The sequence below is a fragment of the Dunckerocampus dactyliophorus genome, chromosome 13 (assembly GCF_027744805.1).
Source record: "Dunckerocampus dactyliophorus isolate RoL2022-P2 chromosome 13, RoL_Ddac_1.1, whole genome shotgun sequence".
NCBI lineage: Eukaryota > Metazoa > Chordata > Actinopteri > Syngnathiformes > Syngnathidae > Dunckerocampus > Dunckerocampus dactyliophorus.
Window position 1 is genome coordinate 2,551,458 of NC_072831.1, and position 288,358 is coordinate 2,839,815.

At 42.1% G+C, this 288,358-nt stretch overlaps 5 protein-coding genes and 2 long non-coding RNA genes across 13 annotated transcripts in view; 4 read left to right on the top strand and 3 right to left on the bottom strand.

The window, feature by feature from the left end:
- Window positions 1-455: 455 nt before the first annotated feature.
- Window positions 456-3,920, top strand: LOC129193086 (T-cell leukemia homeobox protein 1-like). The gene is made up of 3 exons (XM_054797704.1): window positions 456-855; window positions 1,929-2,166; window positions 3,192-3,920. The coding sequence occupies exons 1-3, from the start codon at window positions 456-458 to the stop codon at window positions 3,400-3,402; spliced, it is 849 nt and encodes a 282-aa protein (XP_054653679.1). The 3' UTR covers window positions 3,403-3,920.
- Window positions 3,921-6,700: 2,780 nt separating this feature from the next.
- On the bottom strand, window positions 6,701-138,234 carry gbf1 (golgi brefeldin A resistant guanine nucleotide exchange factor 1). Of its 3 annotated transcripts, none has more exons than XM_054797702.1 (40): window positions 137,958-138,234; window positions 133,898-134,001; window positions 131,512-131,578; window positions 88,049-88,180; window positions 74,090-74,208; window positions 73,874-73,982; window positions 73,720-73,780; window positions 72,244-72,298; window positions 66,691-66,838; window positions 65,494-65,693; window positions 59,582-59,741; window positions 59,165-59,376; window positions 53,866-53,964; window positions 53,579-53,773; window positions 53,295-53,487; window positions 49,982-50,119; window positions 44,649-44,737; window positions 43,732-43,934; window positions 43,478-43,601; window positions 39,473-39,598; window positions 37,207-37,289; window positions 35,964-36,200; window positions 33,110-33,203; window positions 30,385-30,561; window positions 30,117-30,181; window positions 28,502-28,625; window positions 26,625-26,696; window positions 26,447-26,541; window positions 26,226-26,379; window positions 23,956-24,181; window positions 21,500-21,657; window positions 21,164-21,413; window positions 20,072-20,280; window positions 13,969-14,119; window positions 11,861-11,991; window positions 11,673-11,774; window positions 9,694-9,807; window positions 9,423-9,600; window positions 9,124-9,303; window positions 6,701-8,122 (listed from the first exon to the last, which is right to left on the bottom strand). In XM_054797702.1, exons 2-40 carry the CDS (start codon window positions 133,991-133,993, stop codon window positions 7,869-7,871), a joined length of 5,580 nt encoding a protein of 1,859 aa, XP_054653677.1. In that variant the 5' UTR covers window positions 133,994-134,001; window positions 137,958-138,234; the 3' UTR covers window positions 6,701-7,868. The 3 variants fall into 3 exon arrangements, with proteins under 3 accessions (XP_054653677.1, XP_054653676.1, XP_054653678.1); XM_054797701.1 differs by having other exon boundaries at window positions 20,060-20,280; XM_054797703.1 differs by lacking the exons at window positions 6,701-8,122; window positions 9,124-9,303; window positions 9,423-9,600; window positions 9,694-9,807; window positions 11,673-11,774 and having other exon boundaries at window positions 11,957-12,965; window positions 20,060-20,280.
- A 16,348-nt stretch (window positions 138,235-154,582) lies between these two features.
- pitx3 (paired-like homeodomain 3) lies at window positions 154,583-184,089 on the top strand. The gene is made up of 4 exons (XM_054797552.1): window positions 154,583-154,900; window positions 166,161-166,278; window positions 176,649-176,854; window positions 179,628-184,089. Exons 2-4 carry the CDS (start codon window positions 166,170-166,172, stop codon window positions 180,183-180,185), a joined length of 873 nt encoding a protein of 290 aa, XP_054653527.1. The 5' UTR covers window positions 154,583-154,900; window positions 166,161-166,169; the 3' UTR covers window positions 180,186-184,089.
- Window positions 184,090-200,209: 16,120 nt separating this feature from the next.
- LOC129193023 (uncharacterized) lies at window positions 200,210-203,823 on the top strand. The gene is made up of 3 exons (XR_008573533.1): window positions 200,210-200,319; window positions 202,677-202,792; window positions 203,493-203,823. It is a non-coding gene; the product is annotated as an uncharacterized LOC129193023 (long non-coding RNA).
- Window positions 203,824-210,511: 6,688 nt separating this feature from the next.
- Window positions 210,512-234,190, top strand: LOC129192205 (inactive pancreatic lipase-related protein 1-like). The gene is made up of 13 exons (XM_054795973.1): window positions 210,512-210,598; window positions 210,685-210,739; window positions 213,169-213,320; window positions 213,462-213,581; window positions 214,523-214,657; window positions 217,022-217,130; window positions 217,225-217,344; window positions 224,157-224,273; window positions 228,066-228,184; window positions 229,254-229,377; window positions 230,423-230,537; window positions 231,016-231,183; window positions 234,064-234,190. Exons 2-13 carry the CDS (start codon window positions 210,685-210,687, stop codon window positions 234,131-234,133), a joined length of 1,404 nt encoding a protein of 467 aa, XP_054651948.1. The 5' UTR covers window positions 210,512-210,598; the 3' UTR covers window positions 234,134-234,190.
- On the bottom strand, window positions 225,459-233,271 carry LOC129192206 (uncharacterized). Its single transcript, XR_008573382.1, has 3 exons — window positions 232,921-233,271; window positions 227,234-227,297; window positions 225,459-225,569 (listed from the first exon to the last, which is right to left on the bottom strand). It is a non-coding gene; the product is annotated as an uncharacterized LOC129192206 (long non-coding RNA).
- Window positions 234,191-240,303: 6,113 nt separating the features above from the next.
- hspa12a (heat shock protein 12A) overlaps window positions 240,304-288,358 on the bottom strand; it is a 62,249-nt gene continuing 14,194 nt past the window's right edge. Inside the window, exons 2-13 of one of the 5 annotated variants that reach the window (XM_054795969.1) lie at window positions 282,351-282,427; window positions 281,209-281,336; window positions 272,955-273,141; window positions 271,723-271,827; window positions 271,488-271,604; window positions 264,771-264,942; window positions 264,665-264,679; window positions 261,069-261,155; window positions 258,305-258,409; window positions 257,984-258,242; window positions 256,670-256,773; window positions 240,304-250,209 (exon numbers count right to left, since the gene is read on the bottom strand). In XM_054795969.1, coding sequence (XP_054651944.1) covers window positions 249,578-250,209; window positions 256,670-256,773; window positions 257,984-258,242; window positions 258,305-258,409; window positions 261,069-261,155; window positions 264,665-264,679; window positions 264,771-264,942; window positions 271,488-271,604; window positions 271,723-271,827; window positions 272,955-273,141; window positions 281,209-281,336; window positions 282,351-282,422 — 1,983 coding nt within the window. In that variant the 5' untranslated portion in view covers window positions 282,423-282,427 and the 3' untranslated portion in view covers window positions 240,304-249,577. Of the gene's footprint in view, window positions 250,210-256,669; window positions 256,774-257,983; window positions 258,243-258,304; window positions 258,410-261,068; window positions 261,159-264,664; window positions 264,680-264,770; window positions 264,943-271,487; window positions 271,605-271,722; window positions 271,828-272,954; window positions 273,142-281,208; window positions 281,337-282,350; window positions 282,428-288,358 lie in introns of all 5 variants that reach the window. The other 4 variants (XM_054795968.1, XM_054795970.1, XM_054795971.1 and 1 more) reach the window with 4 other exon arrangements.

Here is a 288,358-nt window from a genome sequence, read left to right on the forward strand (position 1 = left end):
TTTCCTTTTCGTGTGGCCATAATTGTTCTTCCTGATGCACTCTCTTTCATGTTTTATTGTTTTTCATACGACAACAGCTGTTCCACAAATCCTATACAATTACTGTATCGTATACACAGTATAATTATTGTTATTATAAGTCGGTATTATGATACAGTCATAATAATATATCTACTATTAGTGATAAAGATGATCCATTTGCTATGAGTTATTATTATAATTATAATGATATATTTACTGGTATGTTAAGGTGGTTATTATTGGCCATGTTGATTGATGTCATGAAGAAGAGGGGAGGGATGTGGCGGGGGGGGGGGGGGTGATCCTGGGTGCATGTTGCAGGCTCGCATCACGCTCACACGCACGGGCAGTTGATAGCGGCGGGAGTCTTTTTTTTGTCCTCCGGGATCCGCGCTCGGATGGACGCGTGTTCGTGGTGCGGGTGCGTGGAGGCCATGGATCACGTAGGGCACCTCCAGCAACACACGCACGCGCAGGAGCCCATCACCTTCGGCATCGAGCACATCCTGAGCACCGGCGAGCACATGCTGGGCACGAGGATGCACGAGCCGGATTACGGTCACCTGTACACGTACGGCGGCGACGCCGCCGCCGCCGCCGCCGCCGCCGGCGGCTTTCCGTGCGCGAGCGCTCACGGCAGCGCTTACCACGTGGGCACGGGCGTAGGCGTGAACGGGACCAACGTCAACCCCGCAGGGGTCATACGCGTGCCCGCGCACAGACCCGTGAGCGGCGGGAGTTTGCCGCCTGTGACCGGAAGCGTCAACAACCTGAGCGCCCTCACCTTCCCGTGGATGGAAACCAACAGAAGATACACCAAAGACACCTTCACAGGTATACACGCTACACCTGGAAACATCCTATACTCCACTCAATGACACTACGCACGTGCCAGAAAAGATACAATACTCCACTATGGAGGCCTAAATTACACGACGCACTTTTACCTGGAAGTGTATGTAATACTGCTAAAAATACCCGGTATAATATTTATACAGACGTGGAGGCCAAAAAGTGTAGATGATGAATTTTTATTCAAGTGTTTAAAAAAAATGTATAAGAGAAATATTGTTTCATTCGTTTTTTCTTCATGGAAGATTTTGTAAGATGATTTTGGCCCGAAAAGAGGCGAGTAATATGAACAGGAAATGTAACGTTGATGTTGAATAATAAAGTATAAAATATTATTCATGTTCCTGCCCACCTCAAATCAACGCTAAAAGTCCAGTGTTTTTTTTTTTACCTCATCGTTTCACGAGCTTTGAAAGAAAATATTTGATATGGTCTTATCAAATATTTCATCCTGAATATCCTAAAATAGTATTCAACTGGGGGGTAAAACAGCAATCCGCCAAAAGGAAATAAAAAAGACAAAAAGGCATCATGAAGGAGAAAAAGAGGAAACGTGCGTCCTCATCATCTGGCCTCACACTTCGAGGTTTAGGACGAAATATTGAAGATTATACTCAATAATAACAACAACAATAATAACTGAACGCAACAAATGGAAAAATACATCCTAAATACACAATACCACGCGTGATGGACACACATAGTTATACTGTACGTACAGATGTGGAGGTGATGATGGTAATCCTACGTGGGCCCACATGCACCTCCTCTCGTGCTAAAGGCTACCCATAATCATAATTATAACAATAATAATCATCATAAAAATATGTTTTGATGACACTTTTTGTCCTGCATCGTAATGAATCCAAGATGCCAAATGTCAAATGCTGTGTATTGGTTTATGTGTTGTATTTGTGTGTTTATGGATCAAATGAAAATATGATACCGTACGCATGATTGTGATCCACAAGCAGACGCATTTTGAATAATGCAAAGTGATCAGTGATCGCCTTTGAGCAAACGCTATTCATACATTGCTGGGCTTGTGTGTCCAGTGTGTGTGTCTCCTCGCACGGTACCGCGTCGTGTGGGGCATCCTTACCAAAACCGGACTCCGGCCAAGAAGAAGAAGCCCCGGACGTCGTTCAGCCGGCTGCAGATCTGCGAGCTGGAGAAACGTTTCCACCGGCAGAAGTATTTGTCCTCCGCAGAGAGGACCGTCCTCGCCAAAGCCCTGAAGATGAGCGACGCTCAGGTGAAGACCTGGTTCCAAAACAGACGCACCAAATGGAGGTTGGCTTTTATATTAAAATATACATTTGGCTTCTACTCAATAGTACCAATGTTTCCTTCCAAAAAACAATTACTGGCGTATTGGAATTGTTTTTGTTCTTTCTGTACCGCTCGGCATCATCGCGGGTATGCAGGAGCCTAAAAAAGATGCACGATTCATGCAACTTACTATTATTTTTAACCAAACGACTTGAATCTTTGTCTGCTGTTGTTACCCGGCAATTTAACTTCATTTACAAATGAATAACACACAAAATGAATAACACCTGCACATATAAACTCTACAAACTTCTCCGATCTCTCTACAATCTTCTGGAGTCTCATTTTCATTGCGTCAGACTGAAAAGAAATAATACAATAAATATTATAACACAATCGGTAGAATACGATCATCAAAGAACGTTCGGTTCATGTCGATTCAGGCTGTGGATACTGAAAATAATTAGGATTTACTTAAGAATTGGAAATAATTCATATTAATTGGAATGTATTAAAATACTTGAATAACATTTCCTAAAATTAAAAAGAAAACAAGGCTGATCAAGGAAATAAAAACAGTGCCATTCATTTCGCAAACGTCCCAGTTTATCAGTGATTATCATGAAAGATGAATACGATTTTTGGACATATTTGCCGAGTGGAATATTAATGTGATAACCAAATATGAACAACAATATTGCTCTCATTAAAAACGACACCATTTGTGTAAGAATGTTGAAAATGAAGTGAAACGCTCCACTGGAATTGTGGCGCAAGTCTTCATTTTTGGGCTGTATGGAAAAACATGTTTTGGATGCTTTTTATGGGAAATGGGAATTTGGGGGCTGGAAATGTGGAATTCCGGGAAAACGGGAATGTTTGGAACCGCCTGAAGGGTTTAAATCTGAAATCTTATGGTGCAGATTAGCACGTGTGAACAGAATAATAACTTTTTGCAAACGATAATAATGTTCTGATTGTTATTATCATAGCAGAAATACTAAATATTGGAATATTGTTCTTATTGGCTGGCGCGTGTGCTGCAGGAGGCAGACAGCGGAGGAGAGAGAGGCAGAGAGGCAGCAGGCCAATCGCATCCTCATGCAGCTTCAGCAGGAAGCTTTCCAGAAGTCCATCAAACAGCCGCTGACACCGGACCCGCTGTGCCTGCAGAACACTTCCCTGTTCGCCCTGCAGAACCTGCAGCCTTGGAGCGAAACCCCCAGCAAGATGAGCAGCGTGTCGGCCTGCGAGTAGCAACGCAACGCGGCCTGCTTGTGCTTGTGCAGGTCCACTGGCTCGGAAGCGGGGCCCTTCCGGTATCTTCTTGTTTTGGTTGCGTGTTGGACTTGTACAAAGTGAATGGCTCATTCCAAACTCGAACAAATGGCATTTGCACAAGAACGTATTTTCATATCTGACGAGAAAAACAGAACTTGTGTCACACCTTTACACTTTCTAAATGTCTCAAGGTTTGTCTTTAGAAAATGGTATGAAAACTTCAAAAACAAAAAAGAAATACACCACAGGTGTCCAAAGTGGGGCCCGGACGCCAGGAGGTCTTTTTTAAATTGTCCCTCAGCATATTGTAAACGAATCAAATGAATGATTGAGCTCTTCAACTGGTATTTAACGTGAATGCTTGAAACAGTGCAAGTAAATCATCTCTCAATTTCATGGTTTCACAACAAAAATTTCAATAAATAAGAAGACACATGATTATTATTTAGTGTTTTTAAGGTGTATTCCTAAACATAAAAATGTTTTATGAAGGCCAAATGGAAAATACGAACTTGCTTGGTTGTTATTTGAATGGTTTCCAATGTCGATCATTATATACTCGACTGCCTGAAGAAAAGTGTGATATCTAATCATACAGTACATCTCATTAAAGGAAAGAATACGAAATAATTGATGGTAATTATCATCACTGTAGTGTGACACACGCAGGACAGTAACAAATAAACAAGCTGGGCACCCCGCAATAAAAAGTACATCTAAGAAGCGCTCATTGCTGCTGCTGCCACTTCACAATGTAGTGAAGGGGACACATTAAACACTATAAGAACTACAATTACACAAAAACATGTTTTTAAAAAAATAAAACAATGGAACACAATATACACCACAGATAAACATGGATTTAAAAAAATATATATATATAACTATCACCCACCATTTGTTCTGTGCAGGCTGTATTATTATTATTATTATGTATTTCAAAAAATAAAGCGAAAAAGTACGAGTAAAAGTGTTTACACTGTATATTAAATACAGTATAAATAAGTGGGTCTAGTTAATTTTCATTTTTGGGTCTTTGTCGACGGCTAGTGGACACCGGACGTAACTACAACGCAGAGCTTGTCCAGTGACCAAGAGACAAATAAAAGGACTGAATCCTTCCAATTTCTTGGCTTCACTCTCACGGTTTTTCAAAAATACCTGAAATAAAAAATCATGCTGTACCGTGGTTGAATGCAGCCGATTATTAGGCCAAAAATATGCACATTGAAGCAAATTTAGAGGGTTTTTTTGCCTAAATGAAGCATTTTCAAGCATACAAATGTCTACATTAGGTCAAATACATAAGGCATAAGGCATTGAAAGAGGTTGTGATGATATGTAGTATTGTACACTGGTCACAAGGTGTCAGTAATGTTACTGTAATGTTGGTTGAGACACACAAGCACCAGACTTGAGCAACAGGCTTTTATCACCTCCGGCAAGCGCAGCGCAAAGAGCAAGCACAGTGCGGAGGTAAACAGGTTTTCGATGCTGTAACTAACTGAAATATTTAACAATTTACTACTTAACTACATTTATACTAAAATATTTAGAAAATGATCTATCTATCTATCTATCTATCTATATATATATATATATATATATATATATACACACACACACACACATCTATATAGGTTGATAGCTGAAATGCCTAGCTGGCCAGTGGGGTGGCAGGAGAGTGACCGGGGTGGCCGTAGCTCGGCCACTGCTTGTAAGGCATCCTCACCGGGATTGACGTGCACCACGTCACTGCCACTAGCGCTTGTTTTTTTCATTGGCTACATCAAAAGGAAAAAGTACTTGCTTATTGGTTGTACAACAAGGTTTAGTGGGTAAAAAGTGTCTCGACCAAGCCAGGCTTTGTGCTCAAGATGCAACTCGACAAAAAGCCAACATCCGCAATCACACTTCAATGGTCCTGGCGATGGTGGTTAGCAACTTACTTTGTCAAGCCCGGTTTTCGTTTATGTGCTAAGTGCGCGTTCATATGAAACGGGGCGTTTGACGTCATATTATTTTACTTCCGCTGAAAAGTGAAGCGATCCCAGCCGGTGTTTTTTACTAAAACTGAATACGTCATTATTATAGAGCGTTATGAGGAGTTTCCAAAGGGTTGTGTCTGCTGAAAGCAACTCTGTCGCCGCCAATAGAGCGAGGAAGGACCGCTGACATGTAATGGGCAAGTAAACACTCATTTATTATACTTACTATAATTTATAATATATATGTATAATAACTTGACACAAAAAGATATAATTAAATGTAATAAAAATGTGTACTGTAATTTTATTTCAATCTTTGAAGTACTGTATGTCGATGTGACCACTAGATGGCACTGTTGACGTGAGTACTCACGCAAGGACTTCGGTGCCTGGTCCTCGTCTGAAAATCGACCTCGTTTATGGATGGATATCATCAAGGAATGCTCGTTTTTAATTTGTTTCCTCCATGTCCCCCGGGAACCTAGCAGGTTCTAAATAAATGGTGAATTAGTTAAACAGTGGCACTTTCATAGCTGACTTGAAGCTAAAAGCCTGGATTACCGGGTCCGGACCAGGCTGAGTTTAGCCGATACAGCTGCTCTAAACGAGAGCTACCTTTCCAGTGGCTTTCCACTCAAAGCCCGCTAACCCATTAAACGCGCTTCGCAGAACATTGTAGGCCATATTTTGTTTATAACAATATTTAGTTGGATATATTTTGTTACTTCTTTAGTGGTTGCAGCAGTAGAATAACGTGTTTACTTTGTTCATTGATGGTTTTGTGTTTTTTTTTCCTGCTCTGGCGCGAGGGGTTTGGGGTTGATCAGGATGGAACTGCAATGAATGGCATGATACGACTACAAGTACCGGTAGGTAGTGTTGAGCCTGAAACACAGTACATGGGGTACTGCTGTTTCATCACTGTAAATATGTTTGTAAATACTTTGCACTTGCACTTTTTCACGTTTTTGTACACGTTTCCTCTGCCCTGCACTATCTGGAGTTACCCTTTTGACTCCGCCATTGTCTTTCCTCACTGTGGTGAGGGGCTTGCAGTAGACAGTTATGTTGTGGCCAATTTCATATTTGTGGCAGTTTGAACATGATGTTTAAGCATATACTGTACAAACATTACTATAGCAAGAAAGACGGTATCAGAATTGGTATCAGTATTGGTATGGGACATGCAGAAGTGGTATCAGGCCATCCACAGTATATGTGGAAGGAATTTGAGTGTATTGCTGACAATATCATTTTTGTTGTTCGTAAATGAAACAAGACAAAGCTGCTTTCCATGATATTTATTACATTGTAAAAAGTACACCTTTCATTTCTATATTATGTACACGATACATGAACATGACTTCCTGCTGAAGCTACACTCATCTCCATATCCACAACAAAATAAAGGTCATAAAAGTGGACTCTGTGTCATCTGAGAGAGACTTTGGTCATCTCAATAAATAAAATAAAAGAACACAACCAAGCAGTCACCCCTTGTGATGCAACGAGTCTCCAAATGCCCTCCATGTGTCCACTACTCCTGGACATCAACGCTTTGAAAGAAAAAGGAAGCTGATGTGAGTTTATGAGAGCAATCTATGAGAAGTTTCAATTTCTTTCTACATTTGGGAGGAAAGAGAAAAGGAGCATGCTTTTCCAAACACACAACTTAAGGTGTACGCGGGGGAATGTCAAAATGTATGATGCATTGCAACAAAGCCATGACAAGAACATTAGATGCACTCGTGCAATTCATGTAATTCATCCCTGGAATGTTCTTAACAACTACACACGCACAACTCCTGCAAGCTCAGTCAAACACCAACCTCTTTCTTTCCTTTGGGGAATCCAAAATAAAGGACTTCATAGACGCACCTTTTTATGCACCACCGCTCACTCGTCTTTCTGACAAAAACCAGCGTTTCCCTCACACGCCACATTACCACCTGAAGCTCGTGTACCACATGTTTCATTTCTCTTTACTTACTGCATGTTTTGTATTTATTCATGTGTTTTTATGTTTGATTGGATTATTTTTGGGGACTTTCGGTTATGCAAGTGTGGGGGAGTGACTGCAAAAGTGCTTGGAAGGTCAACATTTTCATGCGGGGGAAGAAGGGGATGATGAACGGGTGTTTCAGTGAGTGGTGACAGTCAGCAGAAAAACGGGCCGAGATGCTAAACAGCCTCCCACAGGCCAGAAAGCGGGGGTGTTACAGGATAGGGAGGGGTCCATTTTGCACATGAATGTTGATGAACATATGCTAAAGTAGGCCAACAAAACAGCTTAGCTTTGTGTTGTGACTGACAAGACTAATGTGTAATGATATGTCATCATATACTGTAAAATGTATTTCTTATTATTAGTATGAATTAGTGTGGAGGTGAGTGTTTGCTGTGTAGCTAGGCTGCCCTGCTGAGGTTAAGTTGTACGTTGAAGAGGAGGTGGTCCTACTGGACATGGTCAGAGGGGCTTGTAGGTCTAGGACCAGGGAGCAGTGGTACCGGAGATGTGGCCTCAATGAGGGCCGGGTTGAGGATGATTGGCAGGGACATTGGGGGGACCCCCACCTGCAGAGGAGAGGCTAGGGGTTGAATGATGAGAGGAGACTGGCTCAAGGGTGAGGACACCTGGCCTTCGGACGCCGGTAGCGGCACCGGCATGGGGAGCATCGCCGTGGCAACTGGAGACGATCGCTCTGCTCCTGAAAGACAACATTTCACAAAATATTTCACATCCTGCTCACCTTGTGAAAATGATCCTGAATGCCACTATGTCGTACCTTTCGTTTCATGAAATAGTTCATCAATATCAAGTTGTGTACAGGGTAAATCTGCATTCTTCTCCTCTTGGCCAACATGCTTGGATTCTGCAGCCTCATCCCCCCACTAGCAGTTACGTGGCAATCCACAACCAGTAAAGAAGAAGTGGATGAATATTGGAGAATCTGGCCAAACAACCTGGCTGTGAAGTGGCGAGACCGTGAGGTAGGTCTTTAGCGCCCCGAAAACAAACAATCTTTCCCCTTACTCGCTTTAGATACACAATTCATGTAAATGTAAAAACACTTTGGCTGAAAAGGCCACAGATACTACTGAGCAGCAGTGGGCACCCAGCTGGTTGCCACACATGGACTTTTCAAATTCAAAAGCTGTCGTGGACATCTTGTAAAGTTTTCGTACCCGCCCGTTGAGGAGATTTAGGAGGGGTGTCAAAATGAAAGCAGGGAGAAGTAAATAAAATGCAAGTACTGGGATGTTTTCAGCTTCCAGGAATTGTGCAGATCCTTGCAACACGGTACCGTGCGTTATCATGCTGCAACTTGAGGTGATGCTTGTGGATAATCGACACAACAATCACAGTATCTCTGTGCATTGGAAATGCCATCAATACAGTTAAATTCACCTGTCTTGTGGTTGTAGAGGCCCATGGTGGCAGTCAGGTTATGGTATGGGCTACGGTATGGGTAGTAGCGTTATGGTATGGGCAGTAAACACAGGTACATTTTACTGATGGCATGTTGATGATAGCCAGCATGGGATCTTGGATGTGTGTATACAATATAATCATGCTGTCTCGTCAACATTTGGATATGCCTCACAAAAGCAAAAGTGTTGCCTTTATATTTTTGTTGAGTGTAAATAAGTCTGAAAAGTTGCAAATGTAGTAATAGAAGATGGCAGGTGTATGTTTTGGATGTGTTACCATTGGCTGTTTGGTTCTCCTGAGGTGATGCTGGCCTGCTGGGAGCTTGGGACTCAGGAGCTCCAGACACTGCACAGGACGGCTGCTGCAGTGCTGGACCCTGAGACACCTGTGGTGTGGGAAGCTGGACTGATGAGGAGATTGGTTGCACAGGCTCCGAAGGAGGACTGGGTACTGGATCTGAAATGATGATGATTATTATTAGTGTGACTATGACAAAGGTACCAATAATGAAGGCTCCACGGTATACTGACATGCATTATCACATAACCCTAACATTAGACTGTATGCATATGTACCTGGTAAAACGGTTTGTTTAAAGAGCTCCTCCCTCAGGTGAGGTAGGAAGCAGTCAATTCGTTCCCATGTTATTTCCCACAAGTCTGAGTATCTGGTCTTGGAATCGGCACCACGGAAGATCTCTGCGGTGTCCATCACCAGCAGCATGTTCTTCAGGGATTCTGGGATGGCCTCCAACTAGACACAGCAGAGGTATCATACGGGTCATACATTGGTCCTTATTGTAGACATCAGCTTTGTTATATCAAAGTCCTGTCTGTCTGTTCTCACCAGTAAGTCACTGGACCCTGCATGCATGTACTTGTCCATGAAATCCAGAATGGTGAGCCACAGGGCAGCAAAGGTAGGCAGGGACAACAGCGGCAGGAGGTGCTGCAGGAAAACCTGCAAGAAAACCCACCACAGTCTATTTACTACACAATAAGTTGCTAAAACTAGGTAGACCAATCTAGCAACCTAATCTAGTAACCATTGGAATGAATGGAAGACCAACAAAGTGTGCAGGGAAGTGCCAGAGATCAGACTGGTCCTGGTTGGACCATGTCCTGTAGCAACATGTTCAAGTACCGTACAGCCCAGAAAAGTCCAGTACATCAACAGCAACAATTATGGTAAAGCAAATATGCTAAGGAAGTTTTAAAATGCCCACTTCTTAAGTTGAAAGACATTTCTGTGTACTGTTATTACACTCCAGTTCTCAGTGAATTTCTGTTGTTTCTTATATATTGATTTATATTATGCAAGCTTGTTGTGTTGAATGCTTTTACAGGAACACTGAAGGAGAGGGAGTAAGCTTGTTCACACTTGTAAAAGACACCATTCGCCTCATCAAAGTGCCAAACGTCGGCGGGACAAATCTGCAAATCCATCTGCGGTGCGGGGCAGTATGGAAATAAAAAGTCAAAAAGCAACAGGACGTTGTAGCGTGGGAAAGTGTGTCAGGGTGGCAGGAAGTCAATCTACATTTCTCCGGCTAATATTCTCCGTAGTAGACAGCCTAGCGCTCGTGGTGGCTAATGCAGTGCTAATTCCTGACTGACGTGCAAAATCACCACATTTCACTCCTATTTCATAGTTTATGTATCTATGCCAGCAGTATGAAATATATGTTTTCTGAAGTCAGTCCTTTTATTTTTCTATTGTTTTTTGGTGTCATGAGCACTATAACCCCTTATTAAAATATGAACAGTGTATCCTTTTTCTGCTAGATTTCTTATAACAGAGGCAGAATCCAGGAAAAAACATGACAAAGGTATTACATTTGTATTTGCTGGAGTTGTTGTGACCCACACACAGTGAACTTATGTGAGACCTGTCCCTTTAAGAAAGTACTCTTAATCTCAACTCACTATGTGGATAAAAGACACTTGTCACATTCCATTCACACCTCTCCACCACTATGGGCAAGACCAAAGAGCTGACCTCAGGGACAAGATCGTTGACCTGCACAAAACTGAAATGGAGGAGAAGGGCATGAAGAAGTAGTTTGGTGAGAAAGAGATCACTACTGGTGCAATCATTGATCAATGGAAGAAATCCAAGAGAACAAGATGACAGTCAATCACCTTCACTCTGGAGCTCCATGAGTGAGGGAGAAAGGTGTGGGAGCAACCCACAATGACAAGGGAGTGCTGGTTGATATCAAGGGAGTTGGAGCACAGTTAGCAAGAAAAGCAGTAATTCTTTGCTGTCATGGATTGAGACCCTGCATTACCCACAAGGTACCCTTGTTCAATAAGACACATACACACCAACTGGACCTTCGACATGAAAACACCTGAATGGCTCACACAAGGCTTGGGAGAACGTGATGTGGTCACATGACACCAAAATGGAGGTCTTCGGCATGAAGTGTACTCATGAGTCCAACTACAGCATCCCTACTATCAAACACGGAGGTGGAAACATTCTGCTTTGGGGATGTTCCTCCGGAGACGTTTGCGACCCAAAGAAACATCTGACCTCTGTGCTTTGCCAACAACTACTGCCATCAAATACTTGTTTACATCCATCTCATACTAATTAATTCAAACTTTATTTCATGCTATTTGTCAGTTTTTTTTGTGACATTTTGTCTCAATGTTACAATAAAGCTACCATAAAATTGACTTTTCATATCTTTGTAAGGGAGGTAAACTTACTAAATCAGCAATTATTTTTCCACCGTACGTGCCATACAAAGTATATACACCTCCAAAATAGGGTGACTTTTGTTGATCTGTTGTATCTACAGTGTGTATGCTATGAACCTTTGACAGGAGGGTACAGGCTCTCATTCTGGTCTCCTCCATCCCACCCACATCAGCTGGGCTGATGTTGTCCAGCAACTTGGTCAGCAACGGGAAAAGAACCTGTGAGGAGATGATAGCGTTGACTTTTTATGTAAATACTTGTGATGGTTTTTTTTTTCTTTTCAAAGTCTCCTGAGCAGGATTACCTTATTGAAGCAAGACTCCCACTCGGTAGCATCGAGTGTCTGCAGATCGTGAACGAGCAGAGCCCTCTGGAGGTAGGTGAGAGCCTGCATGCGCACCTGACGTCTGGCATCACAGCATAGCCAAGCAATACCTTGTGAGGTAAACAATGTAGAACCACAGACATGAACCCAAACTCACCTCAAACTGTCAACTGCTTTTAAGAGAATGCTTTTCATCAGGGCAGGCGTGTCCAGATTGTGGCATTGAGCTTGTATTTGAGAAATAAGACGATACAAACAACACCGCCCCCCCGCCCCAGAACTAGTAAGACTACAAATAATACGCTTTGTCATCCGTAACAAAGCTGACACAAAGTTTTATCTTCAAATACTGTCATGGCAAAAATGATTAGACCAGCCTTGTTTCTTCAGTTTATTGATCCATTTTAATGCCTGATACAGCTAAAGGTACATTTGTCTGGTCAGATATAATGATGTAACAAATAGAGCTCTTAAGAGTTACATTTAAGAAGAGCTGATAATTAGCAACTTCCATGGTTTTCTTAATAACCAAAATCACAAAAAGTGTTACTTGATTTATTGGTATTTATGTTTCTTATGTTCTTATTCTTTCTTTTCTTGGCAGAATGAACAGAATAAGAATTTCATTGCATCGTATAACTGCCTGTTTTACTATGCAGATCACAATAAAACTCTTGAATCTTGAATCTATAGCATTGTACTGCCCAAAAATGTAACTCTTATGAGCTATTGTTGTTGTCACTGTTATATTTGTCCAAACAAAGGTACTTTTACTTGTATCAGGCATTAAAATGAACAAGAAACTGAAGAAACGGGTGGTCTAATCATTTTTTCCTTGACTGTATATAGAAATCCCTGGTTTATGGTTAATTGGTTCCAGACCCAACCATGATAAGTCCATTTCCTCCATGTAGGATTCCTTATTTCTAAATGGAATATTTTGGGAGTTAGCATCAGTTCAACAAGATGTGGCACACAGGGCTCTTATTTTGAAGGCCGGAAGTGTGTTGTGTGTGTTGAGAATGTCCGTTGATGGTTAAGATGAGCTGGGTGCCAGAATAAGGGATGGATGGATATATCGCTTCTGAAAGCAGAAATGAAATGTCATTACAATAGCCTCTATGAAATGATAATGGATGTCTGTAATGGTGTCACAAACATTATGGAAGAAAAGAAGCACTGAGCAAGGCTATCAAAGCACTAAGAAAAGAAGTGGAGGAGTTGCAACATGAGAATGCGGACTTGAGCGCTGCTCTTAACGAGGTTAAAAACCCTATAGAAGATGCAGCATTATACAAGGATGTTACGGTTCTGCAGGATGATATCAGGGCAATATTGGAAGACAACACTGCCTTGCGTGCTGCTCTTAAGGAGGTTAAAGACCCTATGGAAGAAAATAGAGGATTATGCAATGATATCAACATTCTACAGGATGATATTAAGGCACTATTGATGAGAAATGTGCAAGACAAGACGTGTGTGTTTCTGGGACCAACAGGTAGAGAAAGACGAGAAGAGGAGAGAGGACGGCTAAGAGTTGTATGATACAACCCAGACAGAGCGTGTGATTAAAGTTTATGAAGAGTTAATAGGCCTGCTTAATTCTACACCACCCACAGAACACTACCTCTTTTAGAAGAGTCTAACCACCACCACCATTTGTCCTTTTTCAATATCTCCTCCTCCACGACGACGTATGCTCGACCACTCCTCTTCAAAGGTAAATAACATTTATCATTACGTATTATGATATCACTTTTATTATTGTTTTTTTCATTAATTATCCTGGTTTAATATTACTACTGCATCCAAACTCGCATATACTGTATATATGAATACACGTACATCTAGTACCTATATACTGTATCCTATTTTAGACTAATAAATGGCTGTCGTCAACTGCGAAACAGCAATCATTTGTTAATTAATTTTTGAAAAACTGCATAGCGTGGGGGAGCAATGTTGGGACGTCGGTGGAGCGTATATACAGTAAGTGTGAACAACACAGGAGTTATGACGATAATTAGAAGATAATGCTGATCAATGATGCATAGTCTTCAATCAAGGGTGGACAACACTTTACACACCTTGCAGCAGGGGGCACCAGCAGCTTGTCCACAGAGTCTGCGAGTCAGCTTCAATCTTCTTGCCAGCAGCCTCCACATGCTGCTGTTCCTTTGCCCAAGAGCTGTAAATGCTGGCAGCCCGAGTGTGCAACGTGTGCATCAAGTCTAAGAGCTGCACAGCCAAAGACAGGGGAAAAAAAAACTGTGTTATACAGTCAAAGTCTAAATAGCAAACATATATTTAACTAACAAATACAGCATGCCTGCCCACTAATGTGCACGTTACGACATGCACTCTAACATATTACACACATACTAGTGTGTGTGTACACCATATACGAGATGCACATTGTGACTTTGAAAGGCCAACACAGGCCTGACTTTTCCCTCTGCATCATCAAGGATGTTATACAATGGTACCTCTGTTAACGTCCGCCCCGGTTAGCGCACTTTTCGGTTAGCATCCCAAATTTTTGCCTTGGCTTGCGGTTGCCCACTTGGTTAGCGTGCAACTGGCACGCGTTACAAACGGTTGCATCTGTGCTTGGTTTGTTTCCACAGCCATCTTGGATCATACCAATAGACGAAATCTCACAATACTTAGTTCACCCTTAGTTACGGCAGTCTGATAGGCACACACAGCACATGTAAGGCAATGAAGTGGCCAAAATAATGGATCCTCATATTGATGACTGCTTTTTAAGTAAATGCAACAAACTGTAAATAAGCCGCTATGAGTCCAAAGTAGTTTGCGAGTGACAGCAACATTCCAAAGAGAGTGAGTACCATGACTGAATTCAACAAACAGGAATAACTTTGAGGATGGCGACTATACAGTATTGCAGCTCTGAGCAGGATGTACTGGAAGCTTTCGTCAACAATAAGTACTATCCTGAAGAATAACCACATGATCAAGGGAGCTGTTGCCAAAGGAGTAACAAAACATGGAAGGTGTTCAGACACTGGTTGTTGTGGATCAATGGCTCACGGGGGAGGTAACTTGTTGTCAAGCATGAGGCTGGTGGATCTAACACAGAAAACACCTGCAACGAGTTTGAAAATGTAAAAGAAAAAAAGAAAGGCATACGCAGCATCTTTTTGGTGCAAAATGAGTCTAATAAAATAAAAAAAAGGGATTGCCCTCCAAGCATAATCTCTTATCCTTACTCTCCCTTGCGAAACTAGGTATGATGTTAAATGTTAATTTCAGCTTACATATCCTCCTGACTACCAGGAAAAAAAATGTTGTCCAATCACATTTATTTTGAAATTCCCCAATCTATGTGAAGTAATTGGAATACTGCAAAAGAAATTTTTGAAATTTTTATTTTTGTTTTTAAGCTATGATGTGTCTTCTACAGTGGACATCGGAACCCAATACAGGGGAAACGGAACTTCATTGTGAAACAGTTAGTCCAACAAAAATATCAAAAAGTGTTCACAAAGTGAACACAAAAGTGTTCAACTTTTGCTTCTATTATGCTTATTTGGTATGATACTTCAAAAAGCTTTCTTGGAAACACAAAGGAAAATCTTGCACTTGGAGCACATAACATATGTTTTACTGTTGCAGCCAGATTGCCGACACCTTGATGCATGTGTTTCATCCACCATCCCATCCCCGATGCCCTTTCCTCCTGTAGCTGTGAAAGTTGTCTTGCCTTGGTAAACCACAAAATCCAAAACTAGACCAGTTGGTGCAGCGAAAACAAATACCTTCAGTCCAGTTGGGTTTGGTTTGCCCGGTACATACTGGCGCACTGGGCATCGACCAGTAAAAGGAACCATTTGCTCGTCAATGCACAATTTTCCTGTTCTTGGCAGACTCAGACATCCTTGCCTTACTTTGCTCAAGAGGGGCCTGATTCTCCACAAGAGATCACTTGTTTTTTCTTCATCTGAAACATCAAGGTCGTTGACGAGCTTGATGGAGTTTCTCAATTTGTAAAACCGATTTCTGGTCATGGATTCCACCACAATTTTTACTCTAGTACTCTGAGGCCCAATACATTTGAATGTTTGGATATCCTAGACAGCCCATGTAAATAGAATTCCCAAAGAATGTCTTCAGTTCTTCAGGTGTGGTATTTAACGTTGCTCCAGACACAAGTACTTCACGCTGATTTGTGTACATCATCTTCCTCTACTTCTGCCAGTGGATCTTGATCATCTTCATCAGATAACTCAATGTCTTAGTTTCCATCAACAATCCGCAGTAAAATTCCCTGTGCTTCTGAGAATGACTCCCTTTCTTGTCATTTGGGAAAAAAAGAGCAAAATGGACGAAATAACTTCAAATGTCCACTACAGAGGACATTTTTTAAACACTTTAATACTAGGCTCAAATACACTTAAAATAACTCAAACAACACTTTAAGTATTCAACACTTACTTTTCCTCTTCCCATAAAAAGTGCTTGCCCTGAGGGAAGCCATTTTCTTCTACAGGTAAGTCAAGGTAACAAAGCCCCACCCCTACAAATTTGGTATCATTAGAAAGCTCTGAATGTCCTCTATAGAGCACGAAAGGAGTTAATGCGATTGGATGCACTGGGTGGGAGATATTTAGGTTTACAAATGTCCTCTACAGAGGACAAATCTGAACTACTGGTCGTCAGGAGGATATGTCATGTCATGTTCGTGGCATTGGTTTTTCAATGTAAAACTGTACACGTTAAAGCATAAGAAAACTAGGTTGTCTGGAACGGATTAAATTGGATTTACATTATTTTCGATGGGAAAATTTGCTTTGGTGAGAGTACTTTTTGGTTTGAGTCGGACCGTCTGGAAAGGATTCATGTTAGCCAAGGCACCACTGTATTTAGCTTTGGACAAATTCATGTTTTTTAGATTGGGCCACATTATTTGTTGTGTCCATAGTTCGTAAATACTACCTGTCTGAGGCCTCACCTCAGTTTTTAAAGGAGAAGTTAACTTTTTTGAGATTGTGCCCATCATCAACAATCCTTATGTGAAACATGAACACGTCTTTCCCTTTTCGGTGCTTTCTAAAATATACAAACATATAAAAACAGCAAGCATGAGGGAGCTAACAATGCACATAATGGGACACACCTAGTTAGACTAAGGCCTTTTAGATTGACGTTCTATCACATTATTTTGGAGTGGACCGGTTACCTCTCGGTTGTGGCGTGAGGCGCTGCGTCACAAATGTAGTTCTTTGGTGTTAGCTGTGTGTCTCAGTAGCTTGGTAATATGCACGTCACTGATGTAAATACAGTACAACATTGTTGGTGTTTTTGGAGTTTTTTTTGTGGATGATGGACAAAATTCCACAAAAAGAAGTACTTTTCCTTTAAGGGGAAACATAAAAATAAACACAAAAATACATAAAAACGCTAAAAACTACCCTGGACTCCAACGGGATGAAGGCCGATTGAGAATATTAAAAATATAAGCAAAAAACAAAACATAGCTGCAACTTTGATTTCAGCATCATATTGTACATTAGTGTAAGGCTTGAATTTGTTATTAAATGATGATAAAAAACTTATTACTGAAAGCAAAGAATGTAAAGGCAAAAGAGGCCAAACATACAACAGATGGCCTTTGTGTTTTCTTCCCTCACTTTTGCCCCTGTTCCCACAATAAGGCAAATACCAATTTCCATCACGCATAAAGAGACGACTTGATGAAGACTGTGTCCATGGAAGCACACACTGTCAGGATGGGTGTAAAGTGTTATCGTGCTTTAAGCAGTATTACGATCATTTATAATTCCACACATCTTTGGGGGAAAAAGGGCTGAGTTTCCAAAAAAACATCTCTGTTCAAAGCGGCTTAACCCTTTAGGCGCCAGAGTTTTTTTTTCAGTTTTGACATTACTATTTCAAAAGGTTGTAGCTTGAAAATGGTTAGCGATAAAGAGATACTGTAAATTAGAAAAATAATCAGTATGACCCAAAGTTGGTGCTGGGAATTGGCTCAGAATTGGTCAGATCCCTGTCTCCATCAACAGGCTCATGAAAATGTCTGATCTACTTGTGACATTCTTCCTCATCTCTCAAGCAAACCCAGCCATCATCATAGTCACATACAGCCAAATCTTGAGCACTACTGCTGCCTCAACAGCTATTATTACTGCAATTATTACATAGATATAAAGTACCAATCTATTATGTCTGTGAATATTGTCATTCATCCAGGTTATTGTACGTATTCTCAGGTCACGTCTATGTATTAGCAGTGTAGTTTACCAAGGAGTCTCCTACGGATAGTACCATGTATGCTTCTATTTCCGAGTTTTTTTTTGACAACCCTCCATGTCCCCTCCTGCCACCCGAACATGGTTTAGCAAAGCATCGGCTCACGCGTACTGCGTGTGGACTGTCATGGTGAGCGTCATGGTGAGCTTCAAAGTAGGGATGAGACGGATACCGCGAATTCTGAGTAATGTGTTTTTGCAGAGTACGAACATGTAACAAGTACAGCTCGTCATTATCCCGTAATCGTGACGGAAAATCCTGATTATGTATTCATGTGTGATTGGGCAGACACACACAGCGACCGCCCCTCCCTACACATCAACACAAATGCACAGCAATGTAACACCACAGCTATCAGCAGTGCACTAAACACAACAATACAATGAATACTGTAGCTGGCAATGCAGATGGGGCTAACTTAGCTCAGCAGATAGTGACCAGCTTGGCGGCTGGATGTTTAAGGCACACAAAACAATACAATACCACAGTGCAAAGCGCGTCTAGCATTCAACGAATGAGAAATAACCAGGTTACTCACATTTATACACGCAAACTGTTAGTAGAACATCATAAACAGGGTTTGTGTTACGACAACTCTCAAAGCTCCGCGGCTGCCCTGGTGCATTCATGTGCCCATCTCGTGTCATAATTGGGAGCTACGTTTATTCACGTTAAAAATGTTGCTCGTCACAATTTTTAGACTTTGGCGCTTAAAGGGTTAAGGCAGTTTTGTCAGTTCAACAATACAGTCGTCTCTCGCCGCTTCGTGCTTCCACTTTCATGGTTTTTCCAAATATATTCATTTAAAAAAATTATGTCAATGTTGACCACAGCCTATTATTTATCCAAAATAGGCATATTTCAACAAATCGAACGTGTTTTTGGCCTAAATGAAGCATTTTCAAACACGAACAATGGCTTAATTGACTAAAATACAAATATAAGGCATTCAGAAGACACACTGTACTCAAATATTCAAAGGCAGACCTGGGTACACGTATCTAAAGTAGCCTCATTATCAAACAAGCTGTACTTTAGGGGTTGTGTGTGCGTCATTATAATACACAAGTACATAAGTATTAATACTATATAAGCGTGTAGTAAGCGTATCAAGTGTAACAAACCGTGGGCTAGGGCTATGGATGTCAGTGTTGCCAGGTCTTGCATGAGAAAAAAGTGACTAGCTCACTGAAAACGAGCCCAAATCAACAGGGAACTTTGTGAATTTGCAAGCAACTTCACAAATAAGCCTAAAGTTGCTTAATAAACGAACCTGGCGACAGTGATGTGTATATGTGTGTGCATGTGTGTCAATTGTGCCTTATTTATGTCTTATTGTTTATTATGTCTATTATATTGGGCAATAGGATTGTAAAGGTGACGATAGGGGTGTTATTTCATGTTTAGAGGGCTCTAATAATGTTAAAAAGCGTATTTAGAAGGTGGTAAACAGGTTTTCTATGTCTTATATGCCTTATTTTCTATTATTGACTCTACTATATTGGGTAATAGGAATGTAAAGGTGACTATGGGGATGTTATTTCATTTCTAGAGGGCTCTAATAATGTTAAAAAGCACATTTAGAAGGTGGTAAGCAGGTTTTATATGTATTTTCTTTTACTCGTGTCTTATATTGGCTAATATGAGTCTAAAGGTGACTTCAGGGATGTTATTTCATGTCTCAAGGCTCTAATAAAGTTAGAAAATGTATTTAGAAGGTGGTAAACAGGTTTTCTATGCTCTAACTATGAAAATATTCCCTGTATAAATAAGGAATCCTACTTGGCAGAAATTGACTTAAGTGCCATAAACGAGGGAGGACTGTATGTCTTAGGTACAACTGGGCTGACAAAAGGTAGAAGGGAAAAAAAGGGATCCTGTACTTACATCCTGACTAACCTGTAATGACACCGTGTGGTAACTTGCCGGGACACCCTCGTCCTCCTCATCATCACTATGGGAACGTGATGGACGGTGGCTGGGGACTCGGCTTCCACCTCGTCTTGTGCCATTCCCAGCCTCCTTCTCCTTCCCCCCAGCCTTTTTCCTCAAACGGGACTTAGCAGAGTCATACTTGTGGCTCTTTTTCTTATCATGGTTGCGGTAACCTGAGGAAGATAATAGTATAGTGGATTCCCACATACTTGCCATTCAGCATTCGCCTTAAGTATTGATACTTTGGATACCAGCTCTTCATGCTCTGTAATCAATTCGCAAATCAAAATATTGACACTTTTGATACTTCAGTCATTTGAGGTAATGTTTGTCTGCTGAAAGGATGACCCATCATAAACGGAGCCATGTGTGAATTGTTTTCATTCTTAACGTAGTTCTTCAGAGTTGATCGTTTATTTGAATGTTTTTCTTATTGTAATTATTTGATAATACCATTTTCACATATTTTATATGATTCTGTCCTCTGTTTTTTCTGCTGTTGTATATTAGCTCGGCTATATTCACCCTGGAAATCACCCTGCTACCTCTATATACTTCAGGGTTTAAAACTTCAGTTAATTATTAATTGATTGCAATTCATAATTTATTTACTAAATCAATGAATTAAATATCTTGCATTCTTTATGCTATGATATGAAATACGCTACGTTTTACAATTTACCAGACACATTAGGTGAATTTGCAAAGTATCAGTATCGGATCCGAGAAACTTGACCTCACTCACGGTGCAACAAAACCAAATAACACATGTGGAACTCACAATGTAACTGTACCATGCATACACACATCAAGATGCTTACACACTAATATACATACAAAACAATACTATTTTATACTAAGCCCACACGTATATTCCCCTACAGGAAGTTACCCAACATGCCTTGTGGGTTATATACTGTTAGAACAATATACAGCATCAAAATAGACATTTTCTTCTCAGTTACTGGTGGTTTCTCGCTATTGGGGCGGGTCAGTGCAACATACGATGAAATACAGCACTGTTATCGTTGACGTAAACATTTATAAAAGACTCACCTCCATTGAGACTAGCCTCCACAAACACCCTGATGGCTCGAACACACAGTTCAAAGTTGTCTGGTGTGATGTGGGCAGCATCCCGGACAATGAACGACAACGTTTCTACACACTTGAGGAGCGACTTGGTGTCGTGCTGGCCAAGGTCCTGACCCAGCGTTAAACTGTACTGGTTGACCAGTGGGTGATTGACTTGGCATTTGGAGCTAACTGGTGGGCTCTTACTGGTTTCCAGGTCCTCTTTTCCAACCTAAATGAAAAAATACAAAGCGAGTAGAGTAGAGATTAAGGTGAGGTCTCTGAAAGAAGGAACTTGAGTGAACAGAAGGTACTGACCACGAGCCAACCACTGCTTGCTACATCAACATCTGTTGTGGAGCGAGGGATACGGGTCTTGCTATGTTCTGTGTAGACCTCCGAGTCGGACGTGTACCCACGGTCCAAACTCACTGGACTTGACTGGTGGGATGGCAGCTCACTGTCAGACTGGGCACCTGCATGCACACAACATATCTCATGCTTCCAAGATTTCTCTTTTTATTATTTATCAATACAACATACATCTATTTATTAAATCAAAAGACCACCTTAAATGAAAAGTGCACATTTTTTCTTTGGAATTCTGCCCATCACCCACAATCCTGATGTGAGACATGAACACATGTCTTCGGCTAAAAAGAGGCAGCTTAGAATGCACGTGACGGGACACATCTATTTCGCCTACAAAGCCTGCTATTAAAACGCCTCCAACAAAGCCCCATTTACATAATGTGACCTGCATATTAACCAAGCTACAGCGACATTATTATTAACACTGTCACGCCCAAGAACTACGTTCATTTCGTAGTGACACCTCGCCACACCACACTGGCTAGCGACCAACTTCACCACACACTCGCTCACAATGCGTCAGGCCGCTAGAGAAAGGTAACGCTACATATTGGAGCTGCCGCCACTGCCGCTGTGTTTTTGTTTTTGAGTTTGGAAAAGTTCATGCTAGGTGTAACGTTCCTTTCTATGTTGCTGTGTGAAATCAATGCACCCAGGAAGGAAGTTCCCAAAATACTGCAAGTATTGCATGTTATCATGAATGTACCTGTTACTACATGCTCACAGCATGGAGAGAAAACCATAAAACCTTGTTGGAGCTTTTTGGAGGTGTTTTAATAGTGGCCTTTCTAGGCGGAATAGGTGTGTCCCATTACGTGCATTAATTACCTGCCTCTTTTTACCTGTTTTATATGTTTAGAATGCACAGAAAAGAGAAAGACGAGTGTTCTCTTGTCTCATATAAGGACTGTTGAAAAAGTGCACCTTTCCCTCCAAACCCTCCTGCTTGCTTAATGTTGACGTTCTCCAGTCCTCCAAACATTTGCAATAAAAGTGAATACAAGTGGTAAGACTCATTTCTAGTCATGAGCTGCGGTTTTGTCAGTGAACCTTTTCACTATAGAGCCCTGCTTTTAGGGACTTATGTTCCAGGACCAACGGCAAAAATCGGAATAATTGAGACCATAAAATTGTACACACACAGTTCGTTCCTCCCTCCCCCTCCAAACCCTCCTGCTCACTTAATATTGATGTTCTCCTCCAATTTTGGATCAACAATTCCAATAAAAATGAGTACTGTGCTCCCTCGCGGTTTACCTTTCGCGGCCTCGCTGTTTTGCTGATTTTTTTGTGTGCAATTTTAGTGCTTTTCTTTTTTTTTTTAACAGCGTATGAACGCTGTTACAGGCCGAGGCTGGACCTTTAAGAAGAACTGCATTGTGGGAAATTGAGTGTTGCAGTTCTGTGCTTTAGCACGAGGTGGCTGTCTCTCTCTCTCTCTCTCTCTCTGCTCTCTCTTTAGTCTGCATCGCCTGCAGTGCGGCCACCCTCTGAGTGCTGCGTCTGATTTGGGGTCAATAAAGGTTGTGGAATAAGACGATGACATCTTATGCCTGTTCAGCCTCTGTGCTATGGTTAAGAGACCACTGGACAGGGGAAGAAAACTAACAATGCGCATTGTGTTCTGCTTTCTGGCTGTAGACCACTGTCAATCAATCTCCTTCATGCTGCTCTGCCATGTTTCCTGTTGTGCTCATCGCTAGCGAACAGTTTGCAGTCTTTGTATGTTTGCAAATTTTCTCCCCGACAAAACCCACAATGTCGACAAAACGTTCTGCACCCAAAAGGCAGAGGAAGCCAACCATCGCACAAAAAGTTGGACTTCTGGACATGCTGAAGGAAGGTAGAAGTTACGCGGCTGAAGGGCGTTCGTAAATGTAGAGGTTACGCGGCTATGAGGCGCCATTACGGAATAAATGAATCTTCGGTTCGAGGAAGAAGAGGAGGAGGAGGAAAATAGGACAACAGCAACAATATGTTTTAACAAGGATACAAAGACGCTTCAGCGGAACGGTGCCAGGACGAAGAGGCGTGGTCAGAGGAGTGAAATACACCCGAGTCACGTAATAATTTCTTGTGTCCAACCTAGTAAGTTGATCATTAAAATTCAAACAAAATTTGAACTCAAGAGTGTTTAAACAGGTCAAATGTGAGAAAATGTTAATGCCTGTCTGAGGAAAGTGTATAAAGTGTATGGTGTGGGGTTTTACAGCTTTAAAACATACCGGTACATAATAATTGTAAAATTGTGGGAATCTATCCCCTGCGTTAAACGAGGGAACACTGTACACTGAACTGAGGTGGCGTGAATGTGTGGGGATCCACTGTACATCTGGAGGTTATGGTACGATTCCCTACATTTACAAGGAAAAGACGTTACTAGGTAATTAGAAATACGCCACCTGTTTCCATGTCAGTGCTGGCAGAGGTAAACTGAAAGGCGGCAGGAGGCTGCACTCCAGCACCAACGCATTCCAGCAGTGAGAAGAGCGTGTACCAGTGGTCTGTGCTGTGGATGTTTGCTGCATTGGTTTTCAGCAGCTCGTGAAGGCCATAAGCCACCTCCCTGCTGACCCGGAACAAAACATGCGGCTTCATCATCAGCAGGAGACGCAGTGACAGGAGCACCTGGAAAAAAGATACCAGGCACTGAGCTCTCCTGGTGGCATCATGAAGCATTGCAGTCTATCCAATCACTATGTCCCGTGCTCATATTGCCATACAAGCAATAGCCATCACATTGATGGTAATATTAATGGTAATGCTTAAGTTACTTTTGAAGAGGCTTCATTTACATTTAACAACATCACATTTACACTTGCACAAGTAAACAAAGGAGTAGGAAGAAGCACAACTTCTTTTATCCTACCATTCCTCCAAATTCCTGATACACCGAGCCATGTCAAAAAATTAGAATATTGTGTAAGTGTTAATTGTTGTCCATAATATCATCAAAACAAATAAAAATAAATAAAATGTACTAGATTTATTACGCATCAACTGAATTTTTTCAAGCCTTTAAATTTGTAAATCTTGATGTTTATAGCATTTAGTTCATGAAAACCAAAAATCCATGTGTCAATAAATTTGAATATTTCATCAAAACAATAAAAAAATGGGATTCATAATACAGAAATTTCAATCCACTGAAAATGATGTTTAATTCCTGTGTTCAATACTTGGTTGCAGCTCCTTTTGCACGAATCAGTGGTTTAATTTGGTCTGGCACGGAGGCAATCAGGTGTTACGGAGGCCCAGGATGCTTCGATAGGGGCCTTCAGCTCATCTGTCTTGTTGGGTCTGATGCTACTCATCTTCCTCTTCACAATACCCACACATTCTCTATGGGGTTCAGGTCAGCTGAATTTGCAGGCCAGTCCAGCCAGTAATACCGTTGTCAGTAAACCAGTGACGAGTGGTTCTGCCACTGTGGGCAGGTGCCAGGTCATGTTGGAATTTAAAGTCAGCATCTCCAAAAAGCTTTTCAGCAGATGGAAGCATGAAGTGCTGCAGGATCTCCTGGTAGACAGCTGCATTGACTCTGACTTGGTGAAACAGAGTGGACCAACACCAGCAGATGACATGGCACCCAAATCCTCACAGACTGAGGAAACTTCACGATGGACTTTAGGCAGCTTCTGTCCTGTGCCTCTCCAGTCTTCCTCCACACCCTAGGACCTTGATTTCCAAATGAGAGACATTTGCTTTCGTCAAAGAACAGGACCTTGGACCACTGGCCAACAATCCAACTCTTTTTAGCCAAAGCCCAGGTCAGACATTTCTTTTTTTGTTTTGGGGTCAGGAGTGGCTCGACCCTGGGCATTCGGCTTCTGTAGCCCATTTCTAGGATACGTCTGTGGACTGTTTTCCTTGAGGTCCCCACTCCAGCATCATTCCACTGCTTTGTGAGCTCAGGCAAATTTTTGAAGCGGCTCTGCTTCAGAATCTTCTTAAGCTTCTGGACATCTCTCCTGCTTGCGGAGCGTTTCCTCACATATTTTGATCTTTCAAACAGCTTTCCTCTTATGTGCTTTAGAACAGCCAACTCTTTCTGAAATGTATTTTTGTTTCTTGCCCTACTTATGAGGATGTCAATAGCGGTCTTCTCCTTATCAGTCAGGTCAGAAGCCTTCCCCACGGTTGTGCTTTTGTGATCTGAACCAGGCTGACAAGTTTTTCTAGGCTCAGGGAACCTTAACAGGCGTTTAGAGCTGATTAGCTGATTTTTTAATTAGCAAACACAGTACTTGGAGACTGAGTAACTGAGTACTGTCAGAATATTCTAATATTATGACACATGGATTGTGGAGTTTTCTTGAGCTGTATGCCATACAGATGTAAATTAAGACAAAAAAAGGTTTTGAATAGTTCACTGCGTGTACAATGAACCTAGAATATATGCAGGTTTCAGAATTTTAATGATAGCACAGAAGAAAATGAACTTTTACACAATATTCTAATTTTTTAAGTTTGTTCCTTTCAGCTTAGTACCCTGTTTCTGCAGTGCTGTTTTGTATTTCTGGTTGTATTTCTTTATGATAACGTCATTTCACACACCAATGTTGCTTACATCCTCTTTTTTCTCCCTTAAATGAAAATGATATTTGTCCTCCTGAAACGATGTTGTACAGTACGTCTGCTACCTCAGTGCATAGCATGAAGGCTGCTGTACCTGGGAACTAATATCTTCTCGTCGTAGCAAGCGAATGGCGAGTCGAAGGAGTCCCACCACAGCCCTCTCCACCAAGAAGCAGCTCTCGTTGGCATGGACGCAGAGGTGACAGAGGTGGTCACGCACTGTTTGCCACACACACGACACCCGGTCGCTTCAAACAGAAAGGATGGTTAGTGTGCAGCAAGCGAAGACAAGTGACGCTTGTAGTGTACTCCTACCGGTTCTCCATCACCATACGTAGTAACATCTCCAAGCAGAAGGCAGCATCTTCTTCATCGTACGTCTCTTCGTCGGGAGTGACCGATATCAAAGCCTGTCAAAGACAATCCACTTCATCCAAACTGCTCTTTCTCTGCATTTCATGTGTACTGTATGTATACACTCCACAATGTTTACCTTCATTAGTTCTTGTAGAGACTCCAGCTGGAGGAACTTGCTCTCCGTGATCATCTTCTCTGGGTCACATTGCTGCAAAGACATAATCCATTCAGGTGTACAGTGGGGAAATTATTATTATTAGGGATGTCCGATCATATTGGCCCGATACTGATATAAAAATGTATAATCGGCCAATATCAGTATTATTTCCCCAATAATGAAAGCCGATATGGCCCGTTCAGCGCCACGAGCAGCACTGCTGTCGCCATAGCAGTCATAGCAGTCAACACTCGGCATATACTTGAGACGGTGTTTTGCTTTACCATGTTCGGGTGGCAGGACGCGGTGGGTTGCCAAAACGCCGCTGAGCCGGGTAGCTCACATATACCTATGTGTAGATGCCGCAACGAGCGCTGAGCCTTACGGCAACGTCGCCGCCATATTAGATGTGGGGATGATCAAGATGGCCCACAGACGAGCAATGTTACATAACCCGTATTTTAGCCGTGCAAAAATACGACACTGTGCATGCACTGCAGATTATTTGCCACGTGCCAAGATTTAAAATCATATTTCTCGATGTTAGATAATTTCCCTAGTTTTACTCGTCTTTATAGTATAAGTATAGTATGGTATCATTTTTTCATATGATATCGGGTGTATTTTCATTCGTATACATGTTTGCTTCTTTTTCTTCAATTTTGTATCGGATTTATCCTGACTGTGGGACCACATCGACTCATGCCATGGCTTCAAATGTTAAGTCCAACTTTCAAGCCTTTCAAACTCATGGATCGGCGCTTCAGCACAAAATATGAAATTTCATTCAAATCTAATGGTGTGAAATATGTTTGTTTTTTTACTACGTTTATTGCTACGTTTATTGCTACGTGTCGCGTTTGCATCGTCTAGTTTCAATTAGGATGCCTTGATTGTAAAAATAAAAGCAAATCAAATTTGGATCATTTAAATATCATGACAACAAAATCATGCTAAAACATGATTTTCTCAACTATGGGGTGGATTTGATGGATTTGATATGTGATGATAGCTTGGTATTTCTTGTGGTTATGTGGGGTGAAAGGAACACACTGCGTGCTGCTGCACTGCAGTGTGAGGCATAAACGTGAAAAATGTGACACCTGATTTTATTCCCTGGACTTTTTGATTATAAAATGTAAATGCCTCCTCTGTTGAGTTTAAAAACAGAATTTCACAGCCTGAGTTCTGATATATTTATGATACTGTCTGTGGTTCCATCACAGCTTTTGTCGTGACTCAATGGTAAAGCAATGGGAAGCAAAGGCACTATTTTCAGGTCTAAAATCTGCTCCAGCTTCTTTAATACTTGGGGTAGAGAAGTGAATGAGGTATCCAAATAAAGTTCAAGTCATGCGTTATCAGATAGAGTTCATCACAGACTTGATTTCACATCTTTCACAATTGGGGAACATTGCTCCATATTGCTGCATGATTTGGCCATCATAACATCATTTTGAGGGCATCATTTGCCGACGTCGTAGAAAACACTGTATTCTCTCACACAACTCAGCCATTCACGTGTCTTCGGGGGAGCGGGAATGTAAAACAACGCGCAAATAGCGGCAGGCGGACACGGTAGTTGGCGAGATGTTGTTTACAGCCACGACGAGAAGCTAATTGCTGATGCTATAGCCATTAGTTTCACAACGTGTTCATTCCATGACAGCAGGTGCGTGATGTTACACACATCGGTGTCGGCTGATAGAGTTGGACAATATCGGACGATATCCCTTATTATTATTATTGCATTGTTACCATTCCATACATTTTATGCTAGCTTCATTTCATCACATAGAACAATCCAGAGAAGAACAGGTCAAATGAAGGTTATCAAATGATTTGATATCAAGAACCTTGATGCAGTGGATAGCGGCCTGCTTGGCTTCCTGGTTTTCCATAGATGGTCCTCTGAGTCCCGACTGCTCAGCTCCACTCAGCGTCAGCCAGTTGACAAAACTCAACACTGCCGACTCCCCGCTGACATGAAAGGGAAGAGAAATGCTGAAAGTTCTTCTTCTCCTCACTCTCTTGTGCAGTGCAGTATCAGTGTTTCCTACAGGACACCAATGTATTTGTGGCACTGCTGCGTTGTCAGGCTATGTAATGACATCATCTTTTGGAATGACGTCACATTTGCAAAAAGCAAAACAAATACGTTTAGAACTACACTTCCTCAATAAAAACTATCACTGATTCATTTTATAATGCTAACACATTTAAGGTAATCCCTCGTGTATGGCGGTTAATTGCTTCCATACCCGACTGTGATACGTGAATTTCAGCTACCGTAAGTACAATTCCTTGTTTATAAATCAAATATTTTCATAATGAGAGCATAGAACACCTGTTTACCACCTTCTTGTTTGACATTGGTTACAGCAGCAACAGTAGCCCGTGCTTTTATTATGGATTTTTATTAGGGATTATTGTGTCTGTTGTGAGATCATTCAAAGATGCAATAAAAGCCTGTTGATCAAGTCTGGTGCTTGTGTGTCTCAGCCAACATTACAGTAACATTACTGATTACTAGTGACCAGTGTACAATACTACATATCATCACATTCTCAATTTTCAATTTAGCCATTTATATATTTGAAAATGCTTAATTTATGCAGAAAATATGATGTGTAACATTTGCTTCAATATGCATATTTTAACTAACGGCCATATTCAACCACAAAACTGCCTGATTTATTCATAATATACTTCTGAAAAAAACGCGTTAAGAGTGAAGCTGCAAAATTTGAATCGCAAAGTGATGAGGGATTACTGTGCTAATAATGTGATTTACTCATCTAACATGTGCTAATAATGTGATTTACTCATCTAATGTGTGTGAATAATATCACTTACCTATCTAATGTGCCAATAATGTGATTTACTCATCTAACATGTGCTAATAATGTGATTTACTCATCTAATGTGTGTGAATAATATCACTTACCTATCTAATGTGCCAATAATGTGATTTACTCATCTAACATGTGCTAATAATGTGATTTACTCATCTAATGTGTGCAAATAATATCACTTACCTATCTAATGTGCCAATAATGTGATTTACTCATCTAAAAAAGGCACCAATAATGTGTTTTACTCATCTAATATGTGCCAATAATGTGATTTACTCGTCTAAAAAAGGCACCAATAATGTGTTTTACTCATCTAATGTGAACTAATACGGTCATGTGCTTTACTCATCAGGTGTTTTTGTAAAACAGTACATTTGAAAGTGCACGGTAAACAATAATTCTACTTTAGCACAGAAAAATGGAATAATGGTGAAAGAGTTCCAACATACTGTACTAATCATGAGAGACATAAACAATGATAGTAGTAAATTGTGGTATTGTTTGTTTAGTCCAGCTGTGGCACAAAGCTTACAGTATGAGCAAAGAAACAACAAGTATGAGTTCAAGCCAAAAAAGAGAAGATAAGGAAAGATAAAAAGGAACAGGTTGTAAATACCGATTGGAAGGTGTTTCCTCTCTTTGAAGACAAATCTTCCCGTTTGGCTCAACAAAGTCTTCCACCTGAAGTGAAACAACGATTGAGGCCTACTAGAACAGTAGGTGGCAGCAGAGCAGTGCACATCAAGTTCAACCTGACAAGGAGACCTTCAAACATCTTTCCACTGGGTGTGAAGCAAGGCATGAATGTTTATGGAAATGTATGAAGAGCTTCTTATTCAGAGCAAAGTGATGAAGCACAAAGTTAGCACAAAGTTCCAACTGACCTCCACCATGGCTTTGGGCAGGAGCTCTGCCCTGAAGAGCTGCAGCATGGACTCCATAATGTTCTTCCAGCCATCTCTCAGGATGTTGCCATGCTGATGGGCCAGATCAAACACCGTCTTGGCTGCTGTTTGCGCCTTTGTGTTGCTCCCAAACACGGTGGGGAGGTTCTCCACTGACTGCAAGGAAAGAGATCACACTAGCCTTTTTGTGCGACATGAAATCCATCTACCGAAAGGTACTTCCCATCTGGCCGCATTTCAGCACCAAGCCAAAATACTTTCAACTCTAATTCTCATGGTTCATTCAAATGGTTGGACGACAGTTTAAGATGCCATTCATTCACATGATGACCAGTGTACAGGAATATGTATGTAGTGGAATCAACCACTACATGACAGACAATGTATGGGATCATTTCATGATTGAAAGGAACACAGTAATCCCTCACCACTTCATACTTCCAGCTTCACTCCACCAGGGGTTTCCAAAATTATCTTCTCAAAACTCACGCCGTTTTGTGCTTGAATACAAGCTATTATTGGTCAAACGAATATGCATATTTGACGCATGTGCTAGATGACGTAAAATACAAATATAAGACACTCAAAGAGGCTGTGATGATATGTAGTATTGTACACTGGTCACTAGGTGTCAGTAGTTACTGGAATGTTGGCTCAGTCACAAGCGCCAAACTTCATCAACAGGCTTTTATTGCATCTTTGAATGATCTCACAACAGACACAATAATCCCTAATAAAAATCCATAATAAAAACATGAGCTACTGTCGCTGCAGTCACCAGCGTCAAACTAAAATTAAACTCTGAATCCCCGACATCACTTCCTGTCTGCCTCTCACTCAGCTCCTCTAAAGGCCCTGTCACACCTTGACGATTTAGCCAACGTATGAAAAAATTGGCCAATACGCTGGCGTACGTCCAATAAGTTATGGGTAAGTTTTGTATAAGTTAAGAGCACGCTGAAGCACGCCGGCATACATCATAGTATGGTCCAAGTCGTCCAAAAATTTTGTGCATGCACAAAACATTTCGACATATGTCAACGTATGATTCATACGTCCCGCATCCGCGCGCAATAAGTCATGCGATCGTTGACGCCCGTTCACACACGTTATTTGTAAGTTACGTACAAGTCGTAATACGTCAACATACCTTGAGACAGAACTGTCTTCTTGGCGAGGGGAGATGGATGTTGTTATTGTATTTGCAAGTAAGTTTGCAGCTTGACCAGTAGAGGGCGCTGTGACACTGGGAATGGAACCAACTTGTTTTGATTTTTGTTCACGTGTGTGAACGGGTGTCAACGATTGCATAACTTATTGCGCGCGGATGCGGGACGTATGAATCATACGTTGACATACGTCGAAATGTTTTGTGCATGCACAAAATTTTTGGACGACTTGGACCGTACTGTGATGTATGCCGGCATGCTTCAGTGTGCTCTTAACTTATACAAAACTTACCCATAACTTATTGGACGTACGCCAGCGTATTGGCCAATTTTTTCATACGTTGGCGTAAGCTGGCTAAATCGTCAAGGTGTGACAGGCGTTGGGCATAAATTGTGAACACCGGCAACACGCTACGCATTTGTTGATATAAGTTGTCTATAAGTTAGAAAAACGTTCTATATAAGTTACTAATACGTCATGTTTACGTCGACCTCGTTATGAATACGCTATGTATACGCCCAAAATTGAAAGAAAAAAAAAACGTCGGCAGTTCAACGTATGCCATCAAAATGATCACGTCAGGCATGCGCTGCCTAAATCGTCAAGGTGTGACAGGGCCTTGAGGAGCGCCCTATTTATAGTAACACACACAACATGAGCATGAGTCTTATTTATGTCTTATTTTCTCTTATTATGTCTACTATATTGGGAAACAGGAGTGTAAAGGTGACTGACCATGGGGTGTTATTTTATGTTTAGAGGGCTCTAATAATGTTAAAAAGTGTATTCAGAAGTTGGTAAACAGGTTTTGTATGTCTTATTTACATATTATTTTCTCTTATTATGGTCTACTATATTGGATCATAGGAGTGTAAAGGTGACTAAAGGGGTGTTATTTCATGTCTAGCGGCTGAGTGTATTCAGAAGGTGGTAAGCAGTTTTTTTTAATGCCGTATGTATCTTATTTTCTCTTATTATATCTACTATATTGGGTAAAGGAGTGTAAAGGTGACTAAATGGGTGTTATTTCATCTCTTGAGGGCTCTAATATTGTTAGAGTGTGTATTTGGAAGGTGGTAAACACATTTTCTATGTCTTATTTTCTCTTATTATGTATAGGGCTGAGTGTATTCAGAAGGTTGTAAGCAGTTTTTTTTAATGCCGTATGTATCTTATTTTCTCTTATATCTACTATAGGAGGAAAGGAGTTTAAAGGTGACTACAGGGGTGTTAAGGTGGCTACAGGGGTGTTATTTAATGTATAGAGGGCTCTAATAATGATAAAAAGTGTATTAAGAGGGTGGTAAACAGGTTTTCTATGCTCTGACTAGGAACATTGCATTGCATTTATAGATAAGGAATCCTACTTTGAGGAAATTGACTTATCATAGTGGGGTGTTGAACCAGTGAAGCTCCATAAAGGAGGGATTACCATATTTGGCTATTAAAACGTGCCAAGTTGTAGTTTTACAGAAGGTTTTGCACATCAAACAGAGATCAGTGATGTACAGCTCTAGCTTCGGTGTTTTCTTACCTCACTGCTTAGAGTGGTAAACTTGCACAGCGAGATGATCAAATTGTCAAAAACATCATTAAATCCGTAGTGAGCAGCTACTTTGGCACATTTCCTGCAAAGACACAAACATTAGTATGAAATTTCAACATGACCTCCTGTCTCTTCCCTTTTCATTCCTTGCATCGCACACAAAAAATACTATCCAAAAGGCTATTCAGTGAAATACCTTGAGTCAGGGATTTTGAAACACACAGTATATTAGAATACACACATTTGACTTACACTATACTGCCAAATGCATTCCCTTATCTACCCTTGCACACATATTATGGTAACTTATGTGACATCCCATTCTTCATCCATAGGGTTTCACATGTTGTTGGCCCAGCGTTTGCAGCTTCAACTGTTCTGGCAACTTAACTGGTCTGCACAGTCCTGACCTCAACCTTTGACGAGAATTAGAGCAGAGACTATGAGGCAGATGAAGCCTTGTCAGTGAGTGGGCTTGTGGATGCTTGCATAGCACCTTACCAGAAGAGTTGAAGCTCTTCTAGCTGCAAAAGGTGGGCCAAAGTCATATTAAACCCTGTGGATTAAGAATGGGTAGAAAACTTACTGCAAGTTCATGTGTGTGTAAGGATAGATGAGCCAACACTTCTCTCAATGTGTTCTTAGTGTGTCTACAAAATCTACACAATTTTCATGAATACATTTCCTGATTATCTATGCTAGTACAGCTCCTGACAAAAGTCTTGTCACTTATTGAAGATGTAGGAACAATAATACAGGTAACTTCACTTTTAGTTGCTCTTTTGTAATGGCAAAAACCTCTAGATTATGGTTACTATAGCAAAATAAAGTCTTGCATTATTCATTGAGTTTCATCATTTAATTAAGACAAAAAGGTCAGATTGTGCTTGGATAAAAGTCTATACCAAAATAATGTATGGTAGAAATAATATTTTCCTTGGAAAAGACAAACATCAATCCATCCATCTTCTTCCGCTTATCTGAGGTCAGGACGTGGGGGCAGTAGGCTAAGCAGCCCAAACCTCCCTCTCCCCAACTACTTTGTGCAGCTCCTCCCGGCGGATCCTAAGGCGCACCCAGGCCAGTTGAGAGACATAGTCTCTCCAACGTGTTCTGGGTCTTCTCCGAGGCCTCCCGCCGTACCCCTGCGCATTGTCGCCTGTGAATTCATGTGCATGCGATACCGCTGTGGAACACACACACATAAACAAAATGGCCGTAGCACTCCGTCGCGGAAGTAGAGTGCCATTACCGCGAGTGTCTTCATCAGATACGCAAGAATGCACAGGCGACAGTGCATTCTTTGTTTGGACAAATATAATGATGATAACAAATATAGCTCATAAGAGTTTCATTTAAGAGCTGATATCTAGCAACTTCCATGGTTTTCTTGATAATATCCAAAATCACTTGCGTTCTTTCATGAATAGCTATAGCATTGTACTGCCAAAAAATTGCACTCTTATTTTTGTTGTCATTGTTATATTTGTCCAAACAAAGGTACCTTTAGTTGTACCAGGCATTAAAATGAACAAAAAACTGAAGAAGCAAGGGTGGTCTAATCATTTTTTCCACGACTGTATAACACCGAGCGTTTTGTGAGGTCAGATTTTTTTGAGGAGGCATCTTTGTGATGCAAATGTTTGATGTCAAACATTTGCACATTGTATCTTTGGATAGGTTGCTATCCAAACCATCCCTTTAAAATTGGGGGGAAAAAAAACAATGTGGCACTAATCATTAGGGGTGCTCCGATCAATCAGCCACGGATAAGTATCGGCCAATTTGTGTGAAAAAGCGTGATATCGGCATATGCCTTTTAACGCAGCATCCAGCCTATAGCGACCATCTCCTGCCCACTTTCCCTTCACAAAGCCATGACAAGGACGTCTGGTGTGTGGGATTTCCTGTAGTTGTGAGAGTGAAGTTTTGCACCCTTCAAAACATGGCATGAAAAATATCTCACCGAGGTGCTGCCTTAAATAACTTTAGTTTGGTGCAGCATTTGGGGGGGGTGGGCACTTGGCAGGGTGTGGCCAGTTTTTGCGGCTCGCAATGTGATGTCGGTCGGGCGGGCGGTAATTGGCCAAAACGCGGGACACGCGCCCGTGTGTGCAAGGCAGTTAGAGTTCAAAAAGTGGTTAGATTTGTCCGACTGGAAGGTCCGCCTTCGTCGGGGTTTGGGTTTGCCGACTGCCGTTGGGTCCTGCTGGAGCGCCATCAAGCTGCTCTCATCCAAAGTCTCCTTAAAAAAATCGCGTAATCCTCTAAATTTTACCAGTGATGTTGAAAAAGTAAGGCAAATATGTTTTTGTCTATATTTTATGGTTCCCCTTTCATATCACATAGCCCAGGAGGTCACCAACGCGCATGACCGCAGGCCACGACCACATGAGGCGCCTTGTGAAATACAAAATGTGAGCCAGCATTTTGTTAATATTCTGATAAAACAAGCATAAAAAACAAAAGTGAAATAAGTGAAATGTTCAAGCGTTGAACACCACACCTTAGGCATTTCAAGTCAATGAAGCACGCACCTTTTCAGAACAATTGCAGGATCCAAATCTAACAGGATTTGTTAATCACATGGTGTAAAAGAAAGGAGAGTACTAATTGCTATTCCCACAGTAAACGTCATGTACTGTACTCATATTGAGCAAACAAATCACAGTAATCAAATAAAAAATAAAGATTGAAATGCATTTGAAAAAGTCAAACCTCACAAGCGGTACAGATTATGAGGATGAAAGTTTACTTTTGTGGAAAAGCATCTTCTTGTTCAGGCAGTGTGTGTGTGTGTGTGTGTGTGTGTGTGTGTGTGTGTGTGTGTCAAGGTACGTACCTGAAGCCAGTGATGGCTTTTTGGATGATGTTGTCATCCAGACTCTTGTCAAAGACATACGAGAGGGCTGCAATAGTAGGACCCCAGGTCATGGTGAATAGGTCATGGTCATAGGTGCCAGGTGGCAGGTGGAGGAAAATGCCCTCAGGTGTAGCACCACGGTGCAGCAGCACGCTCCATACGTAGTTCTCCTTCACTAAACCCGTCTGCTCATCTGGCATCACGATCTCATCATTCCTACAATAGGAAGAACGTGGCAATGTAAGACTAGATGAAAACAAACTACAGGAGGTTATTCGTGCTTGTCAAGTTCAAAACATTGCGGAAAGTTCAACCCCCCTGACTATGTATTAGAGAGACAATAATAGACCTTTGCTATTTATAAGGATATATTATGAGATATATTGTTTTATCACCTGTGACACAAAGCTTATTTATCTTACAGTACAATATACTGACCTACATTGGACCATCGTTAATATACACATCAAAGTGGCCCCCACATCTTTCACATTTTTTCTAGATCAATATCTTTATTTTTCATTGTATATTTTTGTTATTTAGAAAATAAACTGACAGTGGACTGCAATTTCATTTTCATGCTTCATTTGAAAAATCACTGACAGTAATCCCTTGCCGTATCCCGGGTCGAATTTCACGGCTTCATTCTATCATGGTTTTTTAAAAAATGTATGAATAAATCATGCAGTTTTATGGTTGGATGCAGCCTATTAATTGTCCAAAAATATGCATATTTAAGCAAATGTTAAATATTTGTGCGTTCAGAAGATGCAATCGGAGGCTGTGATGATCTGTAGTATTGTACACTGGTCACTAGGTGTCAGTAATGTGACTGTAATGTTGGGTGAGGCACAAGCACCAGACTTGATAGAACAGGCTTATACCTGTATTGCATCTTTGAATCATCAGCTGCAAAAATAATAAAAAAATCCATAATAAAAACACAGGATACTGTTGCAGCCGTAACTCGGAACCCCTGCCCTCATTTCCTGTTCTCCCCTCACTCAGCTGCCCTGGCACCGGAACACATTCACAGTAACACAAATGAGCATGAGTCTTATTCATGTCTTATTTTCTCTTATTACATAAACTATATTGGGTAATAGGAGTGTAAAGATGACTGTAGGGGTGTTATTGTACAGTATGTCTACAGGGCTCAAATAATGTTAAAAAGCATATTTAGAGTTTTCTATGTCTTCTACTTGTATGTACAGATGCTTACTTGATAGCATTGTAGATATCCTCTAACATGTCCTGGTTGAAGTCTTTGTTTCCATTCACTCCCTTGAGATTCTTCTTGAATTGCTGTTGAAAAAAACAAAAATCCATCTTATATCTATAGTGGAGAGCAGACGTCATCAAGACATGTTACGCATGGAGCAGGCCTACAAACACGCTCCTCATACTTTCAAGGCCGCCACAACTCAACCCCACATGAGCAGGCACTGGTGACCAGTGGAACCAGTTGGCTTGAGATACAGCCACAAGAGTAGAGGGACAGATGGTAGATAGAGAACACAGGATAGAGGGGTGGATGGGTTGCTTAGAAGTTGAAGTTCCTGAGTTTGTGTATCGTAGCACGGAGCTAGCTTCTTATGGACTGTCTTCTTTCTCTAAGGGCTGCAGGTGAATGAAGAGTTTCTTTCAGAAACCTCCTTGTATTGTCCACAAGCTCATCAATTCCAGTGGGACTAGCATCAGATTTGTTTGCTGAAGGTTAGCCAAAGACAGACCACTGGAAAAAGCTCCCTTCAGGACTGGTGCTGGGCTGGAAATGTAAAGTGTAAGCTGAGCATTCACCAAACAACACTCATTATGTGTCATTTAATATCTTCAAGTCTCCACATTAGGAAAAGTGGGATTAGGGCCAACATCCTCCTGTAAATAAACATAACCACCTAGTGATAACTGACAGCCTCAAGGCTCACGCTGACAGGAGATGGCCTTAGAACAACTAACCAAAACAATACCCGTGCTGGCCGATATCACATGTCAATATCGGGCAAATAATTATCAGTGGCCGATAATTATGATTATCGGGCAACACTAATATATAGTAATATATATAATTGTAATACATTGTATTTAAATTATCATATAGAACACATTTTTATTGTTTTCAAATTGATTTCATTACCTTTTTTTTACTTTAAAAATGTGTTTAAATAATGAATGAATTGATATAGTGTACAATTATGAATTATAATGTGTATATTATGTGTGCAGACTTTAAAGGAAGTGCACTTTTTTTTTTTTTAATTTTGCCCATCATCCACAATCCTTATGTGAGACATGGACACACGTCTCTCTTTTCTGTGAGTTCTAAAGATATAAAGACAGCTAAAAAAGAGGTAGTTAAGAATGCACGTAATGGAACACGCCTACTTTTACACCACACTTTTGGTCAGATTTCCAAGCACAGTTTGATAAGTGAGGCCTCAGGTCTGCCAACGAATAAGAAGATGTAGCAGGAGGGATCAGTGATGCCAACTCAGCAACTTTGTTGCTATCTTTAGTGAGCATTCAGACCCCTCTACATTGTTCTAGCAACTAGCCACAAATCAAGCAACTTTTTTCTGGTCTTACTGGACACAAACATTAGAAGAACATATCGCTCCTCTCAATGAGCAGTGGGTCCTCCTCAACCCGATCTAAGGCCAGATGGGGTTAAAAATTATACATCAAGTCGTAATAGTTAAAAAAAATTAAAAAAAAAGTCTGTACACATAAAAACACATTCACTGGCTGTCGTGCGCATTTTGGCCAGTCAGAGGCAAAGCGACAACAGATGACTTATAGTTGGACAGTTGGAAAGTAAGAACTTGGCTGTTGGTGTGTCAGTAAATGTGCTCACAATCCCCAGCATCTGTTTATCCACAACCTTTTTGGACCCACGGCCCGGCTCTGGTTCCCACAAATCTCCGCGGACCGGAGTGGTGGTGGTGTGGGTCGTATAGCGATGTCATTTATCTCATTTAGTATGTATTGTGTAAAACTAAAACAGGAACAACATCAAATTAAAAGCGCAAAGTGAATACAGACCCACCATCCACCACTATAAGCTTGGTTTGGTTTGTATCTAGTTATTAACAAAAGTATTTTTTTTTGAGTGTGTATTTTTTTTATCATTGCGCCTGAAAGGTTTCCTCGACCCAGTTCGGCCGCACCCACAGACCGGTACTGGGCCCCGGCCCGGTGGTTGGGGACCCCTGGTGTACACAAGCTGTCAATGAATAAAACAGGCTCCATACCAGCCCACTCCACAGCACCCCCACCAATGCACCCCACGGTGGCTGCACTCTCAGATTGACCACTACTGACTACAGCTTCTGGCGGAGGACTTTTGGAGTCGCCAGGCCGCACCAACTCCCACATGAATGTCACACAAAGACACAGGACTCATTGGTAGGGAATCTGTTCTTTTCTCAGTTTCATGCTGAAAACCTTTCACACTGGGAAAAATAAATACACTGTTTGTTGTCACTCACCTCCACAGTCATGGGAATATTCTGCTTTCGGACGTTGTGGTTATGCTGGTCAGTGTTCAACATGATAACAGCGTAGGCCAAAGCAAATCCTGCATCATTGCTCATGAAGGGAGAGCCATTCACTTTCTGCAAAAACACAAACACACTCAAAACACTGCACAGGAGGCGTGGACCAGTAAGACGTTCTCATGGTGTGATAACCTTGCCAATGCTTTGATGGTTTCACAGTATTAGAATTACAGATCTAAAATGCGTTATTTTCAAATATCTTTATCGAAAAAAGTAAAAAGGCCAAGTCAAACGGTCATTCAACTACTGTGGCTAATCCTGCGACTCAAGTCACAACACAATCTGTATTTTCTTAGTAAAACAAAGCAAAATGTAAATAAATGCAATCAAGTGACCCAAGAAGGTCACAAGATAAATAAAAATTACAACAAAAAAACTCGTAATGTTATGTTATTATTTCATAGTGGCAGATGACACTTTTGTGAGCAACTGAGACGTTAAGTGTTGCTTGTTGTTGAGTGGAGAATAAAGGCTTTACAGCACTTATCCTGCACTCCTTCCTCCTCCTCAATCACATCTGCACATTTGGTGACCCTCCACGTGAGAAATATGCGCCGCCCGATGCTAACGAGCTAAATTGTTCAATCATTTATCTATTTTAGTTCAAGATAACAGAATAAAATAATACAAATAAATGTTAACGAAATAGAAATGTGTGGTGCTTAAGTTGGGCGTCCGACTTTCATCACTATTAGAGCTGTCAACTATTTGCTTTTTATTTATGACTGGTGAGATTTCAATTGTACACTACTTCATTTACAGTCTTTATGTTATTATGAGCTCACTTCATGATATAAAGGCATAAAGTCTGAATTCAACAGTTCTAATAAAAAAAACTACTAGTTGACGCAAATATTCTTTGAGTCTTTGGTGAGCTAGTCAAAATCAGCTGCGTCTGTGTCAAGTTGTCAAACTGAAATCATTGAGGTTTTACACGCTAGTGCTGATTCTCGACACAGCATGCATGCAGTGTTTGAAACCGCATGGCAATCAGTTTTTGTGATCGGCTTTGAGCGGCATTTATCAGCATATGCCGATCACGTTTTTTTTTTTTTTTTTTTTTTACAGAAATCGAACGATATTGATCGGTGGCCGATCGATTGGAGCATCCCCACTTGTAACCAGCCCATGCTTAGTGCACATGATAAATGGAAATGGATAACAGTGTGGCAAATGTCACATTCTCAACTCATCATCACCTCATATAATGACATCCCATAGGGTGGAAAACCCATTCACACCGAGTCACCCCGTAAAATGACTCATCCACTCTTTTAGGAGGACTATTTTTGTATGAAAGGGTTCAGTCCACAAAAAGGTCACTACTGGGAATAGTTTCCAGGTCACATGGTTTCTCTTGCTATTTTGGAGTGTCAGATACTCTCACACAGGAGAGTAGGTCTTTTTACTCGGAGCCTATTTTCAAACTGATGTCATCAAACAACTATAACATGGAGGGCTAGTCATGTGACAGCTTTTGACCTACGTTTTCACCATAGCCACCACCATGACACCATCTCAAATGAGCTGCTCATGGAAAAAATGAAAAGAATAAGCAGCTGTATGGTTTTAGATTGTGGAGACAACGCTCATAATAGCAATCAAAGTCAATAATAGCAAGGACTAAAGGGTCACTGATATGATTTTTCTAATTTGCATAAATATGTTCTACATTGTTCGTTTTTTGAAAGCAAACGTTAAATTAGTAAAAATTACACTTGGTCTGAACTCGCCAGAAAAGGGGCATCGGCAAGTGGCATCGGCAAAGGGGCAGCTCACATTTGAAAGAAACCTGAGAGAATGGACGAGATAGAAGATCATTACAGTGCTTACATTGAGCAAGGAAGAAACATCTGGAGATGAAATAGAGAACTTGCAGAACATGGAATTAAGCCGTATTTACAATGGGATTATATGTCTGATGCTGAGGTGTCCAATGACAAAGACATGGCAAGGAAGATCAGTCGGCTTCAAACACAGAATGCTAAGTGTAAATTACCTTAGAGTTGCTTATCCTTAAATCCTTAACGTTTTAAACTGGCTTCTTAATGAGCGTAAAGGGCTCTTTGGAGCCTTTTTTATGAAAGTAAGCTATGGTGGCAGAGTGTTTACAATACAATATGTCAATAAAACATGACTTAATCTGTTCTGTGGCAACTTTGACGCATTTCTCCTCCTTTTGTCCTGTGTAACTTATTGCATCAGGACTAGCATCCAAGCATCCAAAATGCCTTTTTACCGTAATTTCAAGCCAAATGCTTGTCCCTCTGTGTACTTACTTCGTTCATTTTAAACCTGTCCGCCTACAAAGCACCTTGTCCGGCCAGGGCAGGTGGCTCACCCCGCTCTATACTCTGCTTCTCCTGACATTCACAACTCGACCCGGGGCTGCTCAGATCACGTGTCCGCTTACAATGCACCATCCTCGGTCACCATTGGTGTCTATCGTACGTACTTTGTCCATTGTAGTCTTAAACCTTCATCTTATGGTTAAACCTCCGTCTTTTGGACAAGAAAACAAACCTAGAGTATCACTCGGACACTATACAGCCAGCGGCAACATAACGTTTTGGCATGACTACTATTTTGATGAAAAATATACCGAACAAAGTCGACGAGCTTAACTCTAAAAACGTTTGTTTACTCTGCTTCAGATGAGAGCTGCCCCTTTGCCGACGTCACTTGGGAAACGTCCCTCTTCTGACGACATAAGACCATCATGGCGCCCGCCTCGTACAAAAATGTAATTTTTACAACTTCAACGTTTGCGTTCAAAAAAACGAACAACGTAGAACATAATTACAAACAATATAGAACATATTTAAGCAGAGATGAAAAACTCATATCAGTAAAGAATCCATTGGCATTTACGAACCAGCTCTCGAACCCGAAAGCTCTCCAAAAACAACAACAACAAGGTTTTATGGTTTTATAACCATGCTGTGAGCATGCAGTAATAGGCACATTCATGATAACATATAATGCCTTATTTTGCATGACTTGGACGTGTAAATGTAGAGCTTGCAAAGCCATGCCAACAGAAAAGAGTGTGTCTGCTGCACTGAATGGCATACAGTGCTACCATGGGTGGAAAGGCTTGGTATGTATGGCGAGGAGGGCATTGCATCACAACCAAGGAAGAATTGTAAGCACTAACAAACCCTGCAGTGATAAGACACTGTTTTTCCACCTTTTTCATTCATTGGGTTGTCTATTCCTAGTTCTTCATACGCTTGTTCTTGTTTCTTAGTACATATTGGTGTCCTATCACATTGTTTTGCAGTGGGTCCGTTACCTCTGGGTAGTGGCATGAGGCGCTGCGAGCAAGGAGCTGTGTAGTTCTTTGGTGTTAGCTGCTACAATAACAATGCCGCTGCAGGTTGGTTAATATGCAGGTCAGTTAAGTAAATGGAACATTGTTGGCATTTTTGGAGGCTTTTTTTTTTTTTTTTTTAAGAGGCATTATAGTCTAAATAGATGTAATGGTTGAATTTATTTTGAACATGCATGCAAGTTACATTGGAAGTTCTTATTTAATCCTACACCCTTCCCGTTTCACATCAATTACAGTGCATTTGTTCACGTCCTGTATTCCAAATGTGCTCCTTGCCAATTTGAAATACGCTGGTAAATGGTAAGGCAGTATACACTCCCCTCCAAAAGCTTGGGAACACCTGCAGGTGTAATAATAGGCGTTTAAAGGTGGATACAGATGTGTTATTTCATGTTTACAGGGCTCTAATAATGTTAAAAAAAACACTCAAACAGTATAACAATATTCAATTTATTAACACTGAATCATATAGCGCGGAAATTCACTTATCACGGTCGCTATAAACGAGGGACGACTGTACCGAGCACGTCCAAAATTAAACAGAAGTGATGAATACATGGAATGAAATCATTGTTTCCACAACTTGGGAAGCTAAGCCTTACATGCCAGTTGTCTGTGAAGGTTTCCAGAAGCCTTTGGATGACAGGAGCTTCTCCGGGTAATCTGAAGGCCTCTAGGTAAAGCCTCAAGGCCTCATCAATACGGAGCCCCTGAAAAGCGAAAGTGCTGCAACGACACTTGATATTACTGACACAGCATTCTACATGTTACTTCAACACATGTCAACACATTCTCTATGATGAAGAATCAAATAAGAATCAACATTTAAAAAAAAAAAGTTTTTCCAACTCCTTACTTGACAAAGCTGTCCAGGAGCTCCATATTCTTGCGGTCACTTATGTATTCCCCTATCATCTTTTTGTCTAATCGGGGGTTTTCTCGAAGCCACTGGGCCACTTGGTTGTTGTCCAGTGGATTACTGAGAAGGCCGTTCTCCTGAAGGAACTGAATTCCTTTCTTTGGCTTCAGGTTAAACTGCTCTGTTCCTGTGATCAGCAGCTACAGAGACAGAATGACAGTAATTCATTGTGTTAGAAAAAAACAATCAGCAACTATGAAGACAGCCATCCTATCATGTATCGCTCCCTCGTGGTTTTTCAAAAATGAATGAATGAATAAATGATGGCTGTTTCCTGGTTGACTACAGTCTGTTATTAGCTCATATTGAAAGACAAGTCCTATGCAGCATTCCGGCCTCTAGGTGTGAGACATTATCTCAAGATTAGATTAGCTTCACACTGCATGTAGTCAGCCATGGCATGTCTGACATGATAGACGGGGGAAAAAAAATAAGTTATCCTCACATTGAGTGTGGAAGTGGTACATTGTTGGCGTCTTACTTTGTTCTTCTTCCCCACTCCTTTTGAATCACTAAATTTAGAATAAGTCAATTGGAGAGGCTACTAGTTATCTCGGTAGCTTGCTATGCTCGTTGCAGCCGCCTCTGATCCCGTAGCCTGCACATTAGCAATGTGGTGTAAACGAAGAATAATAGGAGTGTCAAGGTGACTATAGGGGTGTTATTTCACGTCTACAGGTCTCTGATGATGTTAAAAAGCATATTTAGAAAGTCAAACAGGTTTTCTATGCTCTAACTACAAAAATATTCAATTTATTAATATTGAATCCTACTTTGCAGAAATGCACTGATCGTGGTTGGGTCTGCAACCAATTAACTGCAGTAAAGGAGGGATGACTGTAGGCACACTTCACCTTTTTCTTTGTTTTGATGTCCAGCAGCTCTTGGGAATCAGGTGTACAAGAGGAGAACCTGTGAGGTTTTTTCTTTGTTTTCTTGTCAACTGCAAGAAAACAATAATGAGTAAAACTGTCAAGTGACAAAGTTTCCACAGGCTGTTTTTACAATGCATAAACAGGAGGTCCTTGTGTTCCAACGTTTCATGATTACATACACAATCTCATAAATCATTCATACTGTACAAAAACTAGTTATGTGCGTATGACAGAAGAATACCTCGACAGAAGGACACACAGGTGGAAGAAAACCTAGGCATGAAGATACATAGGGAGTAGAATTTACAGTGAGCAGTGTCGTGGGGTCTCATTATTCCCAATAAGCCTGTCTCTCGCTCCCTTGCAAGGCCTCTTCCAGTGTGCAAGACAACCATAGAGATAAAACTCAGGAATTGTTCTTTTTTTTTTATTACTGTTTCATTTCATTCTTGTATTGAATCTTTTTAATTGCTGTATGTGATGTGCCCTTCATGTGTTGTGTGTACAGTGTGAGTGTCTTACACTGCTGATCAAATTGTTAAGAGCAGTTGAAAGATGTTAAGAATGTACATTTTGGACTGTTGGATCTCAAAGGGTCACTGACATGATTTATCAACTTTCTTAAGTACGTTCTATATTGTTTGTCATTATGTTATATGGACGAAACAAAGATGTTAACAGTCATTATAAAGATTTGAGCGATGTGTCAATAGTTTGAGGAGGAAGAAACATCTGGAAATGAAATAGAGAACTAGCGGCTTTGGCGCGGTGGTCGAGGCAAAAACTCGGATGTGGGAGGAGTTCGGTGAGGCCATGGAACACGACTTTCGGTCGGCCTCGAAGAGGTTCTGGCAAACCGTCCGGCGCCTCAGAAAGGGGAAGCAATGCCCAGTCCACACTGTTTACAGTGGGGACGGGGGCCTGCTGACCTCAACTGAAGATATAGTTGGGCGGTGGAAGGAATACTTTGAGGCCCTTCTCAATCCCACTGACATACCTTCCATAGAGGAAGCAGAGGCTGAGGACACAAACGCGGGCAGTTCCATCACCGTGGCTGAGGTATCTGGGGTAGTCAAAACGCTCCCCAGTGGCAAAGCTCCGGGGGTGGACGAGTTTCGCCCTGAATTCCCCAAGGTTCTGGATGTTGAGGGACTGTCTTGGCTGACACGTCTCTTCAACATTGCGTGGAAGTCGGGAACAGTACCTCTGGATTGGCAGACTGGGGTGGTGGTCCCCCTTTTCAAGAAGGGTGACCGGAGTGTGTGTTCCAACTACAGGGGGATCACACTCCTCAGCCTCCCTGGGAAAGTCTATTCCAGGGTGCTGGAGAGAAGGGTACGACCGTTAGTCGAACCTCGGCCACAGGCGGTGCAATGTGGTTTTCGTCCTGGTCGCGGAACACTGGACCAGCTCTACACCCTTGCAAGGGTACTGGAGGGTACTTGGGAGTTTGCCCAACCGGTCTACATGTGCTTTGTGGACCTGGAAAAGGTATTCGACCGTGTCCCTCGCGGTGTCCTGTGGGGGGTGCTCCGAGAGTATGGGATTGTTGGCGTGCTACTACGTGCCATTCGGTCCTTGTACAATCGGAGCAGGAGCCTGGTTCGCATTGCCAGTGGTAAGTCAAGCCTGTTTCCGGTGAACGTTGGCCTCCACCAAGGCTGCCCTTTGTCACCAATTTTGTTCATAATTTTCATGGACAGAATTTCTAGGCGCAGCCAAGGTGTCGAGGGAGTCCAGTTCTGGGGCCTTAGGATCTCGTCTCTGCTATTTGCGGACGATGTGGTCCTGATGGCCTCATCGGGCTGTGACCTGCAGCGTTTACTGGGACGGTTTGAATCTGAGTGTGAAGCTTCTGGGATGAGACTCAGCACCTCCAAATCTGAGGCCATGGTCCTCAGTCGGAAAAGGGTGGATTGCTCCCTCCGGGTTGGGAATGAGGTCCTGCCCCAGGTGGAGGAGTTCAAGTATCTCGGGGTCTTGTTTTCGAGTGAGGGAAGGTTGGAGCGTGAGGTCGATAGGCGGATCGCCGCAGTGTCTGTAGTAATGCGGTCGCTGTACCGGACCGTCGTGGTGAAGAGAGAGCTGAGCCGGAAGGCAAAGCTCTCAATTTACCGTTCAATCTACGTATGTTCCCAACCTCACCTATGGTCATGAGCTTAGGGTCATGACAGAAAAAACGACATCGTGGATACAAGCGGCTGAAATGAGTTTTCTTCATAGGGTGGCGGGACTCACCCTAACAGATAGGGTGAGGAGCTCGGTCATCCGGGAGGCGCTCAGAGTAGAGCCGCTGCTTCTTCACATCAAGAGGAGCCAGCTGAGGTGGCCGGGCATCTAGTCCGGATGCCTCCCGGACGCCTCCCTGGTGAGGTGTTTCGGGCATGCCCAACCGGGAGAAGGCCCCGGGGAAAACCTAGGACACGCTGGAGGGATTATGTCTCGCAGCTGGCCTGGGAACGCCTTTGTGTCCCCCCGGTGGAGCTGGAGGAGGTAGTCGGGGACCGGGAAGTCTGGACTTCCCTACTAAGACTGCTGCCCCCGCGACCCGGACCCGGATAAGCGGAGGAAAATGGAATGGAATGGAATGAGCGTAAGGGGCTCTTTGGAGCGAGGCGAGCCGGTGGTCCATATCACATACAAATAAATTAGCATTTGCTACATTCTCCTCACATCCATAGCTCTACCCGGGGCTGCTCACAACATGTGCCAGCATACAATGCACCTAAAGCACCTCACCAGGCGATAGCAGGTGGCTTGCCCTGCTGCATAATCTGGTTTTCCTGATCTCCACAGCTGCACCCGGGGCTGCTGACAGCATGTGTCCGCTTACAACAATGCACTATTCTCGGCAGCCACGGCGGGTGGCTATCGTACTTGCTTCGTTCATTGCAGTCTAAACATTCGTCTTAAAAGAAAACAAATTTACAGTGTCACTCGAACACTGAACAGCCAGTGGCAACAGGTTTTGGCATGCCTACTATTTCGCTGAATAATATACCAAACAAAGTCTGCTAAGATGACAGCCGTCCCTACACCGTCTCGGAAATGTCCCCTTTCCGAGACGGCTATCAGAAAAATTTACCGCCACATATTTTTAAAATAATTTGTACTAATTTAACGTTTGCTTTCAAAAAAATGAACAACATAGCACATAATTACAGACAATGCAGAACATATTTAAGCAAAGTTGAAAAATCATGTCAGTGGCCCTTTAAGGAGGTTCTAAGTAGAGCTTCAAAATGCAAAAAAAGAAATGGGTGTGAAACAATTTTTGATTCAGCAGTTTATTGCAAAGAAACATTAAAGTGAAATAGGCTGTTCAAAACCTTAAGAGCACAGCCTTTAAGGCAAAATGTTGGAAAAATGTGAATTGAATGTGATTTAGTGTCAGGTATTGACACGGTCAAGATCTCTTGATGGCAAAGGCGAAAAAGCTTTTTTCCTTGAACGCGGTGGGATTGTTGAGGAAGGCCTATCGCAGCGCGCCACTGCTGCTGAGGTTGGACACAGTAAGAGAGTCAACTTATTCAAACATCCTGAGGCTCATGGAACAAAAAAAGTCAAGTGGTAGACCCAAAAAAATATGAACGCAGGATCCCATTGTGTGTCCGTCAAGACACGCGACCATTCTCGGCCCAAATGAAGGTTGTTACTGGTGCCCACTGCAGTCTAATAACCATCATACGCCATCGGCCAGTGAAGGCTTTTAAGAAAAAAGAAGCTCTTCAAAGGCCACCAAATTGGGTGTTTTATCATCTGAAAAAATGTAAGCTTGACAGTCCTAATGGCTTCCAATTTTACTGGCATAACAAAGAGATCCCACCTGAGATGTTTTCCAAACGGCACAGTAGAGAGAGCGGCATCATGATCCTTCAATGAAACAATGGAGATCCAGGTTGTGCAGGGGTGTCAAACGGCAGCTGGCTATGTGCAGATGTTGCAGGGGGGCATCCCTCATGGCTGGAGGCTCTCATCTGTGTGGTAATGACTGGCTTTTTCAACCAACCAACGCTGTACTTCACAAAGGACTTCTTCCAAAGGAATAAGATCACTCTTTTGGACCATCCTGCGTGTTTCCCCTGATCTAAATCCAATGGAGAATATTTGGGGATGAATGACAAGGGAAGTTTGGACATCAGTTCCAGACAGTGGATTCCCTCCGTGAAGGCACCTTCACCACCTGAAGCAACATTCCCACTAGCCTCCCAGAAACACTGGCATCATGCATGCCCAAACACATTTTTCAGTTCATTAACAAGAATGGCGCAGCTACTCTTTGCGGCCCCAATCTCTAAGATTGAAAAACTGGAGAGGTTGGTCAGCTCACTTGCCAAAAAAGTGGCTGGGTGTCCCCAGATGTTCAGCAACATTGGGCTGTATGGAAGAGGCGTCCAGGAGCTTCTCGTTTCCAGCCTTGCAGAGGACTTCAAATGTTCCAAAGTAAGGTTGGAAATGACAGTGACGATGTCCCGTGACCTATGTGTAACCCAAACCAGCTCCTACCGTGATGACTGGAAGGAAATGGACCCATTTGCAGCTGCTCAGCAGACATTGTTGGTCTTGTGCAACAAGGGTGAGGTGTCCTTGGCCTTGGAGAGGGCAGGCCAACCTGGAAGCCGACAGCTCCAGCTCAGCACTGATGTCTGCTCGTCGAGGAGATGCGGCTGCAGGAGCAGGCAGAGAGAGGTGCAAAGGCTGTCTCGCAAGCAAAGCAAGGGCAGTGGATGGGAAGGGAGGGAGTTGAGAGGAGAAAGCTCTCTTGAAGGGAGTTGTTGCGAATGGAAGCATTTCGCATCAGCTTCATCCTACCGGCCATGTACGATGTCTTGCCTATCCCTTCTAACCTCAACCAATGGCGTGGAGAAGCTCCAACATCCCCACTCTGTCCATTTCCAGCCATACTGAAACACATTCTTGTTGCAGGCTGCAAGACAAGCCTGTTACAAGGCCGCCACACCTGGCGATACAACTATGCCCTCAAGTACCTTGCAGCTACTCTGGAGAACCGACACACAAATATCAATGCCCTGCCTCCTCCACCACTCCATTCAGCATCTGCAAGAGCCTTCATGAGAGAAGGTGCAACACTAGCTGAAGTCCAACATCGGACATCAGCCAGCTCGGAGGGGCACGTGACTGGAAGTTCAACAATCCAAATGTACATTCTTGACATTTTGATCAGGAGTGTATGATTTAGATATCAACTCCCACTCCCACACTGAAACGCCACTTCCGTCAGCGTTGTAGGAGCGGACGTGGTACGTAGACAAAGGACCTCCTGTACAAACCATACAAGTTCTACGTCTTACTTGTGTCATTGTCTCCTTGATCGTGTCTACCCAGTCTCATCTTTTCTGCCATCAGATATCCACTTGTTGGTGGGTAGCCTGGAGTGCTGTCAGCTTGTGGAAAAGTCAAACCATTGGTGACGCCATCTTTAATTAGATCTGAGAAGAAATGAGAAAAGGTGTAGTTTAACAAACATTTCATGAAAGACTGTGATGACAAAGTAATTCCTGATGCGTTTGGACAACAATTGTGATTTAGACAGAGAGGAGACACAGGCAAAAAATAAGGGTGGGCCAAAAGTAGGTAGGCAGTGTGTCAGAGGTACCTGCATGATGAAGGCATTGATGCTATAAACCAGGAGTGTCAAACTCGTGCCATGGAGGGCCGAGACACTGCAGGTTTTCTTTCCAGCCAGTCACTAAAGCAGGTGATTTTAATGATCAACACCTTCAGTTTGAGGGAAGGAGCTCATCAATTAAATCACCTGCTGAAGAAACTGGTTGGAGAGAAAACCTGCAGCGTCTCGGCCCTCCAGGGCACGAGTTTGACACGTGCTATAAACTGTTCCAGTTGAAGGTTTTCAACCGGAATATTTCATCCATACACATCTAGGATGTGTTGTTTAAGGGTTATTTTTTTCAGCAGTGCAGATACTAGCGATTCAACATTCACGCCATGCAAATTCGGATTGTTGGTAAAAAAAAATTTTTTTAAAAACACTAATAAAAAATAAATCTAAAAAATAGGCCATTTGTTCCGCAGAAAACATATCCTTCTCACCTTAAGTTGGTAATAATTTCCAAATACGTGACAATACAGGTAAAATGTACAGCATACTTACATGTATCACTGTTGAAAAAGCCTACAATTTTACGCTTATATCTTTTTGCTTCACTGTTTTTTTTGGTTTTTTTTTTCTTCTTTTTGCTTCACTGTTAATGTTTTTCCATCAAGCATTGAGATTTTTATTGCAGTCCTTGAACGCGCCATAGTTGCTGTGAGATGCAAAACGTCTACACTGTGACTCCCATTCCATCTGTTCATGGATCATATCATCTTCCAATAGTGAAGGGGAGGACTATGGAGCTGAATCCAATCTAATCATTACACCACTCACTCTTCTTGCAAATGTTGATCTGAAATCATAGGATCATCAATGTCAAGCTAGCAGGTGGGTTTTTGTGTGTCAAAAACAGATGTTTTCATGGGCATCTCAATTACTCGCTGTTCTTCTGTTCACCACTGAAAGGTAACCCTGCAAAAAGCAGGGATCTACTGTACCTACAATTGGCCCAGCCTGTACAAGTGGAACACTGGTAAAAGAAACTTTTTGGGGAATTTTGCCCATAAGTGAGACATGAACACACGTCTTTCTGTTTTCTGTGTGTTCTAAAGATATAAATACAGATATAAAAAGAGGCAGCTAACACTGCACGTAATGGGACACACTTATTCCGCCTAGAAAGGCAGCTATTAAAAGGCCTCCAAAAAGCTCCAACAAGGTTTTCTATCCATACTGTGAGCATGTAGTAACAGGTACATTCATGATAACATGGAATACTTACAGTACTTTGGCCATTTTAAGCATTCGCGGAACTTCTTTCCTGGTTGCATTGATTTCACTTAGCAAGTGTTTTCAAAACAATGGTAATCATACAGAGCACATAAAAAATGATTGTCCAACATGAATGGTGATTTTTCCTGTGTATGGAAACTTATGGCCCCGTAGTGAAACACAAAGCCATTGTCATAGCATTACCATGTAGTGCTGAATGTTTCATGGACAAAATAAGAGCATAATAAAACTAACACCTACAATGTCTGCTCTCACTGTGATGCTGACTGATGGGATGGCTGTATCTTTCAGCACAACACTTGTGCTCCCCGTTGAGCTGCTAAATTCAGCATCGTCCTAAGGCAATAAAAATTCTGACAGCAAACGAGCATCTAGCTGAGTCTTTGTAGCGATGTTGCGTCTAAGTGGATGGAGTCTGTGTGGATGTTTAGTTGGTAGCATGTGGAATTTCTAAATTGACCAATTTTTCAGCCACAACATTTTACTATACACGTGCAAGGCATGATTTTTAACCTTTAGCATGACATTTTCCAACCTCACACGCCATGCAGCAGCAGCAGATCCTGTAGCTTGCATTACCTCTTGGTAGTACCGTGAGACGTTGTGAGTGGTGCAGTGAGCCAGGCACTGTGACACTACTAGTGTTGTTAACGAACCGATGCGACCGGATATCCAGTTTGTTGAAGGAACGATTCCGATTAGCTGGTGGAAGCTTCCTGTATCGATAATAACCGGCCATAGTTTTTTAGCTTAATCGATTGTGGAGACATGCACCGGGTATCGCGAGAGAAGCAATCGGTTGACAGTGTCTCGTAAACACCGCCAGAGCCTGAGCTGCCGGCAAAAGGAATGTCACGCTTGCTCCATAGCTTGCCATGGCTGAAAACGAGAATGGGCGTAAATTGTCGCAGGGGCGCTAGCTAGCTAGCCGTTAGCCATCCGCTAGTTCGGCCACTTGCTATGAGCTAAACTTTGGAATGTCTTTGGATTTCACAAGAAGGGTGCAAAACTTGAGCATCCAGACCAACAGAGGAGTATGGTAACGTTTTTTTGTTTTGTAACTTGTTTTCTTTGAAATGTTCCACCTTTCTTACCTACCTGGAGTGTTAACACACTATCATGCTCAGTCTGAAATTTTCTATGTTGTCATTATTATATTATTGTCATTGCTATGACATTTTGAGTACAGCATTGATGAAAGAAAAAGATGTTCATTCAGCAAGTGTTTTTTTGGTGTGTATCTAAACAATATATACATTAGACATGTTATTCTGTTGACTTTATTTTTTCCAGTGCCTTACAGCATGCTTGGGGATACGATGGGCTCTTTACACATCAGAAAATACTGTAAGAATGACACTTTCATATAATTGGCATATTTATTTTATAATGTAATATTAATGTCTACAACAAAAAACAATCGTAGAATAGAATCGTATCGAATCGTTCTGTTTTTAAACAATATTGTTCTTAAAAAAAAGTAGTTTGGTGTTAGCGCCTACAATAACAATGGTTAATATGCAGGTCATGTTATGTAAATGGAACATGGTTGGTGTTTTTTGGAGGGTTTTTTCCCCCAGAGGGCTTTAAAGACAAACTAGGTGAGTCCCAGTGCATGCAGTGTTAACTGCCTTGTGCTCGCTGTTTTTATATCTTTAGAACGCACAGAAAAGGGAAAGACATGTTCGTGTCTCACATAAGGACTGTAGATGATGGGCAAAATTCCCCCAAAAAGTGTACTTTTCCTTTAAGTTTACCTGTTGGAGCGTCTGTTCCATTTTTGAGTGAACGTTCCCCCTCCATTGGCAGGCCATCTGGTGGTTCTTGTGGAGCAGTGTTGTCCAGCACCTTGGCTTGGCAGTGGGCCTCAGTGCTGTCAATCACAGTCACCAGAGCTTCGAGTGACAAGAGGTGGGTGGTGTACAGCTGCCCCGACACTGGGAATGCATTCTGTAGGATCCAAAATCATATCACTGGACTGTTCGTTACCCCTGAATGACATTTGCAAAAGCTCCATCAATGAAATTGACACGCATCACACCTTTGACAGCAGCTTGGTGAGGTCTTCAAACAGATTGGAGCAGTAGAAGTCACAGTCATAGTTGATGTAAAGCTCTGTGACAAAGCTGGGGATCCTCCACAGCTGAACCAGTGCCTCCAGAGCCAGTTCCTTCATCTCATAGGGCATCTTCATATTCTCCGACGTGATGATATCCATCAGTTTCTTAAGATACATCTGCCGGGTGTGAAATATAGACATTGTTAATACTGATCTGTTTTCACATCACTGCTTGACAAATAATTGGATCAGTTAGCTTGAAGGATTACCTCCAGCTGAAACTTCAGATGCACTCGCATGCTTTCGAACAGCAAGAAGCAAACTCGTATGGACGAAGCGTAGAGGTTCATGCGCTCCACCTTTAGCAGCTACAAAAAAAAAAAGCAAAACTATGCAGTGTATGAGCTGTTTATCATCAATACTTCTGCACAGCGTGACCATGTCACAATGAAGTTATTCAAGTGCATTGGGAAATGGTGCCATTGCATTTTAAAATATGCAAATTGCATATATGCAAATTGCTGACCTCAACAACACTGACAAATACAATACAGTAATACGGTATGGAACCTTGGTTAGCGTCACTATTTCCTTCCAGACTTCCGACTCTAAACCAAACAGACGCTAACCCAATCCTTTTTTCCCCAAAAGACTCAGTGAGGAAACAGTAGCTCTCTCGTTGGCAGGAGCCAATCACGAGCTGTCAGTGCATTCATGACAAGCTTGTCAACCCATTGGAAAGGGGTCATTACTATAAATAAAGGAGTCACAGGAGATCATTACTCAATATAGGTAACAGTATAAGAATGTAAGTCTGACTCACATTGTCATCTTACAAAGAACACTAAACTCATCACACCGCAACTTAACACTAAAAAGGTACCCCTGAGAAATATACAAACATGTACCAATACAAGTTCAACATGAAAAAAAACAACTTTTAAAGTTTTCCCATAATGCATAGCGTCTGAGCAACGCATTCATTGGTCCCTCTGGTCAGCATTGCAGCGCCATCTAGTCATCCATCCATTTTCTATGCTTGTCCTCCAATTAAATCCTTTGCTGAGACTCAATGCATTATGGGAAAACTTTAAAATAGTTGTTTTTGTCATTTTAAACTTGCATTGGTACATGTTTGTATATTTCTGGGGTATAACGCTTGAGTGTTACATTGCTGTGTGATGAGTTTTTTGTTGTTTGTAAGACACCGTGAGTCAGACTGTTATACAAGCTTGTTGGCAGTTTTTCATACCTCATGATTGGCTTCTGTCAAATAAATAGCTGCCTGGTTCTCAAGGACTTGTGTGCGCCACAATACTTATGGCTTATAGTCAAACCTGTCTATAGTGGCCACTGAAGGGAAACGGCAAAAGTGGCCGATATAAACAGGTGGCTGCTATAGACAGGTTGGTGGCCATTTTGAATTTGTGCACACACATATTAACATGTATTCACAAAAAGACTGGAGCAAAACCAAGACACATAGGGGAAAACGCTCTGTTGACACATAAGCAGGTAGGTAAATCTAGGTAACAGCTCCGGTGAGGAAACTAGTAATATCAATAACAACAATGAACCAGCGGCGCACATTCGACGGCCTTTTATCCTCCACAAATGTTAATTGACCGCAGCTGCGCGGCCACCAGGCATGAAGCGGCTACCTCTTCCTCCCCGGAGAAGGCACAGCCCGCCAAATAAGAGCGCAGGACAGGGGACGCTCGCTCCTGTCCTGCAGAACGTCACAAATTTCCATCTTTGATTTTTTTTAAACACGATTTTAAAAGCAAGAAATAAACATTTTAGTGAACGAGCCCGAGGATATACCTGTATGTACAGGATATGCGTGAAACAGTCATGAATGGGTGTGTGCGTGAACAATTGAGTGCGGAGGAGGTGCGAAGATCGTCGTAAACTAACAATACCATCGCTCCTTTCTTACTGAATGGGCTTCTAATCTCTAATTAGTCTGCAATTAAGTGATATTTTAGATGTTTTATTCAGGTGTCTTGGCTCTTTAAGAATCTATTCACGGCATTGCAAAGTGGGAAGATTACCGTTTTGGCAGTCATGGAATCTTTTCAGGGCGGCATTGCAAAGTAAGAAGACGGCTTTATTATGTCGAACTCGGACTCAGTAATTAAAGTCATTAGGCAGTCAGATATTGACCAAGGGATACAAAATGGGTGGCCGCTGGCCGCGTTATAAAGGTGACTGCTATACACAGGGTCTATGACACGGAAATCTTCTGCGGGGGGATTTTTCAGTGGCCGTTCTATACAGGTGGCCGCTAAGACAGGTTTGACTGTATGTACAAATCTGTTTTTTCCTCTAAATTTAGTGGGTGCGGCTTACACACCGGGATTCGGTAAATACATATAAATGATGAATGAAAGGGATAGATGAACATTTAAAGTGCTGATGACACCAAAACACATGTTAATCTTGTTATTTCCGCTGTGAAAAATAACACTGAAAGGCATATTTCCTGTGTTAATGTGTAATGTGTAAATATTGGGCTTTTTAAAACATTTTCGGTAGTTCTCCCGGGTCTGGAGGAGGAGGGGCAAGTGACGTCGACACCAAACAGTCCTACACAGCGCTTCTCCTTCACTCTTAATGCTTTCTCAATTGTTATGGTCCACTTCTCCGTGAATTTCTGTTGTTTGTCATATATTTATTTATATTATGCCTGCGATGAAGGCTTTTACTGGAACAGAGTAAGCTTGTTCACATTTCTAACAGACACCATTCGCCTCATGAGATCGGCAAACTTTGTGGGACAAATGTTTCCATACTGCCCTGCAGATGAAAATAAAAAGACCGAGCGCGCCAAGGTGCCAGTAAGTCAGTCTACATTTCCCTTGCTAACATTCTCCATAGTAGCCAGCCGAGCGCTCGTGGTGGATAATGCAGTGCTAATTCCTAACTGATGCGCTAGCTAGGTGGCGAATGTGCTATCTGTTGTAGCTATTACTGCCAGTAAAACACATACTCCTCACAACACAGTATTAGTCATGTTATTATCGTTGTCAATATGTCACTTTCTTGGTGTGCATTCATGGCTGTGTTTGTTTGCACTGGTGTCACCCCTACGTGTTCTACACCTGAATTGTTAGCAGAACATGGCTTGCTATCACTCGTCTTTCTAGCCTATCTTGCAGTCCATGTGTCAGTTTCAGTCAGTAAATCCATATTTTCTGACTATTTCTATTGTAGGAATCTTATAACCGTAGTATGGGCTTTCAGTCCAGGGCTAAATAAGCAGTGATTGCGGATCACTGGTCTTTTATTTTGCTGTGTCTGTGTCACAAGATCTGGGCAGATGAACTCTCTGTTTTTCAACAGATTTGAGTCTGCCCCCCCTCCTTCCCCTACCAACTCACCACTCTTCACCCCCACATCCCCATCCCAGCCATCCTCTACCCCCCTCTCCATAACTGATGATCAGGTGAGGAGTCAGCTGAAGAAGATCAAGGCAAGGAAGACCCCGGGACTGGACGGCATCAGCCCTAGAATCCTCAAGGACTGTGCTGACCAGCTCTGTGGAGTTCTCAGGCACTTGTTCAATCTCAGCCTGAGCCTGGAGAAAGTCCCAGTCTTCCCTGTGGAAGACCTCCTGTGTTGTCCCGATCCCAAAGACACCGCGTCCCAAGGAGCCTAACCACTTCAGGCCTGTTGCCTTGACCTCTCACCTGATGAAGACCATGGAGAGGATTATCCTGCAGCACCTGCGACCCCTGGTGGGCACTCAGCTGGACCCCCTGCAGTTTGCTTACCGGCCTCGGATCGGAGTGGACGACGCACTGATCTACCTGCTGCACAGATCACTGCTACACCTGGAGGACAGCGGGAACGCTGTGAGGGTCATGGTTTTTGACTTCTCCAGTGCCTTTAACACCATCCAGCCGTCACTACTCAGAGTGAAGATGGAGAGTGTGGGAGTGGACCAACACCTGACTGCATGGGTTATAGACTACCTCACCAACAGACCACAGTATGTGAGGCTGCGTCACTGTGTGTCTGACATGGTACTCTGCAGCACAGGTGCCCCTCAGGGTACGGTGCTCTCCCCTTTCCTCTTCACCCTCTACACCTCGGACTTCACACACAACTCCACACAGTGTCACATCCAGAAGTTCTCCGATGACACAGCAATTGTTGGTTGTGTTTCAGAGGGGAATGATCTGGAATACAGGACGGTCATCAGGGCCTTTGTCAGCTGGAGTGAGCTTAACCAGCTACAACTCAACACCAGCAAGACAAAGGAGATGATCATTAACTTCCAGAGGAAAACATCCCACTTCACACCGGTGAACATCCAGGGTGCGGACATAGAGTTGGTAGACAGCTACAAATTCCTGGGTGTTCACCTTAACAACAAACTGGACTGGTCCGTCAACACCCACACCCTCTACAAGAAGGGCCAGAGTCGCCTCCACCTGCTGAGGAGACTGAGGTCCTTTGGTGTGTGCAGGACTCTTTTACGGACCTTTTATGACTCTGTGGTGGTCTCAGCCATCTTCTATGCTGTGGGCTGCTGGAGAGGGGGCAGCACGGACAGGGACAGGAGCAGGATAAATAGACTGATCAGGAGAGCGAGCTCTGTCCTGGACGGTCCTCTGGACTCCGTGGAGGAAGTGGGGGAGAGAAGGATGTTGGCTAAGCTGACATCCATCATGGACAACACCTCTCACCCGCTACATGACACTGTGGGTTCCCTTAGCAGCTCCTTCAGCAGCAGACTGTTACACCCACGGTGTAAGAAGGAGAGGTTCCGCAGGTCCTTCATACCGACCGCTGTCAGGCTCTACAACACCTGCACCACCTGAACCATGTTGTAGTCACTATGCATTTCTTTACACTGTACTCTTTACTTGCGTATCTTGCTTGCTGCTGTAACAAGTAAATTTCCCCGCTGTGGGATAAATAAAGTACAAATACAAATACAAATACTTACTGGCAGTCAAAAAAAACATACTTCTGGCCATTGTGTGTGTGTGTGTGTATGTTAGTATTGCGTTATTGTTGTGAATATGTCACTTTCTTGCCTTTAATGTGACTTCATGGTTACATGTGTTTGAATCTGGTTCCTGGAACGTAGTCTGTCAAAAAACTCGCTGCGGGGGCGCGTGTCAAAGTCGCCACTTCATTTTTCACTCCTATTGCAGTGTGACAAAAATGTTTTATTAAGTGAGTACTTCTGTTTTCTTATTGTTTTTTTGGTGTGATAAGCACTTAGTGTTCATTTATCCCTTTCATTTGTCATTTATATGCATTTTTCTGCATGTAAAACTATAAAAAGCTGTTTTGAGAGTCAACCACTGATGACATCACAGAGCTGACTTTAACTTCCTGTGTCCATGTAGTGGCACGAGAAGAGGATCCTAACAGGGACGTTTTGTGATAAAAAATGCAAGAACAACACGGTTGGACTCCCGCAGTGTACTAATAATAGAACACGACACACGCAATAATGGATGCTAACTGGAAAATGTATGCAAATGGGAAAAAAGAAGGAGGGAGAGAGAGAAGTGTACATATACAGTATATACTGTACAATGACTTTACCTGGAAAAGATGCCGACACAGCTCATCTTTGACCAGTCCTAGCAAAGACTGGTAATTGGCAAAGTGGGCAGACTCCAGCGCTACAGTTAGCAGTTGCAGACCCATGTGCATCATGGCATCAGTGTTGTGGCGGTCATGGGGGTTGGTCAATGAGATTAAAAAGCGGAAGAGCTCCCTGAGACATGGCAGACTGTAGGGGATGAGGGATGCTCCTAAGTAGCAGACAAAAGGGAGCATTGATGCTTGTTAGGGTGCATGCAACTTTACAACTATTGTTAAAGATAATTTTAGAAAGAGTTATCTTGTTTTTTTTCCCCACTTTGGGATTTTCAGAGAGTCAACGGCAGAGAATGGTTTTGGTTAAAACATCAAATACTTCTTTCCTACACTGTATGTAGATTTTGGGCAAATGCTTACCATCTCTTTGTGTGGACTGTGTGAAACGGACACCTCGGGGGTTGACATAGTCCATGTCATGGACAGAGGTGCTATCTGACTGTTCTGCAATGGACTCTTTATCCTCAAGAACCTCTGGGATGGACTCCACTGATGTTGATTGAACCGCTCTACAGTCAGTCTGCATACAAAAGCACAAGGACAAATTCATGTCTTTCCTTTTTCACTATAGGAATGTCCCATAATATCCCAATAGGGGCCGGCCAATATTTGCGTAATAATCATTTCGTAACAGTAATGGTTTTTCGGGGCTCGAGTGATGACGTGCTCCACACAGCAACACGCTTGCTAGATCAGTAAGTCCCCAGCAAAGTTTGGCCTTTGAATTGTAAATATGCAATTTGTAATGGCAGCACTGCTTATGCAAGGGGGTGGAGGCTTCTCCCTTTAATACTTCTAATTAGAGATGCGCCGAACAGGGTTTCATGCTGCCGATGCTGATCATCCAGAACTGAAATCAGCCGATACCGATCACATGAATTAATTAATTATATATAACATTATAGATTCATTTATTTTAAGTGCTATTGGCTCTATAGTAGGAAAAAAAGGAACAATCAAATCACCTTCATTTAGACAAAAACACATTTTTACTTACTTTTTGAAGAGAACATATATCACTGGTGAAACTCATGATTCTTAACTCATTTAATTCCAGCCAATCCCAGACAACCCCTTCAGTACCGGCCACTTTAGACGAAGGCACACAGAATATAGTGTTCGAAGGAAGTGGTCCCCAACCCCCGGGCCGTGGGTCATTTGGTACCGGGCCGAGCAGAAAAAAAATTATTTTAATTCTTTCATTTTTGTTAATGTTTTATTTTGAAAAGCGGCCAGATTCTCTCTGTTACATCCGTCTCACTTGATGCATGTCCATTGTGCGTGTGCTAACTTACTCTCATGCCGCAGATACTACTACTACTACTACTACTGTATTTTTACCATTTTTCTTTCACCTCATATTTGGTCTCAATGTGGGAATGCATAAAGGTACGTTTTGATGACTTATTCAGTGCTAATGTGCACATTTGTCTCAAGTTAATTCATGCTAGCGATGTAATAATCTTTCTGGAAAAAATTGGCCGGAACTTGAACTGGTGGATGGTGGGTCGGCATTCATTTTGTGCTTTTAGTTCGATGTTATTCATGTCTTAGTTTTACACAATACATAATAAATAAGATAAATTAGATCGCTATAATGTACGAACCCCCCACCCCCGGTCCGCGGGGGATTTGTGGGAACACAAGCTGGTCCGCAGGTCAAAAAAGGCTGGGGACCACTGTTCTAAGGCTATATAAACATGGAACCTACCAAAAAGATTAGACTCTTGTCTTTCATCAGAAAAAAAAGTTAGTTTCTTTCGTCATCGTTCTTTAGTAATTAATCAGCAGGAGAACAAAGGTACGTTTCAGGAAAATATCAGTTCCGGACTAGAAAAGGGCAAAAACCAGCTTTTTGGAAAGGATACGTTTACAGCATAACCAACAGGCATAACTTTCAAGATTCAAGATTCAAGAGTTTTATTGTCATGTGCATAGTAAAACAGGCAGTTATACTATGCAATGAAATTCTTATTCTGTTCATTCTCCCAAGAAAAGAAAGAAAACACAAGAAAGAATAGGAACATAAGAAACATAAATACCAATAAATGAAGCAACAACAACAGAAGAGACATTAATATAATACAAATAAATAAATAAATAAAGTGCTATGAGTGTGTGTTGCGTGTGGCGTGTGTGAGTGCTTCGTTGAGAAGCCTGATGGCCTGTGGGTAAAAGCTGTTTGCCAGCCTTGTGGTCCTGGACTTCAAACTCCTGTAGCGTCTGCCTGACGGTAGGAGTGTGAATAATGAGTGTTGTGGATGTGTGCTGTCCTTGATGAGGTTGTGTGTTCTTCGTAGGACTCTAGTTTTATAAATGTCTTGCAGTGAGGGGAGGGCTGCCCCAACAATGTTCTGTGAGGTCTTGATCACCCGCTGGAGTGCCTTCCTATCACGTGTTGTACAGTTACCGTACCAAACAGTGATGGAGGCGGTAAGGACACTTTCCATAGTGCATCTGTAGAAGCAACTCAGGATTGTGGTGGACATGCCAAATTTCCTCAGTCTTCTCAGGAAGTACAGTCTCCTTTGGAACTTCTTCAGAATTTGTTGGGTGTTGTGAGACCAGGTGAGGTCCTCGCTGATGTGTGTGCCAAGGAACTTGAAGGTTTTCACCCTCTCCACCTCAGTCTCATCAATAAACAGGGGTCTATGCGGCTCCTTTTCCCTTGTTCTTGGGTCGATGATCATCTCTTTGGTCTTATCTGTATTGAGAAGGAGATTGTTATCACGACACCAAGCTATGAGGTCCGCCACCTCTCTTCTGTATGATGTTTCAACACCACCAGTGATCAGGCCGATGACTGTAGTGTCGTCCGCAAATTTAATGATGCTGGTGTTGTTCTGGGAGGCCACGCAATCGTAGGTGAAGAGCGTGTAGAGGAGCGGACTCAGCACACACCCCTGTGGGGTCCCAGTGCTCACAATTCTTGAGCTGGATGTGCGATTGTGGACTCTGACTGACTGGGGCCTGCCTGTGAGAAAGTTAAACACCCAGTTACAGAGGGAGGGAGACAGGCCAAGTGTGAGGAGCTTATTTGTGAGTTTGTGGGGGCAGACTGTATTAAAAGCAGAGCTATAGTCTATAAATAGCATTCTGACGTATGTGTCCTGGCCCTGTAGGTGAGAAAGGGCTGTGTGGATGGCAGTGTTGACTGCATCATCCGTGGACCGGTTCTGGCGATATGCAAACTGTAGAGGGTCCACAGTGGCCGGGATGCTCTTTCTGATGTGGGTCATGACTATTCTTTCAAAGCACTTCATAACAATAGGAGTGAGTGCTATAGGGCGATAGTCATTCAAGCAGGTCACGTTGCTCTTCTTGGGTACGGGCACTATGGTGGTGGACTTAAAGCAGGTCGGTACAGATGCTTGTGCAAGCGACAGGTTAAATATGTCAGCAAGCACATCAGCTAGCTCTGAGTGCACGGCCTGAGATGTTGTCTGGGCCTGCTGCTTTTCGTGGGTTTGTTTTGTTCAGAACCCTGCGCACATCAGCTGATGTCACCATGAGAGGTGAGTCCTGTGTGCTCCCCAAGTCCAGCCACCCTCTCTGCTCATCAGGAGTTTGGGTGTCAAAGCGGGCATAGAAGTCATTTAGCTCATCTGGAAGTGTGGTTTGGCTGGACGTGGCTACGCTACTCCGCTGTCGATAGTCTGTGATGTGCTGGAGCCCCTCAGGTCATATCACAATGACAAAAATATTTTTTGCTCTTGTGACAGCTCAAATATCTAAACAACTATACGAACATAAACAACACAAAAAAGGTTGTTGTACATCAAAATAATTAATTCACAAATAACACCATGAATTATTTAAAATTTTCATATTTGGAACTGCACACGCATGCGTTAATATTTCCGCACGATGCGCAACCTCCTGCACGCTACACTAATCCACGCTCTCTCACTCCCTCCTTGCTGTCATGTGTGATTCTTACGTCCACATGATGTCTGCTGAGCTCTTATCAAATGCACTTCTGCCCCATAGTGGCTGGTTTTATGGCTTAAAATTGCTCTGAAGGCAAATCCATGAGTCGGGAGTTGCATCATCAACCCTTTTAGCCTCTTGTGCAAAAAACATAAAAGACAGACAAATACGTTGTTGAGATCGGGCGTTTGGGTTTATAAAAAACGTAAAAAACGTAAAACCTCTTTGGTATTGAATGAGTTACGGACACTTTAGATGCGAGAGTACATTGGTGGGGCTCTAGCAGGACTTCCAGGTACGTGAGAAAGCAGTCTGCGAACCCGGTGTGTTCCACCATGGAGAAAGGCTGGTCATCGCGTCCGATTAATTAAATTATTTTTCAAGCTATTAGCGTGTCCACATGGCTCCGTTAGCTGCCGTTTGACTGATGATCACACTGTGAGCCTCCAAAACTCACCATACTCTGGCAAGTGTTTGTTCTTCAAATACTGAATTAAATTAGAGCCATTTAACGTGCTACCCCACAGTATAGTTTTCATCGTATGTTTTGGTAGTTTAAGTTCTACGCGGCAGACATGATGTTTTTGGCTCGCCTGCGCACTGTGAAGGAAAGTGGGAGGAGCACAGCGCCCAAGACTTTAGTTGGGTAAAGACACGACACTGCACGCATGGATCGCTGTGGGCTGCAATAGTGGTGATCGGCTTCTGTGATCGGAGTTGAAAGGCATTTATTGGCATATGCCGATCACGTACCTTTTCACAGAAATTGGCCGATACGGATCGGCGTTCATGCGTAATGTGCTGAATGAGCCGACTTCATCATTTTGCTCAATGTATTAGTCCAGAGTTTCAATCTTTGCTAGGGTTTCTGCTACATGTAATTGATCATGGCGTGCGCCACTACAAAATGAAAGCCGCCACACCTTAAAAAGCTAGAAGTGGCTATCGCACACGTTCTAACTTAATTTCTACAGTGACACTTGACAATCTTGCTCTCTTGTTATCATTATAATACTTATGGCTTGTCTTCATAACACTACAGTGTGACTACGGGTAAGTTGTTCAACATAAACACACAGTGTGTCCAGCTTTAAGATAGTGACGCTATCACAGGGCTCACCAGCTGATGTTGAGTAGTTCAAATCGTAGCATTTTTATAAGTGTTCGATTCAAACATGACGACTGTATTTAATGACAAACGGGCACACTGAGGGCAGATGTGCTTTGTAAATAAAGTGCAATTAAATGTCGGCAGTCACATAAAACACAAATAGCTCACCTCTGTACCTCTGTCTCACCTCAAGTAGTTTTACTGCAAGTTGGATACACCTGTGCTATCATAACCCTGGACACTCAATTTATACTCTTTATACACCACACATTTCTATAACAAACATTTTAAATTGTTATTTTATTTTGTTAATTGTGTTATTTTTTTAACTAAAAAATATATTACTGAACAATTCATGTCACATGTACTACTTTTACTCTAAAACAGCTTTCATTTTAAATGTAGTACAAAATCTTGTACTTTTGTACTAGTCAGATTGTGCTATTGGACGAAATAGGTCTGACATTTTACACTCCAACTTTAAGTGCTCTCAGCAACTTTGCCATCATTTTTTTTTGCAATGTTCTTGGTTCATGTTCTGCTGGTTATTGATAAACGTTAAATAAATTAATAAATAAGTCATAAAAATGGTTGTTTGTCATAATAAAAAAAATGGCATGCAACAGTGACACGAGTCCCATGCAGCCCACCACCACAGCTTCAAAAACATCCTAAGGGAAACACTGTTTGTACATGAGTTTGTTCTGACACAGACATTTGTGCCACATCCTGTAGAAATGTGCAATTCCCAAATTCATTATTTCACTGGATTCTTATTTGTGAATTTATTACGATGAACTTGTCTTACTTGTAACTTGTATGAGAACACGTTGTTTTATTTGACCACTGGTCACAATTTCTTCCCTCTAACCTTTTCTAGAACTTGTAGTGCATGTTGCAGTATTTGTCTTATTTTGCACAAACTGTATTTGAGTGAAATGCATGCAGTGGCATCATATTCAACGAAGCATCATGTGTTCATTCATTACACTACGTCACCTGACATTAGTTTAAGGGAAGAACTGCTGTCAATAGCGGTATCGCTTGATATCAGTAATGAAGTGCTGGGCAATATCAGTAGATGGGACATGGGTAAGAAAGCCAATGGACCTGGAGTCTATCCCAGCTGACTTTGGGTGGTGGGCAGCATACGTCCTTGACTGGTACCAGTCCATGACAGCAATCATACAAGTGATTTCTATTCCCACAGAGAAGACGTGTGCAAGCATACCTGTGCATTTGGAGAGCCAGGTTCAGTGCCTAGGAGTGTGTCAGCATTGCCACACTGATCCAGGTCAGAGAGGTCTTCCCGAGACGTAGTTTTGGAGCAGGAGTCCAGGCCACTGTCTGTGGCTGTGGGACTAGAGATGGATGATCCGGCACTGTCTGAGGCTGGGAGTGAAGCACCTTGCTCCACGAAGGCAACCCCACCTAAACAGCAGTATACATACTGTATAAATGTCTTACATATTTACACTTTTTCATCTAAAAAAGGATAACACACCTTGGGATGACAAAACAAATATTCTCATTGGCAATATTCAACATCAGCAAAGTACCTACGCTTGGGTAGTCAGCCATTCTGGTTTGTTCTCTGTGTGGCCTAAATACTCCTTGATAATGTTCTAATGTCGTTATATTTCTACAATATCCCAAGGCCCAATAAACAATGAGTTACGGGCTGCAAATGACAACTGGGCTGCACTTTGGACCGCTGACATTAGAGCTGCAACAATGAATCAATGAATCAATAATCAATGAAACGTTTCCGTATGGATAGCCCATGAGTGTTCACTGGGGATTGTATGGATATCGGAGACTCAGACAGGGGAGTTGTGAAGGAGTGCTTCTGCTGCAGAGATCTTACTCAAAGGTAAACAAACAGAAACAAAAAGAAATTCAGGCAAATCCCAGTGTCAGCTCCAACAACAACAACAACAACATGTGAAACTTTAAGAGCCCGCAGTGTTGCAGCTATTCTGTTAAAGAGATACTAATTCAATTATTATCTCATATCAGTTTTCAGTGCAATTTTATTTAACTTAAAAATAATCCTCTTGTGTTCTTCATTGTACAGTCAAACCTTTTATTTTTTTAAGTGAAATTTGGCCCGGTTTTCCTTTAAATGCCATGTAAGTGCCAGAATAATTGTGTTGTATTGAAACAATGGGCTGATGTGCTGGGTTTCATTCATATTGCACATTCATATCAGCAAGTCTGTGTGATGCAATTTAAGGCAAAATGAGGTTTGGACCTTTGCTGTGAAAAAATGTCAATATATTTAAATGGAGCTTACTCAATTTAAATGAAAGACCCCAGCTGTAGGGCCTAAGCCATTACTCCATTCACCCAAACAACAAGCTTGACATTCATCCACAAGGAAAAGAACAGTTGGTTGCAGCCCTAGTTGACATGATGAAAATATTACCAGATAGGCTGGCGCTACTGAGGGTGGCAGACTGAGGAGGCTCCAGCTGACCAGAGGAACTTGGGACCATGTGGCGAGTTGGCCTCGGTGAACGTTTCTGCTTTTTCCACTTAGAGGACTCACTCATTCCACCTGCACGCATCTTCAACTGGGCGAAAAAGATGCATTATTCAGCTTCTTGAAAATGAGCCAATGATAGACCACACTTAATAAGATCATGAAAACAAGTTTTAAGTTATGTGAGGGTCTCGCATTACCGTAAATTCCGGTGTATAAACCACACCCCCAAAATTTAGAGGAAAACCAAATATGTTCTAACATAAGCCACACCAGTGTATCATCCGCATGTGTCCACGTCATAAAATGGATATTGTGGCACGCCTCAGTCAGTGAGAACCAGGCAGCTCTTTATCTGACAGGAGTCAATCATGAGCGATGAAAAAAAACTCACAAAGAGCTCGTCAACCCCTTGGAAATAGCAGGAGGTCATTACTCAATATAACAGTCTGACTCACAGTTTCATCTTACAAACATCACAAGTATCACAAATCTACAAACATGTATCAACACGTGTTTTATATATATTTAAAAAAACAACATTTAAAGTGTTCCCATAATGCATTTTGTTTGAGAACCATTTCACTGGAGGAGAGCATAGAAAATGTTGCTGCAATGCTGCACCAGATGTGCCAGATGACCCGGAGTCCCGAGTAAAAAGACGGAACCTGATGTCATTGCAGTGCCACAATCAATGCTCAGGTGCAATGCGTGATGGAAAACCTTTCAAATGTTTTTCTTTGTGTTAGTAGACTGTTACGTTGTTCTACTGGTATATACACTAATCTCCACTGAAAACTTGTGATTGGATCCTGCCAAAGAAAGAGCTATCGTTTCCTCGCTGACTCGTGGGCAGCACAGTATTTAAACAATCAGTGGCAGTTCTGAAGTAAAGGAAAGGCCGCACCGCTATTCAAGCAGCAGTGTTCAAAAAAGTAGCTGCTTATACACCGGAATTCATGGTAGTCAGTATTGTACCTACATTTACTACCACAAGGCAGTATGACTCTTGTAGTCTTCTTGAGTGCTGTTTGTTTATTACATTTAACTCTTCAGTTTTTTCAGTCATGACTTTTTCAATACAGTAGATCCCCGCTTTTCACAGGGTTTACGTTCCGGCACCACTAGCAAATGTGTAAAAAGCACCAGTAATTGATAGGCCCATAAAAATATCTATTTTTGACACACAACACACAAAATCTGCTAATTTGCTGGCTATGCCTGCTGATTGGCGAACGTGCGGGGATGTATTTGTATACAATACAATACAAATACAATCCACTGTACACCATATGTTTTTGACATGATCACGCTACAACACAGCTGACATTTTGGTTCTGCTCCATTTTCCTCCATGAAATTGACAATAATATAATCCAAACATAAATTTCCAAGAGAAAACAAAGGAGACAACAGCACCGCTAATGTTGACGTTCACGTTCCATGCGTGCGTTCACATTTTCCAGATATGAGCTCATCATTTCTGAGAAACTCAAACAGCTCCAGCAGGTTATATTATAAAATGACTTGGACTTAAACATAAGAAAATAAGAATCATCTGAGTAATGACAAGCATGGGTGTTAGAAAACATGGCAAAGAATAAAAGAATGATAAATACACCAGCAAGTGCCTGCTCCTGTCTGCTTGGACTAAACAAAACATGACTGGGGTTAGTGAAATTGGGTTTTAGGGAGACAAAACTCCAGCCTTAATATTTAAGCTCATCTTCCTTACCTGGACTCGTTTGTTTTTCCATAAGATATTGTAAGCCTCAGAAAAGAAGGGGAGTAGGCAGGTGCCCGTGATTAGTGATGGGTAACATGTCAGCAGTGGAGCACAGCACAACACATTGATTTTCGTGGCGGCTTTCTAAACACATTAGGGCCACAATGAAAAAAATAATAATAATAATCTGTAATTTAGAGAATAAAGTCGTAAATTTACAAGAATAAAGTCATACATGTACAAGAAAAATGTCATAAATTTACAAGAATAAGAATAAAGTGGTAATTTTACAGTCGTAAATTTATGAGAATAGACAATCAATTTACAAGTAAAAAGTTGCAAATTTATGAGGAACAAAAAGTCGTAAATTTACAAGAATAAAGTCATAAATTTACGAGAGAAAAAAGTAATACATTTATAGGAAAAGGGTCATAATATTACGAGAATAAAGTAGTCAATTTAGGAGAATGAAGTGAATTTACGAGAATAAAGTCATAAATTTCCGACAATAAAGTGATTTTAAGGGAATAAAGTTGTGAATTTATGAGAATAAAGTCGTAAATTTACGACAATAAAGTTAATTTAAGGGAATAAAGTTGTGAATTTATGAGAATAAAGCCGTAAATTTACGACAAAAAAGTGAATTTAAGGGAATAAAGTTGTGAATTTATGAGAATAAAGCCGTAAATTTACGACAAAAAAGTGAATTTAAGGGAATAAAGTTGTGAATTTATGAGATTAAAGCCGTAAATTTACGACAAAAAAGTGAATTTAAGGGAATAAAGTTGTGAATTTATGAGAATAAAGTCATACGTTTGCGAGAAAAAAGTCATAAATAGGTCACAAATTTACGAGAACAAACTTTTAAATTTACGAGAGTAAAGTACGAGAATAAAGTGGTAAATTTACAAGAATAAGGTCGTAACATTACGAGAACAAAGTCATAAATTTATGAGGACAAAAGTCTTAAATTTACAACTCATAAATTTACTCCTCATAAATTGACTTACTTTATTCTCAGAAATGTCCGACTTCATTCTCATAATAACATGACTTTATTCTCATAAATTTCAGACTTTATTTTCGTAATATCACTTTATTTTCATAATATGACATTTTTTCTCTTAAATTCCCAACTTTATTCTTGTAAATTTACTGTAAGACTTTTTCCTCGTAATATTAAACCCTTTTTCTTGTAAATTTACAACTATTCTCTTACATTTATGACTTTATTCTTGCAAATTAGTGACTTTATTCTTGTATTATTACTACTTTTTTTTCGAGTGACTTTATGACTTTATTGTAATTTACTCTCGTAAATTTGCGACTTTATTCTAGTAATTATTACGACATCATTCTCTTAAATTCACAACATTCTCGTAAATGTACCACTTTATTCTTGTAAATGTACGATTTTTTTCTCTGAAATGTAAGACTGTATTCTCATATTACAACCTTTTTTCTCATAAATTTGCAACTTTATTCTCGTACATTCAGAATGTTATTCTTGTAAAAAGTCACAAATGTATGCCTTTTTTCATGTAAATTTAGGACTTTATTCTCAAAATCTCATTTAAAATTTGTTTTTTTTTCATGTGGCCCTAATACTCTGTCGTCCTAAACACAGCACGAGCTGGGGAACAAACAGCAACTACTGGCCTAAACACATCAAACATATGCGGCCAGCTTGAAAGGGGAGGCAGGCAAAGCATGCAAACCCAGCCCACACGTACTTAACACACAAATGCAACAATGCACCTTCTATGATATATCCTACTTATCATTTCTCTCCAAAAAAACACACCCAAGATTAAAAAACATCCATACGCACATTCCAAACTAAATATTTTATCTTCATTTTTGTTCGCAGTTCTTGCTTTTTGTGCCAATTTGGGTATCCAGCATGGTACAGTATACACTCACACACTCATGAACAGCTTGGCGGTTCATTGGTTTCAGACACGACTTTGGTAAGTGAACTGCCGCAAAGCAGGATTCCTTACTTATGAATGGAATATTTTCATAGTTACAGCTGAGAAAACCCGTTTACCACCTTCTACTTTAACATTAATTATATTTTTATAAAATTGGACATTATATTTAACATTATTAGCACCTTTAACCATTATTAGAGCCCTCTAGACAGGAAATAACACCCCTATAGTCACCTTTACACTCCTATTACCCAATATAGCAGATATAATAAGACAAAATTAGACATATAAGACGACACTCGCGCTCGTGTGTGTTGCTGTAAATACGTTCTGGTGCTGGGGAGCAGCGTGGGGGAGTTGAGCTGTAGCATGCTGTGAGTTACAGCTGCAACAGTAGCCCGTGTTTTTATTAGTGATTTTTATCAGGGATTATTGTGCCTGTTGTGAGATCATTCAAAGCTGCAATAAAAGCCTGTTGTTCCGCCCATCAAGTCCTCATTTAGGCCCTTTTATGCTTGAAAATGCTTCATTCAAAATACAAGTATGTAAAATGTGCTTAAATAACCATGTTATTTGACTAGTAGGCAGTATTCAATCACAAAACAGCATGATTTATGAATGAATTATTTTGGAAAAAATGGTGATAGAGTGAAGCTGTGAAGTTTGAAGTGTGAATGTCGAGGGATTACTGTACTGATGACGATCCCGCCCTTTTTAATTTGGATCTTCAATTAAACACGACCCAAAATATAATTATCATGTTTTTATCATGTTTTTATCTTCAACATTCTTTTTGTCACCCTTGAAAAAATGTTTTTTCCCATTCTTGCTGTTGTATGTTTGTCGAGCCAACTCTGTGAGTGACCACGACTCTCTGACTATTTAGCTTAGCTTCCTTCATCTTGACTGAACCATGGTAATTAAGAGAGAAGGGGAGTGTTACTAGAGCTACAACTAAACCATATGCTCCAGCAGTGACTTTTATAGTAAATGTTCCGAAATCTGATCCAAAATCAGAGGATAAGGCATGGGTGAAGGTGGGCTGTAGGTATACATATACTGTATGTATACATATACTGTATGAGTCAGTCAATGGATTTGAATTGAATTGACACAACTACTGTATATTTAGTATTTCAGGATACATCATGGCACCTGTACCGTTGGCTTGGGGCAAGAACACAAAAAAATACACATAGGCTTGTCACGATAATCGATAAATAAATAAATAAATAAATAAATAAATAAATGGTCCATAATTTTGACGGCCTCGATAAATTGACATATGCATGTATGCCTGTTCCTTTTCCTCGTCTATCTGTACCACACAGGCTGGATGAAAAGAGGGTTCACTCTGCATGTCTCTGTGCGCATTGGTTCTATAGTGGAATGAACGGAGCATGTGAACCCTCCTGTCAGCCTCTGTCCCAGTGCATGGAGGCGGGGCTACTAGTGAGTGGATACACAGACGAAGTGCCAGCAGTTAGCAGGTTAGCAAGCAAACGCTAATATCAACGAAGGCACAAAAGCCGAATGCCACGCCTTCAGTGTGGATGTGCAGCAGAGCCTTCGTCCCGACAGTCAACGCGACTGAGGCGTTTGATCGGCAAAGTTAATATAAAATGAAACTGCGCAAAAATGGTGCGCGCTCACAGTCGCTCGCTACATTGCTAAAGAAACGCAACTTTTCAGTACAGTTGAAAAGCCAACATGTCGATAAATGTTAGAGATGCTAGACAGTACGAATTGCCTGGGAGAACGTACATGTACATGTGTACAGCAAAAGTTGAAATTGAGTCATGTCAGCAAGCAGATTAGACACTACATCATAAATACCTTCTTCATGTTGGCACCAGCATAACTCTTGGCCTCCTCCTTAAATTGGGGTAATCTGTGACACATTGAAACAAAGACAAAGTGCATTTATATTTCAGTGACCTGCCTGTGTCATATCTGATCAAAGTCTAACCTTTCTGAAATCAACCGAAAATTATCTTTTCAGTGTGAAAAATAAAAGTTAGTGATATTTTTAAATGTGTATATTTAATGCTTTATATTCTGACACCATCGACCAGACACGTAAACCCACCGCCTGACACAAAGTGTAATAATAGAGCCTTGTCTCTGGTGCATAATTCTTCCATGGGTGGCTCCACCATGCCTAATATTTTACATCATTCAGTTTGCAGCTCATTCATGGCTTTGTATGCTGCTCAATGTGAGTGGCACTCTGATGTATGTGCACTGGGGGGGTGATGGGTGTACAGTGGTGCCTTGGTTAACTTCATTAATCCATTCCAGAAGGGCCGACTCAAACCAAAACGGACTCTAACCAAAGCAAATTTCCCACTGAAAATAATGTAAATCCAATTTATCCGTTCCAGACACCCAAAAATGTTAACACCAAACACATCTTATAGACAATAAAATGATGCAAGATTAATTACAAATGAATGAACACTTTTACCTAGTTTTGCCCCCCCCCCCACAAACACAAAAATCGGTCAATGAACAAAATAACACAAAAATAAACACATTATTATGCTGCAACCACAATTGGCAAAAAATATCTAAAACAACATATCAACTTTCTAGAACCAATAAACATGTATCTCTTTGTTTATTATAGAAAATGAAAAGAAAAAAAACAAAAACACTGGCAGCAGTCACGTCACAGAAGTGTGCCTTATAAGTAGGGATGTCCGATATTGGCATTTTTGACGATAACTGACATAAAGCACAAGCACAAAATTTAACACACAGATTTCACATGTCACTTGGCTTGACAGCTCACGCTCATCCCATCACCAGTCAGAACTCAGCGAGGATGCATTCAGGGTCTCACAGAAAGCCAGATATTTTTAACTCATTAAAAAGACAAAGCATTTTCCCCACTCGGGTGTTAAAACAATATTCGAACACTGCGAAGGGTGTTTGTTCGTGTATCTCTCTACAACTCTCATATAAACAACGTAAAATGGCGTCCGTGGCCCACAATGCATTGTGTCATCACATGCAAGTATCACGAGATTTCATCTTGTGGGCGTCACCCAAAATGGCGGCATAAACAAACCTGTTGGTATTATGGACGCTAAACAAGCAGGCGAACGTTTTAGAGAAAATTTGGGTTGTTAACCAAATAACGCAGTAACCTGGGTGGATGTTAACCGAGGTACCACTGTGATTACAGTATGCTAAATGCCAAAGGAGAAATCATGCTATGACATTTGTCAATCAGTCCGCCACCGACCATGTTACATGGCAACAGCACATTCATGAGCCAACAGAAGCAAATCTGAGCCAACGTCTTACCTGGAGAACAACAGCTGCACCATATCAACAAGGGTGTGTTCAGCTGACTTTCTGAGGAGCTCTGTGTTCACATGCAACAATAATCAAACAAACCAGCTCAAGATCTGATCTTTCAGTGTAAGGATGGCATGAAACATCATCAAAGGTGACTAACCACTTAAGCGCATCTCAAAGCAGATACGGAAGCAGGACTGCATGATCTCACAAACCGACTCATTTGTTAGATGCGCTCCAACTGGTGTCAGCAGCAGAGTCCTCAAGACCTGGAAGAGGACAGGAGAGAGACATGATTCCAGCAGCGTTTAAGCTACAATTACGATGAATGTACTCTCCATGCTATGATAAAGTTCCAACGAATGGCTACCAGTACCTGGAGGATTTTCATCAGCACCACTTCATCACTTGCAGGGTCTGTTCCCACGAATCTGGCATGTGTTACAGCGTCTGCCATGTTCTCAATAGCCTCAGCTGCACCTTCATGGTTAGCGTCTGCAAATGCAACACGCCATGCAGTGAGATATAGCACACATGGAATATACAGGAAAAAACCTTTTCCATGATTACGCTGAATTCTTTCATGGTGAGCCAGCCCACTCCGGCATCGCACGACTCATATGTTTTATGGATGCCGTGGGAAAATCCAAAAGCAAGAAATGTTCTTCTTGTCTTTTTTTTTTGTAAATGTCACAAATTAGATTTTAGATGTTTTTAGATAGGGGAGGGGGCAGGACCAGCTGCTCGTTGAAAACAGTGATACATGCTTTCACGCCAGCCTCCAAAAGTGTCCAATAAGACCAGAAAAAGTAGCTAGATTTGTCACTAGTGGCCTTTTTTGGAAAAGGAGTATATTACTTGCTAAATATAGAAATATTGTGAAGCACAGGGGTGTCCAAAGTGTCTACAATTTGTTGAAGAATTAAAAAAATAATAATAATAATTTAAACAGCAAAAAGAGCAGTAATTTTACTAGATTGACTGCTGCCTTCGACACAGCGGACCATACCATTCTTTTATGTGGCTTGGACTGCCCTTGAGTGGTTTAGGTCTTACCTGTCAGGGAGATGCCTTATTGTGGGACTCCACCTCATCCACTGACTGACCCATTGACTGTGAAGTCCCTCTGGGATCAATTCTTGGGCCCCTCCTATTTGCTCTATACCTGGTCCCACTTGTGGCATCTCCTATCACTTATGCAGATGATTGCCAAATTTACTTACCACTTAAAAAAAGGTCTGGTTGGCTGAAAATGTCTTAAAGCTCAACGAGGGGAAGACACAAGTGATCAGCGGTACCCCTCAAGAACCACATACGTCCCACAGCCACCAACCAGCCTTGGCGTCATAATTGACAGCAATCTTAAGCATAATAAACACATGAACGCTGTTGTAATCCTGTTTTTTATCATATCCTTGCGACATACTGAACAAGTCATGCGCGCTTTTATTTTGTCACGTCTGGACTACTGTAATGCACTTTACTCTAGAATAAGCCGCAATGCACTCTCTCCCTTACAGTTAGTCCAGAACTCTGTGGCACCGCTTTTAAAAGGAACCCAAAAAAGGGAGCACGTCACCCCAGTTCTCGCCTCCCTGCACTGGCTGCCTGCCCGTTTCAGAATTGATTTTAAGACTTTATGGGTTGTTTTTTTTTAAAGGCGTTGAATGGGCTGGCTCCCCATACACGTTGGAACTCATCCAAATTTACACTCCAGCGCGCTCATTGAGGTTGTGATATTAGTTTGACTGTTTTAATTTGTACTTTTACTTATTTACTGTTTTTCCAGTTTGTGCAGCAATTTGGAAACCATGTTTATAAAATGTGCTATATGAATAAAGTCGATTGGGATTAGATTGACGATTAAAGACAAAATTAGGAGCATAAAGTCATAATTTAGTTCCAAATATGAAAATTGTAAATAGTTCATGGTGTTATATTTGCAAATAAATTGTTATTTTGAAGTATTCTGAAGCAACCCCATTTTTGTGTTATGTTGTTAGATATGTGTTGTGTGTTGTTTAAAATATTTGTGTCAAAGTGAAAGTTATGCTTGAAATGTATCTTTTCACAAATAGCTGGTTCTCTCCTTTTTTCCTTCCTTGTTGAGAACTGATATCTTCCTGAAACTTACCTACGTTCCACTGCTGATTGCGAAAGAACAGAAAAACAAACGTACAAACAAACATTGTTTCTGATAAAAAAAATGAGTCTAATCTTTCTTTTGGTAGCGCTAAACTTAACCCATGTTTATATAGCCACTGAACACAATATTCTGCGTGCCTTGAAAGATCAGTCAAAATCATCTAAAATGGCTGGTACTGAAGAGGTTGTCTGTTGAAAAATGGCTGGGAGTGAATGAGTTAATCAACAACTACAGACCCTTTCCAAAAAATTAGAATATCATGGAAAAGTTGTTTAATTTCCATAATTCCATTCAAAAAGTTGATAGTGCTTGACTGGCCAGCCAAGTCACCGGACCTAAACCCCATTGAGAATCTATGGGGTATTCTCAAGAGGAACATGAGGGGCACCAGACCCAACAACAAAGAAGAGCTGACAGCAAGCATCAAGGAAATCTGGGCTTCCATAACTCCCAGGCAATGCCACAGGCTGATTGCTTCAATGCCACGTCGCATTGATGTGATCTTAATTTCTTTCTTTTTTTTTCTGCAAAAACTGAGAAGTAAATGGTGATTTCTTCACAGTATTCTAATTTTTTGAATTCCTGTTTTCGTGGATTTAATGAGCTGGATGCCCAAATAATGTAAAAATAAACAAATAAATACTTGAAATCGTTTAAATTGTGGGCCCTGAATCTATAATCTATGAAAGTTTAACTTTTTGAATGGAATTATGGAAATTCAACAACTTTTCCATGACATTCTAATTTTTTGGAAAGGGTCTGTATATTGGTATTTGATTGTTTTTGATGTAAGGATGTAAATGTCATGTGATAGTCATCCATGAAAGCAGAGCTATTATGTTTGTGTTTTAGATAAAACAATATATTGACACACTTCAGCTTTGACTTTGGAAAACACTGATGGACATTTTTGCCACTTTCCTAATATGTACAGTATGTTGCGGACCAAAGCACTAACTGTCTGTGCTTGCTTCACATTGATTTGGTGCGTCTAGGGCCTCACCCATTCCTCCATTCATCCAAACAACAAGCTTCAGGAATGGTTATTTGCAGCACTAGTTCCATACATGTTAATTTTTCTTATTAGTTTCTGTTGTTAGAGTGACCACCTCTCCTTTGTACAGTATACATGTGGATTAGGGTGTCTTAATCGACTATTCCACCACTACATTCGGAGGAATCTGATTCAGTCCCACAGTGGCATCATACAAAAATGTCATGTGATCACAACTGTAGCATTGTGACTACATGCAGTGGATTTTTTTTTTTTTTGTCACAGCAAATGTTACCTTTGTTATACATGTGAACTATGTGAGGAAACCGTAAAAATCGAATATGAATGTGTTCACTTAGTATTAGGTAATAAAGGTATCTTGTTTTTGTTACGTACATTTGAATAATGATACTTTAGTAACATTTACTTAAGTAGGATCAGTAGATCACATTTTGAGAATACCAAGTAAAGTCTACTGCAAAGTTCATATGGTGACGTCAGAGGCACTCATGAGCTCTTTCTGGTGGCCCGCCAGGCTCTGCTGGGATGAAATGCATTGTGGGTAAAAGTTATTTTAAACTCATATTTGGTACATGTCTTGTATCCTATATTATTATTATTTATTATTTTAGTGTTGTTTGCTGTGTGATGAGTTTACTGTGAGTCTGACTGTTATACTTAGTAATGACCTGCGATTTCAGTTGTTGGCTTGACGAGATCCTCAAGAGCTCTCTTACAACTCGTGATTGGCTTCTGCTGAAGAAATAGCTACTGACGTGCGAGCGGCATCGTATTTAAATGATTAGTCGTAGTTCTGAAGGACAGGAGAGGCCATGAGATTAGACATGGTCATAAACTAGCTGCACTGCTAGGTTGAAAGTTAAAAAATAAATAAATAAATAAATAAATAAATAAAAATAATTTTTTTAAAGATTTTTTTCAGTGTGGGTGACTTTACTGAAGATATTGTAATATAATATACACGACGTACAACCAAACTATGTACAACCATACATGCAGGCATGCAGGGAGAGATTTCAGAGTGAGCTCAGACTGGGGGGCTTGAGTGCCAATACTACTACCCAAACAACTAGTTGCTATTTATTTTGTTTCCACGGCGGGACTCCTTCCTGACAGACTGAGTTACTGTCGCCCAAACCCTGGGACCAGATGGGGCCTTCTGTTCGGGGGAGACTTGGACAAATTGGCTGTCTGATGAACATGATCCAGTGTTTTTGAAATACGAGCAGCTAGAAAGCTCTCCTCCAGCTTGTTTTTCATCACCATCACCCTAGAAAGGAGCAATTCATCAGCTAAATAGCATGGTAATGAGGGGGGTGTCGGAGAAGCATGGATGGAAAGGCTGACAAACATGGCATTCAGTTGTTAAATCTACAATGCAGGCTGTAGGGATGCGCTATCATAATGGCACCAGTGAAGACATAACCAGTACTAAGCAGACCAAAAACTAAGTAGATATCCATTTGGCTGCTTTATCAATAGTTTCTATACAGCATGGGTGTCCAAAGGCTTTCCAGCCAGGGTCACGTAGTGATAAATGAAAGGATGAAATTTTGCCACTTTGATATTTTGAAAATTATGATAAGAATATGTACAGTATATTTCAAGAAAAAAGTGCATCTAAGCTTTGTCATAAAGGTGAAAAAGCATATTATTGATATCAACTTCACTCCAACAATCTTTGCAAATGTTATTCTTATAATGTTATGACTTTATTCCCATAGTATTTGGACTATATTTGCATAATAGAACTTTTTCCCAACCTACTTTTCTAAAAAAAAAAGTACAACTTTATTTTGTTTTGTTTGTTTCTCATAATGTTACGACTTAAAACATTTTTTTTCTTTAATATTTCAGTTCTATGCTACTAATATGACATTACTTTCCCTCATATAACGAACTTCCTCTCAAAACATTGTTACATTCTTCCCTTAATATTTTGATTTTATTCTTGTAAAACTGCAGCTGTTATTTTCATTTCTGCTGTTGTTTTAATCTTCTAACATAACTTTTTCCACAACCCAATTATACAAAAATTACTACTTTTTTCGCTGTTTTGTTTGTTTTTCATGATTACAACTTTTAATTGGATGTAATTTTATGTAATACTAGAAAAGCCCTTGAAGGGCGCAGACCTCGGCCAAACGTCATAGCTCCTCATGTTGTGATTTGCACCGTAAATATTAGTCCTACATTTACAGTATGTTATGTACGTATTTAGATTCCTTGACCGTGAAAACATACCATTAGCAATTGGATTCATAATGACGTCAATATTAGTTGAGTAGTTCTTCACACAAATTGCATTTTCCGTAACGGCTGTTTTCTTCTGGATCGAGCTCCCAGAGCTTTTGAACAAACAACAAATCCGCACATTCCAGATTCCACAGTGTCTTGGCTATAGATAATGGTGTTGGTTGCATGCTTATAGCTTCATTTGTTGTCTTCCCATTATGAAAATTCCAAAGCCCCCCCTCATATTGTGGGTCACAGCAACCGGATTTATTCCATTATCTGGATCAGTCTTTGATATTTTGTTGACCTGTTAGAAACTCCCCCTGTATTTTTCCCCCCCAAGTGTTATATAAGAGTTATATGACCTGCGTGGAGTTGGCCCCCCACCAAACGCAAAACTCTGGTCAAATAATCTGTTTGTGCTGCGTTTGTGCTGTTGTGTTGTGCAATTAAAATGAACATTTGTGTTGCTTTCATTTTTGAGTTATTACAGTTGATTTTATAGGTCAACCAAAGTTCACCCAGCGCCCTATTTGGTCCAAATGAAACCAAAATAGTCCCATTCGTTTGTGCTGCATTTGTGCGGTTAAAATGAACGTCTGGGCTGCTTTCGTTTTTGAGATGTTAACGATTAAAGTTTTTGGGCTATTACATTATCAGCCCCCCGACATGCTTAGAAAGAAAGCAAAACAGTTTCATTCTTTTGTGCTGCGTTTGTGTTGCACAAACACAGCACAAAGAAATGAGACTATTTGACCAGAGTTTTACAGTGCTTCTCACCTTACCTCTCTGGGAGAGCCGCTTGTACCCACCATCTTGTCCTTTCACTCCCAACCCACAGCTCATGACCACTTACTTCATTACAAGTTAAACAAATCTTTGTGTTTAACATCTTGCTGTGTGTGTGTGTGTGTGTGTGTGTGTGTGTGTGTGTGTGTGTATCATGAAAAAACTATTAGACCACCACTGTTTCAATCGGTACCTTTGTTTGGACAAATATAACAATGACGACAAAAACAGCTCATAAGAGTTCAATTTTTTGGCAGTACAATGCTATAGCTATTCATGTAAGAACTTAAGTGACTTTGGTTGTCATCAAGAAAACCATGGAATTTGCTAGATATCAGCTCTTAAATTAAGGGTGGTCTAATCATTTTTGCCATGCCTGTATGCATTATTTTTCAGTTTTGGGCAACCTTACCTTTTTTTAAACCTCTGGCACTTCACTACTTATCTCGTACCACTTCAAGCTATTCATTGGACTTGAACGACTTGAATTTCAATAAATAACTAAACAAAAGTCTGGTCACTTATCCAAGCTGTAGGAACAATAAATAACTTCACTTTTAGGTGCTCATTTGGAATCAGAAATACCTTATATGAAAGGCAAAAGCCTGTAGATTATGCTTTTTAAAGCTAAATAAAGTATTGTATTAATCACTGATTTTAAATGTAATTTTGCGAGCTTACCGTTCGCTACAATAGCAATATAGAACATATTTATGTGCTGATGACACCAAAACACATGAAAATTAACATTAAAAGGCATATTTCCCATGTGAGATGTGCACTCCAATCTTGAAATATAGTGTTCCCTCGCGTGGTTCAAGTTTTGCGGATTTTTTTTTTAAGTGCAATTTTGCATTTTTGTTTTAAACAGCGTATTAACACACATTGTGTTCTGCGTCGTAGTGTACTTGAGTTATCGGTGCTCTCTAGCTTGGGTCTTTTATTGTAATTACTACTGCTACCAGTAGAGGGTGTTGTATACGCATGTGAGAGTTGAAGACGTGTCCACTTGATCTCAACATGTATAGAGCCACAGCAGTCCTGACTGTCGAAGGGAGAACCCGCCCACTGTCTTCTGCGTCCTGATTGATTGACAATGATCTACAGCCAATCTCCTTCGCAGGGCTGCCTGTTTCCTGTTGTACATGCTGAATGAAGGCAGAAGTTACGTGGCTTTAGGGCGCCTGGGTTCACGACGAGGAGGAATATGTTTTACGAAGGTTCCAAAAACGCTACAGCCTAACGGTGCCACAACCATGAGTGAGTCACTTCATTTCTCGGGTCCAATCTCGTAAGTTGATCATTGAAATTCAAACTAAATTTTGACTTTGAGTGTGTTTAAACAAGAGCGTAATGTGATAAAATGTTAATGCCTGTCTGAGAAAAGTCTATAAAGTGTATCGTGAGGGGTTTTACAGCCTTAAAACATCTATAATTACTGCTCAAAAATATCGTTGGCTATTTTGCGGATTTTACTTATTGCAGGCTATTTTGGAAACCTATCCCCCGCGATAAACAAGGGAACACTCTATCATTTCAAAAAAATAATCAGCAGTTCTTCCAGGTCTGGAGGAAGTGGAGCAAGTGGAGTCACACCAGATGGTCCTACCTGGAACATCACGTCAAGTCCAGGGGCCTTACTTATAAAGCTTGCGTACGCACTAAATGGGGCCCAAAAGTTGCATATGCCGTTTTCCCACGCAAAGTATGGTACCTAAAAAAACACAACTTGACGTGAGAATGTGCACACCGCTACGCCACCTTTGTTTTTGCAGCACACACTTTTTGGAGACATGGCAAAAAGGCGCCGCATGTTTTAAGTGGTGAAGACAAGAAATTTGTTAGAAATAAATGTGCAATTGGAGCCAATAAACATCTACGCATCATGGCATGAAAACATCACACCATTCATGACTTCCAACATTTGTGGAAGTTACCCATGCCATCACATATGCTGGCTTTTGAACTCTGTCAGGATGGTTCTTTTCCTCTTTGGCCCCGAGGACATGACGTCCACAATTTCCAAAAATAATTTGAAATGTGGTCTCGTCAGACCACAGAATACTTTTCCAGTTTGCATCAGTCAGTCTTAGATAAGCTCGGGCCCAGAGAAGCTGCCGGCGTTTCTGGCGTTGTTGATAAATGGCTTTGGTTAGTCGGGTTTTAACTTGACCTTACATATGTGGCGACAAACTGTATTTACTGACAGTGGTTTTCTGAAGTGTTCCTGAGCCCATGTGCTGATATCCTTTACACATTGATGTCGGTTTTTGATGCAGTGTCACCTGAGGCATCGAAGGTCGGGGATATCTATGTTGGTTTTCGTCCTTGCCGCATATGTGCAGTGATTTCTCCAGATTCTCTGAATCTTTTGATGATGTTGTGGACAGTAGGTGATGAAATCCCCAAATTCCTTGCAATTGTACGTTGAGAAACATTGTTCTTAAACTTTTCCATTATTCATGAATGCAGTTGTTCACAAAGTGGTGAACCCGGCCCCATCCTTGCTTGTGAATGACATTTCAGGGAAGCTCCTTTTACACCCAACCATGGCACCCACCGTTTGTTCACTTGTGGGATGTTCCAAATAGCTGTTTGATGAGCATTCCTCAACTTTCTCAGTCTTTTTTGCCACCTGTCCTAACTTTTTAGGAACATGTCGCAGGGATCAAATTCCAAATGAGCCAATTTTTGCAAAGAATAACAAAGATTCCCAGTTTCAACATTAAATAGTTTGTCTTTGTAGTGTATTCCATTGAATATAGGTTGAAAAGTAATTTGCAAATCATTGTATTCTGTTGTTATATACAATTTACACATCGTCCCAACTTCATTGGAATTGGGTTTAGCGTTTGGCTTTTGAATCTGTGTGACCAGGAGATGGCAGTGCTTGACAACAAATGCACTGTTGCTTGGTCAAGCAGTACTTGGCTTTCATGTCTTAGTAAAAAGGACGACATACAAGTATGAGTGAGGACTGCTGATTAACATGGCTGGCTAACTGGCTCGCGAAACTGGAATTGTTCACACATCTCTAGAATTGGACTTCACCGTGTGACATTTCAATGACAAAAAAAACAACAACAAACAAAATGACCAATAAGACTCAAAACAACACCAAAGTCCTCCAAAAAATAAGTGCATAATAAAATTAAAGATATACATACAGCCTTGCTTAAAGGTTTGCTTAAGAATGTCCTTGCTTTCCAAAGATTTTCATGCAATTTACAAACAACTGTATCCATTTCACGCGTTCTGTAATTGCTATGAATTACTTTTTTTCCAGTAAGTGGTCTGTACTGTATCTATCTCCTGGTATGGCTCCTAATCCAACTAATTGGCAATTGACTGACACTAACTGATTATTCTTTGTTAGGGAATGAATGTGAAGCTTGTTTGGATGAATGGAGTAATCGGCAACCTTGATCATCAAAACAGCCATTTTGCCTCCTCTTCCAGTTAATTTTTTATTTTTTTTTAAATAGTCAGGGGCTGCAAAACAATACACTGCTTATAAACTTGTAAAAATTGTAATCGTTTTTAAATGTTACCAGTTACAACAAACAGAACACTGCAAAAACTAAACTTCAAGAAACTGAAGTCCCATTTTAAGAAACCATTTCTTATTTTTTTCCTAAAAAGAAAAATTAGGTTGTCTAGAAATTTTCACTTGAGAAAAATCATCTTATATTAAAAAAGTACAGCTCGCCAATTCTTCTTTTTGCCAGAAATATGTTCTTTTTTCTAATAACGAGCTAACAACCTTCATTTGATTATTCTTCAACAACAGTTTAAGAATATTTATCTTAAACTGAGAACAAAATTGATTTCTAAACTATTTAAATGTATGAATGGACACATAAAATAAATGTAAAGATTTGCTGATTTCGGGCCAATGTGATGTCTGCACAGCAAATTTCACAGAGCGTACCAAGAAATTAAATCTGCGTAAATGTGTAAAATTATGAAACTTGTATTTTTGTCTAGTTTATAAATGTAAAAACTAGTGAATTTACATGCAAATCATGCCAAAAAAGAATTCTGATAGTTTTTATGACAAGGTTTTCCTAAATGAAGTGAATTTTAGATACAATCACACTTTTTTCTTTTTAAATAAAAAAGTTCCATCCATATAATTTGCATCATGCTTGTTGAAAAGAAGTAACCAGCATAACCAGCATGCGGACAAGAAGAGATGTTCGCTGCACAGTGGCCGAGTGGATAGCATGTTGGCCCCACAGTCAGGCAACCCGGGTTGGAATCCCCGTCGGAACACCCCCGTGAGGAACCCACACGCTCCCCCAATGGGTATTCTCTGTGTACGCTGGCTTCCTTCCACATTCCGACAATATGCCTGATCGGTTCATTAGAGACTAAAAATTGTCCATAGGTATGAATGGTTGTTTATCGATAAGAATAATACACCTACATTTTGCTTAAATCTAGCCTCATAAAAGCAAATCTGATCCCAATTTAGGAGCATAAGAGCATTTGGCGTACTTCTTACCTTTTAATAAGAACATTTTACTTAAAAGGTGATTAAGAACAACTTATTTTAGGACTCATTACATTCTTAAAACATCACAAGACAAATATTCTACATACAAGAATTCTAGCCAAGCAAATTTTGCTTACCCCATTGGCAGAATTTTTTGCTTGAAATAAGAAAAGTTGCCTCATTTTAATGTAATTTGGGCTTCTTTCAAGTATGGCTGTTTTTGCAGTGAAGTGTGCCTGCATGTGTAGGCTACTCTCAAATGATTTCAACACTTAGCTCCCTGAGTCTTAATAAATGGTTCCCATATTTGTGTAAAATGAAAACAAAATGTAGCCAACTTTAAGATAAAAAGAGTCTATTGGTCCTGGCCCTGACTGTCTTTCTTTCATTATCTGAATCACTTCCGGTTAATGTTTTACTTTGGAGAATAGATGCTCTGATATTTTTGTGAAGGATTCTTTCACGTATTCTTCATCTGTGAATGGCTTCCCATCTCGCGTGCAGCCCAGTGTTGCCAACTTGGCCACTTTCTCGCTAAATCTGGCAACTTCCCCTACCCTCTTGGTGACTAGCGACAAACAGGAGATTTTTCTGGTACTTGGAGACGTGAAAGTGAAAGAACATATTGTTCTAAGCGGAGTCACCACCTCGGCGATTAGAGTGTCACAGGCTCCGAGCACATAGCTACACAGCGCGCTTCTCGTTATCAAACATACTGCTGTGCTCTCCTTAATTAAAATCTTTTATTTTACAGCGCAATAACTTGCTTCAGACTCAACTGAAAACTCCCTCAGCCTTTTTCCCTCTCCACTGCACGGACCAGCCTACCTCCCCCTCCCTTGCTCATCCAAATAGCAGTCAGAACGCAGTCTGGTGCATTCACGGATTTGCGATGAGGAGGATATATCACATTCATTTTGAAAATGCACATTACTCCTACTTTCTCCTACTTATATATCGCCGTGTTTGGCGGAGGGGACCCCATCAAGGAAGCTGAAGACCCACATGCGACTCAGAAACCGCGGGTTGCCCACCCCTGCAGTCTACAGTGTAGACGGACCAAATCAATACGAAAACAAACAGAAACACCGACTTCTTTGGTACGCAACATATCAGAAAAGAGGCAAAAATCTCCTTCAGTGTTTTCCAAAGTCAAAGCTGATGTGTGTGAATAGCTTATGTTTTAGCTATCACACAAACATAATAGCTCATTTGAGAGGATGACATCACAGGATATTCACGTTGAATAATGCAAAAATGCATAAAAGCATGACTGGAATATTAAAATAGTTGCAGCTCTCCAAAGTGTTTCCCACTTTTTCCACAACATGATTTTCCAGGATGTTTTCAGCCGCTACAGAGACAACTTCCGTCATACGGATCAATAAAAAGGGACACTTTTGAATAAGGGTGTCCCCATACAACTTTTTCCACTTCTGAGCCGATTCCGATATTGCAGCCTTGAATATCAGCCCATACCGATTCATATCGATCCCATAACAGCACAAATCAGAGATATTTTGTAGTGTGGAATGTAGTAAAAGACGTGATCAAGTGATATTACTCAAATGGAGAACAATAGTCAACAACAGTTGGTAAGAAAAACCGAGCCATTCACTTCTTTATGAATGTGGCTTCTTGTTTTATCCACAAAATAGTGACCGCGAGGTTGGAGGTGTTGAATGAAGCCTTTAAACCCAAATTCACTCACCATCAACAGGGGCCGGCTCTTTTCTCTTCTAGCTAAAAGAATGTATTGCCGTGCCGTTGGAGTTTCCCATGTGATGCTGCTAAATGCCCGATGAGGTTGGTTGTATGAAAGGTTTCCCCGGTGCCCTTCCCAAGTTTGCACAATGCCGCTTGCACAAAAAATACTGCCACCTACACCATGCTACTTTGTTAGCATGTTTAGCACACACTGTTGTAATCATGTGGACTGTAGGCGCCTGCTGCTGGATAGACGTGCTGGGACGGAGTCCGGAATGGACCGCTTATATCGGAGTGTCGATATTTTAGATGCAGGCTGATATAATCTGATACTTATTTTTTTGCCTCCTATCAAGGCACCCCTACTCAATAACTTGCAGTTGCTAGTGTTGTCTGTAGGCGTTTAGTCTGAAAAGTGGCTAAATCAAGCAAAAGGCTATGGTTGCACTGCAGGGCAATTTCGATTTTTTTGCTCATATGTGACCTGTAGCTGACTTTTTTATGTCAGTGTTAACAGCACAATTCAGATTTTTTCCAATGCCACTCAGGCCTCATTGGTATGTGGATATAAAGGTTGTATGTCAGGTGGCATATATCCGACCTATGCGTCCGAAACCTAAAGGCGTGAATTGCCGTGCTTCCCGAGACTTTAAAAGGTACTCACGAATGTAGGCGGTCACGGAAAGGCATGCTTTATCATGCAGGACTTGGATAAAGGTACTCACCGATGTAGGAAAAAGTTCTTCTCATCCGAAAATTATTTTTAAAAGGTGTGAGTGAAGCAGCTCTCGTCATGTCTCAGACATCCACCACACGCACCTTGGATCAGACGTGGCAGCAAGATGTCTACGAACTGCCATAGCCTAAATTCTTTCCCTCTTTCTTCTTCATCTCCTACTGAATCATTTAGTTCAGAAAATATTGATTCCCGTTGCAAAAAAGTCATTGAAATTGCCACAGACAAGTTAAAGAGAGCACACTAGCAATGTGCGGATCAATAACGAAATATCAATCCTTCCAATACCAGCTCCTCATGCTCTAAAGTCCATTCTGAAATCAAAATAGGAGATACTTTTGACACTTCAAATATATGATTTTGTCCTTTGTTATTTCTGATGTTGTATATTAGCTCGGCTACATTGTAAATCACCCCTCTACCTCAATATACTTCAGGGTTTAAAGTTAATTTGAAATACTGTACACTACTTTTTCAAACTTACCAGACACATTATGTGAATTTGCACATAGTATCGGATCGGTATCGCCAATACCAGCCTGAATTTTACCCAGTATCAGTTCTGAAATGAAGTCAACGTTATCGCACGTCACTAGAGCGCACACTTCTGAGTAAACACACGGAAATGCGAGAGATGTCATGCCTTTGCGGATGCACGTCACCTTCCAGACGCTTTGCATTCACATGTTTGGTAATGTCAACGACCACATTAAAATTGGATTTAAACAAAAAAAAAAATATCAAAATTGAACATCATACCGTGCAGTGTGAACGCAGCCAAAGTCAAAAGGAAGCACGGGGTTGTAAAACTGCTCTAAGCGGAACTGCAAATTTGGTGGTAGCATCACATGGGGAGCTGTGCGGGCAAGAAGCAAAGAAGTGATGTGCCTTAACGTTGTCCAGATGATAGGTGGCTACAGACATTTGATTTTTCCCCTTTTTTTTCCATCTTTTCCATGACTGGAAAATTGGTCTATCATTTTCCAGGATGCATGGGAACCCTGAAGAATTGTCTTAATGAACCTTATAAAAATGATGAACTGACACAGGAGAATGATGCAGAGGACTGACAGTTGTTGATGCAAAAATGGATTTCCTGTGCAAGCACATTTCTAAAACACTCGTACAGTAAATGATGAAATGTATATGGCTAATACGGTGATGAGGCGGAAGCCAAATTGTGAGCAGCAGGATAGCCAAACAGCTTACCTATTAGGCCGTAAGATAGGAACTTGTTGACGGAGGTAAGGGCGAGACCTGTGATTGGTCCAGTGGTGTCCTCCGATCGCACAACCTCTAGGAAGGGTCTTAAAAAGACATTGGGTTCGACATCTGACAGCTCTGTAAATAAGGAAGCAGACGGACATGTCAGATAGGTAATGACAGACTTATGGCATTAAAAAATGATATACAGTATACACCCCTGATCAAAATGTTAAGAGCAGTTGAAAAACGTCAAGAATGCACTGTTCATTTTGCACTGTTAAGGGGTTCTAAGTAGAGCTTCAAAATGCAAAATGAAGAAATGGGAGTGAGACAAAAAGCAATTTGTTGCAAACAAGCATTAAGTGAAACAGGCTGTTCATCAGCTCATCAAAAGTTTAAGACCATAGCTCAAAAAAGCCAACCCCCCAAAAGTGGTTGGATTCATCGGACAGCGCCATCCAGCTAATCTTGCATCCAAATTCTCCTTAAAGAAGGCACATGATCCTCTAAGTTTCACCAGTGAGTTTGAAAAAGTAAGTCAAATATGTTTTTGGCTAAATTTTATGGTTTCCCTTTCATATCATATAGCTTAGGGGTCACCGACGTGAGCCCCCCACAACCACATGAGGCCCGCATGCCTGCTTTTCATTCAGGTTTTCAGTTGATAATGTGAGAACACTATTAACAAATGCATTGTGAAATACAAAATGTGAGTTGCAGGTGCCAACATGTTGTTAATGTTCTGGTAAAACAAGGGTATTCTCCTTTTCGGTTGAAATATAATGAATATAAATGTTACAAAAAAGGGTAGCTTTTGGCCATTGTCATTTTGTAAAAGTAGCTCTTGCAAGAAAAAATGGTGATACCTGATGTAGCCCATAGTACATTTAAACATGTACACTTAATCTATGTGATTGATATCGGCATCAGATGATTTCACTCATGGATGATCAGTATCGGCAGCATAAAACCCTGATTGGAGCATCCCTGGTTGGTTTAGCACTGACATGACCACAAAACACAATTAGAATATAACATATCAAGTGAAAATGAAAGCACACTAAGTAAAAGTCAAAGACAGAGCACAATCAGGCATATCTTCTCATGTCATCGTTTCATTGCCACCTTCACCTTCCATGACTCCGACAGTCTCTCTTTCTCGACTACTTTCCAAGAGTGAATGAGAGCCATGAGGCGGTGGGTGGCAAAAAACAAAAAACAAGTAAAACGAACGAGTAAAGTTAGTAGAGTCACGCAGGCCATGGTGAAATGTTGAGTACATATCACGGCAATGCCGTAGACATAAAAACAGCTGCGCTGCTAAAATGTCCGGTCTATTGTTATTCAAACCTACTGCATGGGGTTTCTTTCATACTTTTTCACCTGGGGTTCTATTTTAATTGAAACATGAGAGCTTTGAGCAGTCATTGTTTCAGGCAGAGTGTAAATTTAGTAACAAGCAAAGAGAAAATCCCTGTGAAGTACTGTATGCTGTCATAACAAAACTATGTACACTGCATACCATTCAACACACTGCCTTAGTAGATGCAAAGATAAAGGCAGAAAAATAATCATTATACGGTGAAAAGGCAATGTTTATTCAAGACAACAACGTTTTATTGTCCCACGACTTTAACACTGTGAAACAAGAAGAAGAAGTTAGTATTGGTGGACGCTGGGCGCTCTAATCAATCTGTCAATAGATCCTGATGAAGACTTGATCAGATGTGATCACCCTGTAAGCGCTACGGCCGCTTTGCCAAAGACCACAGATTGTGGTATTGATCTGGCTGGCCATCAGCGCACCCAGGGCTGACTGAAGCCATGTGTGATTGGCCATCACCCACTGTCTTAAATAAAGCCTCAATTGGGGCTCAGTTTTCCACTCAAGCCGCGGTCACGGTGAGGCAATCATTCCAAAAGCAGACTGACCTCTGCTTGGCATAGACCAATCCAGACAACAACAAAAAAGCATTGGAGGGTTTTGCTGCACGTTTCCATATAACTATCATGAAGAAATTTCCTAAGTACAGATATTTTCATTTTGTAAAAAGGCTACAAAGATGTGATCATTTAAAGTCAAAGCTTTGTGAGTTACTATGTTTCAGCTGTCAATTGTTACATTCTGCCTTTGCTCTTTTTTTCCCCATTTTTGCAGGTTTTTTTTAGTTTGTTTGATTTAGTTTTTCCAATGTGCTGCGGGCCAATAAAACATGAGCCAAGTGTCGCAAATGCCCCCTGTGCTGCACTTTGGACACCCCTACTTTTCTAGATCTCCGTCAAGGTCGAGCACGTGACGTGACGTCAACTCTCAGAGGGACCACAACTTGTCAACTATCTACCTCGCTAGCGTCAGTCGTTGTGGGTGAGTGATGGTACTTAAAGAGAGAAGTGAAGTGTTATTGCAGCTGGAACTAATCCCTGCATTACACCTAAGGCTGTCTTCCACTAAGGATCTTTGTAGTCCAATCTGATTTGTTAGATTTTGTCCATAGTCGACAAATATTTTTGTTTTATTTTTTAAGAGCCACCCCTACAAATAAACAGACCTCATTTGCCACTTTTTCCACCTGAAATACAAAGGCTATAATACTCAGATAAAGAAATAAACATGACGGTAGTCTTGAGCTATTCAGTGACACAAAACAAGGTGAACAAAAGTGAAGGACTTGTCGGCAAGTACATGGCCATATCGCACATCAGAAAAGTACAACTAAAATAGGAACAACATGGCTTGAAAAACAACAACTTGCCAAAACGCTCAGTTGGCAGCCTCATTTCTTGCATTCAAATCCATGATGAGGATTTCAAATGAAGTTGCCTATGTGAAATGATACACCATGTTGGTTGTTGTCGCGTCATGTGTAAGAAGGGCAAAGACTCAAGTTGCACTTTACTTTCTGGCATGTAAGTGTTTTAAGTTTCATTTTCCTCTAAGATCATATTTCTCCTCTCTTATAGAGAAATACTGTATGAGGTTTTTGGGTAACAAGTTATTGTTAACTTTATGCATTATTTTAGCAGTTTGAAAATGTACTAAATCAGCAAATTTTAATATCTGTGATTTTAAAAATAAAGGGTTTGTATGTTCTCTATACTTGGCATTATGAATGATCCTCACCCATCTTTTTTTCCGTACAGTGAGTGAGTGAAAATTGCTTTTATAATGATTGCCCATATCTCCACACAATAAGTTAGATATGGTAATACCAAAGAACAGTAAAGAGTGTGGAGTGATTTTTGAGAACAGAACAAATTTTGCTTTATTCAATATTGAAGTATTTCTCGCCAACTTTTGTTGTATATTTTTTATATGATATCCCCCAAAATGTATTTCCTTTCACTCTTTCAATATCGACTGCATCCATTTGTATTTGATCGTACGTGTCCTTTCTACTATTTTGAAATGGCATTATTCTAGTTTTACTTAAGTTGAAGGAGAATCTGTTTTTAATCAAACCATGTCTTTAATATGACCATAAGAGGAGGACAAAAAAGAGACAAGAGACAAGGACAACAGCAGCAACAACAATTGTGACAACAATAACAGAACAACAGAAACATACAGAACTACATCAGCAAATAAATGTCTGTGACAACTATAAAGACGAACAAGGACATAAGGACAAAGGACAAAACAATATCAACAACCACAATGATAACGCTGTCAATGACAATCACACATAATAGTAGTCATGAAATGATGAACTATGATAGTGATCACAATGACAATACTGCATTGAAACAGTCACACATAATAGTAGTAATGAAATGATGAACTATGATAGTGATCACAATGACAATACTGCATTGAAACAGTCACACATAATAGTAGTAATGAAATGATGAACTATGATAGTGAACAGAATGACAATAACTGTAATGCATATCATTGTAAAAAAAACTATAATTATACTGCTGAAATCACCGTCGCTGTAATAAAACCAACAACATAATAACACCCTGGTTAACTCAGTGAGTAATGTGGGGAAGTACGTATGTACTGTGAGTGTGCATGTGTACAGGTATCTCTGTATGTGGGGAAGACTTCATATATTTAAAGGTGCAGGAATGTGTGCGCGTGTCATTGTCACTGAGAATGTATGAAAGGAAAGGGGCAGGTCTCCCAGAGAGCCCCGCCCCAAATAGCCAGACCGAGCCCCCGCCGCCCAAAGGCCACCAGGCCCACAGGGGCAGGCAGCACAAAGATCAGCGCCCCAAGAGCCAGCCCAGAGAGTCCACCCTCCCGGGAAGACCAGCAGCAAGGGGCCGCAGAGAGGTAATCCCAGCCAAAGAAAGGGCGCCGGCAGGCCGGAGGACAGTCAACCCCTGAGACCAGCAAGAGATCACACCCCACAAAGGCAGACGAGTACCGGGGGCCACACACCGGCAGGCCCAGAGACGCCCCCACAACCGGAAAGAAGCCCCCCCACGCCGGAAGCGCCAGTCCCCCACCACCCCCAGGGAACGGAGCCCGGCCTGCCCCGGGCCAGCCCCAACCTGACCCCCGACAAAGTACCGCCCCGCCCAGGGATGCAGGAGGCACACCCCCCACCCACTCGTCGGGGGCACGGGCGGCAGAGATGTATCACCCAACACCCGACCCCACGGAGCACACCCCTGTATGCCCCCCCCCAAAATAAATAACTAAAATAAACAAATAAATAAAAGCACACACATACGCACGCACATACACACTCCTACGCACCCCCACACACACATATACGGACACACACACACAACACACACACACACACACACACACACACACACACACACACACACCCGGGCGCTCACACGCACTCACACACGCGCACACACAGTGGTCGACTGCCAGACACCCGGAAGCCTCGCTGTATCCCCTGTTGGTAACCCAAGGAACAGCGGAGCCGGGGACCCCGGGGTCACAGACATACAACCCAGAACCCACGGTGCGGAGAGCGCGGACTGCCAGGGAGCAGGAAGACACCAGGCCACCCCATCCCAACGGTAGGACGCCGCCAGCAAGGCAGACAGAGGAGCTAGTGAGGAGGAAATCGGGAAAATGAGCAAACGGGCGAACCACCCCACAGCGCCAGCCAACACCCGTGGGACAGCAAACCCCGGAGAGGGAGCGGGAGTGCCGCACCCCAAGCCGCAGGGAGGCCAAGCACCAGAGTCGAGAAGGCGAGACCAGCAGCAGACCAGCTGATGGACCCCACCAGCCACCAGAAGCTCGCGCAGCGGCGCCCCACCCCCGACAAGCCCGCAGACAGACCGGGGGGACCAAGGACGCATGACCGACTGGCCACCCACAACAGCTCAGGCGAGCCACAGGCCGTGGACACACCACAGGCCCTACCCGGTCCGCCAGGACGCCCAGTCCAGCCCACCCACCCCCCAGAGACGATACCCCCAGCGCCGGAGCCCCACCGGAGGTAGAGTCCACAGCGCCACCCCCAAACTCCACGGACCAGCCACACGACCCAAGGCAGACCCGACCGCCACCAGAACAGCGGAAACCGCGCCCACGCGGCCCCCGCATACCACCACGGCCGGCAAGGGAGCAACACTACGGCGACCACAAGAGAAAAATAAAAAAGCCCCCCAACCCACCCTCCCACCCAGGGGAGATGGCTGCGCGGGGACAGCTGGGCTCGAGCACCCGTGCCCAAACCAGGGGGAGAGGCCGGCCCCCACACCCCACACCGGACGACCCCACGCGGCAGCCAAGCAGGAGGGCCCAGGGCAGACCCCGCCCCACCCCCAGAAGCAAAGGGAGAGGCCGAGGGAGAGCCAGCGCCACTAGCCGCACACGGGCCCCCCCGCAGCAGTAGGCGCCCAGCACCCGCAGGATGCAGCACCCCGCCCACCCACCACCCCGGAGGTTGACCAACGCCGCCCCTTGGACGGCCCACCCAACCCCGACCCATTTCTTTTCCAAAGAAATTTATTTATATATGAATCTAATGACTTGAACCAAATTATAGATGGTTTGGTGGGGATCATGGAAAACAAATAATTAACCTTTGGTAAAATCATCATTTTCACGGTGGATACTCTGCCTGTAAGTGAGATGGGCAAGGTTCTCCAACGTGCAAGATCATCCTCTATTGACTTCAATAGTGGAGTATAATTCAAGCGGATCAGGTCTGACAGGTTGGAGGAAATGTTAATACCCAAATACTTAATGTTCCCTGAACACAGTGGTATAGAGGGGGTGCTCTGGAAACCAAAGTTAATGGGCAGTACTGTGGATTTAGACCAGTTAATGGCGTAATCTGAGAAAGTGCAATTATTGTTAATGAGTGAGATAGATTGGTGCAGTGAAGAATGTGAATTATCTTGGAAGAGTAATACATCATCAGCATAAAGGCTTATTTTATGATGAACATTTGTGTTGTGGATCCCTTTAATATTTATATGTTGTCGAATTGCAGCTGCAAGAGGTTCGATAAAGATAGCAAATAGTGAGGGAGAGAGTGGACACCCTTGCCTAGTACCTCTTTGTAAAGTAAATTCTGGAGAGATGTGATTGTTGGTCCGAACAGAGGCCTTTGGGGTGTTGTATAGTATTTTAATCCATTTTCTAAATGAATCTCCAAAGCCAAATTTTTGTAGTGTTGCAAAGAGAAATTTCCAGTTTACTCTGTCAAATAGTTGACCTTTTTAATTAGTTCTTGTATGCTTTCCTCAGAACAAAAGGCAGTGGAATCATCCGCAAATAATACTTTACAAATGTCATTGATATACAAATTGAACAATTTTGGTCCCAATATTGACCTCTGGGGTACTGAAAAAACTTGCAGATGTGTATTCTCCTAGCTTTACAAATTCCTGTTTGCTAGGTAGCTTTTAACCCAATTCAAAACTAATCCTCTTATTCCGTACCTTTTTAATTTTGTTGTTAAAATATGGTGATTAATTGTATCGAAGGCTTTTGTAAGATCCATACATACTGCAACTGCACATCTTCTGTGGTCTATAGCATTAGTCATTTCCGTCGTGATTTCACTACCTGCTAGTAATTCATTCTTATTAATACATTTGTCCAACCTGTTATTAAATACTGGAGCTTCTCGATAATTTTTCAAAATTGGGGTAATAAGGAAACTGGTTGGTAATTTGTAAATTGATGTTTATCACCATTTTTGATAATCGGAACCACTTTAGCTGTTTCCATTTTGTTAGGAAATTTTCCAGTCTGAAATGATAAGTTACCAATATATGTTAACGGTTCTACAATCTCTTTGATAACCCTTTTAATTGTTGCCATTTAGATTCCATTACAACCAGTTGATGTTTTTGCTTTAAAAATTTTGACAATGTCAGTGATTTACTTTTTAGTTACATCAGTGAGAAACATGGAATTGATATTCCTGGTTGAAAAGAAAGTTGTGAAATCTAGTTGTGTACCAATACCGACTGACCATGACCCGAACTCCATCTTTCTGCTTGACGAGGTTGCAAGAGTATCCTGCCATGTGTGGATTAGCATTCCAAGTGAACTCAGCAAAAAGACAAAAAGAGGGGGAGCTAGGGGTGAACCTTTGCCCCCGTGAGAGCAGCTCAGGATGAAGCTGGCTTACTGCTGAAACAGAAGCCATCTTTAACACATGCACATCTATTGGCAGTGGAGCAGAAAAGGCTTACAATACCAGGAGATGAAACTGAGCTGCAGACACACATTATTATGCAGACAATGAAATACAAACAATGCCCACATTGTACCAAACCTGACCATAAAACACACTATTATTTCCATCTGGAGCCCACAGGATGATTGGAAGGCTATCTAAGCAGAGTCAAGAGTTATCCAAACAGGACAGTCTTAGGCAGAATCTTGGTGCTGAGGAGGGCAGCCAGTACATCAAAAGCAGAGGAGGATTACACTTGAACTCTCCACTTCAATTTAGGCTGTGTTTACATTTCAGACTAAATCTATTCAAGTATGTGGAGCGGGGCTATTTATTTAACCTTGAATACATTTGTAATGTCTTCATATTTTAGTAGCTTTTCATTAGGTGTAGTGTTTCTGCTTGGTTTACATGCATGAACGCAGTGTAGCAATGCAAAGGTGGCTAGTAAACAATGGCGACTAAAGAGACTAAAGAGAGTCTTATTGGAGCTGGAGCCAATTGATGTGTTACAACACAACAACTTTCAATACAAATGCTGATCCCAAATCAGAGGAGAAGGCTGTACACCCTCTGAACGAATCAAGCTTACCAAGTTAGACCAGAAGATGAGGGTATCCACACAGAATTTATGGTTTCAGCCTTTCATCCACACGGAAATGACATTCTGGGTGAAACGGTATTTTTTGTGGGAAAATCTGAAAACGCCGGCTTATCGTTCCTGTATCGATGGCCGAACCTCTGTTTTACAGAAACAATGACGTCACAGACACGTCGCCACCCCGTCACCGTCACGGGACCAGGAGTGAGCAGTGACAGGAAGCAAACATAATATCTGAATATTTGGACTGGCATAACTCACCCAGTCACCATTCTCCTGATATTTTGTTGTCTTACTCTCTAAAACGATTCATCATAAGTCTGGATGAGCCTTGGAAAGAGGAAGATGACCGACTTAAGCGCATGTGTTCTTTCTTCTTCTATAGTTTGGTGTGTCATGTGGTTCCGTCTGCGCCACATGTAGGTGTGCCTTGTGTATTACATCCTTTTCACCCAGTGATTCGTTCCCATTTGCATGCAACTACCATAATTCGGGTGTCCAAGCCGTACCCGCTTTATTTAGAGGAAGAAACTGATTTGTTCTTATGTAAGCCTCACCGGTGTATCAGTCACACGAGTCCACGTCATAAAATGGCATATTGTGGTGCGCATTACTCAATATAACAATCTGACACAGATTGACACAGTGTCATATAACAAAAAACATTAAATCATCACACAACAACTTAACATTCAAATATTACACCCAAGTAATATTTTTACTTTTTCCATAATGCATTTTCCTGGAGAAAACTATTTCATTGGAGGAGCATAGAAAGCATAGAAAATGGTGGATGGTGCTGCAATGTTGCTTCTGTCCACCAGATGGAGCCACAAACACCAGTGCCCAAAGGGAAGCTGATGTCATTGCAGCGCTCCAATGAATGTGTTGCTCAGATGCAAAGCCTTATGGGAAAACTTAATTTTTTTAATTTTTGTTCACTCATATTGAGACATGTTTCTATATTTGTATATACACCTTTAAGTATTAAGTTTCTGTGTGATGAATTTAGTGGTGTTAGTAAAGTGTTTTTTGTAAGATGATACTGTGAGTCAGACTGTTATATTGTTATATATAATGACCTCCTGCGATTTCCAATGGGTTGACAAGCTCATTGTGAGGGCACTGATAGCTTGTGATTGGCTCTTGCCAAAGAAAGAGGTATCGTTTCCTCACTGACTCGTGTGCAGCACAGTATTTAAACAATTCGTAGTAGTTCTGAAGTGAAGGAGATGTCACAAGTCATAAACATTTTCTATGCTCTAACTACCAAACTTATTCAATTAATTAATATTGAATCCTACTTTGTGGAAATGTACTTATCACAGATGGGTCTGGATCCAATTAACCACCATAAAGGATGAATTGCTGCACGGACTGTTTACGCTACAACAAAAGCAAAGGAAAGCAGCAAAGAAAGGATGAATCCTGTCTTTGACAAGGCAGTGGCCCAAAACCAAACAATGATGGTTATTGATTTTCTTCGCAAAAATGAAGTCAGGCCCTCAGTTGCAGTAGAGGCAGGAGACATGTGACATCAGCAATGTCAGCAAAGCAAAAGGAAGACAATACCTCTCTGTTCAACTTACTTACTGGATCATCATTTTCCTCATTTTTTTTATTAGATCAAATTTAACTTCATTGTAGGCGGGAGTGTCCAAAGTGCAGTCCTGGGGCCATTTGAGACCTGCAGCTGTTATTTTATTGGCCTGAGGTGCGTATTCTAAAAATCTAACAAGAAAAGTAAAAAAAAAAATAAATAAAATAAAAAATAAGCAGTAATTTTACAAGAATAAAGTCAGGACAACTGAGCAGTAGATTACTTGGAAAAAATGGTGGATTGTGTGCGTATTGAACTAGATGAGCTTGTGTGCCAGCAACTTACTGAAGTATTCACAAATACATTTGGACTTATTTTATTTTACATTTGGTGCCATCTGCTTGCAGTGGCTTACAAACATCATAATGGGACTGTCTCTGTGTCTTGTTTTTCCAATGCCACACAGTAGATGGCTTCATAACTCATCTTCATAACTCATAGCTTCTTAACACATCTCATATGATATGCACAAACCACAATCCACTTGGTATAATGCATCTGTTCATCAACGTGGCGAGATTGGAGATGTACAATGTACATTATCTAAGACAATTAGTGTATCTTTATCTTTAAAATCAGCACAGGAAACATTGTGTATGTTTTTTGTAGGGATGCCTCGATCCCATCTTCAGGATCGGGATCTGCTGCCTATCCTCTGTATTTTGAAGATCGGATAAAATCGTCTTCCGCCGCGAGATCGGGCCGAACCAGTCGCCGTATCACGTCCGTAACTCTGGGCCACACACTAACATGGTAGGAGGGGTAATGTGCCTCAAAGCTGGTTGCCACTTGACTCCAGCCAGCCGCAAGAAGAAGAAAACAACACCACCATGCAGACATGTCCGTGGTGTACCGTGGTGAAGGAGTTTCACGCTGGATGTTGGATATTCAGCTCTGTAGCTACAGCGGTAGTTCCCCCTGACTGCACTGCACTCTGCGTGTATGCTCGCAGCCCCACCGCCATCCACCAAGACAAAGACTGTATGACTGACACTCATGCCGTTGTTCTATGAAACAAATGCGCCAAGGTGCGGAAGGCAATGCACAGTGTGAACCCTGTGGGACGAGGAAAACATATATTGAATAATCCAGTTCATTTTCATTTATTTATTTAATTATCGTCCCAGTCCTAGTGCCAACGAGACATTTTTTTTCTGAAGTACAAATACTGTCCCATTTCAGCCTTGCGAGATTTTGTGCCACCCCTATTTAACACACATAACTTCATTATCACTGCTTGCTTGGGTTGGAGCCTGCCTGGCACTGTGCTGCTCTGCACCTGTTATCCTGCACATAAAATGTATTTTCTATGCTGCATCACTCACACACAGGCCATATTATTTCAGCAGAGAACTGGCCAATCTCCAAAAACCATTGAATGTGTATGTAATGGATGCACCGGCACACATGAAAAGTATGTTTTATATAATGCATATAAGTTTCATATATGCATGCACAAACTTATTCACAAGACGTACTGTATATGTAGATGTTTGACTGGGGTTTCTATTATCTTGTACTCTTTGATTTGAAACATTTGACCAAGAACACATCTGTCATTTTTATGTCGGAGAAGCAAAATCCATAATCACCTAAAAAAGCAGTATGGGTGTCAATAGGACTGTCATGTCAAAATACAGCAATTCTGCTGCAAAAGGTATAGTACAACACTGGCAGCAATCCTAAAATATACATTTCCTTACACTTACATAATTATATTTATTGTCAAAGTTTAGAAACATGCATAAGTAGTGGTTGAAAGAATAGAGGCAAGGGTATAAGAGCTCGGAAAAGGGGAAAAATACATCCAAATGTGCGTGGGTGTGCGCGCGTGTAGGCGTGCGTGTGTGAGATCCTTGTTTGTTTCACCTGTTGCACTCCTTCAATTCTCCACTAATGGCATTCCCATGAGGTTGGAGATTCCAGACAGCACACACTGTAAAGACAGACTCCACTGTGCTCTCATAAGACACAATATCCAACACACTGCAGCCATTTTAATCACACCAGTGTGAACAGTGTTGGAAATTATCTTCACAAGAATAATAGCAATAGCCCCAAGTGTTTTTCTTTAAGCTATACAAAACACCAACATCGTAACAAAGAAAAAAGTGTGAAAAAATGTTTGTACCAGTCCTGATTTATTTTTTTGCATGTTTGTCACAATAAAATTTTGCAGATGATCAAAAAATGAAAATATTAGTCAATGACAACACAACTGAACACAAAATGCAGTTTTTAAATGAAACTTTTTTTATTAAGAACAAAATCGAAAGCTACATGGTCCTGTGTGAAAAAGTGATTGCCCCCTAAACCTAATAAGTGGTTGGCCCCCCCTTAGCAGCGACAACTGCAATCAAGCGTTTGTGATAACTTGCAATGAGTCTCTTACAGCGCTGTGGAGGAATTTTGCAGAATTGTTGTCATTCAGCCACATTGGAGGCTTTTCCAGCATGAAGCGCCTTTTTAAGGTCATGCCACAGCATCTCAATAGGATTCAGGTCAGGACTTGGACTAGACCACGCCAAAGTCTTCAGCCATTCAGAGGTGGACTTGCTAGTGTGTTTTGGATCATTGTCCTGCTGCAGAACCCAAGTAGCTTTCAGCTTGAGGTCACCAACAGATGGCCGGACATTCTCCTTCAGCAGAATTCATGCGTCCATTTATCACAGCAAGTCTTCCAGGTCCTGAAGCAGCAAAAGAGCCCCAGACCACCACACTACCACCACCTTATTTTACTGTTGCTATGATGTTCTTTTTCTGAAACACACCTTCCAAGAAGTTACATTTTTGTCTCGTCAGACCACAGAGTATTTTCCCAATGGTCTTGGGGATCATAAAAATATTTTTGGGCAAAACTGAGAGGAGCCTGGATGTTCTTTTTGTTCAGCAGTGCTTTTGGTCTTGGACCTTTGTCATGCAGGCTGCTTTTGCCCAGTGTCTTTCTTTTGGTGGAGTCATGAACACTCACCTTTATTGAGCCAAGTGAGGCCTGCAGTTCTTTGGATGTTGTTGTGGGGTCTTTTGTGACCTCTTAAATGAGTCATTGCTGCGCTCTTGGGGTCATTTTGGTTGGCTTGCCACTCCTGGGAAAGTTCACACATTATCCACAAATGGCCATTTGTGGATAATAGCTCTCATTGTACTTTGCTGCAGTCTCAAAGAAATTTAGAAATGGCTTTATAACCTTTTCCACACTGATAGATCTCTCTGTTCTAACAGGTGGGGCAATAACATTTTCACACAGGGCCATGTAGGTTTGGATTATTTCCCCTCTTAATATTCCCCTCTTTGTTCAGTTGTGTTGTCATTGGCTAATACTTAAATGTGTTTGATGATCTTAAACATTTAAGTGTGACAAAAAAGGATAAAAAATCAGAAAGGGAGCAAACACATTTTACACCACTGTATATGTATATACAAACACACACTACATACACTATACATGGATATATGTATGAGAATATTATATACACACACATATCCACTTATATATGGAATATATACATAAACATAATGTTAAAAGATGTCTGGTTGATGGCTGTAAAGTTAATATGGAGATCAATGATGGTGATGACTATGACCTCAGTTACAATTGATCCCCATGAGTTAACTGTTAACTGTGCCTATATTGGGTAAAAAAAATCAGAAATGACTTTTCTTCTGTACAAATGTGCATCAAGTGGGGAAAAAAGAGAGTGCACCCTAATTTCAATGTAACCATTGACAGTGCAGGAATAAAGAGTTGGGTCTGCTGTATTTGGATCTCACGAAGCATTGACAGCAAATCCTTTGTGTGTGTTTAATAAATCACTGTCGTTAGGTGGGATGGCTTAGTCTCCAGTCACCTAATGACTATATTATGAGCCATGGCATTAAGAGGGATTAATTCTAATCTGGGCTGGTTCAGTTTACTCTGAAGGGATGACTTGTTTGAAGGGGCATCGCAACACAGCGTGTTCCCCTGGCTAACATCAGCAGATTAATATCCTGGCATTGCAAAATAAAAGGAATGATTTATGAATCCACTGTTAATATATATGTGGATGGCAAATGTGCAATCAATACTCAACGCGTTTTCTATATACTGCTCAAAAAAATTAGAGGAACACTTCAAAAACACATCAGATCTAAACTGGGGGAAAATGATCTTGAATATCTTTCCTGATAATAAGTGGGTGATGTATTAGTAACAAAATGATGCCACATCATTTGATAGAAATGAAAATGATCACCCTATAGAGGGGGGAAATCAAAGACACCCCAAAAATGAAAGTGAAAAAATGATGCAACAGACTGGTCCATTTTGCCAAAATGTCATTGTAGCAACTCAAAATGATTTTCAATAGTTTGTGTGGCCCCCACGTGCTTGTACGCATGCCTGACAACGTCGGGGCATGCTCCTAATGAGACTACGGATGGTGTCCTGGGGGATCTCCTCCCAGATCTGGACCAGGGCATCAATGAGTTCCTGGACAGTCTGAGGAGCAACCTGGCGGCGCCGGATGGACCTAAACATAATGTCCCAGAGGTGTTCTATTGGGTTTAGGTCAGGTGAACGTGGGGGCCAGTCAATGGTATCAATTCCTTCATCCTCCAGGAACTACCTGCATACACTAGCCACATGAGGTCAGGCATTGTCGTGGACCAGGAGGAACCCAGGTCCCACTGCACCAGCGTAGGTTCTGACAATGGGTCCAAGGATTTCATCCCGATACCTAATAGCAGTCAGGGTGCCATTATCTAACCTGTAGAGGTCTGTGCGTCCTTCCAGGGATATGCCTCCCCAGACCATCACTGACCCACCACCAAACCGGTCATGCTGAATGATGTTGCAGGCAGCATAACGTTCTCCACGGCATCTCCAGACCCTTTCACGTCTGTCGCATGTGCTCAGGTTGAACTTGCTCTCATCAGTGAAGAGCACAGGGCACCAGTGGTGTAGTTGCCAATTCTGGTGGTCTATGGCAAATGCCAATCGAGCTCTACAGTGCTGGGCAGTGAGCACAGGGCCCACTACAGGATGTCGGGCCCTCAGGCCACCCTCATGGAGCCTGTTTCTGATTGTTTGGTCAGAAACATTCACACCAGTGGCCTGCTGGAGGTCATTTTGTAGGGCTCTGGCAGTGCTCATCCTGTTCCTCCTTGCACAAAGGAGCAGATATCAATCCTGCTGAGGGTTGAAGGACCTTCTACGGCCCTGTCCAGCTCTCCTGGAGTAACGACCTGTCTCCTGGAATCTCCTCCATGCGTCCAGGTACCGCAGTGATGCCCTGGTCCAGATCTGGGAGGAGATCCCCCAGGACACCATCCGTAGTCTCATTAGGAGCATGCCCCGACGTTGTCAGGCATGCGTACAAGCACGTGGGGGCCACACAAACTATTGAAAATCATTTTGAGTTGCTACAATGACATTTTGGCAAAATGGACCCGTCTGTTGCAAGTGTTCCGCAAATTTTTTTGAGCAGTGGTACTATCGCATATTATGTTGAGGGAATAAATATTCTGCATCAGTCTAAGAAAATATCACAGGTTTTCATAACATGTAGCCAAGTAATAGTATTAGTAGTAATAATAACAGTAATGAGGGTTAGAGTGACCTACAGCAGGTTCCACTGGCCATGGCAACAGCTAGTGACTTTCAAACAACAAAGGCTTACTTCCAAGGGACATTTCAAACTGCTGATGCCACACAGGCTCCATGAAAGGGAAACATTAAAGCCTATCAGGTTTAACCCCAGTGGGGTACTGAACGGCCCCGTTCTTAGGAGGTTGGAGTTGTCCTGGACTGGCTTAGCAGACCAAGGCGACAACTGTCATAAATGATTCCCTGGTGGATCCACATGTCTGGCATACTAGGACCAACTTTAGCGGAACCGAGAAAGAAGCAACAGGGTTGCCACTCAGAAATGAAACCTGCAAACAATCGTACAGTGTAATCATAGTTTTTAACCTCATTTTTGCAGTTGAAGATGGGGGAGAACGTTCATATGGCAGCTCAAAGTGAGAATGAGTCAAATATGCCAAGGCTTTGGGGTACTGTTTGTCACGAAATAGCTTTCATCGCATCATTACAATAATAACTTGGGAGAAAAAATGCCATGCAAACATCATCTACGTAAAGGCTGTTGGATTCTAACACTAGGACTGTCTGCCAGAAGAGCAGTAACTCTACACCATGCCCCAGTAAGTGGCTCCTGAAAAGACACAGTGGGGTCATGCTGGACAGCTGAGCGGATGGGAGAGAATCCAGGGAGTGCATTATCTTTGCGAGGTTAATGTCTGTGTTGTACTCTGTTACATTACACACCAGGGATGCGTAATAAGGCCTAAAATCCACATTACCATTTACATTGCAGCCTCTTGCAATAATAATATATATCACTATATATTCTTTGGTAGATAAATTCTTAAAAAAAATAAATAAAAATAAAGCATTTCAAAATTTAAACAGGCTGCTCCTATAGCTGCTGACATTAAGTAAAGTATCTTTTCTCTTTCTCAGTGTGTCGCATGGTAAAAGTATTCCTCGTCCTCCAGTGATAATGATAGTAGGATAGTAGGAATGCTCCGATCAGGGTTTTAGGCTGGCGATTCCGATGCGATCATCCATGAGTAGGCCTGTCACGATAATTGATAAAACGATTAATCGAACGAAAGAAAAAAAACAAGGTCGATAATTCTGACGTCTCGATAAATTGACATGTGTGACATGTACATATGCCTGTTCCACTTCCTCGTCTTGCCGTAGCACAAAGGCTGGATGACAAGAGGGTTCACTCTGCCTGTGTCTGAGCGTATTGGTTGTATAGGAAAATGAAGGGAAAGAGTGAGCCTTCTGTCAGCTACTCAGCGTCTTTGTCACAGTACGTGGAGGCGGGGGCTAGCTACGTAGTGATTGAATACAATGAATGCTAGCAAGCAGTTAGCAAGGAACCGCTAATATGAATGAAAGCACAAAAGCAAATGGCACATTCCAGTGTGGATGTGCTGTGGGGCATTCGTCCCGGCGGTTGGCACTTATTGGGGCGTTTGATCGGCGAAATGGATGTGTAGTGCCAGGCGGCGCGAGCTTGCGACACCCAGGGTATGTGAAGTGGTGACGCCCCCGATTCGTAAGTGCTACAGTAGACATCTTCTGTGCCTCACACAGATACACTACACTTGAGTATCATCTAGTGGTACAAATGAAACATGACACAGTGATCTTTGAATGATAAACGTAATGATTATATGGTCTAAAAAAAGAAAAAAAGGGCGAAATTATCGATCATCATCCATGATTTATAGCACAATTATCGACCAGCAAAATGAGTTATCGTGGCAGGCCGATCCATGAGTGACATCGGCCCATGTTGATACAGACACCAATCAATGGGAATCATTATAAATGTTTTAATTTTTTTATGATGAGTGCTACAGGTGAGCGGTGCCGTATAAGCGTGGAAAGTCTGGACAATTCCAAAAGTATGTAATTACTCAAATTCGTGACGGACTTACTTTTTGAAGAGAACATATATCAGTGGTGTAACTTCCAGACAATGAGATGCCTTCTTTAAGGAGACTTTGGATGTTAAAGTACATTGGTAGAGCTCTAGCAGGACTTCCAGGTAGCACTTACGCGGGCTCCAAGTGAGAGAGCAGTCAGTGAACACGGTGTCTTCCACCGCTGACAAAGGCTGCTCATCTCGTACGATGAATTCCATTATTTTTGGGGTTATCTTCCGAGCCTTCTGACTGTCAAGCACTGTCTGTCAGTCAAACGGCAGCTAATGCGGCCAAAGCGTTACCTGTCGTTTCACTGATGATCGCATCGTGAGCCTCCAAAGTTCCACAAGGCAGACTTGTTTTTGTTCCACATTTTCTAGCTGTACTTACAGTATAATACCATCAACCTGTCAAACCATGATATTTTTGCCCAAGGTTATCATGCCGTCAGAATCTCACGTACCGTTCAATCTTGGATAAAAACACTGAAGATGGGTTGAGGATGAATGTTCCAGTACAACAATGACTTTTACAGTACAACATATGGTATGTCCAAGCAACAAAGAGGCACTTGGGCTAGCCAGTCTCTAGACCTTAATCCAGGGGTGTCTACAAACCTTTTCAACCGAAGTCCGCATACTGAAAAATCAGAGGATGCGCGGACCATGCTGATATTTTTACATATTTTTTTTATTTTTGGAAAGGTACCAGAAAACATGAAATATATATATTTTTGTGTTAATATGTGCTATTAGTATCAACAGTTTGTCTTTGTTTCCTCCATTTTGTTTTACCTTTAGGTTCTACGATCTGCCACAAGCAAATAAAAAACAGAACACGGGCCACAAATATCCCCTGGGGCCGAACTTTGAAAACCCCTGCCTTAAAAAATTTGAGTTGAAAAATGACAGCCTCAAAACCTGTAGAAACGAGTGGACCAAAAGCCTCCTGAGATATGTGCAAGAACCCTGGTCAACAACCACAAGAAACACCTGACCTCTTGGCAACAAGGCCGTCTACACCTACTAACGACTGAAGCACCTATTTACCTCAAACTAATACTAACTGATAACAATAACCTTTATTTTGTCTTGTTTTTTTGTCAAAATGTATCAAATTATGATCTTTGTAAGGGGGGTAAACTTACACAATCAGCAGGAAATAAAAAAAAAAAAAAAAACTTTGTTGCCCCATTGTATTCCAAGTTGACTAAGCCAACCAGAACTTTGTTTATGCTAAAGCTTTTATCCAGCCCATAAAAGGGTGGGCCACACCTGACATTGAAAATACAGAAAAAGCAGCAACGCACAGATGTCCCTCACCACTTCACACTTCACTCCCACGGTACGAGACTATGCACGAGATTGGGTCCATGAGAAGGTGACGAGGTGAGATTTTATCATTAATTTTAAGAAAAGTACAATGATTTTTTTTTTTTTGTTTAACCAATCTCGTGTGATGAGATCTCACAACACCCCTAATATGTAGTACTGTACACTGGTCACTTGGTGTCAGTAATGTTACTGTAATGTTGGCTGAGACACACAAGCACCAGACTTGATGGGCGGAACAACAGGCTTTTATTGCAGCTTTGAATGATCTCACAACAGGCACAATAATCCCTAACACGAGCTACTGTTGCCACCGTAACCCACGCACACATGTAAAAGTCTTATTTTCTCTTATGTTTGCTATATTGGGTATTAGGCATGTAAACAGGGTTCTAATAATGCTAAAAAGCATTTTTTAAATAGGTAGTAAACAGGTTTGCTATGACATGTCTTATTTTCTCTTACGATGTCCACTATATTGGGTAATAGGAGTGTAAAGGTGACTATAGGGGTGTTATTTCATGTCGAGGGGGCTCTAATGTTAAAAACCATATATAAACGGTAGTAAACAGGTTGCTTATGACTTACGTCTTATTTTCTCTTACGATGTCCACTATATTGGGTAATAGGAGTGTAAAGGTGACTATAGGGGTGTTATTTCATGTCGAGGGGGCTCTAATGTTAAAAACCATATATAAACGGTAGTAAACAGGTTGCTTATGACTTACGTCTTATTTTCTCTTATTATGTCTACTATATTGGGTAATGGGGTGTAAAGGTGACTACAGAGGTGTTTTTTCATGTCGAGGGGGCTCTAATAATGTTAAAAACTCATAGTTTTTTAGAAGCAACTACTTTAAAAACACACTAAAATTAGCACAGGTCAATCCACCACATAACAGGTCCAATCCATGCTCAAAGTCAGTAAAAAGTACCAACTGTAAAACATGTGCAAATTGTTAGACTTGAATGTAATCAAGGTTACAACCTATTGTTGGGTTCAAAGCAATACCTTAGCAAATGTGAATTAATTCCTAATAGTGAGTGACTTTTAGCACTCATTGACATCTCTTCCTGTGAATATTATGTGAGCCCTTTGAAAACATGTAGACAAATTCTTTCCCATGAAGTTTGTTTCTGCAGTGTAATGTGTCTCCTAACACCAAGCATGCTGTGTGCACGCAAGGCTGCGCCTATCCAATCTGACTGGCATCACGGCCATGGAATGCTGAAGTCCACATTTTTCCCATTCAGCAAGGAAAAGCAGCCTTTCAAAGCCAATCAGCTAGAAATGTTGCTTTGTTTTTATTTTTGACTGAACTTCCTGGAACCCATTATAGAGCTGTCAGGGATGTATATTTAGCTATGGCAACACAGGGCCTCCTCGTCCCCTTGCGCCACTGCTCATGTCACCTCTTATAAACAGAAAAACAATTGCCTACTGCTTTTGTCACCTTTAAAGAAAATGCCACATATTATGTGAGTCATGGATAGAGGTGGCAAATACAACAAACACAAACTATCAGGGATCCAAAGCAAAGTTGTGGTCGGACAACGTGATATTAGTTTTGATTTGTTGTGGTCACCTTTCATCATCTTCCATAACATTGCCTTTTTCCTACAAAGTCCACAATATGGATACGGAATAAAAACACACACACAGCGGAAGAACGGTTAGCGTTAAAAAATGTACACCAAAATGTTGTCGTGGTTTGCGTACAATATGGAGCGTGTACTGTAGGGTTATTAATGCACTGCGGGAGTCCAACTGTGTTCTTAAATGTATTTTTATCATAAAGCGCCCTTGTTAGCATCCATCCGCTCCATCGCCCGTCTATGTCATCAAAAATATTAACACTATAGTTTTACATGCATTTAACAATAATAAATGCATATAAATGAAGAATGAGGGGGATAAATGAACATTTCATGTATAACTGTAAATCTATAAAAACTATAAAATCTTTGGATGTATATTGTTTATTCGGGGAAAAATATTCTAAAAAATTAATAAAAAGTGAATCCTCTTCCTGCCTGTTTTGATGCAAAATGAGGAAAACGGACACACATGCACATGGCAATACATGATTAATTATTATATATCAATATATTATAAATTATCCAGTTCATTTTTATTTATTGACAAGTTGAATGATAATGTGACAATTTATTATCCAGTTCATTTATTGAGTGATTTAGTATTGTCCCAGTCTGAGTGCCCACAATTGAAGGAGAATCTTGTCATGTTTTAATCTTGCAAGATCTTGTGACAACCCTCGTATGGGTTGGAAGTTCTGGGCTACGTTCCACGATATTAAATACAGTCCATCCCCGCACATTCATAATTCAGCATTCATAGTCCCAGAAAATGTGTAGATTTTTGGTTTAAAAAAAATTAAATTAATAAATTAATAAATAAATTAAATAAATAAATTACACACTTTTGGGATCTGAACGATTAACCGATGTGACCGGATATCCGGTTTGGAAATTGTTAGGGGTAGCCGGCGCTAGATAGCTCGATGGCGTTAACTAGCCAGCCGGCCACCAAAAGCCCAGGCTCTCGCGTTGTTTATAAGGCACCGTCAACTGATACCTAGCCGGCGTTTGAACGCCGAAGTTTGGAATGTCTTTGGATTAATTTTAAGAAGGGTGCAAGCGGAATTCACCGAGCGTTGCATTGACTCATGAATAGGGAACGTAGCACCACCAACAGCGGCGAGTATGGTAACTTTTCTGCTTTGTAAATTGATTACTTGGAAATGTGCACCTGGAGTGTTGAAAACACTACGCTCAATATGAAATGTTGAATAATTACCATTGTTGTGTAATTTTGAGGATGGGGTTGTTTACTTTTCCAAGCAAAAACAGCATTTTAATTGCACTCATGTGACAAATACTTCTATTTGCTTATCCGTGCTTAAGACGTGTCATTATTTAAGGGGCTTTGCCCTATGTATTTATTTGGTCTCATTCATTTGACTGAAGGTTTTATATAAATATATATATATATATATATATATATAGATGGATTGATGTTTATTGTTATTGCACACAGTGCACAATGAAATTTAGTCTGGTCGCTCCATTTCCATTTCTCTAGACATTAAGACATGATAAAACTTAAATGTTCCAAATGTAACAGGTAAAAAACACAGATATAAAATATAGAATGGAAAATATTGATCTCATCAAAGAAAAAGATGTTCATTCAGCAAGTCCTCCTTTCGTCTGTGTCATCTGTTGACTATTTTTGCCAGTGCCTTACATCATGCTTGGGGATATGATGTGCTCTTTTACATATTAGAAAATACTGTCAGAATGACACTTTCATATAATTGGCATCTTTATTTTATAATGTAAGATTCATGTCTACATCAACCAACATTAACCGTAAAATTTAATCAAATCGTGTACACTGCAACATATTGTATCGAATCATCACAAAAGAGATTTCCATCCCTGCGCCGCACACGTGTAAAAGCCTACCATTTCAACATGTTTGTGTCTTAAAGATTCACTGATGATGTTTTTCATCAGCGATTTCCCACTATGCTCGGTCGTCCTTGAACACACCATAGTTGTAAGTGAAACTCATACAGACTACCTCATCAACAGACCACAGTACTATGTGAGGTTCCGTCACTGTGCGTCTGACATGGTACTCTGCAGCACAGGTGCCCCTCAGGGTACGATGCTCTCCCCTTTCCTCTTCACCCTCTACACCTCGGACTTCACACCCAACTCCACAGTGTCACATCCAGAAGTTATCCGACGACACAGCCATCGTTGGTTGTGTTTCAGAGGGGAATGATCTGGAATACAGGACCGTCATCAGGGACTTTGTCAGCTGGACTGAGCTTAACCAGCTGCAACTCAACACCAGCAAGACAAAGCAGATGATCATTAACTTCCAGAGGAAAACATCTCACTTCACACCAGTGAACATCCAGGGTGCGGACATAGAGTTGGTAGACAGCTACAAATTCCTGGGTGTTCACCTTAACAACAAACTGGACTGGTCCGTCAACACCCATGCCCTCTACAAGAAGGGCCAGAGTCGCCTCCACCTGCTGAGGAGACTGAGGTCCTTTGGTGTGTGCAGGACTCTCTTACGGACCTTTTATGACTCTGTGGTGGCCTCAGCCATCTTCTATGCTGTGGTCTGCTGGAGAGGGGGCAGCACAGACAGGGACAGGAGCAGGATCAATAGACTGATCAGGAGAGCGAGCTCTGTCCTGGACGGTCCTCTGGACTCCGTGGAGGAAGTGGGGGAGAGAAGGATGTTGGCTAAGCTGACATCCATCATGGACAACACCTCTCACCCGCTACATGACACCGTGGGTTCCCTTAGCAGCTCCTTCAGCAGCAGACTGTTACACCCACGGTGTAAAAAGGAGAAGTTCCGCAGGTCCTTCATACCGACCGCTGTCATGCTCTACAACACCTGAACCATGTTGTAGTCACTATGTATTCTTTACTTGCGTATCTTGCTTGCTGCTGTAACAAGTGAATTTCCCTGCTGTGGGATAAATAAAGTACTATACATACATACATATCTTAACTTCCACACCTTGACTCGTATTCCATGTGTTCATGGATCACCTTACATTCACTCATTCATCCAAACATTCTCTACATGAAATGGGTTTCATAAGCATATTTAAGAGAGAAGGGGAGGGTTCTCGATCTGAATCTAATCTAAAAATCCCCCCCCCCCCCCAAAAAAAATCACTTTTATTGCAAATGTTGAAATCATCAGAGAACATCAACGGAGGGTGTGGCAGGAAAGGAACGAGCCGCGTGTCAATAATAAACATTTTCATGGGCAATCACTCACGGATTTTCACCAATTGCTGTTAGTCCAGTACGTAACCCTGTGAAAAGCAGGGATCGACTGTATTCCACATTACTATAAGAGTAAAACATTAACAGTAATGAACTGTGTGGCTGGAAACATTTTAGTCAGAGATAAGCAAGAGAGTAAATGGAATGTATAAAGGTCATCTGCCAGGAGAATCCACTCCCTCCTCTAGGGTGGTACTAGTACTATATGTATATTTTACAGCACAAATGCTATCAAGCTGAGAAAAATAAATTGGCGGTGGGGTTCACAGGAATTCATGTTGTGAGCTCTTGGTTGGTTTGACCCTGAAGTACCCACTTGTCCACAAGTTCACAGTCCCTTGACCCCTGCGGCTGGCCCCCTTCACCACTCCTTCCCTTCCTCCACACACAAGCCTTAAAAAAGGCAGTTCCAATTTCAAACAGACATACTTGCGTAAGTGTATTAGCTGGGAATTAAATAGAACAATGAGGACACAAAAATATTGTTATTAATTTCTTGAGTACTACTTATCTTGTCGCTCTTAAATAGCCACAAGCCAACAGCAAATAAATCAGTCAAGGGAAATGAAGACATGTTTCATTCAAGGACTTACAAAGTCCTGTCTTGCTGAAATTGTTTTGATTTTCTCAGTAAACCTTTCAGCATCTGTGTTGAAGAGGACTTCTAACGTGACACAAAATATGTGTTAGATGTATTACTTTTACTTACTGCACTTTTACAGCAGCAACCAAAGCCTCCCAGACACTGTTCAGAGAGGTGTACCTTTTTTCGTGACTGTACATCTTACGTTTACGGGCCCGCAAGAACTCAATAGGGTTTAGGTAAGGTGAACAAGGAGGTCATGTCATTATATTTTTTAAGACCTTTACTAGCTGTCTTCAGATATTTTTTGGCCAAGTCATAGCCTTTCAACTTGTGTGTCTTGTTCAATGGTGGTCGGGTCTCAGCCTCTCTTACCTTGGCCATGTCTCTGAGCACTGAACACCATGTACCGTACCTCTGGGCAGTCCAGGTAGATTGCAGTTCTGGAATATGACAGCACTGCAGGATAAAGGCTTCCTGGCAGCTTAACGTGATTTTTCTCAAATATTTGCCAGTTAAATTTGCATCTTTTTCACTCGACCCTTTTGCGCACTTGCAACAACACATTTAATGGTTCTGTGGTCACATGCTAATATCTTGGCAATTTCTGCAAATTCAAGAGTGCTGCATCCCTATGAAAGATGTTTGACAGTTCTTGACTTTTCAGAGTCTGTTAAATCTCTTTTCTGGCCCATTTTGCCAGAGGAAGAAGAAAGAAGCTGCCCAATTGTGCACACCTAAAAAGGGTGTTGATCTCCTAGGGCACAGGTGTCAAACACAAGGCCCGGGGGCCAGATGTGGCCCGCCACATCATTTTATGCGGCCCGCGAAACCCTTGGAATGATGCATGTCAATAATGCACTTCACCTCTGCCCTTCTACATATACTTTGTCATTTTGACAGAAAACTTGTCCTGCATGCGGTTCTTCTAAACGTCAGTATGATCCAATCATGCAGCAAGATATTCCAAGCATTTTTCAAAAACAAATAATTGAATGTCTGTTATCACCATGACATTCTCACTTCACTTCTCATTTCGAAGCAAGTTATCCATCAATTTGTTAGTAAAAATATAATAATCTAATGCATAGTCAACTGTAATAATATTATGAGGTTATATTCATATTTAATTTCATAAAAACTGACAGTTACAAGTGGCCCTCTGAGGGCAACCGTAACTGCGATGTGGCCCTCAATGAAAATGAGTTTGACACCCCTGTTCTAAGGCCACACCCTCCCTCAGTACACACAGGCACATCACCTGGTATTCTTCAAACCAATAGGCATTCAAGTTTATTCCGCTTGGGGTTGGAAAATATGCATAAAAATGAGAGTATGGTCTAAATACTAACTTCCCTAATAATTATACACACAGTGTACTACAGTGAGAGTTACACATTCTCACAATGTACAATGTTTGCAGTTTCAGCATCTTTACGGTGCAAAAAGTTGTTTGTGTCAAGAGCCCAAGACGTGTGTATGTTAAGTTCTTATGTGCATGTATGCTATAATATTGATGGCATGTGCTCACAACACTGGGAGGTTTATTAACAGAGACCATGTCATCATTGGGGGATTCACACAGAGATGTCCGAGGTTTAAGAAATTGAGTGACACACAAGCTAAATACTGAGGCTTAGACTCTCTGCAATACTAATACGTAACACTGTTCATAACATCCCCGACCCCTGAATGACCCCAACACCTACACAATGTTACAGCTACTATTTGACAAATCTTTGCTTCTGATCTCTGTGTGAGTCACTTGCCAAAAGGAATGCAGTTGTTTTTAGCATTGCTGCAGCAGCACTTTGAAAACAGAAATGAGCCTGACATCACCTGCTCAAAACATCACAGCATCAACTGCAAAGTTTATCTGTAAAGACATGATCTGATCATGAAAGAAAGTACAGTTGGAGCTTTACCCCATTACAAATATATGAACAGTCCAGAATTTCCATCCATCAATTTTCGTTTGCTTATCTGGGTCGCGGGGGCAGCAGTCTCAGGAGGGAAGTCCAGACTTCCCAGTCTCCAGCCACCTCTTCCAGTTCTACTGGGAGGAGACAAAGACGTCCCCAGGCCAGCTGTGAGACATGATCCAGCGTGCCCTCGGTCTCCCCCGGGGCCTCCTCCCGGCCGGGCATGCACGGAACACCTCACCAGGGAGGCGTCCAGGAGGCATCCGGACTAAATGCCGGAGCCACCTCAACTGGCTTCTCTCGATATGAAGGAGAATTGGCTCTACTCTGAGCCCCTCCCGGATGACCGAGCACCTCACCCTCTCTCTAATATCTGCAATCTCATTCTTTCGGTCACGATCCAAAGCTCATCACCATAGGTGAGGGTGGGAACATACAGTAGATCGACTGGTGAATTGAGAGCTTTGCCTTCCGGCTCAGCTCTGTGTTCACCACGACGGTCCTGTACAGCGACCGCATTACTGCAGACGCTGCGTGGATCCGCCCGTCACTCTCTCGCTCAAACCTTCCCTAGCTCTTGAACAAGATACTTGAACTCCTCCACCAGGGGCAAGATTTCACTCACAACCCGAAGGGTACAATCCACCCTTTTCTGACTGAGAACCATGGCCACGGATTTGGAGGTGCTGAGTCTCATCCCAGAAACCTGACACTCAGCTGTGAACCGCCCCAGTAAACGCTGTAGGTCACAGCCCAATGAGGCCATCAGGATCACATTGTCTGCAAATAGCAGAGACGAGATCCTAAGGCCCCCAAACTGGACTCCCTCGACTCCTTGGCTGCGCCTAGAAACTCTGCCCATAAAAATTGAACAGAATCGGTGACAAAGGGCAGCCCTGGCTGAGGCCAACGTTCGCCAGAAACCAGGACGAAAACCACATTGCACCTCATGTAGCCGAGGTTTGTACCCTTCTCTCCAGCACCCTGTAATAGACTTTCCCAGGGAGGCTGAGGAGTGTAATCCCTCTATAGTTGGAACAAACTATCAGGTCACCCTTCTTGAAAAGGGGAACCACCAACCCAGTCTGGTTGGTGGTTCTATGTTAGGTGTACTGAAACAGAGAGAAATAAAAAATTAAAAAAACATTAAATAAAAGCTGATCAATTCATTTGCATTTGATTGAGGGAAAGTATTTTATATTCACTCATATTCACCATTTCTCTGCTGAGTCCACTTGATGCCAAAGACCTCCATTTTGGTGTCATGTGACCACATCACATTCTCTCCGAAGCCTTGTGCGAGACATTCAGGTGTTTTCATGTCAAAGGTTCAGATCAGTGTGTGTGTGTGTATCTTGTTGAAAAGGGGGACCTTGTGGGCACTGAAGGATCTCAATCCATGACAGCAAAGTGTTTTACGAAAACTTTTCTTGCTGACTGTTCTCCAACTCCCTTGACATCATCAAGTAGCTCCTGCCTTGGCTTGCTCCCACACCTTTCTCCCAATCTTCTTTACCCCACCAGGTCCCACCAAATCTTGCATTGTTATCTTGTTCTCTTGGCTTTCTTCTATTGATCAATGAATGCACCAGTAGTGCTCTCTTTCTCACCAAGCTTCTTCACTCTTCTACTCCATTCCTGTATTGTGCAGGTCTACAATTTTGTCCCTGAGGTCAGCTCTTTGGTCTTGCCCATGGTGGTGGAGAGGTGTGAATGGAATGGGACAGGTGTCTTTTATCCACATACTGAGTTGAGATTAGGAGTATTTAACATAACCTGTGGGGGTCACAATGCTTGCTGGTTGGTTCCAGTACTTATTCCACTCAATAGAATACAGATTAATTTCTTGCCTTTATTTCATATTTTCTTCTCTAGAATGTTTTTTTCATTTCATCCCTGTCTGAGTGTTTTTTTTCTTTACTTTACACTGCCATGATGTATTTCTATACACAAATGATTCATTTTGTTAGGCTGCTCTGAGGACACTCTTCTGTCAGGCCACTTTGCCCAGATCCTTGAATGGTTTAAGTTCTTCTTAAATCTTCACACAGGATCACTGGTCCAAAGGCGAGAATTGAGCTCTTGGTCTGACTCAAGGCACAAGAGTCACAGCAAAGGTTTTACTCTGCTCATGTTCATGTAATGTGTATTTCTTTTTTCAAATAACTTTAGAATGTATAGGTATGCATCAATATCATGCAAATATGATATGCACGAGGACATGGCTTTACTGATCTCATTGCTACCAGCATTGCTACCATTGCACTTGGACCATAGCAGTTCACCCAACCCAAACGAATCATATATTTTCTGTTGGAATTCATTGGTGAATAAAAAATATTTAGTAAACCATTCAACCTTTTTTGCAGAATAATATTCAGCTGAGTAATTCAGACAAAACATACTAAATTACATATGCAGTCATTGACTGTGGGGCATGCCAACTACATTCAGATGGCCACAAACTTTGTTGAGCGTGGGGGCTAAACTTAGCGGCACACTCATTAACACGCTGAAACCTACACTTGTCATCTGCAGATATTGTCAATACCATCATGGATAGTCCATTTTCAAAATGCTGTCCAGTCTATCCAAGTGTCACCACATGCCAACCACAAGTCTGTTTTTAGAGCAGACCTGTCGTGACAAAAGGGTGCTGAAACATACCAAAGCAAACCTCAACAGCCTTCGTCATAAATGTTACCAACTCAGTGTGAAGTCATTAAAGCAACACTGAACTTAAAGCCCATTAGCTGAGGGTTTATGTGAGCTGGGTGACAGGGTCTGATGCTTACCACCTAATAAACATGTGCTTTACAAAACATTCATATATCATCCATGTAACACAAACATCAAAAAACAATCATATGCAAGTTCAGCAGACTGTTGGAATAAGAAGACTTGAACGCTCCAATAAGACGCAATTTCTTCTTTAAGAATCCAGTCCCTCAACAAGACAAGGCAGTGTGGCTTCATTCGCATTCTTCACTCCTCTGTAGTCAGTCTGTATTTTATTTCTTCGTTTTTGTGCGTGTAAAGTCATCTCTCGCTTCAAATTTCGCAGCTTCACTTCAGTTTTTCAAAAATGTTTTTACGAATAAATGATGCTGATTCGTGGTTGACTACGGCCTATTATTAGTCAAAAGATATGCATATTGAACAAAATTTTACTTATTTTTTGCCTAGATGAAGCATTTTCAAGCAGAAATATGTCGAAACAAAGTAAAACACAAACATTAAAAGAGGTTGTGATGATATGTAGTATTGTACACTGGTCAATAGGTGTCAGTAATGTTATCGTAATGTTGGGTGAGACATACAAGCACCAGACTTGATAGACGGAACAACAGGCTTTTATTGCAGCTTTCAATGATCTCACGACAGACACAAAATCCCTAATAAAAATCCTTCATAAAAACACAGGATACTATTGTGGCCGCAACCCATGCCAAGTTAAAACATAACTCTGAACCCCCACTGAACATCACTTTCTGTCCGCCCGCCACTCTACTCTACTAATACATTTTGAGATCATTGAACGCGCAAATGGAAGTTCACCTGCTGCCTTAAAAGGGCAATTCAACTCAAATTGAGTCTGTTCTTTTGACTAATTCATGTTCATAAAGTAAGAAAAATATAAAGTATGGATATCCGATATTATTGGCCACCAATATTATCGGGCTGATACTGGCATCAAAACATGATATCGTCCAACATCGGTATCGTATTTTTCCCTACAATAAAAGCCGATACGGAGCTTCCAGCGCCAACGTCCCAAATTTGCAACACTATTGAACATGCTGCATCATGAAGTTGATACTGTGCTACTCAAAAGCCTGTCAGGATAAAGTGACTCTATATTTAAGCAAGCAGAGTAAAAAGAAGGTTCACAATGAACTTAACAGCTTCTTAGACATCGCAGGGGGGTTACAATTCCACACATCTTACTCGCGGTGTTATTTATAGAAAGAGCTAAACAAAAAAAACAAAAAAACATCACACAGCAACGTAATAGGTAGATAACAACAAACAAGGCACTACCAATGAATAATGCAGAATAACCAACAACTATGTGAGCTCTAAACATGTAACTTAGCGGCTATTTACAACAACAGTACACCAAAGCATGCTGGGAAAAAGCAATCGCTGCTGTCAAAACCATATATGTAGACAGCGCTTCACTGAGCCGTATGTCAACGTCGCCACCATATTGGATGTGGCAAGGCTGCGCCGTAAGTGAATACAAGGAAATGTACGTTACGTTGAGTTAATGTGTCTCGTTCATACAGTCACATACGCACTAATTCACTTGGGAAACAGTTAGGCACCAAATATAATGAATTTGATCTTCTCAGATGGCTAAGATAAGAACTTTATTGATCTCACCCAGCAGTAATTCACATTACATCAGCTCTTGAGCACAAAGTAGTGCCAAAAATCATACACTCTGTGTGTGTGTGTGTGTGTGTGTGTGTGCGCACACACACATTCTACTGATCGAGATCTTAGTGCATTTTGCACAATTGGATCTTAATGAGGTTTTAAGTAGAGCTACAATATACAAAAACAAGAAGGGGGAGTGAGACAAATAGCATTTTGAAAAAAGTAATTTATTGAAAACAACAATTCAACTGAAATAGGTTGTTTATCAGCTAACCAAAAGTTTAAGACCACAGGCTATAAAAGCCAAAATCTACTAAAATTTTACATTTTCTGTCAGGCATTTACACAGTCATGCCCTCCTGATGGCTAAAGCTAAGAAGCTTTCTCTATTTGAACGTGGTGGGATTGTGGAGCTGCATAAGCAAGGCCTCTCGCAGCGTATTGCTGCTTGCTGAGGTTGGCCGCAGTAAGACAGTCATTCTACATTTTTTGAAAGATCCTGAGCATGATGGAACAAAAAAGTCAAGTAGGAGATCAAAAAAAAAAAAAAAAAAAAAAAAAAAAATCACACCTGAGCTGAGCCGGAGGATCCGATTGGCTGTCCATCAAGACACAGGGCGGTCTTCCACCCACATGAAGGTCTTTACTTGTGCCGCCTGCAGTGCAATAACCATGAGACGGCATCTGCGGGAAAAGGCTTTAAAAAGACCTTGTCTCCTTCAACGCCACAAAAGTGTCAGTTTGGACTTTGCCAGGGAGCATCAAAGGTGGGACATTGAAAGGTGGAAAAAAGTTTTATTCTCTGATGAGAAAAAATGTAACCTTGACGGTCCAGATGGCTTCCAACGTTACTTGCATGACAAGGAGATCCCACCTGAGATGTTTTCTACCCGGCACAGTGGAGGGGGGGTCCATCGTGGTCTGGGGTGCTTTTTCATTCAGTGGAACACCGGACCTTCAGGTGCTGCGGGGTCGTCAAACGGATGCAGATGTTGGGGCGGGCATCCCTCATGACTGAGGGCCCTCGTGTGTGTGGTACCAGCTGGGTTCTTCAACAGGACAACGCTGCAGTTCGCAATGCTGGCTTGACCAAGGACTTCTTCAGGGAGAACAACATCACTCTTTTGGACCATCCTGATTTCAATCCCATAGAGAACATTTGGGATGGATGGCAAGGGAAGTTTCTAAAAATGGCCATCAGTTCCAGACAGTTGATGCCCTTGGTGAAGCCATCTTCACCACTTGGAGCAATGTTCCCACTAGCCTCCTGGAAACACTGGCATCAAGCACGCCCAAAGCCATTTTGGAAGTGATGAACAAGAACAGTGGAGCTACTCATTACCGAGTCCTACTGAGAACATGTTTTGTTCTGGTTTGGACAGTTTTTGTGGCAATGGTCTTAAACTTTTGATCAGCTTTTGATTGTTTTCAATAAATTACTTTTTCAAAATGCTTTTTGTGCCACACGGTGGTCTAGTGGTTAGCATGTTGGCCACATAGTCACAGTCAGGAGATCGGGAAGACCTGGGTTCGAATCTTCGTTGGGCATTTCTGTGTGGAGTTTGCATGTTCTCCCCGTGTGTGTGTGGGTTGTCTCCGGGTACTCCGGTTTCCTCCCACATTCCAAAAACATGCATGTTAGGTTAATTGGCGACTCTAAATTGTCCATAGGTATGAATGTGAGTGAGAATGCTTGTTTGTCTATATGTGCCATAAAATCCATAAATTAGAGAAGAGAATATGGAAAAGGCAACAACAGAGAGAAGTGGTCGTCAAGTAAGGTAGGGTGTTTTTTTTCATATTTGTGGGTGTCTGGAACAGGTCAAATTGGATTTACATTATTTCCTTTGGGGAAAAATTGCTTTGGTTTTTTTGCTGAACTTTTGAAAAGAATCAATAAAAACTGAGGGTCCACTGTATTTCTTCTTCAAATTTCAGGTCACCTACTGAAAAGGATTATGTTTATGTTCAGAATGTCTACTGTACATTGATTTTGACATCTTACAGTGTGAATTGATCATGCAAGTCCAGATTGCTCAACTCCTTTTGGGGGGAGAGATGAGGTTTTACTGTTTCTGTCAAGACATGAAGATCCATCACAGGACCCTGAACAAGCTCTCCTTCCTCTAAAGCTCAGACCCTCCCCCACCTAAAAAAAAAAATCCTGCAGACATCTAGGCATGCATGATTAATAGCCCTCTGCTGGTACACTCCTTCCACTCAGCACATTGTTGAGAGCCTCTGATACAGGACAACAGTTGCATCCTTTTTTCACACTGGGTGTAAGCCCTGCTTGTCATTCCCTCGTTAGGACACCGTGCACTGTCCAGATTTACAGCTACTAACCAGCAAAAATGGCAACCTGTCTGTGTTAGGCCAGACAGTCTGATAAGCATAGCACTTTTGATGAGTTTTACAACTGCATAATCCATGACACCACAGTCAGTCATAAATCAATACAGTACATACAGTCATGGAAAAAATGATTAGACCGCCCTTGTTTCTTCAGTTTATTGATCCATTTTAATGCCTGGTACAACTAATAGCTACATTTGTTTGTACAAATATAATCACTATAACAAATATAGCTCATAAGAGTTTAATTTAAGTGCGCATATGTAGCAACTTGCACAGAAGACAAAACCTGTCAGTGTGTGTGCTTATCTGGAGGAGAGAGTGGGGATTCTCCCGGTTGCGTGTGTTTATGCCTTCCCCTTCAATCTGGCATCAAATTAATGTGCAGACGAGTGGACGCTCAACTTCAACCCGTTTCAAATGGAAGGATCAACACGAACGTCAGACTGGATTGGACATGATGAAAGAAACTATATCTAAATAAGACCATGTAAAATAAAATTTTTTGACCCCGAGCTACTTATCAAATTGATTAATCAATAATCAGATGATGAATTGAACGAGATAGTTCTACGGCTTGTTTTGTCTGAGGTGGACAAAGAAGAAAGCTATGTTGTTAATGTACAAAATGTACATCGTACTATCCGAAATACCACAGATTGGAAGTTGGACTAACTCTGGTGCAAGCAATGCTCAGGTCATTTGTACGTATGCTCAAACCCTTGTAAAATGAGAGGGAACATTGGCTACGGTACATAGCAACACAAGCAATGGTCATTTATTGAATTGGGAAAGGCAAGAATAAATCATACTTGCTTCAATTTATGTTGTCAATGCCTACAAATTTAAGCAGCACTTTGTGTAAAATACTGTTCAAAACTGATCACATCGACTGAGCGCGGGCTCAGTGTATTGTCTCTCCCCATGTCATAAAAATAACACACACAGCAAGACTGAGCGTCTCTTCCATGATCTCATACTTCAAGCTACAGGAGCCACGGGCAGGCGGCAGACACGTAAAGAATTGCCATGAGGTGAACTCTCTGTGCTCTGAATGCCACCACCAGTAAACATATTTGCATAAGTGGCAGAGCCACATGAAATATGCTTGCTCTTCATCCGCATTTGCCAGCTGCCTGCTGCTGCTTCAATTGGGAGTGATATATGCACGAAGATCAGATGGCAGAGAAGGGGGAGGGGGTGTCAGGACACAGTCGGTTCCCAAGTGCTCAGACTATGACCCCAGTGGGGCCCACCAGCGCCTGGCTGACCACAGCTGAGGTCTGACGCAACACACACACACAAGCATGCGTGTGCACACACAAAACATGACCTTGAAAGGAGACTAAGACAGGCGTCGTGTACGCATTATCTCTGATGACTGATATGAGGATAAAATGCAACAAATTAGACAGGTTGTCTTCAACAAGGATTAGGCCATGTGAAAACATCAGGTGAATGCAGTGGATACACAAATTGAACACATCCCTCTTAAAATAAAAATTAAAAAAAAATAATGTGACCAACAACCCACATCAATTCCATTTCAAAAGAAAAAATGAAAATCTACACATAAAACAAACAAAGAACTGGACACATCACTATTTTTGCAGCAATCATCCCTTTTTGGATTACACACCTCTTGACTACTGATTAAAAAAAAAAGAAAGTGAAATTGTGATACATACTGTATAAGATTTGTGTAATTATTTAGCATCAACATTTATGCTTTCTCTCCTTACATTATGCCTTTTTGTGCTATACAGTATTTCCCCTTGTTGCAGTTTTTTATTTTTTTTTTTTTTACAAATTGAATTACAAAGAAAGCCGTGGGCCGCACTTTGGACACAGTTTTTATTAGGGGTGTCCCCATCCAATATTGATATGGGATATCAGTTTGATAACAGGAAAAAAAAAGAAAGTATCCGATTGTATTGGCCTGCACCTAAAATCGCAGATACTGGCACACTGATATTAGCAGTCCATTCAAGACTCCGCAACAGCACTTCTATCTGGGCGTGATTATAACAGTGTGTGCTAACAATAGCAAGGAGTAGGAGTGATATCAGCTGCGTGGCAGTATTATTGGTTGAAGTCCAAAAAAAGCGCTGCAACAGAGTGCAAAGCTTGTAGTGCACTCTTGTCATGCACACGTTTCCTGTGGAGGCACAGAACCAGGGAAGTTTAATACGACCAACCTCATCGCCCATTTCAGCAACATCACAAAAAACTGCAAGACGATTTTTGCAAGACCATGCTCCCCAACATCATCATGTTGGGGAGCATTTGCAAAGCAGGACAAACTCCCATGGGATGGCAAGAAGTGATTACCTATAAAAAACAAGAGCTAGCTCCTGTCAGTAGTGAGTAATGTTGGGTTTAAACTAAGGATGTCCGATAATATCGGCCGAACAATATTATTGGCCCGATATTGGCAAAAAAAAAAATGTAATATCGGTATCGTGATTCTTCCCTATAATGATAACCATAATGCTTTTTAATAGGCCTATGGGCTCCTGTATTTTCTGGGACCTCATTAAACCGCCTCTGAAGCGTGTAAACAACTGTGGGTGGGTGGGCAAGCTAGCTCACTCCTTCAATTCCATCCATCCATTTATTATGCCTCTTATCCTCACTAGTAGGAATGTTACAATTCCTTGTCGTAAGCAACATTAAAATCTGACATTAGGAGAGTCCATGGGGACGTCCGTGATAATGCTGCTTTTTCACATGATATCAGGTGTATTTTCATTTGTAAACATATTTGTTAGGTAGGTTGCTTCTTTCTCTTCAATTTTGTATCTAATTTATGCTGAGTGTTAAACCACATCAACTCATACGATGGCTTTGAATGTTAAGTAAAACTTTAAGCCCTTCATCCAAGTCATGGATCAGAGCTTAAGGACAAGATAAAAAGGTATGTAGGATATAAACTCACTTTAATATCTATCTGCAGATCAAATTTCATTAAAATCTGATGGCGTGAAATATGTAAATTTTGGCCCAGAATTACTGTGTACATGCAGGTTGTAGTGTGGCGTGGAAACGAATACAGCATGCTGTTGCACTAAGAGTGCTAGGCCTACATGAAAATTACGACACTTGATTTTCTTCCCTGGACTTTTGATTATGTAAACGGATACTCTTCACTTTTAAAACGAATGTCACAGCCTAAGCCTAATCGCAACTATTTCTCACATGTTTTACAATGGTGTACAATGTTGTTTACAAAGGCAAGGCAAGATAGGAGGCAAGACAGGAGTGATAAGAAAAATAAGAAAATAGAATAAGATAAATGAATAAATGTGGAACAGATGCATCACAAGGTAATAAGTCCAGCCCTGAGTGTGTATTTCATCGCTCCCCCTCTGTTGTGTTGAAAAGCCGCATTGGCGTGGGGGACTAATGATCTGCTCAGCCTTTCAGTGGAGCAGGGCAGTGATAGTAACCTGCCACTAAAACTGCTCTTCTGTCGGTGATGATGCTTTGCATTGGATCATGCTGGTTGTCCGTCATGGAAAGGAGCCTCATCAGTGTCCTTTGCTCTGCCACAGATGCCAGGCTGTCCAGCTCAGTACCAATGACAGAGCCTGCCTTCATTTTGGCAGATACAGTATGGGCTTGTGGTCAACTTTTCTTCAGACGCCAACACTTGCTTTCATGAAACCTGGTACTTTTACTATATTGGGTTTTTTTTGCAAAATTGTGCCAGAAACTGATGTTTTCCATTGGAATAAAAAGCTGGCGCAAAACAAACCAAAAAAAAAAACCCTTAAAGAAAACAGCACCATCACCAAAAGAACACCCCGCTGAAGAAGACGCATAGTGGAAACAGTTTTGAAACAGATTAGTTTTCTTTTTTCTTCAGCTGGAAATGACTTTACTATTAATATTTGGGTATACACACTTATGCAACCTGTGTACAAATTTATTTTTAAGTCAAGCAACTCCCAAGGCAAACTATGTCACTGTTCATAATGTAGTGCACCACAGCCTATTCTCATAGCATCCTCTGGTGCAGATCCCAGTCAATTACGGAGAAGTGTGCTTGGGAAATTCTTCAGTGTTGGGATCAAATGAAGAAAAGCTGTCAGTCAAAAGGCCACTCTGGCTTTGTACCACAGGGGCTTCATTCAGCTCAAAAGCTGTATTTGTATGAATATGAATGAAGGGATTTATTGCCATACTGTTTCTTCAGCAGACTTGTAAAAAAAAAAAAAAAAAAAAAACCTGACCTGCACTGTGGCAGAGGAATTTGGGAGGGGGGCAGGATTGAAGAGCTCAGTGAGGCTCAGTGACTTCCATAAAACACGAAACAGTAAAGGAAAATGTATTTCAACTGTTGTATAGTCCCCGTGCTGCTTCACAGTAAAAGCTAGAAACACATCTGCCCAATGCCAGTCCCATGACAGACATCCTCCATCAGTCAGGTACAGCAGTCTAATATCATATATACTGTCGATCTTATTCATTTTATTTAATTGTATTCTTTTATATAGCACCAGATCAAAACAGATAGGTGTCTATACCTTGCATTGTATTAAACTATAATAGCCTTATGTTATTTACCTTACTTAAACAACTGCCTCTCTCCCTTTCTTATACAAACAGCACAAACATTTTTATTATTAAAAAAACATCCCTATTAGTTAAATGGTACAGTACAGTGCAAATAATTGTTCGGCCACAAGCACCACGATTCCAGTGTCCGTCTGCCCCCCCAGTCTTTCCATAAGCCTCTACTTGTTTGTACCAAAGCATTCCCCTGGTGCTTGGTATCACAGTAACAAGCAATAAGGTCCCCAAGGTCCAGACATGGACAGACATGCGTGGTGTGGCAAACCAAATGGGATGTGGTCACCATGACCCTGAACAGGTTTAGCAGTATAGAAAATAGATGGATAGAATGGCTGTCTGCAGTGGATCCCCGCACATTTACCATTTGTTTCAACTTCCCTGACTCATTTTTTGTAAATATGAAATCCAAAGCAGACTAGTCAGAAAGTGTCGGAATTTTACTGACCTATTACACAATTGTCTGAAAATATGTTGTACCGTCAACCACAAGGTCCATCAAACAATGCAGTGAATGATGTGGAGGATTATTCAAATTGAAATTTGTTTGCACATTTCTTCATATCAAATACCTATTTGTTATGGAGTGTGTTTCCACCACATACACACTAAATCTAAACATAAGTCATCAACTAGGTTTATTCCTTTAATCCACGCACATATTACATTTATATTATGTTTTTATGGTTATTTCTGATATACAATCACGCATTGTATTTTATTTTGGAGTGCAGGAATTGTTTCATCTCCGTGACAGAGCTGTGTGTGGCCACTGCTTTATACAAATATTGTAGGTAATATGCAAGTTATTCTTGACTTAAATATTACACAAAAAAGTAGCTGCAAGTATTTTTTTAATTATTGATTGCCTGGGAGTTTGTCAAATTCTGATGGAAGATGAGTAATCTTTCAAATAAAAGCTCCAGGCAAGTCATTGCTTTTCAACAAAATATGAAAAAATACACATTATTTAAATTGCGTGACTCACGCCGATTTCCCTTTTTTTAATTTCCTGATGGGAGGCGTAACTCTTGTGACTGAATGAGACACCTCCACAGGACATCTGCTGTAGAACCTGTTCAAGGCCAACACTGGTTCAACTCCAGCCCTGACCTAAATCTGCACCAGCACCAAAGTTGACTGCAGTGGAAAAGGGGTAGGAGTCACAGTGTGGAACTGAGGGATCACACCACATGTTCAGTCAGTGACACAGCTTCCCCAAGGGTCTTCTCATTGTTTCAGCCCACAGAGAATTTTCACTTGATGGAAACTTTTTCCTCCTTTCAAAAAGAAAGAACACTTTCCCAGAACAATTTATCTCTCTTCCTGACAAGACAACCTGCTATATTTACCCAACTAAAATCACAGATGATACACTTCCAGCTGCACTACGCTCCACCTCTGTGGCACATGGTCCTGTCAATCAATGCAAGTCCGACCCAACAGTCTTCCGCCATACGCAGAAAATGATAGTTACAGAAACAACAGAGCAGAGACCTGGCTTGGTCGAGAAATCTTGAGGGAACTAATGCACATTTCCTTCACTGTTTGCCTTTTTGTTGTTTGTATGTTCTTGAGTGTATGGAATTACTGTACTGCGCTTTCATTCTGAGGACATCTGGGACAATGTGAAGCCTCATAATGCAACCCATACACAAGATTTCCTAGCAAAATACTGTGTGCTTCTGAAAGAGAAACTGCATCTAAGGTCCCTGTCACACCTTGACGATATAGGCAGCGCATGCCTGACGTGATCATTTTGATGGCATACATTGAACTGTCGACGTTTTTTTTTTCTTCAATTTTGGGCGTATACATAGCTTATTCATAACGAGGTCGACGTAAACATGACGTATTAGTAACTTATATAGAACGTTTTTCTAACTTATAGACAACTTATATCAACGAATGCGTAGAGTGTTGCCGGTGTTCACAATTTATGCCCAACGCCTGTCACACCTTGACGTACGTCGTAGTACATCTAAGTCGTCCAAAAATTTTGTGCCTCCATAAAACTTTTCCACGTAACGTATGATTTATACATCCTGCACCCGCGGGCATTAAGTTATGCGATCGTTGACGCCCGTTCACACACGTTATTTGTAAGTTACGTACAAGTCGTAATACGTCAACATACCTTGAGACAGAACTGTCTTCTTGGCGAGGGGAGATGGAGGCTGTTGTTGTTGCAGTTTGCAGGTAAGTTTGCAGCTTGACCAGTAGAGGGCACTGTGACACTGGGAATGGAACCAACTTGTTTTGATTTTCTATCAACTTTATGAATGCCTTAGCAAGTCACAAATCCATGAGTGGTAGCGTATGCAGCCTACACCAGGGGTCTCAGACTCGCGGCCCCCGGTACGATAGTTTGCGCCCGTCTTAATATGAAAGATTAATATTCGTGTTGCCCGCAAGTTTGATATGAATGACACTTGTCGTGTGCGGAGCTGAACGAACCAATCACGGTGAGTTAAATGGCTCTCGAGGGCGGGACCTCGACTGAACAAACCAATCACAGTGAGGTATATGTCTCGAGGGCGGGACCTCGACTGAACGAACCAATCACGGTGAGGTATATCGCTCTCAAGGGCGGGGCCTCGGCTGAACGAACCAATCACGGTAAGGTATATCGCTCTCGAGGGCGGGACCTCGGCCGGGCAGCACGTCCAACGCCTCACCGCCTTGACTCGTTCGCTCGCTCATTCATTCATTCCTCCATTCAGCTGGGCAGAGGAGAAGCCGCTCTATCTCCGAGGAATGAATGAATGAGCGAGCGAACGAGTTAAGGCGGTGAATGGTTCGTTCAGCCGAGGTCCCGCCCTCGAGAGCGATATACCTCACCGTGATTGGTGATGTGGTACGTATGAATCATATGTTGACATACGTCGAAAAGTTTTATGCAGGCACAAAATTTTGGGACGACTTAGACGTACTACGACATATGCCGGCGTGCTTCTGCATGCTGTTAACATATACAAAACTTACCCATAACTTATTCGACGTAAGCCAGCGTATTGGCCAAATTTTTCATACGTTGGCGTAAGCTGGCTAAATCGTCAAGGTGTGACAGGGCCCTAAGGCAGAGAACACACTTCTGCTGTGGTTATTTTATCTGCCTTTATCTTTCATCGGGAAATGAATGGAACATTTGAACCAAGCTGCACGTGAAATTGGTCTTTAGTGTGCAACAAGGTTTTCCAACTATCCTTCATTTACGATAAAGAAAAAAAACAATGTAAATGTAACAGTTCTGATCAAACCAGTTCAAGTACAAATGACAGCGCATGCCTTTGTTTTTGCCAATAAAATGTATTGGCAGTAGAGAAAGGAAAAGGAGGGTCAACCAACATGGTCAATTTCTCAGCCAGCAGTGCCTGTCCATCGCACAATGGCAGAGGCATTCCCCGGAGACAGACAAAAGCCGTGTGCTGCACTGACTCTCCAGTGGCCAACCACTGTTGCAACTGGAGCTGCTAGGCTCTCATTGCAAAGACATGACAACATAGCGTGACTTTACCAGATCATATAAAAGACTCAAATGCATGAAATAATCTACAAATAGTGATATCTAATTTGCATCATGGGAATGAATGCCATATGAATTATGGGCCCGAAAATGATTCATTGAAACCTTTTTCTTGGGTGGTAATATTATACAAGCTACATCTTCATTGATTTTTCATAACAAGAATTGAATACACTTAAGAAGGAAGAAGTACCCTATGAAAAATGTTGGAAGGAGAGGACCTGCACCTCGACCAGACATGGGACACCAGGGCCTCGCCATGGAGCTAGGCCCAGGAAAGGGGCCGACCACCAGGCAAGCACCTGGTGGTCGGGTCTTAACCTGTGGGGTCCGGCCAGGCCCAGCCTGAAAAAGCTACACGTCCTGCCTGTTTCTGCAGTCATTTGTGCATACGCACCAAACGGCAGTTTAGAGTACCCAGTCTTCTTGGGGTCCATCAGAGGGGTGCTGGAGAGCATTTAAAATTTAAAATTCCTCAGTTGCAACCCTCTGGGAGTGTAAGTGTTTCAACCTGCATTCCTCAAGGTTCTGAATGTTGAGGGACTGTGTTGGTTGACACGTCTCTTCAACAAGTCAGGAACAGTACCTCTGGATTGGCGGACCGAGGTGGTGGTGCCCCTTTACAAGAAGGGTGGCCAGAGAGTGGGTTCCAACAACAGGGGGGACCGACACTCCTCAGCCTTCCTGGAAAACTATATGCTTGAGTGCGGAATAGAAGGGTAAGACCGTCCAACCTCAGCCACAGGCGGTGCAATGTGGTTTTCGTCCTGGTCATGGAACAATGGACCAGATCTCCACCCTTGCAAGAGTACTGGGGGATACATGGGGGGTTTACCCAACCATTCCACATGTGCTTTGTGGACTTGGAAAAGGCATTTCCACTGTGTCCCTCATGGTGTCCTGTGGTGAATGCTCATGGCTCAGTGTGAAGTGTCTGGGATGAGACTCTGCACCTCCAAATCTGAAGCAACAGTTCTCAGCTAGAAGCATTGATTGAACCCTCTGAGTTGGGAGTGAGATCTTGTCCCAAGCGAGGGAAGGCTGGAGCGTGAGATCGACAGGCGGATCTTTGCATCACCTGCAGTAATGCGGTCGCTGTACCAGTTCATCATGAGGCCTCTACTTGTTTGTGCCAAAGCATTCCCTGGTGCGCGAGAGATGACCATGCTCAGACCATGCGCCACATACTGCATCAAATTAGTCTGCATGGCTGTCATCTTAGAAGGCAGCCTCTTCTAAAGGTGATGCACAAGAAAGCTTCCCAACTGTTTGCTGAAGACAATCAGACTAAGGGCATGGATTAATGGAAGCACATCCTGTGATGAGACAGGACACAGATGAGACCAAGATTAACTTATGGGGCTGTATGAATGCTGCCGGCACTGGGGAGCACAGTTCATAGAGGGAAACATGAATGCCAACATGTATTGTGGCATACTGAAGCAGAGCATGATGCTTTGTAAACTGAGCCACAGGGCAAAATTCTAACATGACAAGGACACCAATCACACTTCCAAGATGGCCACTGCCTTGCTAAAGAAGCTTAAGGTATGGCGGTAATGAAGGCCTGAACCAGGATTCTACAGACAAACTGTAATGTTCTAGTGAACTTCATGCCCAAGAGTTAAGACAGTGCTGGAAAATAATGGTAGCCACACAAAATAGTCACACATTTGCTCTGCTGTGTGTGTCAGGCTGCTCCGTGCTAGATCTGGCGACATTCCAAACCCTTTTGGTGGCGTATTTTCTCAAAAACGACTAGCGACACATCTAGCTACTTTTTCACAACATTAACATAAAAGTGAAAGTAAAGCTCCTGCTGCACACTGCAGTGGAGAGCCACGCAGCATCGAGGCGCAATTTCTCGAGGGTGGATGTCGTCGTGTTTTACAGAGCGAGATCTCAAACGAAAATATTTCTTAATCTTCATTCAATGACGCCTCATTCGGACTCGATCACTTACCTGTGTCAGAACGTGTGATGGAAGAAGAATGTGTGATAAATAAACAAGTAGTCCTAACTAGAAGGTAAAAGGTGGGTGCGAGTCTGGATGTAACTATTACTCTACTATGAGAGGTGCTAGCTAAGATAAAATATTAAAAATATTTTATTTTGATAAAGTGATGGCCAAGTTTAAATGAACACACTAAGAATCAAGTTTATTTGTTGCTCTAAAACATAATTAAGGTTGAGGTTTGAGGTTCTGCTTAAAAAAATAAATAAATAAAAATCATACTGTTCAAAGTAAAGTATTTGTGGGTTGCTACTGACGTTTAAAAATGTCCTCTTAAACAGAGCACTTTATTTCAGACGTTGTTTTTTGATGCTTTTGGTATTAGCTGAGGATTTGAGCATAGCTAAAGGTTTGTTATAAAGAAAAACTTCAGATTTGGACTTTGTCTAAACTCACTTTGTGGAAAAAATATCAGGATATATATATCATATAATCGATATTCAACATAAATGTCAGGATAGGAGTTCTGCTCCATATCGCCCAGCCTTACTGATTTGCATGAGCTACCTGTCAGTACAAGTTTAATTCTCACTTTCAAGTTATTTCAGTGACCATCTTAAACAGAAGGGTAGGAAAAAGCATCCATTTGCAGCCATCTATAAGAAGATCATGGTCCCCACAAACCTTTTATGTTGCTGAGTATTTCCTTCAGGTGGCCGAAGCTGTTCAACAAAGGGTCCTGTTCTTCGTCCTGGAAAAACAAAACATTGGAATCAGATGATGACAATTTGCACATGTCCTGATCAAATACAGGGCAGAAACCTAAGATGGGGTTGCCTCAAGCATCTTCTCTTGGCTTTATGCGCAAGCCCGGCTTACCAGAGTTAGATCATGGCGCCTGCCAATTTATGTTTATCAGCAAGTCACCAATATTATAATATTGCAGAAACATTTATTATACACCATGACTTTCCACAGCCTGTGCAATGTCTTTATCGTACATGTGAGATCATTATTCTTGCTAATCGGACAATAAAATATATACAAATGTCATACACACTGCAGTACTCATGTCATCCTGATGGGCTGGGGGCATGCGTGAGCTGGAAGGTGCTTGAAGGTGTCAAATGCATTAAATATAATTTATGTTCTGCTGAGTGAATTAATGAATTTGACTGCTAAGAATGATTATATACACAAACTTACCAGGAGGTGATCACACTTTTACACCAAAGTAAGAATGTACATACCTGTATTACACTGCTGGCTCTTACGGAGGTTCTAAGCAGAACTTCAAAATGCAAAAATAAGGAAATGGGAGTGACAAAAACAATTCTGAGTAAGCAATGTATAGCAAAGAAGCATTAAAGTGAAATAGGCTGGTTATCAGCTGAAGAGCACAGCCTTTAGAAGGAAAAATGTGGATTGAATGTGATTTATAGTGTCAGGTATTCACACCGGCACGATCTCGATGGCAAAGGCAAAAAGCTTTCTCTCTTTGAATGCGGTGGGATTGTTGAGGTGCATAAGCAAGGCCTCTCGTATCTTGCCATTGATGCTGAGATTGGATGCAGTAAATACAAGCTTTTCAAACATCCTGAGGCTCATGGAACAAAAAAAATCAAGAGGTAGACCCAAAAAAATCCATTGGCTGTCAGCACCATCCTCAGCCCAAATGAAGGTTGTAACTTGTGCCAAGCGCAGTCCAGTAACTATCAGACGCCATCTGTCAGAGAAGGCTTTTAAAAAGAAAAAAAACTCTTCAAACGTCTTGTCTCTTTCAAGGTTTAGAATTTGCAGGAACGCACCAAACATGGGACATTGAAAGGTGGAAGAAAATTTTATTCTCCCTTGAAGGTTCTAATAGCTTCCAACGTTACTGGCATGACAAGGAGATCCCACCTCAGATGTTTTGCACACAGCACCGTGGAGAGGGCGCCATCATGGTCCTTCAATGGAGCAATGGAGCTTCAGGTTGTGCAGGGCTGTCAAACGGCAGCTGGCTATGTGGAAATGTTGCAGGGGGCATCCCTGATGCCTGAAGGCCCTCGTCTGTGTGGTAATGACTTTTTCAACAGGACAACGCTGCACTTCACAAGGGACTTCTTCCAGAGGAATAAGCTCACTCTTTTGGACCATCCTGTGTGTTCCCCTCATCTAAATCCAATGGAGAACATTTGGGGATGGGTGGCAAGGGAAGTTTACAAAAATGGACATCAGTTCCAGACATTGGATGCTCTCCGTGAAGCCATCTTCACCATGGAAACACTGGCATCAAGCATGCACACACCCATTTTTTCAGCTCATTAACAATAATGGTACATCTACTCATTATTCACTGCCTTTCACCATTTCATTTCTATTTTAGGGGAGTTCCAGGGTTTTTTTGAGCTACGGTCTTCAAACTTTTGATCAGCTAATGAAAAGCCTATTTCACTTTAATGCTTGTTTGAAACAAACTGCTCTTTTGTCTCACTCCCATTTCTTCTTTTTGCATTTTGAAACTCTACTTAGAACCTCCTTAGGATCCAACAGTGCAAAATGTACATTCTTGACATTTTTCAAATGGTCGAAATATTTTGATCAGGATTTTTAGTAGGTTTCTACAAAACAGGGATGTGTTCAGGCATCACGGAGTGGGTAAATGAAAGGGTACATTAAGATGCTGGATTGGCCTAGCCAGTCTGCACAGCCTAATTCCCTAGAACATCTGTGGAGCAGCTGAAACTGAGTTACAAAGCAGCAGCCTCAAAACCTTCAGCACTTGGAATGAATATAGTAGGGGTGCATCAATTACAATTTTCTTACTGATCACCAATTTTTAAAAAGCCTGACCCGCCGATTCAGATTTTGGCCAAAACCAATTCTTTTAAATAACTGACAGCATACACACCTTCAGTGTTCCAATCTTATTTTGCTGACAACAAAACATTGTGACATACTGAAGCAGAGCGTGATGCTTCGTAAACTATGCCACAGGGCAATATTCTGACATGACAAGGACCCAATCACACTTCCAATCAATGCTTGTCAAAACATTGAACAATAACTGAAACAATAGTTTTCTTACCAAGTGAGTATGGGTGTTCCATCTTGAGTTCCTCTTGATCGCCCCAACCACAGAAGTAATGTCCCCTTGGACAATGTAGATACTTTTGTCCAACATGTTGACTTCTGATGGAAAAAGTGTCAATGAATCATTGGAAGCACAAGCTAAATGAAGTTCAGGGGTTTTATGAGGACCCGTCATGTGTTTGGACGAAGAGATCACAATGTCAAGACATGAAATAGTGTTCATACAAAAGGGGCAACCAACCATACTTTTCTAAGTGGATGAATGTAATGTTTGTTGTTTGGATGCATGGAGTGATGGCTGAGTTAGTTGGCGCACCAAATAAATACAAAGCAAACAAACAGTCCGTGCTTTGGTCCACAACATATCAGAAAAGAGGCAAAAATGTCCATCCAAGTCAAAGCTGATGTGTGTGAATATGTTGTTTTGCCTGAACACAAATATAATATGTCTGCTTTCATGGATGATTAAGGAGATTAAAAAATAGACACATTTGAGAGGCTGAAATCAGAGGATAGTTAAATTTGTAAATAAAACACCATTAAGTTGTAGATTAATCGGATAGTCAAGTAATCATCAATTAATTGTTGCAGCACTAGTTCTTTTTTTTTTTTTTCTTAAGCGACCAGTCCAGGGTGTACCCCGTCTGTCGCTCCAAGTCAGCTGGGATAGGCTCCAGCATGCCCCCGCGACCCTAAAGAGGAGAAGCAGTATAGAAAATGGATGGATTGATGGACATCCTGTCGTGTAAATAAGATAAATAAGACTACAGGTGGTCCCTGTGTTAGGATGGTTCATGTTGCTTTTATTACATATTATTTTTATTCATTACGTTACATGCATGCGGCAGAAGAATACATAGTCAACTGACATCATGTGAATGAAATGCCGTCATGGGGAGAAGGAACGTTTGTGTGGGCAAGTATTTCCCCAGCGGACCACTCAAACGTAGCGGAATCTCATCACAAACACTAACTAGAGTCCCTTCATATAGAGAGTTACGACAACTGAGATTACGTCGCCATGTCGGGGCAAATTCAAGCGCGCGGCTTGCGTGCACAGTACGACAATGCATGTAAATTTCAATGTCTCTGCACAAAGGGACGCATGCAAAATGTCTGTTTTATAATTATTTATAGATCTATATTTTCCAATGCGTAATATGGTATAATTTGACTGACTTGACTGCATGAATGAAAACATTGTTGAACTGTTATGGACATCATGCATGAATGCTTTGCCAACTGCTTATTAAATTAGCAAATTCAGTCTACATTAAAAAACTATGAATTCTGTTGAATATGGAACAGTTGCATTAACTTCAACATTTGGTTTCAACTGTAAATGGAATAAAAAGCAGAATTTCACGATACATTCAATGCCAACAGATTTCAAAATAAATGCAGTTTTATAAGTTTGCTGGAGATCATGGATGACTTTATTTGCAACCAGAGGTGATTTACACAAGGATCATTCTTAGCTCTAAGCATCCATGACTGCTTTTTTTTAGAGTATATTTTACGTTTAGGCTCCTTTCTTATATCAAAACAATTAAGTAGAACACAATACTTAGGTAAACACACTCTCTCCAAAACGTGTCAAGCTCATCAAGAGATGCCTTAAACTTAGTAACATCGCCCCAGGTGGCTCTGTCAAGTTGTCAAAACATTGTGACATTCAAAATGTTAACATATACAGAGCCTACCTCGCACAGCTTTGAAGACGAGTTGGGCTTCCAGCCCAAACGGTTGATTTTATTTTCCCCAAATTGTCCGTCTGTTGATATCTGAAGGGAATCTGTAAAGCTTGAAACCCTTGTCGTGTCTATTTGTGCATCCAAATGCACAACAACCCGGCATTTTTGGGGAATAAACAAGAATACGGCCAAGAATACTGTAAAGAAAAGGCGAACGCAAACGCGAATCTGGCCCCAAGATGGCTCCACGAGTCACGTGACCGTATATTTTCGACTCGTCATGTCGCAACTCTCCATATGGAGGGACTCTAACACTAACCACCCCCCCTCCTGAACTACACATGTCAAAACGGCCACCTGAAATAACGGCTAAAGTTGTCAACAAAAAAAAAACGTGGAGACTCCTTTCGTTCATAGCGTGAATGGAAGCTAGCGAGGTTAGCTCAATTACTGTGGCTGTATGAGTGTGTTTACACCATGTGGCTTTTTTTTACCTCTCGTTATGTAATCAGGCATTTTATGATGCCTGCTGCCGGATGGGAGGCGCATTTATTCTTGCACCAAGCTCGTCTGTCATGCACTAGATGTAAACACTGCTTGACCAGGTGTAAATAATAAATATTGATGCAATCCTCAACCAACTTTAATGGCCGTGCTTGTGGTTAAAGAAGACATTGTCACCCATGCAATTCCAATTGCGTTACTAATGTTAGACATTTTTCGTGACCCCTTTATTTTGTTTACACAATTAGACAGGATGTGGCAAACAGCTCTCTTATTTTGAAGGCAGGAAGTGTGTTGTGTATGTTGAGAATGTCTCTTGACGGTTACGATGAGGTGCAAGAATAAACGTGTCGTCTTATTTCACTCGCAGCTTGCACAACATCAGCGGGCATCTTAAAACACTCGGTTACATAACAAGAGGGAAAACACAACATGGTGTAAACCCACTCATACAGCCGCACCAGCGAGCTCTGCTATCCACACGGAAACGTTTTCAGGTCAAAAAGTCAAAGAATTTTTGGTTTCAATGGTTTCAGCCTCTCATCCACACAGAAACGGCGTTCTGGGTGCCCTGAAATGGTATTTTTTGAAAACGGCTTCCAGAGTGGGAAAATCTGAAAAGCTGGCTTGTAGTTTTTTGTGTAGACAGCCGTCACAAAAACAATGACATCCCCGACTCAGTAATTAAAGTCTACACACGACGGCTTCATTGATTGAAAAACGAAACTTTTTCGTGCATGAAGCTTCTACTTGAGTCGGTAATTTGGCCGCTATATGCAGTCAGATATTGACCAAGGGAGACAATATGGGTGGCCGCTGGCCACGTGAGACGGGTGACTGCTATACACAGGGTCTATAACATGTACATTTGCTGCGGGGGATTTTTCATTGGCCGCTACAGGCAGGTGGCCGTTCTATAAAGGTGGCCGCTAAGACAGGTTTGACTGTACATATATTTATAAACACAGAATGACGTACCTGGTCTGCCAGAGAATAAGATGATGTAGCAGGGGGGATCGTTATTGCCAACTTAGCAACTTTGCCACTATATTTAGCAAGTAAACAAAGCCCTCTAACTCTAGCGACTTGGAGACTGACATGAACATATAACTTTTCTCAATGAGCAGCGGGTGCTGCCATGGTCCTTCCTCCATCTAAAACTCATGTGTCAATGGAGGGCTCAGACACTGCAGGTTTTTTCTCCAACGGGTGATTTAATTGATGAGCGCCTTACCTCACCTCGAAGCATGTGGTGATCATTAAAGTCACCTGCTTTAGTGGCCGCCTGGAAAGAAAACCTGCTGTGTCTCGGCCCTCCATGGCACAAATTTGACACCCCTGATCTAAAGAGGCAGCAGGCAGCTCCGTCTTGTTTGAGACATTTATAATGGCGATAAAAATAAGCAACAGAAGAATGTTAATTTGTAGCTGGACTCACTTTTTGCTAATGTGTCTGGGCCAATTATGAAAATTCAACAGTGTCCCCAATTTGTCATACATTTTATAGAGTCGCAGCTTAGGAAAAGATTTTAAAACAAGACTTATTATCCCGTAAAGACGACTTGCTACACTAAACAGGTTGTTCATGTCAGTGCTGTCTATCCTTTGTACGACAGTCACTGGTGATGTTCAGCGAACAAACCTGGAGTTAAATTCAATTTTGATAAACTATTCAAAGAAGTCTGTATCTGGAAGCCAACCGGCTATCGTTAGCTAGTTAGCATGTAAGCTCACTGAGGTTGGCTGCATCGTTCTGTCTGGAAACAAGACAACCGTCTTCCATAATTTGCAAAGCACACACAAGGAAAAAAACGTGAGTCCGTTCCATAGGATGTCCAGAAATGAAGAGAACATTACCTGTGTGGCTGCTTCTTCAAAGATGGAGTCCCGGTGAAGCTAGCGACAAACTAGCTTGGTAAGCTAGCAGCCTAGCCGGCTAACAGCGGTGGGAGACGAGTGCTCGTTCAGTTCACCACGACAGACTGACAAAGTACACTTGGGAGACATTTCAATGCATGGTTGCATACATTTGCCATGCAGTTAATCATTCGATCTTCAGTAAGTGGAAAACTATACACCTTTCCGTCTGTCTTGGTAAACACAGTGACGTGGAAAAGCTGCGCTCTCTCAACCGAGCTTGATGACAGTATTTTTGACTGACAGGGTCCTGAAGATCGTAAAAAGATCATTTGATGAAAATACTTTTAAAAAACGTGAATTGATACGACGGACTTATTTCCCAAATATTGCTTTTCAGGCCATGGAATAGTGCTTAAAACGAAATAATTGTTAAAATCAACTGTATTTACGTAAAATAGGGGCGGGATAATCACAGAAAAAGCTTGCTTGTGCGGATATGACGTCACCAACCTCGCGAAGCACACGTCGTCATTAATTAATTAAATTGGAGAAATTGTCACTCATTCAACAAACGGGAACTAAAGCATTTACTTTTATATTTTAAAAGTTGTTGCAATTCACAGATATGCATTGACTGATGTGGTCAAAGTTTGAATAAATCTCATGGGAATACTTTAGAATGTATGTATTTCTTCATAAATAAATCCAACTGCGTGTTTATAACTCTATATATGGCATATGATAGAATAACTCAAATTAAAATTAGAAGTGGTCAAATATTTTTGTTTGAGCAGTAGCTGAGGCTGCGCATGCGCGATAGGGAAGCGTCCGGCTGGTGACGTGTAGCTCAGGAAAGTAAACCAGAAAGGGCGCATACATACTGTATATCTTTATGTTGCCAACACTCTTAGATGTGCAAATAAAGATCACAAAGCCCACAAATCTACAGATTTCCTTTTAATTTTACATATGATCCTAATAAGGGCGCAGCACAATATAGTGCATCCAGAAATGATTCGGAGTGCTTTCACTTTTATTTCCCAAAATTGAATTAATCATTTTTACTCTCAAAATTCTACACAAAACACCTCATAATGACAACATGAAAAAATCGAACTGTTCTATTACAAAATAAAAAAATATCTAAGAAATCACTTGTACATACTGTTAAAGTATTCACAGCCTTTGCTCAATGCTTTGTTGATGCACCTATGGCAGCAATTCCAGCCTCAAGCCTTTTTCAATATGATGTCACGAGCTTGGAACACGTATCTTTGGACAGTTTCACCCATTTCTCTTTGCAGCACCTGTCAAGCTCCATCAGGTTGGACAATACAGATTACTCAGCTGGAAGTGCCTGGAATAGAGCAGGGGAAGGGAACCTAAGGCTCGAGAGCCAGATGTGGATGTGCATCTGGCTCTTAGACATTTCTTAACACCATATTTTATTTTATTTTATTTTTTCAAGTAAAACATTACAGAAATCACAGTGTTAAAATATCCTTCGAAATATAACACTTTCTTATGCATTTTAATCCATTCATCCATGTTCTACCGTAATGCGGTGGGCCAGAGCCAATGCCAGCTGTCCTTAACATAGTTCCTGGGTCAGAAACCAAAACTTGATTATTACTGAATAATGCGGTAGCCTACCCGGGTCATTGATAGGTCAAGAAGTAAACATCCCTCCTTTGATCAAACAGTCAGCTAGCTACCTTTTAGCTTGATTGACAAATTCAGTTCATTTGGAGCTGTTAATACATCCAATTATATGTAATCCTATCCTGTCATTTACCTTTCTGTTCATTAAATACACTGAAAAATGGGCATATTTCACACATAGTTCCATCCATCTATTTTCTATGCCGCTTATCCTAATTAGGTTCACAAGGGTATGCTGGAGCCTATCCCAGCTGACTTTGGGCGAGAGGTGGGGTACACCATGGACTGATGGCCAGCCAATGGCAGGGCACATATAGACAAACAATCATTCACACTCACATTCATACCTATGGACAATTTAGAGTCACCAATTAACCTAACATGCATGTTTTTGGAATGTGGGAGGAAACCGGAGTACCCGGAGAAAACCCCCACACACACACAGGGAGAACATGCAAACTCCACACAGAGATGCTCAAGCGGAGCATCTTCCCGATCTCCTGACTATGTGGCCAACATGCTAGCCACTTGGCCACTGTACAGCCTGTGATTTATCATTCAAGATTCAAGAGAGTTTTATTGTCATGTGCATGGTAAAACAGCAGTTATACTATGCAATGAAAATCTTATTCTGTTCATTCTCCCAAGAAAAGAAAGACAACACAAGAAAGAATAAGAACATAAGAAACATAAATACCAATAAATTAAGCAACAACAACAGAAGAGACAATAATACAGATAAATATACAAATAAATATATAAATAAATAAAGAGCTATGAGTGTGTGCGTGTGTTGCGTGTGGCGTGTGCGAGTGCTTCGTTGAGAAGCCTGATGGCCTGTCGGTAAAAGCTGTTTGCCAGCCTTGTGGTCCTGGACTTCAAACTCCTGTAGCATCTGCCTGACGGTAGGAGTGTGAATAATGAGTGTTGTGGATGTGTGCTGTCCTTGATGAGGTTGTGTGTTCTTCGTAGGACTCTAGTTTTATAAATGTCTTGCAGTGAGGGGAGGGCTGCCCCAACAATGTTCTATGAGGTCTTGATCACCCGCTGGAGTGCCTTCCTATCTCGTGTTGTACAGTTACCGTACCAAACAGTGATGGAGGCGGTAAGGACACTTTCCATAGTGCATCTGTAGAAGCAACTCAGGATTGTGGTGGACATGCCAAATTTCCTCAGTCTTCTCAGGAAGTACAGTCTCCTTTGGGACTTCTTCAGAATTTGTTGGGTGTTGTGAGACCAGGTGAGGTCCTCGCTGATGTGTGTGCCAAGGAACTTGAAGGTTTTCACCCTCTCCACCTCAGTCTCATCAATAAACAGGGGTCTATGCGGCTCCTTTTCCCTTGTTCTTGGGTCGATGATCATCTCTTTAGTCTTATCTGTATTGAGAAGGAGATTGTTATCACGACACCAAGCTATGAGGTCCGCCACCTCTCTTCTGTATGATGTTTCAACACCACCAGTGATCAGTCCGATGACTGTAGTGTCATCCGCAAATTTAATGATGCTGGTGTTGTTCTGGGAGGCCACGCAATCGTAGGTGAAGAACGTGTAGAGGAGTGGACTCAGCACACACCCCTGTGGGGTCCCAGTGCTCACAATTCTTGAGCTGGATGTGCGATTGTGGACTCTGACTGACTGGGGCCTGCCTGTTAGAAAGTTAAACGCCCAGTTACAGAGGGAGGGAGACAGGCCAAGTGTGAGGAGCTTATTTGTGAGTTTGTGGGGGCTGACTGTATTAAAAGCAGAGCTATAGTCTATAAATAGCATTGTGACATATGTGTCCTGGCCCTGTAGGTGAGAAAGGGCTGTGTGGATGGCAGTGTTGACTGCATCATCCGTGGACCGGTTCTGGCGATATGCAAACTGTAGAGGGTCCACAGTTGCCGCCGCGATGCTCTTTTTGATGTGGGTCATGACTAATCTTTCAAAGCACTTCATAACAATAGGAGTGAGTGCTATAGGGCAATAGTCATTCAAGCAGGTCACGTTGCTCTTCTTGGGTACGGGCACTATGGTGGTGGACTTAAAGCAGGTCGGTACAGATGCTTGCGCAAGCGACAGGTTAAATATGTCAGCAAGCACATCAGCTAGCTCTGATGAGCAAACCCGAAGTGCACGTCCTGAGATGTTGTCTGGGCCTGCTGCTTTTCGTGGGTTTGTTTTGTTCAGAACCCTGCGCACATCAGCTGGTGTCACCATGAGAGGTGAGTCCTGTGTGCTCCCCAAGTCCAGCCACCCTCTCTGCTCATCAGGAGTTTGGGTGTCAAAGCGGGCATAGAACTCGTTCAGCTCATCAGGAAGTGTGGTATGGCTGGACGTGGCTACGCTACCCCGCTGTCGATAGTCTGTGATGTGCTGGAGCCCCGCCCACATGCGCCGAGGGTCTGAGGTGGAATAGTAGCCCTCCAGCTTCTGTCTGTACTGTCTTTTGGCCTCTCGTATGGACCTCCTCAGGTCATATCTGGCCTTTTTGTAGTCATCAGCGGTGCCCATGACAAATGCAGTCGAACGAGCACGTAGCTTAGCCCTTACATCACAGTTCATCCACTGTTTTTGGTTAGAGTATTTTCTGTAATACTTGGTGGTGGTAACAGTCTCTATGCATGTGCTAATGTAGCCAGTAACAGCAGAAGCATATTCATCCAAATCAACAGTACAATCTTCCCTCCCCGCTGCAGTTTTAAACACATCCCAGTTTGTGCAGCCAAAGCAGTCCTGAAGTACTTGATCAGTTTCTTCATTCCACATTTTAACTGCTGTACGTACAGGGGGAGCTTGTTTAAGAAGTTGTCTGTATGTTGGATAAAAGAATATGGAGATGTGGTCAGCCTTTCCAAAGTGGGGTCTTGGAACAGCCTTCAAAGCACCTTTCATGTTGCTGTAGACTTGGTCCAGGATGTTATTTTCCCTTGTGGGAAAGCTCACATGCTGGTAATATTTGGGGAGGACAGTCCTGAGGTTACAGTGGTTGAAATCGCCAGATATAATGAATACAGCGTCTGGGTGTTTGGTCTCGTGTTTATCAATGATGTCATGCAGGAGGCCTAGTGCGTTAGCGGTGTTAGCTCATGGTGGGATGTAAACAGCAGTTAAATACACAGCGCTAAACTCACGAGGCAAATAAAAAGGTCTGCATTTCACCATCAGCAGCTCAATGTCCTGCGAGCAGTGCTTTTCCATCGTCTGTACGTCTGTGCACCACCGTTTGTTTACGTAAACACAGACGCCGCCACCTCTGTGTTTACCAGACGCTAAAGTCCGATCTCCCCGGTAAGCAGCAAATGTTTCCAACTGGATCGCCGAGTCCGGTATATCCTCCGTCACCAGGTTTCTGTGAAGGTGAGCACACAGCATTCCCTGATCTCACGTTGAGCTGTAATCCTTGCTCTTAGTTCGTCCATCTTGTTTTCAAGAGAGCGGACGTTGGCTAGCAGCAGGCTTGGTAGCGGTGGCCTCGTCGCTCTAGCTTTTAGCCTAGCATGCAGGCCGGCCCGCTTGCCTCGTTTACGCCTCGGATGCTTTGCTCGCCGGGCCCGCAGGCTGCTGCGTTCTCCCGGCGCAGAAGAAAGGCAAAGTCTGAGAGGCTAAATGAAAGTTCATGGTGGACCCTGCCGATGTTCAAAAGTGTCTCTCTGTTGTAATGTACTGCGTGAGTGTGTTGAATGTCCAAAATGAACAATAAAATAGCAAAAAATAGAAAAAAACGGGAGAGTGTCACAGAGATGTCTGCCACGGAGGGCGCCATCTTTGATTTGATTGATCATGATTAATTAATTTAAAAAACTGCTATTAATCTGATTAAAATCTGTATTCATTTGACAATCCTATATGGCTCTCATGGAAATACATTTTAAAATATGTGGCTTTCATGGCTCTCTTAGCCAAAAAGGTTCCCGAACCCTGCAAGAGAGCCTTTTTTTGGTGATGTCACTTCCTGTGTGGATGAACTGAAAGAAGCTTTGCACCAATCTTTAAGGTTTTTCCTATTTTGGCACTTTTCCTGCCTATGGATCTCAACTATAATGCAGATCTGTTTACTGACACCACCAGCTTTTATACCGCCTAGCATGAGGAACTAACTCGTTACGTTGAGTGCTGACAGTTGATAACAACACAAGCTAATTGTTGCTAGTAATGACTACAAAAAGGGCTTCTGCTTCTGCTTCTGGCAACGTCACTCCAGAGGAGGAGGACATGGTCGGAAGATAATTGTGATGCTGAATGAAACAGTATAAGGAAGGCGGTAAAGAGCAAAATAGATCAACAACATGAAGACGTGAAATCCTTAACAAAACACATTAAGGATTTGAAGAATGAAAAGGCATCACTTCGTAAAGAAATGATGGGCTAGAAGGAAATGCAGAAGCTTTAAAGAAGCAAAATGATGAAGAGGATCAAATTATGTCGCAAATGACTGGCAGAGTGGATGATTTGGAGCATTCGACATGCTTTAATGCTTCAACACGTAGGTCTTATGCCAGTGCAGCTGATAACGGAGGAGGATGCGATGTTGCTCCAGCAGAGCAACAGGTGGCCAGCTTTCTGCAGCCAATGGGGGTGGATGTGGATGTCAACAACATCGATACATGCACCCCAGTGTTTGGCAGGAATAACACCACACCTGTCATCATCATAAAGTTCAACAAGAGAAAAAAACATGGCCGCACTGATGAGGCAGAGGAGTAAGCTGAAAGAAACAAACGTCTACATCAGGGGTCAGGAACCTTTTGGGCACAGAGAGCCACGAAAGCCACATATTCATATTTTTTTTTACATTGAATACAAATAAATACATGCATTTTTAAGCAAGACCAACAATTTTACAATATAATAAGTCCCTGAATGTATTCTTTTTAGTAACATTGTTATTCTGAAGCTATCCAATAATTAATCGCTCGGCTGACTTCCGTGAAAAACCACAGTATTGGAAGTGGATGGAAGTGCACTGTATCGGGATGCATCCAACCATCCATCCATACATGTAGCATCTTCTTCCCTCTGTCTGAGGTGGGGCCACGGGTAAGTAGGGAAGTCCAGATTTTCCTCTCCCCGGCGACGTCATCCAGATAGTCTTAGTCTCTCCAACTGTCCTGGTTCTTCCCCGAGGCCTCCTACCGGTCGGATGTGCCCTGAACACCTCCCCAGGGAGGTGCCCGAGAGGCATCCTTACCAGATGCCTGACCCACCTCATCTGGCTCTTCTCATTGCGGAGGAGCAGCCCTTCTACTCAGAGTTTCTCCCAGATGACAGTGCGTCTCACCTTACCTCTAAGGGAGAGTGTATGGGGGTCGTGCTTGCTAAAATGGCGGCCAAGCCCGCCCATGGTGTGTGAGTAGTCTTGATTGCTCTTTAACGTCTTTGATGGGCCCTTATTTCGACAGGTGTGTGCCTTTCTAAATCATGACCAATCAGCTAAATTGACAACAGGTGGACTCCAGCCAAGCTGCAGAAACATCTCAAGCATGATCAGTGGAAGCAGGATGCACCGGAGCTCCGTTTTCAAATCCAAGGAGTGCTTACGTATTCATACGTACGTACATACATACATACATACATACTGTACATACGTAAGTATGATGTTGTTTTTCATTTATGATCAATTTGTAGGCATTAAAAACATGTTTTCAAATATTCATTATGGAGTGTTAAATATTGAGGAAAAAAAAGGAATGTATCCCACGTTGAAATAAGGCTGGGCTGTATGTTGTGGAAAAACTGAAGTGCTGTGAATACTTTCCGAATGCGCTGCATGTGGCCACTTTACTTAGGTAATCTTATTTCAGTTCATCGGTACAGTGGAACATGGGGTTTCGTCATTAATTCGTTCCAGAAGGTCAAAAAACGAAATGTACGAAAATGGAATCAGGTTTTCTGCTCCTTCCTACTCCTTTTTGGACATGTTGAACCTTGAAATGTATGTCAATGTAACCTCGTATGCATGTTTGAAACAGACATACAGCCAACTCAAAACTAAAATATGAAATCATGTAAATGCAATGAATCCATAATGAAGTGAATACACTTGAGAAAAGTGACGTCCTTCCTCAGTGTAGTGACGGCCGACTACATCTGTGGGCCAAGTACTGTATACCGCATATGTGCAGTGGTAAGCGATGTGTCACTGAGCAATGTGCAAACATAGAATGTGCATGTGTGCCTTATACTGCGTGTCTGTGCAAATCTTGTCAAATCAAGTCTCTGTTATTGCTCTGTGCAATCACAAGCCAAACATTTAGACTGTATGTGTTTTAAATGATATACAGAAGCCTTTTTAAAATGTTTGATCACCTGTGTGGTTTATAGTTGTTGCCTTGTGTCAGCAAAGAGATCAGGCCCTGCCAATATAGTCAAATGTTACAGTGGGGGAATAATGCACAGGTGCACCAGTTACAGTACAGTATTACAAATTATGATGCGAGTCCACAAAAACATAAATTTGTAACCAAGCCTTTTAAATTATGCTCATTTTTTTCTGGCTTAAACAATATTTGTATTCATCATATTTTATTCAGGAGGTAGAGCAGGTCGTCCAGAAGCTGGAAGGTTGGTGGTTTGTAGCCCGCTTTCTCCATCCCGGTCACTGTTGTTGTGTCGTTGGGCAAGACGCTTCACCCACACCCACATATGTGTGGAAATATGTTTGATCAGTGAACTGGCAGCCATGTTTCCTTCTACTCCAGGGCAGCTATGGAGACACACACACACACACACACCAGTGTGTGACTGTGGAGTGAATGAATCCAGTCGTCCCTCGCTACATTCCGTAGCCAGTGCATGAGCAATGTGGGGTAAATAAAGAATCATAGGAGGGTAAAGGTGACTATAGGGGTGTTATTTCTTGTCTATGGGGCTCTAAATGGTTCAAAAAATGTGTTTAGAAAGTCATACACAGGTTTTCTATGCTCTAACTGTGAAAATATTGAATCCTACTTTGCAGAAATTCATTTATCGCGGTCAGGTCTTTAACATTCAGACGCTAGGCAGGGCCATTTTTACATTTACAGCCATATACTTGCTTTTTAATTGCGAAAAAAATGATTGGAATCATACTGAAAATACATTTATAATACCGTTCCATGGACAAATGTTAATATTCATTTGATAAGATGATCCTACAATAATGACAAAAAAACATAAGAAATGTTTGCTGTCAGAAGTACTCGTTGTATTGTTGAGGTCAGAAGAAGAAATACTTTGCAGTTGTATTGCAGTTCCATGTTTCCAGCTGCAAGCGTGCGTCACTGTTGCTTGAGTTTATCAGTGCTGGCATGCAGCTCAGCTTTTATTCCACACGGCAGGTGTTAGAGAGTCAAACACACCTGCATCAGTGGTACCTGTTCTGCTGCACAAGGTGATTTTACAAGCCTGTGTGCTCCAGCAACATCAAGAAAGGTCAAAGGAAAGATAGCAAACACTGTGTACTGTATCATATCTCAAGGTCAACAGCTGTGTTAAGAATCTCTTTATACGCTCACAAAGATGGATGATTCATTGTGTTCATAAGACCCGCCTATACTGAATACATTTCTTATTTGATTGTTTTTATTACATATGTGTTGTAGTTCATTACATTTGATCTCTTAATTCTACCTATCTTATATTCTGTGTTAGTTTCATTCAGTGTTGTTTTTGGCAGCCATTTTACTTTTAGTCTTTTGGAGGAAAATATTTCCTTTTATTTAGTCACATTTTAGTTAGTTCTATATGGAACAGTTTTAGTCGATTTAGTCTAGTTTCAGTCAATTCAGTTTTAGTTTAAAAAAAAAAAAAAGTTAAACAACTGATATCTGTAAGTATTGGAAATTGGATGATGACAAACAGAGCAATTACTCTATATTTGTATACACCTGTAAAAGTTAGCAGGTGAATACAAAATCAAACGTAAGTATAGCATATAAAAAATATAATATATATATTATATTACTGTATACTATATTATATTGAAAAACCATGTTAAGATGGTCTGTTAATTCCCTTTTTTCTTGCCATTGTTGTAGCAACAAATGTTCAACTGATGTTCACGACAGTGTAGTACCAAAATGTGTTCCGAACACTGTTTTTTTTATGCAGACATAGGAGGTAGTCAGTCCTCCAGAACTTGGAACACTTGCAGGGAATTAGTTGCACCAACTGCCAAGGCTTGATCAACCTCAATTTCTGCAGAACAGCTTTAAATTGTTACCTGAAACAGGTCTTTTTGTATAATTCTGAAATACACGTTATTTTTCAGTTTTGGGTAACCTTCACCACTTACCTTTCTACCATTTCAAGGTATTCATCGGACTTGAACAACCTGACTTTCAATAAATAACTGGAAAAATTGGGGTGTTCTCAAACATTTGACCGGTAGTGTGTGTGTAGATACACTCCTGATGAAATTCTTAAGAAGGGTTGAAAAATTGCAAGAATTAGCATTTTGCACATTTGGATCTTAATGAGGTTTTAAGCAGAGCTACAATATGCAAAACAAGAAGGGGGAGTGAGACAAAAAGCATTTTGAAAAAGTAATTTATTGAAAACATCCATCCATCATCAATTTTCTATTCCGCTTCTCCTCTTTTAGGGTCGTGGGAATTGAAAACAACAATTCAACTGAAATAGGCTGTTTATCAGCTGATCCAAAGTTTAAAACCACAGGCTATAAAAGCCAAAATCTGCTCAAATTTTTCATTTTCTGTCAGGCATTTACACTGTCATGCCCTCCTGATTTCCAACGTGGTGGGATTGTGGAGCTGCATAAGCAAGGCCTCTCGCAGCGTGCCATGGCTGCTGAGGTTGGCCGCAGTAAGACAGTCATTCTACATTTTTTGGAAAGATCCTGAGCATTATGGATAAAAAATGTCAAGTGGTAGACCCAAAAAAATCACACCCGCGCTGAGCCGCAGGATCCGATTGGCTGTCATCAAGACCAGGGGTCACCAACGTTTTTTCTTGCGAGAGCTACTTTTAGAAAATGAAAATGGCCACGAGCTACTCATTTTTGTAGAAATGATTTTCATACCTTATTTCAGTCCAAACAAATCAAATATGCTTGTTTTACCAAAACATTCACAAAATGCTGGTATCCACAACTCACATTTTATGTTTCAGAATACATTTCTTTCTAGTGTTCTCACATTATTAACTGAAAACCTGAATGAAAAGTAGGCCTGCGGGCACCTTATGCGGTCGTGGGGGCCCGCGGGCACCAGGTTGGTGACCCCTGATCAAGACACAGGGCGGTCTTCCACCTTAATGTGGGTGGAAGTATCAAATAAGCAAAACAAAAATAGGTGTTGATTAGCTTATTAACCACTTGACTGGCACCCACACAGTAATAAAGCCTTCTGACTTTTCTTTCTTTCTGAGCAATGGCTCCAATGATTCCATTGCATTTTCTTTTGCTTATCCGGGTTCGGGTCGTGGGGGAAGCAGTCTCAGTAGCGAAGTTCAGACTTCCATGGCCCCAGCCACCTCTTCCAGTTCCACCAGGAGGACACCAAGGCTTTCCCAGGCCAGCTGTGAGACGTAATCCCTCCAGCGTGTCCTTGGTCTGTCCCGGGGCCTTCTCCCAGCTGAGCATGCCCAGAACACCTCACCAGGGTGGTGTCCAGGAGGCATCTGGACTAGATGCCCGAGCCACCTCAAATGACTCCTCTCGATGTGAAGGAACAGCGGCTCTTCTCTGAGCCCCTCCCAGATGACCGAGCTCCTCGCCCTATCTCTTAGGATGAGTCCAGCAACCCTACGGAGGAAACTCTTTTTAGCTTTTGGTCACAACCCAAAGCTCATGATCCGAGGTGAGGGTGGGAACATAGATCAGCTGGTAAATTGAGAGCGTTGCCTTCTGGCCCAGCTCTCTCTTCACCACGACGGTCCAGTACAGCGACCACATTAATGCAGATGCTGCGCCTGTCTGCCTGTCGATCCCCCCCCCAACTTTCCCTCACTCATGAACAAGACCCTGTCATACTTGAATTCCTCCACCTGGGGAAAGACCTCGCTCCCAACCTGGAGGGTGAATCCACCCTTTTGCAACTGAGAACCATGGCCTCGGTTTTGGAGGTGCTGAGTCTCGTCCCAGAAGCTTCACACTCAGATGCAACCCGCCTCAGTAAACGCTGAAGGTCACAGCCTGATGAGGCCATCAGGACCACATTGTCTGCAAATACCAGAGACAAGACCCTAAGGCCCCCAAACTGTACTCCCTCGACGACTTGGCTGCAACTACAAATTCTGTCCCTGAAAATGATGAACAGAATCGGTGACAAAGGGCAGCCTTGCCGCAGGTCAACGTACATTGGAAACAGACTCGACTTACTGCTGGCAATGCACACCAGGCTCCTGCTCCGGTTCTACAAGGACCCAATGGCACGTAGGAGTTAGGGATGTAAATCTCTTCATGATAGACTATTCGATTTTAATCTAAAAACACAGGTTACCATACAAAAAAAGAACTTGCTGAATGAACAATATCCATCCATCCATTTTCTATACCGCTTCATCCTCATTAGGGTCGCGGGGGCATGCTGGAGCCTATCCCAGCTGACAGGCGGGGTACACCCTGGACTGGTCGCCAGCCAATGGCAGGGCACATATAGACAAACAAGCATTCACACTCACATTCATACCTATGGACAATTTAGAGTCACCAATTAACCTCACCTGCATGTTTTTGGGAATGTGGGAGGCTGTTCCTGTATTGGCCAACGTGGCCAACCACCATGCAGCCATGAACAATATTTTACACTCTATATTTTATATCTATATTTTTGTACCTGTTACATATGGAACATTTAAGTTTGAACATGTCTTAATGTCGTCAGAAATAGAAGTGCAGTCACCAAGCTAAGTTTGGTTGTGTACTGTGTGCAATGACAAGAAACACCAGTCTATCTATCTATAAAATATAGCAATGAAAAAACACTAGTCTTAGCCTTCAATCCAATCAATAATATAAAATAGCTAAATATTGCACAGCTCCTTAAATGATGACACATCTCTCCCAAGCACAGACAAGTAAATCGAAATATTTGTCGCATGAGTGCAATGAAAATGCTGTTTTAGCTTGGAAAAGTAAACAATCCCATACTCGAAATGTCATAACAATGGTAATCCTGAAACATTTTCCATAGTGCTGTCAACACTCCAGGTGCAACATTTCAAAGTAATCAAGTTACAAAGCAGAAAAGTTGCCATACTCAGCTGTGTTGGTCTGGTTTGCACCCTTCTTGAATGAATCCAAAGACCCTGGCCCTAGCAAGATAGCCGGGGTGTTTGCATTCTCATCTTCAGCCATGGCAAGTTATGGAGCTTTCGCCGGCATCCCAGGCTCTCGGGTGGTTTATAAGACACTTTGTCAACCGATTGTTTCTCTCGCGATACCCAGTGCATGTCACCACAATCGATTAATCTAAAGATTTATGGCTGATTATTATTGATACGGGAGTCTTTTATCACACATCAGAATTGTTCGCTCCTCAAACTGGATATCCGGTCCCATCGGTTTATCGTTCACATCCCTAGTTGTAGTGTGCCACCAATCTCATACTCACCACAGGATATTGCAAGGGACATAGTCTAATGCCTTTTCCGAGTCCACATAGCGCATGTGGACCGGTTGAGCAAACTCCCATGTACCCTCCAGTACCCTGGCAAGGGTGTAGAGCTGGTCCATGCAATGTTGAAGAGACGTGTCAGCCATGACGGTCCCTCAACCTCCAGAGTCTTGAGGAACTCAGGGCAAAACTCATCCATCCACGGAGCTTTGCCACTGGGAGTGTTTTGACAACCCCAGATACCTCAACCACGATGGTGGAACTGTCTGCGTTCGTTTCCTCAGACTCTGCTTCCTCTATGGAAGGTATGTCGGTGGGATTGAGAAGGGCCTCAAAGTATTCCTTCCACCATCTGACTATATCCTCAGGCGAGGCCAAGCTTCCCCTTTCTCTGGCGTTGGACAGTTTGCCAGAACCTCTTTGAGGCCGACCGAAAATCTTGCTCCATGGCCTCACCGAACTCCTCCCACACCCGAGTTTTTACTCGACCACCACCAAAGCCGCATGCCGCTTGGCCTGCCGGTACTTACCAGCTATTTCAGAAGCCACAAGCCGGGTCGTAGGTCAGTGAAGTATCTATGTGTGGCGGTAAGGTGACTTGCCCAAGGACACAACGGCAGTGGAGCAGAATTTGAACCACAGACTCTGTGGTTACAGAGTTATTGACATTTTTAAAAGTTTTTTATTTGTCATTTTATTGGAATTGTTTTTGAATACACAGATCAAGGCCAATTTATTTTCAGTGTGGCAATAATCACTCCTTGTAATCATTTTATTTGTTTTTTTTTTCACATTCTCTATTACGTTCTCTCCCTATTAGAAATATAAACGATATAGTGGGAATGAATGATTGGGAATAGATATGTAGAAGGGAGAAATACCTTATCAAACATTTTGAATTGTATAAATATAAGTAAGAAGTGATATGCATAACCGGTTATGCCTTTTAGTTTACTTCCTTTCTATTTTTCCCGTGTTTTCTGTTACGGTAATCCATCAACCACTATGTGCTTCCAATGTCACGGCCTCATGACTTTTCAAAATCTATATGAGTGAATCTGCAGTTTTGTGGTTGAATATGGCCCATTATTTTTTTAATAAAAAAGAATGCAGATTTAAGCAAATTTGACTTTTTTTTTTTACCCAATCAAGCATTTTCAAGCATAAAAATGAAGTAAAATACAAATATAAGGCATGCAGAAGACACAATAAAAGAGGTCGTGATGATATGTAGTATTGTACCCTGGCCAGTAGGTGTCAGTAATGTTACTGTAATGTTGGCTGAGACACACAAGCACCAGACTTGATGGGTGGAACAACAGCTTTTATTGCCATAATAATAATCCCTAATAATAATAATAATACAAATCCATAATAAAAGCACAGGATACTGACACTCGCTTCACGAGATGAGACAATACACGAGATTGGGTCTCCGAGACGAGATGAAATTTTTACTTTTAAGAACTGTACAATGAAAAAATATGACAAAATATTCCAACCTACTAATGTAATTTCAACTATGTTACACTCTTCTGCACTCTGTGCGTATGCTAGCGGCCCCGCCTCCACCCACCGAAACAAAGAGACGGTATGACCGACAAAAGTGCTCACTCCGTTCATGCCGTTGTTCTATGGAACAAACGTGTCAAGGTGCTGAAAGCAAAGCACTGAGTGAACCCTCTTCCAGCCTGTTTGAAGGCGAGAGAGGAGGAAAACAGACACACATGCACATGGCAATATATTGAATTATGCAGTTCATAGTGCCCACGAGACTACTTTTTATGTCTACGATATTGGGTAATATGAGTGTAAATGTTACTATAGGGGTGTTATTTCATGTCTAGATGCTCTAATAATGTTAAAAAACGTATTTAGAAGGTGGTAAACAGGTATTCTATGTCTTACTTTCTCTTACTATGTCTACTATATTGGGTAATAGGAATGTAAAAGTGACTATAGGGGTGTTATTTCATGTCTAGATGCACTAATAATGGTAAAAAAAACGTATTTAGAAGGTGGTAAACAGGTATTCTATGTCTTACTTTCTCTTACTATGCCTACTATATTGGGTAATAGGAATGTAAAAGTGACTATAGGGGTGTTATTTCATGTCTAGATGCACTAATAATGGTAAAAAAAACGTATTTAGAAGGTGGTAAACAGGTATTCTATGTCTTACTTTCTCTTACTATGTCTACTATATTGGGTAATAGTAATGTAAAGGTGACTATAGAGGTGTTATTTCATGTCTAGAGGGCTCTAATAATGTTAAAAAAACATATTTAGAAGGTGGTAAATACGTTTTCTATGTCTTACATTCTCTTATGTCTGCTATATTGGGTAATATTTGGTGTGAAAGTGACTATAGGGGCGTTATTTCATGCCTAGAGGGCTCTAGTAATGTTAAAACGCGTATTTAGAAGGTGGTAAACAGGTCTTCTATGCTTTAACTACCAAAATATACTGTCTTATATGTCACATTTTCTATTATTATGTCTACGATATTGACCAATAGGAGTGTAAAGGTGAATATAGGGGTGTTATTTCACTACATTGGGTCTTATATGTCTTATTTTCTGTTATTATGTCCACTATATTGGGTAATATGAGTGCAAAGGTGACTATAGGGGTGTTATTTAATGTATTGAGAGCTCTAATAATATGAACATGCGTATTTAGAAGTTGGTAAACAGGTTTTCTATACTCTCCCAAAATATTCGATGTATAAATTAGGCAGAAGTTCACTTTTCACTTTTATGACAGTGATAAACAAAGGATTCCTGTATGACATTTTATCTGTTAGCTCCAACTCCTGCTTTGAATTTCCTTCCACTCCGTGACTCCTGCGACAGGGAACTGCTGAGTGCACGCGGTGGTTATTTGTAATTTGCTATTCCCAGGTGGGTTAATTGTTCCTTTTTGTACCTGTGGCTTGCTTGTGTCGTGAGGATTCCTTTTGAGCTTTTAGTTATCTGGACTTGCACTGTCACCTAATGTCAGTGGAGCCTTACTTTTGCTCCTCTTTGGATTCAAGTGTTTTATCACTCCATGTCAGCTTATTTATTGTTTATGAAAGACTCTATCTATCCAACCCGTCCCATCATGGGGTAATGCTCCACCTAATCATAGCGGTACATAATGATGTCTGTTTGATACCATAGACATGACCAACACGGCTCTGTTTAATGTATAAATATATGTTTTTTTATTTGACGCTTGGGGCAGGGGTGGCACAAATGGCCCTCAGGCTGCACTATGGATACCTCTGACCTACACCATTGGTTGGTGGGAAACAGAAGAAGCAGTGTGTGTGTGTGTGAGAGAGAGAGAGAGAGAGAGAGAATGGGGGCTGTCCTTTGGTGGAGCTGTCTCTCTCTCTCTCTCTCTCTCTCTCACACACACACACACACACACACAATATTTAGCATGAAGTCATCCTCCACCATCTCTGCTCATACACTTACACGGTGTGTGAGGATCCACACTAACATTATTACACTTACACCGCGCGTGTGTGTGTATGTGTGTGTGAGAGAGAGAGAGAGACAGAGAGCGTGTGTGTGAGGATCTTCTTCTTCTTACATGACAACACAAAGACAAACTCTCTGCTTTTATGACTTTTTCTACTCACGGAGGACCTTCTATTTTCATGTCAAACGTGAAGTCAGGACATCCTGCAGACCACAGCAAAGCTCGTTCACATCTCTACGGATGATTTCACCCTGACCGGGACGAAATGTAAGTTGGCACAATAAAACCTCCGCCCCTGAACGCATCTCCACGTGCAGTCGCCTAGAAATAATACACACTTCTATTTACAATACATGTATAATTGTTATTATTATTGTTATTATTATTGCCAGGTGCCCAGTTTGCAGGTGTGCATGTACACCACCACCATCATATAAACTCTATAAAAATATTCATGTATTTTGTCTGGAAAAAACGTACTCTTGTATACTTGTAGCATCAAATGATAGTGGCAGTGACAGATATAACAATTTATGCTGACACTTTCAAATTGTACATTTTCCTGCATCGTTCGTTTAGATGAGTTCAATGATTCGTTTCGATGGTGACGAGGAAAAGAATTGTTGCGGCGTGGCCCGAACACTGACTTTCTTTCTTTCTTACTTACTTTCTTTCTTTCTTTCTTTCTTTCTTTTTACTCATTCTTAAAACAGGACAGACGCGGAGTGTGTGGAATTATTTAGTCCAAAATATTTGGAGATATGCAGGAAATTGATAGGTGACAGGTGTTGGCAGGGCCACACACACACACACACACACACACACACACACACACACAAACCCCAGCACACACACTCACTCACAACGGCATGAGCAATAGGCAAACTGATTATGTTGTACAAATATGCTATGAATCATAGCCGACTGTTTGAACCTTATCGCCGTATTTCACAGTATGTTTTCACATCTGTATTTCTTTTAAAACGATACATTAGATAAATACATGAATACATGCCAAGAGATTGATTATAAAAAGATGATCTATGAATTATTGCATCATGATGACGGTATATTTGTACTCGCCAGACAAAAAGTGATCCATAGAAAATCATGATGATTTTCTGAGCAGAAATAAACATTAAAGTCACATTTCGGTCTTGTTCGATAGCGTATAATTTCATATATTATAATATCATTAAGCCACACACTTTATCGACTCATTGGTACTTTGGTTGAATTTTTTAAAGTCGCGCGTACTTGTAACAATAGTAAGGAAAAAAATCAACTCAAAAATTAGTAGCCGGGTTTACACGCGCAACGACGCACAAGTAAAAAGAAAGAAAATAAACATTTTATTCAAGGAGAACAGAGAAAGTCATCATTTTAATTCAAAGTCTCCTTTTACACTGCCTGGGGTGCAGGCCGCGGCCTGCTTACGTGAGAACACAACTTTGTCACATTTATATATTTAAATTTATTCCATTCACATTTAAAAACACATCCATTGTGTTTTTTATGATGCAAAGATTGCATTTTCAAATACACTCATAGATTTCTACTATTTATTATTCATCGATTCGACTGAGCTAAATCAATTCTTACTTTAAAATTAAAAAAGTAAACACGCCGTAGAAGCTGCCAAGGTTTACATCATTCCACACACATTACAATGTACTATAATACATATCATGAATTTATCACGAATATTCATAAACCACCTCGGTGTTTAACTCGTAAAAATCCAGATAGAAAGTCAAGTGAAGGCGGATTTAGCACACAGAAGACTTTAGTGACGTTGCCTTGTCAAATAATTGCTGCGAAAGATGCAAATGTATTCTTAACTTGACACTTGTTTGTGTAGCACGAGTCTACTTTGAAGCAAACAAAGACATTCACTGAAAAAGTGGCATTTTGTTAGCATTTCTGCTGTTGTGACAAATACTGTACATCACGTCAGCGCTTCCATGGCAATTTGAAGCAAAATATATGAATTGATTGAATAAATATGTTATAAAAGAGTTGAATTGTGATGTGTGACAGCTTTACAAAGCATTCAAATTGTTACATGGATTTAAAAATGGCAAAGAATAAGCTTTAGCAGCTTACCTGCCACACACGCCGTTTAATGGAAGACATATCCTGGGATTGTCACATGACTGTCACATGACAACCACTCCTAAATTTTCCTAAAGCAGGGATGGGCAAACTGCAGGCCTGCGGGCCACATCAGGCCCGCCAAGCCTCCTAATCCAGCCCATGGGCATTTCCAAATTCCTTTTTTTAAACCTTTAAAGGAAAACTGCACTTTTTTGGAAATTTTACACGTCATATACAATCCTTATGTGAAACATGAACACATATTTCTTTCCCTTTTCTGTGAGTCTAACGAGAAAAAATGAGCTAGTATGAGCCAGCTAAAAATGCACGTCAAGAGAGGTACCTATTTTGACGCTAAAACAAAAAACCCTGAAAAATTTACATACCCAGCCTGTATATTAACCAAGCTGCAATGATATTGTTTTTGTAGCAGATAACACGAAAAACTATATTCATCTAGCTCGTCTCAGCGTCACTCACAACGCCTCAAGCCACTGCAACGGGACAGGTGGAAGTGTGGATACTACTGGCTCTCAATTTCGCTACGAAGGCTCAACAAGATGCTCGTTAGCTGTCAGCATTTTTTACCTGAGGACTGGAGCACAAGTCTTGTACGGGAAGACCCAGCCATCCCAAAGAGAGCGGACATTGGAAGTGTCGTCGCGGTTTCTATGCTGCTGTTGTTGACGGGAGTAGCGTTAGCTCCTGTGAGCAAATCAAATGCGCCCAGAAAAGAAGTTTGGGTAATGTTTTAAATCATCGAAACATGAACACACAAGGAATGTGTGTTCATGTTTCACATAAGGATCGCGGATGAGGGGCAAATTAAAACAAAAAAGGTGCCGTTTTCCTTTAACATTGAAACAACATGACTTGCGGTGCTATTGTGGCACGCCGAAATAGCCGGATGCAATCTTTAGCTTGTAGAAAAAAAAGCGATCCAAACAACACAACACGTCAACAAGTAACCTAACTACTGCACCATGTGGGCGTACAAATAAATGCCATGCCAAAAAAAACACCCATACACAGTGTATTCCCTCCGCAAGGCATGCTGGGTAGCTTGTGGTACTCTTTCTCCCAACATTTTGCTGTGTTTGTCACATTTTTGCTTGACTGCAAAATATGTTGAGGAGATCATGAGAGCAGTAAACAAGGAGTTATACTGTTGATACCCAATGTTTTATTGTTCTCAGTTCATTTTGATGTTTCCAATGGACTACCCAGCATGCCTTGCAGCCATTTACGTGTTAACTTATGCGCTTAGTTGTTGTTTATCCGCCTCCTAGTGGTGGTAGTTGATTTATGCGATGCGTTCACTTGCCGCCGACGTGTTGCGTTTTCGTTTTGTTGCACCGTGAGCAAGTGTGCCGCGTTCTTTTCGATGACCACCCATATCCGTAGACGGCCCCTCTGCCAAATTGTTTTACCCAGTGTGGCCCGCAAATCCAAACTGTCCTCAAGTCACTTAGGGACTTGATGACTTCAGGTAGAAGGCTGGACACATTTAAACACTTTTCATGTCTTCTTATGGAGTAGTACTGCATACATACAGTATGTATAAATAGTTGATGAAGTAGTGTGTGTATACGTGTATATATATATCTATATATATACAGTACTGTATATATGTGTACAAATAGTTGATGAAGTGGTGTGTGTGTGTGTGTATATATATATAGTTTATAGTAGTGTATATATATATATATAGTGTATATATGTGTATAAATAGTTGATGAAGTGGTGTGTATATACATATATATATATATATATATATATATATGTGTATATATATATATATATATATATATATATATATAGTTTATAGTAGTGTATATACAGTATATATAGTGTATATATGTGTATAAATAGTTGATGAAGTGGTGTGTATATACATATATATATATATATGTGTATATATATATATATATATATATATATATATATATATCGTTTATAGTAGTGTATATATATATATATAGTGTATATATGTGTATAAATAGTTGATGAAGTGGTGTGTATATACATATATATATATGTGTATATATATATATATATATATATATAGTTTATAGTAGTGTATATATATATATATAGTGTATATATGTGTATAAATAGTTGATGAAGTGTAGTATAGTGTAAAGCGTGTGTGAATGAGTGATTGCGTGTGATTGGGAAGGCCTGGCTGCCTCAGTCAAATGCAAATGTGTGTGTTAGGAGGGCAGAAATTAACATGTCCAAACATTGGAGTGAAATTCCATCTGCCGCCTCTTCAAGGAGGCCCTTAATAAGTTCTCAGACAGCAAAGTGACACACATCTTAATCAAATCTTAATCCCAGGAATTAATTCTCCCGGCGTTTATGAATAATGCCTGCAAAGGAGAGCAGTCTGCACAACGGACCGCCAGATGGAGCCGACAAAGGGGCTGAAAAATGAGAGGATTTTCGCAGGCGTTATTATCTTTTTCCTAATTATGAGCAGATATGGATTTTAATGAGGTCGATGCAGACTGAAAGGACCAAGGTACACCTTTACAATAATGATGGAAATGTGTGAGGTCTGATCCTCCTTGTCAGGCCATGTGGCAGCTTGTTGGTGCTGCTTAGTAGGACGTGTGCAAGCTTTTTAAATATCATCATGCTGCACTTGTGCTATGTGAAGGGGGGCGGGGGGGGGGGGGGGGGGGGGCGTGAAGGTGCTGACACCTTGTTGTGGACAAAATGACTGGCTGGCATGAAGACCCTCCATGCCAAGCCTCTCAGCACCACGTTGACACCATCCATCACTGCCAGTATTCGGCACACACTTGCTGACTCAGCTAAATACCAAACCATGTCACAAAAAAAAATGCTATTTCCCTTTTTAGTCCTTTTTCTACATGGAAGCTTTGATTTCAAAAGTAAGACAGGAAGAGGCAGGAGCACTCTTGCTTGTATAACAGCACATACAGTACATCAGCCTAGACGCCTGGATTCTATCCTGAAGTTGTCTTACTATGCTTATGGGACTGTGTTGCTCCTTCTTACGGTATTGGATATAAAAAGGCATCAATCCACCCCGCTCACACACACGCTTTGATGCCCGTTTCCAACTACTTGACAAAGATGAACTGATATGCTGTACACAAAATTGTGCAATTACAGGAAAAGTGGCAATTTTTGGAAGGTGTAAAACTGTTTGTTATCCTGAGTGTTTTCATGCTGGAATGCTTGCAATTGGAATTAGTTGCTAGAGAAAAGGGGGATGTCAGGAAAAGTGGGAGTTTGTAGATAGCACGGATGTTTGGAAAGAGCTGAACGTTTTCATGTTGGAATGATTTGAATCAGTTCACAGTCGTACCTTTCAAATTAAGGCTTCACTCTATCACCTTTTTTCTAAAACATACAAAGGAATACATCATGCTGAATGTTGAATTGGGCCTATTGTTAGTCAATAAAAATGCACATTGAAGCCAATTGTACATGGTTTTTGCCCAAATGAAGCATTTCCAAGCATAAAAATGACTGAATTAAGTAAAATACAAATAGAAGACATTCAGAAGACACATTCAAAGGCATCGTGATGATATGTAGTATTGTACACTCGTCACTAGGTGTCAGTAATGTTACATTGATGACACAGGAAGTACTGTACAGAAAACAAAAGTAAAAAAGTAACAACACAGAACTTGTGTGAGAAATGTGTGAGACTATATTATTTCTGTCTTATTTTCTCTTATTTTGTCTGCAGTATTGGGTAATAGAAGTGTAAATGTGACTGTAAGGATGTTTTTTCATGTCCACAGACTTCTAATAATGTTAAAAAATGTATTTGGAAGGTGGTAAACAGGTTTTCTATGTCTTATATGTCTTATTTTCTCTTATTATATCTACTATATTGGTTAATAGAAGTGCAAAGGTGACTACACATGTGTCATTCCGTGCCTAGAGGGCTCTAAAAATGTTAAAAATGTATTTGGAAGGTGGTAAACAGGTTTTCTATGTCTTATATGTCTTATTTTCTCTTATTATATCTACTATATTGGTTAATAGAAGTGTAAAGGTGACTACACATGTGTCATTTCATGTCTAGAGGGCTCTAATAATGTTAAAAATGTATTTGGAAGGTGGTAAACAGGTTTTCTATGTCTTATATTTCTTATTTTCTCTTATTATATCTATATATTGGGTAATAGAAGTGTAAAGGTGACTATAGGGGTGTTATTTCATATCTAGAATGCTCTAATGATGTTAAAAAGTGTATTTAAAAGATGGTAAACAAGTTTTCCATCCTCTAACTAGCAAAATATTCCATTTATAAATAAGGAATTGTATTTGTTGGAAATGTATTCATCGCCTTCATCGCCACAGGGATTACTGTGGTAAGAATTCTTAAGCTCAAAAGGGAATTTGAGTTTGGAAGTTGAATTTATGGAAAGCAGTGAATGATGAGGATGTGGAAAATAGGTAGCATGGATGGTTTGAATCCGTTAAGAAATGTGGAACTTGTAAAAAATAGTCCATTTAATTTTTCAATGGGAATGTTGTCACGGTAATTGTGGAATTATGGAAAAGGTGGGAACTTTTTGGAATACGTCAGTAAATAGCCATCCTTTGCCGATGGAGATGAATATGTTGGAATGGTGGAAAAATGCTTAAGCCGTTGAGTGTAAAAAAAAAAAAAAAAATAAATAGCACAATAAATACAAAATAGTACAAGAACAACACAAAACACATAACATATTTCACACACACAACATCATCTTCAACATTCACACTATTTAAATAGTAATGTTATGTTAATTGTACATAAGTGTGAATGATTATTTGCAAAATCAGCTGGGGTAGGTTCCAGCTCACCTGTGACCCGAATGAGCACAAGCGCTACTGACAATAAATCAACAGGGGTTCATTACCTTTCTTAGACAGAGGGTGGCACAGTGAAAAATGAAAGGATGCACCTTTTCATTTGTAAGAAAAGTCCAATATGCTAACAACTTATATTTATTTTATGAAAACAAAACAGCTTTGTGTTTTTAGCATCAACATTTTAATCACTGTGCGTGATGGCATGTGAAAATGTTAATGAGAGAAAAAACTAAATTGCCGATTGCTGAGACACTTTCACAACGTTAATATCCAATTCTACACCATTTTTCATCCATTTATCCCTCTACTTCTTTAACTCCTGCCACATTCCTCAACCCATTCAAACCAATCCAACATCAAAATGCAAGTTGGCTATCTATCAGGACCTTTCAAAAGGTTTACTGTAATTCCGTATTTTCTGTGACGTTTTTCCCATTGAAAGTGAATGGGCAAGTCACGTGGCGCCCCCTACCAGTGAAAGATCATATGACATGTTGCATTACTGTAACGTTGGGTGGTGACAACATTTCCAACATTTCAAATTCTGCCGTTTTAGTCAGGTCTTTCCAGACATGTAGGCAATGTATCAGGACCTTTCTAAAAATTCCCACATTTTGCATTATTCAATATTTTCTGTGACACTGAAAATGAATGGACAACTTCAATCTCAGGTCGTAGGGGGGCTTGATGGTTGCTGGTTCGATCCTTGGTCGGTAAACGGATAGATGTCAGCACATTTCTAGGATTTCATTTCAGCAATCGCACTCACTTTCTGCTGAAACTGCCTTCTCTAGTTGATTAAGTTGTAGAAAGTTCTATATCAGAATCACCGTCCAGTTCCCCCAGGATTTGGACAAATACATTGAAATAATGTATTTGTATTTATGTTGGCAGCATCGCGTGGATATCGGGGGCGATGCCTCTGGATTGGCAGACTGGGGTGGTGGTCCCCCTTTTTAAAGAAGGGGAACCAGAGGGTGTGTTCCAACTATAGTGGGATCACACTTGTCAGTCTTCCTGGTAAGGTCTATTCAGAGGTTCTGGAGAGGAGGATCCACCAGTTAGTTGAATCTGGGATTCCAGAGGAGCAGTGTGGTGCCTGGCACCGTTTTCCTTGAGGAATTCTGTGGGGAGTACTCCGGGAATAGGGGGTACCGGATTACCTAATTCAGGCTGTTCGTTCCCTGTATGACCAGTGTCAGAGTTTGGTTCGCCAGTGAGGGTTGTACTCTGCCAGAGCTGCCCTTTGTCACCAAATTTGTTCATTACTTTTATGTACAGAATTTCTAGGTGCAGAATTTCTTGGCAAATTGGTGTCTTCAGTGATGCGTGCTCTGCATTGGTCCGTTATGATAAAGAGGGAGCTGAGCCGAAAGGCAAAGCTCTCAATTTACCGATCCATCTACGTTCCTACCCACACTTATGGTCATGAGCTTTGTGTAGTGACCAAAAGGACAAGATCACGGGAACAAGCGGCTGAAATTAGTTCTCTCCGTTGGGTGGCTGGGCCCTTCCTAAGGTGAGAAACACTGTCATCCGGGAGAAACTCGGAGTAGAACCGCTGCTTTTCCACATTGAGAGGAGCCAGCGGAGGTGGTTTGGGCATCTGGTCAGGATGCCTCCCGGACGCCTTCCTGGGGAGGTGTTCAGGGCACGTCCGACCGGTAGGAGGCCTCGGGGAAGACCCAGGACACACTGGAGAGACTATGTCTCTCAACTGGCCTGGGAACGCCTCGGAATCCGCCGGGAGGAGCTGGACGAAGTGGCCGGGGAGAGGGAAGTCTGGGCTTCCCTGCTCAGGCTGCTGCTCCCGTGACCCGACCTCGGATAAGCGGTAGGAGATGGATGGATAGATGTTGGGAGTTGTATCTCCATGTGGCCACCAGGGGGCATTCGCATTTCAGTGAGTGAGTTGCATTTGATACTTTTAGTACATGAAAGATCTAAAAACAGGTGAATATAGAGCACAAGCACAAGATTTCAAACAAATGTAAAAAGACAAAGACCACATCTGAAATTAAACCGGATTAAACCTTTTTTTGTTAGTCAGCTAGGATGACCAACATTATTTCTATTTGCTAAATGCTGCAATTATGAGGCAGGGGATATTTTAGAGAGTTTTTTATGACTTTCTTCTAAGTGAAAGTGTACATATAGTACACTTGGCAACATTGCCAAGTGTATTACAAGTGGATGACTAGGCTGAAGTGTTTTGGGTCTCTTCCCCAAGCTTCTCAGCATAGTTTGTTCCAGTCTGGACAATTCCTCCTGGCAGAACTGCTGTAGCTGAGTCAGGTTTGTAGATCAGGACTTGGTGATGGTTACACCAAAACATTGACTTTGTTTTTTGTCTCCCGTGCAAATTTATAAAGCCTATTCACCCTGCTCCGCTGGTGGGACACGTCCATCGGATGGCGGATGGAAGAACACCAAAAGATATACTTTACGGAGAGCTTGCATTCGGAAAACGAGCTCGAGGCTTCAAAGATCTGTGTAAAAGAGACATGAAAGCTCTGGGTTTGGACGTGAGCAACTGGGAGGAAACTGCAGACGACCGAAACCGCTGCAGTCATGAGCTGAAAAACGGACTCAGAAGGGGAGAGGAGCGCCTCCGTCAGTCAGCCGATGAAAAATGACTGGCTCGAAAAAATGCAGTGGAAAAGACACCAAAACCAAGCACCTACATCTGAAACCGCTGCAACCACTCGTGTATCGGGCTGTACAGCCGCAAACAAAGTTGTCGTAATCCCGCTATCCCAGCTCAAGGCGCAGATCCATAGTCTTCCGAGACTGACGGATGCCAAGATGATGAGATGTTGTGGCTAAACTTCAACTTCTTGACTGATGGCTTCAGATCCATCCATCCATCTCAGGTCGTGGGGGCAGCAGCCTAAGAAGGGAAACCCAGACTTCCTTCTCCCCAGCTACTTCGTTCAGCTACTCCCGGTGGATCTTGAGGCGTTCCCAGGTCTGGGTCGTGGGTCTTCCCCGAGGCCTCCTACCGGTTGGACGTGCCATGAACATCTCCCCAGGGAGGCGTTCGGAAGGCATCCTGACCAGATCAGATGCCCAAACCACCTCATCTGGCTCCTCTCAATGTGGAGGAGCAGCGGAGGAGCAGCGGTTCTACTCCAAGTTTCTCCCGGATGACCGCTTGTACCCACCATCTTGTCCTTTCAAATATAGCTGATAGCTCCTGTGGAACATACTGTTTGATTGTGATTCTGATCGTATTCCAGGGACTTTTCCCAGGTAGATGTCATATATTCCAGTACAGTGGGGAATCCCTGAGACAAATTGGGTTCACACAACATGGGCTACCGGTAGAGGACCCGCTGCTACGTAACCACCTGATTCCAGATGAGATAGTCAGACTGTGTTAATACCGAGCAGTGGTGGGGAGGGAGTGCAAACAGAGTCGAGGCGGCGCTCTTGCCCGGTTATGGAGACCACGTCTCCCTAGCATGTTTGTTGTCTAATGGACGAACAAAATGGACGAAGTAATTGCGCCCAAGGATGATGCAGATTTGTGGAGCTCCACACTTCTTTTGCTGATATCTTGGCTAATTTCTTTTCATTTTTCCATAATGGAAAAAGGTAGGCTGCACAGTGGACGCCTCCTCTGAGAAAATCATCTTATTTGTGTTATATGTGACAAATTAACTAATTAGTTGCTCGATTTTTTAATTTTTTTCCCCCCCTCATTGCAGAGCAATGCAATAAAACTAGCACGTGAAATGTCTTCCTCGGAAGGGAAAGTTATGACAGGCCCTTAACGTCACAGGCAGGAGAAAAAAGGAGGGCTTAATGTGCTTACCCGCACCGTGGTCTCGCCTCACTGGAACGTTTTTTTAAATGATCAGTTATCGGGGCTATTTTTAATGTCGGATTTATCGCTATAACGTCATAACCGACCGATATATCCCAAATGCAAATGTAAATGTAAATGTTTGGTTTGGTTTAGTTTATTTGAACATGAAGGTTACAATGGAATACATCTCATGAATCATTTCACACTTCCACATGTCCAAAAGGAGTAGGAAGAAGCAAAGCTTATTTAATCCTACCCCCCCATCTATTCCACATCTTGTACAGTACATATTATTCACTTCCTGCATTCCATGGAATATTTTATATGACAGTCATTATAATAATAAATATCAGTAAAAAACAAACAAAGACAAAAAACCAAGCGTGACAGAACAATCATTGTGATGATCAAGACTCTTCTGCCTTGTCTTTAGCAAACACCAACTGCTTGTATTGTTTTTTGAATTTGCTCAAATGTAAATGTAAATGTAATGTAGGGGACATGAGGTGTGGTTCAGGTCAAAGGTTGAAATAACGTGTACAGTTTAAATGTAAATATGTTACTTCTGAAACGCGAAACTTCAAATAACCCCCCCTCAGCAGAGTGAGGTCACAGGTTACTGACACACACACACACACACACACACACACACACACACATGTCCTGCATGGTGGGAACACACACGCAGCTGGTACGGTGACTGACAAGCACTCCTGAATGTTTCCTATACGTCACGCTCCTCCCTTCAAAGTGTATTTCTTGTGTTTGCAGAGCCTGGTTATGGATTTTAACCTCTTGACGGATAGCGATGCCCGCAGCCCGGCGCTGTCGCTGTCCGACTCCGGTACCCCCCATCACGACCAGAGCAGTAAAGGCCAAGAGAGCAGCGGTCAGTGCCCCACCTTAAGCTATAAGTGCCCTATTCTATTCGAATAATTCTATGTCCAATCACAGCATGAATAAAAGATTGTTTCGTACAGCGTCGGGTGTGAAAACAAACAAATCATGCCGTTGACTCGCTGAGGCGACCCCTTACCGAAAGACAACCATGCATTAATAACATTATTATATCATTTAACCTTTAATACACTGACTGGCAGGGACTCTTCTTACTATGTTGCTTCAATGAATTCATAGAAAAGAAGAACAAAATATTTTAGCCCCCAGTGCAATGATTTTGAATCTTCTTTCATTGAAAGTACATTTGTGCTGCTCCAAAAAGTGTCAGGTTGAGAAACATGTCTTTTCTATGTGCTCCAGTATATACACACCATCATTTGCCTTTTTTTAGGCTGTCTCTTGGAAAAAGAGCAATTATTCATGAACATTTGTAGTTCATGATAAGTATGACTTCTATTCATTATAATGAATTCGAACTTTATTTTTATTGTTAATTTCAGCATCCTTCTTCACCAGCACAAGGCACGCGGTTGTTCTCCTTCACCGTGTTATTTTTATTCACAGGTTTCGAAAGGGGAGAGCCACTCGTTATATGCAAACCAAAACCCAGTATTATTTCAGTTGTACAGGATGCCACACGTCACATACATATATTATAAAAAGGGGTGATTCATTATTCTACAACAATAAACAACAAATTGAGTAATGAATTATTTAAAAAGTCATTAAAATGAAAATGTTTAAACACACACACACACACACACATTACGTATCATAAAGTAAATGCTAAAATATACTCTGAAATAAATATTATAAAATGAATCAATTGTATGTCAAATGAAAAGCTTGTGATGCTTTTGATAATTGCATTCTTGACTTTGGGGACTTTAGGGCTGAATTTGTTGTGAAAAGTGGAATGAGAGCCTCGCGAGAGAAATGCGTGCTATTTGCCTTGTAAAGTGCAAGCAATGAAATCCACACAGCAGACGGCTCTAATCCTCAATCACTGGAGGCTGTCCGTACGTGGGCTTGTTTGGGGTTCCTCTCTAATAATGCCATGCTCATTTTCTTACTCTGAATAGGATAATGACTTACTGACGGGCTGACAAGTGGCATTTGATTTCCTTTGCTGCAAATACTTTTCATGCTCACTAAATCTTCCTTTTATAAGACGTCAGTGTCGGATGATTTCTTTTTCAAGGTAGAGTCCCGCTCCATGATTTGACACAAAATAGCGAATATGTCTTACAAATGACATGATTTATTTATACCTTGCATTCATCTCAAAATGTTGCATTAGATTATTGAAGCATTCTATGCAAATATATGCAATCATCATGATACACTTTTTTAAATTTTAGTTCCAAAACACACACATAGCTGAAAATATATACAGTATATCTATTTAACTCCACTGCGATTATATTTAATAATTATGTAGTTATTATATAATTATTATTATTATATATATTATATAATTAATTTTATAATTAATAAGTATATATTCATTGTAATTTGGATGTTGCCCATACATATTTGTATTGCTCATATATATATACATATTTTACTATTCAATTATTTATTATTGAAACAGGTTTTAATGCATAAAGCCAAAATCCTTCATTTTTTGGTCTATGCTTCTCATTCAATTATGTTTCATAAAAGCATTTATTATTTTGTATATTATTTCATTTATTTTATCATCAATATTTTTACATTCAGTCTTTTTCATGGTGAAAATGCTTCTTAATAGTGTAGCACGCTACATCCATTTTTATTTTACAAATATAGGTTTTTGCCAGATGAAGGGTTTTACGATGCTGTATAATGATAGTATTTATTAATTTGGATATTATTTCATTTATTTTACCAGCAATATTGTAAAATTCACTCTTTTTTGTGGGGCGTGCTACATCCATTTTTATTTATTTTATTTTAGAGTGACAGAGAGAGAGAGACAGAGATCTCTTATTAGTTTAAAGTCCTTGAATAATAATGTGCTTCATGAAGCCGCCATAGAAAAGATGTGTTTTGTCAGCACATTATCAGTCAGAGGGCTCTTATTGTGGCGAGCACGTTGCTGCCCTTTCCTGTGTATTGTGTTTTATACTTTGGCCTTAAGTGCCAGCTTAGCCAGTGTCAGTTTACTTGCAGATAACAGCCTGCTTGGCTCTTATTGGTTTTGCTGGTGGCCCCGTGGAGCCTCTTTGGAAGTCCTCCCAGAGACTTAAACCCTCACTAAACACAAGCCACCCTGCCCCCCTACCCAAAACCTAATCCACCGGATTAGCTGCCAACTCATTTCACTTCTTTCTGTGAGGTCCTCTGGTTGCAGGATCTAAATGTGTCATCACATGGATGTGTGCTCCATCCAGTCATTGTGCTGGGGGCACCCTGTACATGCACCTTTCAACGTAGCGCTTCACCTAAACCCTTCTTTCTGGCTCAAAACACAAACACCTTTCACACGCACACCTTTCACGTGAACACCTTTCACGGGAACACCTTTCACACGCACACCGCTCACATGCTTATTGAGCTGCCAGTGTTTTCCAATGGGTATCAAGAGTACAGCAATACTGAAGTTTAAATTGTATTTATGGAAGCAATACAATAATAATCATACTGTCACGTTCGGCCAAGGCCGGGTTTTGGATCCCACGATGCAAGAATGATACACACAGCATTGTAACAAAAAAAAAAAGATATTTTAATACAAAACTGGCTCACTGGGAGCAACCAAGAGAGTACACAATTTTAACAAAATGTCACTGGGCATACAGTCAAAAAAAGAGAACAAAAACCACTGCTGAGGAAAAATAAGGCAGGAAGAAAACACTGATATAACTAAAGGAGCTGCAGGAAAAACTAGCAGAACTAACCTTAGCAAGAGGCTGGACTAATGTGGGATAAGCACGCAGGGACAATAGCAAGGATACAAAATGTGACCAGTCAGAACACACCAGAAATGCGATCACAGCAGTAGGTAAGCAGGTGAAAGTAAGGAACAACTGGTGTCTGACTGCTGCCTCGCAGCAGCTTATGAAGGTGCAGGTAATTGGTCACAGGTGTGTGCAATCAGCTCCACCTCTGCATGACAGCATGCACTACAACACAATACAGACAGGTGGCAGCAGAGCGACAACACAGATCATGACAGTATCCCCCCTTACAAGGCCCCCCTTGGCGGAATACCTGGCTTATTGGGATGGAGAGAGTGGAAGCCGCGGATGAGTGTGGGATCCAGGATACAGGAGCAGGAGACCGAGGAACGGTCCTCTGGTCCGTATCCCTCCCAGTTGGCTAGATACTGCACTCCCCTACCCCTCCTTCTCCAGTCCAAGATGGCCTTCACAGTATATACTGGCAGGCCATCGATCATATGCAGCGGGGGTGGAGGCTCAACTGGAGGACACAGCGGGCTGGAGGATACTGGTTTGAGCCGGAACACAGGATGAATTCTGAGTGACGGTGGCAGCTTGAGTTTGACAGCGGTGGGACTGATAATGGAGTCTATGATGAACGGACCCACAAATCTTGGCGCCAGCTTCTCATTAGTCCCTGCAAGAGGTAAGTCCCTGGATGAAAGCCAGACCTCCTGGCCCGGCTGGTAGGTAGGCACTGGAATCCTATGGCGATCAGCCAAACGACGATTACGGGCCGCCATGTGTGACAATGCAGCCCAGGTCCCGGTGGGCCTGATGGAGATACAGGTGTTCAGAGCGAACAGATGCTTCCACTTCCTGAGCAGGGAACAATGGTGGTTGAAAACCAAACGCTGCTCTGAATGGAGACATACCTGTAGCTGAGCTGATGAGTGAATTGTGGGCGTACTCCACCCAGGGGAGGTGGGTAGACCAAGAGGCGGGGTGTTGACAGACGCACAGAAGGGTGGCCTTCAAATTCTGGTTTGCCGCTCCGTCTGGCCGTTCGTTTGGGGATGATATCCAGATTATAGACTCACAGAAGCACCCAAGGCTTTGCAGAAACTCCTCCTTTACTCTAGAAACAAGCTGAGGCCCTCTATTGGACACCAAGTCCATTGGGATCCCATGCAAACACATGCCTCACCAGCAGACGGGCCGTCTCCATGGCTGACGGCAATCTGGTGAGTACAATGAAATGTGCCATTTTAGAAAATCTATCAATAATGTTCAAAATGACGGTATGGCGGGAGATGATGGCAAACCAGTGATGAAGTTGAGTGCAATGTGGGACCAGGGGCGTGATGAAATGGGTCCGTGTCAGTTCTGCGGGAGGGTAATGAGAGGACTTGTTTCTGACACAGACAGAGCAGGCGGAAACAGAGATGGGTCCAGGTGGGACAATACAGGTGCAGTAGTAAACAATGACTTGAGTCTTTTAAAAGCCGCTTCCGCAAACCACACAAACGTTTTTTTTACTGATGCTGGCCTTGTCAGAGGTTCCTCTATGGAACAAAATTTCCGAATGAACCTTCTGTAAAAGTTGGCAAACCCCTGAAACCTCTGCAACGACTTCCTGGCTGTGGGGGTGGGCCACCCGACCACCGCCTGAAACTTGGCGGGATCGGCTCTAAGCTTGCCCTTCTCCACAATGTGACCCAAAAATTACACTGATGCTGAGTGGAATTCACATTTTTCCGCTTTAACGTAGAGCCGGTTTTCCAATAAGCGTTGCAACACCTGACGCACGTGCTGGACACGATCCTGTAAATCATGTGAAAATATCAATACATCGTCCAGGTAGATAAAGCAAAATTTGTTTAACATGTCTCTGAGGACATCATTAATATGACTCTGAAAAACAGCAGTGGCAGTGGCAAAAATGGCTCCAATTGACTATGTGGGTGCTTCCCCAATCCATAACCGGGTTTTGAAGTCTAAGCCAAGTAAGAACCAGGACAACAGGTGTGGACTGCGAGTGTATGATAAAGAATTTAATGGCTTCATGGTGATTGTCAGATAATTGCAGCACCAAAAAGTCAGTCTGGTGCGTAACTACCGCCAAGAGACCCCCATCCAGTGAACGCACCTCTTTGGGAGCCAAAAGCTTAATGAGTTGTATACCATCTCTACAAACCCTGATGCCAAGAAACAGTCATCTGCTCCTGAGTCAATAAGAGCAGTACTGGTGTTTTTCTGCCCCCCCAGTACTTGTAGTTCCTGTTTGCCTGGAGGCGAGTCCCACTTCTTGGCTGTATACTCACAGTGGTTCACCGTTGATACCATCTTCAGGCACTGGGCCAGAACGACGAGGCGGCCGCGACGGGCACTCGGCAATGTGATGATCAGACCGCAGTACAGGCAGAGATGGAGATGTCGGTAATAATAAAAGCTACCTTGGATGAGTCCGTGGCGTATGTGGTTGGTTGCTGAGACCGAAAAACAAGGGGGGTGAGGAATGTTGGGCGCGAGGATGGGTAGCACCACATGGTTGGCAGCAGGAAGCGGACCCGGAATGGCCAAACTAGGGTTAGCAGGAACCCCTTCTGGTAGTCCTGGAGAGAGAGAGCTTTAGGCGTTGATCCAAAGCCCCTACACTGGTGGCTAGTGCTGTAAGGACGTCCAGGATTTCACGGAGGGATTTCTCGTGATTGCCAACCAGCTGCCCCTGATGTGAAAGGGCAGAACGGAGGTGTTCAAACTCTGCGGGATCCACAGTTGGTCAGTTGTTCTGTGATGTTCGGCCTAGGCCGTGGTTTGGATGCCACAATGCAAGAATTATACACACAGCGTAACAAAAAAATATATATATATTTAAATACAAAACTGGCACACTGGGAGCAACCAAGGGAGTACAAAATATTAACAAAAAGTCAAAAAAAGAGAACAAAAAACACTGCAAAGGAAAAATAAGGCAGGAGGAAAACACAACTGATGTAACTAAAGGAGCTGCAGGAAAAACTAGCAGAACTAACCTTAACAAGAGGCTGGACTACTGAGAGATAAGCACGCAGAGACAATAGCAAGGATACAAAATGTGACCAATCAGAACACACCAGAAATGCGAACACAGCAGCACGTGAAAGCAAGGAACAACTGGCGTTTGACTGCTACCTGAAGGTGCAGGTAATTGGTCGCAGGTGTGTGCAGTCAGCTCCACTCCAGTGCAGTACAGCATGCACTACAACACAATACAGACAGGCGGCAGCAGAGCGACAGCACAGAACATGACACATACAGGTGCAAGAGGTCTTTGGTTGCATTCCTGTGACGGTGAAAGTAAGTAGAGTCTACCTAAATGAACACCTAAGTTACTCACACTGTACACAAAACACATGAGGGACATCTTGCATACTTTCACTTTCCTTTTCTATGAAGAGTCTGCCTCATGCTCGGGAGACATCATGAAGGGAAACAAGTTCACGAAAAACATTCCTACACCTATGCATTCTTACACCTATGTGTATACTCTCTGCCTATGTATTTTTCCACCTACGTGTTGTGTGACCTACATATTTTTACACCTACATACCCTTCCACCTATGTATTCTTATGTGTCCTTCACCTATGTATTTTTCCACCTGCTTTTCCGCCTACGTATTCTTACGCCTACATATTCCTACACCTATTGTTATACCTATGTATCCTTATGTATTCTTCCACCTACAGTATGTATCCCTCTAATTATGTACCCTTATATGGTCTTCCACCTATGTATTCCTCGACCTACATGTTCTACCACCTATGTATTCTTATGTCTAAGTATTTTTCCACCTATGTGTTATTCTGCATATGTATTCTTACATCGTTTGCACATAACTAGTGGTCTTTTTATTTTTGTAGAGTACAAATAATTGATGGGAGTGCGTGGTAAACACCAAATGTCGTAAGACGAGGACTGCCATGAGGACTGACACGCATGATGTGGCTAAAATACTTAACTCTTTCAATACCAAAGACGGATTTAGACGTTTTCATAACCCGGAACGTCCGATTCCAAAGACGTATTTATATGTCTTTTACGTTTTTTTGCGCGAGAGTCAAAAAGAGGTGATGACGTGAAAACGCAGAAACGTAGAGAAAACGCACGTGTGCGCACGCATTCAGTTCCAAATGTGAAAAATGTAATTAGTTTATGATGTTATGTTTGTAAATAACTTTTTTGATGTTTATGTTGGTATAGTTGTTTTGATATTTGAGCTGTCACAAAAGCAAAAAAAATTGTCAAAGTGAAAGTTATGCTTGAAATGTATCTTTTCACAAAAAGCTGTTTTTCTCCCTTTTCTTGTTTGGAATTGATACTTTCCTGAAACTTACCTATGTTATTAAAGAACGGAAAAAGGTAGAATCAAATGTTGTGTTTCTGATGAAAGACAATAACCTAATTTTTCTTTTGGTAGGTTCCAAGTTTCTCTAGGCATTTCTCTAGGCATTCTGTGTGCCTTAAAAGATCAGTCAAAATTGTAAAATGGCTGGTACTGGAGGGGATGTCTTTTGAAAAATGGCTGGGATTGATTGGGCTGTTAAGTGTGTGTTTTATCAGCCATCAAAGTCAACAACCTGACACAAAAATCACTTTACATGGCGTCAAACAAATGTTAGGTCAATTTATGCCCAAGGTTGGTTTTGCTGACAGAACGTCCCACATTTGTACAGTTGGCATAAAAATAAGAATGTATGTATTAGCAGTGTAACGGTACGCCATCATCATGCGTCCGTGAACAATTACTTTCATCTTAATCACGTGTCTTTATCCGTTTTTGTATTTCACCGGGAAGACCAAGTGATCCCGAACAGGAGACTTTAGCCAAAGAGGAGGCTTTTCAAGCTCTACTTTCTCCTTGGCACTATTGCTAGCTAAAGACTGGACTGCACTGTATTTGTTTCCCACAAACACTTCCTGTCCCTCACTTAATGTGTCTTGTGTGTGAAATCTGCATGCCTCTGTACCAAAGCCAAGGTTTCATAGGTCACACTTTACAATAAGGTACACAAAAATACAGTAGTTACTGAGTATCTAATGAAGAACTAATGAGTAACTAATGAGTAGTGGTTAGGGTTAGGTAGGTTCGTTCCTCATTAACTACTGTAATTTTGTGTACCTTATTGTAAAGTGTTACCGTTTCACACCAGAAAACGGGGAACGTCATAGTCCTTCTGTAGTATCACGTATTTGTATTTGTACTTTATTTATCCCACAGCGGGGAAATTCACTTGTTACAGCAGCAAGCAAGATACGCAAGTAAAGAATACATATTGACTACAACATGGTTCAGGTGGTGCAGGTGTTGTAGAGCCTGACAGCGGTCGGTATGAAGGACCTGCGGAACCTCTCCTTCTTACACCGTGGGTGTAACAGTCTGCTGCTGAAGGAGCTGCTAAGGGAAACAACAGTGTCATGTAGCGGGTGAGAGGTGTTGTCCATGATGGATGTCAGCTTAGCCAACATCCTTCTCTCCCCCACTTCCTCCACGGAGTCCAGAGGACCGTCCAGGACAGAGCTCGCTCTCCTGATCAGTCTATTGATCCTGCTCCTGTCCCTGTCCATGCTGCCCCCTCTCCAGCAGCCCACAGCATAGAAGATGGCTGAGGCCACCACAGAGTCATAAAAGGTCCGTAAAAGAGTCCTGCACACACCAAAGGACCTCAGTCTCCTCAGCAGGTAGAGGCGACTCTGGCCCTTCTTGTAGAGGGCGTGGATGTTGACGGACCAGTCCAGTTTGTTGCTAAGGTGAACACCCAGGAATTTGTAGCTGTCTACCAACTCTATGTCCGCTCCCTGGATGTTCACTGGTGTGAAGTGAGATGTTTTCCTCTGGAAGTTAATGATCATCTCCTTTGTCTTGCTGGTGTTTAGTTGTAGCTGGTTAAGCTCACTCCAGCTGACAAAGTCCCTGATGACCGTCCTGTATTCCAGATCATTCCCCTCTGAAACACAACCCACAATGGCTGTGTCGTCGGAGAACTTCTGGATGTGACACTGTGTGGAGTTGTGTGTGAAGTCCGAGGTGTAGAGGGTGAAGAGGAAAGGGGAGAGCGCCGTACCCTGAGGGGCACCTGTGCTGCAGAGTACCATGTCAGACACACAGTGACGGAGCCTCACATACTGTGGTCTGTTGGTGAGGTAGTCTATAACCCATGCAGTCAGGTGTTGGTCTACTCCCACACTCTCCATCGTCACTCTGAGTAGTGACGGCTGGATGGTGTTAAAGGCACTGGAGAAGTAAAAAAAACATGACCCTCACAGCGCTCCCGCTGTCCTCCAGGTGTAGTAGTGATCTGTGCAGCAGGTAGATCACTGCGTCGTCCACTCCGATCCGAGGCCGGTAAGCAAACTGCAGGGGGTCCAGCTGAGTGCCCACCATGGGTCGCAGGTGCTGCAGGATAATCCTCTCCATGGTCTTCATCAGGTGAGAGGTCAAGGCAACAGGCCTGAATTGGTTAGGCTCCTTGGGATGCGGTGTTTTTGGTATCGGGACCACACAGGAGGTCTTCCACAGGGCCGGGACTTTCTCCAGGCTCAGGCTGAGATTGAACAAGTGCCTGAGAATTCCACAGAGTTGGTCAGCACAGTCCTTGAGGATTCTAGGGCTGATGCCGTCCGCTCCCGGGGTCTTCCTTGCCTTGATCTTCTTCAGCTGACTCCTCACCTGATCATCAGTTATGGAGAGGGGGGTAGAGGATGGCTGGGATGGGGATGTGGGGGTGAAGAGTGGTGAGTTGGTAGGGGAGGGAGGGGGGGCAGACTCAAATCTGCTGAAAAACAGATTGAGTTCATCTGCCCAGATCTTGTCCCCACTGGCTTGGTCTCTCCCCACTCCTTTGCCATGGCCTGTGATGGTCTGCAGGCCTCTCCAGACTTCCCTGGCATTATTCTCCTTCAGCCGCTTCTCCAGTTTCCTCCTGTAGCAGTCCTTCCCCTTCCTGATCTTATGCCGGAGTTCCCTCTGGACTCTGTACAGCTCCTCCTTGTCCCCCGAGTTGAAGACCCTCTTCTTCTTATTCAGCAGGGCCTTAATCTCAGAGATCACCCAGGGTTTGTTGTTGGGAAAACACCGCACCAACTTGGAGGGCACAGTGTTCTCCACACAGAAGTTGATATAGTCTGTGATGCAGTGAGTCATGCTGTCAATGTCACTGCCATGGGGACTACAGAGCGCTTCCCAGTCTGTTGTCTGGAAACAACAACAAACAGTGTGGTCTTTTTATGCATGATCATCTTTAACTTCAAAGGAATAAAAACTGTGGGTTTGTCCTCTTTGTTATATCACCAAGTTGTTTAGAGACGGATAACACAAATTAGACAAAAAGTTAGGAAAGTGGAATTCTTTCAAAATTGAGCACAGGACATAAAATCATGAATGTTGAAGTAGAGGGACGCTGGTGCGTGTTAACAATAATAACGCCACTGTCCAACCAACTGTCGTCTATGCAGACACAGAGAAGTCCCAGCAGAACCACTTGGATGAATCCGGCGCAGACGACGGCTCACTCAAGAAGAAGCAGCGGAGGCAGAGAACTCACTTCACCAGCCAGCAGCTTCAAGAGCTGGAGGCCACCTTCCAGAGGAACCGCTACCCTGACATGAGCACCAGGGAGGAGATTGCAGTGTGGACCAATCTCACAGAAGCACGGGTCAGGGTAAGTCCACGCCACGGGTGTACTACCTGTACATGAAGGTCCGGAAGGTCGCCCCCATCTAGATTTTTTTTGTCCAATCAAATTTCAGCTTCTACTGTATGTGTTTCCATACCAATGTAATCTGCCCAGGGCCTTCAGGATTAGGAGTGCTGGCCCATGTCATGGGCCCATACTCGTAATTCAACTGTATTCAACCACAAAACAGTGATCATTTATTTATAATTAAAAAAAAAATGGCAATATACTGACGGCGCGATATTGGAACCGCAATATAGCGAGGGTGCGTATGGCCTTTTTGCATGTTATTGCTAGTTTGTATAATGATGACGTGATAGTGGTGGTGCTGACAGGTGGTTTGGGTCGTCACTAAATCATTGAATCACCTCTGCTTTGCTCCCAAACTGGCGTTGTGTGTGTGATTGCATAAAGGAGATGTTTGGTGACGTCTGTGTTGCCTGCACGTGTTTGCTGGCTGCACTTTTGCCCCGACACCAAGTGGAATTTTGCATTTTCGCAAGGCAGTCTTCATTTAATGAAAGCAATCTCATTATTTCATTTTTACGAGAAATATTGTTTTATCCTACTGTTTACGACGTTGCTTGGTGGTTGGTTTTCATAACACTAATAATATAACATAATAATAGTATTGAAATAAAATAAAACCACCTTTAAAACTTTACGTTAATTTTGACTATAATGATCAGCTTTGTTGTTTTAATGACCTTTTTTCCAAAGCTGTCAGCAGTTTTGCCAATTGAAGGTCTATATTATAGCAATCTAATTGATCTTATTTATTACTGTATGTATTGTGTAAAACTTTGACAGGAACAACATCAAATTAAAAGCATTAAATGAATACAGAGCCACCATCTCCCAGTACCAGCCTGGACTTTGTTTTTCAGAGAGTTTGTGTACCCAAGAAATATACTGTACACATGAGCACTCAATAAGGTCATCAAATCTTACCTTTATGCATTCCCACATAGAAGCAGCATTTGGGTGCAAATGTGGGGTGAAAGAAAAAGGGTAGAAATACAGTATAGTAGTCTATCTGTGCAGCGTGGGACAAGGTTACATGGTGCATTCAAGAATGCGCACAACAAACAACATAAACATGCAAACAGGATTTTGAACTGTTTATTATTTTTGAAAAAAAATAATGGTCCATATTTCCAAAATTGGTGTTTTTCATGTATTTTTTATTTTTTTACTAAAACGGACTAAAAGTAGACTAAAACGTTTTTACCAATTAATAGACATAAACAAAGGATTACTGTATTATTATTAGTCTTATTATGTCAAAAATTCCTACTTTTTTTTGTTAAATTATACCTTTTTGCATTTTTCCCCATTTTTGCTGTAGTTTTAGTTTTGTTTGATTTTATTATTAGAATAGGGTTAGGGTAAGGGCCAATAAAATCAAGTTGCTGGCAACCCCGCCCCGCCCCAGAAAAAAAAAAAAGTATGTACAATGTTGTGAAAAAGTGTTTGCCCCCTTCCTGATTTTTTATTTTTTGCATGTTTGTCACACTTAAATATTTCAGGTCATCAAACAAATTGAAATATTAGTCAATGACAACACAAAAGAACACAAAATACAGTTTTTAAATGAAACTTTTTATTATTAAGGGCGAAAAACCCCCCAAAGCTACATGGTCCTGTGTGAAAAAGTGAAGCCGTTTTTGCCCAGTGTCTTTCTTATGGTGGAGTCATGAACACTGACCTACACTGAGGCAAGTGAGGCCTGCAGTTCTTTAGATGTTGTTGTGGGGTCTTTTGTGACCTCTTGGATGAGTCATCGCTGCGCTCTTGGGGTCATTTTGGTTGGCCGACCAGTCCTGGGAAGGTTCACCACTGTTCCATGTTTTGGCCATTTGTGGATAATGGCTCTCAATGTGGTTTGCTGGAGTCCCAAAGCTTTAGAAATGGCTTCATAACCTTTTCCACACGGATTGAGCTCAATTAATGTTTTAACAGGGGCCCAATCACTTTTTCACACAGATCCATGGAGCTTTTTGTTCACCCTTAATAATAAAACGTTTCATTTAAAAACTGCATTTAGTGTTCAGTTGTGTTGTCATTGACTAATATTTACATTAGTTTGATGATCTGAAACATTTAAGTGTGACAAACATGCAAAAAAATGAGAAATTAGGTTTTGCTTCTCTTTACATCCATTGTCATATTCAGTCACGGTAAAGCTCTGGTGAACGCGTGACAATCCTTCCGCCGGCAGCGCAGGCTCTCGTGTTGTTGAAGAGACGGACTATCAACCGGTTGCTAAGTCTTGCCATACCCAGCGCATGTCTCCACAATCCATTCATCGGAGGATTTCTGGCTGATTATAATCCATCCAGGAGGCTTCTACCGGTGCAACCGTGTTGCTCTCTTGTCAAACCGGATATCTGGTCACATGGGTTTATCGTTCACAACGCTATACTGCACTTATCCCCTTATTGCCGTTCGTCGGCTCAAAGACAAACCTCAGACTGCTGCAGGTATTATTAGCCTTTGGATGGAGTGTAATGGGTATTTGCACTGTATACTGTATATATATATACTGTATATATATATATATATATTCACCAAGATCCACCAAGATAACAAAACCAAAGAAAAAAACGCTACGAGAAGATGTATTGGACTGATGACTGACATATTTTTTTGTTTATTCCAAAACATTGAAGAGATGTTTGCTGGACCGTGATCATGTCATTTGTCCTTTGGCTTGCTGTTGAAGATCTTAATATTTCACTTCTTTGGATTTTTGCAGGTGTGGTTCAAGAACCGGCGCGCCAAGTGGAGAAAGCGTGAGAGGAACCAGCAGGCAGAATTGTGCAAAAATGGCCTTGGTGCCCAGTTTAATGGACTGATGCAGCCCTACGATGACATGTACGCAGGCTACTCTTACAATAACTGGGCCACCAAGAGCCTAGCAAGCAGCCCGCTCTCCGCCAAGAGCTTCCCGTTCTTCAATTCCATGAACGTAAGCCCCTTGTCGTCCCAGCCTATGTTCTCCCCGCCCAGCTCCATCCCCTCTATGAACATGGCCCCCAGCATGGTGCCTTCGGCGGTGGCTGGAGTTCCCAACAACTTGGGCAGCCTCAACAACCTCAACAGCCCGACGGCTCTCAACTCAGTGGCAGTGACGGCAGCCAACTGCCCTTACGCCAGCGCCGCCAGCCCCTACATGTACAGAGACACCTGCAACTCCAGTCTGGCCAGTCTGAGACTGAAGGCCAAGCAGCACACCAACTTCGCTTATCCCACCGTGCAGAATGCCGTGTCTAACCTGAGCCCCTGCCAGTACGCTGTAGACCGGCCAGTATGAAGAGTGGAAAGTATCAAGTCCACGATTTCCCCCATGGGCCATCCTGGTGCCAAGGAGTACTCACTTTGCTTGGGAGGCCAAGTGACCCACTGTTTGGAAGGATTTCTACAAAATTTCCTACAAATTTCCTTTTTTCTCAACTGCATGATTAGAGTAAGTGTAGAACGCCAGGGGGAAAGAGACTGGAAACTAACCTGCGATTATCAGGTGGGAGGAATCTCTGCTGTATATAACAGACATTTTTTTTCTATGTAACAAAATATTACATGAGAACATAGTACATTTAAACCATGTCCACACCAAGGCGGATATTTTCACATTTTCACCATACGGCTGTTTAAAAAATGTCTATTCCCACAAGTGTAGTTTAAAGAAATATCTGTCCACATAAAAACACTTGAACCGGCCGTCGTTTTCATTTAGTCCAATCACAAGCCTGGAAAAGCTAGCGCAGCTCCATTGGCGACATTACACTTCATCCCCGCGCCTTCGCAGTTCAGCATTCACGACCACGGAAATTCGCAGATTTTTGGTCAAAACAAAGTTTGTAAAAATATTTTTTCTCCAAATGTGACTGTAATGTTTTTGCCATATATCTCATTTAGCCTAAGTTAACAATGTATTAGTAAAACATGTGATGTGCATACAGTACAGTAGCATGCGTGTACAGTACATCATCGACGTAGCGTGAACCTAGCACGTATGCTGAACGGAGTCTGATCCACCATCTTATAATATCATTGGTTAGTGGTGAGTTGCTATATTTTATACTTAAAATGCATTTAATAAAGTATGTGGGGCATATTTTGGGCTTCAGCATGGCTCGTGCTTCCAAGCATTTAGCTTGTTAGCTTCTGTTGCGAGTGAACAGTGGCAATTGAAGAGAGAAGGGGAGGGTTGTGGAGCTCAATTTAATCTAATCATTACAGTCACATTTAATGCTAATGTTGATCTAAAATTAAAGGTCAACATCCAGCTAGCGGGAGGGTTTGGAGGGGGAGGAGCGAGCCGCGTTTCAGTAGATTTAATAATTCATTTGAATGAAATAATACAAAATTGTAATGGTTGTATCAGTTACTGTATAGTAATCCCTCGCCACTTCGCCCGTCCAATTTCACGCCTTCACGCGATCACGGTAATAAATCATGCTGTTTTGTGGTTGAATACGGCGTATTATTAGTCACAAAATATGCATAGTTAAGCAAATATTGCGTATTTTTTGTCTGAATGAAGCATTTTCAAGCATAATAATGTCTAAGTGAAGAAAAATACAAATGTAAGGCATTCAGAAGACGCATTCAGAGATCATATGTGTGATCATATGTGGTACTGTACACTGGTCACTAGGTGTCAGTAATGCTACTGTAATGTTAGCTGAGACACACAAGCACCAGACTTGGCTCGCAACAAGCACAATAATCCCGAATAAAAACACGGGCTACAGTTGCAGCCGTGACCCACGCCGAGCTACAACTCAATTCTGAACCCCCGCTGTCACTTCCTGTCTACTCCCCACTCAGCTCCCCTAGCACCGCAACACATTTACAGCAACACACACAAGCTTGAGTCTTATTTATGTCTTATTTTCTCTCACCTCTTATGTCCACTAAATTTGTTAAAAGCTGGTAAACAGGTTTTCTAAGCTTTAATTCTGAAAATACTCCATTTATAAATAAGGAATCCCAATTCATCACCATAAACAAGGGTTTATGACTGTGACTGTATGAGTTGTACAAGGATGTGCACTTTCTATTTAAAATCAGTGTTCATTTACATGCGGTAGAGGAAACGACATGAATGTGTTTTTTTGACAAGGTGTGTGATTACCGCTGTATGAAAGGGAATGAACAGTCCATAACTTCATCACAGGTTTTGTTGTTCCAGAAGGTTTAAAAACAAGAGATAAGATCACACATGTCGTATGACTAGGGCCGTCAAATCATTAAAAATGTTAAGCAAGTTAATCGCAGTTTTCAAATGAATTAATCATGACTATTTTTACTGTATTTTGTGAAGAAAAACACAAATAACAGGATTATATATATACCGCAAATCACGGTGTATAAACCACACCTTTTTTCCACCGGTAAGAAGCAAAAAATCGGGGTGTGGTTTATACACAATGACAGGTCAGAACGCTTCTACAACGCTTCAGCGAAAGATCAATCGGACTACAAGCCCGGTCACACCGCCCGAACTTTGCTGTAGCGTCCCTTGAACGGTAGAAAGAGGGGGCCGAATTTCGACAACGCCCGTCACCACGCACAAAATGGGAAAAAAAAATAGAAAACACGGGCGTCGTCCTAGCGGTGCACCGCTGAAGCCGGCGTTGCTTTAGCCTTGATTTAACGGTAGCGAACGTTGGTTTAGCGGTGACGCGAGCGGTGATAGAGCGGCGTTCTGCGCATGCGGATCAGTTATCCATGTATTGTACAGAACACATGACGCTGCATTGCTTCAGTGTGAATTTGAATAAACTCCAACCTTGTATTGTATTTTACATCATCTGCAATGTTTTAATGGAAGCTTAGGTTAGCTTCAGTGTATATAGAGATCGTTTCACTGTGTGAAAATAAAGTCAGCCGTCAGATAAGTTAGAAAGAAATTACATACAAAAGCATTTTCAGCAACTGTACAGCAGAGGGCGCTAAAGTCAAAGCAACTGTCTGACCCACAGACGGCTATTCTAAAATGGGCTTCATGAATTCCTTTGCAGATGAATTAATGGACGGCAGATTTCTCCTTTCTTCTTCTTTTTGAAATTGCTTAGTACCTTTACGCATGGGTGCGGTTTATACACCGTGATTTACGCTATTTGTATGTATTAACAGCTCCAAATGAACTGAAAATTTCACTCAAGCTAAAAGATAGCGTCTGAAAATGTGTTTGCCGATCACTAGCCTCTTTAATACTGGCAGAACATTTTACCGTGGTGTGGGTCATGACAACAGACAAAGACAACATGCAAATTAAGATCGATTCACATGTTTTGAGTGTCGATGCATTTTGGGATTTCCGAGTAGACTTAAATGCAGCAAATTGTTCTTCCGCAGTAAGAGTTAGTCAGTGAGAGATAAGAATATCCACTTGCTGTTTGTCTTTGTCGTTCTTTTAATTTAGACCGCCCACACAGCATAATAAGGACATTGTTATGATGTTCGTTGTGTCCCTGAACGCACCGCATGGTGGTAGTTGTGACAATAAGGAAGTGTCATTCAGATAACGACAGGACTAGAGACGTGAGTTTGATGAGTTCAGGCTGGAATAAAGTCATAAAAGAGCGTCGGCCTCTGTGTGGGGACGTTATTGTGCCTCGTCTGCCGCCATTCATTGACAAGATACGCATGAGTTGATTACGCCCAAGATTTTAATGTAATTCATGAAATAAATGAGTTATTTTTGACTGCCCTGCTTATGACACACGACAAAAAGCTTGGTTTTTCCTTCCATATGCAAACGCTGAAGCAGCACGTTTTGAAAGAGTGTTTCAAAAGCTCTGTTCTTCAGGACAAAACATGTAAAAGTATAATAACAGTCTTGGTGTTGGTGTGGACATGGCCTAAGAATGTTCTTGGAAAGCACGGGCCCCAGGGTTTATGTACAAAGACAGACATCCTTTGGGAAATTAATACTTTGTTGTGAATTCCTTTCCCCCGGGGAAGGTCAAAGGTTAAAGGCCAATTTAGACAAGCAAGAGGAGGGCAGGACCAGATTAGCAAAATATCCCACAATTTACCGAAAGGAGAATATGGTGGAAGTCGAAGAAGCCGTGGCGTGTATAGATTTGTGTGCTGTTATCTGACGGGGGTCTGTGACTGTAAACTATATCAAATGTACGAGTGCTGTTCTTACAAGCTTCTTTCCCCATCTTGCCTGCTTTGTCTCATTAAAGAAACGATTCAAACACCGGCCTTTACTGGAAATTTGCTCACAAATTGCGTGGGAACGCTGACAAAAGCTATGCTATCAATTTGCATCAGGAAATTGCATCACATACTGTATCACTGCGATCTCCAGACACAAATGTTAGCAAGATTCTTAGCGTAGAATGTGTTGTACATGGATTCTACACCAAGTGTGTTCTTGTGCCACTTGAATACTATCATTAACTTCAACCATTCCTATCCGAATACATGATATCAAAAGTAGATTGCTCATATAATGTAGAGCAGGCACAGCAGACAACAGAAACCACCCATTCACTGTTGTGTCCCCAGTGCTGCTTCCACTGGTGTATGAATGTTTGTTGGTGGCCGGAGAGGCCGTAGGCGTGAATTGGCAGCCATGTTTCCGATAGACTACCCCAGGGCAGCTGTAGATACAGATGTAGATTACCACCACTGACGTAGTGTGACTGAGGAGTGCATGAATAATGGCTACACTTCATTGTGAAGCACTTTGGGTGCCTTGAAAAGTGCTACATCAGATTTGGCCGGCAAAGACCAGGTCGCCCAGGCGCCCACCCTGGACTGCTACCCAAAACACATAGTACCGGACTCTTACGCTTGCCCCCGCAGGTGGGGGTCTACCCTGGTGCCTTCTCCCGGCTGGGATGTGAAGGTGACCGAGCTCCTCACCCTATCTGTCAGGGTGAGTCCAGCCACCCTATGAAGGAAACTTATTTCAGCTGCTTGTATCCGCGATCTCGTTCTTTCGGTTATGACCCGAAGCTCATGACCACAGGTGAGGGTGGGCGCATACATCGACCGGTAAATTGAGAGCTCGGTACCGTGACCGCATTACTGCATACACTGCGCCGATCCGTCTGCCGACGTCAGCTGGCCTGGGGAAGCCTTGGTGTCCTCCCGGTGGAACTGGAAGAGGTGGCTGGAGACTGGAAGTCTGGACTGCTGCCGCTGCGACACGGACCCGGATAAACGGAAGAAAATGGATGGATGGATGGAAAAGCACTATGTAAAATGGAATCCATTATTATTATTACAACCAGAGGCGGGTTTACCATTAGGCAAACACAAGCAATTGCCGAGAGCCCCAAGATTTCCAAGGTCCCCCAAATGTTTCAGAAAACTAATTATTGATTTTATTTATTTGATTTAAAGTAGATATTACTGTTTGAGTCTTAACTCACATGCTTAAAACGACATCAAAATGTGTGTATCAATCCTGATAGCTTAGACTGCTCCCTCCTTCCCTCTCGTGCAATGTACTATTCCATGTTACTGCGCATGTGCACACTGAAAACAAAAACAAAGTTGTTAGCACGGTGTGGAGGAAGATGAGCTGGAAAGTTCACAGTTTTTGTCAAAACGAGCAAAGGTGTCAACCATTTTCATCGTCCCAAGTGCAGACATAGACACACGACAACAAGAGCCAGATGCTCTTGACAGTACAGCTGCTGTCAGTGTCAGCCGCGGAGCTAGTTCTCGGGACGAGGCTGAGCCTGTGACAAAGATGTGAGTATTGCGGTAAACCACATTACCGTAAATTCAATTACAGCAAAAGCGTTGAGATGTTTCATTTGTTAGATAATAATGATCCTCCAGTATGATACAGTAAAGATGAATATGTAAAATTGTTTTTGGGAGGGTACATAAACATGGTTCCCGTATATAACTAGCTACTGCCACATTGAGAATAAAACTTGTCAGTGCCAGTGGCGGCTGCGAGTCAAAGAGAGTAAGCTCATATTTTTCCAGCCTACATCATAAATGCATTTATTGATATTTAAATTCTAGTATCTGCCATGATGTGCAGCTTGCCAGCAGGTGGAGCTGCTGCGCGAGGGTACTGTGTGACCGTCTGTGAATGTGAGTGATCGTGATGGGGGGAGAAGCTCTGCAGCTGCCGCTGCTCGTTGGGGAAAGAAACCGCGGCGTGACAGAAGAAAGTCACCAAACACAACGCTAGTCGTTTTTAGCTAAGACAAAGTCGCTGGGGATCGGTAAATTCTCCGGACCACTTCAGAACAACGGAATGAAAGTTAGAAAGAAAGTTAGAAAATGCTCCGGTGGAGGTTCTTACATCAAGACTGCTGATTCGCTCGTTTCACCGTCAATCAAAAAGGGATTCCCCCTCAGACAGATCATCCAATCATTATGCAGAAGCCGAGCGTTCGGGCCAATCCACTGCCCCATTGACCCCCAGAGACGCCGAGAGTCCAGTGGGCGGGACAAAGCCCAGCATTTATTCAATGACGTCCGGTTTTGCGCAGTGGAACAACCCACCCTACGCTTCCCCATCGAAGTCAGTAGACGCTCAGCGTCCGACTGTGCAGGGATGAATGAAAAGGACGTCGTGTCAGTTACCTGTGAGAAGTACCTGATTCTGAACAAAGGATGAAGGTACAGTGTTCCCTCGTTTATCGTGGGGGATAGGTTGCCCAAATAGCCAACAATAAGTGAAACCCGCAAAGTAGCCAACTATATTTTTGTACACTTATTATTATATATGTTTTAAGGTTGTAAAACCGCTCACCATACACTTTATGCACTTTTCTCAGACAGGCATTAACATTTTATCACATTTCTCTTTTGTTTAAACACTCAAAGTTCACATGTTGTTTTAACTTTAATAATCAACTTACAAGATTCGACACAAGAAATGAAGTGAAAACGCATTTTTCACTCCTGTGATCGTGGCTTGTCCGAGCGCTGTTAGGCTGTAATGTTTGTGTATTCTTGTTAAAACATATTCCTCCTCATCGTCCTCCATGACCCACAGATCCATTTCCAGTGTTGCAGGCGCCCTACAGCCGCGGACCTTCTGCCTTCATTCAGCATGTATCATCGCTAGCACCTTGCGATCATACAACAGGAAACATGCAGTCCTGCACGAAGGAGACAATGGTCTGACCATGGTCTACAGCCAATCAGAACACAGAACACAACGGATGGGTTCTCCCTTAGCCAATCAGGACTGTTGTGGCTGTATATTTACTGAGACAAACTGGACACGTCTTCAACTCTCACATGAGTATTCAACACCAACTACTGGCAGCATTAGTAAATACAATAACAGACACATGCAACAGAGCAGCGATAGATCACTCTAATACACCACAAGGACGCAGAACGCAATGTGCGTTCATACGCTGTTAAAAACGTGCAAATTTGCACTTAAAACAATCAGCGAAACAGCGAATCCACGAAAGGTGAACCGCGATGTATCGAGGGAACACTGTTTTCTAGCGCATACTGAGCCAATGAAATGTACACACAGCAGTACATATTTCACCCATTTTTATGGGGACATTTTAGGGTAAGCTGAGCTTCCCTTGCAGTCTTAGAGCAATCGCCACTGGTCAGTGCAGTGCCAGGATGTGGAGGGCCCCAATGACAGAGTTTGCCTTGGGCCCCCAAATGGCAAAATACGCCCCTGAGTACAAAACAGACAGTCATTCATAAAAAGAGCACCGTGGAAAAACCAACTAGAGCAGCAAGTAACAGCTGCGTCAAAAGACAGCTGATGCAAAGCAATGAGGCGAGCAGGAGGATACACTAGCAAGAAAATATGCTTGTCAATAAAAAGGGTACAAAAAGCATGAATGCTTAGGCAAAGTTTATAAAGAAATACAGGCTGGAAAGGGTAAATGATAAAGTACAATCTGGCATCTACCTGCTTAAAAGCTTCACTAAATGATTAGTGCCTCGTTGCTCCACCCCACACAGGAGATAAGGGGATTTGGAGACGGGAAACACGAGCAGGGGGACCAACACAAAATAAAAGACAGAAATGAGAGTGCTCTATGGCTATGTACACAATGCAGGGTGTGACGCCCAATTGTGATTCTTTGTTAACATCCTATCTTTTAATGTAGTCCTTCACACTAGCAAAAAAATGCAGCTTGTATTTGTGTAAAATGTGAATGCAATGTGTCCATGCATAAAAAACACTGATGTCACACACGTGTGAATGTGTTTATAGGAGCAAACATGTCTCCATGACGTACAGGTGGGACCCCGTGATGTGTCGGTTGCGAACGAATCGGCTCTAAGAAACGGACGACGCGAGACAGTCAAAACTGTGAGAGGCTTGTAATTTGCTCTGGATGTGAGCAAGTCGCTTACCGATGTCGCTGGCCACAGTCGCTTGTGGCCTCTCGTGTACAGGGTTCGCTACGCGTCGGTGACGAGTTTTGCTAATCGTCGCCGCCGTGTGCAGAGCCCATCATAGTTGGTGTAACAAGATAACAAAGTGCATACAAGTCTTGAAAACGGGTCAAGGAAAAGAAGATTTATGATCGATAATGTTCACCAGGGTTTTTTTTTTTCATTGTGCCGTCACTTTATTTCTAATTTGTAAGCATTTTCGGTGCAGAAAGAGAGCTGTTTTCAAAGTGAATGCAAACAGGCAATGAAACACAACACCGCCTTCCTATTGGTGGAAAAACAAACCTCATCATCAGTCTTCTCTCAAAGCCAGTGGTCACCAGTCGGATTCAAAATTAATCAACAGAATATTTTGGTAGAGCATAGAAAACCTGTTTATGACTTTGTAAATATGGGTTTTAATATTATTAATTAATTAATTAATATTAGAGCCGCCCTGCGATTGGCTGGCGACAGTCCAGGGTGTACCCCGCCTGTCGCCCGAAGTCGGCTGGGATAGGCTCCAGCATGCCCCCGCGACCCTAATGAGGATGAAGCGGTATAGGAAATGGATGGATGGATATTAGAGCCCTGTAGACATGAAATAACACCCCTATAGTCACCTTCACGCTTCTATTATTCTTTGTTTACACCACATTGCGCAGGCTAATTGAACCTCCATATAGCGAAGGACGACTGAAGTGACAGCAAACATCATTAATGACACCAGCAGCAAGGTTGCCAGGTAGGTAAGAAATTGATAAGAATTTAGCAATTCCAGTTCCATTAGCAACACTCCTTCCTTAACAATTATCTTATCATTCTCAACACCAATCCTGCCAGCAAAACTCAATGACCAAATTGTTAAATAAGAACGGGCAGGACTCAACAGTTGGCTGATGATGTCAGTGTTTGGGGCCCCCCCAGTGCATGGCTGCGGGGCCCGAAGCAGCCGTTTAGGTGGCCTCTAGGGCAGGGGTCGGGAACCTTTTTGGCTGAGAGATCCGTGAAAGTCACATATTTTAAAACGTATTTCCTTGCGAGCCATATAATATCTTTTAACATTGAATTCAACTGAATGCGTTCGTTTTTAATCATTTTAAGCAAGACGACAAATTTCAAAATATAATAAATCTATGAATGTATCCTTTTTAATGATGTTGTTATACTGAAGCTATCCATTAATAAATAACATGCTTCTTACCGTTAATGCGACGTCTGGTGCTGCATGCTTTTGGATCTTTCTTTTCGCTCTCTTCTTCGTCAAAAGGGTTTTCTCTGCAGGATTAGCTAGCTGACTATTTGATCAAAGGAGGGACGTTTACTTCTTGACCTCGCTACCGTGTTATTCATCAGGTTTTGGTGTTTGACATGGAAAATATGTTAAGGACAGCTGGCATTGGCTCTGGCCACCCGCATTGCGGTAGAAAATGGATGGATGGATTAAAATGCATAAGAATGGTTTATATTTTGAAGGTTATTTTTAACACTGTGCTTTCTGTAATGTTTTACTTTTAAATGTCTAACAAAAAAAGGAAAAGAAATACATTTTATCATGTTAAGAAATGTCTGAGAGCCAGATGCAGTCATCAAAAGAGCCACATCCGGCTCCCGAGCCACAGGTTCCCTACCCCAGCTCCAGGGAGAAACACTTCTACTTCTGCTTCGTTGATGAGGTGGACCCTCCTCCACAAAACCATATCTGGCCGGAGCGTGGCTCTTACCATCTCCCTCGGGAATACCAGCTAGCTGCTTCCCAAGCTTCTTTTTTCCTGGGTGTTATGATGCACTTTCAGATTTCAGTTGGATGCTGTCAGATCTGACAAATCCAGCCAGGCTTTATAGTTGCCGGTGCCAGTTTTGCTGTAAGAGAGTCAGTGCAAGACTCATTATCCATCCAAATTACATTTTAAACCCAAGCCAAGATGTCGTCTTCCTTTGATACTTGACAAAATCACAAGTTTTACAACAGACGAGACAGTGTGTTATTGAATCGGACTGAAAAAATTGGCAGAGAGGAGTTTTCCAAATGCTGATCCCTTGTAGAAAATGCCCCTGTGGCCCGTAAACAAAGCAATTTTGTTGAGTGAGGTGTGGCGGTCACACTATGTGCTCTTAGCTGTTTTATATACCACATTCCAGGATCAATATTCCACCACAGGGAACGTCCGTGCTGCTCTCTGATGTATACTCATCCTGCAAAAAGTCAAGACACAATCACATTCAGTCTGGAAAGTTCTAATGATTCCCTCAGAGAAAAGAGGGTGGATTTAGGGATGGATCGAGGGAGTCTGGGAATATATGAAGACCTGGAAACAAAACAAAAACCGTAACATGTTTGTTATTACTCCATCTCCTCAATTACTGGCCTTTTATCGCCTCTCTTAGTCCAGGAAGCAGCAGGCGTTTATTAGTCCATAATCCATCCATCCATTTTCTTTAGCGCTTGTGCTCATTAAATGAGTCACGGGTGAGCTGGAGTCTATCCCAGCGGACTTTGGGTGAGAGGTGGGGTACCCCAGTCAATCATAGGACACATACAGTATACACACACACACACACACACACAGGTATTCACACCTACAGTGTGGACAATTGACACTATACAATTAACATAAGCGTTTGTGGAAAGTTGTAGGGAGCCGGAGTAGCCACGGATCTCCACACAAAGATCTTCCAAGATGAGTCGAAGCTGCTATAAAAGCCTTTTGTTCAGCCCATCAAGTCAGGTGCTTGTGTGTCTCACCCAACATTAATGCTAATACGTAACTATTGTTCCTAAGTTACACCTGTGTTGTCATTTGGTGCTATTCCTCTTAACCTAACCTGACAAGCGCCTGAAAAAAATTGAAATGTGCACTAAAACTGAAGAAAATCTACAAACCAACTTGGACTGAAGCCAGCCTGCACTTGAAAAGGCTGAGAAGATCGTCGAGGGCGTTTTATCAACTCAACTCCAGTAGATTTTCTTGAACTACAGTATTTACAGGAGCTTGTCACATCAGGGTTGATAACCTCGAATCAAAGAAGAACAGCATGAAATTACTACTCAACACATTTGTAACTCAGGAGCAACAATAGTAGTTACGTACCAGCGGTCTCACCGCTCTTCTCTCGCTACAATCATCCGCAATCCTTACGTGAGACATGAACACACTCGTCCTTCTTTTTTCCGTGTGTTCTAAAGATATAAAAACGGATAAAAAGAGGCAGCTAAGAATGCACGTAATGGGACACACATATTCCGCCTATAAAGCCTTCTCAAAAAGACTCCAACAACACTCCATTCACATTTAATGTGAGCTGCAGCGACAATGTTATTATTATTGTTATTAACATTGCTATGCCCAAGAACTACGTTATAGGTGTCGTGACACCTCACCACACCACACCGGCTAGCTACTGGGTGGGCAGACTGTCATAATTTACAATAAGGTACACAGAAACACAGTAGTTACTGAGGAACTAATGAAGAACTAATGAGTAACTAATGGGTAGTGGTTAGGGTTAGGTAGGTTCGTGTCACGGGTTGGCATGAACTGGTTGCTGTCGGAAGCTTGACCCCCAGTATGCAGAGAAGAGGCGGTGGCTTGCAAATAAAAATCTTTAATAATGCAGGTGCAAAGTACTCACAGTTGTGCAGGGATCAACAGAAAGCGATAGAGGAAACGGCTCTGCGACACAGTACTCGTAGTAGCAGCAGGTAAGTGTTCTCTCAAGTGACAGCACATGCGAGATGACTGGAGGCAATGAGGGCCTTTAAACGCCACAAATGTTAATGGAACACAGCTGCGAAGCAGCCACCTGGGGTGAAGCGGCTGCAGTTTCCTTCCAGCTGGAAGTGCCGCCCGCCAAAGTAAGGGCGCAGGACAGGAAGTACTCGCTCCTGTCCCGCGGAACATGACAGTTCGTTCCTCATTAACTAATGTCATTTTGTGTACCTTATTGTAAAGTGTTACCCGCAAACTTTTTGACTTGCGGGCCACATGGGTTAAAATATTTGTCAGAGGGGCCGTCTTTAGATAGGCGGTCATCAAACAGAACAACATACAAGTTTTAGAACACCCCAATTTTTCCAGTTATTTATTGAAATTCAAGTCGTTGAAGTCCAATGAATAGCTTGAAATGGGACACAGGTAAGTGGTGAAGTGCCAGAGGTTAAAAAAAAAGGCAAGGTTACCCAAAACTGAACAATAATGTGTATTTCAGAATGTCTTGACCAATTAGTTACTCAGTACAACCACCTAGCATTACATAATGCATGACATAAGTATCATATTTGTACCGGACATTTGAAAGACATGCATTTTCAGCATCATAGTCAGCATAAGAATTGTCACACTCTTTATAGAATACTGGTGCAGTCACGTGATGCTTATTTTAAACATCACATGTCAGCCACGGTTTATTAATATATTTGGAAAGAGTGACAGAGTGAAGCCGCTAAATTTTAATTTTAATGTGGCGACGGACGACTGTACACAGTACAGTAACGACAGCTAAAAGCTAAACGAAACTGAATTGAGAAAAACAGGAGACAATGGGACCAATGTGGGAAATAAGCAAGCGTTCAGACAGCAGCATATGTCATGAACAATTTCATAAAACAAAATACTAATGTAATAAACTTCCAACAATACAAGGATCATTCCTCTACCACGAAAGCTTATTGAACAAGCATCTTCATTCAGTCCTTGCCAGTAGTCAAGATATGTACATTTTCACATCTACAGTACAATAACCATCAAATACTTTACTTTCTCATAACATAACACAATATAACACAGTCATATATTCATGGTTTGTTGTTGGGCTTTTTTATTAGTTTGAACATTTTTTCTAATTGCCATAAACACGTTGAGCGGCTCCTTTCTTCTGAGCGTTATCCAATAACGTAATGTGTACCATTCATTCTGACTCGGGGAGGCCTATTTGTACTCCTTCATCCGTCAGTGATATTGTTGATTAAGGTATCTGATGAGATGGAGCGGTAGCTACAACCTAATTGGAATTCAAGCTGAAAACACCTTCATGGTAATTACTGATTGAAATAAAGTGTGACAAAGTCATTCTCCTCTTACTGTTTGTTCCTGCTGGGGGATTAGGAAAAATTAGAGTGGCTGATGCAAGCTTTTCCAAGTTATTAACTAAACAAAGTCACTTTTGGTGGTACTTTTCATGAGCTGTTTGTTCAAGCTATTTAGTCATGATCAATTTCAGGCCGTATTGCAGATGTTAGTTTAGGAAAGAAGTCTTAAAGTTTGGCAGGAAAATTAATGGCACTGAAATTTATATTTCAGTGGAATTGCTTTGGACAAGGCTGACATTGTCACAGAGTCCTATCATTTATTGCATATATTCGTATTCGTAATGATAAACCTGATGTTTGTACAGATGATTAAATAAGGCCACAAAAGACACTGGGGCTAACAATTTGATTGATTGTCCATATTTAGCATGTGAGCATACACAAGGTTTTTGAGACTTGTGCCACCCTAACCCCCAACCCAAACCACTTACCTCTCATCCTAACCCCAACCCAAACCACCTACCTCCCACCCTAACACCAACCCTATCTCCAACCCAAACCTCGTCTCCCAACCTAACCCCAACCCAAATCCCAACCCAAACCACCTACCTCCCACCCTAACGCCAACCTAAACCCCAACTCAAACCACCTACCTTCTACCCTAACCCCAAACCCAAACCACCGAACTCCCACCCTAACGCCAACCCTAACTTCAACCCAAACCACCTACCTCCCACCCTAACGCCAACCCTAACCGCAACCCAAACCACCTACCTCCCACCCCAACGTCAACCCTAACCTCAACTCAAACCACCTACCTCCCACTCTAACCCCAACCCAAACCACCTACCTCCCACCCTAACGCCAACCCAAACTTCAACTCAAACCATCTACCTCCCACTCTAAGTCCAATCCTAACTTTAACCCAAACCACCGACCTCCCACCCTAACGCCAACCCTAACCCCTACCCAAAAACTTTGCTAGTTGGAACTAACATTATTGTAACCTGAACAAAACATAGTGCTTAACTGTGTGAAGGTGTATGATGAATAAACAAATGTCAAACAAACAGCTTAATATTGTTTGGCATTGTTCTGCACAAGTACTGAGAATTTCAAACAACCTCACTGCTAGTTGGTGGGGCTCTTGGTTGGGAATCTCGGGGGCTGAGTAGCCTTGGTGCCTTCCTGCACCAGGCAGCGCAGGTTGTGGCCCAATTGGGGGCATGCCTCCCCTGCGCCCTCACTGGTGGGCTCCCCCGGCAGGTGGGGTTGCGTGGTGCAGGCTTCACCATCTCGCATTGGGGCGGTTTATGGAGAGGTCTCTGGGGCAGACCCCGGTTTGCTCCACTGGGTGTCTGTAGCAGGGACATGACCTTTCGGGTGCTGGTTGGACTGTCTGCAGGAAATCCACATGTCTCTGGCTGCTGGGTTCTGGGTCTGGGGGCATGCTCAGCCCTGCATATGTCAGTCTAGTGGAAGCGGTTGGGATCCCCTACTTTCTTTTGCCTCCCCCCGGTTTTAGGAGGTTGCCTACCAGGGAACTCCTGCTATCCGCTGCAGGCGCCCTGGTGGATTTGGCATGGGTTGTTGGTGACTGCGGGTCCCATGGACCTACGGGGGTTTTGGGAACCTGGGTGGTGTGGGCAGGACCGTTAACGTGTAACTCTATGTCTGCCTTTTTGTTCCGCCTTTTTCTCCCTCCATTCCCATCCCCAGGTTTTACAGGCAGGTTCCCCTTCTCACTCAATGTTCTCACTGCCTTTGCTTTCCTCTATCAATTTTTCTTTCTTTTCTTTTTATCTTGCTCCCCTTAAACCATAAATTGCTTGGTGTCTTTAACATGAAACAGCAATGCAACCTGAACAGGAGGAGTAAAGCAAATCTGTTATTGAACTCGTTTACCTCCTTTTACCTTCCACCTTCACCTTTACACTCCTGTTACCGTACATAGTAGACATAGTGAGAGAAAATAAGGCATTTAAGAGACAAATAAGACTCATGTTCATGTGTGTTGCTGTAAATGTGTACCCTAAGGGAGCTGAGTGGGGGCGGGCAGGAAGTGATGTCAGTGTCAGGATTGTGTGCTGCGGTACTGCCATCTCTCTGTCTTCCCTTGCAGCACATCCCTGACACTCAATTGTTAGACCTACGACAAGACAAACACTCCGTAGCTGCTTTTTCGGTGGACTTTAGGGTGCTGGCGGCAGAGAGCCGATATGACGAGGAGGCACTCAGTGGAATATTTAGCAAAGGCCTTAACGAGCGGATTAAGGATGAGCTGGCGGTGAGGGATTTCACCACCACGCTGAATGAACTTATCGATCTCGCCATATGGTTGGATAACCGTCTCCGGGAACGAGATCGCGAACGCAGTGAGGATCTACCAGCGGGAGCAACCAGAAACCACCGTCAGGATTATCGGCTGATACCACTAACCCCGGGAACCAGTGGAACGGAGGGAGCCTCATCAGCGGCGGCCACCGAGGACACAGTGGAGCCCATGCAACTCGGTGGGAGACGCCTGTCAGCTGCGGAGAGGTCACGAAGGCTACGACTCCGCCTTTGCCTTTACTGCGGCGAGCCCAACCACACCATCAACAGATGCCCAGCGCGCCCGACACGTCGTCCCGGGTCCCCTCCTGATGCGATTAAGGAGACTGGCGCGAGATCGACCTCCGTATCCTAGGCAAGGGAGAAGCAGCCTACTCAGGGTCCTTGTGAGTATGCTGAGACGCCTCAGGCGTCGGCTCTTACTTCAGCAGCCTTTAAGAGACTACAGGTGACTGGACTCATTACTGGGGGGTTAGGGGGGTCAATGTTCGGGTTTCTGCATTAGTCGACTCTTTTATTGACTCTAATTTTGTTAAAAAGCATGGCATTCAGGGGGTTGATTTGAAGGACCATAAGGAGGTTCACTCTAGATGGACGTCCCTTGGCGGTAGTCACCCATAGGACCGTACCGTTATCTCTTCAATTGTCCGGTAACCACCATGAGTCCATTAGTTTTTTTATCGCACCGTCTCAATCCGCACCCATGATTCTGGGCCTCACATCGCTTCAAATACATAACCCGACGATGGATTGGACGAGGGGACAGATAATTAATTGGGGTAGTCACTGTTTTGCCAGCTGCTTACGATCTGCAGTACCCACGGTCACAGGCAAACCTAATAGCTCTTAGAGTATCGATCTCACCGGCGTCCCTGAAGTGTATCATGACCTCCTCATGGTATTTAGCAAGGACAGAGCGCAGAGTTTACCTCCCCATCGTCCATACGACTGCTCAAATGACCTTCTTCCGGGAGCACCGTTACCCAATGCTAGGCTCTATAGCAGGGGTAGGGAACCTATGGCTCGGGAGCCAGATGTGGCTCTTTTGATGCCTGCATCTGGCTCTCAAACATGTCTTAACACGATAAAAATGTATTTTTGGTTTTTTGTTCGCTGACCTTTTATTGTACATTACAGAAATCACAGTGTTAAAAATAACACTCAAAATATAAAACTTTGTTATGCATTTTAGTCCATCAATCCATTTTCTACCACAATGCGGGTGGCCAGAGCCAGTGCCAGCTGTCCTTCCAATATTTTCCGGGTCAAACACCAAAATTCGATTATCACTGGATAATGCGGTAGCCTATTCGCGGTAGCCTATTCGCATGAACTTCCCTTCCTTAAATCAAATAGTCAGATCGCTAATTCTGGAAAAAGAAAAAGATACGGAGTACGGTGCAAAAGCACGCAGCACCAGAAGTCGCATTAATGGTAAGAAGTAATTTATTTATTATTGGATAGCTTCAGTGTAACAATGTTAATAAAAAGAATAACTTTAGAGGTCCTCCTTAAAAATGCCCACATTTACTTGTATTCAATGTAAAAAAATATTATATGGCTCTCAAGGAAATCCATTTTAAAATATGTGGCTTTTATGGCTCTCTTAGCCAAAAAGGTTCCCGACCCCTGCTCTATAGCATTTCTGGACCCGAGCAACTTGCGCTCAAGGAATACATCGCGTCCTCCCTGGCCTCAGGACTTATTCGCCCCTTGTCCTCTCCACTTGGGCTGGGTTTTTTTTCGTTGACAAGAATGATAAATCCCTACGGCCTTGTATCGATTTTCGCGGGCTTAATGACATCACAGTAAAGAACCGTTCCCCGTTACCTCTAGTGGATTCCGCCTTTTCATCTCTTCATTCGGCTAAGATTTTTTCCAAACTTGGCCTACGGAATGCATAGCACCTGGTTCGAATCAACCCTGCTCGGCGACAGGTATGTCTCCTTTCAAGACTGTGTTTGGTTACCAACCCCCGCTTTTCCCCTCCCAGGAAGCAGAAATCACTGTCCCGGCAGTTCACATACACCTACGACGCGCACGACCCGAGCCGCACTGACACGGACGGCAGAAAACAACCGTCGGATTGCTGACACCGCATCCCCGCACCTAACTACCAGCCCGGGATGGAGGTATGGCTTTCCTCGAAAGATCTCCCACTTGCAGCGACCTCTCGGAAGCTGGCCCCAAGGTTAGTGGGACCGTACAAGACTGAGGCCATAGTCAACAGGTCAGCCGTCAAGCTGAAGCTCCCGCCGGCTCTTTAAGTCCACCCAGTCTTCCACGTCTCCTGCATCAAGCCTGTCGCTACCAGCCCACTGTGCCCTTCGATCGAGGCTCCACCCCCGCCCCGCATCATCGATGGCCAGCCCGCGTACACAGTGAGAGCCCTATTAGATTTGAGAAAGAGAATGAGGGGGGTGCAGTATTTGGTTGACTGGGAGGGATATGGACCAGAAGAGCACTCCTGGGTCGCCTGCTCCTGTATCCTAGATCCCTCTCTCATTTCCGACTTCCACTCCGTCCACCCCGATAAACCAGGTATGCCGCCAGGGAGCGTCTTATAAAAGGGGGGGATACTGTCAGGATTGTGTGCTGCGGTACTGCCATCTCTCTGTCTTCCCTTGCAGCACATCCCTGACACCCCTGATGAGCTGATCATCCTCACCTGTGCCTTATTAGGGAGTGCTATTTAAGCTGTGTCCAATGCTAGGTTCAGTGCCAGATTGTTACCCTTTGCTACACCTTGTCATGCTCACTCCAGCATTCTCGTTGCATTGCGTTTTTGGCTTTCTGACCCACGCTCTTCTACATTGTAAGTACCACCCTGCCTGCTTGACGTTCTTCAGCAGTAGCCGTTATTGTTGGTATTTCTGCTAGTTTTTGTTAGCAGCTCTTTGTGTTATATTCCAGTGTTTTTCCCTGCTTAGTTTTCCGTGCCAGCAGTGTTTTCAGTTATTATTCCTGTGACTAGGTCCGGAGGTATTTTCATTGTACTTTTCTTCCTGTGTTTGTTTTGTACTTTCATTTTCCATTTTTGTATTAAAATACTTTTTGTTACACGGGCCTGACTCCGCATTATTATCATCACAACCTCTTTGAATGCATCTTCTGAATGCCTTATATTTGCTTCATTTAGACATTTTTATGCTTGAAAATGTTTCATTTAGGTTTCAATGTGCATATTTTTGACGAATAATAGGCTGTTTTTAACCACGAACAACATGATCTATTAATAAATATATTTTGAAAAACCGTGAAGCCGCGAAATTCAAAGTGGCAACCGACGACTGTACCTACTTGGTATATAGTAGGTATAGGAAATTGATGATGATGATGATGATGATAATGGTGAAATGGATGTATGTTTAACATGTTCATAAAGATTCCTTTCATGTGTAAGATCATGATTCAGCAAGCAACTTAAACCAAGCATGCGGCTCCGTTCTTTGCCACTTTTCACTTCATTTTTGACTTTCCCTTTCCTTTCCTTTGATGCAGGCCATCATAAGAGTCTGCCTCAGGCTTGGGAGACATAATGAAGGCAAAAAACTAAGAAAACTAAAAGGAATACAAGTGATGCGCGACTATGCATTCTTCTTGCCGTGCGCACCTAACTAGTTCTCTTTTTATAGTAATGTTGTGTGTTGTAACAACAAAATGGTGACATGTAAGAATGTACCATATGTACATACAACATACAACATACAACATACAACATGTAACACTGTAACACAATCCTTATGTGAGACATGAACACACGTCTTTCTCTTTTCTGTGCATTCTAAAGCTATAAAACAGGTAAAAAGAGGCAGGTAATTAATGGACGTAATGGGACACACCTATTCCTAAAACACCTCCAAAAAGCTCCAACAAGGTTTGATGGTTTTCTATCCGTGCTGTGAGCATGTAGTAACAGGTACATTCATTATAACATGGAATACTTACAGTATTTTGGGAACTTCCTTCCTGGGTGCATTGATTTCACATAGAAAGGAACGCTACACCTAGCGTGAACATTTCCAAACTAAAAAACAAAAACACAGCAGCAGTGGCGGCAGCTCCAATATGTAGCGTTACCCTTCACTAGCGGCCTGACGCATTGTGAGCGAGTGTGTGGTGAAGCTAGTCGCTAGCTGGCTAGTAGCTAGCCGGTGTGTTGTGGCAAGGTGTCACTACACCAGTAACATAGTTCTTGGGCGTAACAATGTTAATAACAATAATAACAACAATGTCGCTGTAGCATGGTTAATATGCAGGTCACATTATGTAAATGGAGCCTTGTTGGCGCTTTTTGGAGTTTTTATCAGAAGGCTTTGAAGGCGGAATAGGTGTGTCCTATTACGGGTATTCTTAGCTGCCTCTTTTTATCCATTGTTATATCTTTAGAACACACAGAAAAGAGAAAAACGTGTGTTCATGCCTCACATAAGGATTGTGGATGATGGGCAAACTTTTCCTTTCAGGCAGTGATCCCCAAGCCCCAGAGTCATTTGGGTCATTTAGTACTGGGCCACACAGAGAGAAAAAATAATTTCCATGATGTTTTATTTTGAAAAGTGGCCGGATTCTCTCTGTTACATCCGTCTTACTTAACGTGTCTGCGTGTGCGTGTGCTAACTTTCTCTCATGCCGCACAGATAGACTACTGCTGTATTTTTACCATTTTTCTTTCACCTCATATTTGGTGTCAAATGCTGATACTATGTTGGAATGCATAAAGGTAAGTTTTGATGGCTTATTGAGTGCTAATGTGCACATTTGTCTCAAGTTGATTCATGCTAGCACACTGCCTTTTACCACACACGTCAAACAGCCATGTAATCATCTCTCTGGAAAAACTCCAGCTTGAACAGGTGGATGGTGGGTCAGCATTCATTTAGTGCTTTTAATGTGATATTCATGTCTTAGTTTCGCACAACACACAATACATGAGATAAATTAGATCGCTGTAATGTACGAACCCCCCGGTCTGCGGGAGATTTGTGGGAACAAAAGCCGGTCCGTCCTTTAAGGCAATACAAGACGTTGATGAACTGTAGTACACTGGCCACTAGGTGTCGCCAGAAACCCAAACCAGACTTGGTCACAAACCAGGCTTTTATTATTTCATCAAAACAGGCACAATAATAACATAATATTAATCATCATCATCATTGTCATCATCATCAACACATGGGCTACTTTTGCGGCCGTGCTCCAGCTAACATTCAGCACACTCTAAATCCCCTTTACGTCACTTCATGTCCACACACCCGGAAGACATTTTTTAAAAATGGACACAAACTTGAGTCTTATTTATGTGTTAAATGGCTTCGTTTCTCTTATAATGTCTACTATATTGGGTAATAGGAGTGTAAAGGTGCCTATAAGGGTGTTACTTATTTTATTAATATTGAATCCTAATCCACTTATGGTGGTCAGGTCTGGAACCAACAAACCACTATAAACGAGGGATGACTGTTGTGGGAAAAAATGTTCACCAATTTTAAATGTACGTATTATTTCAAGGTGGTGTTATACAAATACTTGCACAGTTCCTAACACACACATACACGGGCACGCAAGCTCATGCACGTGCACACACACACACGCACACACCCTCATACATTCAACTACTAAAGGCCCTTTTTAAGCAATGCTCCATTATGTTTTGCGTTTGCACAGCAGTGAGGTCCCAGGAACTTTTATGTAAATGAGTCAGCAACGTGACTTGATTGGACTACACTACACTAGTGCTTCCTAAGTAGTGGGGTGCTAGGGCAGGTCAAATTTGTGTGAGAGAGTGAGAACAATGCATATGCAACTGCTGCGCAACTCTGATTGTGCTATGTGAGTGTGTTTGTCAAGAAGGCCTTCTATGAGAAGCTTTTAAACTGAAAATGTTGTTATACTGAGTGTAACGACATTAGACTGCATATAAAGGTGTAATAATATCCCACAGTTCGCTTGCGATAATACAGTAAGTTAAATAGTCGACGAGAGTCAACGGGCTCAAAGGGGCCATTTGCCTTGTTTCTTATTGGGAACTAAAATTAACTGAAATATTGATAGTAACAGCTTTAACACAAAACTTTGTCTTTATATCAATGACGTTCATGGCTGGTGAGGCACTGACTCCTTTGGAGTGTTTTTTTAATGTTAACAAGGGGGCTGTCAATCGATTAAAATATTTAATTGCAATTAGTCACATGTTGTCCATAGTTAACTTGCAATAAATCGCAGACAGAAAGACGCTTTTATCTATAATAAGTGTACCTTTGAAAGATCACTCTAAAGTTTAAAGTCCGCCCCCATTGCAGCATCCAGCCTATAGCGACCGACTCCCGCCCACTTTCCTTCACAAAGCCAAAACAAGCATGTCTGCCGTGTGGGACTTCATGTTCTGAGAGTGATACAAGTTTTGCACCCACGAAAAATAGCACGCCCCGTGTCTTCCACTCCTGAGAAAGGCTGCTCATCTCGTCCGATTAATTCAAGTATTTTTCAGGTTATTAGCTTGGCCTTCAGACTGTCACGCACAAAATCTCTGCTTCTGCCTTTGTTCCCGCATACTGAGGTGACACAAAATAGCAAATAGTTACTAAAGGCCCTGTCACACCTTGACAATTTAGCCAGCGCATGCCCGACGTGATCATTTTGATGACGTACGTTGAACTGTGGATGTTTTTTTCAATTTTGGCTGTATACATAGCATATTCATAATGACTTTGACGTATACATGACGTATTAGTAACTTATATACAGTAGAACGTTTCTATAACTTATAGACAACTTATACCAACGAATGCGTAGCGTGTTGCCGACGTTCACAACTTATGCCCAACGCCAGTCTAACTTACGCAAACTGCACGGCAGCGTATGGCTGACAATCACGTGCCGTAGCCTATAAAAAGGCCGCCACTTGGTGACTCAAATCATAACCTCACTAGACATCGCAGTGTCAACATCACCATCATGCCGAAGAAAATTCCGAAGACGGCTGCCAAGAAGTATCAGGGCAGTGACGGACCGATCCATCACCACCCACAGCCTCCCCTCCCACTCTCACTCCCACTATAACTCTGTTATATGACGCAGGTTCTAACGCCTCACAGGCGTCAATGGTATCGGAAGCTCCTTCCCCAGCGGTCTCTATCTCCTCTCAGCCAATCCTTGCCAAGGAGAGAGCCAACAAGACACAGTTTTGTCTCAAGGTATGTTGACGTATTACGACTTGTGCGTAACTTACAAATAATGTGTGTGTGTGTCAACCATTGCATAACTTATTGCCCACATATGCTGGTCGTATGAATCATACGTCAACATACGTCGAAAAGTTTTGTGCATGCACAAAATTTTTGGACGATTTGGACGTACTACGACGTACGCCGGCGTGCTTCAGCGTGCTTTTAACTTATACAAAACTTACCAATAAGTTATTCGACGTACACCAGCATATTCGCCAAATTTTTCATACGTTGGCGTAAGCTGGCTAAATCGTCAAGGTGTGACAGGGCCTTAATGTAACAAAAAAGCCCTCCAAATAGCTGTCTTCGGCTATGCCTGCATGCAGCACCACAACATTCTTGATTTCAATTTGATTCATTCATCGTCTTCAGGGTGCTGTTCCGTCTGTCCGTCCCATGTCCTCCCTTCCAGGGCTTGCCATTCAAAATACGCTTTTCTTTGTCCATTCCTTCTCCATACTTGTTCATGCTTGCGGCTCCACATCAACTGCAACACCGCTGCGTTTCCCCAAACTACGGTGTGGGCCAAGGGTTCAAACAGGACGTTAATCAAGTGTTAAAAAAGCCAGTGGCGTTATTGAGAATCGGTGGCAACTTTGATTACCCTACGGAAAATACATTTAATACAGTTATTTTAATGGGTTTTATTACTTACTCATCATGATAGATCCCCTGGACTCCAACTTCCCCGATTGGCTGCAGAAGGGACCTAGGACTTCATAAGAGGCAGAGGGAGACGCCTGGAAGGGGAAGAGCACCTCCCAACCTGCTACACCTTGCGATTCGGATGTGTTGGACTGTTCGTTTTCATTGACTCTTTATGTTGAAATCCAGCTGTATTCTTTTTTTGTTATATAATGAACCCCCTGTATAACACAAGAAAGCGTGGTTTGGGACTTGAGGGAGTTGGGACCTCTTCCATGTTATGTTAAGCTCTGGTGTTCCCCCAGCTGGGGCGTAACACTAGACATCCCCAACACACACACACACACACACACACACACACACACTAGTGATGTGCGATACCACTGATTTTGTTTCCGATCTGATACTGAGTCAAATTCAGGCTGTTATCGGCAATAAAAATCCAATACTGTTACTTTGTGCAAATTCACCTAATGTGAAGTGTATTTCATATCAACATAAAAACTACACATTTTATTAATTTATTACCTAATAAATGATTCTTTTGAAAAAATTAACTTAATTTATAATTTAAGTTCATTATGTATTTTAAACCCTGAAGTATATTGAGGTATCGGATGGACTGACAATATAGCCAAGCTAATACTGTATACATCAACAGAACAAACAGAGGCCAAAATCAGATAGAATATGTAAAAAATTGTATTTTAAGCAATGAAAAAGGAAAATAAGTAAAATAATAAAACCGTGAAAATAAATGATTTGTTATTAAGAACAACTTTAAGAATGAAAACTTTATTCGCAATTCACACATGGCTCCGTTTACAATCAGACAAATGTTTCAGACCAAGATCACCTCAAATGACTCAAGTATCAACATTATCAATATTTTGATTTTTAGAGCTATTTCAGTATCGCTCCGCACATCACCAAGACACACACGCACGCACACACACACACACACACACACACACACACACACACCCACCCACACACACGCACGCACGCACACACACGCACACACACAGCCTTATATATAAGTCTTCTCCAAAAGCAATCCCAGACACCTCTAATTGGCTTATCTATCCAGGAACCCAGAGGAGAGCAGTGTTTTCACATGGGATTAACTGTGGTCCAAATCTCAGCTCACCCTGTTCTCTGCATTATTTGGCAAAGATTGTCCCCTGCTGGTCTGTTTCCATGTGCCTCCTATATTATAGATGCACAATAGTAAGGATAAATAATACCACGCTCCATCAAGCTTATTTTGCTTGGATTTGTTGCGTTCAAAACAAATTGAAAGAAATAAATGAAATTGTACATACATAGGTGTGAATGCAAGTGCGAAGTCACATGAATGAAAAACACTTTTGGCCTCATGTTTACCCGAAGGCAGAATTTTGTCATTCAAACTCTTTCAAAAAGAAACTTTTGCAAATGCTGTCCTTATCATTTTGCGTATGCACTCAGAGACGCAGCTTTTGTGTGAAGGAGGACACGTGCACCCGCAATATGCCCAACTCATTCATGAAGGGCACAGCGGGGGGCTGCTCCAGATAATGAGCTTGATAATGTGACAATGTGACCGGTGGTGACATATCACTCAACCCAAATATACACAAGACAGAAAGTAAAAGTATGTTTTTGGATCACAGTTGTGGGTGTAATTCGTTGTTTATCATTATTAATTGGTTCCAGACCAGACAGTGATATGTGAATTTCCACAAAGTAGGATTCCTTATTTATAAAAGGAATATTTTGGTAGTTTGAGCATAGAACTCTCTAGACATAAAATAACACCCCTATAATCACCTCTACGCTCCTATTACCCAATATACTGTAGTAGACATTAGTGAAAATAGGACATATAAGACATAGAAAAGCTGTTTACCACCTTCTAAATACACATTTTAACATTGTTAGAGCCCTCTAGACATGAAATAACACGCCTATAGTCATGTTTACATTCCTATTACCCAATATACTGTAGTAGACATAAGAGAAAATCGGACATATAAGACATAGAAAAGCTGTTTACCACCTTCTAAATACACATTTTAACATTGTTAGAGCCCTCTAGACATGAAATAACACGCCCATAGTCATGTTAACATTCCTATTACCCAATATACTGTAGTAGACATTAGAGAAAATAGGACATATAAGACATAGAAAAGCTGTTTACCACCTTCTAAATACACATTTTAACATTGTTAGAGCCCTCTAGGTATGAAATAACACGCCTATAGTCATGTTTACATTCCTATTACCCAATATACTGTAGTAGACATTAGAGAAAATAGGACATATAAGACATAGAAAAGCTGTTTACCACCTTCTAAATACACATTTTAACATTGTTAGAGCCCTCTAGATATGAAATAACACGCCTATAGTCATGTTTACATTCCTATTACCCAATATACTGTAGTAGACATAAGAGAAAATAGGACATATAAGACATAGAAAAGCTGTTTACCACCTTCTAAATACACATTTTAACATTGTTAGAGCCCTCTAGACATGAAATAACACGCCCATAGTCATGTTAACATTCCTATTACCCAATATACTGTAGTAGACATTAGAGAAAATAGGACATATAAGACATAGAAAAGCTGTTTACCACCTTCTAAATACACATTTTAACATTGTTAGAGCCCTCTAGATATGAAATAACACGCCTATAGTCATGTTTACATTCCTATTACCCAATATACTGTAGTAGACATTAGAGAAAATAGGACATAAGACATAGAAAAGCTGTTTACCACCTTCTAAAGACACATTTTAACATTGTTAGAGCCCTCTAGACATGAAATAACACGCCTATAGTCATGTTTACATTCCTATTACCCAATATTGTAGACATCCATCGGTCCATCTTCTATGCCGCTTATCCTGATATTGTAGACATAATAATAGAAAATACGACATACCTTCTTAATAGGCTTATTTTATAATGTAATAATAATATATAATGTTATTTTGTAATAATTAATGTAATAATGTAATAATGTAATTTTTATAGAGCACCAACAGTGGATGTACATGAACATGCATGCAGTGATACAAACATACAATCAAGGGTAGATATATTTCGGAATGGTGCTCAGGTTTTCTTTTCTTTTTGTGTTATAACACACAGGCGAGACGCCTGCCGTATACTCCCCCCACCCACGAACAAAAGGTACATCCCCCGGTAAAAGAGACACTCAGATCAGTTGAGAAAGAAGAAAGGAAAACAATGGAAACCAAATGAATACATGCCAGCAATAACAATGTGGGTATAGAATATCCACAATATCTGAACCATAAAGCTGCACACTCCTCACTGAATTGCATGAATTAGATTCACACTGTTATATGGGCTGCCCAATCAATTATATTTGGGTATATTTTTGCCAGTCTTGCTTTTGAGTAGTGGCTGCGGTGCAAAACCTTAAATTGTATTATACTTAATCTTGCACAAGAAGTGCTATCATTTACCCTTTGCAGTGCGCTATTCCAGACATCCTCCTCCAAGGTAACCCAGCTCGTTTTACTGATACATATGGGACATTTGGATCACTACACTGAAGGAAGTGGCGAATCTGGAAATACCGAAATAGGCTGGATCTAGGGAGGTGGAATTTAATTGATAAGTCTTCAAAGCTCGCGAAGGTGCTATTCATATATAAAGCCTTTCAAGCTGCAAATTCCCTGTACCAGCAAAAAAATTCAGAGTCCGATTTAGCTGGGGGAAAGAAGTGATTATTAATTATTGGACTGATGTGGAAAAGGCTATTCAGGCCACAACTCTTTCTAAGTTGAGACCATATTCTAGAAGTATGTATTATGACTGGGTTGTTGGTGAAGTCTGAAATAGTAAGAGGGAGGCTGGAGGTCGCTAGGGCTTGAAGAGACGTACAGATGCAAGATGGGGCCTCAAAACGACACCAGTCTGCATCGGGAGTGTGAAGCCAGTATATCATTTGCGGCCCAGTAGTAATGACAAAAATTTGGAAGCGCCAGGCCACCTTTTAATTTGGGCCTTTGTAACAGTTCCAATCGTATTCTAGGCCTCCCACTGTCCCATATAAATGAGGTGAGGGCCTTGTCGATAGTTTCGAAAAGGATTTGGGTAAATAAATTGGAATACGCTGAAATAGGTATAACAATTTTGGGAACACACTCATTTTAATACAATTTACTTTCCCTGCCAAGGACAGGTGAAGCGATTTCCATCTTTTTAAGTCTGACTTAACTCTTTCAAGCAGAAGATAAAAGTTTTCCTGATAGAGTTCTTCTGTGTCCCTTGTAATTTTGATGCGTAGATATTTAAAGCCCTGATCCGATCCAATTTCCAGGGAGGACGTTCCATTTTATAAGGGGGGAAAGCAAAATCTAATAATACTGTGGCGTGGACTGATTCTATTATAGTTGAATTTTCAGCTTTTGTAGTCAAGAGCAGGAAAGTCCGATCGACAAAAAAAATAGTTTATTGTACTGTATGAGTGGTATACATGGGAAAAAGGACAGTGCCTTGCCTTGCGGAAATAGGAACCGCCACGGGTCAACACTCCCCATCTGGTCCATGAAGGCTGACAGTAACCCGGCCATTTTTGAAACATGTGTGGGTTTGGGGTTGGAGTGATCTAGCAAAGGGTCTATTACACAGTTTAGGTCACCCCCAAAAATACGTTGTTGTGAATTTAGGCTCGGTATTAATGAAATAGCTTTCATCGTCCCAATTTGGTGCGTAGACATTAAATAGCACAACGGGCCTATGATAAAGGACCCCAGTAACCATTACAAATCTCCCTTGTGGATCCCGGGTAATATTAGTTCAATTAAACTCAATTCTTTTATGTGTTAATATGGCCGTACCGCGGAACCTGGAATCGAGGTCTGAGTGAAACACCTGACCTAACCTTTTTTTAGCCTGTGTTAACTTGAGGAATGCAATATCACATTTTAAATGCGTCAGATGATGAAATATCCTGGCTCTTTTAACAGGTCCATTCAGCCCCATGTTTCGCGGCGTTCTTCATGTTCTCACTGTCTTCCATAGGTATCTAGATAGTTAAACGACAAAAAACGTGAATACAGAATACACAGAAAAGTAAACAGAAGAGTTGCATTGCAGAGTGTCCAGCTTCTTTTCTTCTTCTCTTCTTCCTCCACTCCCTCTTCCCCTCCTCTTCCTGCCTTGGTGTTTCGCTTTAAAGCAAGCAAAAGGGGGCACTACTAGCCAAAATCTGGGGCTGTCCCTTCCCATAACTCTGTCCCAATCCCCAAAAAACAACAACAGAAGCCAAACTATGCCTATACTTAACACTCTCCCTGAGGTAAGCTGCAGGCTAAACACTGCACTTCTAGACTTCCCGTCAAACAATCAGGGTGGATAAGCACGGGAGCAGAGGTAAAACCTAACTTAAGCTTCTCGTCACCACAACGGCAGGATGACCCCAGCAAGGCAGACATAGGAGCAGGTGAGGGGGAAAGCCAGCAAATGAGTAAGCAGGAGGACAAACGGACGAGCAGTGTCGGCCAACACCCGCTGGGCAGGCAAGCTGCAGCGAGGCCAAGCATCAGAGCCGAGAAGACGAGACCCCACCAGCCACCAGGAGTCAGACTACTCCTCGGTGCACCGCCCGCCCACCTGAGTGACAGCCCCGAAAAGCCCACAGATAATTCGGGGAAATGGAAAGATGCGGAAAGCACAAAGACAGGTGGCAGAGCACCACACCCCCCACAGACTCGGCCCTAAGATGCACACTCCCCAAACACCACCCAGGCCCACGATCCCTGCGAACCCAGTCCCGCCCCCGCCTGGCAGGTGTCACGGAACAGGCAGGTGGTGCCCTGATCCAGTACGCTCCACACGTGTCTATGATGAGATGGAATTGTGTCTGTTATGCAATTAAAAATAAATAAATACATAAAAGCTCTGGACAAATACATGACAGCTCTGGAGGCCGAGGACACATGACTGACAGGCCACCCACCTCACCACAGGCAAGGCCTGCAAGGGCACCCAGTCTGGATAATGGCCTTTTTAAAGTAGGTAGGAATTGAGCCTAGTAAGAAAGCGATTAGCAATACATAAAATGTACGGACTAATTGAAGGAAGGATTTGTACTCATTTGTACTCTTGACAGATGACAACATGTGAGCATATACACCTAAACTGTGACACAACTATGGATAATACTGTACATCCACATTAATACAAAATTCAAGGAAAAGTGCACTTTTTGAGGAATTTTGCCCGTTATTCACAATTCTTATGTGAGATATGAACACACGTCTTTCTCTTTTCTGTGCGTTTTGAAGATATAAAACCAGATTAAATAAGGTAGCGAAGAATGCACGTAATGGGACGCACCTATTCCTATAAAGCCTTCTGAAAAAACCTCCAAAAAGCGCCAGAAAGGCTCCATTTACACAATGTGACCTGCATATTAACCAAGCTACCTCGACATTGTTATGATGATTATTATTATTACTACATTGTTACATTGTTACAAGACCTACATTACTGGCGTAGTGACGCCTCGCCACACCACACCGGCTAACTGCTAGCAGGCTAGCAACTAGCTTCACCGCACACTTGCTCACAATGCCTCAGGCCGCTAGCGAAAGGTAACCCTACATATTGGAGCTGCCGCCGCCGCCACTGTGTTTTTGTTTAGAGTTTGGAAAAGTTAACGCTAGGTGTGAAACTTTGTTGGAGCTTATTTAGAGGCTTTCATAGTTGAAATAGGTGTGTCCCATTATGTGCCAACTGTTTTTCTCTCTTTATAAGGCACAGAAAAGAGAAAGACGTGTGTTTGTGTTTCACATGAGGATTGTGGATGATGGGCAAAATTCCCCCAAAAAAGCGCACTTTTTCTTTCTGCGATTACATAACGTTGTTGACTGACTGAACCGATCCATCCAAGTCTCTCCAGAAATGACTGATAAGAAAATCTACTGTGAGCCAAGCATGTATGCAGCACATGTGCCCTAAGTGTTCTTTGCCTTTTCGTCTACTTTTCCATCTGCTTGTTTCTCACCAGCTCATGGACTTAAGGGCGGCGCTGTTAGTGCTATTTAAAGGAATGAAGCCCCTGCCTTTTACACGTTTCTTTGTCCAACCTCACGGTATACGCAGCCAATTATCTTGTAGATGTTGGTTTGTTTGTTTTTATAACAAAATCTCAAATAATCTCTTGTCATTTGATGTACAGATGTCACTCATGTGGAGTTTAGTTCTGCTCTGCTCACTCGCTGCTGCATCATACGGTGAGTCATCTATGGATTCTTCGAGACAGTGATGTGATTTAGTCAAGTCTTTATACAGGACTGATATCTGGATGTCATAAGTATTAGTTGTGGATTCTATATTTACACTATGTTCCAGACTATAAATTGCTCCGGAGTATAAGTGGCATCAGTTCAAAATGTGTCATGAAGACAAACCAAATAATATGTAAGTCGTACTGGACTAGAAGTGGCATTTACTGGTATTTATGACTGCAGGCAAAGCACAAACTGAAATGAGTCATTTTTAGGCATGCGGGTACAATCCAAACTCACCTGTTTAATTAATGTTACAATGTTCTGGAAGGAGACACTTTTAATATGTGACATGGATGCATCCCGGTGTGTAGAAATGTATCAAACAGATTGATTTGAACAGCAAAACTTCATTTTTGAAGCCCCAAATGAATAAAAATAGACAGAAAATAATATGTGTGTGTTTAGGTAGACGGTGGCTGATACAGCAGCCACAATCTCCAAGCTAGATGTAATTAGTGTCCTAATGAAAGACACTGCTGTCTAAAATACCACATTTTTCAATCCACACAGCTTTCTGTGCCTTCTAAAGATATAAAACAGGTAAAAAGAGGCAGGCAATTAATGCATGTAATGGGACACACCTATTAACTCCTCCTAAAAGCTCCAACAAGGTTTTATGGTTTTCTATCCATGCTGTGAGCATGTAGTAACAGGTACTCTTTACTTGCGTATCTTGCTTGCTGCTGTAACAAGTGAATTTCCCCGCTGTGGGATAAATAAAGTACAAATACAAATACATTCATGATAACATGGAATACTTACAGTACTTTGGGAACTTCCTTCCTGGGTGCATTGATTTCACATAGCAACATAGAAAGGAACGCTACACCTAGCATTAACTTTTCCAAACTCAAAAACAAAAACACAGCAGCAGTGGCGGCAGCTCCGATATGTAGCGTTACCTTTCGCTAGCGGCCTGAGGCATTGTGAGTGGGTGTGTGGTGAAGCTAGTTGCTAGCCTGCTAGTAGCTAGCCTGTGTGGTGAGGTGTCACTATGCCATCTTCTTAGTTCTTGGGCGTAACAGTGTTAATAACAATAATAATAACAATGTCGCTGGAGCTTGGTTATGCAGCTCACATTATGTAAATGGGGCCTTTATGGTGCTTTTTGGAGGTTTTCTCAGAAGGCTTTAAAGGTGGAATAGGTGTGTCTCATTATGTGCATTCTTAATGCCTCTTTTTAGCTGTTTTTGTATCTTTAGATCGCGCAGAAAAGAGAAAGACATCCTTTAAAATGTATTACCTTGAAAATTCATTGACTTACATCTACAGTATGACATTTCTACATACAGTATTTTATGCAACACATATTTGCTGTTTCTTTAGTTAATATGTGTTTGAGAATTTGGGCTTGGCAGCAGACCGTCTGAACTAAACATCCCAGTCACGTATAAGCCACAACTGCTGCTAACGTTAGTGTGAGGGCAGTAACAATTTAGCAAGACTAAAAATACTTCATGTCTTTTAATGGAGCCGCACTGTGGCCCAGTTTTAACATGTTGGCCACACAGCCTGGAGATCGGGAAGTTTGATCTTTGATGGGCATCTCTGTGTAGAGTTTGTATGTTCTCCCCGTGCACGTGTGGGTTTTCTCCCTGTACTCCGGTTTCCTCCCACATTCCAAGTTCATTGGTGACTCTATGTGAGTGTGATTGGTTGTTTGTCTATGTCCTGGCTGGCCTGGCCACCAGTCCAGGGTGTGCCCCGCCTCTCGCCCGAAGCCAGCTGGGATAGCCTCCAGCTCACCCACGACCCTAGTGAGGATAAGTGGCATAGAAGATGGATGGATGGATGCTTTAATGGACGCTTTTACTGCGCATGTTTCCCACAATATGTTTGCACACTTGCATAGTTACATGAACCCTGATGGCACACTACAACCAAGTAACTGTGTGCTCGTTGGGCTACTCTGATGAACTGTACTGTATGGAATCAGCTCAATCATTTCAGTTCAAAGGTGGAGTTTTTATTATTCAATATTTTGTTGCCAGTATTTTCCATGTCTACTGCAAATATCGGCTCCAAATATCAGGTTATTGGCCTAAAAACCCGAAAAACCCATGTCGGTCGATCTCTCGTTGACCTTATTTCTCATGAGGAAAAAAAACCTGTACCTTTTGGAATGGATCCATGACAAAATCCGAGGTTCCAGTGTTACTACTCTAGGACCTCATTTGCATATATGACATTGCAGCCTATAGTATTAAGGACAAGGTGTAACAGTTTGGGATCGAGGCGCTTTTGTTCCCAGAAGGGGTTAGCTTGGAGTCGTAACCTTGTATATAGTACGTTGGGGTGAATTTGTACTTGAGGGACAAAAGGACTCCCACTGTGGCCGTCTTTCTGACAGTGCATGTCCTCCATGTTTTTAGCTGCTGAAGTCTGTTTAGGTGAGCTTGGCTGCTTCAATGACCTGCCTCCATGGGGGGGCACTCCCCAGAGACCGGCCAGTGTCCTGCCATGGCACGCAGAGCACATAGGCACCCGTTTCCTTCTCTTCACCCAGAGGAACCGCTACTACCAGGCAAGGAGGAAGCTGTGTTATTTATTTGTAACATTCCAATCACCACTGACAAGCGCACTGATCAAGTGGGCGCGTTGTTATTAGCAAAATACCTTCATCATGCAGTTTTCTTCATTAACGCATATCTGTTGACATCTACAGGAGATCAGGACTGACAAAAACATCCAGGCTTCAAACTACAGCGGCATGAGAAAAACTCGATTCATCATTCCTGGTTATCTGCAAGAAGGAGACGAGGATTGGCCACAAGAGATGTGCAAGGTTAACCACATCCTATTAGACTATATTCATATTTCAAAGTAAAGTTAATGTATTGTAAAATTACAAACAACCTTGGTTGACATATATTTTAGAAAATGTCACTTTTTGTTCGTATTTGGACATGTTCATTCATATTCACATTGAACTAATGTTTTTTTTCCCCAGCATTAGAAATAAACTGAAACACTTTCATTGAATTATGGCCCTACTAGCATATTTATAGATCCCTTATAGCAATGGACCATATTTACCAACCTAGCCCTAATCCTAACCCTAAAGGGATCACATCCTTAAAGGAAAAGTGCACTTTTTTGGAATTTTGACCATCATCTACCACCCTTATGTGACACAAACACACGTCTTTCTCTTTTCTGTGCGTTCTAAAGATAAAAAGTGACAGTTAAGAATACATGAAATGGGAGGCACCTATTCCTCCAATAAAGCCGTTTGAAAAAACCTCCAAAAGCGCCAAAAAGGCTCCATTCACACAATGTGACCTGCATATTAACCAAGCTACAGCGACGTTGTTATTATTACTAACATTGTTACGCCCAAGAACTACATTATTGGTGTAGTGACACCTCGCCATACCACACCAGTTTTGTGTTTCAGAATGCCTTTCTTTCCGGTCTTCTCACATTGTTAGCTGAAAACCTGAATGAAAAGCAGGCTTGCGGGTGCCTAATGTGTAAGGCTTAATAGGTGGATTATGTGCATTCCTAGCTGTCTCTTTTTATCTGTTTTATGTCTTTAGAACGCACAGAAAAGAGAATGACGTGTGTTCATGTCTCACATAAGGATTGTGGATGATGGGAACAATTTAAAGTGCAGTCTGACTGTGTGCAGTCAAATTTGCTGTTCTTTAAAAACGCTGGTTGAACTTGGTAGCATATGTAACACGTAATTGATATTTCTATCTGCGTTACTATTGTCATCTGCAGGACATGCTTAAGAGGGAGAACGTCAACTGCATTGTTGTGGAGTGGAAGAAAGGTGTGAGGACTCAGTATGCCCAGGCAGCCAATAATGGCAGAGTGGTGGCTGCCCAGGTGGCATCCATGCTGACATTTCTCATGGTACGCATTGCCTTAACACTTGTACACATTCATAAAACCAACAACACCATCCATTCTAAGAGGGCTTACGGAGAAAGGAGGTCAATAGAGGCAAAGCAATTCAATTTCTACTCAACCAAAATGGTCCGGGTCCTTTTGGGATCATGGTAAGTTAAGTGTAAAATAAATAAATACAGTAATGTAAAAAAAAAAGATGATGTTTATTACATGACATGGCTCATTATATTAACATGGAACAGAGTGTGCCTGTGCAGTTTATTTGTAGAGCCTGATCCATATGATGATGATATGGCTTTTTTCATTACAATGTCAGCAATGTCGTGCAGGCACAGCCTTAAAAAACAAATAACAAATTAACTATGAATATTTGCCCACTGAACTGTATATACATGTATTTTCTGTATGATTCCAATCGTTTTTAACATTTTCTCAAGTAAAAATAGCTGAATTGGCAGACTTCCTGATCAAATACAGGAAAGAAAGCTAGGATTATTCCACCTTGAGCGTGGCTTCCTGGCATAGTGTGCCAGCCCCGCCTTGACTTTTGCCCAGACTTTTACAACAAAGTATCAGTGCTTTTCCGAGAGAAAGTGTACTTCATATTTAAGACAAAATAATATATAGGACAAAAATAAATAAATGGGCATAAGAAGTATCTGAAAATATTTTTGAACTAAAGTGAATTATCCTCTTAATGCGCAACCTAAATAGACAGATAGAAATTCCCATTTCCAGCAGCTCTGCAAAAATGTCATAATGAACCTAATCACTTAAATCACGAATAAAATAAAACAACCAAGGCTGGACATGACATACAAGAAAAATAAGAGATACAATAAGAATAGATAATAATAAATAACCAAAATGGCCCTAAGAGCGCAGCGACAACTCATCCAAGAGGTCACAAAAGACCCCACAACATCCAAAGAACTGCAGGCCTCACTTGGCTCAGTTGAGGTCAGTGTTCATGACTCCACCATTAGAAAGACACTGGGAAAAACAGCCTGCATGGCAGAGTTCCAAGACCAAAACCACTGCTGAACAAAAAGAACATTAAAGCTTGTCTCAATTTCTCAAAAAACATCTTGACGATCCCCAAGACCTTTGGGAAAAACTCTGTGGTCTGACGAGACAAAAGTTGAACTTTTTGGAAGGTGTGTGTCCCATTACATCCGGCGTAAACACAACACTGCATTTCAGAGAAAGAACATCATACCAACAGTAAAATATGGTGGTGGTAGTATGATGGTCTGGAGCTGTTTTGCTGTTTCAGGACCTGGAAGACTTGCTGTGATAAATCAAACCATAAATTCTGCTGTCTACCAAAAAATCCTGAAGGAGAATGTCCGACCATCTGTTGGTGACCTCAAGCTGAAACCAACTTGGGTTCTGCAGCAGGACAATGATCCAAAACACACCAGCAAGTCCACCTCTGAATGGCTGAAGACTTTGGAGTGGTCTAGTCCAAGTCCTGACCTGAATCCTATTGAGATGCTGTGGCATGACCTTAAACAGGTGCTTCATGCTGGAAAAGCCTCCAATGTGGCTGAATGACAACAATTCTGCAAAGACGAGTGGGCCAAAATTCCTCCAAAATTCCAGAAACTCATTGCAAGTTACCACAAGCTTGATTGCAGATGTTGCTGCTAAGGGTGGCTCAACCAGTTATTAGGTTTAGGGGGCAATCACTTTTTCACACATATAGGTTGGGATTTTTTTTCTCCCTTCATAATAAAAACTGCATTTTGTGTTCAGTTGTGTTGTCACTGACAAATATCAACATTTTTTGATGATCTAAAACATTTAAGTGCGATAAACATACAAAAAAATTAGAAATCAAGAAGTGGGAAAACACGTTTCACATCACTATAAATGATGAATGAAAGCGATAAATGAACATGGAAAGTTACTTTTACCTTCAATGAAGATGTGATTCTTGATGTGCGTGTTCCCAAAGACACCATGTGGCAACAAAACACAGATGGTGTCCGTGAGGTGTCTTGCTGCCACATCATGTCTTTGTCAACAATCACATCTTCATTGAAGGTAAAAGTCACCTTTAATGTTCATTTATCCCTTTCATTCATCGTTTATATGTATTCATATGCATTTGGAATTGTTTACTGCATATTAAACTATTAGGATTTAGTGGTTTTCGATTCCCATGGAAAAAAGTATTTGTGTAAGGAATGAATGATGCCCACCAAAGTTCCACTGTAGGAAGCTCCTTCAGATACTTTGTATCATTTTATATTGGCTGGATTGTTCAAACGGTCATTATGCCTGTGAACCAAACGTCATATGAAGGACCAACAAACTAACAAGAATATTGGAAGAAAGACCGACCAAGTGTTTCCCACGCAGGATAACTACAAGCAGACACCTGATAAGTTCTACATCATCGGTCACAGCCTCGGTGCTCACGTTGCTGGAGAAGTTGGTAGCAAGATCCGCGGCCTCGCTCGCATCACAGGTAAACCTCAGACACTCAACACCCTACATATCAATATCTATAAGTATGCAGTATTGTATCGCTGGAGTGATGATTGTTGTCCGTTACTTTGCAGGACTGGACCCAGCTGAATCTTATTTCAGTGACACAAATGTAGCTGTGTGTCTGGACACAACTGATGCCACCTTTGTGGATGTCATTCACACTGACGGACTTCCTTTCAACTCCAAACTCGGTACACACTCTTCTTCTTATTATTATCATTCACTGCTAATTCTGCAGGGCGACGTGGCTTGGCAGGTTGATTGCTGATTGCTGGTTTGATCCTCAATCCTGATGTAATCATTCAAATCATTTGTACATTCAGTCTGCAATTTTACTTTCCATCATTTCAAATTCTGCCGTTAATAGTCTGCTAGAAAGAAATGGACAAATTCAATGGTGCCCCCTAATGGTGAGAAATGATTTTACTGTACTGTAATCATTACTGTAACATTCATCTTATCCTACAGGGTGGCACAGCTCAGGTTTAGGTGCAACATATTTATACATTTCAACAATCATTCTCTAGACCAGGGGTGCCCCTTACATCCATCGTGAGCTACCGGTACATCGCATAAACCTCACTTTGTAGATGTCATGTGATAGCGTGGGTGAACTATTACTGTAGTTCTCGTCATAGTTCTATTCAGCACTCAAGCTGCAGCATTTCGGACCAGCTAGCAGGAATGTGCAGAATTCTGAATTTCAATTCATTGGAAGAATTGGAATTGGAAATAAATTGCTCCACCCCGCAGGATCTCTTGAATTGGAATTGGAATCAATCAATCAATCAATCAATCAATCAATCAATCAATCAATCAATCAATCAATCAATCAATCAATCAATCAATCAATCAATCAAAGTTTATTTATATAGCGCTTTACAATAGCCCACAGGCTGCCAAAGTGCTTTACAATAAAACGATACATAAGAACACAGCATAAAAACAGAACATAAACACAAAGTAAACACAAAATAAAAACTCTATAAGAAAATTCTTGAGTGCTGCAGTGTGCTAAAAGTCTTTAAAAGTACATAAAATGGGGGTCAACAAGAACTAAATATGCATAAAATGAAAATAAATACAAGACCGCCCTAGTCGGTGTTGAACGCCTGTCTAAATAAATGAGTTTTCAATTTCGATTTAAAAAGGCCGACTTCAGTAGTGGTGCGAATATCAGTGGGCAGTTTGTTCCACAGTCTGGGAGCAGCGACAGAGAAACAGCGTTCGCTCCATTGTTTGTATTTTGCCCGTGGGACTTCTAACAGAAGCTGTCCTGAGGAAAGCAGGGCCCTGACGTGATTGCGGATAGTTAAAAGCTCCGACAGGTACGACGGAGCAAGGCCGTTAATGGCATTAAAAACAAATACTAACATTTTAAAATCGATTCTAAAACGAACTGGAAGCCAGTGGAGTGATGACAGCACCGGGGTGATGTGCTCACGTCTGGGCGTGTTTGTTAAAAACCGGGCAGCAGCGTTCTGGACCAGCTGCAGACGCGAAATTGAGGTCTGGCTGAGGCCAACGTAAAGTGCGTTGCAGTAGTCCAGTCTTGTGCTGATGAAAGCATGGATCGCTTTCTCAAGATTCTGCTGACACAAAAAACTCTTCACTTTAGCCAGAAGACGGAGCTGAAAGAAGTTCGTCCTAATGACAGAGCTAATCTGTTTGTCGAATTTGAATCCACAGTCGAATATGACCCCAAGATTTTTGACATCAGGTTTAAAAAAGGGGGCCAGAGAGCCGAAGTTCGCTGCGACAGTGTGCAATGTTGGTGACATGCCAAATAAAATACACTCTGTTTTGCTGTCATTTAAATGTAAAAAGTTCTGATCGAGCCACTGCTTTACATCGAGCAGTCTAGTGGGAGCAGTATTGTCAGTGAGTCTAATAGGCAGATATATCTGCAGGCCATCAGCATAGAGATGAAAAGACAAATTGTGTCTTTTCAAAGTTGAACCCAGGGGTAATAAATACAGAGAAAAAAGAACAGGGCCAAGGATGGATCCCTGTGGCATCCCGCACGAGAGGGACGCATGGGAGGAGCAGAGGTCACTGATCATAACGGAGAAGCTGCTATTAGCCAGGTATGACCTTAACCACTGGAGGGAAATGCCTTGGATACCGACACAGCGCTCTAGGCGGGATACAAGGACTGCATGGTCAACTGTATCAAAGGCCGCTGTGAGGTCCAGCAGCACCAACACAGCGGGATTTCCAGAATCAACAGACAGGGCAATGTCATTGTGCACCTTTAACAGCGCCGACTCAGTGCTATGTCTGGATCTAAAACCAGACTGGAATTTAACAAGAACAGAGATCTCTAGGAAAGTTTGTAATTGAGTAAAAACAACTTTTTCTAAAAGCTTTGAAAGAAAGGGCAAGTGTGAGACAGGCCTAAAATTGGACAGCACAGAGGGGTTGAGATGAGGGTTTTTTTTAGGAGGGGTCTAACCACAGCATGTTTGAGGGCAGCTGGGACAGATCCTAAGTTAAGACAGGTGTTTATAAAAACAAGCAAACTTGACCCAACAGAAGTAAAAACCTCTTTTAAAAACTTGGCTGGGATGACATCTAGGGGACAGTTAGTGGGTTTCATGCCACTAACCACCTTGGTAAGAGACACCTGAGAAATGGTCTCAAACTGCTCAAAAATGGCAGTCTGTGCAGGAGGACCATGTACATCCTCAGAAGACATCCCTGAGCTGCTGATGTTCTGCCTGATAGATGTCACTTGGTCAGAGAACAATGAGACAAACTCTTCACATGTTGTAGTGGTGGCATCAGACAGAATAGTGGGGCGTGGGTTAATAACAGAGTCAATAGTTTTAAATAAGAGTCTTGGTTGGTGAGAGCTGTTGGTTATAATGGAGGACAGATATTTGGACTTGGCCTCCTTCAGGGCTCTCTGATAGGTGGCCAATCTGTCCCTCAACCAACCCAGGGAAACATGCAATCTGTCTTTTTTCCACCGCCGTTCAGCCTGTCTACATTGTTGTCTGAGCAGCCGGGTGTGGTCATTCAACCAGGGATCAGACTTGGTTTTCGTGTTTTTTTGCCGAAAAGGGACAACAGAGTCCAGAATCTCAGTACATGTAGAATGGAAGGTGGAGAGTAGGCTGTCTGACAAAGAGGAGGAACCAGCCTAGTGACAGTATGTAGCTGAGAGTCCCTGAAGGCAGCAGCAAACTCTCCAGCTGTTGATAGACTGAAGATGCGGCGTCTGAGGGCTGAAGAAACAGGCTTATTGGCAGGTGGGGGGGCAGCAAAGTCAAAGATAATGGGGAGGTGATCAGATATAGCCGTGTCTACAATTTCTCTGAGGGAAACAGGAAGCCCACGAGAGATGACTAGGTCCAGAGTGTGGCCATGGTCATGTGTTGGTGCATTAACAGACTGAGTGAGGCCAAAGGAGTCCAAAAGCTGTTTAAACTCATTAGCCATTTGGTTTGTTGCACAACAAACATGAATATTAAAGTCCCCACAGATCAACAGACTATCAAACTTAGGGATAAAATCAGAGAGAAATTCAGAAAATTCCTGTAGAAAGTCTTTATTAAATTTAGGTGGGCGATAGACTGTGGCACACAGCACAGGGCAGAAGAAGTCAATCACAAACAGCTGCAGCTCAAAGCTAGAATAATTATTAGCCGTTATTATTCTGCATCTGAAGCTGTCCTTGAATATAGCAGCCAGGAGTGCTGAGGAAGGAGCAGCCGGGTGGGAGGAGCTCTGAGAAGGCACTGTTCTCCCCTGGTTTCAACCAGGTCTCAGTCAGCAGGAGGAAATCCAGGTCATGAGTCATGAAGAAGTCATTCAGAATAAATGTTTTATTTGTAAGAGATCTGATGTTAATCAGTGCGGTATGAACCGAGCGACAACACGGAAGCAGCGCCTCGGTGTCATGGAGGATTGGCCATCGATATCTGTGCTCAGTGGAACTCCGCAGATCGTAGCCTCTGTAGTCAGAGGAGGATCCAGCTGGTAGGCAACAGGTATCGTGACGGGAAGACGCCAGGTAGGATTTCAGCTTGGTAAGCACTCCTCCGCGTCTTCTGCGTTTTCTGCGGCGGTTGTTGTGGGGAAGGCAGCAGGGAAGTCGCAGCAGATGTGGAGGTATGGACGCCAGGAAAAGCGGAGGCGACTTTGAATGTCCACCAAAGGGACATAAAGACACGTTCTCCAAAGACTCACGAATATTAAGAAGTGTCAGGCGATTGTACACCTGCAGCTGTGAATCACTACTTATAGCAAACAGCAGACACAACACGAACAGCGAAAGAAACAGCAGAGGGAGACGGACAGCCAAACACAGGGGCGCCATCTTTACAGCGCCCATGGAATGACAGGAAGTGGAATGAACTTCATTGCAGTTCAGAGACATTTCTTATATCAGCATTCCTATGAAATATACTTCTCCAGGTCTGGAAAAGTATGGAAAATGGAAACTCAAGTATGGAAAAATATCCATGTTTCCAAGACTGTTACCACCGTTCTGTTTTCTAAAAGATAAAATGATGAATAACTAAGAAAAAAGAAATGGATGAATGTGTTTTTCTGAGGCTCTTTCTCGGGCAGCTAAGATGATTGTGTGAGAGCACACAGTGGGTGATGTTTCCTGCAAAACATTTGGGAATATTGACAAGTTGAATGGTCAGCCCTCTGCTCTTATCCTGCTCCAAACCAGTATGTATGAGCTACATTACCTAGCTATAATTCCTGGAAATGATATGCTGACATAATAGCATACACATTCACAATGATGAACACAAACCATTCATTTCATCATCTATTCAGCTGCAAAAAAAACTTTTTTTTCTTCGAGGACAAATGTGAAGATGGTTGTTTGGATGAATGGAATAGGCCCCATGGGACAGACCCTAGAGCAGGGGTGCTTACACTTGTTCAGCCTGCAAGCTACAAAACTTATAAATATGAGTATTTATGTACATTGTACATGTATATCAGGAGTGCATGCACTTTTTCAGCATGCAAGTACAAGTCGACATGATCTGTCTCTTACGATAAAACATGTAACAAATATATAACATCTAAGCGTTAAACTTGGAAACTACTACACTAAATACTAAAGATTAGTATTTCATATTCACAGTTTCAAAGTTTACAGGTAATCAAAGTAGTTGATATCGTGTAAGAATTCACAATTCAATTCAATGAGAATAATTACACGTAATTCCTCAATAGTTGTGTACATGACATATACTTATAGCTACATAGCATTCATTATACACACACTTCATGTATTACGTCCAGTTAGAATTTGCTATCAAACATTACAGATACACAAGAAATGAAAGTAATGATGCAAAAAACAATGCAACCCACGCCAAGGGAACATATTAAAAAGCTTTTAGCAATGGGCACATTTCCCAGTTTATCATGATTTAAAAGTTTAAGAAACAGAAGTGTAGAAAACAAACATTTCTATAGTGGAGGTCAGGACACAAAGCAAAGCCATCAAACATTTTTTCCTACATAACTAGCCTCTACAAGTGAGGGCATAAAGTTTGTTATAGACATAGGTATCTTACCGCTTACTTAGTTTATCCGTAATCAGAATAATAAAGATGAAAGTGGCATCTCCGTGTGTAGATTCAGATGTATGTTCATCACTTCATCTTTGCCGTGGGGGAGAAAAAGCGAATCAGGAGGGGAGTTTCATGTCAGCTGACTGATGTCATATGACATCTACAAAGTGACGTTGATGTGATCGACCCAAACTACCCTGGTGATCAACTGGTAGCTTGCGATCGACGAAATGGGCACCCGTGCATTAGATGAACTAAATCAATATGAAGCAAACACAAACAGTTAGTGCTTTGGTACGCAACATCAGATAAGAGGCAAAAATGCCCATCACTGTTTTCCAAAGTCAAAGCTGATGTGTGTGAATATCATGTTTTACCTCAAACACAAACATGATAGCGCTGATTTCATGGATGACTAAGGATGTGAGGATGTGATTTCATGGATGTGAGCTTACATACGATTATACGCAAGAAATATCTCATGGATGCACCGGGACACATCCTCAGTGATGTATCCTGAAATCATTGGGTTTTTTGTTGATCAACCCAGCTGGGGTTGATCAAGTCACGACTTGCGTCCCACTAGCAGTCCACGGATCAGCTCTCTTAACTTGTGGTCTTCTGAGCGGACTCGCTCGCGGATTGAACGATCCTCTACTTGGCCGCCCCATGACACCCAAACGACTGAGGACTTTGCAAAGAGACCATCCTACAAAACCTCTACAGCTGACATCAGTGGGCCCATAGGAGGTTCTCCAGCCTCTCTCCCTGCATTCCTCCACCAGTTCCTGACGCATTTCCTCAATACGCTCTTCCCAGGGCACCGCAATTTCCAGGATGACCAGGTGTCTTGAAGCCTCAGAGGTAATGATCTAATCTGGACGGACACTTGTTGGTGCAATCTGTTGGGGGAACCTCAGCTGCTTTCACAGGTCGACCTGCAACTGCCAGTCAGAGGCCATGTAGAAGAGGCCTGTTGTTAATTGTGAGCACGCCCGGGGTTTCTCTCCACCTTTGATGAAGGGGGCTGCCTTTTTTGGAGCATTGTGGTGTTCTCAGAAACTGCCTTAAGCACCTAGTCATGGCGCCAACGATAACAACCATCAGCCAGAGCTTTTGGGCATCAGCTGAGGAAATGTTCTAAAGAGCCGCTTCCCAAGCAAAGAAGGCAGGAGGCTGTCTTGCTCTTCCCCCAGACATGGAGGGTCGATGGGCTTGGCAAGGCACAATGCACAGCTTGCACCTGGAAATGGACTCGATGGACTCAGTCTTTTATTGGAATGAAACAGTCCATCCAAGTCTTTCTTTTTGTGTGGTTACTAGTTACTGATAAAGTAACTAAAGGTCTACAGCATCTGTATCACAATCTATTGCATTTTCCAAGAGAACAAGGGAAGACTTTATTCATAGTTTGTCTTAAGAATGTTGCAATGTTTTGCTTTCTGCCTTTGCAGGTCTTGGTATGCCGCAGCCCATCGGACACATTGACTTCTACCCCAATGGAGGGGAACTGATGCCTGGTTGCAAAGCTAACAAAGGCAGACCAACAGACCTGGATGCCATCTGGGAAGGTAAAATGAACAGATATTTCATATGAGGTGATGAATTATGAATTATTATTAGATGATAAGTTTGAACTGAAAAGTATGGTTTATCAGACCAGTGAAGAATGTCCTATTTCTGTTCTTTACAAAGTCAGGAGTTTGCTTTTGTACTACAACTATATATGGCGGTCCAATCAGTTTTGTATTACAGTCGTCCCTTGTTCATGGCGGTTAATTGCTTCCAGACCCGACCGCGATAAGTGAATTTATGCAAAGCAGGATTCAACATTAATAAATGTAATATTTTTGCAGTTAGAGCATAGAAATCCTATTTCTGACTTTCCAAATAAAGGTTTTAAGTTTATTAGCGCCCTTTAGACATGAAATAACACCCCTATTGTGACTTTTACACTCCAATTATTCTTTGTTTACATCACATTACGGGACGGTCGACATGTATGCACATTACGCAGGCACATAACAGACGGTCGCCGCTAGCGTAGAAGCTACTAGTTAGCATCTCCAATATACTTATTCTAAACGTAAGTGTTTCAGACAAAACACGATAAAGAAGCCCAAAACTTACCACTTCCACACGGAATGAGAGGAGAACGTTTTTTTCCACTTGATCTCAACCATGACTCTGCTCTGCTGCCTCAGTAGCCACTCTCCATGCAGTGTGAAAGGTAATGTAATCTAACGGCATGTCTCAACATTACTGATGCCTGGTGACCACAATACTACATATAACTTGTCTTTCCGTATTTTTCTATTAATAATAGGCCATAGACAACCATGAAATAGCCATAATTTATTCATTCATAATAAAAAAAAATGCAATATAATGAGGGAGCGATATTCGAACCACCATATAGTGAGGGCCGACTGTGTTTGGTTGAATGTGAGCAGAGAATACAGCGCTATATATTTCAGAACTCTTCGGGTTGGGAGTGAGGTCTTGGCCCAGGTGGCGGAGTTCAAGTATCTCGGGGTCTTGTTCACGAGTGACGGAAGGTTGCAGCGTGAGGTCGACAGGCAAATCGGTGCAACGTCTGCAATAATGTGGCCACTGTACCGGACTGTCGTGGTGAAGAGAGAGCTGAGACTGAAGGCAAATCTCTCAATTTACTGCTCGATCTATGTTCCCACCCTCACCTATGGTCATGAGCTTTGGGTCGTGACCAAAATGACATGGTGAATATGCCCACAGGGTCGATGGACTCACCCTAAGAGATAGGGTCATCTAGGAGGAGATCAGAGTTGAACCACTGCTCCTCCACATGGAGAGGAGCCAGTTGAGGTGGCTCAGGCATCTGGACTTCCCTAGATAAGCAGAAAAAAATGGAGGGATGGATGTATGGAGTTTGACAAAATGTATGCTCCTACCACCAGGGGTTGCAAAAGCAAGTCACTCAAATGAGTTTTTAGGGACCAGCAGTGGAGAGCTCAAGTGGCTGACTAACTGCATGAAAGCCAACAGCAGCTTACATGTCGACCGTCCCGTTTTCCCCAGGAAACTCCCGTATTTTGCCCTTCTTTGCCGTCGTCCTTCCATTTAAATAGTTTCCCGTAAATTTCATGTATCGGAACTTTCATCCGAAAAATGGTGACAATGGTGGCAGTGTCTACAGCATGCTTGAACCACAACAATCTGCCAGGACAGTGGTGCAGCACATTGGGAGTGGGTAGTCGGGTCATTCCACAATATATAAGCCCGAAGTCCGCTGGGATAGGCTCCAGCCTATCCACGACCCTAATTAGGATAAGCGGCATAGAAGATGGATGGATGGATGTTATGAACAGCTGTGCCACTACACTAGCACTGCTACTGTTCCAATACGTGACACTGGGTCTGGGTCTAAGTCTGGGTCTGGAAAGGTTAAGTTGGGGTCTGGAAGGGTTAGGTCGAGGCATGGGAGAGTTAAGTTATGGTCTGGAAGGGTTTCGGTCGAGGCATGGGAGAGTTAAGTTATGGTCTGAAAGGGTTAGGTCAAGGCATGGGAGAGTTAAGTTATGGTCTGGAAGGGTTAGGTCTGGGTCTGGGAGAGTTAAGTTATGGCCTGGAAGGGTTAGGTCAAGGCATGGGAGAGTTAAGTTATGGTCTGGAAGGGTTATGTCTGGGTCTGGGAGAGTTAAGTTATGGTCTGGAAGGGTTAGGTCGAGGCATGGGAGAGTTAAGTTATGGCCTGGAAGGGTTAGGTCTGGGTCTGGGAGAGTTAAGTTATGGTCTGGAAGGGTTAGGTCGAGGCATGGGAGAGTTAAGTTATGGTCTGGAAGGGTTAGGTCGAGGCATGGGAGAGTTAAGTTATGGTCTGGAAGGGTTAGGTCTGGGTCTGGGAGAGTTAAGTTATGGCCTGGAAGGGTTAGGTCTGGGTCTGGGAGAGTTAAGTTATGGTCTGGAAGGGTTAGGTCGAGGCATGAGAGAGTTAAGTTATGGTCTGGAAGGGTTAGGTCAAGGCATGGGAGAGTTAAGTTATGGTCTGGAAGGGTTAGGTCTGGGTCTGGGAGAGTTAGGTTATGGCCTGGAAGGGTTAGGTCTGGGTCTGGGAGAGTTAAGTTATGGTCTGGAAGGGTTAGGTCTGGGTCTGGGAGAGTTAAGTTATGGCCTGGAAGGATTAGGTCTGGGTCTGGGAGAGTTAAGTTATGGCCTGGAAGGGTTAGGTCTGGGTCTGGGAGAGTTAAGTTATGGCCTGGAAGGGTTAGGTCTGGGTCTGGGAGAGTTAAGTTATGGTCTGGAAGGGTTAGGTCTGGGTCTGGGAGAGTTAAGTTATGGTCTGGAAGGGTTAGGTCGAGGTCTGGGAGAGTTAAGTTATGGCCTGGAAGGGTTAGGTCGAGGTCTGGGAGAGTTAAGTTATGGTCTGGAAGGGTTAGGTCGAGGTCTGGGAGAGTTAAGTTATGGCCTGTAAGGGTTAGGTCTGGGTCTGGGAGAGTTAAGCTATGGTCTGGAAGGGTTAGGTCTGGGTCTGGAAGGGCACTGCTGATCTTACATGAGAGTGAGGGTGGGATCTTGTGCCGCATAGCTGGAAGTCCTGCAGCTTGTTGGTCTTCTCTCTGTTAGGAAAAGAAAACAACAGAATGTGTGACCTCTTATGTCTCTCTCGCTCGCCAATGTGGTCTCATTCAGTACGTTAACATGCACTAAAAAACCCAATCATTGCATGAATTGAGCTTTTTAAAACTAGATTGTTTTCGGCGTTTGTGTCTGTGTGACTATGTCATCATGCTTTATCACCTTAAAGCATACATGCCGATGCGATCAATGACTCCCAAGAATACGACAAGATTACATTTTTAACATCCATCCATCCATTTTCTACACTGCTTCTCCTCATTAGGGTCACGGGGGCACGCTGGAGCCTATCCCAGCTGACTTCGGGCGACAGGCGGGGTACACCCTGGACTGGTCGCCAGCCAATCGCAGGGCACATATAGACAAACAACCATTCTCACTCACATTCATACCTATGGACAATTTAGAGTGGCCAATGAAGCTAACATGCATGTTTTTGGAATGTGGGAGGAAGCCGGAGTACCCGGAGAAAACCCGCGCACACACGGGGAGAACATGCAAACTCCACACAGAAATCCCCAAGGGAGAATCGAACCCAGGTCTTCCCGATCTCCAGGCTGTTACTGTGTTGGCCAACATGCTAACCACTAGACCACCATGCGGCCATTTTTAACATCTAAAACTTTATTTTTTTTCATTTTCAGGGTTTTTCTTTGAGCTGCAGTCATTTGTTAGTTGAACATCACACTCTTTGTTCACCAGCATCCCTTGTCTTATTTCTCTTTGGCCACTGTATTCCTCTTTGTCAGGTACCAAAAAATTTGATGCCTGCAATCATGTACGAGCGTACCAGTACTACATGGAGAGTATGGCCAAACCTCAAGGCTTTGTTGGATTCCCTTGCACAGACGCAGACACCTTCGCAGCTGTAAGTCAAACCTAACACATCTTTCCTTTTACTTAACCCTGGTTTGATACTATCATTACATATTATTTGTCTACCAGTTTCACTGATTTATGTTTTATTTCCAAAAAGGGGCCTTCAAAAAGAGGGGTTGTCTTATATTGGAGTCAATGGGGGTTGAGTCATGTGAATTGCAAGTGTACTTTTATTTTCAGGCGATAACTTCTCTTTTGACGCAACAGTGAAAACGTTCACATGTTAGTTCAAACATGGCTGGTACAGTTGGTTTACATGACTTCCTGTGGGAAAATCAGTTTGAAAAGTCTGGCGAGGTAGAGGAGCGGAGCAGAGGAGTATCTGCAGCATCGCAGCTTGTTTATGGAACCACCAGCTGTTGCGGCAACGTGACACCGATACGGCTGTCACACCGTTTATTTGCTTTTAGAAGTCGATTTGGCGAGATTGGATTTTTGTTGCAGCAGAGGAGAGATATAAAAAGGCGTGCCTCATGTCTTCCATCAGGGCGACTTGTGTTTGCAGCTGTCGGTGTCTTTGGCAGATTATCCCCGCTTTGGACATGTCTTGATCAAAGCCACCATTGATGTGGTTTGTGTTATTAAATATACAAATCCCTGCACATCCACTTCATAGACTTATAGACTAAATGTCATTCCTCACAGCAAGCGCATTGTATGCTTCAGCTTTGTGGTTTGGAGAAGACCCTTTTGTTTTGTGTGCAAGTATGAGTGTGGTGGAAGTGTTAGCCATTTGGTCTGTACTTATGTACTGTACATCACTTTAAAGTGATGCTTGGTTCATTTTGGGTACAAAATGCAAAACATTAAACTTCTAATGTTTAATGTGGTTGAATGCGGCCTATTATTAGTCAGAAATATGCATATCGAAGCAAATTTGATCCTGATTTGATTTGATCCTAAATTGAGCATTTTACAGCATACAAATGTCTAAAGGAATTAAAATACAAATGCGAGGTATTCCGATATTTGCTGTGGTGGGTTCTTTTACCATTCCTTATCTTTGCAAGGAAAATGTTTGCTGTGGTAGGTTCTTTTATGATGTCTTATCTTTGCAGGGAAAATGTTTCCCATGCGCTGAGGACATATGCCCGCTGATGGGCCTCAAAGCTGACAGGACTCCTGTGACGAATACCACCTCAAAGTACTTCCTCAGCACCGGAAGTTCGGAACCCTTTGGACGTAGGTTTCTCTGAAGATATGACTTGGGCATTGTAAAAAATGTATAGAGATCATACATGCCATATTACACCAGAGGTACGCTTACCTTTTGCTAGCTTCTGCTTTCTATGCTGACTTTTTGTGTCCACTTGACTTTCTGCTTTTTGAGCATTTTAGTTCTGTGCTTGATGGCAGTCAGGCCTTCACTTTAAAGTAACATACAGTTCATTGAATTTGAACATGGAAAGACTGCAACAAGATGGACGAGCATCTCCACCGTGTCAAAGCAAAGCAGAGATGTGCCAGTCCTGAGCGAGTCATTCGAAAATGACACATTTTTTACTGAAGTGAGACTTGCTGCTATTTTTCTCTGTTACTTGTTCACTTTACTCAAATGAAAACAGGAAAGCAGGTGCCGTGGCGTCGATCGTGCAACTGTTACTCTCACTGCATTTGTAAAAATGTATCAGGAAGGTGGAAGAAGCAACACAAACGCTCCTTGACTCAACTCAACGATTCTTCCCCCTTCCGACCGAGCTGCGTCACGATGCTTACTGACTCACGGGTCCTCCACGAATACTCAAGTTTCTCTTACCCACATGCGTGCGACGAAAACTCGAGTTTCTCTGACTCGTGGGTGCTCAAAGGGAACTCGAGTGTCTCTGACTCACCGGTGCTCGACAAAGACTGGAGTTTCACTGACTCAAGGGTGCTCTGTGACGGCTGATTCGAGTAAATTGAGAACCCGATTCGCTTGAGTGGGTGACTCAAAAGAACTTGAGCCAGTAACAAAGAATCCATCATCACTAAAGCACAGCGTCGGAGTGCATGTGAAGTTCCATCTGCAAAAATGTCAGGTACAAAATGCAGAATGATGACCAAAAAAATCATCTGAGTGACTTTAGAAGCTGCATGATTCAACCTGTCTTTGTTCCAGTTACTGCAGTTTTACCTTTTCAAATTATTTATTTTCTGTTGTTTGTCAGACAAATGAAGACTGGAATTGTTGTAGAAATGTACTGATATGTTAGCAGCAACAATGTGAACACTTGGTATCGTTTGATAGGCTACAGCTACAGCATAAAGGTAACCTTGGATGGTCCCAGCTGGTCCAACCCAGGCTTCATGTATGTGGCTCTAGCTGGACAACACCTCTTCACTATGGAGTACCGACTTCACATGTAAGACACTTTTCACCTGATACTACACGACATTACTGCATGTGCCACACAAACACACAACATAATACTTGAAGGCAGTATGGAATAACCTAATACTAGGGGTGTCGTGGCACACTCAGTTCACAAGACGAGACGATACACAAGATTGGGTCCATGAGAACGATATAAATACAATATATTGAGGCAATTTCCCTGTTTTCATTAATTGTGTGATTAATTGATGAATTAATTTTAGTACCAGTCCTATTGTCCATGAAACCAGTTACGTTTTAATCTTGCAAGATCTTGTGCCATCTCAACCAAACATGGTACAGTAGAACCTCTGGGATGGAACACAATCTAAAGGCGATGCTGCAGGTTGCCGCCACAAAAGTTTTCTTTCCAGCAAGAACCACATTTGGAAAAGCGAGACCAAAACAATGAAAACTGGCATATTTCCAGAAATATTTAAGTTTTTGATGAAGCTCTCTCTCTTCAGGGGTACCATGAAGCCAGGAAAGACGTATGAAGTTCTCGTTCATGCTGAGGTTGACGTGGGCGACGTGACGGAGGTCAGATTCCGCTGGAACAACCACATCTTGAACCCTTTGAATCCCAAGTATGGTGCATCCAAGGTGGAGCTCGTGAGGGGAAAAGACAAGAAGATGTAAGCTTTTTTCATGTTTCAAAGTCGGCACCCGCTGTGACCCTTGAATGTGCTTGTACGCTTTGCTGCTCTCCTGGTACGCATTTACTTTCACTTTGGAGTTCAGTGTCTGCGCGTAGCGTGATGTGAAACTCCAAAAAAGTCCTTCAGCTGCGTATCCAAACATGTATCTGTTCCAAATATTATGATTCTTATTATATAAAGGACAACGGTTCTGCAAAGATGAGTTCCTCCCCAGCGCTGGAAGAGACTCATTGCAAGTTATCACAAACGCTTGATTGCAGTTGTTGCTGCTAAGGGGGGGCCAACCACTTATTAGCTTTAGGGGGCAATCACTTTTTCACACAGGACCATGGAGCTTTGGATTTATTTTTTTCCACTTAAATAATAATTGTGTTGAGTTGTGTTGTCATTGACTAATATTTAAATTTGTTTGATGACCCGAAACATTTAAGTGTGACAAACATGCAAAAAAATAAGACGTCAGGAAGGGACAAACACTTTTTCACACCGCCGTATACTGTATATGCAGTACTGGCCAACATTTTGGATCCACACAATCCAAGCCCATGGCCCCAACCCCGTTGTACAAGGCAAGATGTTCCACGAAGTAACCCTGACAAGGCACACCTGTGAACCATCTCAGGCGACTACCTCATGAAGCTCATTGAGAGAGCAGCAAGGGTTTGCAGTGCCATGAAAAAAGACATCAAATATAGGGGAGACTGGGGACAGTTGCAACACTTTTTACATGACTCTCAGTTACTCAGAGATGATTCAGACGAGGCACACCAAATCTTTCCATAGTAAAGCTGCATCTGTCTGCTAAATAGCCACACCATTTAAAGATGGCTACATATAACACATCAATCACAATATTTATTTCTATACAAAAATTCTGACGTTGCAACTGACCCCAAACCGGGGGACAGTTGCAACACCGATCAGAACGGTTGCAACATATCAAAAAACTTTAAATTTCACCAAAATCGTATGCTTTTTGTTTAAATAACCACAGTATACAATATTAAGGTATTTAATAAGTTTAGTTTTGTGTAAAACAGGCCTACTTTGAGTCAATGTGCAAATGTTACGGACGCTGTAAAAACCCAATATTTCAGTTTGGGACAACAAGAATAGAATCACTTGGAGTGCAAAAAACATTTATTAAACATGTGAACAAACAGTGGACAGTTTTAGTGAACAAAATTCACATTGTTTTAAAAAATATTAAGTTTGATTTTTAAGTTTTGTTAAAGGCACACGAATGCTTAAAAAATAAAACTGCAACACTCGCCTCCTCCCCAACAAATCTGCTGTCTTGTGAACTATTCCAGCAGCTTCTGATTCTTCTCTCTTCTTTTTTTTTTGGTTTTCTTTACACTTTTCTTTGTGGTTTGATGTTCTTGTATTTTTTTTCTGTTCAGATTTGTAATTATTTTGTTTATCATTAGCATTCATTTCTTATTATGATTCCCTATTCTGCCCATCATGAGCAGTAAAATATATGAATTGAGCCTAGTGTGGTCTATTTGGATATTAGCATGGGGACAGTTGCAACCGTCCCCATAGTATCAGCCACGACATAACACCTTGTGCTAGCTAGCCACAGTGACATTGACAAATGTAAGCGGTGTTGCTGAATAGTCAACAAAACAGTGATTCAAACCAGGCAGGTTTGGAGTAATTCATACAAAATATTAGGATAGTAGGACAAAAATACAGCTACTTTCATACCTCCAAAACAACTTTGTCTTGATAGAAGCTGATGCACCAGATGCACAATATGGCCGCTTTCTTCTTGGCGAGAGGGTAGAGGGTCTAACTGAGCATGTGCAGTGTGAGGTCATCACTCTAGCATGTTACTGATTAGACAAATAAGGCTTGTTGCAACCGTCCCCTGTTGCAACTGTCCCCAGTCTCCCCTACCGTATGTGTAAAATATGCATATTTAGAGTTATTTCACAGTTTTTGTCAAGTAAATAGTTCCACGTGTTCATTCATTGTTTTTGAGAATCTACAATGTAAATAGTCATGAAAATAAAGAAAACACATTGAATGAGGTGTGTCCTACGGTACGGAGCCCCGGAGGGGACATGGAGAAAAAAAAATATGATGGGTAAAAAAAAAAAAGACCAAACTTTTGCGTTCCCTCGCAAAACTTTTGCGAGATAACGCAATACTGTTTTGCGTTTTTGCGAGGGAACACAATACTGTTAGAGCATAGAGCATTGCACTTCCGTGTACGTATACTTGTACTTCCGTGCTCAGAACGGAAACAAAACATACACGACAATGGAGTGGGATAAGTTTATTGAGTTTTATTTTGAGTTGGGCCTAAAATACAAAGATATTAAAACAGTGCTTTTTGACTGTGCTGTATATTAGAGTTATATAATATCACTCTCTCCCTAAAGCCTGGACATATAATATACAGCAATATACATCCATTATACAAACAATGTTTATGAGTTTAATTAATCAATCAAATGATTGATTATTTAAACACTATGTCAATACATTTTTCAAATTGCATAATATAATATTTTATCTAACAATTTAAATGTAACATATTTTAAAATGAATGCATTATATTACAAATAAGACAATATGTCTTATATATATTACATATTTTTAATTGTATAACTTACACTTTGGCTTTGTGGTCAGACTTCGGGCCATTCCTCTGGTAGACGAGTGTTGAAGTATTTGTTAATTCCACCAGAGGGCAGCATTGGACTTCCAAGCTTGTAGATGTGTGTGATGTATGTCATGAGCGTGTTCTTCAGCCTAAATAAGTAGGAGTAAAAGTTGTATACATTTTATAAAGACAAAGCCTCTGTGTCAAACACTGAATTCACTTTTTTTTTTTTCTTGCAGAAGTCATTTCTGTGGAAAAGAAAATGTGGCGGAGAATGTGATTCAGGTGGTCCTTCCATGCCAACCTTAACGACCACCATTATGCATCCATCAATAATAATCTTTAATAAAGATGCTGAATACAAACCACTTCTATTCTCTTCAGTAGTCTTGTACTTGGGTATGATGGAGAGCTGGGGTGCACCCTGGGCAGGTTGCCAGCCACAACCATTCACACTCACATTCATACTTATGGACAGTTTGGACGTGTTGGAGGAAGCCGGAGTACCCGCAGAATACCCACGCATGCACGGGGAGAATTTCTTACAGGGCTGTTTTCAAGCAGTACATTCATATCAAAGTTTTCAACTTGAATATAGATGACTCTTTTACAGGAGTTCACTTTCACAAAAGATGTTTACTTTTTGAAAAGTTGTATACTTTGAGAACTGTGTATACAACTTCGAAAAGTTGTATACTTTGTTTACACACTTATTTTGTTAACACAAGAAAACAGGATATAGCCAAAAAGCTAGCATCATGAAACCCTGGTTTGCGTTGGCATGAGACGGACCTCTTTTAGCGTTTGACTTCCCTGATTCTGATTGCTTCAAGGAAGTCTCACATTGCGCGTCAAAGACGAGGTACTGTGTTGTTTCTACACCATGAATGTGTGAACGTCAGTCATGTTGATCGTGCGCCCTCCTTTGCATGACATCATTGTGTTGCAAATGCTGCACTGAGCCCACCGCTTGTTTTTATAAAGTTAAGCCAAACCTTTTAGCTGCTTCTTCTTCACTGGTACTCGCCGGCTTCTTCTTCCTTGGTGTTCGTGGCTATTTCTTCCGATCGGCAAAGTGTGCATTGAAACCAGGAATCGAAATAAAAACATTTGAACTATCCCGGGAGAATTGGAAGGTTAGTGTCGCTTGCCATCGGGACTTGATGCCCAACCCTATTCCTGTGTCATGTCAACAGTAAAGCATCCTGAAATCATTTGTGGGGGGTTGCTTCTCAACCAAGGGAGTGGGCTCACTCACTATTTTGCCTAAGAACACAGCCATGAATAAAGAATGGTACCAAAACATCCTAGCAAAGCAACTTCTCCCAATCATCCAAGAACAGTTTGGACACAACCAATGCTTTTCCCAGCATGATGGAGCACCTTATCATGGGGCAAAAGTGATAACGACCTCAGGGAGCAGAGCATCAACATTTTGGGTCCATGGCCAGGAAACTCCCCAAAACTGAATCCCTTTGAGAATGTGTGGTCCATCCCCAAGAGGCAGGTGGACAAACAAAAACCTGCACATTGGGCTAAACTCCAAGCATTGATTATGCAAGAATCTTGACTGTACACCTTGCTATGGCATTGGTGTCAGTAATGTTGGGTGAGATACACAAGCACCAGACTTGATGGCCACAACAGCAGGCTTTTATTGCAGGTTTGAATCATCTCACAACAGCCACGATAATCCCTAATAAAAACATGGGTTACTGTTGCGGCCGTAACCCACGCCAAGCTAAAACTCAACTCTGAACCCCCAACACGAGAACATGAGTCTCATTCGTCGTATTTTCTCTTATTATATCTACTGTATTAAGTAATGGCAGAAATTTGCTTTACCGTCAGTCATGGGACCAATTAACCGCCGCAAAGGAGGCATTACTGTACTCGTGGGAGGTTTTGCCATTTGCCGGTAAGGTGGGAACATAACCGCCATGAAAGCGGGGATCGACTGGACAGTAATCCCTCGCTATATCGCTGTTTATCAAATAATTAATGAATAAATGGTGGCTGTTTGTGGTTGACTATGGCCTATTATGCATGAAAAAATACTGAAAGACACGTTATATGTAGTATTGTGGTCACCAGGGATCAGTAATGTTATGAGACATGATGTATGACCTTTCACACTGCATGGAGACTTGCTACTGAGCCGGCAGAGCCCAGCCCACGAGACGGACGTCACATGCCATGGACATGCCATGGTTGAGACGGACGTCTCATGCCATGGTTGAGACTGATATCACATGCCATGGCTGGGACGGACGTCACATGTCATGGTTGAGCTCGAGGGAAAAAAAGGTTCTCCTCTCATTCTGTGTGGAAGTGGTAAGTTTTTGTCTCCTTAGTCCTTTTTCCCTACTCCGTTTGAAACACTTTCTTACGTTTACAATCAGTAAATTGGAGAGGCTACCTAGTTAGCTCGGTAGCTTGCTATGCTAGCAGCAGCCGTCTGTCCCTGCAGTAACCCCTTCACCGGAGCAATGTGCGACAGTTTATTTATTTCTCAGTTCCGGTTTTCATGCCCTTATTTTGGAACACTTCCTCTTTTCTTCCGCTTAGTTTTCTGCTCCCTCTACTTTCCTGTTTATGCACACCTGTTCCCTCTATTGACTTTAGCTGGTAGCTGCTTGCTTTGTTGGTTCATTGTGTGATACATCTGTACAAATATCTGTATATGGTGTACCATGTGCTCTGTGCTGCAAATCTTCTTGATTAAATACTCTTACCTCCACCTCGTGCCCATCTCTGCATCCTGGGGTCACGCATGAAACCACAACGTGAGAGAATGAACCAACCAGGAAGTGACCTGGCGGAATACAACTGTCGGACACAGCGGTTCCTCACAATGGCGGCAGAGTGCGCACAGTTCCCGCCAGAGCAGCTGGAGAGGATGGTGCGGGGACCTGATGGCAGGCTGGTCCCAATGGACTCGGTGATGCTGCTTGCACACCAGCCCGCTTTCGACGCAAGCTCACACGTCACTCGCTTCCTCTTGACCACGCCAAGCCGAGGTGCAGTTGCCGCATGCTGCCGGTGAGTGTCGGCCCGTGGTCCAGCCTCCTCCAGCACCTGCTTACTGTCAGTTCCAGCTGCCTTCGTCACCTGCACAGGTTCTGCCGCCAGTGCAATGCCAGAAGGAGGTTGTCTCTCCATGTCTCTCCAAGCTTCTGACACCCCCGGAGCCCACCCCTCTTCAGCGTTCACTGGTTATGTTTCAGAACCAGTTAGCCGCTACAAACGAAGCATGACGGTACGTGGTAACCTGCTGCACTTTTAGGTAGGCAACTTGGATTAAGGCTCCAATGGCTGTCATATCAGTGAGATGTTCATCAATTCATCAGCCAGCACTCCTGCCATTGACGGACATTCCACGTTCAGGTGCTAATTCCCCTGACAAAGCACGGCGTGTATATCTGTATCTCCAAAAGGCCCGTGCACGTGCGCATGTGCGTGTGTGGGCAATGCACTCATTAATGTGTCGGTGGCCTTTTGCTGGTTTATGAAGTCCTGATTGTGAGTCATTGTTTTGGCTTCATTGGTTGGAACGCACAGCGTGTAATTAAGCTTGCAAATACGCGGCTTTAAAAGGCGAGCTGCCATTCTCATCACGGTGCTAACAAAGTGCATTTGAAATCACTCTGACTTCCCCTCGCCCAGCCATCAAGGCACAATACCAATCACAGGACGCGACTCTGCTTCCAGCCTGACTGCATTAATAATATTAATAAAACAGCAAAGTGAATGTGTGGGCTCTGTCTTGAAATCCTCTAAAGACGTGTGTCTTTGTCTCACAGTCCTGTTTGTCTTTCCATGATTGGCTCATTGAGAGTGAAGGCTAATGACAAAATAGCAGGCTAATTCCTGTAATTATGGGAATTTCCAAATGACAGCGCTTCCTTTCACTGCTCTTTAAGCCGCTGGCTTTGGGGGTGGCATTGTTGCCAACATAACGCATTTTAGCGTCAACTTGGGAATGAGTTGAGGTATTAATGGAGGTGGTGAGGGGGTGTGAGGGGGGGTGGGGGGTGGGGGGATGGCCCCCTTAGGGAATGCTTGCAAAACAAATGTAACCCCTGACTGCTGAGCTGCTGCTTTGTGGCGTCTTCAAGAACGGTACGTGTCCAACAACACATCAAACAACTTTAGATTTCCTTCCAACCGCAACCAAACTCCTACACCTTGTTTTTGCAGCACACCTGCTCCATGTCGGCTTTTAGCACAGGTGGGAGCAAGCCATTGTTTTGCAAGGCTCAAGTCTTTGCAAGGGTCGAGTCTCAAAATGGGCATGGCTCTCAAGTCTTTCATCCCATGTCTGGAGTCGAGTCTCAAGTAAAGACATGAAAGAACAAGTCAAGTCTCAAGCCTTTAATCCCAAATCGAGTCTCAAGTAAAGACCTGCAAGTCCAAGTCAGGTCTAAAGTCTTTAATCCCAAATCGAATCTCAAGTAAAGACCTGCAAGTCACTCTCACGTCTTTAAACCACCAGTTTTACTGTGCATTTGCCAATAAAACTCTTGAATCTTGAAGTGTCAAGGCCAAAGGCCTTCTACCGGTCGGACGTGTCCTGAACACCTCCCGAGGGAGGCGGCCGGGAGGCATCCCAACCGGATGCCCAAGCCACCTCATCTGGTGGCTGAGAAGGAGCAGCGGTTCTTCCCGGAAGACAGTGCTTCTCACCTTATCTCTAAGGGAGAACCCAGGCACCCTATGGAGAAAACGTGTCCACTTGTACGCGCGGTCTGGTTCTTCGATCACTACCCAAAGCTCATGACCATATGTGAAGGTAGGAACGCAGATTGACAGGCTCAGATCTCTCTTCACCACAACGGACCGATGCAGAGTCTGCATCACTGCAGACGCCCAACCAATCCAGATGTCGATCTTGCGTTCCAACCAAGAACCATTGACTCCGACTTGGAAGTACTGATGCTCATCCTGGCCACTTCACACATCGGTTGCGAACCGATCCAGTCAGAGTTGAAAGTCATGGCTCAATGAAGCCAGCAGGACCAACTGTGGACCCTCTACAATTTGCATATCGCCAGAACCGGTCCACGGATGCTGCAGTCAACACTGCCATCCACACAGCCCTTTCTCACCTACAGGGCCAGGACACATATGTCAGAATGCTATTTATAGACTATAGCTCTGCTTTTAATACAGTCAGCCCCCACAAACTCACAAATAAGCTCCTCACACTTGGCCTGTCACCCTCCCTCTGTAACTGGGTGTTTAACTTTCTAACAGGCAGGCCCCAGTCAGTCAGAGTCCACAATCGCACATCCAGCTCAAGAATTGTGAGCACTGGGACCCCACAGGGGTGTGTGCTGAGTCCGCTCCTCTACACGCTCTTCACCTACGATTGCGTGGCCTCCCAGAACAACACCAGCATCATTAAATTTGCGGACGACACTACAGTCATCGGCCTGATCACTGGTGGTGTTGAAACATCATACAGAAGAGAGGTGGCGGACCTCATAGCTTGGTGTCGTGATAACAATCTCCTTCTCAATACAGATAAGACCAAAGAGATGATCATCGACCCAAGAACAAGGGAAAAGGAGCCGCATAGACCCCTGTTTATTGATGAGACTGAGGTGGAGAGGGTGAAAACCTTCAAGTTCCTTGGCACACACATCAGCGAGGACCTCACCTGGTCTCACAACACCCAACAAATTCTGAAGAAGTTCCAAAGGAGACTGTACTTCCTGAGAAGACTGAGGAAATTTGGCATGTCCACCACAATCCTGAGTTGCTTCTACAGATGCACTATGGAAAGTGTCCTTACCGCCTCCATCACTGTTTGGTACGGTAACTGTACAACACGTGATAGGAAGGCACTCCAGCGGGTGATCAAGACCTCACAGAACATTGTTGGGGCAGCCCTCCCCTCACTGCAAGACATTTATAAAACTAGAGTCCTACGAAGAACACACAACCTCATCAAGGACAGCACACATCCACAACACTCATTATTCACACTCCTACCGTCAGGCAGACGCTACAGGAGTTTGAAGTCCAGGACCACAAGGCTGGCAAACAGCTTTTACCCACAGGCCATCAGGCTTCTCAACGAAGCACTCACACACGCCGCACGCAACACACGCACACACTCATAGCACTTTATTTATTTATTTATTTGTATTATTTATTTGTATTAATGTCTCTTCTGTTGTTGTTGCTTCATTTATTGGTATTTATGTTTCTTATGTTCTTATTCTTTCTTCTGTTTTCTTTCCTTTCTTGGGAGAATGAACAGAATAAGAATTTCATTGCATAGTATAACTGCCTGTTTTACTATGCACATGACAATAAAACTCTTGAATCTTAAATCTGCAAAAAGCAGAGACCCAATCCTGCAGCCACCAAACCGGAAGCCCTCAACGCCGTGGCTGCACCAAGAAATTCTGTACATAAAAGTCATGAAAGGGATCAGTGGCGTCTTTGGCATTTCCAAGAAGAAAAGGAAAGACAAATAGACACTTTATTGGTGAGCCAGTGTTTAGAATACATTTAACCGCTAGATTCAATTAGCAGAGACACGTGAGATTGGAAAAAGAACAAAAAAGCAAACTGTCTACACGAGTACATTCAAGTGTGACAATCCAGTTCAAGTGTTGACTTGGTCGTGTACATACTATGAAGCACATACATCATACTGTGACGCACAGACTGTACTTCATAGTATGAAGCGCGCACTACATAGTATGAAGAAGATACTTCATACTGTGGCATACATACTTCATATTATGACACACATACTTCATACCATGACGTACTTACTTCATACCATGACGTACTTACTTCATAGTATGAAGCACATACGCAGCCTCCTACATCTCATTCACTTGGACCATAATAGCCTTTAGGCTATAAGATACATTGGAAAAGTGCAGCCTAGAGAAATGAATACATTCCACTGTGTGAGTGTACGTGTTGTGTAAGAAATAATATGTTAATAGCTTATCAATACACACTATTCACTGTCGAGCAAGTAGCAGGCGCGTGTATTTCAATTCCCAAAGACGCATCCATCGCATCATTGGAGGGAAATGCATGGATGCGTGCATCAATCAACAGAAAAGCCTTTTCAACAAACTCATTTTGACAAACACGTAAGAGTTCACACGTCATGCTCGCTAATTCTCTTGGGACGTTTGGCATTGAAACATTTGGCGTTGCTCAGGCCGCCATTAAAGGATTATGGATTGATGGGCGTGATGCTCAATGGGTCATTTACAACTGCGATGACAGCGTCTCCAAGCAGCTCAGGCAAAATGGAGTGCACGACTTGGCTCCTTCACATTAAACAGGCATGAAAACAGGAGCTCAGAACAACACCGATGGTGGACGTAAACAGATGGAGTTTACTGGGGTGAGCCAAGTTGTCCTTTGACACTACATTCATGCTGGCCATTTCAAATCCTGTCCACCTGATGGCATTTTCCTACCAAGTATTACGGTACGCACTTTTATGGATGTGTCGAAGATTAGCAACAACATTGATTTGCTTGCATTAGTATTTTTTATGTTGTCTAAAATGCTCCGTCTTGACACCTTTTGACACATTAATAAAAAAAAGAAATCTCACTGCCATGATAAAAGCATGCAGTCTGGAATGTCAGCATTGGATTTAGAATAAAAGTGCTGATGTTTGCTGTACAAGTACTTCACCAGATTGAAGGTTGTGATATTCTTACCGTATTAGATTCCACATGACCACCAGGGGTCTCCAGTGGAATCATTTAGGACATTTTGTTCCCTTTCAGTTCATTCTTCATGCTTGCTACAACATGTGGTATCAGATATACGCCACCTTGTGGCCTTTCATAGGGGATTCATGCTAATGCATGCTTGGGTCCCTGACATGATTCATCAACTTACATGCTGTTTGTAATTATGGTTGGATTTTTGAAAGCAGTAAATTCGCAAAAATGACATTCTTGGCGGCACCTATGACAAGCTTTCGCTCGCGGGTCTGCCACATTCCATAAGTGACATCATCAGGGTGACACATGTCAGCCTAAGCAGAGTAAACAAATGCTTCTCGAGGTACATGGTCGACTTGGTTCAGTATGTTTTTCATCAAAATAGTAGTCTTGCCAAAATGTTGTGCTGCTGCTGGATGTTCGTATTATTCCAGTGATACTGTAAGTTTTTTTCTTTTCCAAAAGATGAAGGTTTAAGACAACAATGGACGAAGCAGGTGCAGAGAACGAGAGGCAGTTCTGTTCTTTGCAGTGATCATTTCACTGATGACTGCTTCGAAGGAACACCTTTACAAAAACCATTTGGCTTGAAAGTACGGTATAAACGCATTTTGAAAAAGGATGCTATTGCGCCTGTTACACAGGAAAAAAAAAGAAAAGAACGATGTCGAAGTTGTCACAGAACAGAGTAAGTCATGTCTTGTTCACATGTTTTCACTATTCCATGATAGAGACAAGGCTGCAAAGCATTATATATGTTATGCAAACATGACTGCAACGAAATATAAAACAAATCAGGGCGGTTTAAAAGAATAATTGAAGGATTTCCAACTCCAGTGTAGTTTTCAAGGCGACCAGTCTCCATGTTCTGTTTTTGAGTCCATGTTCTGCAAGTTCTCTATTTCATATCCAAATGTTTCTTCCTCCTCGAAAGCTATTGACACATGACTCAAAACTTGGCTATAATCACTGGAAACATCCTCTGTCTCATACGCCGCTATGTTTGTTCACCTGTGTGATAGTGATAGCATCCCGATGACGTCACTTCCAGAAACGGGACTGAACAGCGAGCGCTGGCTCGTCACGGTTGGCGCCATGAACTGCAAATGTCATTTTTGCGAATTTATCGTTCGCTTTCAAAAATGGAACAACGCAGAACATAATTGCAAACAAGATAAACATATTTAAGCAAAGCTGATGAATCATGCCAGGGACCCTTTAAGATATCCAGATGAGCTGACAATGAAGGCTTCTGTATGAATGTACCTCGTTGCGCTCCTTTTGGAACAACGAGCGCTGCACGCTGACGACACATTCCGAGTGTGACAGGTTGGAAGGTCTTTTGAGGGATGTTTCTGAAGAGGTGCTTGAGTCAGAAAGCTGGCTGTCAGATCCATAAAGGTGTTGATAAAGTAAGGAATTCTATTTTGGATTGTTTCTTTTCGCTCTGGCATTTCATCTTTTTGGGACTGTATTTTATATGTCCTTCATGTGACTTCAGTGTTGATTTCGCTATCATTTAGGTCCAAGTTCCCACTTACACTAAAATTCCACTTACATCTACATTTTCTACAGTATGTACACAAAAGGCATTTCTTTCCTCAAATATTGTTGACAAATCTGTTTAAATCTGTTGGCGGGCACTTCTCCTTCGACGAGATAACCCATCCACCTCGCAGGCGTGAGGGGCTATCCACACCGAAACGGCTGAGGATTTTACGGTTTCAGCCGCTCATCCACACGGAAACGGTATTTTTTGAAAAGAGCTTTGACGACAAGCCGACATAATATCTAAATATTTCCAGTGTCATGACTTACCCAAGTCTACATTCTCCCGGTATTTTCGTGTCTTGCCCAAAATGACTCTATGACGGACTTCTGCACGTGTGTTCTTTCTTCTTCTATAGTTTGGTGTGTCATGTGGTTCCATATGTGTGTCCGTTCACAGCGCCACACGTAGGTGTGCCTTGTGTATTACATCCTTTTCACCCAAAAATCCTTTTAAAAAAATCTCAGGAGCACAGGGCCTGAGGCGGAGGCACGTGGTCTGCGGTTGCGAGGCTGCTTGGATATGTCTTCACTATTCCATGATAGAGACAAGGCTGCAGAGCATTATATAATCCCTCATTTATCACGGTTAATTGGTTCCAGACCCGGCTGTCATAAGTGAATTTCCACAAAGTAGGATTCCTTATTTATAAGTGGAATATTTTGGTAGAGCATAGAAAACCTGTTCACCACCTTTTTAACATTATTAGAGACCTCTAGACATGAAATAACACCTTTACAGTCAACTTTACACTCCTATTACCCAATATAGTAGACATAATAAGAGAAAATAAGACATTTAAGACATAAATAAGACTCGTGCTCGTGTGTGTTGCTGTAAATGTGTTCCGGTGGTGGACAGGAAGTGACGTCAGGGGTTTCAGAGTTGAGTTTCAGCCCGGTGTGTCTTATGGCCGCAACAGTAGGCTGTGTTTTTATGATGGATTTTCATTAGGGACTCGTGTTTCTGTCGTGAGATTATTCAAAGCTGCAATAAAAGCCTGTTTTCCCTCCCATCAAGTCTGGTGCTTGCGTGTTTCGGCCAACATTACGGACACCTAGTGGCCAGTGTACAATACTGCATATCATCACGTATTTGAGTGTGTCTTCTGAATGCCTTATATTTGTATTTTCATTCATTTAGGCATTTTTATGCTAGAAAATGTCCAATTTAGTCATAAAATACGGTACATTTTCTGACTAATAACAGGCCCTATTCAACCACAAAAGAGCATGATTTATAAATTCATAGATTTTTGAAAAACGCTGACAGAGTGAAGCTGTGAAATTGAAGCGCAAGCGGGCCAGGCATTATTACTGTACAGCCAAATGCTCTACAACACTTTTGACACGGTTTCTTGAAAAGAAATGAACATTAATTCCACATGTAACAGCTCTGGTGGACACAGCATGACTATTGCACGCTCCCTCAACATCTGTGGCATTGTGCTGCGCACATTTTGGAGTGGCCTTTAATTGCGGCCAGCCTCAGGCACACCTGTGCAGTAATCCTGCTGCTGATACGCCACACCTGTGAGGTGGACGGAACATCTCGGCAAAGGAGAAGTGCTGACTAACACAGATTTCAACAGATTTTGGCATCAGTATTTAAGAGAAATATGCCCTTTGTGTACACAGAAAAGGTTTGCCATATTTGAGTTCAGCTCATGGCAGATGGGAGCAAAAACAACAGTGTTACTTATACTTTTGTTGAGCGTAGTTTGCCACAAAGGTGCCAAGAGGGCAGTAAAATTGAGGGCGGCACAATGCTTGAATAGAATGGAATCCTAACGAATGCATGTTTATTCTGCTATGTAACAGCGCCTTTTGTGCACATGAAAGCGTATCAAATACGTGAAAGCACACAGAAGCGTATTAAGTATTTAAGATACTGCTTGACAAGGCGCTAAAAATATGTACAATATTTAAATAGTGTATGCACAGAAATGAACAAAATAGGGCTGTCCGTCACACCAAGATTGAACGTATCCGAGTAGGAACGTCACATTTCATCCCATAATGGCAAACACAGACGAATAAAGGCAACACTTAAGAGCTTGTGATGGTCGCACTCGCTTGCAGCATGTTTCACATTCCTGGGCTGAATACTCCCATCAGTGCATTCAATAAGTATACTACGTACACCGTCTACTTATTTCCTGCACATTTTCATTTGCTTTCTCCCGTCGTGTATTTGAGTGTGTAGGTTGATGGTCTGTAAGCACGATAAAGACACCATTTTGTCATGCTTCTCAGCGTGAACGCACTGATGCAATCAAAAGACTAAGTGTGAGTATGCAAAGTGTGCACTTATGCCAGGGGTGTCCAATTTTTTTCCAGCAAGGGCCACTTGGTGAAAAAATGTCCAAAAATGCAGAATTTATTTGTTGTTTTGTTTGTTTCTAAAATAGTCCTACTTTAAAAAAAATCATTTTTTCTTTAATATTTCAACTTTATGCTACTAAAATGATGTCATTTTTCCTCATCATGTGACAACGGAATTGTAGTAAAATTACAACTTTTTCTTGTTAGATGATACAGTTTTTCTTGGAATATTTTGACTTCATTTTTGTGAAATTACCGCAGGATTTTTCCATTTTGGCTTTTGCTTTTTTGTTTTTAAAATGGGCCGCGGGCCAATAAAAAAAGAGGTCGCAATCTGGACCACCCTGACTTATGCAAACAAAAGACTAAGTGTGAGTATGCAAGTGTGCACCGATTCAATCAAAAGACTAAGCGTAAGTATGCAACTGCACCAACGGAAGCTCAGTCCTGGACTCCCCTGAGGTTGATCTAAAAGGAAGATCCTGGTGTGTTTGCATTAGGGATGCACCAATCAGGGCTCTATGCTGCCGATTCCGATCATCCAGGGCTGAAATCGGCCGATACCGATCACATGGATTCATGATATTTTTGGATTTCTTTATGATATGTGCAATTGGCTATATGAAAGAAAGAACCATAAAATCACCTTCATTTAGACAAAAACATATTTGACTCATCACTGGTGCAGGGGCGTTTTTACTCATATGGGGGCCCACGGCAAACCTGGTCATTGGGGCCCAGGTTTTTACATTAAAATAAATGAGTATGTAATTCAGGTTTTGCTTTTGAAACGTGTTAGTTATCTGTCAGCTTAAGTTGCTAGTTACATATCAATGCTTATATACCGCCACAAAAAAACATTTCAAATACAGCGTGCCTCCTTTGCTGTTTCGTGGATTTAGCGTATTACAGGCCGAGCCTGGCCCTTTAAGAAGAATTGCATTGTGGGAAGTTGAGTGTCTATCTCTTCCAGTTGCAAATGATCTGCAGCAAAGTGTTTTAACCAGGACACAAAAACGCTGCGGTGCCGCGGAACGGCGCCAGGACGAAAAGGCGCAGGAGTGAAATACTGATAATTTTTAGTGTTGATCATTAAGGTTGATCCTTAAAGTCCAAACGAAGGTGTGAACTTCTTTGAGAGTGTTTAAACAAGAGAGAAATGCTAATGCCTGTCTGAGAAAAGTCTATAGAGTGTATGGGGAGGGGTTTTACAGCATTAAAACATAGATCAGCACTGTTAACAAATTAAGTTGCCTACTTCACGGATTTCACTTATTGGGGGCTATTTTGGGAAACTAACCCCAGGATAAAGGAGGGAATCTGTAATAATGTTTATCGTCTTGTAAAAAGTATGAATGTGAGAATATTCTTCTATTTCCTGAACTAGATGAAGGGGGATTATTATTAGCTAACAAGTCAGTCGTCTCAACGCTTTTACTGTCACTGATAAGAACATTTAATATACAGTAGTTTACCACGTCAATACTCACGTCTTTGTGATGAAAAGCGCCACTCTCAGCTTCATCTCTAAGCATTTTCCTCGGTTGAGACTGACAGCAGCGGTGCTGCTGTACTTGTGTCATCGTTTGTTGTGACGTTTGGGGGCCCAGTAGGCCCCAGCGTACCCCCGCGGCCCTAAGGAAGATAAGCGGCATAGAAAATGTATGGATGGGATGGACTGCACTGCACGCATGGATCGCTGCGGGCTGCAATCGTGCGAGCCGCGGGTGATCACGTGGTTTCTCACGGCAACTGTCCGATACTGATCGCAGCATCCCTCGTTGGCATGAAACTCAGGCGTCTAAAGTAAAAGTATCGCGTCCACTCCTTCATTCTTAAGCAAGCGATTCACCTGCAATAAAAAGTAAGGATCTCACACGGCGCCACCTCCTGTTGTTTGTTCCTCTTTTCATGTCTGGCTTTCCTGGAGGGGTCAAGTTTTTGGAGACTATGAAATTGAGAGAGCGTGACACAAATGTGGCGTGAGCGATAGGGAAGATACAGTATCTACTATACGCTCGGCAACAAGGCTCACTGTGTTTATCTTTTCTGCTTCTGTCACATAAAGCTGTTTAGCAGAGCACATTCACAATTTGTTCATGATTTATTTTGGCTCGATATTTAATCAATGATATTGTAGCATCAGCATCATTTTCACATCATTCTCTAATCTGCTGTCATCAAACTCCAAATCAATGTGTTCATCCAGCATGACAGTATTGGGGTTTTGGGGTTTATCTTTTATTTTTTGGCTTTCTTGTTGAGAGGTGCTATAATTTGGCTCATAACCAATCAATTGATCAACATTGGATGTAAAGGCCGTTCCACCGCATTGCTGCCACTTGCAACTTGAATTTCTCTCTTTATTTTCCAACTCTACATCTGATCACACATTGAACTACGGTACTCCAAATGCGAAACTTAGGGTTCGGGACAGGGTTGGGGTTAGGGTTACGTTACATACACACAAACAAAATGTTTTTAAATAAATAACATAAAAAAATGTAGGTGACAGGACTGTGAAGTTGGTTGGAACATCATTGAATAAATGTAAAAATAAATGATAGGGCTGTCAAATTTATCGCCCCCTTTCCTTTATGTCCTGTGTGAGCCTCGGCCCACACCGTAGTTTGAGGAAACACAGAGGTGACTGTGGAGCTACAAGCGGGAGCAAATATTGAGCAGACATGTAGACAGAAAAGGGTATTTTGATCAATTTTGCTTCAAAGCGCTGGCAGATGGCTCTCGCAACAAGACCAAAGTTGTTAGTATCTACTGGCACTGCCGGTAAGTCAGATTTATGCAGTGGTACTTTGGCATACGAGTGTCCCAAATAACGAGTGCGCTTTAGATGTGAGCCGTCTCTCCGCTGATTTTTTGCTTTGAACTGCGAGCTAAAATTTGGGTTATGAGTTGCTAGTTAACGGCAGGCATAGCCGAGGACAGCTAGCATTAGCAGCGCACTAGCTAACCGCCGGGAAGGAGTATAGTATAGCCATCTCATTTATCTTATTTATTATGTATCGTGTACAACTAGGTCAGAAACAACATCAAATGAAAAGCACGAAATGAATACAGAGCCACCATCCACCAGTACCAGCCTGGACTTTGTTTTTCAGAGAGGTTGTGTACCACAAATATACACATTAGCACTCAGTAAGGTCATCAAATCTTACCTTTATGCATCCCCACATAGTAGCAACATTTGGGAACCAATATGAGGTGAAAGAAAAAGGGTAAAATGAGAGTATAGTAGTCGACCTGTGCAGCGTAGGACGAAGTTAGAAGGTGTGTTCAAGGACCGTCGAACCAAGTGGGACAAAACGCCGCTCGCATTAAACTTGAAAAAACTGGGGGATTTTGAAATGTATATTATTTAGTGAATAAAATAAAGGTCCGTATTTCCAAAATTGATTTGCCTTTACATAAAATTTGATGTAGTTGCATATCAATTCGTTTACCACACAGATTTACATCCCTACAAGTTCTAAACAAAAACTTAATTCGTTCTACGATTAAGTGTGATTCATTATGAGTTAAGCATGGACAAAAGGCGATTAATCGTGATTAAATATTTTAATCATTTGACAGCCCTAATAAATGAGCGAAATGACTGTTGGTGGATCTGAATGATGCAAATAGCTGTGGATCATGTGACTTGTAGAATCTTTTTCCGAGGGGGGGGGTAATGTGTTAGGGTAACAGGACTGAGAGAAAACCCGGGAACGTGACAGAAGTGTCAATTTTAACGAAATTGTTGTTTTTTTCCCTAAGAAAATAAAGTTAAAGTGTAGTTGGGATAATGAGTAACACAAATATTTAAAAAAAGAAGATATATTTCATGGTAATATTTAACAACAAAAAGTGTTCACGGTAGTTGAAATGAATTTTTTAGATCGTACTGACGAAATGTACAATCAGATCAGTTCATCGGTTCACGTGAATTCATGCAGGTCACTTCCTGGGAAAGCAAATGGCACAGATTCGGTGGAACGGCCCCTAAATGGCTCAGCCCGGGTCCTGCATGGGTCCAGCTTGGTGTACATGGGAGGTTAAGCAATGGACTCGGTTTCAGATGACACCCAGAACGTGTCTCAGCTTGCCGTAGTTACAGTATGTGTGTGTAAGCTGTGTTGCTTCCTTAGTGGATATCAATATTATCTTAATGGCTGAGGAAGTCGATACTAGCCTTGACGGTGCGGCCGGTGGACACGTCCACTGCCATAGCCCGAATCTCCGTGTCACCAAACTGCATGAGCGTCTGGATTTCGCGGCGCGGGGCTGCGCTCTCCGTTCCGCTAACATCCAGGCGAAGTGTCCCGCACTTCTTGACGCCGGACTCGCTGATGAAGGCCACGCCCTCCTTCTCGGCGCAGTAGACGTGGATGACGATGACCTGCTGTGAGGGCTTTGCTGGCGTGTAGCTGCGCTTCACCAACTCACCCAGCGCCACCGACTGGTCAGCGGAGATGAAGGTGTCGAAGACGTCGGTGCACCAGCGCGTGCCATCCTTCACCAGCAGCTTCTCGGACGGGTGCTTTCCCTCCACGAAGCGATTGAGGACGCCGACGCCGTAGGTGAGCGGGGAGCGCCGCACTTTGATGATGCTGGGGTCCAAGCCAAACAGAACCGCACCCTTGAGGATGGTGAGGCCGACGTCGTGGGGGATGATGATGCGGCTGCGGCCGTGGAGCATGTTCTGGACCGCTTGCTGGAGAAGAGGCGACTCGGCAAAACCTCCCACCAGGAAAAGGAACTTGATGTCACTCACCTCGGGTTTCTCAAAGAGCTCATCTGAAGGGACAGAGCCAACATGGATCAATTTAGCAGACGCCCTCGGACTGGCTGACTCATGTCAACATAAGGGGTTGTCGACATCAGAGAAAACTGCAACCCTGCAGCAGTTTTCATAGTTTTCCTTCATTTGTGCATACTTGTGTTAGTTATTTATTTATATTTTTATATTATTATCCATTATTTATTTTATTTATATGTATTTATATTATATAATGTATGTGTATCTATATTTATTATTTGTGTGTATATACACAAACATAATTTATATATCATATTATTATTTATATATTATATTTATGTTTTATCATATATATTTATTTTGTGATTACATATATGTTTTACTATTTATTTTATTTTACACTTTTATCTAACAGCGCTGCCGTGCTAATATTAAACCTTGGTTAGCGTACGCCCCGGTTAGCATATTTTTCGTTTTACCTTGAAAATTTAATTAGCCTCAGTTGACGTACATTTTCCAGTTAGCGTGCAATATGGCTAGCGTCTTGTTGTGTTATTAATCCACGGCGTGTTTGTCACGCATTTTTATAACAACACATCCCTTTCAGCATCGTGTTCGCGCGGAAACCGGAACAGGAAGTCATTGTCTACGATGTCATCAGTGGGTGACTCTGTAGTTCTTTGCTAACTAACACAGTAATGACACAAGTCTCTGCTTTTTTTTGTATTGATCATGGCTGCAAAATAAGCCAAAATGGTGCCAAAGAAAGTTACAAGTGGAAACATTTTGATAACAATCACATCTTCACTGAAGGTAAAAGTAAACTTAAATGTTAATTTATCCCTTTCATTCACGTATATGCATTTAGAAATGTTTTAAGCATGTAAAACTATAACTGTGAAAGTGTTACTTAGCAAAGAACTACAGTCAAGCAGCGATGACGTCACAGATGGGCAACAGAGCTGACTTCCGCTTCCTGTTTCCGTATATTAGCAAGCTAATAGGATGCTAAAAAGGACGTTGTGTGATAAAAATACCTTAAGAAGACAGTTGGACTCACACGGTGTATTAATAACACAACAAGACGTGCGCCATATTGTGCGCTAACTGGAGAAAGTACGCAAACCGAGGCAAAACACACTAACTGGGGTGTACACTAACCGAGGTCCCACTGTATTTACAATCGGCAACCAAACTACTTTAAAACGAGTGGAACATCTCAAGCACCAAATTGTATGTTGTTGGATGTTCTCAAACCTAAAATATGTCCAAGTTTGGAGATGATCAAAGAAAAAAAAAGCAAATTTATTGGTGTGTGTTTGACACTCTTAACATGCATGCATCCTTTCTTCTACTTGTCCTGTTCACCGTCACTTCACTTGGGTGAAAAGGCAGACTACGCTCTGGACAGGACAACTTTTAGTCATTGGTCATGACAACACGCATTGAAATTACACGCAATTACCAACAAAACCATCAGCACAAGTCAAAAACGTGGGTGTCATTTTTCATTCTGAGCTGACTTTTAATTCACATATTAAAAACATCAGACAAATTGTTTTTTAGCATCTAAAATATAGCCATAATACGCCCTATTGTCTCTCAGGGCAACACGGAGATGCTAATGCATTCTTTTATCACTAGCTGTGTACTAGATTACTGTAATGCCCTGCTTTCTGCTCTTCCTAAAAAGAATATTTAATCTTCACAATTACTGCAAAATTCTGCATCACGTGATGACCAGAAGGCGGGCCCACATTGCACCGGTTTTAAAATCACTGCATTGGCTTCCCGTGTGTTTCAGGACGAATTTTAAAGTGTCCCTGACATGATTCATAACGGTAAATTGGCCAAAATGACATTTACTATGTCAACTCAGCATAATTTCCAGAAGTGACGTCATCGGGGTGACACCTCTCAGCTAAAGCAGAGTAAGCAAACACTTCTCCAGGTATCTCGTTGACTTGGTTCAGTATATTATTCACCAAGTAGTCATGCCAAAATGATGTGTTGCTGCTGGATGTTTATAGTATCCCAGTGATACTCTAAGTTTGTTTTCTTTTCCAAAAGAGGCAGGTTAAGACAACAATGGATGAAAGAATTGCAGAGAACGAGATACAGACACCCACCTGGAGTTCTGTTTTTTGCAGTCATCATTTCACTGATGACTGCTTCAAAGGAACAGCAAGAAGCATTTGGCTTGAAAGTATAGTATAAACTCATTTTGAAAAAGGAGGCTATTCTGCCATTACACAGGAAAAAAACAAGACATGAAGAACCACCACTATGTCAAAGTTGGCACAAGAGACTTAGTCATGTCTTTTATACATAATGCCTCTAAACACGATCCCACGATAGCGACAAGGCTGTAAAGCTTTGAACATATTATATAAACATGTATTCACAGCCATATGTTTACTGCTCCAAATGTTTCTTTCTCCTCAAAAACTATTGACACATGGCTCAAATCTTGGCTATAATCACTGTAAACATCCTCTGTCATGTTTGTTTACCTGAGTGATAGTACCCCGATGGCATCACTTCCAGAAATGAGGCTGCACCGCAAGAGCTAACTCGTCAAGCCTGGTGCCATGAACTGTACATGAACTGTCATTTTTGCAAATGTATCAAAAATCGAACAATGTACATACATACAACATAATTACAAACAATATTTAAAACATATTTAAGCAAAGTTGATGAATCATGTCATGGACTCTTTAAGCTTCTTGTTATGCTTTGTAAAAGTCTTACACGGAGGTCTTTGCATGTATGAAATGGACCTAGCAAGAGTCCAACAACAGCATCCCTGTGGAAATTCTGCTTTGGGGATGTTCTCCTCAATAAAATCCCCCCTGAGATGTTTGCAACCCTGGAGAGCAACCTAAAGAAACACGCCTGCTGCGCATTTGTGTTGATAGAGAATTGAAAATGACTTTAAACAGAAGACATGTACTTACTACACATGAATAAAATCACCCACTGCAGTGTCATTCATTTATTATGATCTGTAATTAATTGATCGAATGAATCTCTTTTTTTAAATTGCACTGAAAAATTGCTGAGAAAAGCCCTCACCTTGAGGTACTTTCATCTCAATTCATTACCTGATTGTGGCACATGACAATATAATATATGACAAAAAACGTGGCTTAATAAAGTCAGTTATTGTTTTCAACAGACTTGAACAGGTGCAGTCCTATCCATTTACATCGCGCTGTATTTCAGGTGACAGATGCTGTATTTCAAACATCGCTCCCTCGCTCTATCAATTTCTTTTTTAAATGAATGACTTAATAAATGATCGCTGTTTTGTGGTCGACCACAGCCTATTATTAGTAAAACTTGGCTGAAATGAAGCGTTTTCAAGCATAAAAATGTCTAAATGAACTAACTGTTTTCTATGCCGCTAATCGTTACTAGTGTCAGGGGGCATGCTGGAGCCTATCTCAGCTGACTTTGGGCGAGAGGCGGGGTACACCACGGACTGGTCGCCAGCCAATGGCAGGGCACATATAGACAAACAATCATTCACACTCACATTCATACCTATGGACAATTTAGAGTCTCCAATGAATCTGTGTAGGCTCTCAGTCGTACAGGAGTTGTCCATCGAGGAAAAGGCTTCTTGAGACGTCATCTGTACTTCTGTGAAGAAGGTGTCGGACGTTTCGCTCCTCATCCGAAGAGCTTCGTCAGCGAACTAATAAGTGCTGGTAGCTTAGGCCTTAAATACAGTAAGAGTGGGCGGAATTGGTGTGCCAACACCCTCCTCCTATTGGTTCGTTACACTAAGCCTGGGCGGAGTAGTGGTATAATCCTATCCTGTTATTAACACCTCCGATAAAAGGGAAGTGTCGCTCCCTGAATAGGGTATGAACGACTCTGATACTGGCTTGTTAGCATCTATTGTTCTGGCTCGGCCCTGCCTTCACCTCATTTGCAAGACTAAGAGCTGTGGGTTTTGGTCTCAGTAACCTGCTGAACACAGGGTCCAAATTAAACCTCAAACCACCATTCCGATTCAATGATGGGTTCTGTTGTTTGACAAAAATAGCTTCCTTTACTCCTCTTTCAAACCATCTGTTTTCTTTGGCCAAAATCTTTACCTCGCTGTCCTGAAAAGAGTGATTGGTAGCTTTCAGGTGTAGATGTACTGCTGATTGAGGACCACTAGCATTGTCCCTGCGATGTTGATAAAGCCTTTTTTGGAGCATTTGCTTAGTTTCCCCAATGTAGTGCTCTTTGCATTCCTCATCTTCCGAAGTATCAGAGTCGTTCATACCCTATTCAGGGAGCGACACTTCCCTTTTATCGGAGGTGTTAATAACAGGATAGGATTATACCACTACTCCGCCCAGGCTTAGTGTAACGAACCAATAGGAGGAGGGTGTTGGCACACCAATTCCGCCCACTCTTACTGTATTTAAGGCCTAAGCTACCAGCACTTATTAGTTCGCTGACGAAGCTCTTCGGATGAGGAGCGAAACGTCCGACACCTTCTTCACAGAAGTACAGATGACGTCTCAAGAAGCCTTTTCCTCGGTCTCCAATGAAGCTAACATGCATGTTTTTGGAATGTGGGAGGAAACCAGCGTACCCGGACCAAACCCACGTACGCACGGGGAGAACATGCAAACTCCACACAGAGATACCCAACAGTGATTCGAACTCACGTCTTCCTGATCTCATGACTGTGTGGCCAACATGCTAACCACTCTGGCACCGTGCAGCCCTGAACCCAGTTTTTATAAACCCTGACCTCCAGGGGAAAGACCAACAAAAGCACCATTTAATGCCCGCTTTTGAGGCACTGATACACGAAGTCTGAGCGCGGCCCCTCAACCTGGTTCTCCTGAAAAACGTTTTCCACTATTTTCAAAGTGCCACTCCATGCTGGTTCCAACGGTCTTTTTCTAAACCGGGTTTCCTCTACGGAGCGCCATGCTAGGCCGCCCTTCCTCCTGGTGGGAAAAAAAGTTGAGGAACTGAGTGTCACTCCTCAAATATTTTATTGTTTACTCCACAGCTGGTGCCCAGGCTGTGTGCAGAAGGCGTCCGAAAAGAGAGCGCCCTCATGGGCTTCTCCGGGCGGCCCGTGGCTACACTCCGTGCAATGGTGGCGTCGGGGTGTTTTGGAAAATTTAAATGTTAGCGATGTCCAATATTGGCTTTTTTGCTGATAACCGATATGCCGATATCGGCCAACTCTCAATTTACGATATCAACCGATACCGATATGTGTAACATCACATCTGTCCTGTCTTGGAATTAACACATTGTGGTGACCCACAATATTGTTTTAGACATTTATCTTGGAGTTTAATAAAATATCTATCTACATGTATATAAACCTATATAAATCTATCTATCTAAACCTATATAAACAGCAGTTTTTTATTATCGGTTTTCATCATAGGGAAAGACCCAATACCGATATCAGCCGATACTACATTTTTATGCCGATATCATGGACCCGACATTATCGGACATCCCTAGTAAATTTCCCATTCATTGGACACGCTCCTCACATGCTCCTCCATTTTCACATGTTCTCACGGCTCCTCACCTTGCCAGCTTGTCAGGTGATGCTAAACAAGCCCAAACACAATGACAGTCAATCAATGTTTACTTCAGGGTGTGACCGACCCTCTTTTTTCACCCCCAGCAACTCACACACAAGAATCCCAAAGCATAAAAACTAATTTTATAAAAAGGCAACTCGTATACAGAAACAGTAAAGTTAGAGATGAAAAATTTGATTAACGTGATGTAAAAAAAAATGTGCTAATTATGACTGCAATTAATTACAGTAATTGCAATTAATGCTTTAATTTGACACCCTTAGTTTTGAAAAGGTTAAAGATGAGGCCAGGAAAGTGAAGTGCAACTTGTGTCAGCAGCTTCTTACACATCACGTCACAACAACCAATGTGGCGTATCATTGAGGCTCACTCACAGTTTTGCCCAGTTGTTTTTCAAGCCATGTTCCTATTTTATTAGTGCTTTTCTGATGTGTGATATGCCCGCTTGCCCAAAGTGAGCCTGTTTGGCTTTTGTTGCTGACTGTGTCACTGAATAAATAAAGGTGCAGTCCTTCTAAACTTAAGAATCCCAAAACGTACCACTTCCACACGGGATGGCAGGAGAACTTTTGTTCACTCTATCATGTGGGACATGCCATGGCTGACTTCATGACTTCATGCAGTGTTACGCAGCTAATGTCTCAACGTTTTGTGTCATTACTGCCGCCTAGTGACCACAATAGTACATATCACTTGTATTTACATATGTTTTGGCTAATACAAGAGTTCCAAATAGCCGGTGTCGAGGCTTAACGACAAACTTTTGCATTGTTGTATGTTTGGTGCAGACACGCTGCTGCAGCTGTGGCACTTTGATAAAGGACATGCAATTGTTACAAAGCAAACACAATTGCATTCAGTTCGATTCGCCATGGCAGAGTGTGTGATTTGTGATGTTTGGGGTGTATCTTACTCAGGTGCTGAATGATGTGGTCAATGGTGGGCTTGAAAAGGGAATTCATGGCATCAGGACTCATCCTCAGCATCCCCTGTGATGACCATTTAACAAAGTCCACACTAGAGACAAAAGAAAGGATTGTTATAAGCAGTCCATATCAGCATTATTACGTATCTTCCATGATGAATACTTTTGTTGAACCCAAACGCATCCAGAGACATTTCAAGTCAAATGACATTTGTTAAGTATTTTTGTAAAACACGACTACCGTATAAATAGCACGGTCTTGTGACTTATATATCAACATGTATATGTATAATCTAAGATATTTTTTAAACGTTCAGTCATACTGACTGACATTACCCAAGGAGTGAACATTCCCGTCGACAGCCGCAAGAGGGCGCTCTCGGCTTGTCACAATTAAATTCTACCTCTGCTCATTGTTGCAGCTCTATTTTTGGACGTCCCAGTCAGCAGTGCAGTCCACCAACAGTGACTCACCCCCACCACTTGGTCTCCTAAGTCAAGCTCTGATCGGAGTTTGGTGATGAGGAATGTAGTTCCAGGGAGTCGCTGGAGAACAAGATGAAGTATGACTCGAGCGTCTCCATCACATACACAAGAATGCAGAGGCGACAGCGTGACGAGCGATTTGTGAGGTCTGATTTTTTCGGGTAGGCATTTCTGTGATGCAAATGTATTACTCTTCTGAATGCACATTGTTTTCAGAAGCCGAACGTCTTAATTGTGAAACTCCAGCGACTCCCTGGAACTACGTTCTTCATTACTGAAATGACCAGAAGCGGACTTAGGAGACCAAGTGTGTGGGGGGGACATTAACATTACCTTAACAACTTCATGTCCAAAAATCCCAACTATCCCAACTATTTTGCCCAACATCCATAATCCTATGTGAGACATCATCCTTTGTAGACATTTTCAGTGCATTCTAAAGATATAAAAACAGATAAAAAGAGACAGGTAATTAATGCACGTAATGGGACGCACTTAGTCCGCCTAGAAAGCCTTCTGAAAAAAGCTCCAAGCTGTTTGTTGGTCTATTTGTGCCCTGTGATTGGCAGGCGACCAGTTCACCACCCCCACCCCCCACCTCTCGCCCGAAGTCAGCTGGGATAGGCTTCAGCATACTGCCGCGACCCGAATGACGATAAGCAGCATAGAAAATAGATGGCTACTATTCAGGGGATGAAGATATACAAAAGATCTGCATCAGGGTTTAAAATTGAATCCAATTGTTAAAAGTCCACCAAGCTGTGCTATCTAAGTGTAACGCACACATTTTTCACTATTTCATTCTCGTGTACTCACTTGCTTTTGCGAAGGGCGTGTTCAACACTGTGGCCCCTGAACTTCTTGTAGTAGTCGATGAAGGAGAAGGGCAAGTTAATATTTAGGGGGTTGGTCCTGCCAGGTGCTGCCGCTCGCTTCCGTGACTCGAAGGCAATCATCAGGTCCACCCAAGCGGCCGGTCTCTTGATTTTGAACTGGTCGATGAAATCCTGACCAAAGATCTTACACAGCAGCTTCTCAAACTCATAGTCGATCCCAAGAGAGCCGTACGGTCCGCCTAGATGTGGAAAAATGTTGAGCCAGGGTTGACACTGTAGTTGTAAACAACAGAAACGTTACCAGAAGCCTTGTAAAGTTCTTTCAGATGGCCCTCAGGGAGACGGATCTGATGCACAGTCAGGTCCACTGTCCCTCCGCCACAGTCGACCACCACATAACGGTCACCTGCACAAGCCAAGCAGATGTTATTTTTGCTATTTAGGCTCTTGGATGCCTCATCACCACCCTCAACTTATTCAGGGCAGTTTAGTTCCACACAATCTAGTGTGGAATCCGAAATCCTGACCTGGCATATATGACACATGCATACTAATCCCTCGTTTTAGGTGGTTCACACGTGACCATGATAATACAGGATTCCTTGTTTAGAAATCAAATATTTTCATAGCTATAGCATAGAAAACCTGTTTACCACCTTCTAAATACACCTTTCAACATTATTAGAGCCCTCTAGACATGAAATAACACCCCTATAGTCACCTTTACACTCCTATTAGCCAATATAGTAGACATAAGAAGAGAAAATAAGACATAAAAGACAAAGAAAACCTGTTTACCACCTTCTAAATAATTTTTTTTAACCATTATTAGAGCCTTCTAGACATGAAATAACACCCCTATAGTCACCTTTACACTCCCGTTACCCAATATACTAGACATAAAAAGAGAAAATAAGACAGAAATAAGACTTGTGCTCGTCTCGAATGCCTTATATTTGTTTACCACCTTCTAATTCCTTTTTATTTAACCCAATTAGAGCCTTCTAGACGTGAAATAACACCCCTATAGTCACCTTTACACTCCCGTTACACAATGTAGTAGACATAACAAGAGAAAGTAAGACATATAAGACATAAATAAGACTCATGCTCGTATGTGTTAATGTAAACGTGTTCCGGTGCCAGGGGAGCTGAGTGGTTGGGAGGCGGACAGGAAGTGAGGTCGGAGGTTGAGAGTTGAGTTTTAGTTTGGTGTGGGTTACAGCATATTATGGATTTTAGTAGGGATGATTGTGGCTGTTGGGAGATCATTCAAAGCTGCAATAAAAGCCTGGCCATCAAGTGTGGTGCTTGTGTGTCTCAGTCAACATTACAGTAACATTACTGACACCTAGTGACCAGAGTACAGTACTACATATCATCACAACCTCTTTCAATGCATCTTCTGAATGCCTTATACAGTAGTACCTCGCATAACATAAACCTCCTTTTACATAAATTCCACTGAACATAAAGAATTTATGTAAAGTTTTTGCTTCGTATTACAGAAGAATTTCCTTATAACGTAAAGCATCAAGTCAGTGCAAGTCTTTTTTTCTTCTTTTATTAATGCCTCAAGTCGGTGCAAGTTCAGACTAACTTGGTGACGCCTTCTGACGCTTCACGCTCTCATTGGCTGATTTTCAGGGCATTGCCTCCGCTCTCATCTCATTGGCTGATTATCGGGGCACCACCTACTCTCTCATCTCATTGGATGACTTATACAGCTTGTCCGAGAGTTTGTGTGATTGACAGGCTTCTCCCTTCACCCTCCTTCCTCTTCGTAGTCCCCCTGAAACTAACTTAAACATTTAAGTTAAGTTACAAATTGAAATTTTGCACACAGCATTATCGTGTAGTGCGTGTGCGTTCCTGTGAGACCAGCTGACTCTTAGACTCTTTAAGGCTCGTCCTCCTCCTCCTTCCTGCCTCCACTTGCGCTCCTTAACAAGACATCTCGTGAACGTAGGATTGTTTTTATTTTTCAGTTTTATTCATTTACAGTAATCTTATTTATTACCTTATTTTATATTGGAATGTTACTCTACTATGTTTATGCTAACGTTTTCTTATATTTTACCACCATATTTGGTGGACTTTGAATATTTTGAAGGCCCAAAGGGGTGAGTTTGGGAAGATCTTGGAACGGATTAGGCTATTTACATGTATTTTACGCTTCGTATAACATAAAAACCCTATAACATAAAGGTTCTCGGAAGGGATTATTTACATTGTAGGGGCGTCTACTGTATTTGTATTTGACTTCGTTTAGACATTTTTGTGTTTGAAAATGCTTCATTTAGGCCAAAAATATGTAACATATTTTGTCTGATCATATGCTGTGTTCAACCACAGAACAGCACGATTTACTCATGAGTATACTTTTGAAAAGCTGTTATTGAGTGAAGCATTTTTTCCCTGCAGAAAACACATCTCATTCACTCAACATCAGCAATAATTTATGTATATGTGATAATACAGGTATAACGTGCAGCATACATCTACCGCTGACAAAACAATTTTGAAACGTTTACGTCTTCACCGATCATGTTTTTTCCTCAAGCGCTGAGATTTCACAGTTTCACAGGTGGTCCTTGAATGGTCCTTGAAAGTGAAACTTGATACAACTTCTACACCGTGTGTGCATGGATCACCGTCCATGATCACCGCTGAGTGCCGAGTAACTACACTACATTTTATACCAGAAATGTGTTTTAATAAGTGTGTGAGGCATATTTAGGACTGTGCTGCTAATCTAATTGTCACTTATTGCAAATGCTGATGTGACGTGACATCAACGTCAAGCTAGCAAGAGCGTTTGGAGGGGGTGGAGTGAGCCGTGTGTCGGTAATAGACATTTTTTACGGGCGTATTGATTACTTGTGGCTTTTCACCACTCTCTGGCGGTCCCGCAACGTAAGGTTTTTTTTTGCTATGAAACTATAAATGAGCCTAATAAATGTACATCTAAAGGTCAAAGTGCACCAGAGGAAAGGTGAAGGTGGCAGTGACTGTGGAGAAGAAGCAGAAGGAAACAATGAGAGCCAGGTAAAAAGAGACTCTACCTTCTTCCAGCTCCGACCAAAGCTCCCCTATGACATTCTCCACCAAAAAGGTGCGACTTTGCCGGTTGCGTCGAACATGCTCCTTAGCTGCTTGTTAGGAAGAAAGAGAGCGTTTTAGTGGATGTGACAAGGGTGGGAATATCTGCTCTGTGCAGCTGCGTGGCGCAAATAGTGTGCAAGGCAAGCAGGGATGCCCATGAATCCAAACCTACACCTAGAAGCAGTCATTCTAAAATAAGCAGCTGCATATTAAGACATTCGGACGGGCCCTTGACTTGTCCCATCACTTCTATTCTACTCTTTTACTGCCCTTTTCCTCACTGTGTGGATTATCTCCAGTCATTCTGATTAGTTCTACTGTGGAAAGCATCATTAATTAACTTGGAGAAGAGGCATCACATTGATGAGATGACATTATAAAAGTCTTTATGGCGTATAAGGAGAAAAGCCCACCTCCGTGTTGGAACTACCTAAAACTATGCAAGGCAGACGGATTTTAGTCTGTTAAGACACAAAAATAAACTGCACAGCGATTAAAGGAAAAGTGCACTTTTTTGGGAATCATCCACAATCCTTATGTGAGACATGAACACACACTCTTTTGTGCACCCAGGAAGGAAGTTCCCAAAATACTGTAAGTATTGCATGTTATCATGAATGTACCTGTTACTACATGCTCACAGCACGGATAGAAAACCATAATACCTTGCTTGCATAAAACCATAAAGACGTGTGTTCATGTCTCACGTAAGGATTGTGGATGATGGGTAAAATTCCCAAAAAAGTCGACATACCTCAGATTGGCTGACTCATGTCGACATAAGCAAACTAGCATCGCTCGCACATACAGCAGGCTTGTGACGTTATCCAAGCAGATGTGAGGAGAATGATGATAGGATGATGGTGAACAAGATTTGTCTTTGTTGACATGCTTTTCCTCCAATTGTGTCAAATGTAAATGGTTGCATTTTGTTAGTTGCGGAAAGGCGGCTGAAAGAACGAAGTTAAAGAATGAAGTTATAGGGGTGTCACAAGATCTCACGAGATCAAAACGTGACAAGATTTTTTAAAAACTGCCTTGTGGGCACTTGGCCTGGTGTGATAATAAATTAATCATCTAGGGTGTCACGAGACACTTCACGAGACGAGACGATACACGAGATTGGGACTACAAGAGCGAGACAAGACAAGATTTTAGGTACAATAAGTACAATGAAAAAATATATGGCAATATACTGCAATCTACTAATTTCATTAAATCACTTGTCTGCACTGTGTGTGTATGCTAGAGGCCCCGCCTCCACCCAATGAGACAGAGAGACTGCATGACTGACAAAAGGGCTCACTTCGTTCATGCCGTTGTTCTATGGAACAAAATGCCAAGCTGCTGAAAGCAATGCGCAGAGTGAATCCTCTTCCTGACTGTTTGGAGGCGGGAGACGAGAAAAACAGACACAAACACACATGGCGATATATTGATGATCGACTTCATTTTCATTTATTGTGACTGTAATTCATTAGTTTTTTATCGTGCCAGGCCTTGTGCCCACGAAACATTTCTTTTCTGAACAAGAAGTCTTTCACATTTTAAGTCACGTTTTAATCTCACGAGATCTCGTGACACCCCTACACAGTAGTGTATGTACTTTCACAGTGGTGTGATTTATTTATTTTTTTTGCATGTTTATCACACTTAAATGTTTCAGATCATCAAACAAATGTAAATATTAGCCAATAACAACACAACTGAACGCAAAATGCAGTTTTTAAATGAAACTTTTTATTATTAACGGAGTGTGAAAAAGTGATTGCCCCCTAAACCTAATAAGTGGTTGGGCCCCCCTTAGCAGCAACAACTGCAATCAAGTGTTTGTGATAACTTGCAATGAGTCTCTTCCAGCGCTGGGGAGGAACTCATCTTTGCAGAATTGTTGTCATTCAGCCTCATTGGAGGCTTTCCTAGCATGAAGCGCCTTTTTAAGGTCATGCCACAGCATCTCAATAGGATTCAGGTCAGGACTTGGACTAGACCACTCCAAAGTCTTCATCCATTCAGACGTGGACTTGCTGGTGTGTTTTGGATCATTGTCCTGCTGCAGAACCCAAGTTGCTTTCAGCTTGAGGTCACCAACAGATGGCTGACATTCTCCTTCAGCACAATTCATGCTTCCATTTATCACAGCAAGTCTTCCAGGTCCTGAAGCAGCAAAACAGCCCCAGGCCATCACACTACCACCACCATATTTTACGGGTGGTATGATGTTCTTTTTCTGAAATGCGGCGTTACTTTTACACCAGATGTAATGGGACACACACTTTCCAAAAGTTTAAACTTTTGTCTCGTCAGACCACAGAGTATTTTCCCAAAGGTCTTGGGAATCATCAATGTCGTAAAATTGAGATGAACCTTAATATTATTTTTATTCAGCAGTGGTTTTGGTCTTGGAACTTGCCCAGTGTGTTTCTTATGGTGGTATAAGGTCATGAACACTGACCTTAACTGAGGCAAGTGAGGCCTGCAGTTCTTTGGATGTTGTTGTGGGGTCTTTTGTGACCTTTTGGATGAGTCGTCGCTGCGCTCTTGGGGTCATTTTGGTTGGCCGGCCACTCCTGGGAAGCTTCAACACTGTTTCATGTTGTGGCCATTTGTGCATAATGGCTCTCACTGTGGTTGGCTGGAGTCCCAAAGCTTTACAAATGGCATTTTAATGTTTTCCAGACTGATAGATCTCAATTTAATCTCAGTTAAGTTATGTTTTAACGGGGACTTTTCACACAGGGCCATGTAGGTTTGGATTTTTTTTTCTCTCATAATAATAAAAAGTTTCATCTTAAAATTGCATTTTGTGTTCAGTTGTGTTGTCATTGACTAATATTTAAATTTGTTTCATGGTATGAAACATTTAAGTGTGACAAACATGCAAAAAAAATAAGAACTCATGAAGGGGGCAAACACTTTTTCACACTTGTTTTCCTTGTTTCCCGCCTCCAAACAGGCAGGAGGAGGATTCACTCTTTTGTCCTTTTGTTATTCATAGTGTCTTTGTCTAGGTGGGTGGTAGAATGGTAGTAGAATTTAAATTAGTAGATTATATTTATTTCATTGTACTTTTTTAAAAAGTAAAGTTCTAAAATCTCATCTCGTCTCATCCTTGTGGACCCCATCTCATGTATCGTCTTGTTTCATGAAACTAACAACACTGCAACACATTTTGACACAAGCTAACCATTTTTCATAGAAATGAGTCCTTTGGTTCTCACATTCTATGTTTACGTGTACTTTTTAGCACGGTGGAGCAGGACCTGATGAGTTGGTCCACGCAGACGGGTTGTCGACATAAACAGGGTCGACTTAAACAAGTTCCACTGTGTTTTCTTTGTAATCCCCTGCAAGTATTTAATTTTGGTTATGTTTGTTCACCTCCTCACTTGGACAAAATGCAGAACAAGCATAGAAGATATTAGGCACTACTGAAACTGTAATGGGAAAAGGCTAAAGGTGCACAAGTGGAATATGAAAATAAATAGTCATAGATCTATTTGAGTAATTGGCTTTTGCATGCATGTGTCTTTGTGTAAAATAAAGGTTTGTTTACCATGGCCTGGGGATGCTGGAGGAGGACGAACATACAGAATAAACAGATGAAGAAATGTCTACATAGCATTAGTATGCACTTGGGCTTCAGTTTCGGGGTGTCATACCTTGGGTCATTGTACTTCCGACATTGTCTGTCGGGCTAACGCCATTCTGAGTGGTTTGGTTGCTCAAGTCCACCATCTGGTGGAGGCGGAGCTTGCGGCAGTAGATGGAGGCCGCCTCGGGTTCCAGGGCGATGATAAGTTGCTCTGGGTTGTCACGGGATACCAGACCAGACTAGACGGACACAAAACACAACACAACTCATTCAATACCAGAGACGTATTTATACGTTTTTATAATCCCGAACACCCAATCCCAGCTAGTATTTATATTTTACTTTTTTTTTTTTTTAAAAGAGGTGATGATGCAACTCTCCACTAATGCATTAACACTTCAGAGCGCTTTCAAGCCACAAAGTGGCAGAAGCGCATTTGATGAGAGCTCAGCAGGATCCTGAGGATGGAAATATCACACATGACAGGAAGGAGGAAGTGAGAGAGCGTGGAGGAGTGTAGCGTGCAGAAGGTTACGCATCGTAGAGAATTTTTAACGCATGCACAAGCACTCGCAAATATGAAAATTGTAAATATTTCATGGTGTTATATTTGTAAATAAATTGTCATTTTGATGTTAAAAAAAAAACTTTTTTTTGTTGTTTATGTTAGTATAGTTGTTTCGATATTTGAGCTGTCACAAAAGCAAAAAAAATATTTTTGCCAAAGTGAAAGTTATGCTTCAAATGTATCTTTTCGCAAAATGCGGGTTCTCTCCTTTTTCTCGTCGGGAATTGATATTTTTCTGAAACTTACCTCCACTGCTGACTACTAGAGAACAAAAAAAGGTACCAACAAACTTTTTTTTCCCGATGAAAGACAGGAGTCTAATCTAGTCTCCGTGTTTATGTAGCCATACAACACAATATTCTGTGTGCCTTGAACGATCAGTCATCTAAAATGGCCGCTACTGAAGGGGTTGTCTTTTGAAAAATGGCTGGGATTGAATGAGTTAAAAATATATTTCTATTTGTGATGTAACATGTGTTCACACAGTGACCACTTCATACGTTTCTGTTGATGCCCAGAATGAAGACGAAGTGTACTTTCAAAACTCTGAGGTCCAGGGTGGCATTATCATTTTTTTTTCCCTTTTGCTTACGTTTGTGTTTGCAGTGCTTCCCATACATGTGTGTATTTGTGTGGGCCCACCACAAATACATTTGAACCAGCACAAAACACTTGCTCGTGCATCATAATGCATCTGTTCATCAATATAGTGATATATTACATGTACAATGACGTGCACACCTGCAGCGCTGTGCGTGTTGCAATACGCACTCATGCTCATCAAATGCATTCAGCACCTTTACCTCGATAACTTCATGTTCAGTTGAAACTAAGGTTGAAAAACATGAGCTAAGGTCACACATTTCTTACGACACAAACCAAAAAGCTCTGTTTTACCTGTCCACACACAAACACTGAAGTACTTGAAAGTACTTGAAAATATCCACTCCAGTTTTTAAGGGCAAAAACCTAGATTTGCATGTGTACAAGAGGCCAAAACGCATCGAAAAACACAGTACTCCCTCGTTTATGGTGGTTTTTCGGTTCCATACCTGACCGTGATAAGAGAATTTCTGCCAATTAGGGTTCCTTATTTATGAATGCAATATTTTCATAATTAAATTGTAGAAAACCTGTTTACCACCTTCTAAATACGCTTTGAATCATTATTAGAGCCCTCTAAACATGAAATAACACCCCTATAGTCACCTTTACGCCCCTATTACTCAATATAGTAGACATCTAATAAGAAAAAATAAGACATTTAAGACATAAATAAGACTCTTGCTGTTGTGTTGCCCTAAATGTGTTCCAGTGCTAAAAGAGCAGGAGGGGGAGGATAAGTGACGTCGGGGGTTCAGAGAGTTCGCCAGTGGAAGATAATTCAAACCTGGTGTTCCGGCAATCAAGTCTGGTGCTTGTGTGTCTCAGCCAACATTACAATAACATTACTGACACCTAGTAACCAGTGGAAAATACTACATATCATCACAACCTCTTCCAATGCGTCTTTTGAATGCCTAATATTTGTATTTTACTTCATTTAGGCATTTTTATGCTGGAAAATGCTCAATTTAGGCAAAGATACCTACCATTTGCATAATATGCATATTTTTGGCCTAATAACAGGCCGTATTCAACCACAAAACACTACGATTTATTCACTTTATTCATTTGAAAAAACGTCCTAGAGTGAAGACGCAAAATTCAAAGCACAAAAGCCTAGGTACCAACCCACCATTCATGTTTTTAGTCTGCAAGCTTGCAAGAGCAGGAAGGGAGTACGTCAACGCACATCACTTGCACGGTTGCGCAAGTGGAGATCAGCCCAGGTGGCCCACATGCCACGGAAGGCCGTGAGCGGTTGCGTACATCGTACGTTGCGCACGTGGTAATAGGTGGTAAGTGTTTACAACGTGCTTGCAACATACGATCTCGATTGCCACGTTATCGTACTTACACCTGCTGCTCACGTACAGTGTCCTTACTCGCTCGCATGTTATAAGTTCGTGCGAATGCGATGAACGTGAGTTCTCCAGAAGTCCCTGCTGCTGCTGCCTCAAGATGCTGCCCATTCCACTGCAGAGACTCCAGGTTCTGATGCTGCAAGAGCTTCAAGTGGCAGCGCACCTCCAACAGCACCATCTGACTCTTCTTCGCTCCTCCTGTCATCTTCGGCCCGCCTCTGCTAGGCCCCTCCGGCCACATCCGCTGCCTTCTGAGCTGATGCAGCAGACCCCCTCTTCTGTGTCCTCGGCATCCTGGAGACGAAATGCCGTCACTCGTCCGCCAGCTTGGCTTTGCAAGCGCGGAGTACGCGCCCACCACGTGCGTGCTCTCTGGCTGTGGAGGGCATGTGCGTCACACCCAATGTTCCTCCTGCACTAAAAGTGCTATGTCGCGTCTGCGTGCTCCCAAATCCGTACTGAGGAGGTTCTCACCACATATGGATGCCCCAAATTTTGCCCATGTTTTTGCAAGTAGACAACACGCACTTGCAAGTACGGCGGGTTGGTACCGGGGCTAAAGTGGTGAAGGATTACTGTTTATGTAAAGACGATATAGTGCTTCTGCAGTTTACATAATAATGCCTCAGTGTGTGAGGTGGGTGAAAGAGAAAGTAGATTAGAAGAGAATGTGGGCTATACCATCACCCCAGGAGACACCTCCCTTTGTCATCCATGAAGAAAGCCCAGTGCCAATGCTGACTCACTGCAGATGCCCAACCCATCCACTGCTCATGTTCTCTTCACCCCATACACCACTACCCGTCATCCTACACGCACACACACACGCACACACACACACACACACACACACACACACACACACACACACACAGCAGCTAAACAGCTAAAAGCCCTCCTCTTCCTTCCTGTGCCTCATAAAATCAAGCACATTCCCCTCCCTTTTCTGTGCCTTTTTAACCACACCCACTCTCTCTCTCTCATATACACACACACACACACACACACACACACACACACACACACACACACACACACACACACACTAGCAGTGGCTGTCATGAGGACAAAAGGATAAAATGACTGTGCAAGCAGGCATGCAAAGTGGAATAAATTGGTCCAATGACATAGACTAAGGCTTGGGAGTACTTCCAGATGAACAGCAGTGCAACCAATTAGCGAAGATGTCATCTGTTAAACATGACGACGGTAGAGGCACGTTCACATCATTAGCAGTATTTACTCACGGCTCCAATGCCTCAAAGCCAGCAATGCCAAGTTACATAATATGCAACGTAACCTGTCCTTTCTCCAGCGTTCTACTCTGCTTGGGACGAACCCTCTTTCATTTGAAGCAAGTTGGACACTGAAACGACTGCTTGTTTGAACACATTTCATGCTATGGCGTTCATGTTACAAAGTTTCATTTTATGACATTTCATGTTATGGTGTTTCATGTTACAAAGATTCATGTTTTTACATTTCATTTTATGTTGTTTCATGTTATGATGTTTCATGTTATGGCATTTCATGTTACAATGTTTCCTGTTACGCCGTTTCATGTTATCGCGTTTCATGTTACACCGTTTCATGTTACGCCGTTTCATGTTATGGCATTTCATGTTATGGTGTTCATGTTACAATGTTTCATGTTATGGCGTTCATGTTACATTGTTTCATGTTACGCCGTGTCATGTTATGGCATTTCATGTTATGGCGTTTCACGGTATGGTGTTTCATGTTACGACGTTTCATTTTATGACATTTCATGTGATGGTGTTTCATGTTACAAAGATCCATGTTTTTACATTTCATTTTATGTTGTTTCATGTTATGACGTTTCATTTTATGGCATTTCATGTTACAATGTTTCATGTTATGCCGTTTCATGTTACGCCGTGTCATGTTCCAATGTTTCATGTTACGCCATTTCATGTTGTGGTGTTTCATGTTATGGCTTTTCGTGTTATGACGTTCAATCTTACAGTGTTTCCTGTCATGACGTTTCATGTTACAACGCTTTGTTTTACGATGTTTCATGGTTACTATGTACTCCCTAAATGATTAATACTGCATTTAAAGTTACGTGTGTGCGATGGAAGGATAGCTAGGCAAAGAATACATACAAATATGTCCCTTTTTGGTTTTCTTTAGCTCATTTATTCCCCTGAGGCAGACTCTTCTGATCGAAGTGTGTCAAAGAAAAGGAAAGTGAACATGAAAAGTGAAGTAAAATTCGACATGGTAAGATGTTGAGAACGTGTACAAACCAGCATTAGTTGTATTGTCAGTCCAAGCCACTCAAACGTGGCAGCCATCATGAAGGACAAATATGGTATCTTTGAACATGTGAAAGGATCCACTTCTATGAGATGGGCAGTGATAACTCAGCAGTGTAGTGGCCTTCCTCCTGTCAATAAGCCTGTCTCTCCATCCTTTGCAACGCCCCTTCAGGTGTGCAAGACAACCACAAGATCTCTTCTTTATTCCTGTTTCATTTCATTCTTGTATTTCATCTTTTAATGACTGGATTAGAGATGTCCTTCATGTGTGTACAGTGTGAGTGACTTAGGTGATCATTTAGCTATCGCTTAAAGGTATAAATTCAGACTTATACTAAAACTCACTTGCATGTAGACTGAGGACCTCCTACAGTGTGATGCAAGTGTCGCAAAGCAGTTACGATAGCAACACAGACCCCAGTGCTGCAGTCTGACTTTTAAAAGGTTACATTCATTGAATTTGCAATAAACAAATTCAATTTAAAAATGATACTTGTTTTCCAGTCTTACATGTCCAGACACACACAGAGAAACCATGAAGTTATTTATTCTTCAATCAAATAAAAGCAAGAAAGGAAGCGAATCCCTTAAAGTGATGGTTATTCTGTCTACTGTACTACAGTATGAGTTAGCTTCCATCCCTGCCGCCTCAGTCTAAGCCGAGGCCACGCTAATGGTCAGGAGGGAGCAGCTTAAAACACGGGGTTGATCTCCAGCCAATCACAGGGCAGACACAACGAGGCAGATTATCACATTCACACTTCACACTGAATATTGAATTTGACAGTTTGACCAGCAGAAAACCCTGACATGAGAGGGCGAATTAAACACATTTGGCAGGTATGTCGACAGGGATTTGGGACCCTTAAGAAAAAAAATTATATATTTGTTGTTACGGTAATCCCTCGTTTATGGTGGTTAATTGGTACCAGACGCGACTGTGATAAGTGAATTTCCGCTAAGTAAGTTTCCTTATTTATAAATGGAATACTTTGATCGTTGGAGCATAGACAACCTGTTTACCACCTTCTAAATACAGTGGCGTGAAAAGTGTTTGTCTCCTTCCTGATTTCTTATTTTTTGCATGTTTGTCATACTTGTTGTTTCAGATCATCAAACAAATAGAAATATTAGTAAATGACGACACACCACAAAATGCGTTTTTTAAATTAAAACATTTAAAAACGTTTTATTATTAAGGGAGAAAAAAATCCAAACCTACATGGCCCTGTGTGAAACCCTTAGCAGCAACAACGGCAATCAAGCGAAAACTTGCAATGAGTCTCTTACGGCGCTGTGGAGGAATGTTGGCTCCTTTTTAAGGTCATGCCACAGCATCTCAATAGGATTCAGGTCAGGACTTTGACTGGGCCACTCCAAAGTCTAATAAAACGTTTAGTTTAAATACTGCATTTTGTGTTCAGTTGTGTTGTCATTGACTAACATTTAAATCTGTTTGATGATCTTAAACAAAAAAAAAATCAGGATGGGGCAAACAGTTTTTCACACCACTGCATGCTGCTTTTTAACATTTTTAGAGCCGTCTAGACATGAAATAACATTGACTTACAGATGCAGACGTAGACATGCACAATGCACATGGGTGGTTAAAACACTGAATGATGGTTCATGATGGTTCCTGGGCTGCCATGCAAGCGAGCGCTGACTTTAAAAGATAATGTTCACGTCAGTGTACAGTTAATATATGACGGTGTTGATGAACAGACGCGTTATAGTGCGGAAGTAAGTCAGCTGTGGTTGCTTTTTTCTGACTACCAGTTGGACAAAATGTGCTTGACAGCCGGTTAATGTAGAGCAGCGATCGCAGTACAGCGAGCTGGGCTGCACATGTGAACATGTTGGCAAGAGTCAGACCTTTAACGCCGTTACACGTAGGGGAAACACTGATTTCCAAACCCATGTGATGCTGAGCATGTTGAAGACTAACGAGATGGACTTAAACCCACCTTATAAGCGGCTTCCCTCATGAATTGTTTAGCAGGCATTTTCCAGATGGCAGGAACGGTGATGACCCATCGAACATCGTTGTTGTCAAACTCGCAACCTGTCTGATCGCTCAGCTCCTGCAGGAAAAAAAAATGCAAGACTCGCGTTCTTTAAGGGGTCTCTTTGTGTTAATACCATTCATACATTACATCGCTGGTGTTGTCCAGCACTGAATATGTCACACAGGTGCTTTACCTTCAGTGCTTGCTCCTTAAAGAAGGCCAGTGCATAAGCAAAGATGTCCAAAGCTTTTACGCGCTTCCCATTGGCTGCCTGGAGATCCGTATTGATGGAGAGATTCTGCAAGTGGGCACAATGACACAGTCGTTAAGGTCAACAATAAGGAATGTCCCATAACATCGGCCGACCGTTTGTCACCTCAAGTCTCTGCTTTTATTATTGATCGTGGCTGCAAAATAAGCCAAAATGGAGCCAAAGACAGGCACAAGTGGCAGCATTTTGGTAGAGAAGGTGAGAACCACGACTGAATTCCCATTAAGACATATTTCATAGCAGAACACCAAGGTGGTGTCCACGTTGATCTCGCTGCCACATTGTGACTTCAATGAGCGTAAACATAACCTTAAATCAGTGGTGTCCAAACTTTACTAGTGGTCTGTGGCCCATTCTGGAAAAAAAGAGCAAAAAGAAAAAAATCTGCAGGCATTTTACAAAAATAAAGTCAAAATATTATGAGAAAAACATTGTAAAAAATCATTTTACTAGACTAATGTTCTAAAATAATGTCATTTTAGTAGTATAAAGTTGAACTATTTAAAAAGGATGTTTTATTGTTTCAACATAAAATGAGAGAAAGTGAAAAACAAACAAAACAACAAATAAAGTTGTACTTTTTGGAAAGTCAGCTTGTAGAAAAAGTTATAATTACAAGAATAAAATAAAAATATTATGGGAATATTTTGTTTTATTTTTTAAGGGGGTACACAGAGGTTTGCTCCGTGGGGGCAGGTGCTGGGTGCTCCATCTCTGCCGCCTGGGCCTCCATGGGGTGCCAAGATTGCAAAGGCAAGATACAATAGATAAAAAAAATAAGAAAATGGAATAAGAATAAATAAATAAACATGGAACAGATACATAAAAAGTAATAAGTCTAGTCCTGTGTGTGTATTTTATTGCTACCTCTCTGTTGTGTTGTTGAAAAGCCGCATGGCATGGGGGAGGAATGATCTGCTTAGTCCTTCAGTGGAGCAGGACAGTGATAGTAATCTGCCACTGAAACTGCTCCTCTGTGACGCTGGTCATTCATTTCATCAAAGCCCTGCGCAGCTCACTTGCTTACTAAGATGGCAGACGTCCTGCATGCACTTTCGTCATTAGTTTCATACTTTGCATTTGGCTTTGTACTTATACTGATGTTTGTGCAACATTGAAATGTTTTCCAGATGTAACAATGCAAACACCCTTACCGCAGTGGTGTGGAGCTTCATTTTGAATTTCTCCAAGTACAGCCAGTGTTTGGACTCGCTGGGATCCAGGTCATGATAAAAGTCTCGTGCTGCATAGCCAAAACTGTGGAACTTTCTGTCGGGAGTCAGCAGGATTGTGGTTGGGGTCTTCTGGTTGGACACCCCAGGATCTCCACCCTCCCATCGCCTGGAGAAATTAGTGATGAATATTTCATATCTGCCGTGAATTCATGCAGGGTTCATTTATTGGGCCACTGAATTTGGTGCTATCTCCTCACCCTCGCTCACAATCATTATAACAGGACTGTCTGGATGGCTGATCGTTACAACTCCGTCCAGGAGATGGCGTCGTTGCTCTGCATAGTCACAGCACTTTAGCTTGCTTGAAGAAAATGTGTTTCAATTTGGTAGCCCACGCCCGACAACTTAACTGCCATTCTATGTGGGTAACAACCACTAAGCGCTAACAACAAACGCTAACAATGAAAATGTTATTTACAAAGTGCCCGGAAGGCATGCTGGGTACTCCAGCGGCAACTCCATTCGATACTGCAATGTAGCGATATACTGTGTTATTCTTTTTATGTTTTTTATTTTTATAAAAAAACAAATACAAATCTTAAAAAAACATACAGTATATATGTAAAATTTTAAATATTCACATATATATATATGTAAAGATATATTAGCTGTACAATGATGTGTACATTATCTTTTAAATAAGCACACACTTACATGGTGAATGCTGCTGTTTTTTAATCAGGCGCATCCGTAAGTCAAAAAGCTCATGTTCTGTTAAATAGAGTTTAAAAACATGAGACAATGTCACACAAAAATGTACTGCTATTTTTTCTTTTCTTTGTTGTTGTTTTTATAATAAATAATTTTCTCGTTAAATGATACTTTTAGACTGTGAAAAAAAAGTCATGTAAAAAAAACCCTCTGTGGGCCACAAATGTTCCTCGGGCCGCGCTTTGGACACCCCTGCTATAGCGGCTAATTTCAGTCACGTGCTGATACATCCTCGTTGTTCCAAATAGTGACAATGGACCAGGAGCGCAGGATTCCTGGATGCATGAAGGTCGGCTATAATTAGTCTTAACTCCTTTTTCCTGAGAAAATGCATGCCGGGAATGCTGAGATATAACAGGAACTAATTAGAGTGTTCTTGGGGGAATCAGGAATGGAATGAAAGTTTAGTTGAGTTTCTTTGAGTTTGCTTAAAACGTGAAAGAGCGGGAAGGCCAAAGAGAAAGACATGAAGGCAGGGACCAGGCCAGGGGCTTAAAAATGGAATGGACAGGAACTGACGAGCAGCTGCTTTCTGCGTGCACGTTCGTGGGGGGCGTTACTTGTTTCTTCAGCAACTGATTCATGCTAATGTTGGCTGTATAGAGCCAGGAATGTCCCCACCCCCTCCCATACCATGTCTAAGCTTCCCTTGTTGAAAAGTCTATCTTCCACCAGGAAGCTTCTCTTACTAGAGCTGGGGGGTGGGGTCTTTTTCCACATGATATATTTAAGATATTTAAGATACAAACTACAGTCCTAAGAGCAATGCCAAGAATGTCAAGAACCGCAGGGGTTGCAACTTAACCACCTGTCAGCTGGTCAGATAGAAACCATTAACCCCTGGGGGGGGGGGCTGTGGACTGGCTATTGGGGGACTGGTCTTGGTTCTGCCCACCCCTGTGGGGCCGGTGGCTCTCTGGGGCAGGGCTTGCTGGGTGATGGGAGGCAATTCCTGTCCTTTCATGCATTCTCAGTGACAATTACATGTTCACACATACGCGCTCATTTATGCACGTATATATACTGTACATGCAGACATGCACACATACACACCTACAGATACCTGTACACGCATACATATACACACTCACAGTGATTTATCCGTGGTGTTACCATGTTGCTGCTTTTATTACAGTGATGATGTTGACAATTACATTAAAGTTATTACAATTGTGTGCTTTACAGTTGTTGTCATTCTGTTCACTATCATGGCTAATATTTTCATTACTACTGCTACCACTAATTAGTATGACTGTTTCAGTTCAGTAGTATCACTGTGGCTGTTGATATTATTTTGTTATTTCCATTGCAGTCTTTCTGGCCGTTATAGATATATAGATATATACTGTATATATACTGTATATTGCTGATGTAGCCCTGTTTGTTATTGTAGCTGCAATTGTTGTTGTTGCTGTTGTTCTTGTCTCTCTCTATATTGTCCCCTTGTCGTCCCCGCACTCCCCCCCTCTGTGTTCTTTTCCCTTCTTTTCAATCCCCTCCTGCTCCGGCCCATCCACTCCAATTGAGTGCAGTACACTGTCTACAATCACAAAACTGACAGCACATTGCTGTCATTGCTAGCATTGCTGACATTGCTAAGCTACTTGGCTTATAGGGAATAATAAACAACAACAACGTTGACCCTAAACACGTAACTTTAGCAACTCTTTACAAAACAAGTGCCGCAAGACATGCTGGGAAGCCGGAAGCGCTCCCAGTGATGCCGGCTCCCAGCATGCTTTGCAGCAACTTTTTTGGATTTAATTGCTCAAAGTACATGCTTAGCATTAACATGAATGTTGTTTATCCTCTAATATTACTGGTAGTTGCAAAAGTAGTAGTAGTAGTAGTAGTAGTAGTAGTAGTAGTAGTAGTAGTTGTTGTGCTGTGTATGTGGATAAGATGCTGCGTGATCTTCTTCTTCTCCTTTGGGCTTTTCCCTTCTGGGGTCGCCACAGCGAATCAATTGCCTCCATCTAAGCCTGTCTTCTGCATCCTCTTCTCTCACACCAACGACCTTCATGTCCTCTTTCACTACATCCATAAACCTCCTCTTTGGTCTTCCTCTAGGCCTCCTGCCTGGCAGTTCCAAACTCAGTATCCTTCTACCTATATATTCCCTACCTCTCCTCTGGACATGTCCAAACCATCTCAGTCTGGCCTCTCTGACTTTATCTCCAAAACCTCTAACATGTGCTGTCCCTCTGATGTACTCATTCCTGATGCTATCCTTCCTGGTCCCTCCCAGAGAGAACCTCAGCATCTTCATCTCTGCTACCTCCAGCTCTGTCTCCTGTCTTTTCCTCATTGACACTGTCTCCAGACCAGGGGTCCCCAAACTTTTTCCTGTGAGGGCCAAATAAATTTTCCCTTCTCTGACGGGGGGGCCAGGGTCAGTTTGTCACAAAAAGTGTGACGATCGCAGAGGTGTCTAAACGTAAACATTTATTGTTTTCCAGAAAGCCACACATAACCAAATATTAACCCTTTCTGGGCTCTTGACAAGAAAAAACATCAGAAAATAAATAATAACACTATCAATGAAATAAATAACACTATTTATGAAATAAATAATAACAAATAACCCTTTTCAAGATTTTCACAGAAAAAAAGGCCATGGAACATAAACCTTTGTTGTAGACACCACTGTTTGCAGCTCTCTCTCATCAACTTCACTATGAAAACCACAAAGCAAGCAGGCTAAGAAACCGAACTGATACAACACATACCAGCCCATTTCACTACCAGTATGCTTGTAGAGCGGATTTGTTTGTACTCAGAATGGCTCGTTGAAGTCAGAAAAGTAAGCTTACCTACATATGTTCATCAGTGTGAACTGTGGGCCTGCATCTGGCTGGTGAGAAGTTCAATGTCAGGTTCCATCCATTGCTCCCAGATATACAGTATGTGCTGCCAAAAAGTGTGGACATCTTCATTGCGTGTTTTTTAATGTTAGGGTGCGTGTCGTTTGGGAGGGCGGCATAGAAGTCAATGCGACTGTTGGGCTTGAATGCGTCTTTCAGGACACGACAGTTCTGCAACTCGGCCAACTCAAACTGATAAGAAGGCTGGGCTTCATCCATGTCAGAAACAAAGGGGTTCTGGAAAAGGCGGATATCTTTTGCATGAACATGTAGTTCACGGAATCGCACGCATTTTCAGTGCTTCCACACACTTTTCAGCTGGGAAGGGAACCGCTGGGTTCTCTGCAGAGAGGTTTTGGGTAGCAGGAAGATGGATGAAATTATTCTTTTTCACTTGCTCCAAAAGCAGCCCTAGTTTTCTTTTATGTGGGAATAGATGTTGCAAATTAGTTTCCTGTGGCCTTGTAGCTGCAAGTTAAGGCTGTTCAGCATTTCTGTCACATCTGTTAAAAATGCTAGGTGCCATTCTGGGTCGATCAGCTCGGGAACCGTTTTGTCTTTTGAATGAAGAAATGCGTTCATTTCAGGTAAAAACGCCTCAAAACTCTGCCGCGGCTCAACCATCGGACCTCTGTGTAGTACAGCACATCGCCGTGCGCAGAATTGTTGGAACTGCCTGTGTTTAAGTCCCTTTGCTCTGATGAAGTTTATGCATGACACCACAACCTTCATGACAGAGTCTCACTTCAACACTTTGCAGCACAGTGCTTGGTGGTGAATTAGGCAGTGGACTTGTAGCGGGGAGGTAAGACCCCATTGTTCCATCTCCCGGTTCACAAGTCCGAATAATCCCCGAGACGCGCCCATGATACTAGGAGCTCCGTCAGTCGTGATGCTAAAAAGCTTCGACCAGTCCAGGTTCAACTCTTCCATGGTTTGGCATACTTTGACGAAAATATCCTCCCCCGTCGCAGTCCCTTTGAGACTTTGGAGGGCTGCCAGATCCTCGCACGATTCAAAGTTTGCGCTAACTCCACGAATAAAAATGAGCAGCTGCGCTGTGTCCTGCACGTCCATGCTCTCATCCAGTGCTAATGAGAAAAAGTCTAATTCTTTCGTCTTCTGCTGCAGCTGGGCATATATACAGTACATTACTTTTAACTTTACTTTACTTTATTGTACTTTATTAATCCCACAGCAGGGAAATTCACTTGTTACAGCAGCAAGCAAGATACGCAAGTAAAGAATACATATTGACTACAACATGGTTCAGGTGGTGCAGGTGTTGTAGAGCCTGACAGCGGTCGGTATGAAGGACCTGCAGAACCTCTCCTTCTTACACCGTGGGTGTAACAGTCTGCTGCTGAAGGAGCTGCTAAGGGAACCCACAGTGTCATGTAGCGGGTGAGAGGTGTTGTCCATGATGGATGTCAGCTTAGCCAACATCCTTCTCTCCCCCACTTCGGAGTCCAGAGGACCGTCCAGGACAGAGCTCGCTCTCCTGATCAGTCTATTGATCCTGCTCCTGTCCCTGTCCGTGCTGCCCCCTCTCCAGCAGCCCACAGCATAGAAGATGGCTGAGACCACCACAGAGTCATAAAAGGTCCGTAAAAGAGTCCTGCACACACCAAAGGACCTCAGTCTCCTCAGCAGGTGGAGGCGACTCTGGCCCTTCTTGTAGAGGACGTGGGTGTTGACGGACCAGTCCAGTTTGTTGTTAAGGTGAACACCCAGGAATTTGTAGCTGTCTACCAACTCTATGTCCGCTCCCTGGATGTTCACCGGTGTGAAGTGAGGTGTTTTCCTCTGGAAGTTAATGATCATCTCCTTTGTCTTGCTGGTGTTTAGTTGTAGCTGGTTAAGCCCACTCCAGCTGACAAAGTCCCTGATGACCGTCCTGTATTCCAGATCATTCCCCTCTGAAACACAACCCACGATGGCTGTGTCATCGGAGAACTTCTGGATGTGACACTGTGTGGAGTTGTGTGTGAAGTCCGAGGTGTAGAGGGTGAAGAGGAAAGGGGAGAGCACCGTACCCTGAGGGGCACCTGTGCTGCAGAGTACCATGTCAGACACACAGTGACGGAGCCTCACATACTGTGGTCTGTTGGTGAGGTAGTCTATAACCCATGCAGTCAGGTGTTGATCTACTCCCACACTCTCCATCTTCACTCCCCCCGATTTCTTCAATGCGTCTTGTGATTGTACGGTAAATCACGGTGTATAAACCGCACCTTTTTTCCACCGGTAAGAAGCAAAAAATCGGGGTGCGGTTTATACACGATGACAGGTCTGCGACCAGACTCGGACTGAAAAATAATATCAGACAACGCTTTTACAACGCTTCAGCGGAAGATCACTCGTACTCCAAGCCAACGCTTGTCACCGCGCACAAAATGGGAAAAAAAAATAGAAAACATGGGCGTTGTCCTAGCGGTGCACCGCTGAAGCCGGCGTTGCTTTAGCCTTGATTTAACGGTAGCGAACATTGGTTTAGCGGTGACGCGAGCTGTGATAGAACGGCGTTCTGTGCATGCGGATCAGTTATCCATGTATTGTACAGAACACATAATGCTGCATTGCTTCATTGTGAATTTCAATAAACTCCAACGTTGTATTGTACACTGCTCAAAAAAATTAGAGGAACACTTCGAAAACACATCAGATCTAAACTGGTGGAAAAATGATCTCAAATATCTTTCCTGATAATAAGTGGGTGATGTATTAGTAACAAAATGATGCCACATCATTTGATAGAAATGAAAATGATCACCCTATAGAGGGGGGAAATCAAAGACACCCCAAAAATGAAAGTGAAAAAATGATGCAGCACACTGGTCCATTTGGCTAAAATGTCATTGTAGCAACTCAAAATGATTCTCAGTAGTTTGTGTGGCCCCCACGTGCTTGTACGCATGCCTGACAACGTGGGGGCATGCTCCTAATGAGACTACGGATGGTGTCCTTGGGGATCTCTCTCCACCCGTACCATCCTACCTGTACACGCTTCTTCACCTCTATTCCACACTCTCCATCGCTCTGGACTGTTGACCCTAAGTACTTCAAATCCTCCACCTTCTTGATCTCTTCTCCCTGTAAGCTCAGTCTTCCACTTGGGTCCCTCTCATTCACACACATGTACTGTGTCTTACTGCGCTAACCTTCATTCTTCTCCTTTCCAGGGCAAACCTCCACCTCTCTAGCTTCTCCTCCACCTGTTCCCTGCTCTCACTGCAGATCACAATGTCATCTGCAAACATCATAGTCCATGGAGATTCCTGTCTAACCTTGTCTGTCAGTCTGTCCATCACCATAGCCAACAAGAAGGGGCTCAGAGCTGATCCCTGATGCAGTCCCACCTCCACCTTGAACTCCTCTGTCACACCTACAGCACACCTCACCACTGTCTTCCAGTCCTCATACATGTCCTGCACCGCTCTAACATACTTCTCTGCCACTCCAGACTTCCTCATACAATAGCACAGCTCCTCTCTGGGCACCCTGTCATAAGCTTTCTCCACATCTACAAAAACACAATGCAGCTCCGTCTGCATGATGCTTATAGTATTATTTTTTTATGACCCTTATGAGTCTGAGTCAGACTGTTATTGTGAGCAATGGGGTCCTGCCATTTCCGGTGTGTTGACGAGCTCATTGCAAAGTGCCCTTTGGCTATTGTTTGCCAACTGTGCACATTTTTGTTGTCCACTATCTGTTTATCCCCTCGTAAATCGAGCCACTATCATTGTCATTGCCACTGTCCCTTGTTATTGCTTTTTGTTCTCTGTTCCTAGCTTCGGAAAGCAGGTCCTAACAAGTACTGTATCTATACATGTTGCAGGTCCTAACAAGTACTGTATCCATGCATGTTGCAGGTCCAAACAAGTACTGTATCCATGCATGCTGGAGGTCCTAACAAGTACTGTATCTATACATGTTGCAGGTCCCAACAAGTACTGTATCCATGCATGCTGGAGGTCCTAACAAGTACTGTATCTATACATGTTGCAGGTCCAAACAAATACTGTATCCATGCATGCTGGAGGTCCCAACAAGTACTGTATCCATGCATGCTGGAGGTCCCAACAAGTACTTTATCTATACATGTTGCAGGTCCCAACAAGTACTATATCCATGCATGTTGCTGGTCCCAACAAGTACTGTATCCATACATGTTGCAGGTCCAAACAAGTACTATATCCATGCATGTTGCTGGTCCCAACAAGTACTATATCCATGCATGTTTCTTGTCCCAACAAGTACTATATCCATGCATGTTGCTGGTCCCAACAAGTACTGTATCTATACATGTTGCTGGTCCCAACAAGTACTATATCCATGCATGTTGCAGGTCCAAACAAGTACTGTATCCATGCATGTTGCAGGTCCTAACAAGTACTGTATCCATGCATGTTGCTGCTTTGTCATTTTTTGTGTTTTCTTGCTTTATTCTCCGTCCAGTACCCAGATTCTCCTGGTAACCAAGGTTCCACTGTACTATAAAAAAGTCGATATAAACCTTCGCCCTTGCTGTCATAGCGACCCTTTTTCCTATTACCGTAAGAAGGAAACGTGTGAAGCTGTCATGCCTTACGTACCTCATGGTGTGAATGCACTCGGGTTCCTTGGTGAAAGCATAAGCGTAGCCGCTAGACGTGGTGCCAAAGTCAATGGCCACCACCACCATGAAGGCCATTCCTGATGGCACTTGGTCACTGGTGTCATTCTGCTCCACAAACACAATCACAGACATACTGAGGGTTATGAGATGACATCAGAAGCTTCTGAGAAGTTGTAAACGTGGCCAAAGGCACCAACTGCAGTTGAAAAGCAAAATGATAGAACCGCATTAATGGTAAACACATTTCACAACAGAGATCAGTGTTTTCTGAACATACACTTCCATTTCAATACAGATGAAGAATAATCATTACTAATTACAATTCTTCTTGAACGTAAAGTTGGACTTCAGAGGTAAAACCACCCTGATTACATTAGATTAAATGAGAACCTTGTTGATCCCTTGGGTGTGTGCACTCGGGGAAGTTAAGGTTCCAGTGGTTGCATTAGTTCCTCGGTTTTTGTACGTTTCGGTTTTTGTCAGACCTTTTGGAAGGAAGTAATACTGAAAACTGAGGCACCAGCGTAATATTGTACATATTATACAAATATTAGACGAAACGATACATGAGATTGGGTCACCGAGAACCAGATGAGATTTTTAAGAAAAGTACAATGAAAAAAAAAGTATGACAATATATTGCAACTTACTCATATAATTTTTACTACATTCCACTCTTCTGCACTCTGTGTGTATGCTAGCAGCCCCGCCTACACCCACCGAGACAAAAAGTATGACTCATGTTCATGCCTTTGTTCTATGGAACAGGAAAACAGACACGCATGCGCATGGCAATACATTCAGCAAAATTATCCAGTTCGTTTTCATTGCTTGTATGATTAATTCATTTGTTTAATTTGTTGCTTATCGTCCCAGGTGTAGGGCCCAAGTTTTTTTCTGAACGAGAAATCTTGTCACGTTTTAATACTGGGACACGAGATCTTGCAACACTCCAAATAAATATATAATATAATAATAAAAATATCAAATAATAATAATCTAAAAAAAATAATAAAACATAATAATTTAAGAAGCGTGTATAGCTTTAGAAAAGAAAATCAGTAGCACATCAACTTTAAAACTACCAATTGGGAAGTATTGTATAGGAAAAGGAGTTACCTGAATATGTGTAGGAGACAGGGGAGTAATACCAGGATCACCTACACTTTTTGCTGGAGATGGGTTAGCCATTTCATCTGTAGAAAAACAAGACTCATAAACACACAATAACACACACAATTTAAGATCAACAGCAAGCCAGCTGTTGCAGTACATTTAACACGGGACATTTCATTAATGATACCCATGTCAACCCATATCACCCCATACCCATAACACCCCATACCCATATCATCCCATACCCATATCACCCCATATCATTCCATACCCATATAATCCTATACCCATATCACCCCATACCCATATCATCCTATACACATATCATCCTATACGCATATCACCCCATATCCATACCACCCCATACCCATACCACCCCATACCCATACCACCCCATACCCATGTCATCCCATACCCATGTAAACCCATATCCATATCATCCCATACCCATATCATCCCATACCCATATCATCCCATAACCATATCATCCTATACCCATATCATCCCACACCCATTCCAGCCTATACCCATATCATCCCATACCCATATCACCCCATACCCATATCATCCCATACCCATATCATCCCATAACCATATCATCCTATACCCATATCATCCCACACCCATTCCAGCCTATACCCATATCATCCCATACCCATATCACCCCATACCCATATCATCCCATACCCATATCATCCCATAACCATATCATCCCATACCCATATCATCCCACACCCATTCCACCCTATACCCATATCATCCCATATCCATATCACCCCATACCCATATCATCCCATACCCATATCATCCTATCCCCATATCATCCCACACCCATACCACCCTATACCCATATCATCCCATACCCATGTCATCCCATACCCATACCACCCTATACCCAGATCATCCTATACCCATATCATCCCACACCCATACTACCCTACACCCATGTCATCCCATACCCATGTCATCCCATACCCATACTAACCTATACCCATATCATCCCATACCCATATCATCCCACACCCATACTACCCTATACCCATATCATCCTATACCCATGTCATCCCATACCCATACCACCCTATACCCATATCATCCCACACCCATACTACCCTATACCCATATCATCCTATACCCATATCATCTCACACCCATACCACCCTATACCCATATCATCCCATACCCATGTCATCCCATACCCATGTCAACCCATACCCATATCAAACGAGTAGCTCTTCCCTCAAACTGTCATGTGACATGTGCTGTAATGAATGAACACCTGATGCTATTTTTACTGTGATGCCAGTGCATGCATGTCACAAATAAACACTGTGCAATAGTCAAGTCAAAGAACATGTTCTCCTACGCTCAACACATAAGACAGCTTAAGCCCCGGTCACAGCGCCCGAACTTTGCTGTAGCGTCCCTGGAGCGGTGAAAAAAAATCATCACCGCTCGTAACCACGCACAAAATGGAAAAAAAAAGAAAACACGGGCCTTGTCCCAGCGGTGCACTGCCGAAGCCGCCGTTGCTTTGGTGTTGGTTTAACGGTAGCGAACGTTGATTTAGCGATGACGCGAGCGTCGATAGAGCGGCGTTCTGCGCATGCGGGCTGGTGGCATCCTCATGACTTGCTGGAAGGCTCGTGGATCCTCATTCGCAGTCCCACAGTGCCCTCTAGTGTGTCTCTGCAAACACAACAACTGTCACAACAACTGTCTGACCCACACAACTCTTGTTGTGTGTTGTCAACAACTTGTTGCAATCTGAGGAGGTTCTGATTCTGCTGCTGGACTAGTGCACCAATCATAGCAAGTCTCTCTGCATCCATGGTAGTACAGTTTTACTGTAACTGTGAGCAAATTCCATATAACTGAGGTAAGCACTCAACGGCTATTCCAAATGGGCTCCCTGTATTTATAGCGAAATTATGCTCCGCCTCCGACACCTCCATACCAACGGCAAACCAAAGTTCATCACAGCAATGGGTCGCTGCTTCATCGCTGCTTCAACGCCTGACACCGTTCCAGCAATCCCGTGTCCGCTCGTAAAGCGCTTACAGCCGCTCCAACTAAGTTTGTGCAACGTTTAATCACCGCCTGGGCAAAGCTGGCGAAGCAGCAGTGGTCCAGCGTTCAAGATTTCTACGTTGGCGTAGCGAACCCGAGCGTCCACGAACTTCCGTCAAGCGGCGCCAAACTTTGACTGGGCGTTGTTGAAGCGGTGATGAACGTTGCCGTAGCGGAAAATTGCCCGCTCCTCACCGCTGGCAATATTTTGTGCAGCTCAAAACTTTCGGAGCCGTAGGAGGGACCATCAGCGGTGGCCGAGCGTATACGGCGTTGCCTTAACGGGGACCAACTTCTGTTAAACGGTGGTGCGCGGTTACAAGCGGTGCTGATTTTTTTTCACCGTTCCAGGGACGCTACAGCAAAGTTCGGGCGGTGTGACCGGGCCTTTAGTCTTAATAAACTCACAAACACTGTAAGAATCCAATTCAATAATGCTGGCAACCATGGATAGCTACACATTTGTATGTGACACAAACATGCGTATAAAAACAAAGTAAAGTATAAACTTGGCTCATTCAACACATCTACTGTCGCTTATTATTTTTTCTGCATTTGAGTATTAGATTAAAAGTAGAGCTGCAGCAATTCATCCATGAATCAAATGTGAATATCTTTTCATTTCCTTACTCATCCATGAAAGAAGAAGTTTTGTCTCTGTGTTGCAGGCGATTATAAGATAGCGTCGTTCCTCCCCACTTCAAGCTTTGAATTTCACAGCTTCACTCTATCACGTTTATATATTATTCATTAATAAATATATTCATTCATAAAACATCGCTGTTTTCTGGGTGAATACCACCTATTATTAGTCCAAGAATATGCATATTTAAGCAAACTGAAAGTATTCTTTCATTTTCAAGCATAAAAATGTCTAAATGAAGTAAAACACAATTATAAGGCATTCAGAAGACACATTCAAAGATGAATAATTTGATATTGATTAATTTATATTGACATGTGCATGCGTGTTTCCTCCTCTCTCTACCAAACAGGCTGGATGACAAGAGTTCACTGTGTGCATCCGTCTCAACGGAATCTCAACAAAAAGTTTTCTCACGGAATATAACTGTCAGTCATTCAGTCTCTTTGTCCTAGTGGGGAGAGGCGGGGCGATAGCGAGTGTGCATTGGCACACAATGTCAACATCACAGTATTTTTTGTGTGTGTTAAAATTCAGACAATAATGAAAGTGACACTGATTCAAAATCTGAAATATTGTGATTTTTATTTAAGTGCAATTTTTGTTAAAAGACACAGTTAATTTTATTTTTTGCCTTGTTCTTGTTTGTTGTATTTAATATGCTGTTTGTTTGCTTAATTTATTTATTATTTAAAAGCTCTTGACATCAGTGGTTCCCATTCGTGTACCCCTTTAGACATCCGACTGAAAGTACCCCCTCCTCCTGAACACTTAAAAAATATATACTACACAATGAAACATGTTGATATATTATTGAATTTAGTAGATATTATATTTAAAGAAATCATGTGTCTTATTTTTCAACTGCACACAATTTAAAATGGAGAGAGTTTTAGAGGGGCAGGTTTGTCTTCTGTGACAAGCTGTGGCAAGATCTGGTAAACTGTGTCTTTATGCTCTTTTGCTGCGCTTTGGTTTGCAACAACATGGTAATAGTAATGGTTTGGTTTATTTGAACATTCTTTTCACTTCAGTATACATTACATATCACAATTCCACATGTCCAAAAGCAGGAGGAAGAAGCAGAGCTTATTCAATCCTGTTCATTCCCATTCAACGCTCCCTTTGCCAGTTCTGAATAACACGAGAAACGATGGAGCGCTATTACAACATTACAATGTGTTCCAATGAAGTTGAGGTTTGTAAATTGCATAAAGTGCTGTTGTCATATGGCTTAGCATAGTATTTCTCTGTGATTGAGGATTCTTCTTCCTTATACTTTGTAAACATCATCTGCTTGTGCTGCTTTTTGAAATGGGTCATTTTAGTGCATTGCTTGAGTTCTTTACACAGTCTGTTCCATATTTTGATTCCGTACAGGCGTACAGGCGTTTTCAATGATTTTTTTTCCTAAGGTCATATTTCTCCTCTCTTGATGAGAAGAATTGTATTACGTTTTTGGGCAGCAGGTGATTGTGTTGTTTGCCTTATGCATCATTTCAGCTGTTTGAAAGTTAACTAGGTCAAAACGTCTTCAGATTTGTGATTTTAGGAATAAAGTGTTTGTATGTTCTCTATAAGCGGCATTATGGATTATCCTAACTAGGCCTGTCACAATAATTGATAAATCGATAAATAGAATAGTTAAAAAAAAAACAGGTCGAGAATTATGACGCCCTCGATAAATTGACATGTGCATTCATGCGTGTGTTTCATCTGCTCGTCTCTCTGTGCCACATGGGGCCCTCATCTCATTCAGCCTCTTTGTGGAGGGGGGGCTGCTAGTGAGGGGATACAGAGGGTTTAGCAATGAGCTTTTGTGAGGCAGCATACGCTAACACGAAGAAGGCGCAGAAGCGATGCGACCCACACACACAAAAAAAGAAAAATCTTTCAGATGAAACACTTTTAATGCACAACGTCATCGTCAAACTTACGTATTTTTTCATCTAACAAACACACAACAATGAACAACTTCATGCTGTCACCTTTCTTCTGCACTCTACTACCTGCTGTGCTTGTTCACAGGTGGGCAATGCAGGAAGTGGAATGTTTTCATCTTCCAAGAATGAACCCTGACAACGTGCTGCACTATGACAGTGAAAGAGCTGGAGAATAATTCTGCTCTGGTCACAATCACAAATGTGTTTAGTAAGTGTTGGTTGGACAGTGTCTGCGTGTTGTTCTCGGAAAACATAGCAGCGAGACATGTTCACCTGCTCTGAAAAGTCAATACTGCCATTGAATTGGCAGCATCTTGTCCAGTCAAGCAGCAGTAAAAGTCAGTAGTAGAAGTTTCTTTCAAAGAAATGACCATGACATTTCATTGGAACGCCGAACACTATACGTGTTCCATCCTTTTTATTTGTCTGCTCTAATAGCCTTCGCTAAGTGTTCTCTGAATGCACACAATAATCATCATTCTGTGCGACTTATTATAAGCATCCTGTTGAAGGGTCTCCCAGCAGGACATCATGTTATCCAATCCTTTTAGCTGCCTCACTCATCTTTTCTCTAGTCCTCCCCTATGGAGGGAATGAGTGCTCTCAAGTCCCATAATACACTTGCCAAGCAATTACAGACCCAAATTACAGACCACCTGTGGCTAGACCCAATCTCCACACATCCACTTGGTCTTTCAGCAGCCTTGGCTCTCCATTCCCAAAATCACCTCCATAACCTCAACTTTTCTGCTTTTTTTTTTTTTTAAATACATCTGGATTTGACTCAGAGCACTAGGACTCAGCCTCTTTGGCTGGTTGTGATCCGTCTTGGAAAGGTGTGTGACCTCGGCCGCCTTGCTTTTGCTCCATTCTGGGGTGTTCGCAAGCTTCTTAGCCATCTTTGTGAAGAGCAGCACTTCTATTTCTCAAATCCTCAGGGAGTTCACTGCCATGAAGTGCCATGTTGAAAATCCAAAGGCCAGGATGACACCATGACAAAGAGGCTGAATAGCTGACAGGAGGTTTCACTCTTTCCATTCATTCCGCTATAGAACCAATGCGCACATACACATGCAGAGTGAACCCTCTTGTCATCCAACCTGTGTGGAACAGCAAGCGAGACGAGGAAAAGGTTCAGGCATACAAATATGCACATCTCAATTTATCAAGGCCACAAGGCGGGTGCAGGTGAGCGAATCAAGCGGTCTTTTTTTCTCCTGTCTGTGACATTAACGACTCTCCGAGGAAGATATTTCGAGTCCTCGTTGTACCAAATGCTCCGCGATGAGGGGGGAAAATATCTCATCAAACACACAAAACAACCTTATCAGCCACCTGAAAGGCCAGCATCGCCA

What these genes read in the sequence shown, in the direction of transcription:
- LOC129193086 (XM_054797704.1), top strand. Translation starts at nt 456, where the DNA reads ATGGATCACGTAGGGCACCTCCAGCAACACACGCACGCGCAGGAGCCC. An exon ending in CACCAAAGACACCTTCACAG is followed by an intron (nt 856 to 1,928) that starts GTATACACGCTA and finishes TTGTGTGTCCAG; the next exon opens with TGTGTGTGTCTCCTCGCACG. An exon ending in AACAGACGCACCAAATGGAG is followed by an intron (nt 2,167 to 3,191) that starts GTTGGCTTTTAT and finishes CGTGTGCTGCAG; the next exon opens with GAGGCAGACAGCGGAGGAGA.
- gbf1 (XM_054797701.1), bottom strand. Translation starts at nt 133,993, where the DNA reads ATGTTGGACAAAAGTATCTACATTGTCCAAGGGGACATTACTTCTGTG. An exon ending in CTTTGAGATGCGCTTAAGTG is followed by an intron (nt 73,781 to 73,873) that starts GTTAGTCACCTT and finishes ATGTGAACACAG; the next exon opens with AGCTCCTCAGAAAGTCAGCT. An exon ending in CATTACAGGTTAGTCAGGAT is followed by an intron (nt 14,120 to 20,059) that starts GTAAGTACAGGA and finishes TTGGCTGTGCAG; the next exon opens with CTCTTAGACTTGATGCACAC.
- pitx3 (XM_054797552.1), top strand. Translation starts at nt 166,170, where the DNA reads ATGGATTTTAACCTCTTGACGGATAGCGATGCCCGCAGCCCGGCGCTG. An exon ending in TAAAGGCCAAGAGAGCAGCG is followed by an intron (nt 166,279 to 176,648) that starts GTCAGTGCCCCA and finishes TCGTCTATGCAG; the next exon opens with ACACAGAGAAGTCCCAGCAG. An exon ending in TCACAGAAGCACGGGTCAGG is followed by an intron (nt 176,855 to 179,627) that starts GTAAGTCCACGC and finishes GGATTTTTGCAG; the next exon opens with GTGTGGTTCAAGAACCGGCG.
- LOC129192205 (XM_054795973.1), top strand. Translation starts at nt 210,685, where the DNA reads ATGTCACTCATGTGGAGTTTAGTTCTGCTCTGCTCACTCGCTGCTGCA. An exon ending in CCATGCTGACATTTCTCATG is followed by an intron (nt 214,658 to 217,021) that starts GTACGCATTGCC and finishes TTTCCCACGCAG; the next exon opens with GATAACTACAAGCAGACACC. An exon ending in CCTGGATGCCATCTGGGAAG is followed by an intron (nt 224,274 to 228,065) that starts GTAAAATGAACA and finishes CCTCTTTGTCAG; the next exon opens with GTACCAAAAAATTTGATGCC.